General features: G+C 40.3%; 1 protein-coding gene, 2 long non-coding RNA genes, 1 other non-coding gene and 1 pseudogene across 8 annotated transcripts; 1 reads left to right on the top strand and 4 right to left on the bottom strand.

Annotated features, from left to right (window-relative positions):
• Positions 1-100,892: 100,892 nt before the first annotated feature.
• LOC138930678 (tRNA 2'-phosphotransferase 1 pseudogene) lies at positions 100,893-101,515 on the bottom strand (annotated as a pseudogene).
• Positions 101,516-118,212: 16,697 nt separating this feature from the next.
• Positions 118,213-210,813, top strand: TAB3 (TGF-beta activated kinase 1 (MAP3K7) binding protein 3). Of its 5 annotated transcripts, none has more exons than XM_070291479.1 (11): positions 118,213-118,518; positions 152,587-152,671; positions 152,907-153,028; positions 171,996-172,103; positions 175,122-175,313; positions 181,126-182,587; positions 183,502-183,662; positions 189,007-189,100; positions 192,553-192,636; positions 198,356-198,457; positions 206,707-210,813. In XM_070291479.1, exons 5-11 carry the CDS (start codon positions 175,212-175,214, stop codon positions 206,853-206,855), a joined length of 2,154 nt encoding a protein of 717 aa, XP_070147580.1. In that variant the 5' UTR covers positions 118,213-118,518; positions 152,587-152,671; positions 152,907-153,028; positions 171,996-172,103; positions 175,122-175,211; the 3' UTR covers positions 206,856-210,813. The 5 variants fall into 5 exon arrangements, with proteins under 5 accessions (XP_070147580.1, XP_070147584.1, XP_070147581.1 ...); XM_070291481.1 differs by having other exon boundaries at positions 118,332-118,518; positions 198,356-198,467; XM_070291482.1 differs by lacking the exon at positions 198,356-198,457 and having other exon boundaries at positions 118,323-118,518.
• Positions 141,255-141,326, bottom strand: TRNAS-GGA (transfer RNA serine (anticodon GGA)). The gene has a single exon. It is a non-coding gene; the product is annotated as a tRNA-Ser (tRNA).
• On the bottom strand, positions 183,077-184,544 carry LOC138930963 (uncharacterized). The gene is made up of 2 exons (XR_011446310.1): positions 184,357-184,544; positions 183,077-183,914 (listed from the first exon to the last, which is right to left on the bottom strand). It is a non-coding gene; the product is annotated as an uncharacterized lncRNA (long non-coding RNA).
• On the bottom strand, positions 202,972-265,671 carry LOC138930962 (uncharacterized). Its single transcript, XR_011446309.1, has 7 exons — positions 265,463-265,671; positions 263,719-263,794; positions 207,267-207,323; positions 205,705-205,874; positions 204,847-204,983; positions 204,408-204,543; positions 202,972-203,441 (listed from the first exon to the last, which is right to left on the bottom strand). It is a non-coding gene; the product is annotated as an uncharacterized lncRNA (long non-coding RNA).
• Between the last annotated feature and the right edge of the window lie 22,687 nt (positions 265,672-288,358).

Below are 288,358 nucleotides of genomic sequence, written 5' to 3'. Positions count from 1 at the left end.
TCTTTCCCCATGTCCGTTACTTGTTTGTTTTGTTCTATATGTTGTTGTTGCTCAGTCACTAAGTCATGTCCAACTCTTTGCAACCCCATGGACTGTAGCACACCAGGTTCCTCTGTCCTCCACTTTCTCCTGGAGTTTGCTCAAATTCATGTTCCATTGAGTCAGTGATACTATATCTAACCATGTCATCCTTTGCCACTCCCTTCTGTTTTTGCCTTCAATCTTTCCCACATCAGGGTCTTTTCCAGTGAGTTGGCTCATCGCATCAGGTGGCCAAAGTATTGGAGCTTCAGCATCAGTCCTTTCAGTGAATATTCAGGGTTGATTTGTTTTAGGATTGACTGGTTTGATCTCCTTGCAGTCGAAGGGACTCTTAGAGAGTCTTCTCCAGCACCACAATTCAAAAGCACCAATTCTTCGGCAGTCAGCCTTCTTTATGGTCCAACTCTCAAATCCATACTTGACTACTGGAAAAACCATGCATGCATGCTAAGTCGCTTGTCATGCCCAACTCTTTGCAACCCTATGGACTGTAGCCCACCAGGCTCCTCTGTTCATGCAGATTCTCTAGACAAATACTGGAGTGGGTTGCCATTTCCTACTCGGGTTGGATGCCATCTTCCTGACCCAGGGAACAAACCCGCATCTCTTATGTCTCCTGCACTGGCAGACAGGTTCTTTACAACTGGAGGCACCTATACAGTTCAGTTCAGTTCAACTCTTTGCGATTTCATGGACTTCAGCACACCAGGCTTCCCTGTCCATCACCAGCTCTGTGAGCCTTCTCAAACTCATATCCATTGTGTCAGTGATGCCATCCAACCATCTCATCCTTTGTTGTCCCCTTCTCCTCCTGCCCTCAATCTTTCCCAGCATCAGGGTCTTTTCCAATGAGTCTGTTCTTCACATCAGGTAGCCAAAGTATTGAAGTTTCAGCTTCAGCGTCAGTCCTTCCAATGAATATTCAGGACTGATTTCCTTTACTGTATATATGTGCTATACAGTAGGTTCTCATTAGTTACTATGGCTGGAAGAAGCACAAGCTGGAATCAAGATTGCCGGGAGAAATATCAATAACCTCAGATATGCAGATGATACCACCCTTTTGGCAGAAAATGAAGAGGAGCTAAAAAGCCTCTTGATGAAAGTGAAAGAGGAGAGTGAAAAAGTTGGCTTAAAGCTCAACATTCAGAAAACGAAGATCATGGCATCTGTTCCCATCACTTCATGGGAAATAGATGGGGAAACAGTGGAAACAGTCAGTGTCAGACTTTATTTTTGGGGGCTCCAAAATCACTGCAGATGGTGACTGCAGCCATGAAATTAAAAGATGCTTTCTCCTTGGAAGAAAAGTTATGACCAACCCAGATAGCATATTCAAAAGCAGAGACATTACTTTGCCAACAAAGGTCTGTCTAGTCAAGGCTATGGTTTTTTGAGTGGTCATGTATGGATGTGAGAGTTGGACTGTGAAGAAGGCTGAATGCCAAAAAAATTGATGCTTTTGAACTGTGGTGTTGGAGAAGACTCTTGAGAGTCCCTTGGACTGCAAGGAGATCCAACCAGTCCATTCTGAAGGAGATCAGCCCCAGGATTTCTTTGGAGGGAATGATGCTGAAGCTGAAACTCCAGTACTTTGGCCACCTCATGCGAAGAGTTGACTCACTGGAAAAAACTCTGATGCTGGAAGGGATTGGGGGCAGGAGGAGAAGGGGACGACAGAGGATGAGGTGGCTGGATGGCATTACCGACTCGATGGACATGAGTTTGAGTGAACTCCGGGAGTTGGTGATGGACAAGGAGGCCTGGCATGCTGCAGTTCATGGGGTCGCAAAGAGTCGGACATGACTGAACTGAACTGAACTGAATAGTGTATGTACATCAGTCCCAATCTTCCAGTTCATCCCACCTCCCACCTTTCTCCCTTGATATCCACACGTTTGTTCTCTATGTCTGTGTCTCTCTTTCTGCTTTACAAATAAGATCATCTATACCATTTTTCTAGATGCCACATGTATGCATTAATACATTATATTTTTTTCTCTTTCTGACTTCACTGTGTATGACAGTCTCTAGGTCCATCCATGTCTCTACAAATGACCCTATTTCATTTCTTTTTACAGCTAAGTAATATTCCATCATATATATATATACCACATCTTCTTTATCCATTCCTCTGGACCATGTTTTGCCTCTTTGTTAGTTTCCCATTGCTTGTAATGTAGGTGCTTAAAATGTATTTGTTGATCTGTTGATCTTTTTATTTTACTTTCTTTTCTCTTTCTTCAAGTCTCATTTGACACTCATTCCCTAAGGTATTAATATATGAACAATCCTTTCGTGTCCTACTCTAAACCTGCTGGTCTTGCTGTAGTTAGATAATTCCTAACCCTGAACTAAACCTCTTTTTTGCATGACACCTTGTCTGCTATAATCATGAGGCAAAGGTCAAGGCTAGTCAGTACCTCCCTCAGAAATGACTTAATTACAGGTAATACAGAGTTTAAAGAATTAAATTAGATCAGCCTGCAAAATGATCTTTCTGACACTTCCAAACACCAAGCTTGTACTTCAAATGGGTGTGTCTGAGGTCAGGTTACCCGGAAATAGGAGCAGCGCATAGGAAGTTCATGGAGGCCAGTACTGTACGGAGCAAGACCTGTGGGGAGCTGCACATGGGGCCAGGGCTGAGGAAAAAGTTGAACTGGCATGTAGACCCTCTCAGCCAACCCCATGGGGAGCTCTAGAGCAGGAGTGGCCCTTCCAAGTTGTCTTAAGTCAGCGTGAGGGAACAGGGGCCTCCTGATACTCACTGCTCACTGGCCAGTGGTTGAGCACAGGCTGCACCCAGGAAGGGCACATTGCTTAGGATGGGAAAGCAACTCAACTGTGGGTAATTCCCACTAAGTAACTGAACAGAGCGCCAACACCAGTGAGCACTGCCAGCAGCCAGCAGGGTATATCCTTCAAGTCAGAAGCAGGGATTCTGGGCTGACACCAGAGCCCCCACCGCGGGGTGGGGGTGGGGGAGTCATCTCAGAGTGGAGTGCCAGGAAAATAGCCACAGAGCCATGTGACCATCCCCATGCAAGTAAATTCCTATTGTTACCCCAGGAGCCCTGAAGTTCAGAGGAAGTAATGACTGAAACAGCCCAAGTTTGTGTGGTCTCAGGATGTTTCTAAAAGAAGCACAGCCACCACCATGCTCCCTGTCCTTCGAGGTGTTTCCCCCACAGTTGTTTCCTCATTTCGAAGCCCCCAGAGATAGGGAGGCAGGAAGCTGTTATGATAAAACCAGGAAGCCTGACCTCAAGAGTCAAGAACCGTCTCAGGACCTCCAAAGATGCCCCAAGGTTGGGGATGGGCCTGTGTAATTCTTAGAAACCGCTCCCTCACCAAACTGCCAGTCATGGAAGAGTTTCAAAGGCAGCAGTGGACATGAATCCAATTATACAAGCTTATTTACAAGGCTGAATTAGCTCATGTCTGCAAAGCACTTTGAGCAATTTGGATAGACTTCCTAAATTGTTTACCTAAAGTATTACCTCACCCTTAAGTCAATTTCCTAGACGTAAGATGGATGAAACAGAACCTCCATTAGAAAATAATCTTCTCATAAGTTTTTCCAACTTCTAATATGTACTATCATCAGCCATTTAACGTAAAGTTCTGCTTGTTGAGGCAAGGCCAGTATTTTTCGCATATTTTTCCTACATTTTCATTTATTGCCTTTCAAGAATAGATTATGCTTTTTGTGCTACGAAATTATACCTTGGTACACACCATATTTAAGTGAATACTTTCAGGCTAAAAGAATCAGTCATATTTTCAACATAAGGTAGCTAGATGTCTTAATTGTATGTATGTGCATGTTTTAGCAAGTTTTATATAAAAGTCCCAGCTCCCTGGCTACAAATAGCTCCAGTGTGCTCTAGGATCCCAGGCAAAAGAAGGCTTTTGGGGGCACAAACAGTGAGTCAGTTTCAGATATGTATAGAATATTCTAGTGCATAATGTCACCACAGAGGTCAATTTTTTTAAAAAGCTGGTGTCCAAGGAAATTTGATTCCTGCTACTCTGGCTGCTGCTACAGCTTCAGTAAACAGAGAGGAAGGTGGTTTCTCCTCCTCTCCACTCATGTGTAACCGATAGCAATTTCATAATTCTAGACTGTTTGTGAGTGGGTTGGTTTGAGGGGATGGGAAATATGGCTTGGTATGTAGTCTAGCTTTTTCAGTTCTCAGTGTACAGTAAGAGACCCTGTATAAGAGCCCCTATGAGGAGCTGATGGTGGGGTGCATGTTTGCTGCCTTCTGGCACCCTAGGTCAGCAAGACCAACCCAGATGCCTATTACATGGAGTTTATATTTTCTATAGCCACTCCTGGTCCTGTTTCTATATCATTCAGGATTCATAGTTGCAAACAACAAAAACCTCTCTTGTTAGTTCAGCATAGGAAAGAGGGGAGAAGGTTCACATGTTCTCCCATAGGGCTGCAGTCTCCCAGCAGAACTGCCCCAGTGAGACATTGCTGCCGCCATGCCTCATGACAGGCCGCTCCGGTCACATCAGTGATGCAGGGCACTGGACATGACTGCTAGGAACTTGACGTTGATGCTTCTGGAGGCTGAGTGTATCTATTGCTGCCTGTGTCAGAGTAACTCAAGCAGTGCTTGCTTCTTTGAGTCACCACCTTTTCATTCATTTTATTTATTCATTCATTTTTAATTAATTTTTTTTTCATTTTGGTCATACTGTGTGGCTTAACAGGAACTTAGTTCCCTGATCAAGAACTGAACCCAGGGCCACGACCGTGAGAACACCTAACCACTAGATCACCATGGAAGTCCCCATTTATTTTTAGTTTTAAAACTTTATTGATTTTTATCTGGCTCAGTTTTAAAATTTTTCAATCCAACAATTGGTGACAGGGTCACCAGCTTCTGGTTCAAAGACTGACCTAAGTATGTCTCATTGTTGAAAACATCCTGTGTCTATTCTGTATGTGTTTTTTGTGCCCTCTGCCTCCCATGGTTTATAAACTTATTTTTCCTATTTTGAATTAGTTAATGAGATGGATGAGAGAGAGAGACACATTATAAAACAAGAAAGCCAAATTTTGGAAATCACACCAAAAACCATTCTTACTGCTTTATGAACCCAACAAAAAGGCAATTTTAAACCTCTGAATACCTTTTACAAACCACTAAACTTTCAGTTGTTACATGTTCCCCCCCCAAGAAATGTGTAAAACAGTTACTCTTACCCTTAGAAGAAAATTTAGGTGATAATTAATATAATTTTGCAGGAGAAATTGCCATGCATGACACCAGAGTCAGAAACCATAAAGAAAAATATTGATAACATTTATGACTTCAGAAAAAAAAAAACCACAATGTTAAAACATTTGACAAATGGGAAAAGATTTGCAGCTCATGTAACATAAGACTAATGTCCTAAATATAATAAGATCTCTTACAAACCAATAAGAAAAAATGTAATACCACAGTGTAAAAATGGTAGAGGATATGACTACAAGGAGATCAAACCAGTCCATCCTAAAGGAAGTCAATCCTGTATATTCATTGGAAGGACTGATGCTGAAACTAAAGCTCCAATACTTTGGCCACCTGATGGGAACAGCTGACTCATTGGAAAAGACCCTGATGCTGGGAAAGATTGAAGGCAGGAGAAGGGGAGGACAGACGATGAGATGGTTGGATGGCATCACCAACTTGATGGACATGAGTTTGAGCGAACTCCCAGAGTTGGTGAAGTACAGGTAAGCCTGGCATCCTGCAGTCCATGTGGTTGCAAAGAGTTGGACACAACTGAGCAACTGAACAACAATTGTACAAATAATTCACAAAAAAAGGCAAATGGTCAACAGCCATACGAAAAGATACTCAACCTAATTATTAATAAAAAATACTAATGAAAATAGTGAGGCATGATATCCCTTGGAGATTGGCAGGGATAAGAAAGATGCTGTAAACAGACCCAAGCTGATTTGGCATTCCAGCAAATGTCAAGGTCCTTTAGTGAACATATTAAAGCTGCGTGGTGACTGTATATACCTGTCCTGCCAATCTGGCTCCTGGTTGGTTTATTACTATAAAGTTAACTATTAAGTCAAATTCTTCAATTTCTCTCAAACATATAAACATTTATTAGCAAGCAAGTAGAAAAAAAGGATGAAAGGTTTATTCTGTAGTATATGCTCCTCTCTTTCTGATAACATGACTGGCTGGTTTTGCAGATGAGCCAGGATTTGGCAGGATTAACAGGACTCTAGAGGTGGAATGCTGCTTCAGTGGAATTAGACACCTGGGCTGGAATTGTATACCTTATTCCCAAACGGGTTGTAAAGTCTATACAGCATCCCTAGCCAGAACACCACTCATCTCTCCAATGAAAACATCTCTTTTCATTATTAAAGTTCTGGGTTACCACCAGCAAAGGTGTCAGTTCTCATCAGGGCTGCTTAACTGTCTCTAAGATACTTCAGATGTGAATGCATACTCAGAGAGTCCTAACTTAAGCGCACAGAATTACCATGGGTGCATACAGACATACCATCAACATAAAAATTGAAAGTAAGTGGGGAGAAACTGTCGCTGTAAGTTGGTCCCTTTCTGAAAGGCAGTTTGTCATGTAGAACAATATCAAAGGAACATCCTCCACTTGTGGCCTTTTATTGTAAAGAAGTAATTGAACACATATACAGAGATGTGTCCATGGATGTGCATGACCACATCGTTTCTAATAGTGTGGGTTTGCAGACCATCACAGGTTAGTAAGATAGTGATGTAAAACAGATCAGTAATTGCTTGGAGGTGGGAGTTGGGGCTGGGAAGGGTGGGAGGGATGGGTGGGCAGGATTACAGATCATCAGATTGAGACCTTTGGGGGTGATGGACATATTTGCTATCTTTGATTGTGGTGATGATTTCATGAGTGTATAGATATATCAAGGCTTTTTGAATTACTGTAAATATATGCAGTTTGTAATATTTCTTTTTAAAAATAATGTTTTTATTATTTGGCTGCACCGAGCCTTAGTTGTGGCATGAGAGATTTTTTTTTCTTTTAGTTGTGGCATGAGGGATTTGCATGTGAACTCTCATTGCAGCATGGGAGATCTAGTTCCCTGATCAGGGATCAAACCCGAGCCCCCTGCATTGAGGGCTTGGAGTCTTAGCCACTGGACCACCAAGGAAGCCCCAGTTTGTGTATTTCTTGCTTGGAGAATTAATTCCATGAACTGAGGAGCCTGGCAGGCTACAGTCCATGGGGTCACAAAGAGTCAGACACAACTGAGCAACTAACACTTTCACTTTCACTTTATGATATTTCAGTTATACTTCAATAAATGTGTTTAAATAATTCTTTCAGCAGATAATAGATAAATTATAACAATGAGGGAAGGTTTATTTTGCATTTAACATGTACCTGATATTGTATCAGGTGTTCCACAAATATCATCTCTTTTCTTTAACTGAAGTAGAGTTGATTTACAATGTTGTATTAGTTTCAGGTTTACATCACAGTGATTCATTCATACATCTATAAACACACACAGACATATATATATATATATATATATATATACACATACATACATATATTCTTTTTCAGATTCTTTTCCCTTATAGGTTATAAAAGATGTTGGGTATAGTTCCCTGTGCTATTCAGTAGGTCTTTGTTGGTTATGTAGTTTATATATAGTAGTGTGTGTATGTTCATCTCAACCTCTTAATTTATTCCAACCCCCACCCCCGTTTCTTGTTTGGTAATCATGAGTGTCTTTTATAAGTCTTATAAATACAGTCTTTGGTATCAATTTTTTGAAATCAACATATAACAATATCATATGATATTTGTCTTTCTCTGACTTTCTTCATTCAGTGTGACAGTCTCTAGGTCCACCCATGTTGCTGCAGTTATGGCACATTATTTCATTCTTTTCTTTGGCTGAGTAGCATTGCATTGTGTGTGTGTATATATACAACATCTTCTTTATCCATTCCTCTATTGATGGCCATTTAGGTTGCTACCGTGTCTTGGCTCCTGTAAATAATGCCGCAGTGAACATTGGGATGCATATATCTTTTTGAATTATGGTTTTCTCCAGATATATGTCCAGGAGTGGGATTGTTGAATCGCTTTAGATTCTCATAATTACCCTTTGAATTCAGAACTTTTATCATTCCCATTTTTCACAGATGAGAAAATGGAGGTTTAAAGGACATATTCAAAGTCACACAGCTAGAAAGTGGCTAAGAATAAGAGTCAACAAACTATAGTTCATGGACCGAATCAGGCTGCCACCTGTTTTTATACATACAGTTTTATTGCAGCATAGCCACGCCCATGTGCATGCATACTGAATTTGTCTGCTGCCACATAACAATGACAAAGTTGAAGAGTTTGCAGCAGAGATTATAGAGGCCAGGTAGTGGCTAATTGTATATGTCAACTTGACTGAGCCATGGAACCAGTATATTTGGTCAGACTTTATTCTAGATGTTTCTGTGAAGGTATTTTTTAGATGAGATTAATATGTTTATCAGTAGAGTTAAACAAAGCAGATTACCTTCTAGAGAATGAGTAGGTCTCAGCCAGTCAGTTCATAGAAGAAGACTGACATCCTTGGAGGAAGAGGGAATTCTGCCAGCACCCTGCCTTTAGACTTGAAGTACAACTCTTCTGTGGATCTCCAGCATGCTGACCCACCCTACAGATTCTAAACTTGCCAGTCTTCATAACTGTGTGAGCCAATTCTTGAAAATACTTCTCTCACACACACAGATAGGTAGATAGTTACTGTTCAGTCGCTTAGTCATGTCTGCCTCTTTACAACCCCATGGACTGCAGCACACCAGGCTTCCCTGTCCTTCACAATCCCCCTGATCTTGCTCAAACTCATGTCCATCGAGTCAGTGATGCCATCCAACCATCTCATCCTCCTTTGTCCCCTTCTCCTCCTGCCTTCAATCTTTCCCAGCATCAGGGTCTTTTCCAATGAGTCAGTTCTTCACATCAGGTGGCCAAAGTATTGGAGTTTCAGCTTCAGCATCAGTCCTTGCAATGAATGTTCAGGACTGATTTCCTTTAGGATGGACTGGTTGGATCTCCTTGCAGTCCAAGGGACTCTCAAGAGTCTTCTCCAACACCACTGTTCAAAAGCATCAATTCTTCAGTGCTCAGCTTTCTATATAGTCCAACTCTCATATCCATACATGACTACTGGAAAAACCATAGCTTTGGCTATATGGACCTTTGTAGGCAAAGTGATGTCTCTGCTTTTTAATACACTGCCTAGGTTTGTCATAGTTTTTCTGCCAAGGAGCAAGTCTCTTTGAATTTTGTTGGTACAGTCACTGTCCTCAGTGATTTTGGAGCCCAAGAAAGTAAAATCTGCCACTGTTTCCACTTTTCCCCCATCTATTTGCCATGAAGTGATGGAACCAGATGCCATGATCTTAGTTATTTTGAATGTTGAGTTTCAAGGCAGCTTTTTCACCCTCCTCTTTCACCTTCAAGAGGCTCTTTAGTTCCTTTTCACTTTCTGCAATTAGAATAGTATCATCTGCATATGTGAGGTTGTTGATATTTCTCCAAGAAATCTTAATTCTAACTTATTATTTATCAAGCCTGGCATTTCACATGATGTAGTCTATCGATAGGTAGATGATAGATATAGATGATCAATATAGATATACATAGATATAGATATAGGTAGATATAGATGATATAGATATCTATAGATACATAGTTATAGGTATCTAGATATAGATACATATATATGGATTTATCTAGTTAGATATAGAGATTATCTATCTAAATCTGTATAGAAAGATCTCTATGTCTGTATATCCTGTTGGTTCTCTTCCTCTGGAGAATCCTAATACAGCCCTCAAAGCCTAAAATATTTATTTGACCCTTTATAGGATCAGGCTCTGGTAAATAATCTGCCTGCAATGCAGGAGACCCAGGTTTGATCCCTGGGCCAGGCAGATCCCCTGGAAAGGGAAATAGTAATCCACTCCAGTATTCTTGCCTGGAGAACTCCATGGACAGAGGAACCTGGCGAGCTACAATCCATGGGGTCAGAAAGAGTCGGGCACGACTGAGTGACTAACACTTTACAGAAAAAAAGGTTTGCTAACCCTTGCCTGAGAGCCAGGATCAGAATCCAGACAATTTAAATGTAGAGCTTGCACTCTCGGTCACTACCCTGCACTGTCTTGTGGAGCATCCACCCAATGGAATACACTATGGCCATTAAAAATTACAATACCAAACTATGCTACCAGTTTGGGGAAATGTTCAGAATATATTGTTAGACAAAGAAAGCAGGTTATACCTGCATTTATGGTAATAATAAATTTCTATTAGAAAAAGGATGCATGGGGAAAGTTATGGAAATGTGTACCCGAATATAACAACAGCAATTTTCACTAGACACTAGATTATGGATGGTCTTTGCTTCTAAATATTTCACAGTGAGGGTAGAGTCAGAAGGAAAAAAACAACAAAGCAGTTTTCTTTCTGAAAATGGAAAGAGAATGTCTAGGGATTTGCACTTTATACTACCTCAAAATTACCCCATATCAAAACATTCAAGTCAATGGAATGTCCTTAATGACAAAAGAGTGGTGGCTATGTGGTAGCTACAGCCCACTCTCCATGCCCTGATAGTTCCTTTTTTTATGCACAAGATAATCCAAGTGGCCTTTCAAAAGTACTCAACTGGTCATCATTGTTCTTGTTTAGTCACTAAGGTGTGTCTTACTCTTTTGCGACCCTGTGAGCTGAAGTCCGCCATGAACTGAAGGCTCCTCTGTCCATGGGATTTCCCAGGCAAGAATACTGGAGTGGGTTGTCATTTCCTTCTCCAGGGGATCTTCCTGACACAGGGATCGAACCCGCATCTCTTAGGTCTCTTACATCTCCTGCGTTGGCAGGCAGATTCTTCACCACTAGCGCCACCTGGGAAGTCCCAGTACTTACTGTAAGTAGGTAAAATAAATGTTTGCTGAATGAAAGATGAATGAGTGTATAGAATGAGGAACCTCTCTTCCAACAGTTCATGAGTTTTCAACCTTGGTCCTAGTAAACAAGGTGGTGAGAGGTGATATTTAAGTCACTGAGGTCTTGCTGTATTAGTAATGTGCTTCAGTTGCATTTTGGATAGGTTAACTTAGGAATCTAATCATAATATATAATATTGTATAAGTGTGTGTGTTTTAGGTTCTTTTTCTGTGCGTCAAATACTGGCTAGATGTTCACCAATACATTTCCTTTTCCTGGGCTCTCAGAGCAACTGTGTTTCTTAGCCATCCTTCCAGTTAGGTTGGGAAATTGTGACTGAATTCTGGCTGATGGAAATATGAGTGGAAATCATCTGTGCCTTTCACAAATGTATCTTCTACATATTTTCTTTCTCTGGTTCACGTGGCTGAACTCACAGAAACTTCTGAAATGGTAGAGTTGCACGATGGGAAGAGCCTGGTCCCTGAACTGTGATGTGAACTAAAAACAAATCTTTGTTGAGTTTAGCAACTGAGATTATAGGGTCTATTTGTTATTTCAGCCAACCTAGCTTCCCCTGACTGCATCATCTTTCAAAGAAACTTTTGTAACTCTCCTTGTTTTTGAGTTGGGCAGGGCTTACATGGTCACTTTAATTTGACACTTGAGGATGCAGATGTCAAAGCTTATCTCATTATTCAGCTTCTTCATTTGTATTTTCCAAATGATTTGAGAGAGAAACATGGAGTAAGATAATGCCTATTCAGTAGAAAGCAAAAAATAGTACAGAGCACAAATAACTCATAATTAGCATAACAATTCTTGCTATGAATATGAATCTTTCATTTCTTCTCTGCTTAATTTTTTGAGTTTGCAAATGTGCTGTGTTTAATAGAAAGCTCCAAATACACTGCATTTTTGATAAAAGGTAGGTCATACAAATCTATCAAACGCGTGAATATATTATGTATTTAATTTATTGACTTATTTATATAAGGATGAAATCAAACCGAAAATTAATTGGGACCTACAGTGTGTGTGTTGTTGCCCGGCAGTGCTCTTTTTTGGTTGGTATTCAGATGGGGTCGTTGATGGATTCAAGCTGCTTGTAGTCATGCTTGTCTGTTAAATAATCTTTGCTAAATGTGCCCAGAAATATGGAATTTTTAATTGGCAATTATAATCCTTGGACTGCATGTCACTCTGTTAGACATCTGGCTGCCAGTTCCACACAGGATCTTTTCATGACCATCATACACTGCAGGGAACACTAATTTACTCTGAAAATCAGATTAATTGAAAAGGTCTTTTCCAAATAAAACACATGCCTAGAGCTTGCGAATGTAATGATTTGATCGATTTTATGAGTCTTCTCTATGAAATGTTGCTGGATTCCCCAATATTTGCTTGGTACACCCTCCTTGTGCTACCACTTTAGCTTGTGTGAGGCTTGTCTCATGATATATGGCAATTATTTCTCACCTGGCTCCTCTAGTAGACTGTGAGGTACAAGAGGGCACATGGCAACCACCTTTTAACTTCTAAGTGCTCGGCCGGAAGTAGACACCCAGTAAATACTTATTTTATGAATATTGATACAATTGTTTAGTCTTTGGAGAAGGCAATGGCACCCCACTCCAGTACTCTTGCCTGGAAAATCCCATGGACGGAGGAGCCTGGTAGGCTGCAGTCCATGGGGTCACTAAGAGTTGGGCATGACTGAGCGACTTTACTTTCACTTCTCACTTTCATGCACTGGAGAAGGAAATGGCAACCCACTCCAGTGTTCTTGCCTGGAGAATCCCCAGGACGGGGGAGCCTGGTGGGCTGCCGTCTATGGGGTCACACAGAGTCAGACACGACTGAAGTGACTTAGCAGCAGTAGCAGCAGCAACAGCAGCAGTGTGCTTTTAGAGTCTTAAAAGTCCCTTAAGGACTTCCCTGGTGGTCCAGTGGTTAAGACTCCACGCTTCGACTTCAGCCAGCATGGGTTCCATCCATGGTTAGTGGAGTTCCCCACCCGGCATGGTGAAGCCAAAAAAAACAGAGAAATAGAAAAGTCCCTTAAAATAAACAATTAAATACCTAATTTATAAATAGTTAGAGTATTCACTTGGAGAAGGCAATGGCACCCCACTCCAGTACTCTTGCCTGGAAAATCCCATGGACGGAGGAGCCTGGTAGGCTGCAGTCCATGGGGTCGCTAAGAGTCGGAAACGACTGAGCGACTTCACTTTCTCTTTTCACTTTCATGCATTGGAGAAGGAAATGGCAACCCACTCCAGTGTTCTTGCCTGGAGAATCCCAGGGACAGGGGAGCCTGGTGGGCTGCCGTCTGTGGGGTCGCACAGAGTCGGACACGACTGAAGCGACTTAGCAGCAGCAGCAGCAGAATGTTTACTTGTTATATGTAGCATGTATATAAATAAGTCAGGTTTTATATAACTACATCTGGGTATTTTATACAGTGTTAGGATACTAAAATGTTTTCAAGAGAAGCATGGTGGAAGGCAGGGAAGGCTGAGGAAAGATTTACAAGGAACAATTTAACATTATTTAAAGGTGCAAACATTTACCTGTGTTTGAGGGGAGAAAAAAGCCAGAAGGGTCAATAGGGTACTAACCCTTCTGTGACTTGAGATGGAATGTCCTATAATATGTAACAAAGGCCAGGCTTAGACATGGAGCCCAACAAGGCAGTGAAGAAGCCAGAGGGTCAGAGGAAAGGAAGGTTATGAAGCCACTTTACACTCTTGTTTGCTGTCAGATAAGACCAGACTTGAAGGGGCATCTGTTTTCCTATAAATACTTCAGAGGAAGATGAATGCACCACACCCAGTATTTAGGTATTTAGCCAGAGTGGTGGTTCTTGAATTCTTCCCCAGATATCATACTAAGTTCTCCAAGCTACGATTTTAACTCTGTTGTTGCTGCTGTTCTTTCCTCAATAGAGCTAGAGAACAGCTGGTCATCCTCTTCAACATAAATGTTACATCACCACTATTAGGTTTTTTTCCCCCTTTTGTATCACATTCCAGCTCCCTTGTCCATTGCTTTTAGGATCTTATTTCCAAAGCAGTCATGTCTCTGACCCTCTGCTGGAACTGGGCCGTCTGTTTCATCTGAGCACCAGTCCATAACAAGAACATGGCAAATGACCAGCAAAGAAAAGCTAGTATCTGACATCCCTAAATGTCACTTCACTGTGTCCTTCTCTCCTCCCAAGTTTGTTTATTCTCTTGGAGCACATTCTACATGTCAGGACTTCTGGGTGCTCTGGGATATCACAGTGAACAAAACTGATACAAATCCCTCATAAACTTTACCTTCCAGCTGGGGGAGATAGAAAATACAGACAATAGAGGAGTAAAGAATCATCATATGCCGGCTACGTGATGTAGAAAAATAAAGTGGGGAAAGAGCAAGATAGTATTTGGGGTTGGAATTCTAATAGTGGCCAGGATAGGTTGGATTGAGAAGGTTGTCAAAAATGATTAAAGAAGATAATTTAGGGACTTCCTGAGTTATCTAGTGGTTAATACTTCACCTTCTAATGCAGGGGGGTGTGGGTTCAATTCCTGGTTGTGGAACTAATATCCCACATGCCTTGTAGCCAAAAGAAAACCAAAACATAAAACAGAAGCACTGTTGTAGCAAATTCAGTGAAGACTTTAAAAATGATCCACATCAAAAAAAAATTCTTAGAAAAGAAAAGATAATTTAGGTGATACAAACAAACTTTAACACTTCATGAAGTGGGCAGTCTGTTTCCCGGAGCCCAGATAAACACAAAATGAGACAGAAGGCAGAAGCTTTTACAGGATAAAGAACAAAGAAATAAGTATAGGAGCCCAAAGTTGGCTTGTCATTTGGGGGTTGGCTGGCCAGCTGGACTGTGTTTCTGGTCCAGCAGTGCATTTACAGACACAGTGATCTAAGTTTTGGTTGGCTAATGTGGCACCCCAGGTGGGAGCAACCCCATCTTGGACCTGAAAATTTGTTTCAGGAAGGTGTACTCTGAGGAAAGCCCTCAAGGACGTGAAGAGGCCAGCCAAACAGGTATCTGGGGTAGGGCACATGGGGCAGAGCAAACAGCCAACATGGAGGCCTTGAGGTCACAACTGGCTGCTATACCTGAGAAACAGCAAGGCTGTGAGAGTAACTGGATGAAGTGGGGTGAACAAGGGGAGAGGAGCAGGGAGGAAGACAGAGAAGTTTGAGTCAGAAGGTATAGAAACTTGTAAGGCCACTAGAGGGATACTGGCTTTTACTCTGGAACAAAGGGGCCATTGTGGGTTTTCAGGCAAGCACGGCCCACATCTGATTATGCCTTAACAAGATAACCCTGTGTCGAGGGTGGAACAAAGGAGGCAAGACGGGTGAGCTGGGAGAGAAGTTGAAAGCTATTGTTGTGATTCAGCAGCAGCATCATGACATCTCCAACAGAAACAGTGGAAGCAGACATGGGGGAAAATGACCAGATTCTAGATACATTTTGAAGGGAGGAGCAATAGAATTTGCTTATGGGATGGATGTGAGGATGAAAGAAAAGGAGTCAAGGATGACTTCGTGGATTTTGGCCTGAGCCAATGGAAGGATGGAGCTGCCATTATTGACTAAGGTAGAGAACGATGTGAGGCATGGCAGGGCCGTGGTGGTAGAGCAGGAGCGCAGTTTTAGACACGTTAAGTCAGAGAAGACCGTTAGACCTCCAAGTAGAGAAGTGGTGGAGGCCGCTGAAAGTCCACATACAGAGTTCATGGCTGAAGTTCTGGCTAGTGATATAAGTCCTGGACTCGTCATCCTGTTGAGGGTATTTATAGCCCCGAGGCTGAAGGCAGTCACCAAGCTAGCATCCACAGTAAAGATAAGAGGCTCAGTACTTCCCTGGCAAGCCAGTGGTTAAGACCCCATGCTTCCACTGTAGGGGGCACAGGTTCAATCCCCGGTCAGGGAACTAAGATCCCATGTGCCCTGTGGTGTGGTTAAAAAAACAAAAACAAACAAAAAAAACAGGCTCAATAAGTGAGTGTTGGGACATGCCACAGGGGAATGGACTACTTGTTAAAATGTAAGCATGCATACCTACACATCACACACAGGCATTTTGTGGAAGCATCTAACTTCCACAAAAAAAAAAAGTTAGAGAACTTTGAAGAAAGGGCTGTTCAGCTAAGTATTAAGGAAGGAAGAGATAAAGATGAGCAGAACACTTCCAGACAGATGAAACCTCAAAGGGTAAGAAGGCATCAGTAAGTGAAAAAGCCTGAGCTGATGGCTAGAAGGTGATGAAGGGACAGTCTGGCTGGAGTAGGTAGCAAGATGGGGAGGAAGGTAGAATGGCTTTGCTTGCTCTTCTCTTCTTTTGCAACTCTACTTTCCAAGGAAACTAACAGCGATGTTGTAGACAAGGCTCCCTGGAAAGAGCCTTTGAGATGGAGTGTTCTCTGGAGATGAACAGCTCATTTGTTTGTATTTTGTTCAGTCTCTCAGTCATGTCCGACTCTTTGCGACCCCATGGACTGCAGCACATCAGGCTTCCCTGTCCTTCACCATTTCCCAGAGCTTCCTGAAACTCATGTCCATTGAGTCCATGATGCCATTCAACCATCTCATCCTCTGTCATCCCCTTCTCCTGCCTTCAATCTTCCCCAGCATCAGGGTCTTTTCCAATGAGTCAGTTCTTTGCATCAGGTGGCCAAAATATTGGAGTTTCAGCTTCAGCATCAGTCCTTCCAATGAATATTCAGAGTTGATTTCCTTTAAGATTGACGGGTTTGATCTCCTTGCAGTCCAAGGGACTCTCAAGAGTCTTCTCCAACACAACAATTCAAAAGCATCAATTCCTCGGTGCCCAGTCTTCTTTATGGTCCAACTCTCACTTTCATACATGACTACTGGAAAAACCATGACAAAAACTGGACGGCTCATTAGCAGAAGGTTTATGGGGATTGCTCACATGCAGGTTTGCTAGGGCATGCTCCTGGGCGATACACCTGAAGGAACTCAGGAAGGTGGGCGGGACAGAGAAGTGGAGCTGTGATATGCTTGCTTCTAAGGCTTTAGTGGGTCCCACAGGGTGCTCTGGAGCTGGGTTGGCCCTTCACAACTATCCCGAATGGAGGTAAGGGGAGCCGAGTCTTTGTATCATTACATCAGCCAGTTATTGGCCCAGGCTCTTCCCCCATGAGACGTGGTATTACCAAGAGAGTTCCTGGTAGCTGAAGGCATCACCCAGAGAGTGTCAGAGCTCTGAGCCAGCAGCAGCTTCTATTCTGAGAAGCTGAGGTGAGGATGACCTGGCCCTGAAGACAAGAGGAGATGTGGCTGGTGCACTGCAGTATCTACTAGAAGCATCTTTAAGCTGAAACCACACTAAGAGGTCAGATGTTACATTGAAATGAATGCACAGAAATGGAGTTGGCTTCTTTCTCAACTCTTGAAAAACGTCTCTTTGTTTTTTGTCAAATGGTTCACGTTTTCATCGAGGGTAGTGTTATTAAGTTACTTTAGAGAAGTGACGAGAGGGTTGGACAAAATAGGAAAAGTATGCAAGAAATAATGCTATTAAAATATTGCTTAGAGCCAGAGCCTGCCAGTTTGAGAAAATGTGACAAGAATACAGCCGCCTGTATCCAGGCTGGAAAGAGAAGCAGGCATTCTCTGCTGCTTCCCTAGGAGGCCTTGGGAGGTGTGTGGAGGTGGCTTTCTTTTCACAGTGACTGGGAGAACTACAGAATGGGGGAGAGTCATGCACAGTGCAGAATTATCCCAATGCAAAGATTATCAGTATCTCTATAGAGAAACACTTGTGGTGGAAGCAAGTGAAATGCAACCTACCTATGTAGGATGAACAGGTAATTTATTCTGCTAACCAGGGCAGCTTTGAGATTGAAGAGATGTTTTAATACTTAAGACAGCAGACATAAACCGTAAGTGAGGGCCGTGAACTAGGATCACGAGAGCCCTAGTGTAGGGACTCCTGGCAGTTACCTACACAGGTTAAGGGGTGAGTGTAACCCAGGAGCACAGTGTGTGAAGAGCATATGCAAAAACCTCCTATATGGCTTGCAGTCCCCCTGTTGTCATATTGACTGTGAAAAGGCATGGAATATTTCTCCTCCTGTAGCATAAAAGTGACCCATCTTAGCCACAGATTCCTTAATGATGATGAAAATGATCAATATGCCTAAAATGCTTATATTTTAAAATTAATTTGTTTATGGCTCTGTTGAGTCTTTGTTGGGCTTCTCATTGCGGTGGCTTCTCTTGTTGTCGAGCATGGGCTCTAGGCGTGCGGGCTCAGTAGTTGCAGCTCCTGGGCTCCAGAGCACAGGCTCAGTAGTTGTGCACAGGCTTAGTTGCTCCACAGCATGTGGGATCTTCCCAGACCAGGGATCAAACCCATGTCCACTGCATTGGCAGGTAGACTCTTAAGCAGTGGACCACCAAGTAAGTCCACCTAGGATGTTTAGTTATAGTATGGACATGAGTTGAACCAGTAACCTCAGCTCTCATGATGGTTAAAGTATTCTCTCCATGCAGCACTTCCCAACTATTTTCACATACTGGCAGACATATAAATTAATTTTTTAAAAAAGATTTTTTTTATGCAGACCATTTTTTAAAAGTCTATTGAATTTGCTACAGTATTCAGAGAAATTGATTTTTTAATCGTAGGGCATCCTCAGGCGACTGCAGGAGGTTAAAGGTTCCAGGTCTATCCAGCCCTCCCCAGGCCTGCAGCATTGACTTTACCATTCCTGCGACACGTGAGGAGTACACCACTGAGAAGCTCTGCCTTCCCAAGTAGGTCTTTGAAAGCCTAGAGAGTTTAGAATACAACAGGGAAATGGGGAAGTAGACCTAACTCATGGTTTTAATACTTCAGTTGAGTTTAGGAATAATTTGTGTGTGTTTAAAATGCTTAAACTGTGGCCATTTGAATATTTGCAAATTGGAGAGATGAGCTTTAGGTTGCAATCAAAAATGTATACTTACACAAATGTGATTTCAAATGAACAGAAAACTGGACTCGGTTCATACAGTATACGGTGTCAGAATGTTTCAGAAAACATGTGGCCCATGGATACCCAGTTCACTGCCCTGTTTTGGAGGGAGTGACTGCAGGTCCAGGTTGAGGGGCCAGGAAAGGATGAGCTGGGATGCGGCCAGCAGGATCAGACCCCAGGTGCTGCTGCCACAACCACTCTTCCCAAAGGAGGCCAAGGTTCCTGCCAGCAGCAATGTGGGTAGGATTCATCCTGGGAGACCGCTGCTACCTCTTCTTCACACCATCCCCCGAAGAACAGCCTCCAGGCATTGCTCTCTTTCCGACCCAGCCTAACTACTTGTCTTATTGATAGTTCAATTCAGTTCAGTCACTCAGTCGTGTCCGACTCTTTGCAACCCCATGAACCGCAGCACGCCAGGCCTCCCTGTCCATCACCAACTCCCGGAGTTCACTCAGACTCGCGTCCATTGAGTCAGTGATGCCATCCAGCCATCTCATCCTCTGTCGTCCCCTTCTCCTCCTGCCCCCAATCCCTCCCAGCATCAAAGTCTTTTCCAATGAGTCAACTCTTCATATCAGGTGGCCAGAGTATTGGAGTTCAGCTTCAACATCAGTCCTTCCAATGAACACCCAGGACTGATCTCATTCAGAATGGACTGGTTGGATCTCCTTGCAATCCAAGGAACTCTCAAGAGTCTTCTCTAACACCACAGTTCAAAAGCATCAATTCTTTGGTGCTCAGCTTTCTTTTTATCTTATTGATAAGAGTCATTCTAACAGGTATGAGATGGTGATCTCATTGTGGTTTTGATTTGTATTTTCCTGATCATTAGTGATGTTCAGCTTCTTTTTGTGTACCCTTTAGCAATGAAAATGGAAAAATGGTTTATTTGGAAAAATGTCTGTTCATATCTTCCCATTTTAAAACTGGATTTTCTTTTTTGCTGTTAAGTCCTTTGTATGTTTTGAATATTAATCATTTGTCAGTTATATGATTTAGCAAATATTTCTCCCTTTCTGTAGGTTACTTTTTCATTTTGTTGATCGTTTCTCTTGCTGTACAGAAGCTTTTTAGTGTGATGTAGTTCCATTTATTTATTTTTGCTTTTGTTGATTGTGCTTTTGGTGTAAACTTCAAAAAATCATTGCCAATGGAATGTCAGGTAGTTTACACTCTCTGTTTTCTTCTAGTTGTTTTATGGTTTCAGGTCTTACACTCAGGTCTTTAATCCATTTTGAGTTGGGTTTTGTGTATTGTGTAAGATATTTGGCCAGTTCCATTCTTCTGAATGCATTTTTCCAGTTTTCCACCATCATTTATTAAGGAGACTGTCCTTTTCCCATGGTATACCCTTGGCTCCTTTATTATAAATTAATTGACCATATATATGTGAGTTTATTTCTGGGCTCTCTATTCTTCCCCACTGATATGTGTGTTATTTTTAATTTAATATTATATCATAGTGGATTTATAATGTTGTTAGTTTCAGGTGTACAGGTAAGTGATTTTGTTACACATAATACATAGATCCATTCTTTTTCAGATTTGTTTCTCATGTAAGTTATTAAAGAATATTGAGTAGAGTTCCCTGTGCTGTACAGTTCAGTTCAGTCGCTCAGTCATGTCTGACTCTTTGCAACCCCATGAATCGCAGCACGCCAGGCCTCCCTGTCCATCACCAACTCCCGGAGTTCACTCAGACTCGCGTCCATCGAGTCAGTGATGCCATCCAGCCATCTCATCCTCTGTCGTCCTCTTCTCCTCCTGCCCCCAATCCCTCCCAGCATTAGAGTCTTTTCCAATGAGTCAACTCTTCGCATGAGGTGGCCAAAGTACTGGAGTTTCAGCTTTAGCATCATTCCTTCCAAAGAAATCCCAGGGCTGATCTCCTTCAGAATGGACTGGTTGGATCTCCTTGCAGTCCAAGGGACTCTCAAGAGTCTTCTCCAACACCACAGTTCAAAAGCATCAATTCTTCAGTGCTCAGCTTTCTTCACAGTCCAACTCTCACATCCATACATGACTACTAGGAAAACCAGTCCCAGAATTCTAATTTATCCTTCCCCTCACCTGTCCAATTTGGTAACCATAAGTTTGTTTTCAAAGTCTGGAAGTCTGTTTCTGTTTTGAAATAAGTTCATTTGAATCATTTATTTATTTATTATGCATTTTTAAAGTTAATTTTTATTGGAGTATAGTTAATTTACAATGTGTTAGTTATAGCAAAGTGAATCAGTTATACATATATATATCTCCAATCTTTTTTAGATTTTATTCCCATATAGGTCATTATAGAGTATTGAGTAGAGTTCATTGTGCCATACAGTAGTATCTACTTTATATATAATAACATTTATAAATATTATCTACTTTTTATATCATAGTGTATATGTCAATCTCAATCTCCTAATTTATCCCTCTCCCCCCATTTCCCACTTGGTGACCATAAGTTTGCTTTCTATATCTGTGACTCCACTTGTACCATTTTTTAAGTTCCAGATATAAGTGATAGCATATGAAATTTGTCTGTCTCACTTTACTCAGTATGAAGAACCTAAGTCCATCCATGTTGCTACAAATGGCACTATTTCATTTTTATGGCTGAGTAATATTCCATTGTGTATATGTACCATATGTTCTTTATCCATTCCTCCGTCTGTGGACATTCAGGTTGCTTCCATGTCTTGGCTATTGTAAATAATGCTGCAGTGAACATTGGGGTATGTGTATCTTTTCAAATTATGGTTTTCTTCAAATATATGCCCAAGACTGGGATTACTGGATCATATGGTAGCTCTACTTTTTGTTTAAGAAACCTCCGTACTTTTCTCTATAGTGGCTGCACCAGTTTACATTCTCAGCAACAGTGTAGGATAGTTCCCTTTTCTCTACATCCTCTCCAGCATTAATTATTTGTAGAATTTTTTATAATGGCCATTCTATGTGTATCTTTATAAGCCAATACTATATGTATATCTTTTGAGGGCAATACTTTTTGATTACTATAGCTTTGAAATATAGTTTAAATTCAGGGCACATAATGCCTCGGGTTTTGTTCTTCTTTCTCAAAATTACTTTAGCTATTTAGAGTCTTCTGTGATTCCATACAAATTTTAGGGATGTTTATTCTGTTTCCGTGAAAAGTGACATTGGAATTTTGATGAGGAGTGCATTGAATCTGTAGGTTGCTTTGGTTAGTATGGGCATTTAATTAATTTATTTATTTGAAGTATTGTTGAGTTACAATGTTGTGCTAACTTTTGAGGTATAGCAAAGTGACTCGGCCACACACATACATATATCCTTTTTTATGTTCTTTTCTCATAATGGATTATCCCAGGAGATTGAATGTAAGGCCCTAAGCTATAGTGTAGGACCTTGTCATTTATTCATTCTGAATGTAATAGTTTGCATCTACTAACCCCAAACTCTCACTTCATCCCTCTCCCTCCCCTACTTGGCAACCTTAGTTTTGTCGTCTTTATCTGTGAGTCTTTTTCTGTTTTATAGATAGGCCTATTTGTGCCATATTTTAGATTCCACGTATAGGTGATATTATACAGCATGTGTAGGGAGCCCAGAGACTTGCTTGCAGCCTGTGGGAGGCAGATGAGTCTGGGGCTCAGTGTCTGGATGGGGAACCCAGGCACATCACAGGTGCTTTCAGGTGTCCCAGCTGCCCTGCCTGCCAGCGCTTAGGCCAAGACCATGGGGTGACAGTGACAGTCCCTTCCTTCTAAAGGGCAGCAGCAGGCTGCAGATGACCCCGCTGCTTTCGTGGGCTGCCCTCCTCCCCTCCTGAGCTGGTCCTCCCCTGTGCCTCCCCTGTGGAGGTCTGGATACCCAGCTGCCTGAGTGTCGCTGCACCTTCAGGGGAGCAGGTTGGATCTAGAGCTGGAGCCAGTATTACCTAACTTCTAGTGCTGTGTCTCCCAGTCTGTTTGGTGCTCAAGACTTCCCATGTTATTTGTACCCCCCTCCAGCACCCTTCCTGTGTACCCCACGTTTTGAAAATTCAGTTCAAAGAGACTGTGTCGCCTAAGTTTACTTGCTCCCCCTACCTCCTTTTTCTCCCTTAATCACAGATGTAGCTACTAGTCTGAGCTTCTGATTAACTCGAGATAACCAGTGTCACCTGTGGGTCTGGTGTCACTGTATGATAGTATGATAATCTTTAGTTGCAGCTATGTTGCTGCAAATGGCATTATTTCATTCTTTTTATGGCTGAGTAGTCATTCCATTAAGAATCTGCCTGCAATGCGGGAGACCCGGATTCGATCCCTGGGTTGGGAAGATCCCCTGGAGAAGGGAAAGGCTACCCACTCCAGTGTTCTGGCCTTGAGAATGCCATGGACTGTATAGTCCATGGGGTCGCAAAGAGTCGGACACAACTGAGTGACTTTCACTTTCACTTCACTTTCAGTATTCCATTGGGTATATATATACACCACATCTTTATCCATTCCTCTGCCAATGCACATTTACATTATTTCCATATTGTGGCTGTTACAAATAGTGCTTCTATGAACATAGGGTGCATGTATCTTTTTGAATTACAGTTTTGTCCCAAATGTATGCCCAGGAGTGGGATTGCTAGATCATATAGTAATTCTATGTTTAGTTTACTAAAGAACCTCCATACTATTTTCCATAGTAGCTATGTCAATTTACATTCCCACCAACAGTGTAGGAGGGTTCTGTTTTCTCCACACCCTCTTGTTGTTATTCAGTCACTCAGTTGTGTCCAACTCTTTGCTACCCCATGAACTGCAACACACCAGGTTTCCCTGTCCTTCACTATCTCCCTGAGTTTGCTCAAACTCATGTCCATTGAGTCATTGATGCCATCCAGCCATCTCATCCTCTGTTAACCCCTTCTCTTCTTTCCCTCAATCTTTCCCAGCATCAGGGTCTTTTCCAGTGAGTCAACTCTTCACATCAGGTGGCCAAAGTATTAGAGCTTCAGCTTCAGCATCAGTCCTTCCAGTGAATATTCAGGATTGATTTCCTTTAGGGTTGACTCGTTTGATCTCCTTGCAGTCCTAGGGACTCTCAAGAGTCTTCTCTAGCACCACAGCTTGAAAGCATCAGTTCTTTGGATATATATGGTTGGTCAGGGACCAATGGAGAAAGTCATACGAGATGGGGATAAAGAAATCAGCTAAGGCCTGATCATGAAGATTGTGTAGGAGTTTGGATTTTATTCTAAGTACAATAGAAAGTCATTGGATGGCAAAACCAATACAGTATTGTAAAGTAAAATAAAGTAAAAATAAAAAGTTTTTTAAAAATGGCTGAATCAGGAAAAAAAATAAAGTGAACTATTCTGATTTCACAAAAAAAAAAAAGAAAGAAAGTCATTGGAGGTTTGTTTTATTTTTATTTCTACCATGTCCACACGTTTCTTCCTTATAATATTCTGTTGATATGTTGCCTACTTTTTCCATTACAGTCTTTTTTTAAAAACTTTTTTGATGGAGCAAAGGTGTTGGGCATATGGTGTGGGCATATATACTGTAGTTATTCTCACCAAAGATAAACATTAAAATTCCATACTTACAAAACATAGGTGATCCATATTAAAGAGAGTGAAGTGAAGTGAAGTCGCTCAGTTGTGTCCGATTCTTTGCGACCCGTGGACTGTAGCCCACCAAGCTCCTCCGTTCATGGGATTCTCCAGGCAAGAATACTGGAGTGGGTTGCCATTTCCTTCTCCAGGGGATCTTCCCGACCCAAGGATCGAACCCAGGTCTCCCACATTGCAGGCAAATGCTTTAACCTCTGCACCACCAGGGAAGCCCCTTATATTAAAGAGAGAGAGAGTTGTAAACAATCACTTTTACCATATGGTTCACAAGAAGGAAGAGGGTGCTTATCACCATATAGAAAAACTAATGAAGGAAATGCCTGGATTCCTCAGCCCCTGGGAGAGGCTTGCCTCTCGTCTTAATTCCTGAGTATTCAGGAATTATTAAGGAACAGAGAATTCCTGACAGATCCAAAACAGCACACAGGAAGCCTCCTGTTAAACGCTTCCTGACAATTCCCCCTATTTTATTATATTTGTAAAAAGGCTCTTGACCAAATGAGTTTGGTTAGTATTAACCAACCTTATAGAAAGGCAACGGTAAACAACAAATATAATTATCAAGATAGTCACCAAAGTTCCAGACCCGATACTGTGGGTAATACTTTGAAACCATCCTCACGGGTCTAGCCCAGGTAATTTGTTCAGCTGAAGTTTCCAAATTAGGGGAAGAGGGCAGATTTTTAGAAAAAGTTTTGTTATTTTTTTTTTTAGTTATTTCCTTTTTTTTCTTTTTTAAAGTTTTTTTATTTTTATTTTTTTAATTTTACTTTATTTTACTTTACAATACTGTATTGGTTTTGCCATACATCAACATGAATCTGCCACGGGTGTACACATGTTCCCAATCCTGAACCCCCCTCCCACCTCCCTCCCCATACCATCTCTCTGAGTCATCCCAGTGCACCAGCCCCAAGCATCCTGTATCCTGCATCGAACCTAGACTGGCGATTCATTTCTTATATGATATTATACATTTTTCAATGCCATTCTCCTAAATCATCCCACCCTCTCCCTCTCCCACAGAGTCCAAAAGACTGTTCTGTACATCTGTGTCTCTTTTGCTGTCTCACATACAGGGTTATGGTTACCATCTTTCTAAATTCCATATATATGTGTTAGTATACTGTATTGGTGTTTTTCTTTCTGGCTTACTTCACTCTGTATAATCGGCTCCAGTTTCTTCCACCTCATTAGAACTGATTCAAATGTATTCTTTTTAATGGCTGAGTAATAGTCCATTGTGTATATGTACCACAACTTTCTTATCCATTCATCTGCTGATGGACATCTAGGTTGTTTCCATGTCCTGGCTATTATAAACAGTGCTGCGATAAACATTGGGGCACACGTGTCTCTTTCAGTTCTGGTTTCCTTGGTGTGTATGCCCAGCAGTGGGATTGCTGGGTCATAAGGCAGTTCTATTTCCAGTATTTTAAGGAATCTCCACACTGTTCTCCATAGTGGCTGTACTAGTTTGCATTCCCACCAACAGTGTAAGAGGGTTCCCTTTTCTCCACACCCTCTCCAGCATTTATTGCTTGTAGACTTTTGGATCGCAGCCATTCTGACTGGTGTGAAATGGTACCTCATTGGGGTTTTGAATTGCATTTCTCTGATAATGAGTGATGTTGAGCATCTTTTCATGTGTTTGTTAGCCATCTGTATGTCTTCTTTGGAGAAATGTCTATTTAGTTCTTTGGCCCATTTTTTGATTGGGCCGTTTATTTTTCTGGAATTGAGCTGCAGGTCTTTAACATACTAGTCATAATTATTTTAAATTCCTCATCTGATTTTTTTTTTAACATATGTCATACCTGAGTTTGGTTCTGAAGATTGCATCATCTCTTGGGAATGTGTTTATTCTTGCTCTTTTGTATACTTCATTTGTTGTTGTTGTTGAAAGCCAAATGTTTTGTATAGGACAAAAGATATCACTAGAGGAATTTGAAGCCTGTGTGGTCTAAGGGTAACCATAGCAACAACAAATCTTACATCCTGACCAGGTTAAAACAAACCTCCATGCTAAAGGCCTAGGAGAAGGAAAGGCACGCTCATGTCCAAGCATAAAAATAATCACCTCAGTATTCACTATCCTACACAAAGTATCTGGCTTTCAGATTAAAAAAAAAAAAATGAAGCCTTTCCTGCTGAAGTAGAGCTTCTTTCTTTCCTCTGTATTTCCTAACTACAACTGATTTCCACCCGTGCCTTGAAATAACTGTTTTTATTGCTCTTTGCCCAACAAACTTAGGCTTTTGTTCCAAGAATGACAGGTTTTGAGTCTGCATTTCTGACAACTTCCCAGGTGACCACTCATCCCAGCTAGAGCCTCAACCCAGGGGCTGGTACACTGTTTCTAACAGCAAATATTTTAGGCTTTGCAGGTGACATACAATGTTTATTACAGCTAGTCAACTCTGCTGCTGTAGCTAGACAGTACATAAACTAATGGGTGTGACCAGGTTCCAATAAAATTTTAGTTACGGAGACTAAAATTTGAATTTCATAGAATTCTTTTATATCACAAAATATTATTCTCCTGATTTTTCCATTACTTATAAATACAAACCAGTCAATCTTAAAGGAAATTAATGCTGAATATTCATTGGAGGGACTGATGCTGAAGCTCCAATACTCTGGGCACCTGATGTGAAGAGCCGACTTATTGGAAAAGACCCTGATGCTGGGAAAGATTGAGGGCAACAGGAGAAGGGGGCAACAGAGGATGAGATGGTTTCAGACACTGCTGAAACTCTGTTCAACCCACAACCATAGGAAAGATGGGTAGAAAAGAGTTTCGATAGTGGCTGCATTCCCCCCATTCAGCCAGCAGCATGATGGAGCTTTATCAGAATTCTCCTTGGTCTTCTGTATGAATGTATTGTGGTGTTTGTGGAGGGAAATCTTGCAAAAGGATGAAGTTATTAGCCCAAACCTGGCCCTGAGCAATTCATGGAAAACATTTGGCTGAATGGAATCTAGAAAAAATGTACTGATCAACCTGCTTTCAGGGCAGGAATAGAGACGCAGACATAGGGAACAGACTTATGGACACAGCAGGTGGGAAAGGAGAGGGTGGGATGACTTGAGAGAATAACGTGGAAACATATACATTATCATATGTAAAATAGCTAGTGGGAAGTTGCTTTGTAACACAGGGAGCTCAGCACAGTGCTCTGTGACAACCTAGGGGGTGGGGTTTGGAGGTGTGGAAGGAGGTTCAAGAAGGAGGAGATATGTGTATACTTATGGCTGATTCACATTGTTGTATGGCAAAATCCAACACAACTTTGTAAAGCAATTATCTTCCAATTAAAAATAATAATTTTAAAACATTTGACTGAATCTTCTTACCAGCTTATATGGATTCCAGCAGCATCTGCCCCAGATAAGCAGATGTTCAGGTCCTATATCTCCCTGTAGGAAATCTGGCTTTCCTCAGATTTGGAGTTATATCATAAGCCTATAGGACCTCCCCAGTTGCTCAGTGATAAAGAATCCACCTGCAGTGCAAGAGACATGGGTTCGATTCCTGGGTCAGGAAGATCCCGTGGAGGAAGACATGGCAACCCACTCCAGTATTCTTGCCTGGAGAATCCCATGGACAGAGGAGCCTGGCAGGCTATAGTCCATGGGGTTGCAAAGAGTCAGAACAACTGAAGCAACTTAGCACACACACATAGCCCTATAACCTCAGATCTCAGATTTATTCAAGATAAGTCATTATTTTGGAATTTTGTCAGATTTTCCTTGTTGTATGAATGGGAGAGAGTCTCATTCCAGGTCTGTACATCTCTAAGCTAAAACCAGAAGTCCTTATTGGAGGGTTTAAAGCAATATAGTAATATGATTGAATTTGCATCAAAAGCTTACTGTGGCTGTTATGTAGAGAATGGATTGCAGAGATCTGGGGGGAGGACAATGGAAAAGTAGAAAAAAATAGATAAAAGCTATTGCATTTGTTTAAATGAAACATATTGGCAACTTAGTTTGGCTGCTAGCAGTTTTCTACTGGAAAAGGGTGGGTATTTCAGGACATGTTCTTGATGCACAGTAGAAAAGATTTGGTGAAGGAGGGTGTATTATTCAGGATGTAATAAAGAGACAAAAACCATATCAGTAATTTTCAAACATCCCTGTCTTCTTGTCCCATCAGCAGTTTGAACAGGGAAAATTTAATATAAATAATCTTAACTAGTAAAAGGGATTTAACTACTTAGAAGAGTGAAGCTAACTCTACAGGAATGGCAGTTGAAGGAAACAGTAACTACCTGTAGGACACTTTAGAAGAACAGCCAAAGAAGGAAAAAATTTAGAGGAGGGCATCAGTTCAGAGATTCAAACCTTGTTGGTGAAGGTGGGCTGTAGCCCACTAGATGGCAGAGAAGTTTGCTAAGACGCCCCAGGCTTAGGATGGCAAGAAATAAACCCCAGTCTGTGTGCCAGAGAAGATCACTAGAAAGCTGCCCCCTGTGATAACGGCAAAGCTCATGAGTTCTTAAATTTGGTGGTAAATTCTAGGTTAATATACCTACCCTTTGCCCCAGCAATTGCATTCCAAGTATTTACTCAAGAGAAATGAGGGACAGGAGGGACAAGACAAGGAGCTAGGGGTGTTTGCAAAAGAAGAGTGATTTTAGTGATGATCCAATGGGCTAGCCAATGGATTATAAGTTAACTATTTAAAGACACAGAATGTGTGTTTCACATAGCATGGCTTCAAGCACAAACCAGTTATTTCATCTGGTGCTCAAAAGAAAATTAGCCATCCCTTTCAATGATGGGAGGGGGAAATGTTTCCTTTGATTATAATGCTCACTGCCTAAGAGATTTTCAGTGGTAATTTTGACTTTACATGATTTTTCCCTTACGCGTTAACTGGAAAACTTAACCCTAAAGAAATACATGACCCCATTATATATCAGGAGTACACAGTTACCTATTGCTTCAAAACAAACCACCATAAAACTTAGTGACTTAAAAAAACAGCCATATTATTTGTTCATGATTCTGTAGGTAAGAAATTGGGGCTAAGTTCAGCTATGTGGTTCTTCTGCTCGTCTTGCCTTATGCAGTTTCAGTTTCTGGTGGCTCAACCGGGACTGAATGATCTAAGATAACCTCATTCATATATCTGGCAGTTGGTGTTGGCTGGGCCACTTGTCTCTAGCTGACTGGCCTGAACTTGTTCATGTGGAAGTTGGGTATTTTAAGCAACAAAAGAGAAGGCAAGACCCAAGGCACAAGCACTTTACTAGTGTCTGCTTGTATCACACTTGCTTATGTTTCATTGGCCAATAGAAGTCACAAGACCAAGCCTAATGTTGATGGGGTAGGCAGGAAACTACACAGAGCAGACAGTTACGTGTGGTGCTTGGAGGGCCATTAATTTAACCATCAACAACAAGGAGATTAGGAACAGGGCTCTCTTCCTGCAGCCAATAAATAACAGCTAAAAACTAAACAGAAAAGTAAACCACTTATTCTTCTGGAAAAAGTCATTTTCCAAAGAGTATTATAACCTAGTCTAGAACATCTGCAATTTTTCTCAATGTCACAAAATTCTAAAGACAACCAAATTGAAAAATATATGTGTCATAGAATATTTCGAGAAAAGAAAGATCATACAAAGATGATGATAATGTCTAGCAGCTTCAAAAACATGTTAGCTTGGCCCTTATGCTTTAAATGAATATATTTGTAGTCAGGAGATGGAACCATCTGACCTTTAATGTTCTTTTCCAATACTGAGATTTTTATGATAAACCATTTATTAATCAGTCTATTACAGCTCATTCTATCTTGGCTGAGAAAAATGCCCTTTTTTATTTCAAGCACATACACATACGCCTCTGCAGAAAACAGAGCTCTGAGACAAATGACAGTTTTGTTTCATAATATTTATCTCCTGACAGAACAGGACCAGCTCATGAGCTCTTGCCTCGTTAGTGAAAATAAAAATCATTGACAACTCCCAGAATTATGGGAATGCACATACTGAAACTTTGGTTTATAAGGGTTACTTCTGACTTTCCTTTTTCTTTTTTTAATATTTATTTGTGTGTTTCGCTGTGCTGGATCTTCAGTTGTGGCATAGGAACTCTTAGTTGCAACATGTGGGATCTAGTTCCCAGACTAGGGATTGAACCCCAGGCCCCCTGCATTGGGAGCGTGGAGTCTTAGCCACTGGAGCACTGGGGAAATCCCTTCCTTTTTCTTTGAACACCAGAAATTTGGATTTTTCCGCCCTTCTTCCTAGTACAATAGAAAAGCTGTAAAAGGAAATGTTGAAGGTTGGAAGTAGGAAAAAAGTTAGTAATGGATGAAGAAGAAAAAAGAGGTCACCAGGATCATGTTTCGTGGTGATTAGATGGGAAAATATAAATAATTTTTACTGTCCTCTAAAGAATTCCCTCTTATAGTTGAAAATCTTACTTCATGTAACATCAGGAAAAGAGAACTCTGCTGACCCAGAATTAGATCTCCAAGTTTTTTATTGGCACTGCTGGCACAGCAAAACTTATGGGCAGCTAGTAATTGCCTGAGTGCCCAAAGGTTATGGATCAATCACCCGGACTACCCGTCATGCCAACTTGCAAGCCTGGGAATACTCAGAGAGGCTTGGGTTATTTTTTCACTAAAGCACAATGGCTTATTGTTAGATTTGGAGGAAAAGAAGAGTGAAAGGAAAATGCTATTGAGTGTACTTAGTGAGAAACATCATTTATATCTGACAGTAGCACATTTTTAATAATGAGGCCAGCAAGGAGAAGATAGAGAGCAGGAAATACCTTACAAGGAGAGCTTGGCTTAGCAAGGCAGCTCAGCTGGTGTGAAGTAGACCCACAAGTCCACAAGAGAAAAGAATATTATTTTTTTAAAAGTACAGTGTGCAACATTTACTCTTATTTTTAGGAGAAAAATGTTGGGGAGTCAACTCCACCCGTTAACTTCATCTCATCTCAACTCTCATCTCTCTCATGTCAGCTAAAATATACACACCTGAAATCTTTTTAAATTGAGCTGATTTTTTTTCAATTATTCAAATATTTGACATCATCCTTTAATAAAATGAGATTTCACTTTCAGTTCAATTCAGTCACTCAGTCATGTCCAACTCTTTGCGACCCCATGAACTGTAGCATGCCAGGCCTTCCTGTCCATCACCATGTCCCGGAGTTCACCCAAACTCACGTCCATTGAGTCGGTGATGCCATCCAGCCATCTCATCCTCTGTCGTCCCCTTCTCCTCCTGCCCCCAATCCCTCCCAGCATCAGGGTCTTTTCCTGATGAGTCATCCCTTCGCATGAGGTGGCCAAAGTAACTGGAGTTTTAGCTTTAGCATTATTCCTTCCAAAGAACACCCAGGGCTGATCTCCTTTAGAATGGACTGGTTGGATCTCCTTGCAGTCCAAGGGACTCTCAAGAGTCTTCTCCAACACCACAGTTCAAAAGCATCAATTCTTTGGCGCTCAGCTTTCTTCACAGTCCAACTCTCACATCCATACATGACCACTGGAAAAACCATAGCCTTGGCTAGACGGACCTTTGTAGGCAATGTAAGTTAATTTTAGGTTGAGTCATATGGAACTGCCATTATTCTACTATTTTTTTTACTCTAAAACGGCAACTTCATATTGCTTAGCTTCCTACAGTACCTATAAGTATGTGATACATTTGGCATTTTATATTTGTGATAATAGGATGCATTATTTAATAGCTGGTCCTGGGACTATTAGATAAGCATTTGGGGAAAAGTAAAGCAGGAGTCCTACATCAATCCATAGACAAAAGTTAATTCTGAATACTACTATTTAATTAAATGTTAAAACGACTGAAAATTGACAGTTTGGATGAATATTTACGTATTTAGGGGAGGGTACAGAAAGCATTTATCAAAAAAGTGTAGGATAAAGCCATAATATATTTAAATAAGGTTTTTAAGTTAAATATGATGTTGATGCCAAAACATCAATACCTATCTTTTAAAAATTCCACAGGGACTTCCCCTGTGGTCCAGTGGTAAAGAATCTGCCTGCCAATGCAGGGGACATGGATTCAATCCCTAGTCCAGCAAGATCCCACATGATGCCATGGGACAACTAAGCCTGTGTGCCGCAACTACTGAGGCTGTGCTCTAGAGCCCAGGAGCCACAACTCATGAAGCTCATATGCTCTAGAGCCCATGCTCCCCAATAAGAGAAGCAACCACAGTGAGAAGCCCACACATTGCAACCAAAGAAAGCCTGTGCATAGCAGTGAAGACTCAGAACAGTTAAAAATAATTTTTTTTTTTTAAATTCCACACATAGGGAATTCCCTGGCACAAATAGGGAGTAACCTCTGGACAGTGGTTAAGATTCTGTGCTCTCACTGCTGAGGGCCCGGGTTCAATCCCTGGTCAGGGAGCTAAGATCCTGCAGCCACACAGCACAGCCAAAAAGATTTAAAAAAAAAAAAAGGCAAAAAAAATTCCACAAGTAAAAATAAAACACAGTTTTTAAACTAAGGGAAATATTTGCAATGACACGGCAGAAAAAAAGCAGAGACCCTTAATATCTAAAGAACTCTTAGCTATCAACAAGAAAGTGATACACTCCAATTAAAAATAAACAATTTCCTGGGGATTTCTGTAGTTTTCCAGGGGTTAACACTCCGCACTGCAAATGCAGGGAGTGAGGGTTCGATTCCTAGTCAGGGAACTAAGATCCCACATGCCTTGGGACATGGCCAAAACATTAAAAAAGAGAACAGTTTCCAAAAGGAGACGTACAAATCCCAGTAAACCTCGCAATCAAAGATAGGGAAATTGAAAACATTATTGAAATACTGAGTCCCACCTTTCAAATTAATAAAGTAAAAAGAATGACGACACAAGCAATGGTAAGAGTATAGGACAATAAACGTTCTCATACATGGTTGGAGAGGTGAAGCTAAATTCATGCTTTCTAGTGGGCAATTGGCAATTTACATCGAAAATATTAAAACTCTGCATAACTTCTGAGCCCACAGTTCTACTTTTTTTGCAAGTTATCTTAAGGAAAAACCCACAGATAGTTACATGTATAAGTATTTCATCAACTTGAAAAATGTGGGAACTAGCTAAATATCCTAAAATAATAGAATTTTTAAATTGTTAGAATTTGTCAGAATTGTTTAGAATTGTTAAAAATCACAACACATGCAAAATAAAACACTATGCCAGGGATCAAACCACACTATAAAAATATGTCTAGGCCTGAAGGAAAGTATGTCACTTACATAAAAAGTAAAAGCTCAGACCATAAGTTAGTATGTTGGGACTTCCCTGGTGGTCCAGTGGCTAAGACTAGATCCCACATGCCACAGCCAAGACCCAGCACAGCCAAATAAATCAAATTCTTTTAAAAAGTCAATATGTTACATACCTACATATACACATACCCATACTAATTTGTTGTTCACTTTTTTCTCTTAGCACTTTATTGTGAAAATCTTTCCACATATATAAATGGCATCATCAAAAAAAAAGTCAGTATGTTTACTGTACAACCCAGGTTAGGGGCAAGATTCCCACCATGATTTGAACAGTGTACAACAGCCCTGGTGTCTTATTTCCTAGTCTTCACTGATTACCTGATACCCGTGAGGTACTGAGATGCATAATGGTGATGTCATTTCCTGCACAGAACATAATGATATCCCAGTTTAGCCTCCTTCTCCACAGTGGGGAGTAGATCATCTGGAATCATTTTGACATAGTTCTAGGTTGCCATGGCAGTGGCAGTGGAGAGAGGGATGAGATAAATCTCACTTTATGGACCAGGTAAAATCTGGCTTTTATAAACACTGATTTTAGTAATAGCTTATTATTATCCCAGGGGTACATCCCTCCCTGCCCCTAACACTCCTTATTTCTTTTATCCTGCCTTTTTTCCTTCCCCATATATACCACCTTCTAATACTTTCTATAAGTTACATATTTATAATTTATTATCTGTCTCCCCCTACTGGTATGAAGGTAGAGGTTTTTGTCTGTTTTATTCACTACTGTATAAAGCTCAGTGGGGCTTCCTAGTGGCTCAGTGGGTAAAGAATCCGCCTGCAATGCAGCAGACATAGGTTTGATCCCTGGATCGAGAAGATCCCCTAAAAGAAGAAATGGCAACCCACTCCAGTATTCTTGCCTGGGAAATCTCATGGACGGAGGAACCTGGTGGCCTGTAGTCAGTCTATGGGGTAACAAAAGAGTCAGACACAGCTTAGCAACTGAACAACAACAAATACCATGCACTGGATACGTTAATTCAATTAGATAAGGACAAGATTTTGGAGAAAAGAGATCAGAAATGAACAACATGAGGGGTATTGGGGAAGAGCAGTGGCAATCCACCCTTTTCGCCTTGATCCTGATTGTGAGGGTGGTGTTAAGACTTAATCAGTGATAAGTGAGTCAAATATCTCTTGTTTGTTTATTGTTGCCTGTCCAGGGTCTTTGTTGCTGTGCAGGTTTTTCTCTAGTTGTGGTGAACAGGAGCTACTCTCTAATCGCAGTGTGCAGGCTTCTCCGCTTCTCTTGTTGCGGAGCACAGGCTCTAGGTGCTTGGGCTTCAGCAGTTGCATCACACAGGCTCAGTATTTGCAGTCCACAGGCTTAGTTGCTCCGCAGCACGTGGGATCCCCGCAGATCAGGGATCGAACCTGTGTCTCCCTGTGTTGGCAGGCAGATTCTTTACCACTGAGCCACCAGGGAAGCTCCAAACGTCTCTTTTAATGAAAATTCAGAAAGCTGCCTCTATCTCCCTACCAACTGTCCCTGAAAGATGCTGCCCACTGAAACCACAGTGAGGACCCCAAAGTGAAAGGGCTGGGAACACCCCTCTTATTGACTCTACCTTAGGTTTAAAGCTGATGAGCAGTTCTCCAGTAATCCAGAGTTCCTCATCCAAGAGCAGAAAAGTGTGTGACAGGACAGTGAAACCGTGGCATTAAATTACATCTCAATAAGAAGAAGAATTGCAGTTCTGAGCAGATATTTATAATGATGGTCATTTCTAATGGATTTTTTCCTTAATCCACACTTTTGGCCTCACTGCTTAGAATTCTTCTTTTACTTTCTATATACAAATTCATCGTTCTCAGAAGGATTGTACATTCACCCTAGAAAAACTAGTTCTTTGAATCGGACTCCATAATCATGTTCATTATATTTTCCTGCTGAGCAAGATCAGCTTTAAGCTTGTTTAGGTAGAAGCGAAGTTTAAGAATGTATGTGCTACCCTTCTTTCCCCCTCCCCACGTAATCCGTCACAGCTCCTGGCTTTTGCCTCTTTGCTGATCGTTAGTTTGAATGCGCCTACAATGAAGAAAGCCTTCATTTTTCTGCTTGAACAAAAGGGGAAAAAAAGATGTCTCCTCCTGCGAGTACAAAACAGTCAGGTTTCACAACATGAACAGGAACTTCAAAATTGTTGCCAGTTCCTGACATACAGATAATTCTTCCAGAACTGCAGTTTTTCCAGTCCAAATTATGCTTGAAAAACTACCAGCTCCCTAGAATAAGCTCTATGTAATGTCCAGCTCATTCCACCCCTGCCATAACAGGAAGAACACTGCTTCATATTTCTCCCTTGAAAGGCAATGCAGTTTAGTTGATAAGAGATCAGAGCCGACACGGGAAAACCTGACTGTATTCTACTCTTAGAAGCTGCATTTTTTTTTCTTTTCCTGTCTTTGCATCTCTTCTCCCCTTCCTTTCTCTCGCCCCCCAGTTCTTCCTCCTCTTCTTTCTCCCTCCTCAATCCCTGTCTCTCCATCTCTCTCTGTTTCCTTCTCTCTCTCCCTCCTCCTACAATGAAATGTCTGTTATATTATATTAGGACTTACAGTACTAAGTGATGACAAGGATGTAAACAAACTTGACCTTTCATACATTGCTGGCGGAAGTATAAAACAGCACAAGCACTTTGGGGAAAGGCTTGGCAGTTTCTTATAAAGTTAAAACATGAGGACTTTTCTGGTGGTCCAGTGGTTAAGACTCCATGCTTTCAATGCAGAGGGCACAGATTCAGTCTGTGGTCAAGAAAGTTCCAGATGCCCTGTGGTGCAGCCAAAAAATAAAAACAGCATCAAATGTGTGGCCCAGTCATTCTATTTCTAGGTGTTTACCCAAGGGAAATGAAAACATGTATCCACAGAAAGACTTTAATAAGATGCCAGAGCAGCTTTATTCATAACATCCCCGAACTGGAAACTACACAGATATCGTCAACAAATGAATGAGTACAAGAATTGTGGTATGTTCACTCAATGCATTACTTCTCAGCAATAAAAAGGAATGAACTGTTGATACGTGCACTAATCTGGATGAATCTCATCAATATTATGTTGAGCGAAAAGGTAGACACAAAGGAACACATACTATGTGGTTTTCATTTACACAGATTTAGAACATGTTCAACAAATTTATGGTGATAGAAATAAGACGAGCAATTCCCCAGGGAAGAGTGATGGCAGTGGCGGGGCTGGGGTCGGGGAGTGGGGGTGTGGATTGCCTTAAAGGCAAATAAAGGAACTTTCTGGGGAAGTGAAAATGAAAATGATTTTTGTCTTTATTGATATGGTTATTTTGAGGCTGTTTATATTTGTCAAAATTCATCAGACCAGGGGCTTCTCTGGTGGTCTAGTAGTTAAGAACCCACCTACCAATGTAGGGGATACAAGTTCGATTCCTGGTCTGGGAAGATCCCACATGCCACAGGGCAGTTAAGCCTGAGTGCCACAACTACTGAGCCCACTCACCCTAGAGCCTATGCTCTGCAAGAAGAGAAACCACCCCAGTGAGAAGCCTGGGCACCGCAGCAAAGAGTAGCCCCCACTTGCCACAGCTAGAGGAAGCCAGTGCACAGCAACGAAGATCCAGCACAACCGAAAAAAAAGCAAACACTTAATACCCATGCATTACATTCTGTGTAAATTATATCATAATAACTGTGACTGAAAAATTCATACTGGAGTCTAGTCAAGGGTTTAAATTATCTTTTCCCAGAGCGCACTGGTGGATTGTTTATCAGCCTCTCTGTGAATCTGCATAGTTGTAGACAAGAGGAGGTGGGTTAAATCAATGAGGTCATGGGTCTATTGGTAAAACTTCTACTATCTGCCCCTATTAAATTCAACAGTCACTGAGCCCTTCAGTCTGCCAGATAACATGGTGGGCATTATTAGACATATAAAGATGAATTATTCAGAATTCCCACTCTCAGGTGATTGTTAATTATTTTTGGCTTAGTGGTGATTTTTAAAAAATGGCCATGCACTTAACTAACCACTGTAAAATAAAGAATAATAAGTGGGTAGCATAGGACCATATTTAATGCAATCTTACTTAATACCAAGAAATGTCATGACAGATGAGAGGTCTTATTTATATGTGGTTGCTAAGCCCTCTAGGAAGAATTTTGAGGGGTACTTTGCAGCCCAAGAATGGATTAGCAAACACTGACATTACAACTCTTCCATAAAGAAGTTGGGATGGAGTTGCCTTCCTTCCCCTGGGAAGGATGGACAGCAAACTAGAAAACAAGCTTAGGAGGATGAGTCAAAGGGCAAACAGCATATGCTTGAGACACAGGGAATTATAGAAGATGGTTAACATAATTATTAAGATCAGGAAGCAGAGAAGAGTTTCACATGGTCTTGGTCTAGTTCATACTAAATGGAAAGGAGAGCAGCCAAGGTGGTGGGGTGGAACACTAAGCTCACCTCCTCTTATGAGCGCACCAATCTGCAGAGTACTCATGGTTGAAAAATTCTTAAACCAGAAAGGGTTTTCTACAACTAAAAGCATAAAAAAGGAACCACAGGAAGACTGGTAGAGGAGTGTGGACTGGCAATATAATCAAATCGTATAACCCTCCCCCATGGATGACCCACAACGTGGATAATGACTATATTACAGAGGTTCAATGACTATATTACAGAGGTTCTCTCATAGAAGTAAGAGTTCTGAACCCCACATGAAGCCTCCTAGCCCAAGGGTCCAGCACTGGGAGGAGGAACCCCCAGAGCATTTGGTCTTGAAGGCCAGTGGGGCTTGATTGCAAGACCTCCTCAGGCTTGGGGGAAATTCACACTTCATTCTTAAAGGACACACACGAAATTTCACATGTATCAGGACCCAGGGCAAAAGCAGTGATTTCATAGGAGCCTGGGCCGGACCTACCTGCTGGTCTTAGAGAGTCTCCTGGGGAGCTGGGAGGCAGGGGATGGCTAGTAGACAGTGGTGACCATCATTATCAGGGAGTATTCGTCTGCATGAACTCTCCTAGAGGCTGACATCTTGTTTGGGCCATTAGCTGTATGACCCAGCCCCATCCAGCAGTCTGTTGGCTCCAGTGCTGGGATGCCTAAAGATTTCCTGTCCCACAGACACTCTAGACACACCGCTAGACAGGGTCCTGCCTACCAGGAGACCAAGACCCAGCTCCACCCACCACTGGGCAAGCACACCCCATTGGGCCAGGACACCTGCACAGGCCTCTAGACCAGCCTCACTAACCAGGGGCAGACATCAGAAGCCAGAAATGTATGGGCTCACAGGCTACCAACCAAATTGGCAAACACAGGCCAGAAAATACTCTGGGACTATCTGGCCCCTGGCTGTTAGATGATAAGAGAGGAGTGCACTGCTAGGATGCATAGGACATCTCCTACAGAGTCGAGAAACCCACAGCTAACATCATACTCGACGGTGAAGAACAAGTCAAGTATGCCCACTCTAGCCACCTTTGGTTCCATATGTTTTTTGGAAGTCCTGGCCACAGCAATTGGAGAAGAAATAAAAGGAATCCAAATTAGAAAAGAAGAAGTAAAACTGTCACTGTTCACAGATGACGATGTTATACATAAAAAATCCTTAAAAGGCTACCAGCAAACTACTAGAACTCATCAATTAACTTGGTAAAGTTGTTGGAAACAAAATTAATATACAGAAATCTGGTGCATTTTTATAGAGCAGGGGTCCCCAACCACTGGGATCTAATGCCTGATGGTCTAATGTAATAATAAAAGAAATAAAGTGCATAATAAATGTAATGCACTTGAATCTTGAAACCATCCCCTCACTCGCAGCTTATGGAAAAATTGTCTTCCACAAAACCCGTCCCTGGTGCCAAAAAGGTTGGTGACTGCTACAGTGTATACTAACAATGAAATATCAGAAAGAGAACTCAATCCCATTTATCATCACATCAAAAAGAATAAAATGCCCAGGAATAAACATATCTAAGGAAGCATAAGACCTGTACTCCAGAATCTATAAGACACTAATGAAAGAAATTAAAGATGATATAGTAATAAACAGATGGAAAAATAAACTTTGTTCTTGGATTGAAAGAATCAGTATTGTTAAAATGACCATACTACCTAAGGCAATCTACATATTCAGTGCAATCCTTATCAAATTACCAATGGCATTTTTCAGAGAACCACTACAAAACAATAATGGTACTGGCTCAGTAATCAGAACAGTATGGTACTGGCACAAAAACAGATATATAAATCAATGCAACAAGATAGAAAGCCCAGAAACAAACCCCTGCATTTATGGTCAATTAATCTACAATAAAGGAAGCAAGAATATACAGTGGAAAAAAGACAGTCTCTTCAACAAGTGCTTCTGGGAAAACTGGATAGCTGCATGTACAAGAATGAAATTAGAACATTCTTTAATACCATACACAAAAATAAACTCAAAATGAATTAAGCACTTAAATGTAAGACTGAATACAATAAAAGTCCTAGAGGAAAATGTAGACAGAACACTCTTTGACATAAATTACAGCAATAATTTTTTGGATCTATCTTCTAGAGTAATGGAAATAAAAATAAACAAATGGGACCTAATTAAGCTTTTTCACAGCAAAGGAAACCATAAGCAAAACAAATAGACTATCTATGGACTGGGAGAAAATATTTGCAAAGGATGTGACTGACAAGGGATTAATTTCCAAAATATACAAACAGCTCATACAGTTTAATATTAAAAAATCCAATCAAAAAATCAGAATACCTAAATACACATTTCTTCAAAGAAGACATAAAGATGGCCAACAGGCACGTGAAAAGATGCTCAGTATCACTAATTATTAGAGAAATGCAAATCAAAATTACAGTGAAGTACCACCCCACACCAGTCAGAATGGCCATCATCATGAAGTCTACAAATAACAAATGCTGGAGGGGGTGTGGAGAAAAGGAAACCCTCCTCCACTGCTGGTGGGAATGTAAATTGGTACAGCCACTATGGAGAATAGTATGGGGATTCCTTAAAAAAACTAAAAATAGAGCTACCATATGATCCAGGGATCCCACTCCTGGGCATGTATCTGGAGAAAATTCTAATTGGAAAAGATACATGCATCCCAATGTTCATAGAAGCACTATTTTTTAATAGCCAAGACATGGAAGCAACCTTGGAGAAGGCAGTGGCACCCCACTCCAGTACTCTTGCCTGGAAAATCCCATGGACGGAGGAACCTGGTAGGCTGCAGTCCATGAGGTCGCTAAGAGTCGGACACGACTGAGCAACTTCACTTTCACTTTTCACTTTCATGCATTGGAGAAGGAAATGGCAACCCACTCCACTGTTCTTGCCTGGAGAATCCCAGGGATGGGGGAGCCTGGTAGGCTGCCGTCTATGGGGTCGTGCAGAGTCAGACATGGCTGAAGCAACTTAGCAGTAGCAGCAGGAAGCAACCTAAGTGTCCATTGACAGAGGAATGGGTTAAAGAAATGTGGTACATATATACAGTAGAATACTACTCGACCATAAAACAGAATAATGCCATTTGCAGCAACATGGATAGACCTAGAGATTATCATATTTAGTGAAGCAAGTCAGACAAAGATAAATATCACATATGTGGAATCTAAAGTATGATACAAATAAACTTATTTAGAAAATAGAAATAGACTCACAGACATAGAAAACAACCTTATAGTTACCAAAAGGGATAGCAGGGTGGGAGGCAGAGAGAAATTAAGAGTTGGGATTAACATATACATATTACTATATATAAAATAGATAAACAACAAGTATCTACTGGATTAGCACAGGGAATTACACTCACTGTCTTACAATAACCTACAATGTAAAATAATCTGAAAAAGTATATATGTGTATGTGTGTATATATATATATCTCAAATTGCTGTACATGTGAAATTAAAATGCAATGTAAATTAACTATACTTCAGTTTTTTAAAAAAGTAAAAAATATATTAAAGGGTGATGTAAAACTGAAAGGGCAAATATTCATCAGAGCAGACAATCTCAGTGACTTCACACAATAAAAGTTTCTTTCTTTCCCCCCTTAAAGTGCTACACAAACATTCTTGTTTGGGCAGTTCTCCTGAACCTGTGTCCTCCAAGTGATGACCTGGGGATCTAGGTGCTTTCATTTTGTGACTTCAAGGTAGTTTTAGTGCCATGTAGCTAATAGACAAAGAAACAAACACATGGATGATTGTGTGGAATGTTTTACAGGTCATGCCTGGAAGTGGTGTATATCAATTCTGCCCACATTTCAGGACCAGAACTGAGTCACATGATCCCATATAGATGCAAGGATGGCTGAGAAATTTAGCTTAGCTGTGTTCCCAGCATAGAAAAGAGCCAGACTGTTGAACACCAACAACCCTGACCACGGCGAGACTACTTATTGAGCAATTTGACAGCCATAAATGCTCAGCATTCAACTGTTCAAGGGAAGCTGAAAGAGATGACATAAAGTTGTGGGGAAGGGGAGGTAGGAAGTAGTCTTCTCTCCAGAAAATGTTGTGTTCCTCATTGAGAATAAGAGAGCAAATCACCAGTTGAAACCAGAAGAGCAGCACTATGCCACAAATGTCATATGACCCAAGAGCCAGAGAAGAAAAACAGCAGAGTTCTGTGGTCAGAATAAATCTGTCAAAGGCATTGTACAATGGCCCCTATGCTTTGATGACCTCCAAGCCTGGAGTTGGCACATTGTTTAGAGCAGTAGGAGATTGAAGAGGGTCAACTGATTTGAATTATCAGTTGGTATCCCTAGTAGTTCAGCTGGTAAAGAATCCACCTGCAGTGGAGGAAACCCCAGTTCCATCCCTGGGTCAGAAAGATCCCCTGGAGAAGGGATAGGCTACCTATTGCAGTTTTCGTGGGCTTCCCTGGTGGCTCAGATGGTAAAGAATCTGCCTGCAATGTGGGAGACCTGGGTTCAATCCCTGAGTTGGGAAGATCCCCTGGAGGAGGGCACAGCCACCCACTCCAGTATTCTTGCCTGGGAAAATTCCATGGACAGAGGAGCCTGGCAGGCTACAGTCCATGGGGTCACAAAGAGTCAGACACAACTGAGCGACTTTCAATAGATAGATCATTCTAGAAGTTTAACTGGGAGCTCTGACCAGATCTCTCATACGTTATTAGTTGGGCTCCTGTTTTGTTTTTTTGTTTGTTTGTTTTTTTAGGACTTCCCTGGTAGCTCAAACGGTAAAGCATCTGTCTACAATGCAGGAGACCCAGGTTCGATCCCTGGGTTGGAAAAATCCCCTGGAGAAGGAAATGGCAATCCACTCCAGTACTATTGCCTGGAAAATCCCATGGACAGAGGAGCTTGGTAGGCTACAATCCATGGGGTCGCAAAGAGTTGGACACGACTGAGCGACTTCACTTTCACTTGTTTTGTTTTTGGTGTTTTTTTTTTTATTTGTGTAGACTAAAAAATGAGGGACACTTCCTCAAAAAGTTAAACATAGAGGTACCACCTGGTTCAGCAATTTCACTTCTGGATATTTACCCAAAAGAATTAAAGGCAGGGACTCAAACAGATATCTGCACTCCCATGTTCATAGCAAAATGATTCACAATGGCCAAAAAGTAGAAACATCCCAAATACCTATGAACAGATGAATGGATAAAGAGAATGCAATGGAATGGATTATGCATGCAGTGGAATATTATTCAGCCTCAAAAAAGAGGAAATTCTGACACATGCTACAGTGTCGTTCATACAGTAAAGAATCTGCCTACAATGCATGAGACCTGGGATTGATCCTGGTTGGGAAGATCCTCTGGAAAAGGGAATGGCAACTCACTCTGGTATTCTTGCCAGGAAAATCCTATAGACAGAGGAGCCTGGTGGGCTATAGTCCATGCGGTCACAAAGAGTGGGACACAAATGTACTGCTAACACTAACTAGCACAGCATGGATGAACTAGGCCAACACAGATGAACTAAGTGAAATAAGCCAGACGAAAAAAACAAATATTGTATGACTCCACTTATGTGATGTATCTAAGACAGGCAAATTCATAGACAGGAAGTAGAATAGAAGTTACCAAGTGCAGGAGTTCCCTGTTAGTCTAGTGGTTAAGACTCCAAGCTTCCAATGCAGGGGGCCCAGGTTCAATCCCTGATGAGGGAACTAGATCCCACATGCCACAACTAAGACCTGACACAGTCAAATAAACAGTTAAAAAATGCTTTAAAATAAAATAAAATTTTTTAAAAAAGATGTTACCAGGGGCTGTGTGTTTTGGCAGGGAAGGGAGTTAATGTTTAATGGGTACAGAGATGAAAAAATTCCAGAAATAGATAGTGTTAATAGTTGGACAGTGTTGTGACTGTACTTCATGCCGCTGAAATGACTACCTAAAAATGGTTAAAAGAGTAAATTTCATGTTATCCATATTATACCATAATTAAAACTATTATTTTAATGAAGGACCTGGACTCTCCAACAGAGAAACAAATAATATGTGCTAAGAGCCAGATAGAGAACAATTCTAGTCTGTAAATGGGGGTGGGTGGATCCAAATAAAGCTTCATGGTAGAAACAACGACATCAGCTTGGCCTTAGAGAAGTTCAAGCTGGATGTTGGGAGGAAGGGGAGACAGGGAGGACATATTCCAGGCAGTGAGGCAATGTGAGCAAGCACAGAGTCATAGAAGTATGTAACATTACCTGAGAAATGCTGACCAGTCCAGTTTATTCATTGCATCTCCTGCCTTCCCTATTGGGGCCTCTGATGTGCTCCCATTGGAGCTATATTAGGTGACAGCTGGCTGCTCAACATTCCCTGGATGCCAGGCCCTGGGTCCCCATGTTGGGCACAGTAAACTCCTCCTTGACTTACTTTGGACAGGCATAACCCTCAGTGACATACACATGAATATTTTCACTTGATTCATACTAAGGGAGTTTACATAATTATATAATACACCCATGTCAACAACCTCAGATGTGCAGATGACACCACACTTATGGCAGAAAGTGAAGAACTAAAGGGCCTCTTGATAAAAGAGGAGAGTGAAAAAGTTGGCTTAAAGCTCAACATTCAGAAAACTAAGATCATGGCATCTGGTCCCATCACTTCATGGCAGATAGGTGGGGAAATAATGGAAACAGTGTCAGACTTTATATTGGGGGGCTCCAAAATCACTGCAGATGGTGACTGCAGCCATGAAATTAAAAGATGCTTGCTCCTTGGAAGAAAAGTTATGACCAAGCTAGATAGCATATTCAAAAGCAGAGACATTACTTTGCCAACAAAGGTCCCATCTAGTCAAAACTATGGTTTTTCCAGTAGTCATGTATGGATGTGAGAGTTGGACTATAAAGAAAGCTGAGCACCGAAGAATTGATGCTTTTGAACTGTGATGTTGGAGAAGACTTTTGAGAGTCCCTTGGACTGCAAAGAGATCCAACCAGTCCATCCTAAAGGAGATCAGTCCTGGGTGTTCATTGGAAGGACTGATGTTGAAGCTGAAACTCCAATACTTTGGCCATCTGATGGGAGGAACAGACTCATTTGAAAAGACCCTGATTCTGGGAAAGATTGAAGGTGGGAGGAGAAGGGGATGACAGAGGATGAGATGGTTGGATGGCATCACCATCTCAATGGACATGAGTTTGAGTAAACTCCAGGAGTTGGTGACGGACAGGGAAGCCTGGCGTGCTACAGTCCATGGGGTCACAAAGAGTCGGACGTGACTGAGCAACTGAACTGAACTGTCACCTTTTTTAGGTAGACTTACTTTCTGAGGGATTTCGTCCTGTGAATCTGTTTATATATTGTCAGATGTGTGGATGTATAATATTTCTGAAATGTTAACTAAAATTTTTCTTCTCCTTGCTTCCTCCTTTGTTTCTTCCTGCTCAAGTAGGTAGGTGAGTGTGTGTGCACTGCTTCAAGGGAGGAATGTGACAGATGGTCTTTTGTTTTATTTTTTAACTGAGGTGTAACTGACATACCAGGGCTTCCTAGGTGGCTCAGTGGTAAAGAACTCACCTACCAATGCAGGAGACATGGGTTCAATCCCTGGGTTGGGAAGATCCCTTGGAGGAGGAAATGGCAACCCACTCAAGTATTCTTGCCTGGAACATCCCATGGACAGAGGAGCCTGGCAGGATACAGACCATGGAATCACAAAGAGTCAGACATGAATTGGCAGCTGAATAACAGTTGACATACCATATATTCATTTCAGACTGGGTGGTGGTTGACATCCTTCCAAAAGTTGGGCATGGCTCTTTTCTCTGAACAAGGCAGCACTTTGATCCTCTTCAAATCAACATGATAGAAGTTTCTGAACACCAGTAGTCAGGTTTGCCTATTTGTGTGTGTTGGGCGGGGGGAGGGGGGGTAGGGGTAGAATTTAACTCTTTATTCCCTGTCCAGGACAATTCTCAGTAACATAACGTAGTGTATTGTCTGCGCAGTTTCCAACCTTCTGCTGAAGATGGCTTCATCGTCGCACTCCTGGACTGCCCTGCGTCACAAGCTGCTGTAGTTCATTAGGTCTAGGGAGTGGACTGATCCCACCCCACAGCCAAGCCCTGCAGGCCTACCCAGCACACTGTTTGAAAGGAGGGAGATCTCTGACCATTTTATTACTCGTCCTGGGGCAGAAATGAAGGGCTGAGGGGACAGCCAAACTGACATCCATGCATAATCCATGGACAAGGATGAGGGCAGTCTCTCCCTAGTAACTGCCGACAAACAGCAAGTGGGCATAATTTCTCAACACATATTTTCATAGTAGAAAACTCAAAGTGTACTCTAGCCAAGTGATCAAAAACAACAGCACCAGAAAAGGGCAAACAGACATGCTGTACCTCTAGCTGAGACAACGTAGGTAGACACCTTGTTAGTGTTAGTTGCTCAGTCGTGTCCGACTCTTTGTGGCCCCATGGACTGTAGCCCACCAGGCTCCTCTGTCCATAGGATTCTCCAGGCCTGAATACTGGAGTAGATTGCCATACCATCCTCCAGGGGATCTTCCCAACCCAGGGATTGAACCCAGGTCTCCTACATTGAAGGCAGATTCTTTACTGTCTGAGCCACCAGGGAAGCCCAGGGAGACACCTTAGCTCTTCTGAGAAATATCCCCAGGATGCTTTCAGGGAACTTGGGAGCCTCCTTGTAATTAGTTCCCTTGGTAGAAAGATACACCCTCCTTGTAGCTCCCAAAGCAGTGCTTCTCAAACTTTACTGTGCTTGCCAATCACCCGGGAACCTTACTCAAAAGCAGATTCTGGTTCAGTACATCTGAGGTGGGGCTCAACATTCTGTGTCTCTCTTTTTTTAAAATTAATTCTTATTGGAGCATAGTTGCTTTACAACGTTGTGTTAGTTTCCGCTGTTCAGCAAAGTGAATCAGCTATATGTATACATACCTCCCAACTCTTTTTGGATTTCCTTCCCATTTAGGTCACCACAGAGCACTGAGTAGTTCCCTGTCCTATACAGTCGGTTCTCATTAGTTAGCTATTTTACACATAGTATCAATAGTCAATCCCAGTCTCCCAATTCATCCCACCCCACTCCTTTCCCCCTTGATGTTCATACATTCTACTAACACCTATCATTCTGAAATTCTTCCAAAAAATTGTAGAGGGAGGAACACTCATTGTACAAGGCCACCATCACCCTAATACCAAAATCAACACTCTGCATCTCTAATAAGTTCCTAGGTAACTTGAGTGTGGCTGATCTTGTAGTAGCAAGGCCCTAAAGCAATGTTTCTCAAAGTGCACCAGCAGCGTCTGTAGCACCTAGAAACTGGTTAGAAACGCAAATTCTCAGGTCCCGTCTTGCTCCCCTCAGCCTAACCCAGATCTCCTTCTTTTCTGAACCAGAAACTAGGCGTGGGGGCCAGTCCCACTGATGCCAAACCCGCCCTTCCCTGATTAACACCTGCTTGAATCCGCCCTTTGGAACTCAGGGGAAGGTCACAGGAGGCTGAATAAAACCTAATTCCTGCAAACAAGAAACCGGGTCCTGCTCAGTTTCACAGCCAGGGCTAGAACTAGGATTAGGCAAAATTGAAAGAGGTACCTACAGGGGTGGGGTTGTGCAAGTGTAAGGTCAGCCCCCATGAGCATCTTCTGTGCCCTCCAGGAGAGTCTGATGAAGCCAGAAGTAGGAGAACCATTGTCTCCTTTCTTTTCAATAAATCACCTCAGTGCAGAGCAGCTTATGGCACCCCACTCCAGAACCCTTGCCTGGAAAATTCCATGGATGGAGGAGCCTGGTGGACTGCAGCCCATGGGGTCGCGAAGAGTTGGACACGACTGAGCGACTTCACTTTCACTTTTCACTTTCATGCATTGGAGAAGGAAATGGCAACCCACTCCAGTGTTCTTGCCTGGAGAATTCCAGGGACGGGGGAGCCTGGTGGGCTGCCGTCTATGGGGTCGCACAGAGTCGGACACGACTGAAGTGACTTAGCAGCAGCAGCAGCAGCAGCAGCAGCAGCAGCAGCAGCAGCAGCAGCAGCAGCAGAGCAGCTTAATTGTATTTAAATTATTTGAGCCTGACCTCAGATGCATTGAAATAGAACCTTTGGGGGGTAGAAAAATGTTCATCTGGCCCATAAAGGGATGTGGTGTGAATGAGAATGCTCTTCAAAGCCTGTTTGCCCTGGGAAGGATTTGAAAGAGAAAAACAATGTATCAAGCATGATGCACTGGGTAAGCAAAATGTGGGGAGGCATGCTGCAGTTACAGGCAAGGAGCCAGAGGTACCGCAGAGCAGTGTGGCAAGGGCAGAAAAACAAAGCATTGGATGAATATTGCAAGAAGCAATTCAGAGCACAACACCTTTTGCATAAATTTCAAATGCATACTTTAAAAAAAAATACACTATTGGGGGGCTTCCCGGGTAGCTCAGTGGTAAAGAATCTGCCTGCCAAGGCAGAGGACATGGGTTCCATCCCTGGTCCGGGAAGATCACACATGCCACCGAACAGCTAAGTCCATGCACCACAGCTGTTGAGCCTGTGCTCTAGAGCCTGAGAGCTGCAACTACTGAGCCCACACGCTGCAGCTGCTGAAGGCTGCGAGCCCTAGAGCCCATGCTCTGCAACATGAGAAGCCACCACAATGAGAAGCCTGCGCACCACAGCTAGAGAGTAGCCCCTACTTGCTGCAACTAGAGAAAGGCCTGTGCAGCAATGAAGACCCATCGTAGCCAAAAATTAATAAATAAATATGCTGTTTCTTTTTAAGCAAAGATCCATGAACAGAGAGGGTTGCAGAGGGGGAAGTGGAATAAGAGTGAGGCCCAAGAATAAGCGGGGCGGGAGGGGGACATGGAAAGGAATAAGCGAACAAACAAGCATGAAAGACGAACTTAGCATGGAGATGACAGCATGCTCTGAACTGGGGACTATGAGTCACTCACCTCCAGCGCAGGGTCCACAGGTTGGCAGGGTGTGTAGCAATCACTGCCGATGGACACAAGAAATCCATTGAAAACAAGAACCCCAGAGGAGTCTTCTGCACACCGTGGACATCTTTAATTCCAAAGTGTTTTATTTTCTAGCACATCCATAATTTGGCTGCCACATAACTTTCCAGTCCCCCTGTCTGACACTTTGCAATCCAGTAATCCAGCAAATGTCACAGTTTCCCACCCCTAGATCTTTATTCATATCATGTCTCCTGCCTTAACACTTTTTAACTCTCTTCACCTGGGTAACTGTCATGTATTCTTTACAACTCAGCTCGGGTCCTGTCTCATCAGGACAATGTTTCTGACCCCTCTAGCTGGGTTAAGTTAATCCATGGGCTTTTACAGCACTGGGTTATTTGGTCGTGGAGTATTATACTGTAATCACTGATTTGTATGTTTTTTAAATGTCTCTAACCCAAGAATATGCTCTTATCACCTTTGGTTTCTCAATGCCTGTCAATATGGTACCTGTAATTCAGTAGGTTTTCAAATGTGGTAGGGCTTACCCATAAAGCAGGCGTGATAGGGCTTAATCAGCTTTAGGAATATTATTTATGTATTCATTCACTTGAGCTTCCCAGGTGGTTCAGCGATAAAGATTCCACCTGCCAATGCAGGAGAATCCTGGAGACCTAAGAGACACAGGTTCAGCCCCTGGGTCGGGAAGATCCCCTGGAGGAGGAAATGGCAATCCACTCCAGTATTTTTGCCTGGGAAATCCCAGGGACAGAGGAGCCTGGCAAGCTATACTCCATGGGGTCACAAAAAGAGTTGGACACAAATTTGCAACTGAACAACAAAACAAAAAACAATTTACAAGACCTTGTTCAGAAAGCACTTAAGGCAGCACTTGAGAACTAAATTTCCAAGAAGAAGGTGGAATTTCACTGTAATAACCACCCCCAGTATAGCTCTCTGCGGTCACAAGGATGCATCATGGCTGGCTGGCTGAACAGACCAAGATCCGGAGCAAGAGCCGGCGTTCTTGCTGTGGCTGGTTAGCAAAATATCTCAATCCCTGCCTGCTACTGCCATCTCCAGGGGACTGGTTGATTTTCACCCAGCTGCAAGCCTCCAGCTGCTAGGAGAAAGTCACAACTCTGAATTCTTCCTTTGTCTCGTTCAGGTTTCTGAGGGAGGGGTTGTGTACCTTTGTCCTCCAGTCAGGTAGAGACCAGAAGACCATTTTATGCTGTTTCCTCATCTACATCAACTATTTTCTGAGCTTATACCCTCACATGATTGATGTAGAAAATTGGAAAGTTATGTCTTAAAAGATTCACAAACCCTTCATTGAGAAGAAATTTGTAATCATAGCCATGCTCCCCTCTCACAGAAAGGAAAATAAATCTTTTATTTAAATCAGTTATGTTAAAAAAAAAAGCTGAAACACTGAGTCTATAATGAATTTGCCTCCAACATTGCTAATCATCAGGGAAACACAAATCAAATCACAATGAATTATCACCGCACACCTGTCAGAATGGCTATCATCAAAAAGAACACAAATCACGAATGTTGGCAAGAATGTGGAGAAAAGGGAACCCTAGTAATTTTGGTGGGAATGTAAATTGGTGTAGCCACTGTGGAAAATAGTGTGGTTTCTGAGGTTTCTCAAAAAACTAAGAATAAAACTGTTAGAGGACCTAGCAATTCCACTCCTGGGTATATATCTGAAAAAAGAAAATAATAAAGACACTAATTTGAAAACATATGTGCACATCAATGTTCATAGCACCATTATTTACAAATGTCAAGATCTGGAAGCAACCTAAGTGTCCATCAACAGATGAATAAAGATGTGGCATATGTGTGTGTGTGTGTGTATACACTTATATATATTTATATATGTATGTACTAAGTTGTAAAAAAAAATGAAATTTTACCATTTGCAGCCACATGGATGACTTGGAGGGTATTATACTAAGTGAAATAAGACAGAGAAAGATAAATAATGTATGATATCACTTACATATGGAATCTAAAAAGTACAGTAAGCTGATGACTATAACAAAAAAGAAACAGACTCACAGATTCAGAGAACAAACTAGATGTTACCAGAGGGGAGGATGGAAGGGGCATTATAGGGGTAGGGGTTTAAGAGATACAAACCGCTATGTGTATAGTAAGCTACCAGGGGGAATTCCCTGGTGGTCCAGTGTTTAGTATTCTGCACTTCCACTGCTGAGGGCCCAGATTCAGTCCCTGGTGGGGGAAGTAAGAGCCTGCAATCTGTGGGACACCATCAAAAACAGTTTTAAAATAATCTGTAAGGATTTATTGTACAGCACAAGGGACATAGCCTATATTTTATAATAGCTATAAATTGGGTATAACCTTTAAAAACTATGAATCACTATATTCTATACCTGTAACATGTAATACTGTATATCAAGTACATGTCAATAAAAAATAAAATAGAATGAATTTGCAGCTTGTATCCAGAATTTTCTTCAGTATATCATTATTTTCAAATAGAATCATCATAAACTTTTGGCTATTTTTTAACAGACCAAATTACATTTGCTTAATGATAAGAAAACATGATTTGATAAAATCTAAATTCAACTGGCTGGAAAACCTTTCCTATAGTCTATAATAGACTGTCCTGTGCATGTGTGTGCTCAGGCACTCAGTCGTGTCTGACTCTTTGTGACACCATGGACTGTAGCCCGCCAGGCTCTTCTGCCCATGGGTTTCTCCAGACAAGAATAACTGGAGTGGGTTCTCCAGGGGATCATCCCAACCCAGGGATGCATCCCGCGTCTCCTGTGTCTCCTGCATTGGCAGGTGGATTCTTTACCACTCAGCCACCTGGGAAGACCAGTGTACTGTCTCAGGAGTCAAATAATCAAGGGGAAAAAATAGTATACTCACCAGAACAAGATTTCCCAGAGTTGGCACTATTGACATTTGGGGTGGGACCATTCTTTATTTTGGGGGTTGAAAATGTTCCTTGCCTGATAGAATGTTTAGCAGCATCCCTGGCCTCTCCCCACCAGTTGTCAGTAGCACTCATCCACCCTCAGTGATCGACAACTAAAATATCCCCTGGGAGGAGGAGGGGAGCCAAATCACCTCTCCATGGAGTACCCCTGCCCAACAGGAAGGCACAAAGCCACTCATGGAGACGTGTGCTGTGCTTAGTCGCTCAGTCATGTCTGACTCTCTGTTACCCCATGAACCGTAGCCCACCAGGCTCCTCTGTCCATGGGGATTCTCCAGGCAAGAATACTGGAGTCGCTTGCTATGCCCTCCTCCAGGGGATCTTCCCAACCCAGGGATCAAACCCAGGTCTCCCTCATTGCAGGCGGATTCTTTACCAACCAAGCCACCAGGGAAAACCATGGATAAGATAGAGTCTGTAATTAGAACTTGAGACAGAACACACAGGCCTTTCCTCTAACCCAAAGCCCAAGCATTGAACTCTCTTTAATTCAAAGGTGTCAAACTTGCTATGTGTGCATGTGTGTTCAGTCATGTCCAACTCTGTGCAACCCCATGGACTGTAGCCCTCCAGGCTTCTCCATCCGTGGGATTCTCCAGGCAAGAATACTGGAGTGGGTTGCCGTGCCCTCCTCCAGGGGATCTTCCTGACCCAGGGATCAAGCCCATGTTTCCTGCATTGGTAGGTGGGTTCTTTACCACTTCAGTTCAGTCAGTTCAGTCACTCATTCGTGTCCGACTCTTTGCAACCCCATGGACTGCAGCACGCCAGGCCTCCCTGTCTATCACCAACTCCCAGAGTTCACTCAAACTCGTCCATTGAGTTGGTGGTTCCTTCCAACCATCTCATCCTCTGTCGCCCCCTTCTCCTCCCACCTTCAATCTTTCCCAGCATCAGGGTCTTTTCCAATGAGTCAGCTCTTCGCATCAGGTGGTGAAAGTATTGGAGTTTCAGCTTCAACATCAGTCCTTCCAATGAACACCCAGGGCTGATTTCTTTTAGAATGGACTGGTTGGATCTCCTTGCAGTCCAAGGGACTCTCAAGAGTCTTCTCCAACATCACAGTTCAAAAGCATCAATTCTTCAACACTCAGCTTTCTTTATAGTCCAACTCTCACATCCATACATGACCACTGGAAAAACTATAGCTTTGACTAGATAGGACCTTTGTTGGCAAAGTAATGTCTCTGCTTTTTAATATGCTGTCTAGGTTGGTCATAACTTTTCTTCCAAGGAGTAAGCATCTTTTAATTTCATGGCTGCAGTCACCATCTGCAGTGATTTGGAGTCCCCCAAAATAAAGTCTGTCACTGTTTCCACTGTGGCCCTGTCTATTTGCCATGAAGTGATGGGACCAGATGCCATGATCTTCGTTTTCTGAATGTTGAGTTTTAAGCCAAAGTTTTCACTCTCCTCTTTCACTTTCACCAAGAGGCTCTTTAGTTCTTCGTTTTCTCCCATAAGTGTGGTGTCATCTGCACATCTGAGGTTATTGATATTTCTCCCAGAAATCCTGATTCCAGCTTGTACTTCATCCAGGCCAGCATTTCACACGATGTCCTCTGCATATAAGTTAAAAAAGCAGGGTGACAATATATAGCCTTGATGTACTCCTTTCCTGATTTGGAACCAGTCTGCTGTTGCATATCCAGTTCTAACTGTTGCTTCTTGACCTGCATATAGATTTCTCAGGAGGCAGGTCAGGTGGTCTGGTATTCCCATCTCTCAGAATTTTCCACAGTTTGTTGTGATCCACACAGTCAAAGGCTTTGGCATGATCAATAAAGCAGTAGATGTTTTTCTGGAACTTTCTTGCTTTTTTGATGATCCAACAGATGTTGTCAAATCTGCCTTTTCTAAATCCAGCTTGAACATCTGGAAGTTCACGGTTCACGTACTGTTGAAGCCTGGCTTGGAGAATTTTGAATATTACTTTGCTAGCGTGTGAGATGAGTACAGTTGTGCGGTAGTTTGAACATTCTTTGGCGTTGCCTTTCTTTGGGGTTGGAATGTAAACGACCTTTTCTAGTCCTGTGGCCACTGCTGAGTTTTCCAGATTTGCTAGCATATTGAGTACAGCACTTTCACAGCATTATCTTTTAGGAATTGAAATAGCTCAACTGGAATTCCATCACGTCCACTAGCTTTGTTCATAGTGATGTTTCCCAAAGCCCACTTGAGTTCACATTCCAGGATGTCTGGCTCTAGGTGAGTGATCACACCATCATGATTATCTGGGTCATGACAATCTTTTTTGTATTGTTCTTCTAAATGGCAACCCACTCCAGTATTCTTGCCTGGAAAATCCCATGGACAGAAGAGCCTGATAGGCTACAGTCCATGGGGTCGCAAAGAGTCAGATACAACTGAGAGACTTCTCTTTCTTTCTTTCTGTGTATTCTTGCCACCTCTTCTTAACATCTTCTGCTTTTGTTAGGTCCATACCATTTCTGTCCTTTATTGTGCCCATCTTTGCATGAAAGATGTCTGTGTCCCTGGCTCAGAGAGTAAAACATCTGCCTACAATGTGGGAGACCTGGGTTTGATCCCTGGGTCAGGAAGATCCCCTGGAAAAGGAAATGGCAACCCACTCCAGTACTCTAGCCTGGAAAATCCCATGGACAGAGGATCCTGGTAGGCTATAGTTCATGGGGTCGCAAACAGTCAGACATGACTAAGCGACTTCACTTTCTTTCTTCTTTTGCATGAAAAGTTCCCTTGGTATCTCTAATTTTCTTGAAAAGATCTCTTGTCTTTCCCATTCTGTTGTTTTCCTCTATTTCTTTGCACTGATCACTGAGGAGGGCTTTCGTATCTCTCCTTGCTATTCTTTGGAACTCTGCATTCCAATTAGTATATCTTTCCTTTTCTCTGTTGTCTTTCACTTCTCTTCTTTTCATAGCTATTTGTGAGGCCTCCTCAGACAACCACTTTGCCTTTTTGCATTTCCTTTTCTTGGGGATCACAGGGGGTCTTGATCACAGCCTCCTCTACAATGTCTTTACCACTAACGCCAGCTCTGTTTGGGAGGAAATCCTTTTCAAACTTTTTTTTTTTTACTTAGTTAGTTAGTTATTTTTGGCTGTGCTAGGTCTTCGTTGCTTCGTGGGCTTTTCTCTGGTTGTGGAGAGCAGGGGCTACTCTCTAGTTGTGGTACATGGGCTTCTCACCAAAGTAGCTTCTCATGTTGCAGAGCACAGGCTCTAGGGCTCTTGGGCTTCAGTAGTTGCAATTCCCTGGCTCTAGAGCACAGGCTCAATAGTTGTGGAACTTGGGCTTAGTTGCTCTGCTGCATGTGGGATCTTCCTGGAATGGACCAGAGATGGAACCTGTGTCTCTTGCACTGGCAGGTAGATTTGTACTACTGAGCCACCAGGGAAACCCACAAATTCTTGTCTTAATCCATTTCAAAATCAAACCAAGAGACATCTAACAGAAAAAATCTATTTTTTCAATAGTCAGTATTTTTTCATTCAAAAACCTGACCCTTCAATTTTGGCTTCTGACAGACTAGTACCCAAGAATAACAGAGAAGCTATGTTGACCTCAGTGATCAAGCTCAACCATTCTTGCTAAGAAATAATTAAACATTCTTAATGTAGCAGCTAATTAATAAGTGGCTACAATAGGCAGCATAATGCCTTCCCCCAAAGATGTCCATGTCCTCATTTCCAGAACCTGTAAAGCAAAATGATGTGCTGAAATTAAGGATCTTGCAAGGAGCACTTATGCTGGATTATCTAGGCAGGCCTAATGTAAAGTTAAGGGTCCTGATAAGGGAAAGAAGGAGGCAGAGAAGGAGATGTGATGACAGAGGTCAGAAGAATGTTATCCTTGCCTTTGAAGGTGGAAGAAGGGGCCATGGACCAAAGAAATTGAATAGACAAGGAACAGATTCTCTTATAGAGCCTCCAGAGGGAACACAGCCCTGCCTACACCTTGATTTTAGCCCAATGCAACTCTGACCTCCAGAACAATAAGATAATAAATGTGTATAGTTAAGCCAACTGAGGAGTAGGGCATGGCAACCCACTCCAGTATTCTTGCCTGGAGAATCCCCATGGACAGAGGAGCCTGGTGGGCTACAGTCCATGGAGTTGTAAAGAGTCAAACATGACTGAACGACTAAGCACAGCCCAGCACAAGCCATCTAAACTTCTGGTGATTTGTCACAGCACCAAATAAAATCAATACAGTGACAGTCTATGGACACAGCACCATCATGAGGAACATCCAACAGGAATATTGCTGCCTGTGAAGCCAGGAAAGGGAGATTTTTTTTTTCATTTTAATAAGCAGAATTCATATTTTAAACAATAGTTGATTACCTCAGACCATATGACAACATACTATCTCTCCCTAATAATAGCTCATATACCTTGGAGGAGGACAGGGCAACCCACTCCAGTATTCTTGCCTGGAGAATCCCATGGACAGAGAAGCCTGGCGGGCTACAGTCCATGGGGTCACAAACAGGTGGACACAACTGCACAACTAAGCACGCACACACATATAGCTCTTGGGTGTCAGACACTATTATGAGGCTTTTTAATGTGTTAATTCATTTGACTATCATAAGAACACTATGATGAAAGCAATTTTCATTATCTCCTTTTTTCCAATGAAGAGACCAAGATCCAGAGAGGTTAAGCAACAACTCCAGGCACACACAGGTTTGAACACTGGAATTCAAACCCAGGCAGTCTGGCTCCAGAATCTAAATAAGTGCCACCCAGTGAAGTTCTGTGGACTTGAGGGATGGAATGCTTGAAAACCAAAACCGAGGATCTCTACACCCAAAGAGGATGCTTGATCATGAGCACTGTGGCATCTATGATAATACGTTTCAAAATGTAGGCGCATCTGCTGTTTTTGTCCACCCAGCATTCATGCCACGTCATTTGGTGAGTAGTGTGTCAAGTTTCCTTGAACAATAACCTCCCCCCACATTGCATAGTCATGTGGACTGTCTATGAAGATGCCCCACACTCCCCCTGGCCAGTGCAATACAAGCCAGACACTCCCCTTCTCCTCCCACTTCTGGAATTTCTCCATAAAGTGTCTTTAATTCCTGTTCCTGGTCCCTATGTTTTCTAAAGCCCATCAAGTTCTGTTTTTTTTTTTTTTTTCTCTGATTTGGTGAGCAACCCCATATCCTTCCAGTAAAGTCTATTTTCATATAAATGTAGAAGAGTCAGTTACTTTACTTCCAAACAAACAAACCTCAACTGAAGCTGAGAATTCAAAAAAGTTCATATTTGTTAAAAACCCAATCTGTAAATTCTTTCCCATCAACTGAAGAGAGGCTGGAACACTCCTCTCATCCCTAGAAGAGGCAGGTCATAGGAGGCTGATCAGAGAACAGGCAGAGCTGGTAGTGAAGGCAGCTGAGGACTGCAGAGTTCTGCAAATGAATGAAGCTGCAGTCCGATAATCAGAGGCAGTTTGGGGAGCAGGCGATTTTCCTTAGCAATTACTGTCGCATAGACTGTATCTAGAGTGAAATGTGAACCATGCTTTAACCATCCTAGCATCCACTAGCCTGGACCCAAACAATAAAGGAGGCACTGAACCCAGATGACTTAGGAGGTGAAGTGAGGACCCCACTGGCATAATTAATCCTTGTGTTGTCTTCATATATGGCTTTCAGCAGCTATCTTGATCCAGTGAACATTCATGACTGTTGCAGTCGAAATACTATTGACGGAGTTGACAGATCAACTGAGGATTACTTCCAACAGAATGCTACAGTAATAGGGCTCATTTCTTTTGTAGCTACCATATAAAAGTAGGACATGAATAAAACTTATTTTGGATTCCCCAGGCTTCTGCAATTCTGTGCATCATTGCACTCTAAAAGTGTTTCATTGGAATGCATTTTCACTCGGCAATTTCCCTCTGCAGTACCTATTACATGTGTAGCTAAAAATCCACAGCCTCCAGTCTCTCAACATGAAGAATGAAAACTTTGAGATCAGCAGCAGCTTCACTGACCTGATTTTAACAGGTCTTAAAGTCACTTTCAGTTGTCAAAACTTTTTTAATTACAAAAAGCTACATTTTTCCAATAAATGAAACGTCAAACGTTTTGAGATTGCCTGAGGCAGACTTTTTTAAGTGTTGTAGGTTTTATTTTTTAAACTCTCCATTTGTGACAAATTCAGGGACATTGAAGTACTTATGTATATTGTCATCACCCCCTCATCTTTTTCAACAGTTTTGTCCTAGATTCAGCCTATGGAAGATAAGTTTTACTGTCACTCTTTAAGAATGTCACTAAGAAGTCATTCTACTTTTCAGAGATAGCTAACTCCATGATTAGTTGAGCTTATGAGAAAAAGCTTCACTTTAGTCTTTTGACTGAATGTCATGCATTTCTAAGGACATTATGAGAACAAGAGCATATCAAGAGTACATTCAGATTTCAGTGTCTTTGTAAGAACAAAAATGTATTGCTCTGGGTCTAGAGTCAACAGTCATCAGAGTTTGCTTTTGTTTGTTTGCTTACATCCTCAGTATTTATCTTATAACTGGAAGTTTGTACCTTTTAGCCACCTTCATCCAGTTCCTCCACACTTCACTTTCTGCCTCTCATAAATACAAATCTGATCTCTTTTTCAATGAGTTTGTTTGTTTTTTGGTTTGGGTTTTTGTTTTTTGCTTAAGATAACAACAGATAAGTGAGTTTCAAGGTTTATCTTTCTTTCTCTGAGTTACTTGAGTTATTTCATTTAGTATAATGCCCCCAGTGTCCATACATGTTTCCATGTTGTTGCAAAAGGCTGAACTTCCTTCTTCTTGTGGCTGAATAATATTCCAATTCTATTGAGTATGTGTGTGTGTGTATGTTACAGAAACAGTGGGCAGCAAAGTATCAATCTAGTGTGTGCCCTTCCAAACATATATTACATAAAAGATTGTATTATATCTTACTTGTTGCAGATATTATATGTTTTTGTTTTATACAAATGAAGTAATTCTAGATCTATTTTTTGCAGTTTTCTCTTTCACTTGCCAATATGTCTTGGAGATCTTTCTATATCAGGCCATGTAGATCTGTCATATTTTTTTCAAATTGCAAAGGGAGTATGCACCATATTTTATTCAATCCTTCTCTTATCCCTGGACACTTCCATTGTTTCCAATATTTTACTGTAACAGCATAATTATTCACATACTTTTTTTAAAAACTGCCTCAACAAATGTAATTATACATAATAGGGTTGTAAACATGAGAGCACTTCTATTTATAGAAATGGACATAGTTTTAACTTCCAAAAATACTCCCAAATTTACTCTCCCTAAAAAAGCTATTCCAAAGGGACCCCAGGATATGAGGGTCCATTTCTACAGTACAAGTGAATATCAGATATTACAGGTATTTTTTTTCCTAATCTAATTGGAGACATATAGCTTAATTTACATTTTCCTGATTTCAAACCATGATTATATATTTATTAGACAATTGATTTTCTTTCCCAGTAAATTACTAATTTATTTCCTATATTCAGTTTTAATTGGATTGTTTTTCTAGTGCATATATATATATGTGTGTGTGTGTGTGTGTGTGTGTGTGTGTGTGTTAGTGCTCAGTTGTGTCTGACTCTTTGCAACCCCATGGACTGTGGCCCACCAGGCTTCTCTGTCTATGGGATTCTCCAGGCAAGAATACTGGATTGGATTGCCGTTCCCTTCTCCAGAGGGACTTCCCAACCCAGGGATTGAACCCTGGTCTCCTGCATCGCAGACAGGTTCTTTACTGTTTGAGCTACAGGGAAGTCCTATATATATATATATGTGTGTATGTATGTATGTACGTGTGTGTGTGTGATGGGTATTGATTCTTTGATATGTGTATTTAAAATATACTCCCAGACTCTCATTAATCTTTTATCTTTGTTTATGGTATGTTTCAATGTATAGAAATGTTAGATTTGCATGTATTCAAATAAGTCAGTAGTTTCCTTTATGGCCTCCAGGTTTTTAAAAAGAATTTTCTCCAGTCTGAGATTGTGTATGTGTGTGTGTGTGTGTGTGTACTTCTAGTACTTCCTAAGGGTTTTTTTTTTAAAAAAAAAAACAATTAGGTATTTAAGTCATCTGGAATGTATCGAGTATTCTATGTACAGACGGCTCTGCTCTTTTAAAAATTGTTTCTTTCTTTCTTTCTGGCTGCATTGGGTCTTCGTTGCTGCATGAGGGCTTTCTCTAGTTGCTGTGAGTGGGGGCTACTCTACATTGTGGTGTGTGAGCTTTTGTTAGGAAGCATGGGCTCTAGGGTGCATGGACTCAGTAGTTGTGGCACTTAGGCTGTTACCCCAAGGCATGTGGGATCTTCTTGGATCGAACCAGTGTCCTCTGCATTGGCAGGTGCAGTTTTATCTACTGCACCACTAGGAAAGCCCAGAAGGCTTTACTTTTAGCCCAATGAATTTTCAGTTTTCATAACACCATCTATCACTCACCAACGCCAAAGTATTTTTTATTACTTTAGCCATACAGCATGTTTTATGTCTGGTAGAGCAAGACCCCAAGATTATTTGTATGTTTCAAAAACCTCTTGTTATTTTTGTCCATTATCTCTTTTCCATGATATTTAGAATTACCTTATCAAGATTCTAATAGACACTGCATTAAATGCATAGTTAATTATGAGGGGAAATGACAGTTCTATGTGGTCAGCAGACTAATGAACCTCCTTGCCCAAAGATGTCCATGTCCTAATGCCTGGAACTTGAGAATATGTTATTTTACATGGCAAAGGGGAATTACGGTTATAGGTGGAATGAAGCCTGATAATCAGCTGACCTTAAAACAGAGAGATTTTTCTGGATTACCTGCTGGGCCAAATGTAATCATAAAGACCCTTAAAAGTGAGAGATAAAGACAGATAGAGATTGAGATTGTTGCAGGAGGTCAGAGAGAGGACATGTCCACCAGTTGACCCTTAAGGTGGACTCAGGCAATTGGAAGCTCCTCACCCCCGGCTTTGTCCTTGGAATGTGTCTTCTGCTTGCCTTCCCCACACAGAAGCTGCCCCAGGGACACCCCCTTGCGAAACTAATGTGTTGTTGCTACCATCTAGATAGTACCTGTGACAGAACCCTGTTAAGGCCACCTACCAATATGGAGTGATCTTGCTCTTCCTTCCATTGCTCCATGCCCTCTGTGTATGAGGACTAGTTTCATATTTTACCTGGAAAGCTCCTGAGTTTGTGAACCAACAGGTGGAGACAGAGATGGTGATTTATACAGATACATCCTGCCTGCAATCTTTCCAAAAGCAGAAGACCTTTTCCCATGAGATAAGGAAATGGGTGACTTATTCACACAAAGGTCATGGATATTAAATTCAAAATCTCAAAATGTGAGTGTGTAAAGATGTAACATTTAAATCTAATGTGCAAATATGAGAAAACTCAAATATGAGACAGTGTATTTTTTGTAGGACCTCAGTTCCCTGACCAGGTATTGAACCCGAGCCCCCTGCACTAGCAGTACAGAGTCTTAACCACTGGACCACCAGGGAAGTCCCAATTATGAGACAATTTTCTTTATTGTTTAGAGTAATCACTATAAAAATCCTTTAAATAATGTATTTTATAAGTGAAAGTGAAGTCACTCAGTCATGTCCAACTCTTTGTGACCCTATGGACACCAGGCTCCTTCGTCCATGGGATTTTCTAAGCAAGAGTACTGGAGTGGGTTGCCATTTCCTTCTCCAGGGGATCTTCCCAACCCAGGGATCGAACCCAGGTCTCCTACATTGTAGACAGATGCTTTACCGTCTGAGCCACCAGGGAAGTCTTTAAAATAACTAAACTTTCGAATAACCTAGAAAAATGTAACTTTCTTCTTTTCTCCTTAACTATATTTAACATAGCTACTGATACTCCAAAGCAGTCAGTAGTGTAAAACTTACTCTTGCTGGGGATGGGCGGGGAATGGAGTTAGGGAGGTGGAGGTGGGGGAGGGATGGGTTGGGAGTTTGGGATTAGCAGACACAAGCTAGTACATACAGAATGGATAAACAACAAGGTCCTACTCTGTAGCACAGGGAACTGTATTTAGCATCTCGTGATAAATCGTAATGGAAGAAAATATGAAAAAAATATATGTATAACTGAATCACTTTGTTATACAGCAGAAATTAACACAACATTGTAAATCAACTATACTTCAGTAAAATTTTAAAAAGAGCCCTTACCCTTGCCAATTCAAGGTAACAGCCATTTTCAGCTTGAAACTGCAGCTCTTAAATAACTTTGTATTCACCATCCGTTGTTTTCAGAAATAAGCTAGTTCTTTCTGGTGACTTATTACAAATTAGGCTTTGATCTGAAGAGGGTTCTTGATACAGAGGTCTTGTCTTTTACATGAATTAATCAGAATTTAGCTTGCTCATCTAATGTTCATGGTTGAGTTCTGGCATTCACTGCTTGAAGTCTCTAATCCCATCATGGCCTGTGGTCACCAGGACATAGTTCTGACTCTTCTCCACCCTCAGACCCACTGGTACGCTCTGAGAGGTTTTAAAACACTTCAACTCTTGTCCCCACAGCAGACTGAGGCACATGGGCCTCGGTGAAGGCTGACCTCAGGGCCATCTGCTGGGGACCTCTCTTAGCATGGTGTCCTCTTCTCTGGAGCCTGGCTATGTGAGAACCTTCTCTTAGAGGCTTGCAGTCTCCTGGATACATCTGAGATGTGTGGCATGCTTCCTTCCTTCCACCCTCACATCACCTCAAACCCATCAGAGGCTGGCATCACTCCCCAAGGGCCCAGGCCCACCCCAGAGAGTGGGGGCCAGGCCCCCAGCAACTCTCAGGGACACCCACTGATCTCTAACTCCCTCATTTCCCCTCTAGATTTTGAAACCAAGCAAGACCCTGTGGGGCTCCTGGGCAAGGAAGACTTTCCATGTACCCCATTTCTTGTTTGTAGGGAACAGACTCCAGCCTCTTAGATCTTCCCTGAGTCCCAAAGGGCAGATTCAGACAGTTGCTCATCAAGGAGGGGAGGGGATGCAGAGACAAAGGAGAAGCAGTCAAGAAACCACCTAAAACCAGATTATAGAAACCTGAGAAACTCATCAAGATTAGGAGAGGCAAGATTAAAGGAACCTGGAAATTCATCAAGATTAGCAGACTATCTGAGGCCAGATTAAAGGAGTGCAGGCCCTCCACAAACCCTAATCTTATCAGCAATCCTTCCCTTGAACTATTGCTATAAAACTCCTCACCACATTCCCACAGGTTGGGACACAGTTTTCCAGGGCAGCAGCCCTCTGTGTCCCCCTTTGCCTGGTAAGGCAATAAAGCTATTCTTTTCTACTTCACCCAAAACTCTGTCTCTGAGATTCAATTCAGCACTGGTGCACAGAGGCCCAGTTTTCAGTATCAAAATCACTCTGTCCTTACTCTAATAGAATCAACCTGGTCTGGGATAGGAATTACTCTTACATCACCATGCATTCTTACTTACCTTGTAGTTTATGGCTAAGCTTCATGCTCTGGTTCACTTAGGAGTTTTTAAAGAGAGTGAAATGGAAAAAAAATTCTTTAAAAACTCTAAAGCTCTTTAAAAATAAAGGGTGACATTTCAACTACTGCCTTCATAATGGACAATATCTTCTTAATTTGAACGTAGTCTTCTTCAAACTTTTAGGGGAAAAGTAAAAACAAAGCAGTTTGCAATTGATGATTCTAAAATCTGAATTTGTAAACTTGTTTGGGCATGATATTCTTTACCAAAATACTTTGTTTCTCTAGGGCATGATTCCCTTTTGCAGAAATTTGCATTAGCTATAATAGCAGCTGATTTTTCTTCTAGGCATCAAAACTACTTTTAGGCTTCATTTTTCTTTTTGTGTCACACATAATTAGTTATAAGATGACTTCCTCAAAAAACATTGATCATACCATTAACATATTCAGGTCAGTCAGCCCAGACAGTCCATGGTTTTAAATTAAAATGCAAAGGAAAATGTGGACACTCAACTTGAGATCAGGAAGAAGGTGCCCAGAAAGTGTCAGGGGGCTTCTACAAGTTGGGAGAACTTTTCTTAATCCTTTCTCACTCTTGCTCATGTATCAGGCTATCCCTAGGGTGGTTGGACCCACAATGCTTGATATTTGATGCTTCTTCCTTCTACTTTGAACAATTTTACCCTAATATAAGTGGATTTTAAAAAATCAGTTACAGCCTTAAAGAAAAATTATTACTGTAAAGAGAGTGCACCAAAGATAGAAGGGATAAGTATATCTACCTGCTTTACGTTGATGATGACATCCTATAATAATAAAAGGTCCCATTGGAGGTTAAAGACATCGAGGAATTTATCCAGCTATTCCTATTACCCCTGGGTTGGGAATTGTCCCTGGGGCCATCAGCTGTCCCCTCATAGGTTGTGCCCCCATAAAGCTGAGCAAGCTTTTGCACTGCCAGAGAAAGCCCCGGGCAAAAGAGCAGAGATATACAGATACTTGGCAATGGGAAGCTGCAGCTTACTGGGAATGCCCATAGCTTCAAGTGACTCAGGCAAGTCCAAAGAATATTAAGCAGAATATCAAGGGCATTTATTATATTAGATACCCTATCTCCCCTAATGGCTCCTGTTCCAAGATCTCCAAGCAAATGTCTCATCACTTCCAAATTTAATATCTCCAAACTTATCATTCTCAATAACTCAGAAAGACCACAGTTCACCCCCACTTCCACGACTTTCCCCACCTTGACACCATACCTGAATAACTAGGAAAATGTTGTTTATTTTGTTGTTATATCCAAGTTCTTGAGGAGGAAATGTGGCTTTATTATTTTTTTAATACTTATTTATATATTTACTTATTTAGCTGCTTCAGGTCTTAGTTAGTGGTCTTAGTTAGTGGTCTTAGTTCAGGTCTTAGTTAGTTGAGGAACTCAGGAACTTCGATCTTCATTGCAGTATGTGGGTTTTTTCAGTTTTAGCATGTGGAATCCAGTTCCCTGAACAAGGATTGAACCCAGGTCCCCAGCATTGGGAGCTCAGAGTTCTAGCCACTGGACCACCAGGGAAGTTCTGGAAATGTGGCCTTAAAAACTCAAAGACTGAGATTCCTACTCCCAGCTATGATGGAATAACTGGAGCTCAAAATACCTTCCCATCATAGACCACAAAACTGGTCAAAATATATGAGGCAATAATTTGGGGACATTGAATAACAGGCAGTACAGGATCATAAGGATGTAAAAAAAAATTAAGGTAAGACATACAATTGCTTCAACTTTCTTCCTAGAGGCAATTTGCTGACTGTGAGATAGAATTCCAAGCATAGCTGGGAGGTGCTGCTGAAATTAAAGAGACAGTGAGTGTTCAGGAAGACTTCAGATGGCTGGAATTTGTGGGGAGAGTACCAGGGAAGAGGGAGATGTTCAGAGAAAACAGCTGCAAAAATAAACTTCGGAAAACCACTGAATCTGTTGCTGAATACTAAGGTGAAAATACTTGATGTTGGTTAAAAGAGAAATTGGAGCTATAATCTGAATAATTCCCAGAGATCACATAGAACTGTGAGTTGCTTAAATTCTGGGCAGCTAGAGAAGTTTCATGTTGAACATCCAGGCCTTCACTGAAGAGCTCAGAAGATCATGCTTTAGTAGAGGCTAAACTAGCCGTAGAGTAAAAGTTACTCTGCTGCTGCGGCTACTGCTATGTCACTTCAGTCGTGTCTGACTCTGTGTGACCCCGTAGACGGCAGCCCACCAGGCTCCTCCGTCCCTGGGATTCTCCAGGCAAGAACACTGGAGTGGGTTGCCATTTCCTTCTCCAATGCATGAAAGTGAAAAGTGAAAGTGAAGTCGCTCAGTCGTGTCCGACTCTTCGCAACCCCATGGACTGCAGCCTACCGGGCTCCTCCGTCCATGGGATTTTCCAGGCAGGAGTACTGGAGTGGAGTACTCCTAAATCCACCCTAAAGTACTTCTCCTAAATCCACCCTAATAAAGCCAAAAACAAGCCCCGATGGGATCAGGCTGAGTTGTAAGTGATTTACATGTCTGTTATTACAATGCCCAACACACTAAAGAAAACCATGACCTAGCATCCCACAATGTAATATCATACCGCAACCAATCAAAAATTATTAGACATGCAAAGAAGCAGGAAGATGTGATTCATAACCAGGAGGAAAAAATCAGTCACTAGAAATGGAAACAGAAATGACAGCTGTGATGGATTTAGTGGGAAAAGACTCTAAAAGAGCTGTTACGACTATGTTCAACTATTTAAAGTAAAACATGAACATAGAAGAGAAATGAAAGATATGATAAATGTCCTACCAAAATTTTGAGATGAAAAGTACACTATCTGAAAGGAAACATTATAGATACTGAAAGGAAACTCAATACATGGGGCACCATGGGTTGGACCTGAGACAGGAGGTAGATGCCCATCCCCTACCCCTGGGTGAGCGATTGGAGTTCATTCCTTGTGGACAGAACACCAGAATATCAATAGTAGGACAGTTGAGAACAAGATGGGCTCTGCCCAGATAAGAGATAAGAGACCACATATTTCTCATTCTAGAAGTCAAGAAAACCTTTCAACTAGAAAGCTTCTTGGAGGTCAAAAGGGGAGTGATGCTAAGCTATCCAAAAGCCTCTTTGCTGGAATCTATCTTGGTTCAGAGATGTACCTGCACACATGGAAAGACCCTGAGATGTACCAAATATGGGCTCTGAACCAGGCAAATCAAAATGACTGGTGAAAAGAAACCCAGAAGAAATGCCCCATAAAAGTGATCGATTTAAGGGACCCCAAGGTGCAACTCTGAGTCCACCCACTTTCTGAGTCTACCCATGTCTATCCTCACGTACTGTACTATTTTCCAACTGAGTGCGTGTGTACTGTCACTTCAGTCGCGTCTGACTCTTTGTGTCCCCTATGGACTGTAGCCTACCAGTCTCCTCTATCTATGGGGACTCTCCACGCAACAATACTGTAGTAGGTAGCTGTTCCCTTCTCCAGGGGCTCTTCCAGACCCAAGCATTGAATCCACATCTCCAGCAGCTCTTGCATTGCAGGCAGATTCTTTACCACTGAGTCACCAGGGAAGCCCCCTTTTTCCTCCTAACAAACACCTGTTTCAGTACTTCCCATCTTCGTGGGAATTCTTTTCTGCAAAGCTGAAAAGCCAGGGCCTTGTCACTAACCACTGGTCTCCCAGCTAAGATTCAGTGCCCTCACCGCATAGATCTGGCCTCAGTCCCTGGCCTGGAACTGATATCCAGCTTCAAGCCGCTGCAGGCTGAGGCCACCCAAGATGCTTCATAGGGATCTCCTTAGTTGGGGGTGGGGGATGAGAGGAGGCCTTCTCTTGAGGCAGGAACAGCCACAGGTGTACCCCAGATCAGTCCTGGATGCATCGTCTCTGTGCACTGGCCGCGGGCATCTTGAATGACAGTGTCGGGGCTGCATGAGGCCGGCAGAGCTGAGACATCAGCCCAGCCCTTTCTCACTGCGACCCAGGTCTGAAGAGCCAGGTGGAAGGGCTCTGCGCACGGCCTCCTATGAGCAAGCAGAACTAGACAAAGCACAAAGGCAAAGCAAAAGGTTAGACTTTGTTCCTCAGACTTTATTTTTATTTCCTGGGCTTGGTTAACGGGCTGGGCATGTGACAACCCCCTCCTCTGCCTTTCATCCTGCTCCTTGTGCTTGAGGGGTGCTGAGGGGTGCCGGTCAGGTCTGTCTTGTGTCACTGCCCCCTGATGCATGTGACCATCCTCCTGTCTGTGGGTGGAGGAGCAGAACTTCTCCCACAGCTTCAGTTCTGTCTGCTCATCCCCAACGGTTCATAGCTCTGAGTGACCCCCAATTTAAGATACATGGCCCAAATGTTAGCAAGAGAGCAATGGGCACATGGCAAAGTGTTCCTAAAAATGAAGGTCTCTAGTTTTTTGCCTGTAGGCAAAAGTGTGCTCTGGTGTCAAGGCTCTCTGCTGTTGCCTGAATCTCCCTGCTCATGCTTTTGTGGATTTTCTGCAGAGAAGCAACACTGAAGAGAGGTAAAATATATCAGAGAGAACATATAGAGTTCTACAACTCAACAACCAAAAAATCCAAACTACCCAGCTCAAAAATGGGCAAGATTTGAATAGACATTTCTCCAGAGAAAATATCCAGATGGCCAATAAGTACTTGAATAGATGATAAACACCATTAGTCATTAGAATATAAATCAAAACCCCAATGAAATACCACTTCATCTGGATTAAGATGGCTAACATCACACATACACACACACACAGAGAGAGAAAATAATCACTGCTGAGAATATGGAGAAATTGAAATCGCAATCCTCATGCATTGCTGGTAGAATGCAAAATGTTGCAAGCACTGCAGAAAACACTTTGATGGTTCCTCAAAAAGTTAAACATAGAATTACCATATGGTGTAATAATTCAACTTCTCAATACATACCCAAAAAGATTCAAAGTGGGAACTCAAAGAGATGCTTGTATATCAATTTTCATAACAGTATTATTCACAATAGCCAAAAGGTGGAAACGAACTAAATGTGTGTCCACAGGTAAGGGATAAGCAAAATGTAGTATATACATAGAATGGAATGTTATTCAGCTTTAAAAAGGAAGGAAATTTTGACACATGCTACAACATGGATGAAACATGAAAACATTTTGCTAAGTGAAATAAGCCACACACAAAAAGACAAATATTGTGTAATTTCACTTATATCAGGTACCTAGGATAGATAAATTCATAGGGGAAAAAAGTAGAACGGAAGTTACCAAGCATTATGGTAATGGGGAATTACTATTTAATGAGTACAACGTTTCTATCTAGGATGATGAAAAAGTTTTGGAGATGGATATTGGTGATGTTTGTGCAACACTGTGAACAAACTTAATGCCATCGAATTGCACACTTAAAAGTAGTTAAAATGACTTTCCTGGTGGTCCAGTGGCTAAAACTCCAAGTTCCCAATGCAGCAGCCCAGGTTCGATCCCTGGTCAGGGAACTAGATCCCACATGCCACAACTAAGAGTTCAGGTGCCACAACTAAGACTCAGAGCATAAATTAAAAATAAATAAAAATATTTTACTTATTTTTTATTTATTAAAAAATAAATAATATTTTTAAAAGTAGTTAAAATGATAAGTAATTTTTTGTTATGTATATTTTACCACAATAAAGTGTCAGAGAGAGGATAAGAGACATGGAAAATAGATTGTAAAGTTACATGATTTGCTTGATAGGGTTAGAGAAGAAGAGAAAAAGGGTATAGCAAAAAGGACAATATTTGAAGACATAGCATTTGAGAATTTTCCTGTGTTTAAAGAATTGAGTCCTCCATTTTTAAAAGAGTGTACCCCAAGTACCAAGCAAAATAAAGTGAAATCACAATCAAATACAGCTATATCTCAAATGTATTGCACTTTGCATTTATTATGTTTTTTTTTTAACAAATTAAAGGTTTGTGGCAGCCCTGCATTGAGCAAATCTATCAGTGCACTTTTCTAGAAGCATTTGCTCACTACACGTCTGTATCAAATTTTGGTAATTCTCACATTTCAAAGTTTTTCATTATTATTTTATTTATTATGGTTATCTGTGACTGTGATCTTTGCTATTGCAAAAAATTATTACTTGCTGAAGGCTCAGATGATGGTTAGCATTTTTAGCAATAAAGTATTTTTAATTTGAGGTATACACATTGTTTTTTTAGACATAGACAGTATGTCTATGTTATAGAAATAATGCTATTGCACTCTTAAAAGTTACACAACTTAAAAGTTGTATAAACACAATTTTATATGCACTGAGAAGCAAAAGTTTGCGTGACTGCTTTACGTGATATTCACTTTATTGTGGTGGTCTGGAACTGAACCCGTAATATCTCTCAGGTACACCTGTATATTATAGTGAAACTGTAAAATATGAAAGATTGAAAGAAAATTTTAGCTACCTACTGTCCTACTCCAGATAAATAAAGCTAGATGCTAAATATAAATGCATGTATGAATTTAGGGACATTGTGCTAAATGAGATAAGTCAGACAGAAAGGACAAATACTGTATGATATCACTTGTGTGTAGAATCTAGAAAAGGCAAACTAGAAACAAAGAGTAAAATGATGCCAGGGGCCAGTGGGAAATGAGATGTTGGTTAAGGGCACAGACTTACAGTTATAAAGTGAATAAATTCTGGGATCTAATGTACACTATGGTAACTATAGTTAATAATACTGTACTGTATACTTGGAAGTTGCTCAAAGAGTTGATCGTAAATGTTCTCATCACAAGAACAAAAAGGCAGTTATGTAACATGATAGAGGTATTATCTAACACTGTGCTGGTGATCATTTTGTTGTATATAAGTGGATCAAATCAACACATTGCGCATCTTAAACTTACACAATGTCACATCTCAATTATATCTCAAGGAAGCTGGGGGAAAAAAGAAAAGCCTCTCACATGACCTTCTAAAAATCCTATATCTATTTGCTAGATCCTTGTGATCCTTGTGGTCTTCCACTGGTACTGCTTTATCCAGTCAGGAGATAAGAAAAGAGCATAGCAGGTCTCAACTACATCATATCAGAAATGATCCATCACTTACAGTCACGTTACAGGGGCAAGAACTACTAGTCACATGGCTCTGCTTAGATGCAAGGGGACTGAGAAACGTAGTTTAGCTTTGCACCCAAGAAGAGAAAATTGGGTTGTTAATCATGTAGCTAGTCTCTGCCACAGCTATCAAAGAGAGAGAGAGAAAAGATCTACTTCTGAATGACAGTCTGATGACAAATTGCAAAACTAAAATTCAAGAGTGGGAAATAGTTTGACACAGACTTACAGACTGGCCCTAAAATATTAATACATAGTAAAGGAAAAAATTTGGCCCATCAGAAAATGAAACTAAAGAGAAGTAGTAAATGAAAAACAACAGTGATCATGGGAATTACTAATATTTTGGTAGATTTGTCGTGGTTTTTTAAATATATATACATGCACACACACACATATATATACATTACCCATAAAACTAAGAAGTATTTAAAAAGAGAGATCTCATTAGCAACAATAACAAAAATGCTTGTGTCACTACCAATCAACAGTCAGCTGTATTAAAGGATGTAAAAAAGCGACTTCCCTGGTAGTCCAGTGGCTACAACTGCACGATTCCAGTGCAGGGGACCCGGGTTCAATCCCTGATGGGGGTGCTAGATCCCATATGCTGCAACTAAGACCCAGCACAGCCAAATAGATAAAGGATGTAAAAGAATATCTAAATAGAGAGAGAGAGGGTGTTCAAGGATGTTGCATCAGTCAGCTTAGGCTAAATTGTGCTGATCTTACAGGTAGGAATCTGTTGCTTCTTCTATTCCTACAAAGTCCCAGAATCCAGGCCTCACTGTATTCTCTCTCATTCTTGATTGCAAAGTAGACCACATCTTGGTCAGGTATATATCTCTTACTTGTAGTATCTCCTCAGATGCAGCCAGTAGGTGTGAAGCCACATGGCTAATATTGTCTCCTGCCCTCTCTTCCTAAACCCACAGGCTCATTCAGCACAGTATCTGCCTCTCTGAGGGATCACTAGTGATTCTTTACCGAATGTTTGCCACTGCATAATATGAATGCTCTTTCCAGCCTTTAATAACTGTATCCTTTCCAAACACCACTTAACTCCAGAGCCAATGCCCCATAATTGGATGTGTTTTATGGCAGCACCCTCACTTTGGGTCCTGATTATCTCCTTTTGTTAGTTTAGGCTGAGTTTTAAAGCAGTAGCAAATGGCTCACAGAAAACTCTGTGCCTTACGACAACAAAGTGGACTTTTGCTTTTGTGCCATTTCTATCACAGGACAGCTGTGGCTTCACTCAAGTTCCTCTTCATTCTGGTATGCTGGCTAAAGGGGCAGCTGCCATCTGGGGCATGGCTGCTTGCATTGAAAGAGTGAAAAGAGACGTGACAACTAGAATTTTTGTTCAAATACGGTACAGGTCACTTCTCACATCCACTGGGTTAAAATAAGTCATATGGCCAAACTTGATCTCAAATGGATGTGAATGTATGATGCTGTCCTAGAAAGAGGAAGTGAACATTTTGAATAATTGTGTCATCAACCACACATAGGAAAAGTCAATATTGAAAAGACGTCAGTTCTTCCAAAATAAAGTGGTTAGTTTGATGCAATTAAAAAAGAATTCCAACTTGGTTATTGCTGCTGTTGAAGGTAGGAGCTGGGGGAATGTATGTATATGTATGTACCCAGTTTTGGTTTCTCTCATCTGTTTTGATTTTGCAGAACCTGCAAAGCTGATTCTAAAATTCTTATAGTTGTATACAGTACCAAGAATTGCTGAAGTCATTTGAAAGGAGATGATCAAGGAGGGGAGATTTCTTTTGTACAATATCCTTCCTTATTATAAAGCTATATAAACTGTGAGATTGGGACATTGGAACAGAAATAAACTTAGCAATTTCACTACTAGGAATATAGTAAAAAGATATTATTACACAGATGGTTGCGAAGAGATGTTGAAGAATTTTTATCTGTGATTTGAATTGTATTGTTTATAATAGCATAAAATTGGAAATAACCTGTATCTGGTAGAAATAACCAATAGTTAAATGCATAAATAATTTGTGGTACATCAAAAAGCAGAATGCTAGATTGTTTAAATGATCCAGAGTGACATATATCAATATGCCTAAATCTCAGAAACAGACTATAAATAGAGAAAAGGAAGTTGCAGGACCCATTCTTTATAACAACATTTATATAAAGTTTTTTAGCTGCAAGAAATAACACATATACATATATAATAATTACATTTATACATATATGGAGTTATCATATTCATATTATTATGTGTAATATATAATTCTGGAAAGCACAACATTTTAGCAAATTCAGGGTAGTGGTGAACTTGAAGGGAGAGAGACGAATGGGTTCAAGGAGTCAATACAGAGGCTGCATTTGTCTCTAGTGTTTCATTACTTAAAATGTATCTGAAGCAAATACAGAAAAATGTTAACATTTGATAAAGCCAAGTGTTAAATATGCAAGTATTTTACTTTCCATAACTCTGCATATTTGCAATATTTCATAATAAAATATTCCTAGTTTACATTTTCTGCTGTAAACTTCTAGACATTTACTATACATATATATACAAATAACTTAGTTCATGTTTTAAACAATATTGAGCTCCTAGTCTTCATAGTACCTTGTTGCATTCTGTTTTCACTCCAAGTATCATAAATAGCTTTTATGTTAATACATGTTGTTGTCGTTCAATCACTCAGTTCTATCCGACTCTTTGCAACCCCATGAACTGCAGCACACCAGGCTTCCCTGTCCTTCACTATCTCCCAGAGTTTGCTCAGACTCATGTCCATTGAGCTGGTGATGCCATCCAACCATCTCAACCTCTGTCAGCCCCTTCTTTTCCTGCCCTCAATCTTTCCCAACATCAGGATCTTTTCCAGTGAGTCAGCTCTTCGCATCTGGTGGCCAGAGTATTGAAGCTTCAGCATCAGTCCTTCCAATGAATATTCAGGACTGATTTCCTTTAGGATGGACTGGTTGGATCTCCTTGCAGTCCAAGTGTCTCTCAAGAGTCTTCTCCAGCACCATAATTCAAAAGCATCTATTCTTGGATGCTCAGCCTTCTCACATCCTTCTCACAGTCTTCTTACATCCATACATGACTACAGGAAAAACCAAAGATTTGACTATACAGGCCTCTCCTCTCTCATGCCTCCTCTCTCCTCTCGCCCATCTATGGTTCCTCTGCCTCTTCTAAATCCAGCTTGTGCATCTGGAAGTTCTCAGTTCACTTACTGTTGAAGCCTAGCTTGAAGGATTTTGAGCATTGCCTTCCTAGCATGTAAAATGAGCTCAATTGTGCAGTAGTTTGAACATTCTTTGGCATTGCCCTTCTTTGGGATTGGAATGAAAACTGACCTTTTCCAGTCCCGTGGCCACGGCTCAGTTTTCCAAATTTTGTGACATATTGAGTGCAGCACTTTAGCAGCATCATTTTAGGATTTGAAATAGCTCAGCTGGAATTCTTATCACCTCCACTAGCTTTGTTCATAGTAGTGCTTCCTAAGGCCCATTTGATTTCACATTCCAGTATGTGACTGCTGGAGAAACCACAGCTTTGACTATACTGGCCTTTGTCAGCAAAGTGATATCTCTGCTTTTTAATATGCTATGTAGATTTGTCATAGCTTTCCTTCAAAGGAGTAAGCACCTTTTAATTTCATGGCTGCAGTCACCATCTGCAGTGATTCTGGTGTTCAAGAAAATGTCACTGCTTCTACTTTTCTTTTCTTTTTTTTTTTAGTTTTTAATTTTTTAAATTTTAAAATCTTTAATTCTTACATGTGTTCCCAAACATGAACCCCCCTCCCACCTCCCTCCCCATAACATCTCTGTGGGTCTTCCCCATGCACCAGCCCCAAGCATGCTGTATCCTGCGTCAGACATAGACTGGCGATTCAATTCTTACATGATAGTATACATGTTAGAATGCCATTCTCCCAAATCATCCCTTGCCATGAAGTTATGTGGCTAGATGCCATGATCTTAGTTATGCATATATATTAATGCATATATATCTAAAATACCTTGATGGCTTATAATATTTTGTTATATATTTGTATCATAATTTCTAACCAGTCTTGTCATATATTTGTTTCCAATTTTTGCTGTCATAATCAAAACTATGACTTCCCTGGTGTCTCAGTGGTAGAGAATCTGCCTGCCAATGCAGGAGATGCGGGTTTGATCCCTGGATCAGAAAAGATCCCCTGGAAAAGGTAATGGCAACCAACTCCAGTATTCTTGCTTAGGAAATCCCATGAACAGAGGAGCCTGGCAGGCTACAGTCCATAGGGTTGTAAGAGTTGGGCATGACTTAGCAACTAAACCACCACAATCAAAACCATAATAAATATTATTTAATAAATGTCTTTTTTCAGGTATATGATTATACTCTTATAAAAATTCCTTAAAGTGAAGGTACCTAGAGAAAATGCACTTTTTGAAGCTTCAACATATATTGCCTAAGTTGTCCTTCAGAAAAATCTATTCCAACTTACACTTCAAGTGTGCCTGAAATTGTGTTTTTCTCTATGTGTCTTTACCAGTTTTAATATTCATTATTATTTAAAGATCCATTTTGTAAACCTTAACTTCGCAACTGACAAAGGGAAGCCAGGGCTATGTCTCCATAGCCTAGGAGCACTGTGTTTGCTTAAATGTAAAATTTCTCAACAAACTAATTATAAGTTACATTTTGCTGAGTGATAAGAAATGTGACACGTCTTGGGAAAGTATTGTCTATACCCTTGAGGCCAGTGCTCTATATTTTATTATAAGTATTTGGAGCTCTGTAGAACATGTATTGTTCTCTTTCACTTCAACTGATGACTTGTCTGGAAGTCTTAATTAGTCTAATTGGATAGGGAGATTCAAACATTGAGAAAAGTATTCCAAAGCAAGAAGGTTTTTGTTTTTAATTCCACTGGCAATTTCCTGCTGTTTCTTGAAATTGCCCTCAGTTCCTGAGTGACACTTCCTCTTTCATTTCTAACAGTAGACCAATGAAAATTAAAATAATGTTCTAGGTTTTGGTAAATGTGGGCCTCACCCTCCCAGTTTCTGGTTTGACAAGTACTATTGGGATGCAACAAAAGAAAACAAAACTTTAACCTACATGGTGGCATGTGAAATGAGATGCAAAAGAGGTCACCTTGGAGTGTCTTATTAAAGTTACCCTTATTACAAAGTTCTTATTGCCTGAGAGAAAAGTTTTAAGTAAAAAAAAATTACATAGGTAAAATATGTCCTTAAACTCACACTGTAAAATAGAAATATCAGTATTTTTTTATTGATATGAACTTAGTGATATCAACAGACAATTAGTTCTGTTATCTAATTATCATCAGAAATACTTCTTAAAACTATTTACTCTAAAACACCATTATTTGGGGTCCTATATCAAAATTAAGCTTAGCTGGGAGTGATAGCAACTCTAGAAACATTGCTTGAACCCAAACGAAGTTTCTCTCCCTCTCATATACTGAAGTATATCACTAATCTCTCACACTCCGGAGTGCATGAGACTTACCTTGGCCTCCAGCTCACTAACCACTTTCTTCCTCATCCTTCCCAGTTCAGCATATGTCATCAGTGTGATGGATCAATGCAGTATGCTGTGGGACTACCCATATCAGTTTGGACTATGTGATTATACAGGACGGGCAAGTTAATATAGCCTTGTGGCAAAACTGTATATGTATAAAACAATGCATATGTTTGTCCATTTCCACTAAATGAGAACTGCTTCTGATCCTCTTTACTGATGGGGATAGAAAGGAACACATTGGTCACATCAGTGGCTGCATATGATGTACCTGACATTATGTCAGTTTGTGATAACATATATACCAGGTCTGGCATGGCAGCTGTGGATGGGCCTGTTATGCAGTGGTCCAAGATCATTCCCCAGGATCTATCCAGTTTCTGCAGGTTTCAAACTAGCAAATTAAAGGATTCATGAGATCCTTTTAGATCCTTAAGGATAGCAATAATCTATGCCATCCCCTAGGATACAATATTGTTTCTGAGTTACTACTTTAACTACTGGGGATGAGAGTGAAGGAGTGTTTCATCCACTTGATCGGCCCCATTATAAAAGCTCTTACCTCACACACTGGCCAAGTTCCAGTTAGGGTAAAATCAATTGCCAAATCTGTCCATCCTAGGAAAAATGAGGGAAAAAATCCCCCAAGATGGCCCAAACCACCACCTTAAATACCATCTTCAGCTAAAGACAAAAGATGCTGGGGGATTAGGGAGCCAGTTATGGGAAGTTCTCAGAAAAAGCACAGTAAATAAGGGTAAGGTCGTTATGCAGATGTAAGTCATTGCCTTCTCCACTGCTAAGAGTTCCTAGAGATTTAGTCATTCCTCTCTTCCTGAGGCATAAAGGGATACGCCCTAACAAATGAAGATTTCCCTGATAAATGTAAATGTCTCTTACAAAAGGATAACTTCTACTCTGTTTTCAGAGATTCTTCTTTGCCTACCATTTCTTAAAAACAATCAGCTCAAGATAATCCTTATGCTAAGGAGGCATATATTGGGTGGGCAGGTTCTGTCCCTCTTCAAAACCAAAGTGAGCAAGAACAAGGAAGTTGTACTGGGCATTTGCTGTGTGAGTAAAGCACGGTTACTTCCCTTATATGGCACAAAAGGAAGTCTTAGCGCTTAGTCAGGTAACTTGTGCTGAGCACGCAGGCACTGATTGGTTGACCCAGACCTTCCTTTTCTGGGAGAGATAGCATAGAAAGTTAGGAAAGCTTTGGTTTGCTCATGTGGGGCTTAGCATGAGCAACTCCATCTTGGGCCTAATCTTTTTTTTTTTTTTAAACACTGGGAAGCCAGAATCTTTAGGAGCATCCCCCATACATCCTCACCCCATGTATCAGATTCCAAGACTGCCCAAAACAAGACTCTGACCTTGGTATCACATAATGCCTCAGTTGAGCATTCAATCATCTTTGAAGGTTCGGTTAATATAACTATTAAATCTGGAGTTTTGTCTTCAGCTTTTTTGGCTTTTCCACTGCAGGAGATAAGCGCCTCTTTGTAAACTACTAAAGAGGGCTTCAGGCCTTCACACCTGTATTTCAGCTATTTACTAACTACCCTCAATTTTGCATTATCTCTCTATAGAGTGTCACTGAAACTTAATAGCAACCAGAGAATTCCACAGCTCTACTTTCCTTATGTGCATTGCTACCTCTCCCCCTCTCCCTACTCCCACTCAACATCTCTGGACTTGTCAAATCTATCCTGGTACCAGCCTGAGTATTCCCCTCCCAACAGAACCTCCCTAATCACCACCAGTGTGAATGTTAACAATTAGACCACAACATGAGGCCTTGAACTGTCCATGTCCTACATACAACCCAAAATGGGGTCTTTATTGCCAGACAGGCAGTAAGTGACCAGTCACGAATTCCCATCTTTTTTTTTTTTTTAATTTTGGCTGCACAGCATGTGGGATCTTAGTTCCCCAACCAGGGAATGAACTTGTGTTCCCTGCAGTGGAGGTGCAGAGTCCTAACCACTGGACTACCAGGGATGTCCCAACCACTTCCGATCTTTACTCCTGCTTTCTCAAACCACTTCCAGTACCAACTATGTCAGGTGCCCTGGGGAGCAAATGGTGAGCCAGAGTTTATTGGGGCTGGTTGACACTTGGGGAAAATGAAGAAAGAGGAAATAGAAGCCACAGAGAAAGCCTTTGTTGCTAACTAGCATTCTTGGCTTCCTTAATCAATAGAAATTGATCAGAGGCCAGAGAAGAACTTTAGGCAAGGCTTTACTGGGGCCCTGTCTGCAGCAGAGGGGAACGAGAACAAAAGGGCAGGCTCCCTTGCTTGCTTTGATGGCTAAGGGGGTGTGGGGTGGGGTGAGCTTGTTTTTCATATGGGGTGAGGGTAGGGAGTGTGTGCAAAGTGTGACTTCAGTGGTTTGCACACCCTTTAGGTGGTGTGGTATGCAGAGGGCATGTGTACAGAGTACCCTGCTTTTGCTCCTGACCCCCTGCTTTTGCTCCAGGCTCTTCAAAGTGACAGTTGAGCAGTTGAGTTTTTTTGTCTATTTGTATCCTTTGTCCAGAATTTGTCCCAAATGGGCAGGCGCATAATTATTTTTAGTCCCATACAGTTCCTTTGTATTTTGTAGCTCTAGGAGAAATGTGTCCAGGTGCAGGCACTGCAACTCGGCAGCAAAGGGTCCCAGGTTCCAGTCTGTGTCACCTTTAAACTGTGATGCAGATTAGACACCTATAGGGAAAAAATATGAAGGCAAAAGTATTAATAGAATCAGAGTGAGAGCACCTCAGGCTGCAATGCAGATCTGACAAAGTCTCAGTCAACCCATTGCGGAGCTCTGAGCAAAGATTGCCTGTTAGTAAACACCTATGTTTGGCAGCAGTGGCTGGGTCCTTGTAGCCACATGATGCTCAGTCACTGGCTAGGGCTCAACCTGGAAGAGCTGGGATTCACCATGATGTGCTGAGGCACCTGCTGAAGACATTGAATTTGGAGGCTATCAGCTAATTGCAGTCTTTCTTTTTTTTGCAGTATGTGGGATCCTAGTTCCTGAACAGGGATTGAACCTGCATCCCCTGCTGAAAGCACAGAGTCCTAACAACTGGACCACCAGGCAAGTCCCAGAATAAGTTCTTTCTTGATAGAAGATACAAGTTTGCCATCACAGGAGAAAACAATGTCTCCCTCATTTTCTACAGTAATATGAATACCTTCTATGCTAAACAAGTAAGTTACAGAGAATTTTATTCTCATAGAGCCTTTTTAGAGAAAACTGCCTCACCTACAACCTGCACAGGGAAAAACATAGACCAAAACTTTGCAATCAGTACTATAATATGCGTTAATACTATTTATTAAGCACCTGATTTTTTAAATACTAAACAAGTTACCCAGTAGAAATTCTCTTTAACCTTTATACTATCCATTGCCCATCAGATCAGATCAGATCAGTCGCTCAGTCATGTCCGACTCTTTGCGACCCCATGAATCACAGCACACCAGGCCTCCCTGTCCATCACCATCTCCCGGAGTTCACTCAGACTCACGTCCATTGAGTCGGTGATGCCATCCAGCCATCTCATCCTCGGTCGTCGTCTTCTCCTCCTGCCCCCAATCCCTCCCAGCATCAGAGTCTTTTCCAATGAGTCAACTCTTCGCATGAGGTGGCCAAAGTACTGGGGTTTCAGCTTTAGCATCATTCCTTCCAAAGAACACCCAGGGCTGATCTCCTTTAGAATGGACTGGTTGGATCTTCTTGCAGTCCAAGGGACTCTCAAGAGTCTTCTCCAACACCACAGTTCAAAAGCATCAATTCTTCGGCGCTCAGCCTTCTTCACAGTCCAAGTCTCACATCCATACATGACCACAGGAAAAACCATAGCCTTGACTAGACGGACCTTTGTTGGCAAAGTAATGTCTCTGCTTTTGAATATGCTATCTAGGTTGGTCATAACTTTTCTTCCAAGGAGTAAGCGTCTTTTAATTTCATGGATGCAGTCACCATCTGCAGTGATTTTGGAGCCCAAAAAAATAAAGTCTGATACTGTTTCCACTGTTTCCCCATGTATTTCCCATGAAGTGATGGGACTAGAAGCCATGATCTTCGTTTTCTGAATGTTGAGCTTTAAGCCAACTTTTTCACTCTCCTCTTTCACTTTCATCAAGAGGCTTTTTAGTTCCTCTTCACTTTCTGCCATAAGGGTGGTGTCATCTGCATATCTGAGGTTATTGATATTTCTCCCGGCAATCTTGATTCCAGCTTGTGCTTCTTCCAGCCCAGCATTTCTCATGATATACTCTGCGTAGAAGTTAAATAAGCAGGGTGACAATATATAGCCTTGACGTACTCCTTTTCCTGTTTGGAACCAGTCTGTTGTTCCAAGTCCAGTTCTAACTATTGCTTCCTGACCTGCATATAGGTTTTTCAAGAGGCAGGTCAGGTAGTCTGGTATTCCCATCTCTTGAAGAATTTTCCACAGTTTATTGTGATCCACATAGTCAAAGGTTTTGGCATAGTCAATAAAGCAGAAATAGATGTTTTTCTGGAACTCTCTTGCATTGCCCATAGGTAACCCTTATTTCCAAGGATGGACCATCCCACACTATTGGCAAAAGTGAACAGATCAAAAGCTGCCACCTTCCATCACTCGGGTTCAGATTCACTCTGGTCCCTTCTCTCCCACCTCTTTAGTTTTTGAACTCTGAATCTATATACAACTTTGGCTGACACATGTTCCTGGTTTCATCTCCGAGTTTCTTCTCCTTTTGGCTACACCTGACTTTCCTTCTTGGCTCCTCACTCAGATACTGTGGTACAGGCCTTGGTCTATTTCCTGACCCACACCCTGGTACCCTCAGGTCTCTGCTCCCAGTCATGACAGTAAAAGGCACCTACCTCCATCTTCTGCCTACACAGAGGTTATCCCTGCTTGGTCTCCTCTAGTTGGGGAACAAGAAAAAAATAATTAGGCAAGATATATATTGTTATCCCAATTTACAGATGAATAAACTGAGTCCGAGGGAACTTAGGTCATTGCTCCAAAGATGCTATACTGTGCAGCTAGGTGTAGTCGTTATTAAGACACATTGTTTAAAACTTGAGAAATGAGAGCAAAATTGGGTTGCCTGTCCTTTCATTGCTATCCTGGGATGTTGACAGGATCACCTGAGGATCTAGGGGATGTATGTGCATGCATTTGCCATTTACTGTTAATTAAGGGCTCAGACAACAAAAGTTGTATCGTAATTTTTCTGTCTAGTAGAAATTATAAACTCAGAGTTATAGTCTCCTTGCCCTTCCTTTTGACATTAACCATTTTTTTCTGTTAGTAAATTTATTTCAAACTACCTTTCCTGGTGGACAACAAATATGCTACTCCTGAAATTGTCCTTTGAACCAGTATTACTTTCTTACTGATCCCCTCATTAACAAGTTGAATAAAATCATTGACATATGTCCATTCTGTATTGGTCTGAGAACCATGTTTTTAACTTTGAAAAATCAATCTTTGGCACTATGGTATTTGACTTCAGTGTCCTCGGTCTTTCCCCATATTAGATGATCTTTCAAGATGAGCATTCTGGTATATATTGGAACAGAAAAAGAACTGTGACCTTCTGAGGTTAATTTTCTTTAGAATTGAGAGATTTTATACTGCATACCTCTGCTCATGACAAGGGTAGACCCCCATCTTGGGTCGTGAGTTTGAGAAGAGTTTTCCTCTTCCAATGATTTTAGAGGAGAGACTAGCTCAGGTACATTGACCATGTTCAGTTCAGTTGTTCAATCGTGTCTGACTCTTTTTGACCCCGTGGACTGAAGCATGCCAGGCTTCCCTGTCCATCACCAACTCCCAGAGCTTGCTCAAGCTCATGTCCATCGAGTCGGTGCTGCCATCCAACCATCTCATCCTCTGTCATCCCCTTCTCCTCCTGCCTTCAATCTTTCCCTGCATCGGGGTCTTTTCCAATGAGTCAATTCTTCACATCAGGTGGCCAAAGTATTGGAGCTTCAGCTTCAGCATCAGTCCTTCCAATGAATGTTCAGGACTGATTTCCTTTAGGATGGACTGGTTATATCTCTTTCCAGTCCAAGGGATTCTCAAGAGTCTTCTCCAACACCGCAGTTCAAAAGCATCAATTCTTCGGTGCTCAACATTCTTTATGGTCCAACTCTCACATCCATACATGACTACTGGAAAAGCCATAGCTTTGACTAGATGGACCTTTGTTGGCAAAGTAATGTCTCTGCTTTTTAATATGCTGCCTAGGTTTGTCATACCTTTTCTTCCAAAAAGGAAGTGTCTTTTAATTTCATGGCTGTAGTCACCATCTGCAGTAATTTTGGAGCCCAAGAAAATTGACCATGAGATCAGACTAAAAAAAAATTGTTCCTGAGATTTTTGAAACCTTGAATCAAAGCCTGCGTGTTTGAAGCAGAGGCTTGAATTCCTCTTTGAGGGCTCTTTTGCTTTGGGAAGTCTTAGGGACACATAAAGGTAAAGCCAGGATCTTATTCCCGAGTGCACTATGAAGAATCAATCTATTCTGTCTAATGCAAAAAGAATTGTTTTTCTTGTGGGCAGTGTGAAATGCTGAGAGTTTATGCTGCTTTGTGTCATGGGAACTATTGATGCCTAGCAAGATACTGGAGCCTCTTCTACTCCTAACATGTAGAAATGCTAGATTAAATAGGAAAAAAATTATTTTTTAAAGCATAGCTGAGTTCAAAAGTAGATTTCCAGGTGTCAGAAGAACAAGGAATTTTAGAGTCAAAGCACTGAGGAGGAATTGAAGGCACACAACTTTTTGAGTATTGGGCCTGAAGATATAACTCAGGGGCTGTACTGTCTACATGAGAACTGGACTGGATCCCAGGCTAAATGAGCCCATCAAATCAAGAACTCAGGCCTAGGCTCTCTAAACAAAGGTGGGCATTAGAAAAGGGTTTCTTTGTCCTTAGTCAGGGAGTAGCAGTAGAATGTACAGAAGTGTCCACCGTGGGCCACTGGAGGAAACAGAGCTACTGCAAGAAACTAGAACCCTGAGCATGATCTCTGCCTGGAAGTGGGTACAAGTTTGCACTACTTTAGAGTATGAGTTTCCTCTGTTGAAAAACTTATTGTTTGAAACTGATCTGGCATCTGTGAATTTTGCAAGGCTAAAGCAGAGGCAAATCTTAAACCATCTAACTGAGATACTTCCTCAGCCAGGGCACACAGAGGACTCTCACGGAGGAGAATTCCCACTGAAAATGAGCTCAAAATGAGCAACAACAACAACAAAATAATTACAAAGTACATGAGGATACTCTCTGCCTGGAGGGTCTGCTCTCAGTGGTGCTGATAATCAAAGAATCCCTTGCAAGGAGCCACAGAGAAATGTAATACATGTGAGGGAATTATCCTCTCTGTTTTCCTTATTCTTAATGAGCATGTCAAAAAGGAACATTTGCAAAGGAAAGGGTTGTGCTTTTGTTTGGGCACCATCGGAAGGTGATTCTGAGACATGCAATTTAGTTCAAGCAGGTCATTCCGGCTATACAGAAATCACCTGGGGGTAGGGATATTGATGCAGAGAAGGCAAGGCAGATACGGTCCTATTTTTTCCCACCACTTTTTGGCTGAGGTGAGGTACGTGGGATCTTAGTTCCCTGATCAGGGATTGAACACACACCTCCTGCATTAGAAGCGCAGATTTTTAACCATTGGACCACCAGGCAAGTTGGATGAGGTGGATTTTTAAACCAACTACTATGAGGGCAACTCTGGAGAAATGGTATCAAATACATAGCTCTGAATTATCCCACCCAAGGGAAGCCAGAGCTGGAGTATTAATAATGAGATATGACTTATAATAATTTCAATGAGAGTTTTGGCTGAGGGCTGTTGGCAATGAGTTCATTCCTTGGCACTTCTGCCCTGCTGCACCAAACAGAGTAGTTCCAGGAAAAAGAAAAAAACAGAACAAAACCTTTAGACATAGAGATGCAACTGCTGACCAGTGGAAGTCAGAAAGAACACAGTGAAATGATTAGGATGGGAAGGTGATGGACACAGCACTGAGAGTGGGGCTGCGTCTCTGTCTTTCATTGGACTGTGGAATGTCTTTCATTCCCTTTCCCTAGGTGGGGGTGGACACAGTACAGGCAGAGTATAGAACCCCTTCTCAGGAGCACATTTATGAGTGTCTTTTTCCCCTCTGACTCTCCTCTCTTCTAGTCCTGGGAAGCCTTTATATAGCTTTAGGTAATTCTGATTGATCTGGTTTCCTAGATATTTCTATGTCTACCCTGAAGCCTTCAGGACCTTGACTTTTGATACCCAAACCACTCAGGCTCTTGAGATCCAGAATCTTTTCTCTCCTAAATTTATCAGTTCTGCAGAGAGCTTCAAAAGCATATTTTTGTAGCACAAAAGTAAATGATTCTTTTCCCTCTTTCTGCACCAAAAACGAAGACTGTGGCATCCGGTCCCATCACTTCATGGGAAATACATGGGGAAACAGTGGAAACAGTGTCAGACTTTATTTTGGGGGGCTCCAAAATCACTGCAGATGGTGATTGCAGCCATGAAATTAAAAGACGCTTGGTCCTTGGAAGAAAAGTTATGACCCACCTAGATAGTATATTCAAAAACAGAGACATTACTTTGCCGACTAAGGTCCGTCTAGTCAAGGCTATGGTTTTTCCTGTGGTCATGTATGGATGTGAGACTTGGACTGTGAAGAAGGCTGAGCGCCAAAGAATTGATGCTTTTGAACTGTGGTGTTGGAGAAGACTCTTGAGAGTCCCTTGGACTGCAAGGAGATCCAACCAGTCCATTCTGAAAGAGATCAACCCTGGGATTTCTTTGGAAGGAATGATGCTGAAGCTGAAACTCCAGTACTTTGGCCACCTCATGCGAAGAGTTGACTCATTGGAAAAGACTCTGATGCTGGGAGGGATTGCGGGCAGGAGGAGAAGGGGACGACCGAGGATCAGATGGCTGGATGGCATCACTGACTCGATGGACGTGAGTCTGAGTGAACTCCGGGAGATGGTGATGGACAGGGAGGCCTGGCGTGCTGCGATTCATGGGGTCACAAAGAGTCGGACACGACTGAGCGACTGAACTGAACTGAACTGCACTGAACTGCACCTGTTAATAAGGGAAGTGATGTGAAGTTATAAAGAAATTACTAATAAAGAAAATCACATTGCTTTAAATTGCAAAATACTATTCTGCTATAGGAAATATGGCACTGCTTTGTTGTCTATAGGTAGGTTTAATTCCTCAGTTGTGTCCAACTCTTGTGGACCCATGGAATGTAGCCTGCCAGGCTCCTCTGTTCATGGGATACTCCAGGCAAAGATACTCGAGTGGCTTGCCATTCCCTTCTCCAGGGGATCTTCCTGACCTAGGGATTGAACCCACATCTCCTGCATTGCAGGCAGACTCTTTACTGACTGAGCCACCAGGGAAGCCCTGGTTGTTGTCTTTAAATCACATTAAATTCTGTTTTGTTTCCATTCCCACTGGGCAGATAATCTCAAGCATTCCTGGGGCAACTCCCCTTTTGCCATTACATCAGAATCCAAGAGTCTTACAGAGAAAGAGGGGAAAGTCCTTTGCAGTAAGGAATTTGATCTTTCCAAATGAGTGGTCAGGTCTTTGTCCTGGCTCTTGGAGTTAACTACTGAACACTGGAAAATTTCCCTGTGATAGCAGTGTCTTTGTTATGCATAGTGATCTCCTTGGACCACAGCTAGTACTTTATGTTAATAACTTAGGGTGGGAGGAACTAGAGATCTCTTCAAGAAAATTAGAGATACCAAGGAAACATTTCATGCAAAGATGGGCTCGATAAAGGACAGAAATGGTATGGACCTAACAGAAGCAGAAGATATTAAGAGGTGGCAAGAAAACACAGAAGAACTGTACAAAAAAGATCTTCACAACTTAGATAACCACGATGGTGTGATCATTCACCTAGAGCCAGACATCCTGGAATGTGAAGTCAAGTGGGCCTTAGGAAGCATCTCTACGAACAAAGCTAGTGGAGGTGATGGAATTCCAGTTGAGCTATTTCAAATTCTAAAAGATGATGCTGTGAAAGTACTGCACTCAATATGCCAGCAAATTTGGAAAACTCAGAAGTGGCCACAGGACTGGAAAAGGTCAGTTTTCATTCCAATCCCAAAGAAAGGCAATGCCAAAGAATGCTCAAACAACCACACAATTGTACTCATCTCACATGCTAGTAAATTAATGTCAAAATTCTCCAAGCCAGGCTTCAACAGTACATGAACCGTGAACTTCCAGACGTTCAAGCTGGTTTTAGAAAAGGCAGAGGAACCAGAGATCAAATTGCCAACATCTGCTGGATCATAGAAAAAGCAAGAGAGTTCCAGAAAAACATTTATTTCTGCTTTATTGACTATGCCAATGCCTTTGACTGTGTGGATCACAATAAACTGTGGAAAATTCTGAAAGAGATGGGAATACCAGACCACCTGACCTGCCTCATGAGAAACCTATATGCAGGTCAGGAAGCAACAGTTAGAAGTGGACATGGAACAACAGACTGGTTCCGTAGGAAAAGGAGTACTTCAAGGCTGTATATTGTCACCCTGCTTATTGACTTCTATGCAGAGGACATCATAAGAAATGCTGGGCTGGATGAAGCACAAGCTGGAATCAAGATTTCCAGTATAAATATCAATAACCTCAGATATGCAGATGACACCACCCTTATGGCAGAAAACAAAGAACTAAGGAACCTCTTGATGAAACTGAAAGAGGAGAGTGAAAAAGTTGACTTAAAGCTCAACATTCAGAAAACTAAGATCATGGCATCTGTTCCCATCACTTCATGGGAAATAGATGGAGAAACAGTGGAAACAGTGACAGACTTGATTTTTGGGGTGTCCAAAATCACTGCAGATGGTGACTGCAGCTATGAAATTAAAAGACGCTTACTCCTTGGAAGGAAAGCAGAGACGTTACTTTGCCAACAAAGGTCCGTCTAGTCAAGGCTATGGTTTTTCCAGTAGTCATGTATGGATATGAGAGTTGGACTATAAAGAAAGCTGAGCACCAAATAATTGATGCTTTTGGACTGTGGTGTTGGAGAAGACTCTTGAGAGTCCCTTGGACTGCAAGGAGGTCCAACCAGCCCATCCTCAAGGAAATCAGTCCTGAATATTCATTGGAAGGACTGATGCTGACACAGAAACTCCAATACTTTGGCAACAATGAAGACCCAGCAGAGCCAAAAGTAAATAAATTCTTTTTTTTTTTTTAAAAAGAAAAATGGGAGATGAGGGAATTGGATGAAGATGGCCAAAAGTCACAAACTTCCAGTTTTAAGATAAATAAGTAGAGATACTCTCTGACTTATGATGATTCAGCTAACCATTTTTTGACTTTACAATGGTGTGAAAGTGATAAACATTCCACAGAAACTATATTTTGCATTTTGAATTTTGATTTTATTCCTGATTAGGGATATGTGCAACAATCTTCTCTCATGTTGCTGGGCACCAGCAGAAGTGATCCATGGCTCCCAGTCAGCCACGTGATCATGAGAATAAACAAGGAGAGCACTAACAGTCATTCTGTGCCAGTGTAGCCATTGTGTTTTCCACTTTCAGTAGTGAAAGTGAAGAGTGAAAGTGAAAGTTGCTCAGTCATGTCCGACTCTTTGTGACCCCATGGACTTTATAATCCATGGAATTCTCCAGGCCAGAATACTGGAGTGGGTAGCCTTTCCCTTTTCCAGGGGATCTTCCCAACCCAGGGATCGAACCCAGATCTCCCACATTGCAGGTGAGTTCTTTACCAGCTGAGCCACAAGGGAAGCCCCACTTTCAGTAGAGTATTCAAAAAATTACATGAGATTGTCAAACAGGCTTCGTGTTAGATGATTTTGCCTAAGTGTAAGCTACTGTTAAATGTTCTGAGCACGTTTAAGGTAGGTTCGACACAGGTGTGATATTCAATAGGTTAGGTGTATTATGTGTATTTTATTTTATTTATTTATTTATGGTTGTGCTGGGTCTTCATTGCTACATGGGCTTTCCATAGTTGTGGCAAATAGGAGTTACTCTCTAGTTGCAGTGTGAGGGCTGCTCATTGCAGTGGCTTCTCATGTTAAGGAGCATGAGCTCTAGGGTATACCAGCTTCAGTAGTTGTGGCACAAGGGCTCAGTAGTTGCAATTCCCTGGCTCTAGGGCATAGGTTCAATAGTTGTGGTGCTGAGGCTTAGTTGCTATGTGGCATGTGGGATCTTCCCAGAGCAGGGATTGAAACCATGTCCCCTGCATTGGTAGCTGAATTCTTAACCACTGTGCTGCTACTGCTACTGCTGCTAAGTTGCTTCAGTCTTGTCTGACTCTGTGCGACCCCATAGATGGCAGCCCACCAGGCTCTGCCATCCCTGGGATTCTCCAGGCAAGAACAGTGGAGTGGTTTGCCATTTCCTTCTCCAGTGCATGAAAGTGAAAAGTGAAAGTGAAGTCGCTCAGTCATGCCCAACTCTTAGTGACCCCATGGACTGCAGCCTACCAGGCTCCTCGGTCCATGGGATTTTCCAGGCAAGAGTACTGGAGTCGGTTGCCATTGCCTTGTACCACCAGAGAAGTCCTAAGTGTATTTTCAACTTACAGTGTTTTCAACTTGCAATGGGTTTATCTGGAAATAACCTCATTGTGGGCTTCCCAGGTAGCGCTAGTGGTAAAGAACCCGCCAATACAGGAGATGTAGGAGACGCCAGTTCAATCCCTGGGTCGGGAAGATCCCCTGAAGGAGGAAATGGCAAACCACTCCAGTATTCTTGCCTGGGAAATCCCATGGACAGAGGAGCCCAGTGGGTTACAGTCCATAGAATCGCAAAGAGTTGGATACGACTAAAGCAACTTAGAAAGGCAAGGCAACTTCATTTTAAGTCCAGGAGAACCTGTATCAGAGATGTAATGTAAAACATGATAGTTAACACTGTTTTATGATATATTTGAAAGTTACTACAAGCTGGAATCAAGATTGCTGGGAGAAATATCAATAACCTCAGATATGCAGATGACACCACCCTTATGGCAGAAAGCAAAGAGGAACTGAAGAACCTCTTGATGAAAGTGAAAGAGAAGAGTGAAAAAGTTGGCTTAAAGCTCAACATTCAGAAAACTAAGATCATGACAATCTGGTCCCATCACTTCATGGTAAATAGATGCGGAAACAACGGAAACAGTGTCAGACTTGATTTTGGGGGGTCCAAAATCGCTGCAGATGGTGACTGCAGCTATGAAATTAAAAGATGCTTGCTCCTTGGAAGAAAAGCTATGACTAGTGTAGATAGCATATTAAAAAGATGAGACATTACTGTGCCGACAAAAGTCCATCTAGTCAAAGCTATGGTTCTTCCAGTAGTCATGTATGGATGTGGGAGTTGGACCATAAAGAAAGCTGAGCACTGAAGAATTGATACTTTTGAACTGTGGTGTTGGAAAAGACTCTTGAAAGTCCCTTGTACTGGAAGGAGATGCAACCAGTCCATCCTAAAGGAAATCAGTCCTGAATCTTCATTGGAAGGACTGATGCTGAGGCTGAAACTCCAATAGTTTGGCCACCTGATGTGAAGAACTGACTCATTGGAAAAGACCCTGATGCTGGGAAAGATTGAAGGCAGGAGGAGAAGGAGACGACAGAGGATGAGATGTTCGAATGGCATCACTGACTTGATGAACATGAGTTAGAGCAAGCTCTGGACTTTGGTGATAGACAGGGAAGCCTGGCATGCTGCAGTCCATGGGATCACAAAGAGATGGACATGACTGAGAGACTGACCTGAAAGAGAGTGCTGCTAAGCTGCTAAGTCACTTCAGTCGTGTCCGACTCTGTGCAACCCCATAGACGGCAGCCCACCAGGCTCCCCCGTCCCTGGGATTCTCCAGGCAAAAACACTGGAGTGGGTTGCCATTTCCTTCTCCAGTGCATGAAAGTGAAAAGTGAAAGTGAAGTCGCTCAGTTGTGTCTGACTCTTAGCGACCCCATGGACTGCAGCCTACCAGGCTCCTCCGTCTATGGGATTTTCCAGGCAAGCCCTGGAAAAGTACTGGAGTGGGGTGCCATTGCCTTCTCCTGAAAGAGAGTAGTAGATCCTAAAGGTTTATATCTCAAAAAAAATTTTTTTGGTAATTATATGAGGTGATGGAAGTTAATTAAACATTGTAGTGATCATTTGCAGTATATATATGTCAAGTCAGTATGCTGTATATCTTAAAATTATACAGTATTGTGTGTTAATTAGAGCTCAGTAAAACTGCAAAAACAGGGAAAAAAAACTTCTTCACTTGTAGTTACTGTCAGAGTTCTTGGGCAGAATTGGCAATCTCTTAGACTGTGTCTTTAACCTTGCAGTCTGGCTAATTCCAAGTAGGCCCCTAGTCTTCATTTCATGATAGCTGATTATTCTGTAGTCATAGATTGAGTTACCCTTGAGATACAACAGTTTTTTGCTGTTTTTATAAATGCTTTTGTTAAATACCTTTATGTGTGTGTGTGTGTATGTATAGATATATAGAATATATATGTAAGTTGTGTCCAGTTCTTTGCAACCCCATTGACTGAAGCATACCAGGCTCCTCTGTCCTTCATTATCTCCTAGAGTTTGCTCAGATTCATGTCCATTGAGTTGGTGATGCTATATAACCATCTCATCCTCTGCTGTCCTCTTCTCCTTTTGCCTTCAGTATTTCCAGCATCAGGGTCTTTTTCAGTGAGTCATATATATATTTATTTATTTGGTTTCTCCAGGTTTTAGTTGTCACCGTGTGGGATCTTGACTTGAGGAATTAAAACCCTTAGTTGCAGCATATAAGAACTAGTGTTCTGACTAGGGATTGAACCTGGGCACCTTGCATTGGGGGCATGGTGTCTCAGCCACTGGGCCACCAGGGAAGTCTCCAGCCCTTTGCTCTTGTGCCCTGCATGTGTCACAGAATTTGCAGAGGTAAGAACCACACCCCCATGGCTATGCCCACCTTGCACTAACCTCTTTGAATGTTGCTGCCTCCCTGAGATTTTGCCAAATCACTGCTCCCTTTCTCTCCTTAGCAACAAAAGTTTTCACAGTAACACTGTCCATAATAGCCCCAAACTTGAAACAGTCCAAATGTTCATCAAAGGTAGAAAGGAAAAGTAAATTGTGGGATAGTCACACAGTGGGGTATTATACAGCCCCAAGAGTGAACAAACCGACATGCCACACAACAATATGAATGAATTTCACAATGTTAAATGAGAGAAGCTAGAAACAAGAACATTTAGGCGAGTAGAATTTGTCACCATAAAATATGTCTCTTTGGCATATTAATTGTTTTAACAATTTATTGACCAGAGATATACTAACATGTCTTTTGTTACCCAAAAATTATTGACCAAAGTGTTTCAATATTCACTTACATAACAAATCACTGGCCACAGGCATTAGTTTCTATAAAAATCCCCTAGTCAATATGTGTTAAACTATTATTTTCTGAGAAACAGCAGGCATAGAAAGCTTCCATCTCTGTACTTGGAAGAGAAGGATGACCAAAAATCTAGAAACCTATCTATGGAGAAGGCAGGGACTTAAATCTGCACCACAATCACCCTTGTTTACTGTGAAGGGAACCTTCCAGGGAACCTCCCATAACTGACTCTCCCACCCTTAGTCATCCTCTTTTGTGTTTAGCTATAGATGATATTTAAGGTGAGGGCTTTGGCCATCTTGGTGAGTTATTCAGTATTCCTGGGTCTCTCCCATGTCTACCTTTAATAAATTTGTGTTTGATTGTCTCCTGTTAATCTGTTTCTTGTCAATTTGACTTTTAGACCAACCAGAAGAACTTGGAATTGTAAAGAAAAATTTCTTCCTCCCTAACAAGTAAAAACTGTATGATTTCATTTATATAAATTTTAAAAACAGGTAAAACTAATCTAAAGTGTTTAAGGATACTAATTAAAGGAGAGCAGAACATGCTACCCCCAAATATGCCTCTTTGGCATAAAGATTATTTTAAGTTGACATATTTTTGAGAAAAAGTAGACAAAGGAGAGGGGCTTCCTAGGTGGCACTAGTGGCAAAGAACCTGTTTCCCAGTGCAGGAGACATAAGAGACGCAGGTTTGATCCCTGGGCCGGGAAGATCCCCTGGAGAAGGAAACAGCAACCTACTCCAGTATTCTTGTATTCTTGCCTGGAGAATCCGATGGACAGAAAAGCCTGGCAGGCTACAGTCCAAGAATCACAGCGTCGGACAAGACTGAAGCGACAGCACGGACAGACGCAGGAGAAGCTCTAAAATCAGAGTAGAATTTACTCTTTTGTGAGGAAAATTTACATTCCTAAGGTTAATCTCCCTTTTTAAGGGTGTCTCTCTCTGTACCAGGAAGAAGAGGATAACTTAAAATCACAAGGAACTCTCATTGTGGAGAAGGCATGAACTTAAATCTACTAACAGTCTGTGTTTTTCTGGTAACCTTCCAGAACCGGTCTCCTTGCATACGTGTTCAGTTGCTTCAGTTGTGACCCCATGGACTGTAGCCCACCAGGCTCCTCTGTCCATGGGATTCTCCAGGAAAGAATACTGGAGTGAGCTGCTGTGCCCTCCTCCATGGGATCTTCTCGACCCAGGGGTCGAATCCAAGTCTCTTACATCTTCTGCATTGGCAGGTAGGTTCTTTACTACTAGCACTTACCCCCTCCTGAAAATGGTATTTAAAGTGGTGTCTTGGGCCATGTTGGATAGCTTTACTCAGTTTCCCTGGGTCTCTCCCGTGTACACAGAAGAAATATATATAAATAAACTGTTTTTTTTCCTCCCATTAATCTGTCTCTTATTACTGACAGTCTCAGCCAAGAGCTCAGAAGGGTAAAGGGAAATTTATTTTTCCTCGCTCATGTGGTTTATTCAAGGGAAAGAATGTGCAAGAGGGCTTCTGGAACCCTGAACATATTCCCTTTCTTGATCTGTATACTAGTTACATGTATGTGTTCACTTGGTGAAATTTTGTATAGCTACATGCTTATGATTTGCACATTATATATGTTATATTTCAATTAAAAGTTTACATTGACATGGTATCCCACTCTCCCTGGCCCCTCAGGGCCACTTCTCTTCAGTGAACTTGGAGTTTAGAAAAAATTCTGGGACGGGAGGTATCTTGTACTAATGTTTGCCTGGGGTGACCAACTTGTCCCAGCTTGCTTGGGACTTTCCCACTTTTTGTACTGAAGTTTCACATGCCAGGAACTCCCTCTGAGCAAGTCCTGGACAAACTGAGAGAGTCGGTCCCCCTATCTCAGTCTACAAATACAAGTTTGAGAAGGAGCATAAAAAGAATTGACTAATCTTCTGGAATGAGGGGAGGAAGAACATACATTATGCTGTCAGTAAATTATCTCACCACAATATTTAGAGTTTACTCATGCCCATAATTAACAAAAGTTCTCTCTGTTTGGGCAACCAAAGGAACACTGTATCGCTTTAAAAGTAAGAATCTACATTAATCTAAAAGCTCAGGGCACACATACACACGAAACCGACGTCTGAACCTAGATCCAGAGGGAGATATTCAGTTGGAAAGTTTACTTTTAGAAAGGTCAAGTAATTCTCCCTGAAGTCCCTGTAGACAAGTGATTTTAGAGATAGAGGCCCCCTGAGATCTGAAGGAAATGCTGTTATAATACAAATAAACCTTCATGCAACCCAGCTGTGACATTTGATACCAGAGAGAATGTGAATGAAAATATCCAGCACCACTCTGGCTTTTCTCAAATGCAAAGGGAATTGTCAGAGACAACTATAATTTGCAAAGACAAAAACCGAAACGTGAATTTCCATCTTTAGGTCAAAGGATGAAGATGCAGCTACCAGAAAGATTGAGTTCAATCCTGGCCAAACAGTTCCAAAATGAGAAGGCAGAGAAGAGAGGACCTAGTTTAAATGAACTTCTCCATCAGTAAGTCCCTTAAACAAAGTATTGTTCCTTTAACGTCTTCCATTGTCCAGTGATTAAATAGGCTCCCACACAGCCCTGATTAAAAACATTTTCTGGGGCACATTTCTCCAATTCCAGTTCTATAGCACTTAATGTTCCCTCCAAAATTGCTTTGGGAAGAGCAATCTCATGTCAGCGAAATTCAAAAGTGCTTCCTTACAAGGGCTGAAGGAAATTCGTACCTTCAATCCCCAACTTGCAAAATACCAAGCTTTAGATTGGTTTTGGAAAAAAGTTCACAAAGTAAATTCAAGAAGCCTGATATTGAATGAGATAAGCTTTAGTGAGTCTATACACACATTTAGTCTGTAAAACTATCATTTTAAAGTGATTACCAATATTTTTCAACAGAATGTCCCTTTTTACCCAAGTAAACTATTTGGAGAGTGTGTTTTATAAGCATTAGCTTTTATAGACTGTCTCCTTTTCAGAGGCAATACTTTAAACTTTTGCCTTCACAACTTCTTGACACACTATATATTTAAATCCTGCAGCCACACAGCTTAGTATTCAGACCTCAAAGGGACCCCATGTGGGTTTATGGATCTTTTCTGTCTAGTGTCTTCTAGTACTCTGCCCAGCATACACATCTTCCTCCACTGGAGAGTCTTTCTGGTTTTGGTTTTTTGGTGTTGTTTTTTATTTTTGGCTGCATGACACACACAAACCCATGCCCCCTGCAGTGGAAGCTCAGAGGCCTAACCACTGGACAGCCAGTGAAGTCACTGGACAGCCAGTGAAGTCCCTGGACAATTTTTCTCGATTCACGGGTGAAAGGAAACAGAATTTGCCACCCCAACATATGCCTCTTTGGCATATTGATTTTTGAGGGCTGATTATCATTATTTTTTCTCATTTCATAAACTTCCTTTCTTCTGGGGTAAAAAACACGACTATCCGCAGAGGTAAGGGTCAGTATGAGCCTTATTTCTTCTAAGGAATCCTGTAAAGGTTACCTTTCTAGATGTATAGCCTCAATTCTCATTCTCACCTGGCTATTCAGCTTTTGACTTAGACTGCAAACTGAAGATGTCCAAAACTAGGTTCCTGCTCCCATCTGCCAACCTCTGTCTGTGTCCTGTGCCCTTTATCTCAAAGGGAAAAACAGGCTTATAGCTGCTCAGGCAAATTCTAGGTTCAGTCCTTTATCTCTCACCACCTGACTTAAATAGTGGCTGGGGAGAACATACCTGGATCCAACCAGTTTTCTCCAGCCCAGCTCCACCAACCAGTCCAAACTGGCCCATGCCTGAGTGGCCGCAGCCACCTCCTCTGGCGTCTCCTTCCTGCCCATCTCTTTTCCACCAGGTGCTTTTAAAAGCAAGTCCGAATGTGTCTTTCCCCAGCTCGGAACCTTGGGAAGTCCCCATCCCCTTAGAAGAAAACTGATTCTTACTGCTTCTTCCTTTTACCTGAAGCTGCAGAGTAGGACTAACCTGGGAGCCCTTAAAAATAGTCATGCCATTCAGCTGAGCTGAATGAAATCTGCATCCTTAGTGAAGGCGTCTGCAAATTGTTGAGCTGATTATTTTTGAGAGACTTCAGTCAGGAGAATCTCTGAAAACAGAGAAGATACACTTTTCTAAGAAACGTTTACATGTATAAAGGAAATCTCCATTTGTCAGGGCTCCTTTTTCTTTGCTTCAGAAAGAGGAGGATGACTTTGAAGTCTCTAGAACCTGTCATCAATGGAGAAGGCAGGGGCTTAAATCTGCAGAACAAACTTATCCTTGATTCCTTACCCTTGATTCCAGATAGCCTCTCATAACTGGCTGCTCTCCCATCCCCCCAACATCCTCCTTTCTCTTGACTTGGAGATGGTATTTAAGGTGGTGGCTTAAGCCATTTCAGGGAGTTACTCACTTTTCCTAGGTCTCTCCCATGTATACAGGAGGAAGATATGTTACTAAATTTACGTTTGTTTTTCTCCTGTTACTCTTTTATTTACGGGGGGGGGGGGGGTTCTCAGACAAGAACCTGGAAGACTAGAGGGAAAATTAGTTTTCTTCCTCTATATGCACAATGATGTGACTTGGGACAGTTTGCTTTGCCTGTGTCCACTTTGGAACAGATCCCTCACAGCCTTTTTCATGTGTGACTCTAATTCTTCCCTCCAAAGGGATCCATAGCTTAGCACAATTCTGGGGAGCATCATTCACATACTTGATCCAAAGAGTGCCATTCAGTTAGAGCTATATGCTGTGTAGACCCTGCCTCACCCTCCAGTTCTATTTCTGTGCACTCGAAATGGGTCACTTGTTCACATTGCCTTTAAAGCCATGGCTTCCATGACTTTTTTTAATATTTAATTTTCAAAAATTATTTTTGGTTGCACTGGCTCTTTCTTGTAGTACACAGACTTTCTCTAGTTGTGGCCAGCAGGGGCTACTCTTCATTATGGTGCTCGGGCTTCTCATTATGGTGGCTTCTCTCGGCCTCTAGAGGGTAGCTCAGTAATTGTGGTGTGCGCGCTTAGTTGCTCCATGGCTTGTGGGATCTTCCTGGACCAGGGATGGAATCCATGTTCCCTGCATTGACAGGTAGATTCTTAACCTCTAGACCACCAGGGAAGTCCCTCCATAAATTTTTTATTGTTTACCCTATTACTGAAAAGATTTTTGATCACACTCTCTAATATATATGTGTGTCTGTGTGTGTCCCTTTATAAAATATATGCTTAGGCACACAAACACAGTAAAGAATTTTTAAATGCTTAAAATAGAAAATAAGCATGTGTAGAACTTCTAACAATTTTTGAGATCATCAGATTGGATGCGAAAGCAAAGTCCAAATATGTGGCCTTCAAAACCCCAGTTTGGATTTAAAGATTATTTTTGTTGCTGTTCAGTTGCTCAGTCGTGTCTGACTCTTTGCAACCCCATGGACTGCAGCACAGCAGGCTTCCCTGTTCATCACCAACTCCTCGAGCTTGCTCAAACTCATGTCCATCAAGTTGGTGATGCCATCCAACCATCTCATCCTCTGTCGTCCCTTCTCCTGCCCTCCATCTTTCCCAGGATCAGGATGTTTTCCAATGAGTCAGCTCTTCACATCCGATAGCCAAAGTATTGGAGCTTCAGCATCAGTCCTTCAAATGAATATTCAGAGTTGATTTCCTTTAGAACTGACTGGATTTAAAGATGCAAAGAAGTTAAAAGTGTAAGCAAAGCATAGAGAAATACATACCATATCAAAATAACACTTATCAAAATAAAGCTACAGTGGTTATATTCATTGTTGTTGTTTAGTTGCTAAGTCATATCTGACTCTTTTGCTTCCTCATGGACTGTAGCCCACCAGGTTCCTCTGTTTACAGGATTTCCCAGGCAGAAATACTGGAGTGAGTTGTCATTTCCTTCTCCAGGGGATTTTCCTGACTCAGGGATAGAACTCACATCTCCTGCATTGTCAGGCAGGTTCTTTACCACTGAGGTACCAGGGAAGCTCAATTATATTAATATTAAAGTAAATTTCAGGGAGAAAAACAGTACCAGCGGTGAAGAGGGAGACAAACCTTCAGTCTGTAATACAGTGTTCCTACTAAACAGCTTTCCCAGAAATGTGTAACATGGCAGATTGCTTGTGGGAAATTCTGGAACTTTGGCTCCCATCATCATTATTTCCTTCTTGAGGACTCGGCAAATACTGTGTATCACTTTGGACATTAAGAGGAAAGAAGCCCTTTATTAACTTAGAGCACATAATGACATTACAACATTAATACAATATTCTTAACAAGAAGAAAGGGAGGTATGCTGCAGAAGTGGGTGAGGGGCAAAGAGAGAACCACAGAATAGCTGCATGCCAGTGGAGCAAAAGCTTGAATTTTATCAAACATGCACTTGGTTGTTAAAGACCTTTGGATCTTGGCTCTACCAATCATGAGCCATTATGGGACTTCAGGCAATTTATTCTCCTGTGTGAAGCTCATTTTCTACATTTGTAAATACGGATAGAATAGTCATAGAAAGCACTTCTCTAATTTGTTGTGAGACCAGGAGACTATATGAAGAGCATGAAAATGTTAAGTGTCATATTAATGTTGCCAGTCGTTTGGTCTGGTGTCTTCTCAGCCATTATCTCCCACCAGAGATACAGAACTGAGACGCTGTATCACATAATTGTGTTTCCACAGTTTGTATCCTTAGTCCTCTCTCTTGGTTGAATATTCAGAGACATTAAAGTGAGGTTAAATGTCTTTTTACCCAGTGTGACTGCTTTCATGAATTTTAATAGTCTGAATTATATAATCCCACCATGCCTTCTCCTTGTTAGACTAGAAAAGATCCAACTCTCTTGCAACTACTTTGGTTAAATATATTCCGGTATATCTTAGGATTATTAAAAGGAAATACATTAATTCATTAACCAAATAAAAATTTATTGAGTGTCCACCAAATAACGTTATAGGTACCAGGTATAGAGCAGTGAACAAAATAGACCAAGTAGACCCTTATATGTCATACCAGTATAAATAACTATAATAATGCAAAGTTCTTAAAATCTGTTGACTTTGTTCCAGAACTTCCTTTTAGAATGGTCATTGTCTCCATTCTCAAATAAAATTGATATTTAATTTGTATTTAGACAGTGCAAATTGATGAAGCTATCTTTAGTATGAGAAGAGATAAAGGAATCTGGGATAGATTTAGCATACAAAATGAACATCAACAAAATAACATATAATAAAAATGAATGTGCTGAGAAGAGAAAGAAAAATCTCTTTGTGACAATCATTAATTTTTCATCCTTTTTAAAGGTTTATTTTATAAGAAGGGAGGAAACATTATCAGGTACTTGGAATGTGTTCCAAGCACCAAATTCGCATCAAATATATCTGAAAGAGAATAAGACGGTTTGGGGAAGTAACATCAGCAGTCTGACAAGCATATTAAAAACTTATAACAGTGCATGTCTTTCTCATGTTTACAGTTACTGAAGTCACTGTGTTGCTGTTTTACTCAACTTTCAAAATCAAGTTTTTGAGAGAGCCCAGAAAGTCAGTTCCATCGCTAGTTTATGAGACACAATTTGAGCATTTATACCAATCATACCAAAACTAGCAAAAGTTTAGCTGCATTTTTTTTTTGTGGGAGGAGCTATTTCCTTTTTGAAAGTGAGTCCTTTGCTACTGTATGATATGGCAATCTATGGCTGCCAGTTTTCTATTTTGCTGGCCCCTGTGCCTTCTGCAAGTTGCTGACTCACTTTATGGGGTGAAATTAAGAACCTGTCTGAATCAATAGGTATTTGTGGCAGAAAGTGCTAGTTCTCCCCTGGCATGTATTTGCTCTTTCTTTTAAGGAAATAGAATCTTAGCTGGGCACAGCATTTACCAAGGTTGGCAAGATCTTGGAAAGCAGCTCACAGGCATCAGAAGCAATAGCATTGGGGTAAATAAGAAAGATTTACAAGCTGAGTAGTCTGTGGCTTCTTCCTACTTTTAGCAACATCCTATAGAGGGATGGACCCCAAGTCAGAGCTAGCCAGACAACAACCCAAAATGGAAGAAAACCTAGCTCAGTCAGGAGTCATTCTTTGCATATGGCCTGTGATTTCAAGAGTCCCACACAATTGAAAAAGTCATCAGCTTTCTGCAACTCCACAGTGAAGCCGTTTAAAGGGGCTGCTGAAGAGGAAGACTTGGCCAGAGATAATACTGTGGCTCCCCACGGACCTTCCCTCTCAACCAGTAAATGAGAGCCGGAGCAGAGGTAAAGACCATATACCTCAACTGCAGGATCTGTATCTGTGGATTCAAACAATCTAGGATAGAAAATTTTCAAGGAAAAAAAAATTCCAGAAAGTCTCAAAAAGCAAAATTTGAATTTACAACACTGGCAAATATTTATGTAGCATTTTACATTGTATTTGTAACTATTTCCATAGCATTTGCATTATATTAGACATCATAAGTAATCTAGAGATGATTTAAAGCATATGGGAGAATGTGTATGCTGCTGCTGCTAAGTTACCTCAGTCATGTCCGACTCTGCGTGACCCCATAGACGGCAGCCCACCAGGCTCCCCCGTCACCAGGATTCACCAGTCAAAAAGGGTTACAGGCAAATACTATGCCATTTTATATAAGGGATGTAAATATCCATAGATTTGCATATCATGGGGATCCTGGAACCAATCTCCCTAAGGTACTGAGAGACAACTGTATTAAGGATGTCAATTGCCCACCCAAACCTATTAAGAAGAGCTTAAGAAAGCAGCTATCAAGTTGAAGGAGAGGAAGATGAGTCAGCACAGAGAAGAGTGGAATAGTTAAGAGAATTTGCCTGGAAGAGATCTTGGGCTGTGGTTACTTCTTTCTTCTTTAACTTTTCTGTTTTGATTATCTTTTTACATTTTTTAAAAAGTGAATATATTATTGTTGGATCAACCTTTTCCCTCTGGAGCTGTGCTTGGGGCCACTCTGACACTGTCTACTCATTACCAGTCAAGGAGAGAGGGTTTGACATAAGGCATAGCTGCAGCGCCTTCTGGAAATACTTGGGAAACAGGAAGGCATTAGCATTCCCTGGAATCAGGATCACCACACTGACGGAGAGGAAGAAGGGTATTTCATCTGCCAGGGCCAAGGGCTCATTAATGAACACGGCCGCTTCGCCGTTTGGCTGCATGCCACTGACAACACCATGATCCCCAGGGAGCGTGAGGTGAGGCAGATGCATCTTCCCCAGCAGGACGGGCCTTTGAGCAGGATGGATGGCCAGTAGTGCCACAGTGTGCTATAAGCAAGCATCCACTGCACGGCCTGTGGGGTTACCAAGGGTATCAATCAGATCCAGACCCAGATTGGCCCAGATGAGAGCCAGTGTTGGGGTCCCCCGGCTGCAGGGGGGACCACTATTTCCCCCTGGTGTCCACTCATTGCTACACATCTTCAGCTGAGAAGCTGCAGAACTGGGACCGCTGTAGGAGGGTGCCTGGGACAGAATGGCTGTGGATCCATTGGAAGTGCAGCTCCAGAGAGCCATGACAGGTCATAGGACCAGGCCTTGGGCACTCGCACCTCGTGGTCTAGTTCCTGGGGACTGTAAGCCCATTTATCCCTGGGCTGTTACTTCCTTCTGCCTCCTTCATCCAGAGAAGTTCATGGTCAAGACAGGCTTCTGCTGCCTAGCAGTTCCTTCCTTCTATATGTAATTCACAAGCAGCAAATAGAACAGAAGCCTATTAAGTGGTAGAGAAATTTGAAAGCCAAAGAAACCAGAAACCTGGCAAATGACCATGATTATTATTAAGAGTCACCGTAGGGGAGGAAAAGTCATTTTCCCTCTAATCTTCTGGTTCTTGGCTGAGACCCTCCTGTAGTAAAAGACAGGTTAATGGGAAAAAACTGGAAGTTTAGCAACATGTGTACTTCCCTGTATACATTTGAGATACCCAGGAAAACTGAGTAACTCCCCCCAAATGACCTGAACCATCACTTAAATACCATCTTCAGCTAAAGACAAAAGAAGATGGGGCTGGGGCAGGTGCACGGGGGACAGAGCAGGGGCAGTCAGATTGGGGAGTTTACCAGGCAAAGCAGAGTGAATAAGGGTATGCTGGGTATATAGATATAGGTCATTGCCTTCTCCTTTGATTACAGTTTCCAGATATTTAGAATCTTTCTCCTCGTCCTGGTACAGAGAGGGAGTGTGTTTATGTGTATGTGTGTGCGTGCTTCATCGTGTCTGATTCTTTGCAACCCCATAAACAGTAGCCTGCCAGGCTTCTCTGTCTGTGGAGTTTTCCAGGCAAGAATATTGGAGTGGGTTGCCATGTCCTCCTCCAGGGGATCTTCCTGACCCAGAGATTGAATCCGCAACTCTTTCCTCTTCTGCGTGACAAGCAGATTCTTTACCACTGTGACACCTGGGAAGCCCACAGAGTGGGAGACACCCCTACAAATGGAGCGTTCCCTTAGAAATGTAAATATCTCTTTAGAAAGGATAAATAACTTCTACTTGGTTTTCAGAATTTTTCCTGTATCTGCTGTTTCTTGAAAACAATCAGCTCAAAATAATCTTTATGCCAAAGAGACATATTTGGGGATGGTAAATTCTGCTCCCCTTTACCTCCAAGCTTCCCAGGTGGTGCTATTGGTAAAGAATCCACCTGCCAATGCAGGAGACACAAGAGATGTGGGTTCAATCCCTGGGTCAGGAAGATCCCCTGGAGTAGGAAATGGCAACCCACTGCAGTATTCTTGCCTGGAAAATCCCGTGCACAGAAGAGCCTAGCAGGCTATGGTCCAGGGAGTCGCAAAGAGTTGGACATGACTGAGCACGCATGCTTTACTTCCAAGCAGTGTTGAGACCCTCAAACTGCTCAGCAGGAAACAGGCTGTAAAAATTGAACAAGCCCCAAGAAAGACCCACTTCAGATGTGGCCGTAATAACCAATAGAGATGAAACTTCCAGAGGGCAAAGACAAGGGCCATAGGGGAAAACAGACATGGCGTTCCTTTAAGAGAGTAAAGCTAAAGATTGTTAGATGAGCTAATTAAGGGATTTAATCCAATGCCAGGACAAGCAGCTTTTGCATTTCCAAACCAGGACTCAATAATTGCCATGAACAGATGACTGCTGAGTGGTTCCACTTCTCCCTTTCTCCGTTGGTGTTTCTGTATTTGTCACCTTGCTCCTACTCCACCATGATGATATGGATGGGGCACATCACTATCTTATTTTTTACAGAGTTTTTAGAGATTTCAGGATCACAAGGAAACACATCTGCTCCTGACATTGGGGGTCACATATCACTCAGAGGTCCTGGATTTTGAGCTGTATGTAGTTTAGGGGAGGAAAAATCACTTTCCCTCTCTCATTCTAGGTGCTTGGCTGAACATCCACCTCCCTGAATAAAAGACAGATTAGCAAGAGAAAAACAGAAGTTTAATAACATGGATACCTCCTGTAGATATGGATGAGACCCAGGAAAACTGAGTAATTCCCTGAAATGGTCCAAGCCACCAGCATTTTCGGTTAAAGACAAAAGAAGGATGTTAGGGAAACAGGGAGGCCAGTTACAGGAGGTGACCAGGAAAAGCACAGTAATCATGGGTAAGATTGTGAGGCAGATCTAAGTTTTTGCCTTCTCCACTAGAAGACTTAAGTTTTAGTCACCTTCCTTTTCCTGGTACAGAGAGGGAAAAACCTTTACAAATGAAGATTTCCCTTATAAATGTAAATATCTCTTACAAAAGAGTAACTTCTACTCTGTTTTCAGAGCTTCTCCTGTCTTTTCCCACTTGAACTTAACTAGCTCAAGATAATCATATTTTGGGGGTAGCAAATGTTGCTCCCCTTCAGTAGAATGGGATTGTACTTGAGAGTTTCCCTTGGCAATGGGTATGTTCCATTAATACATATGGGAAGAAGAGCACTCATAAATGTTAGCATGGCCAGAATAGCAGAATGGGAGAGGCCAGTAGTTCCCCCCACCCCATGCCTATTTGCCACTTCTATTATCATAATAGAAGTTTGAGCTGAGTAGATGGCCACCTAAAATAAAAAGTTCACTTCCTAGCCTCCGTTGTACTTAGATGTGGTCATGGAACTAAATTCTGGCCAATGGTCTATGAGAGGGAGCGGGAATACCAGTTATAGGGGAATTGACATCAGGTGGGTTCATTATTAGTTACCAGGGAAACAAATAGAGGGGCACACCAAAGATGATAAGATAGGGTAAGAACAATTATTAGCTGGGGCCTGGGGCAAGTATCAATACAGAAGGTCAGTCTTGTGTGTAGGGTAGAAGTGAAGCAGGCACAGTGGTCAGCCAGGGGATGTACAGAGAGCAAGAGAACAGCTATCATGTGTGGCCTGACCAAACAAGCTATCTCATGCTACACATTATGCTAAGTGTTTTGTATTTATATTCATGTATTTAGTCTTCACATCTTATTTTCTGACCGGGCCACATGGCTTGCAGGATCTTAGTTCCCTAACGAGGAATCAAATCCTGCAGTGCAAGCATATAATCCTAATTACTGGACACCAGGAAGTTCCCATCTTCACAATATTTTCTTTTCTTTTTTTTTTTTTTTTGCCATGCCACATGGCATGCAGGATCTTAGATCCCCATCCAGGGATTGAACCCATACCGCTTGCAGTGGACGCATGGAGTCTTAACCACGGAACTGCCAGGGAAGTTCCTTCACAACAATTTTAAATAAGAGAATCTGAGGTTTAGCAAATCACCCAAGGTCATGTAACTAGGAAAAGCCTTGAGCAGGTTTCAAATCCAAGAGTGACTTCAGTGTCGGTACTCTTAGCTACTAAATTACATTGCATCTCATGCCATGATAGCAACTTTTATAACAATGATAATGCACAATGCTGGAAAGACTGGTTAAGTGGTTTACTTATCCATTACTGTCCAGTTTGCTTTCAGACACCTCACTGCCCTTCTCTTGCCCTCTGTGTCATAGAAAACTATATTTTCCAAGTTCCTTTGTTCTCTGGCTTCAGAGTAGGTTTGCTCAATGGACAATACTTGCAGAAGATTGGATGGAAGAGTCCAAAGTATTTTTCTCTGTCACTTTTTCTGTTTTCTACAGCATATCTTCCATGGGTCCACCTTTTCCCAAACCATACCTTCCTTGATGATCCCAGCTACTAATGGAGAGTCTGACCAGACAGACTCCATCGTAGTTCTATTTCTGTTTAGATGGTCCTAGTTTCTGGCCCCGGCAATACCAGCTCATCCAAGTGTTCCCTCCATCCCTAAGTTTGGCAGAATCTTTCTGCTATTGCCAATCTCTGGGTTATTTCACTCTTGACTTCTTAGCTTCCCCATTACTTATAAAGCCAATTTTCTGCTTTATTTTCCCTCTGTTAAAAGTATTAGAGTGGTTTTCATGACTTTTGCTGAAATGTGACTCAATACACAGACAATATACCCCTTTGGGGAATAAGAGCCATAATGATGTTCATACATGTTGATCCAGTTTTCTGTGCTGAAAACTGTTTCCTAAGGAAATAACTGAAGAGAAACAACAACAAAAATTGTACATAGGTGTCCATTTCTGCATTATTTATATTAATAATACAGTATCAGAACATTGAAAACCACCAAAATGTCCAATATTGGAAGAGTGGACTAAAAAATCAGGGTACGTAACACAATGGAATAATGAGCAGTTGTTATTGTACCAGTCAGCTTTTGCTAGATTTTGCTGCAGTAGCAGATAATCCCCAAATCTCAGTGATTTATCACAGTTATTTCTCACTCAGTTACCTATCCTTTGCAATTCAGTTGCAACTCTGCTTCATCCCAGGGCCCAGTTGGAAGGACTAGCTCCATATTGGTCTCAAGGCAATGAAGAAAGAGCAAGGATAGATTAGTACAATAATTTAATAATAATTTAATAATTTAAGAGCTAAAGCTTATGCTCAGATGTGGGATATGTCAGATTCCACTGACCAAAGCAAGTCACATGACCAAGCCTGATATCAATGGGGCAGATTCCATGTCACTACTGCAGGGAGGCCCACCAGGAACTGGCTCTGTTAGGGATGGCCCCAGAGGAAAAGGATAACAAATATTTTCAGAAATAATAACATCTTCCATGATAATGAAGACTGAAAATAACAGAAAATGTTTGATATAATGATAGGTAGAGTAAGAATCCACAAAAATACATATACTAAAATCCATTTCTAACCTGCTTCATGGGCATATGAAGTTAGACGTCATATGACTAAGTTCTAGCAATGACACCATCTACCTGGAGATAGTGTTAGATCCCACCAGACTGCCCCATCCCTTTCCACTTCAGATACCAATTCAAAGTCCAGGTTATCACCTATGCTTCTGAATGACTGATTGTGAATTGGAAGTTCTCAAAACCCCCTCCTTGGGTTTGATTAATTTTGCTAGAATAGATCACAAAATTTAGGGAGACTATTTACTAGACTACCTGTGTACTACAAATGGATATAACTCAGAAACAGCCAGGTGGTAAAGATGCCTAGGGCAAGGTATCAGGAAAGGACATGGGGCTTCTCCACCCTTTCAGGGCACACCATCCTTCCAGAACCTCCATGTGTTTACCAACTTGGAAGCTCTGCCAACCCTGTCCTTTTGGTGTTTTATGGAGACTGAATTAAGTTGGCATGGTTGATGAAATCATTGGATATTAGTGATTAATTCACCTTCAGTCCTTCTCCCCTCAGCTCCAAAATCACTGTGGACAGTGACTGCAGCCATGAAATTAAAAGACACTTGCTCCTTGGAAGAAAAGCTATGACAAACCTAGACAATGTATTAAAAAGCAGAGATATCACTTTGCCAACAAAGGTCCATCCAGTCAAAGCTATGGTTTTTCCAGTAGTCATGTGTGCATGTAAGAGTTGGACCATAAAGAAGGCTGAGCACCAAAGAACTGATGCTTTTGAATTGTGATCTTGGAGAAAATGCTTGAGAGCCCCTTGGACAGCAAGGAGATCAAACCAGTCAATCCTGAAGGAAATCAACCTGAACATTCATTGGAAGGACAGATGCTGAAGCTAAGCTCCAGTACTTTGGGCACCTGATGTGAAGAGCTGACTCATTGGAAAAGACCCTGCTGCTGGGAAAGATTGAGGGCATGAGAAAAAGGGGGTGACAGAAGATGAGGCAGTTGCATAGTATCATCAACTCAATGGACATGAGTTTGAGCAAACTCCAGGAGATAGTGAAGGATAGGGAATCCTGGTGTGCTGCAGTCCATGGGGCCACAAAGAGTTAGACAAAACTGAGTGACTGAACAACAACACAGGTTGGGGGATGGGACTGAAACGTCCAATTCTCTAGTCGCTGTTGTTGGTTTCCTTGGGAACCAGCCCTGGTGACGGAGCTTCACTTAAATTCCAAGGGTTTTAGAGTTCTGTGCCAAGAATGGGGACAAAGACCACATATATTCCTTATTATAAATTGCATTAAAAAATAAAATTTGAGGACTTCCCAGGGTTTCCCTGGTGGCTCTGACAGTAAAGACTCTACCTGCAAGGCAGGAGACCAGAGTTTGATCCCTGGGTCCAGAAGATCCCCTGGAGAAGGGAATGGCCACTCACTCTAGTACTCTTGCCTGGAGAATACCATGGACAGAGGAGCCTGGTGGGCTACAGTTCATGGGGTCACAAAAGAGTCAGACACAACTAAGCAACTGACACACACACTGGTGGCTCAGCGGTAAAGAATCTGCCTTGTAGTGCAGAGGACATGGGTTCATCCCTGGTCTGGGAAGATTTCACATGCAGCCATGAGTAAGACTCAATACAGCCAAATAAATAAGTAAAATTTTTAAAAAATGAACAGATATTAGCTAACAAATTTAAAAAATAAAATTTGGGATGTCCCTGGTGGTCAGTGGTTTAGACTATGAGTTTCCACTATAGGGAGCCTGCGTTTGATCCCTGGCCTGAAAAATTCTGAATGCCATGCAGTGCAGCCAAAAAAAAAACAAAAAAACAAAAAAACCACACCAGATGCATCAGAAAAAATAAAATATGTATGGGTAAATTAACAAACAAAATTCAACTGAGTAAAATTGTCTTTATTCAACAATTTTGGGGGGATTTCCCTGGCAGTCCAGTGGTTACTCCACACTTCCAAAGCAGGGGGCACGGATTCAATCCCTGAATGGGGAACTAAGATCCAGTATACTGTGGCATGGCCAAAAGGAAAAAGAAAACAAGGCATGCCTTGGGCAGCATCCCATCTAGCAGATAGAAAGGAGCTCCAGAATGCTATAAAAAGTGGAAGACTTACAGGCAGAAGGAGGTAGGACTAGGCAGTTATTCTAGCAAAGAGCTGATTGTTTCAAGCCAGGTCATCTTTCTTTGGGGGACAGAATGGGATCTATCAGATTACCTCACTGCTACCGACCAGGTAGTTCTAGATTGACTGGTTTAAGGTTCCATTTCTGAAAGAGGTTGAAACTGCAATTTAGATATTAAGTCTCGGTTTGGTGTTGTGAGCTTAGCACAAGTGACTCCATTTTAGGCCTGTTGTTCCCTTTTTAACAATCACAGTATCACAAGAACTCACTGTCATATACCCTGATTTATCATCTCCCAGCTATCACCTCCCAATTTGGTATGCCGATAACCACAGGTCAGAAGAGTATACAATGAGAAGTTAAGGAAGAGTATCTTCTGATTGGGAACATAGGATTTGAGAGACAATCAGTGATCTTTCTAGGTATGAAAAGGACAAATTCTAAAACATTCTCCATACAATTTCTCCTTGGTAAAATTAAAATAACAATATACTTTAACTGAATATTTATTGTTTCATTTTTAAGAACTGAGCATATATTTACTTATTTTGAGTTTACACATGACCTCTTTCAAGACAGTCTCCCCAAATGTCTTCTTCCTGTAACTTTTCCCAATTTTCCCTCTCCCAAACACTTTCTCTAGACCCATAGTTTCTAGAACACCAAAGGCATGAACTATGGCTTCATTTTCTACACTCCATTACGTTTATTGGGCTTCCCTTGTGGCTCAGCTGGTAAAGAATCTGCCTGCAATGCGGGAGACCTGGGTTCAATTCCCGGGTTGGGAAGATCCCCTGGAGAAGGGAAAGGCTATCCCCTTTAGTATTCTGGCCTGGAGAATTCCATGGACTATATAGTCACAAAGAGTCAGACATGACAACTGAGCAACTTTCACTTTAATTATATAGTTATCTGTTGATGTGATATTTTTCTCCAAAAGACTGGAAAATACCTCTAAGTCAGAAACTTTGTCTTCAGTTAAGTTCAGTCCCCCACTCGTGTCTGACTCTGCGACCCATGACTGCAGCACGCCAGGCCTCCCTGTCCATCACCAATTCCTGGAGCTTGCTCAAACTCATGTCCACTGAATTGGTGATGCCATCCAACCATCTCATCCTCTGTCATCCCCTTCTCCTGCCTTCAATCTTTCCCAGCATCAGGGTCTTTTCCAGTGAGTCAGTTCTTTACATCAGGTGGCCAAAGTATTGGAGCTTCAGCTTCAGCATCAGTCCTTCCAAATTCAGGACTGATTTCCTTTAGGATGGACTAGCTGGATCTCCTTGCAGTCCAAGGGACTCTCAAGAGTCTTCTCCAACACCACAGTTCAAAAGAATCAATTCTTCAGCGCTCAGCTTTCTTTATAGTCCAACTCTCACATCCATACATGACTACTGAAAAAACCATAGCTTTGACTAGATGGACCTTTGTTGGCAAAGTAATGTCTCTGCTTTTTAATATGCTGTCTACGTTGGTCAGAGCTTTTTTCCAAGGAGCAAGCATCTTTTAATTTCATGGCTGCAGTCACCATCTACAGTGATTTTGGAGCCCAAGAAAATAGTCTGTCATTGTTTCCATTGTTTCTCCATCTATTTGTCATGAAGCGATGGGACCAGATGCCATGATCTTAGGTTTTTTGAATGTTGAGTTTTAAGCCAACTATTTCACTCTTCTCTTTCACGTTCATCAAGAGGCTCTTTAGTAGTTCTTTGCTTTCTGCCATAAGGGTGGTATCATCTGCATATCTGAGGTTACTGATATTTCTCCCAGCAATCTTGATTCCAGGTTGTGCTTCATCCAGCCCAGCATTTCTCATGATGTACTATGCATATAAGTTAAATAAGCAGGATGACAATATGCAGCCTTGATGTACTTCTTTCCCAATTTGGAACGAGTCTCTTGTTGCATGTCCAGTTGTTGCTTCTTGACCTGCATGGAGATGTCTCAGGAGGCAGGTAATTCCCAGCAAGGGACATAGATGTAAGCTGTTGGAAACCGGTAGCTCCAGTAACTCAGGAACAGATACATTGCCCTGAGGAGGGCATCTTGGTGGCATCACAGTATTCACTACATATGTCCTGTACCATTGCTGTAATCTTAGTGAGGTCACTCCATATGAAATTCTTCCTAATTTACCTATCCATTCATTCTCTTCTACCTGTCTAGTCAGAAATGGTGTTTTCCTCTCCTGTCTTGGTAGGATCCTATACACCATTTATCAATGCACTGGATCTGTAGCAAACCTACCTTGCTGGCTTTCTACAGAAGGGATTTTTTTTTTTTTTTTCAAAAAAAAAATCTATTTGTGATTCTTTCAACCTAATGGTTTGGGAAAGTGAGCTCTCTCAGCCTGTGTATGAGGATTCTTTTACAGCATCATTGAGCTGATCTAGCATGAAGGAAAGTCACAATACATTTATTTAAGAGTATATATATAGAGCATATATTCTATTTGAAATGGACTTTAGGGAAACGAAATTAGAGATAACTTTTTACTGGTTTAGAGAACTGACTCCCTAAATGTTTGTATTGCTATTATTAATTGACTTTTGACTCCAGACAAGAAAAAGATGATGAGCCAGTTTTAATGAGACTCTTTCTTCTGAGAGAAAGGTTATCACTGCTGAGATGACTGGCTTGGTAGAGATGATCCAGTGAGGAACTGACTGCTGGATAGGAGCATTGGTGTTTAGAAATGGGGGCTAGCAGAGAAAGGGGGGAATGTGAAAGGATTGATCCTGGTCACCAGCTGAAGTTGCTGAGATTGCTATACTATAGGCATCCAGCTCAGGTCACATCCTGAGATCCAGCTCTATTCCTCTGGGTTGTTCCAAAAATAGTCCTTGTGAGTGTAGGTGAGTCATGTTCCTGGAGGAGCACTAACCCACTATCCATCCCCAGATACACAACTGTCAAGTTAGAGAATTTTGAAACAATGAGTACATTCTGCCCTGGGATCAGGGGTAAAAGGGTGGGGGTGATGGGCAACTGGTGTCTCTTCGTTCTTTGTCTTTTGCACTTCATTGATAATTTTTCCCCTCTTTAGGTGTCTTGTTATAAAAAGGCTCAATTTTGTTGTTCATTGTGGTTATGATAGGAAAAGTAAGTATAGGCTACCTTTAGTTCTTTCGGCAGGCTCAGAAAGCATTCTGACACCCTCATTATTAGGATTCTGGCCAATACCGAGGGAAGTGCTAAGTGAAGCTTAGGTGGGAAGCAAAGTAGATTATAGGGGAAATTTTAGATTATAAGGAACTCCTTTCTCATTGAGAACCACCAAATCACAAGGTAAAAGTAAATCAAGGGCCTACACAGAAGTGAAAATTAACATTATTTAAATACAGTACTTTTAATACAAATTTGTCTGAAAGTGATTCTGAAAATTCATGCTAGGAGAGGACATATGTATACCTATGGCTGATCCACGTTGGTGTGTGTCAGAAACCAACATAGTATTGTAATTATCCTTCAATTAAAAATAAATTTTAAAAAATTCATGCTGGGTTTCAGGCATAAAGCTAACTAGAACCAGAGACCTGCCCTTCTCCCAGAGGGGTGGGTTGCACCGGAGCTCAGTTTCCCGTGGGACTTCTTCTCTCACAGGACTGTCACGTCTCTTCAGCCTCAGAGTCCCAGACAATGCCTCTAAGCAGCTGGCACCTCAAATCCAGATTTCCTGGCACCCAGCCGCCTATCACCAATGTTTCCTCATAGGCTTGCTCTACGAGGACGTGGAGCCAGTGATCCTGTCAACAGAATCCAGGCTGGCTCTTCAGGTTAGACAAGGGTTCCCTCTCACTCAGGCACAATTAGCCACTGCTGGCCCAACCCACCACCTGCAGAAACCAACACTGAGCCACATTATGGCACCGTTTCTCAAGGAGACCAGCCAGCCACTTGAGCAAATTGATTGCTTTGGATCCCTTCCACATGGGGTGTGTGTGTATGACTGTGGGGCAGAAATTCATTCTTTCCAGAACTGATTCATACTCTCATTATGAGTTTGCCTTTCCTATTCACAGTTGCCCCAGCAGCACCACCATTCAAGAGTTTACAAAACGGTCACCTATTGATGTGGTCTCCCACACCATATTGCTTAAAAGCAATGGACCCATGTTAACTGCAAAGAAGCACATGACCGTCAGAATCACTGGTCTCATCACATACCTTAGACAGCCTAATGACATGGCCCATTAAAGGCCCAACTAACATTTTAGCTTTTAGACCATACTCTGTACAGTTGGGGTGACTGGGTGAGAGGGAGCCCTTGTTGATACTATGAATTGCCTCTATTCTTATCACTCTAAGTGACCTTGGGTGAGACCAGAAGTGCTGCCAGCTGAGCCCAACCCAAATTGCAAATCTATTGCATAATGAGCAAATAAAATGGTTATTATTCCAGGCTGTTATGTTTTAAAGTGCTTTGGTTACGTGGCAATAGTTAATTCAATAAATGAAGCCAAAAATATCTTAAATGGTACATGTCTCTGAAACAACTGAAGAGGATATATAACAAATTCTATCACATTCTTTTTTTAAATTAGTTTTTATTGGAGTATAGTTGCTTTACAATGTTGTGTTGCATTCTGGTGTGCAGCAAAGTGAATCAGTTATACATATATCCACTCTGGTTTCTTTTATTATTTATTTTTATTTTTGGCTAGGCTGGGTCTTTGTTGCTATTTGTGAGCTTTTTCAAGTTGCAGCAAGCAGAGGCTACTCTCTAGTTGTGGTGTGCGGACTTCTCTTTGCAGTGGCTTCTCTTGTTGTAGAGCATGGGCTCTAGCAGGTGGGCTCAGTAGTTGTAGCACACAGGCTTATTTGCTCTGTGGCATGTGAGATCTTCCCAGTTCAGTTCAGTCGCTGAGTCATGTCCAACTCTTTGCAACCCCATGAACTGCAGTACGCCAGGCCTCCCTGTCCATCACCAACTCCCAGAGTTTAGTCAAACTCATGTCCATTGAGTCCATGATGCCATCCAACCATCTCATCCTCTGTCATCCCCTTCTCCTGCCTTCAATCTTTCCCAGCATTAGGGTCTTTCCCAATGAGTCAATTCTTCACATCAGGTGGCCAAAGTATTGGAGCTTCAACTTCAGCATCAGTCCTTCCAATGAATATTTAGGACTAATTTCCTTGAGGATGGACTGATTGGATCTCCATGCAGTCCAAGGGACTCTCAAGAGTCTTCTCCAACACCACAGTTCAAAAGAATCAATCAATCTTTAGTGCTCAGCTTTCTTTATAGTCCAACTCTCACATCCATACATGACCACTGGAAAAACCATAGCTTTGACTAGATGGACCTTTGTTGGCAAAGTAATGTCTCTGCTTTTAATATGCTATGTAGGTTGGTCATAACTTTTCTTCCAAGGACCAAGCGTCTTTTAATTTCATGGCTGCAATCACCATCTGCAGTGATTTTGGAGCCCAAGAAAATAAAGTCTGACACTGTTTCCACTGTTTCCCCATCTATTTGCCATGAAGTGATGGGACCAGATGCCATGATCATAGTTTTCTGAATGTTGAGTTTTACGCCAACTTTTTCACTCTTCTCTTTCACTTTCATCAAGAAGCTCTTTAATTCTTCTTCACTTTCTGCCATAAGGGTGGTATCATCTGCATCTCTGAGGTTATTGATACTTCTCCTGGAAACCTTGATTCCAGCTTGTGCTTCATCCAGCCCGGCATTTCTCATGATGTACTCTACACATAAGTTAAATAAGCAGGGTGACAATACACAGCTTTGACATACTCCTTTCCCGATTTGGAACCAGTCTCTTGTTCCATGTCCAGTTCTAATTGTTGCTTCTAGTAAAGTTGTGGGATCTTCCCAGACCAGGGATCAAACCTGTGTCCCCCGCATTGACAGGCAGATTCTTAACCATGGACCACCAGAGAAATGCCTATCCACTCCTTTTTAGATTTCATTCCCATTTAGGTCACTACAGAGCACTGAGTAGAGTTCCCCATGCTATACAGTAGGTTCTCATTCTCTGCTTAGTCACTTAGTTGTGTCCAACCCTTTGTGACCCTATGGACTGTAGCCTGCCAGGCTCCTCTGTCCATGGGATTCTCCAGGCAAGAATGATGTAGTGGATTGCCATTCCTTCTCTGGGGGATCTTCCTGACTCAGAAATTGAACCCGGGTCTCCTCTATTGCAGGTGGATTCTTTATCATCTGAGCCACCAGGGAATAGTTACCTATTTTATACAGAGTAGTGCATATATGTTAATCTCAGTCTCCCAATTCATTCTGTTTCCCCTCTTGGTAACCATACATTTGTTTTCTATATCTGTGACTCTATTCCTGCCCTGCAAATAAGTTCACTTGTACCATTTTCCTAGCTTCCACATACAAGCAATCTTATAATATTTGTTTTTCTTCCTCTGACTTACTTCAGTCTGTATGACAATCTCTAGGTATACCCACATTTCTGCAAATGACACTATTTATTTCATTTTTATGGCTGAGTAATACTCCATTATATATATGTACCACATTTTTATCCATTCCTCTGTGATGGACATTTAGGTTGCTTCCTGCTGCTGCTGCTGCTAAGTTGCTTCAGTGGTGTCCGACACTTTGCAACCCTGTGGACCATAGCCCGCTAGGGTCCTCTGTCCATGGGATTCTCCAGGCAAGAATACTTGAGTGGGCTGCCATGCCCTTCTCCAGGTTAGGTTGCTTCCATGTCCTGGCTATTGTAAATAGTGCTGCAATGAACACTGGGGAGAGAGCTTCTAGGCCCTTCCCTTAAGGCTCATCAAGAGGTGGCAAAACTGGTTCTGTGACTAGGTATAACTTAAACACTTCCTGTAGCTTAAATGAGAGAAGACTAGAAGGGAAATTTTTATTAGTTATCACCTTTGAGAGTGTTGTAGATTTTCTCTCCCATTGGGGAAAGCAAAGCTAAGTGAGGGGACTTCTGAGAGCTGAGCAAGAGTGTCTTCAAGATGTATCATTGTCCAGCTGCTTGTTTACTGAACTGTAGCTGTTAATACCTATAGGTCCAATCTAGAGAGAATTTTAGGGAGAGTCAACCACGTATCTTTGGGGTTTGGAGACCTGTGGCAACATAGACAATACTGCCTGCTTCTTGCCAGAATTCTGAAGGCTGGAAGCTTGCTGAGCAGCAGTAACAGGGTACCACGTCTGTTGTTCAGCATGGCCAGGATATGTGAGTTTCTCACAGATCTAGTGACTTTCACAGAAAGCAAAAAAGGTTGAGTCTCTTGCTTGTGCCCTGCCAGTGGATGAGGGGATACCGGAAGTAAGAAGTTGTGGGTATTCTACAGGAGGCAGGAAGTGAGAAATTAGAGAAGTTTGATTCATATCAAAGAACCAAGTCACAAGGAAGGTGCTGAAGAATCGTACTCACCCCCTGAGAGAGCCAGCATTTGGATGCCTGTCACATAAAAAAATTGACAGCCTAGAGAGGACTTAAAATAGCATCAAAAAGTAAAAGAGACAAGGGGCTGAGGAAAGAGAGGCCAAATAGAAGAAAGAGCATAATTTATGTCCTAGGATGTGCTATCACATCTTCTCAATGGGAGCCTAAGAAGAACCCCCAAATGAAACAGAGAAAGAGCTAATTTTAGACATCTGTCATATCCAGAAAAGACAAAGCTATCCTATGATTGTACCTGTAAAGCAATAATTTACCATCTTCATTGCCACTCTCTTCCCTAGAAAAGGCTGTGGTTAGCAAAACAAGGGGAGAAATAGAAGCCTAAGGAACAGAAAGATAAGGCTTATACCTGCTTCTTTGACTTTAAACTCGCCACTGAGGGCGGGACCAAACTGGAGAGAGAGGAAACAATTTTAAATCAAGGTCTGAGTTTTGATCATTTTATGGAGCTGCTGGTTGTGTTCCCAACCTTTTTTCTAAAGTCATAAGACTGCTTAGAATAAGACCCCATTTTCCAGTTTACCCTGCATGTAGATAAAATAACATGGTTAAGTGATGGTAATAACCCATGGTAGTGGCCTTAAAGGAAATGAGGAGGCCTTCCTTTTCCTAATGTCTAGAATGTCATGTGGTGCTCAGCCATACTGGACCAAATATACCAGGATGGCAGTCTAGGGATGGTGAAGAAACAGGATAGAAAGAAACTAACTCTTGCTCAGGGCTTCCCAGATGGCGCTAGTGCTAAAGAACCCACCTGCCAATGCAGGAGATGTAAGAGATCCCTGGGTTTGATCCCTGGGTCGAGAAGATCCCCTGGAAGACGGCATGGCAACCCACTCCAGTATTCTTGCCTGGAAAATTCCATGGACAGAGGAGCCTGGTGGGCCCAAGTCCATAGAGTCTCAAAGAGTTGGACACGACTGAAGTGACTTAGCATGCAGCTCTTGCTTACTTTTGTGGGACAGAGCTGCTGTATTAGTCCACTTATGACATGTAATAAACAAAAGCCTCAGTGCTGTAGTACAATACAGGTTTATTGCTCACTCATGGTTTTGTGAGTTGGCTGAGGCAGTTCTGTTTGGTATGAATCCTTGAACTTGAAGCAGGTTTGCTAAAAATGTTTTAACACACTGGTTCCCACTATGTGTCGGTGTGACCTGACTCAATGGCCCCCTTTCTGACCACACCCAGCTTCCAAAATAAGTGGTTCTCAACACCGCAGCTGCTCTGCTTCAGAACGTGGATCAGGTTCAGCTTTGCACTATGTGTCTCATTCTCATTCCCAGGCTGGAAGGATTCTAGAAGCTCTCAGGACACTGGCTCCTTCCCATAGCAGCAGTTGGAAGCAGTTTGCCGTTTTCCCACTTGCAGACATAGCATCTCAAGCCTCCCTCAGAGATTCCAGCGTCAGGAGATGCTGCTTCCAGCTCAGAGGTTTCAGCTCCACAATGCCCCTGGTCTAAATATCCAAGTTATAATGACTGGAATAATCCTAACCGCTTTCTTTGGTTCCACCAGCTCTAGCCATAGGAGCTGCTTCACGCAGTTGCTACATCAACAATATATTAAAAGAGTTCTCTTGCCTTTTCAGTCATCTAACGATCAATTCTTTAAATTCTCTCCCTGAAAATATTCGGGATGGTTTGTTTCCTGACATATCCCCGACTAATTCACTGGACTAAATCCCATGACTGTGAGACACCCCTCAAGAATTTTCTCGCCCGGAGTATCTGTCTCTCCTCATTTTTATCACAGAATTCACTGTGCTGAACTATCATAGTTTTTTTCTTGCCCGACTCCATCCTAGGCCAACAAATCCATGAGGTCAGAGCACATGTTTCCTCAGTGACTGGCACATAGGAAAAACTCTCAAAAACACTGAGTTTGAATTAATGAATAAATGAAAGAGCGAGGAAAAATAAAACAGGAACAAAAGCAGCTGTTTTAGTATGAGATTTGGAAGGCTCCTGTAGCGCCCAAATGAAAGAGAAAGTTAGATGGTGCCGTGGGAAACAGGAGGACTGTGGTTGCACACAGCAAGCGAACCGAGAACAGGATAAAGGGGCAGCTGGGGCTTTTTGCAAAGAATACTCGGTGACAGGGAGAGTAGGGAGAGGAAAGGGTTGGAGGATTCCCAGAGCCTCCAAAGTGTGCAGGTTGTTTGAGCTCTCGAGGGATGACCAAGCCTTAAGTGACGTCGCTCACTTCGCCTCCGGGTCCCGCCCAGTCCTTGCCCGGGTTTCAGTTTAGGTTACTCCGCCCCCTCCGTCTCTGCCCCGCGCCTCCGGAGGAAACAGGTAAAACACGGAGAACCGGGTACTAGTTCAGGAGTTGTTTTGGGCATGCGTCCTCGTCGTTCCGCGCGCAGGCGCAGTAACTTTCGTCTGGTGCTGTGGGTTTCCGATTTGGGGTAGCCTTTGAAGTCAGTTCAGGCTATCCTCATTGACCGCCTTTCCCATGGGTCCCCGCCCTCCCGTGTGTGTGTAAGAAGCCTCGCGAGATCGCCATCGGCCGTCCCCGGCGGCGCCATCTTTGTGCCTGGCGAGCGACGGCGCTCAACGCGAGCCCTGAAGCTGGAGGTTCGCTTGCCAAGCTCTCGCCGAGACCGGATCCAGGAAATACGAGGCGGGCCTCGGTGGGAGGGACGCACTGAAGGAGGAGGGAGGGAAGGGGGCGGCGGCGGCTCTCATCGGACTCGGGCCCCGCTCGGCGCGCACCCAAGGGGGGTCGGGCGGGGAAGCGGCGCCGGGCCCGGACCCCCCGCGGGAGCTGGCGACTGGTGTGAGGGCGAGGCGGCGGCAGCGGCGAACAGGGAGCAGCGGCTGCGGGTGAGTGTCCGCGAGGAGGCCCGGCACCTGCCCGAGCCGGGGCGTCGGGAGTGGCCCCGGGGTCGTCTCGGTGACCCCGCTCCCGGGCGGTGGGCGTGTGCTGGTCTGCAGGTGTCCCGGGGACTCGTCTCGGCCTGAGGCTGCGGCGGACTCGGAGCACTGCAGGGCTGCTGGAGGTCTGCGCAGGGCCTGGCGCGCCCGCCCGGGACGCCCCGGGAGGCCGAGAAGAGAGGGAGTGGCCGGGGGCCTGGGTTGGCCTTCGCCCCCCAGCAGAGGGGATGATGTCCTTCCTCGCCGGCACCCTGGGCATTGCAAATAGTGAACCTCTGTGTACTGGCTTCAAGCCCCCCAAAAGCGTTTGGGAATGAAGACTAGCAAGGTTGGGGTTGTTGAGGGTGTTGAGAGAACCTGGGGAAGACTAGTAGCGATAGGAGTTAACTGTTCGAAAAGACGTTTGCCAATGATTGTTGGCAGGTGTGGAGTAAGGCGAACATACTGTCGACATTCTTTTAAAGAAGATCACACAAGCAGTCCTCTGAGGTCCAAAACAGAGTTATTCCCAGTTGGAGTTCTATAGTTTAGTGCTGTGTGGCAGCTCATTAAAGTGCCTAAATAAACTCAGGACTTGGGGGGGGGGGTGGATGGGGGACAAGGTAGGTTAAAAAGTAAGCTGCATGTAAAATCAAAAGTTCATACTGTTGATGCAAAGCATTTTTGTCCTTACTGAAACGTAATTTATTTTAAATTGCTTAAGAAAACTTGTCACCTTTGGTCCAGACACAGCTTGTCAATTCCATGAGTTCCTCAGTGACATTTGTCAATCAGACAATAATTTTGGCTTGTCATGCATTCTGGTTTGTAAAAGAACAAGAATGAATGGGAAAGAAGAACTACTTGACAAACTTCGTTTCTTTTACACACTTTTTCCTTTTGGAACGATAAGGGGATTTAGTTTATGTCTTTGCTTTGCAGATATTTTGCAATAATATACCAGAACATTTGTAAGAAGAAAGAAACATTTCTGTTAAGAAAGGGCTTTTGAGAGGAGAGTTTAATGTTTCACAGTATTCGCTTTTAAAGGCATCATCCTAGCTTTTAAAAGCTGTACCATAGGCATCACCTCTGGTAAGGTTTTTTTTTTTTTTTTTAACGAACCTAAAATTTTTTTATTGGAGTAAAGATGATTTACAGTGTTGTATTAGCCATGGTAAGTTTTGTGATGGTATCTTTTATGAATACCTGAAGGATGCAAACATATATACATACATAATTTTAAATGCCTCCATGATAGGAAGTGTTTGAATTTTAGCACGTTCCCCCTTACAGCTTTCTTAATCAACGGACTTTAGTGAAGGTAAATATTACATAGGTGATTTTTATCTTTACGTTTGACAGGACTTAATAATCTGTGTTCTGTCACTCTGAATTTTCTTCCACATGTTTCTTTGATACTGTCAACACACTCTGTACAGTTTGTATTGGAGCAAAGGGAGCAAACATTGAGTACTCAGACACTGGGCTTGGTGGGTTATGTATGTTTGCATTTAATCCTCATAGCTACCGTGTGCTAAAGGTAATAATATTATCTTTGTTTTACAGATAAGGACACTAACCTCCAGTATTCTTCAGTAACTTTCCTGAGTAGGTCATATAGCTGGTAAATTGTGGAGCTAGAACTCAAAATGATGTGTGTCTGATTCTAGAATATGTGCTTTTTCTGCTGTACTCTGCATAAGTATATGTGCTGACTAATACACATTTTGGGAAAATGGAAATTTTTATTACAAAGAAATCTTTCAGTTCTGTTGGTAATCTTGAAAGCAGTCAGTGTCCTTGGTTGAAAATTATCTGGTTTTTTTTCCTTTTCATATGTGACAATTTTCTAGCCAGGATAACATTTTAGCACAAGCCTGCTGATTAGTGAGAATTCCTAGTAGCCGGTAGTGACCTATCTGAAATTCAGATGTTTTCAGTAACTTTGCCTTCAGTTTCAGCCTGCCAAAGATACTTCAGAGATCAAATATCTTGTTTATTCTGGTCCTGAGTAGTTTTTGAAATTATATGACTACAATAAAATATAAACTATTTATAAGGATTTGAATTTGCTTTATCATAACTTGGAGGTTTATGCACACATATCCACACACCTACTCACCCAACCACCTATCTTCTCCAGCAAGTGAAGTACTTGATAGCAGATGCTGTTTTTCTTCTCTTTAATTTAGTACAGAGGTTTTGGACTGAGTTTGTATTTTGCAGAAAAATACAGCAGCTGTTCTGGGATCCAGCATAATCTTTAACGGGGCTAGGGAGTGAAAGACCATGTTGGTGAAACAGTAGAAACATCTTCCCAGTGGCCCATTGTTCACTTTTGTCCCCCACTGGTCTGTGCTCTGGCATGTTTGTCATGATGCTGAACTTGCCTACCTGACCATTACCTCAGCTCAAGAGAGAGTTCAACTGGAAGAGTAACCACTGAAAGCTGAAATTAAAAAAAGAAAAGAAAACAAATGCTAAGTGCTGGCACTCATCTTGTAGCAGGTCATTCAGTTAAGTTTACCTGTCAAATTAATTAACCCAGGCTGGAAGTTCTGGAAACATGGGCATAAGAGGGTGGAGGAAAAAGAAGTCCTGTGCTCCTCAGCATCTGTTCATGTTTTATGGAGTTTGGAGCTTTGCTTGTAATAAAATATCTTGAAGTCTTCATGGGTCATCTTTGGTAATGATTGAGCAAGTTTTTCTTAATAGGTACACTCCCAAGAACGGGTTAAATAATTCCTTATTTGTGAAGGTTAATTACTCATGATATTTGGGCTACTGGGCCAAAAAAGTCAATAAATGATAATGTAAGTGAGTGCTCACCAAGTAAATAAAAAAGCCTTTCTGAAATGATTTATATTGCCACTGTATTAAAAAAGATACCAGGAAATTGTCTTATATGTATTTAGAAGTTTAGCTTCATACCTTCTTCATAATAAGCCTCAGTTTATTACCATGACCACAAATATTCATGTCGGAAAGTGAAATGGTCCTGATGAAATATTTGAAACTGTCAAAATGAATTCTAAATATTTAAGAACATATGATACTTTGATCCATTGGCAGCGCTGTTAATTTATTTGTCTGACCCTCCAATATCTTACTTCCCCCCTGCTTCAAATTTCTGTCCTTACTTTCCTTCCTCTCTTTCTGACCCTGTTTTTGTTGGTACCTGGAGCTTTCCCTTAGTTCTCAGTTGACACTGAGGTCCTCGGCAGAATGGATGATGACAAAGAAGGCAACAAAACTCTTGTAGGTCCACTCCCCTTCTCCAGATCCATGTGCTCTATGAGGTCAAGAGGGACCTGGTCAAGACCCCTTAACTCACTGCATTCTTGCACAAGAGTAGCCAGAAAGAGGGAGGCTTTGTCAAGACTCTTCCTGTGGTTTCTTTCTTCTCCTGGTCTCTCCTAAGCATTAGGGGGGAAAGCTTGTAACAGCCCATCTGCTGTGGGAGTAGCTGCTATTCCCTCATTGTCTTTTGCAGTCCAGCCCAACCCTCACAGGCTTTGCCTTGCTCCTTTTAGCTGCCATCCCACCCTTCTTCCTTTACTCCCAAGTAGGTGTTGCCTTCTCATCCCAGGATCTCCTTCCACCACAGCGCTGTCTTTTTGTCTTTCTAACTCTGAAGCCTAGTACACTGTCCACTGCCCTCTTTTATACCTTTCCTCTTGCTTGGCCTTGATCATGGAAGCCTACGCCTGTGGTTCTAGGGGAGCTGACTCAGTTAAGAGGAGGGAAGAATTCTTTTCTACTCCCAAGGTTTAGTGGGGATACTCTTTTATTCTTGACTGCTAAATGAGTTTTCTGATAGAAACATTGCTCATGAAGGTTCAGTATTTTATTATACGTCTGTATCCTTATGGTTAAGATTTAGTGGACTGTCTTGGAAGCTTGGCACATTGGATCTTTGTTTCCTGGGAAGGCAAGTTCGAGGCTCAGGTAGATGACTGAAAAAACCAGCTTGCGCTCCAGAAGTTGTTTGGGGTGGTGTGCTTTTTGTTACTCAGTGGAATGGTAGGGAGCAGATGTTTAGCTCTCCAAAATTACATGTTAGGGGAATCAGGTGGCTCTTTGCAGAGATAAGCTGATAGTCTTTTTAGATGGTCAGTGGAGAATTTCTGAATTTAGACACGTGTTTTGAAATACAATTGAAGTTCAGTCTGTCCAGGATTAATGTTTGTCCTTGGAGCAGATGTTACAGTGTTGTGGAAAGAACAGAGTTTTTCTCTATCATGAAAGAATATCTTGTTCCCACTGTTTCTTGCTGCTGTTCTGAAACTTTTCAAGGGTATTGGAACTATTGCAGTTATTTTACCCAAGTTTCTTTACTTAGTGATAAACACGGACAGTGTGTTTTAAGTTTACTAGTTTGTTGTTAAAGTTGCATGCTGTTACCACCGTTTGTATTGTTCAAGGAATTTCAAAGTGATAAAAGCAAAGCAAAATACATTTAAATTTTGTTATTCCTAAATGTGTTCAGTCTTAGCTTGTTTGAAGGACATATTGCTAATAAGTGCTTCCCTGATAGTTCAGTTGGTAAAGAATCTGCTTTCAGTGCAGGAGACCCGAGTTCGATTTCTGGGTTGGGAAGATCCCCTGGAGAAGGGAACGGCTACCCACTCCAGTATTCTGGCCTGGAGAATTCCATGGACTGTATAGTCCATGGGGTTGCGAAGAGTCAGACACAACTTTCACTTATTCCTACTAAAAGGCAAGATGGGCCCTGCTTTTTTGTCTCCAAGCCACTCGTTTAGAAAATGAATTAGAGTTAAGTGCCCTTTGTTGAAGGTGGTGAAGAATCCACCGACCAGTGCTAGAGACACCGGTTTGACTCCTGGGTCGGAAAGATCCCCTGGAGGAGGGCATGGCAACCCACTCCAGTATTCTTGCCTGGAGAATCCCATGGTCAGAGGAGCCTGGCAGGCTACAGTCCACGGAGTCACAAAGAGTTGGGCATGACTGAGCCACCAAGTGCACTCTCATGCCCTTTAAGAGTTTACCAAATTATTTAGTTGCACACAGATTGCAGTGGTTAAAATATAATCTCTAGGGGTAAAATGCTCAGATATTCAAATCTTACTTTTCAAACTAACTAGCTCTGTGATCTTGGGCAAGTTGCTTAATCTCTGACCTGTTTCCTCATTTTTGAAATTGGGATAATGTAATATCCACCTCACAGGACTTTCATGAAGGTTAAATGAGCCAGAGGATGCGTAGTATTTAAAACATTCCTGGCAATGGCAAATGCTCAAAAAGAGTTAGTTCTGTGTTACTTTATCATCATCATTATTACTGCTGCTATTACTACTTTAACTACCTTCTGATATGATTCCTGTTGTGTTCTGTGGGTTTGTGTGTATGTGTAAGATATATTTGTTTATTCTGTAATAGTTTTTTAATGCAAAACTTGGGGGGAGTGGCAGTGAGAGCAGTATATTCAATGTTGGATACGTCCAAAATCGGCCACAATGCAGAAAATCCATAAAATATTAAACTAATTTTTTCCAATAACATTTTCTATTATGTTAGACAAAAGGAACTGTGCCACTTTGACATTATGAGCAAAACTGGGTTATTTGAATAACCACAGAGTCTTTATTAAAATTTGTGTAAGTATAAGGCCAGAATCTATGTAGAGAGAGCCTTAATTTCTAAATGGTTCATTTATAAGTATTACTTTTTGAAAATCGGCACCAGTTTCCCACAGAAATAATGTCCCATATGGCCTTCGGATTCCCAGGCCAGCCCAACATATCTGAATCTGAGGACTGATAGTACTATAAAAACGAACTTCTATGTATAACAATGTCTCAACAAGAATATGCACTGAGTTCATCGGGTACAGAGAGATTATGAGCACAATCTTGAAGATGGTGTGTTGGGGTCACATTCGTTCACAATTCTTGCAAGGCCTCCCAAGCCTTTGGGCAGAGAGCTTTCTTTTGTGGTGGAAGCTAAGCACAGGGTAAGTAGTGGGACCTGGTCTCTAGAAGGGAGGAGGTTTTTCTTGGCTTGCCTCCTCAAACAGCTATGTAGTGTAGTTGTTGTTCAGTCACTAAGTTGTGTCTGAATCTTTGTGACCCCATGGATTGCAGCATGCCTAGTGGTTGCCATCAAATTTCTGTTGTCATAGAACCTCTCATGTAATATGTAGATGTAAGTACTGCTTACTTTACAAGGTTTGGGGCAGTGTTAAATGTGTTAATAAATACAAAGCAATTAAAACAGCACCTGGCCCATTGGCCCATTGGTGAGTGCATAAGAAATGTTGTGTGTGTGTGTGTGTGTGTGTGTGTGTGTGTATGATTAAACTTTGGCTGTTCATTGTACATATCTGCTGTAGTCAAATAGGATTGTTCTCCTCCTTTTCCACTGAAAAATACTTTCATAACTTTTCATTTTCATCCCTGCCTAAAATAAGCATCTTTTTTTTGAGGCTTTTCTGGGAGTTAATTTTATAATATTGAAGCATTGGAGAAATAGGTGACTCTTTACTCTTTAAGAGTCCCTTCTGTGTGTATCTTCTCATCCCCGTTTTAGGCCTTGTAGGGATGTGGAGATGCATTGCCTGAAAATACTGACTGTGGATCAGAATTGAGGTATAAATTTTTTGACTTCTGGTAGTTCTTGCTAAGTCATTTTTTAAAAAAATAGGCAAAAATAGAACAGAGTTCCCATATACTCTTCATCCAGGTGTATGTAGCAATGGTACGTTTGTCAAAACTAAGACACTAACATTGGTATATTATTATTAGCTAAACTGAGATTTATTTGATTTCACAAGTTTTCCCACTAATGTCCTGTTCTGTTTTAGGATCCATTTGAGGGTACCATGTTGCATTTAGTTACTAGGTCATTTTTAACCTTTAGGGGATAAGTTTCTGTGGCCATAAAACCATTTTCTGATTTAATCTTTCTGCAGGTCCTCAAAAGGCCAGGTGTTTCCCCTGGGGATGTCTAGTTCAGGGATTCATCTTGGCAGTGAACTTTATAGTTTGAAATAAAGGAAGAGTCCTATGATAGAGGAAAGAATGCTGTGGTGTTAGGGTGGAGACTAAAGCATTTTTATAATTTAGAAGTATGTTGAACTGAATGGGTTATTTCATGTACTGTTTGTTTGCTTTCAATGGATTTAGCTTCAGAATGACAAGACATCTTTTAAAATCATTAAAGATATATAGAAGACATACTTCATATTGGATATAGAAGCTAAGTGGAATGAATTGCAGAAAGTAGTTGTAATTCTGGTTGAGAAATTAATGTTAAGTTTGTACAATAACTTGTTAATTTAGCACATTTGTTTGTTCATATGTATTGACCTCAGTGTGAGGTCATGATTGATCATTATTTTGTCTTTTTCAGGAGTACTGTATGCTATAGGTGCCATTGTCATTCTAAATTATCACTTATGCCTTATATTTGATGTCACAGTCATCATTTAGTGTAAACAGAAAGTTATCTGTTAGGTTGCACGTCATGAACTTTACTTTAGGAAGTCTTATCTTTTCTGCCCCAGAAATAGTCTTTGGCTATTAGTCATGTATGGCAAACAAATTAATTTTGTGTTGGTAACATTTGGATGAGAATGTTTTCATTGAATGTGGTATGTATTAAGGGACCCTGCCAATAAACAAACCCTTAGTGGGTTGAAGTGCCCTAGAACTTACGGAAAACTGGGAGGGGGAGAACTTAAACAGCTTCAGTTGTTTCTACTTATCAAGAGCTGCTTATGACCTTGGGCAAATCACCCAATTTCAAAGGACCTTAGTTTCTTTGTTTGTGAATTTAGGAGATTTGACTAGATGTGTCAGTCTATTCATTTCTAAGATTTGAAAGAACCTCTTATTTAATGAAAAGCTATATTGCACAGGGAACTATATTCAGTATCCTGTGATAAACCATAATGGAGAAAAATGTGAAAAAGAATGTATATATAACTGAATCACTTCGCTGTACTGCAGAAATTAAGACAACACTGTAAATCAACTTACTTGAATAAAATAAACTAAAACCCTTATAAGATCATGTTGCTTGTCTTGCATCTTTATGAACCAGCATTAGTCACTAATCTAGATATAAATCAATTTATCTTTTGAGGTTTGAATAATTACAAACGACTGTCACTGTAAGTTTAAGAATCTCCAGTTGGTTTGAGAGCTCTAGCAGTATTTTTTGGTAATTAGCATATTGTATGATATCTGCATTGTAAAATTTTTATTTAATTTCTGTGCTTTGCCCTGAAAGCAGTGGACTTCAAACTTTTTTGCTCTCATATCCTCTAATCAATTTTGAAAATTAGGTACCCCTTTTTGTACCCTTTTGGTCACTTACTGCCCTCTAACCATTTCCCTGACTTTTAACATCAGAGATTTTTTTTTGCCTATTTTGTATTTTATATAAATAGAATCCTACTGTAGTCTCTTGTGCAGCATTAGAATATAGATAAACCTCAAATTATGAATATGAGATTTATCTACATCATGTATAGTTGTTACCTGTTCTTTATCCATCAACTACTGTTGATGGGTATGTAGGTAGGTCTCAGTTTTTGACTTTGGAGTAGGCAAAATTTCTTAAATGGGACTTTTTCAATGATACATATTTGTTTTAGAGTTGTGACTAGAGAATGAGAAAACTGGCTTGGCATCTGACAGTTTTGCAACCGTTAATATATGGTAAAGTGTTTTACTTTATAAATCTTAAAGTGTCAATATTTATAACTAGATCTAGGTGTTGTGCTTTTATAACTGTTTTCAGTAGAATTCCTTCAGAAATGTGTCATGTACTTCCTTGCTTATTTTGACTTGCTGATTTGTAGAAGTTCTTTACTATATGCTAGAAATGAGCTCTCCCTGTGTATATATACCATAGTTTGCTTCGTTCGTTCCTTGATGGACACTTAGGTTGTTTCCATATTTTCACCATTATAAATAATGCTGCAGTGAACATGGGGGTGCATATAACTTTCCAAATTAGTGGTTTTGTTTTCTTTAGATAAATACCCCAACAGAATTGCTGTACTATATGTTTTATTTTTAATATTTCTGAGAAACCTCCCTACTGTTTTTCATGGTGGCTGCACCAATTTACATTACCACCAACAGTGCACAAGCATTCACTTTTCTCTACATCCTTGCCAGCATTTGGTATGTCTTATCTTTTTAATAATAGTCATTCTGATAGATGTGAGATGGTCTCTCATTGTGCTTTTGATTTACATTTCCCTGATGATTAGTGATGTTAAGCAGCTTTTCATGTACCTTTTGGCCATCTGTGTGTCGTCTTTGGAATAATGTCTATTCATATCTTCTGCCAATTTTTTAATCAGATTTTCTCCCATGCTATTGAGTTACGTGAGTTCTTTGTCTATTTTTAATCTTAGTCCTTTATCAGAGACGTGATTTGAAAATATTATTTCCCATTCATGTTGATGTATGGCAAAACCAATACAATATTGTAAAGTAAAAATAATAAATGATAAATGGTTTAAAAAAATAAAAATTCTCCCATTTTATAGGTTGCTTTTTCATTTCTTAATGGTTTCTTTCTCTGTGTAGAAGCATTTTTGTTTTGAAGTAATCCCACTTGTTTTTTTGCTTTTGATGTCAGGTCCAAAAATAATTACCAAGACCTATGTCAAAGAGCTTACTGCCTATGTTTTCTTCTAGGACTTTTATGGTTTAGAGTATTATGTTCAAGTCTTTAATCCATTTTGAATTAATTTTTGTGCATAGTGTAATATAGTGGTCCATTTATTGTTTTGCATGTGACTGTCCAGTTTTCTCAACACCATTTATTGAAGAGACTATGTCATTTTCCCAATATATATTCTTGGCTTCTGTGTTGTAATGAACTGTCTATCTGTTCCATTGATCTATATGTGTATTTATGCTAACTCCATACTGTTTTGATTAGTATAGCTTTGTAATATAGTTTGAAACTGGGAAGCATGATGCTTCCAGCATTTTTATTTCTCACGATTGCATTGATTATTGGAGGTCTTTGGTGACTGCATGTAAATTTTAGGATTGTTTGTTCTCTGTTTGTGAAAAATACCATTGGAATTTTGATATCTGTGGATTGCTTTAGGCAGTGTGAACATTTTAACAATATTAATTCTCCCAATTCATGGGCATGTACTATCTTTTTTTCTGTCTTCAGTTTCTTTCAACAATGTCTTGTAGTTTCAGGAATATACGTCTTTAACCTCCTTCATTAGATTTATTCCTTGGTAGTTTGTTCTTTTTGATGTGGTTGTAAATGGGATTGTCTTAATTTCTCTGTGCTGTGCTGTACTTAGTTGCTCAGTCATGTCTGACTCTTTGTGACCCCATGGACTATAATATAGCCAGCTAGGCTCCTCTGTCCATGGGGATTCTCCAGGCAAGAATACTGGAGTGGATTGCCATGCCCTCCTCCAGGGGATCTTCCTGACTCAGGGATCTAACCGAGGTCTTCTGCATTGCAGGTGGATTCTTTACTGACTGAGCCATTATTTTATTAGTATAACAAAAGTTTTTTCTGTATTGATTTTGTATCTTTTAGTTTTATTGAATTTGTTTATTGGTTGTAACAGTTTTTTGATGGAGTCTTAAGAGTTTTCTATGTATGATGCCATGTCATCTGCAAATATTGATAGTTCTTCTTTGTTTTCAGTTTAAATGCTTTTTATTTCTCGCCTAATTTTTTGGCTAGGTCTTACAATGCTAGGAAGAAAATGGCAGAAAATGGAGAAGGAAATGGCACCCCACTCCAGTACTCTTGCCTGGAAAATCCCATGGACAGAAAAGCCTGGCAGACTACAGTCCATGGGATCACAAAGAGTCGGACAAGACTGAGCGACTTCACTTCACTTCTAATGTTACATTGAATAAAAGTGATGAGAGTGGACATTTTTAGCTTGTTCCTGATCATAGAGGAAAAACTTTCAGCTTTATACTTTTGAATATGATGTTAGCGGTAGACCTGTACATATATCTTTCCACTCCCTCTGTACCCACTTTCTTGAGAATTTTAATAATGAATGAATGTTGAATTTTCTCAAATGTTTTTTCTGCATCTATTGAGATGATCATATGATTTTTATCCTTTATCTTGTTAATGTAGTACATCGTATTGACTGATTTGCAGGTATTGCAGCATCCTTGCCTCCCTGGAATAAACCCTTTGATTATAATATATGGTTCTTTTAATGTACTGTTGATTTTCATTTGCTAATATTTTGTTGAGAATTTTTCCTCTGTGTTCATCAAGGATACTGGACTGTCGTTTTCTTTGTTTTGATATCCTTGTCTAGTTTTAGTATCAGCCCAATTCTGGCCTTTTAAAATGAGTTTGGAAGTGTCCTCTTCTGGTTTTTGTTGTTATTGTTGTTGTTTTTTCTCTCTTCTGTTTTTTGGAAAGAGTTTGGGAGGGATTTGTATTAATTCTTTGAATGTTCGGTAGACTTCACCAATGAAGCTCTCAGATCCTGGGCTCTTCTTTGTTGGGAGATTTTTGGTTACTGATTCAGTCTCCCTAATAGTAATTGATCTGTTCACATTTTCTATTTCTTCATGATTCACTCTTAGAAGATTGTGTGTTTGTAGGAATGTATTCATTTCTTTCATGTTGTCCCCTTTATTGGTATTTAATTGTTCATCGTGATCTCTTATGATCTTTTATATTTCTGTGGTATCCCTTGTAAAGGTTTGTCAGTTTTGTCTACTTTTTCAAAGAACCACCTCTTAGTTTCATTGATCTTTTCTGTTGTCATTTTGGTCTCTATTTCATTCATTTCCACTCTGATCTTTGTTATTTCCTTCATTCTACTAACTTTGGACTTCATTTTTTCTTCTTCTAGTTCCTTGAAGTATAATGTTCTGTTGTTTATTTGCATCTTTATTGTTTCTTCAGGTAGGCCTTTGTTACTGTGAACTTCCCTCTTACAACTACTTTGTTGAACCTCATAATTTTGGTGTATTTTATTTTCATTTGTCTCAAGGTATTTTTGCATGTGTGTGTTAGTTGCTCAATCGTGTCTGACTCTTTGCATCCCCATGGCCTGTAGCCTACCATGCTCTTCTGTTCATGGAATTCTCCAGGCAAGAATACTGGAGTTGGTAGTCATTTCCTTCTCCAGGGGAATCTTCTCAACCCAGGTCTCCTGCATTGCAGGCAGATTCTTTATCTGAGCCACCAGGGATTTTTCTGTTGACCTATTAGTTGTTCAGTAACATGTTGTTTAATCTCACATGTTAGTGAAGTTTTCAGTTTTCCTCTTGTGATTGATTTCTAATTTATACCATGTTTGGGGAAGATGCTTGATATGGGTTTATTTCTTTGTAAAACTGTTTGGTAAGTTACATTTTTTAATGGCTGAGTTATACTCCATTGTATATATGTACCATATCTTCTTTACCCATTCCTCTGTTGATGGACATTTAGATTGCTTCCATGTCATAGTTATTGATAATAACAGTGCTGCTGTAGACATTGGGATGTATGTATCCTCTAAAACCATGTTTTTCTCCAGATAAATGCCTAAGAGTGGGATTGCAGGGTCATATGGCTTTATTTTTAGTTTAAGGAATGTCCATACTGTTGTCCGTAGTAGCTGTACCAATTTATATTCCCACTAACAATGTTGGAGAGTTCCTTTTTCTCCACACCCTCTCCAGCATTTATTTGTAGACTTTTTGATGATGGCTGTTCTGAGTGGTGTGAGGTGATACCTCATTGTAGTTGTGATTTGCATTTGACACCACTCTTATGGCAGGAAGTGAAGAGGAACTAAAAAGCCTCTTGATGAAAGTGAAAGAGGAGAGGGAAAAAGTTGGCTTAAAGCTCAACATTCAGAAAACTGAGATCATGGCATCTGGTCCCATCACTTCATGGGAAATAGATGGGGAAACAGTGGAAACAGTGTCAGACTTTATTTTGGGGGGCTCCAAAATCACTGCAGATGGTGATTGCAGCCATGAAATTAAAAGACGCGTACTCCTTAGAAGGAAGGTTATGAACAACCTAGATAGCATATTCAAAAGCAGAGACATTACTTTGCCAACAAAGGTCTGTCTAGTCAAGGCTATGGTTTTTCCAGTAGTCACGTATGGATGTGAGAGTTGGACTGTGAAGAAAGCTGAGTGCCGAAGAATTGATGCTTTTGAAGTGTGGTGTTGGAGAAGACTCTTGAGAGTCCCTTGGACTGCATGGAGATCCAATCAGTCCATTCTGAAGGAGATCGGCCCTGGGTGTTCTTTGGAAGGAATGATGTTAAAGCTGAAACTCCAGTACTTTGTCCACCTCATGCGAAGAGTTGACTCATTGGAAAAGACTCTGATGCTGGGAGGGATTGGGGGCAGGAGGAGAAGGGGCCGACAGAGGATGAGATAGCTGGATGGCATCACGGACTTGATGGACGTGAGTTTGAGTGAACTCCAGGAGATGGTGATGGACAGGGAGGCCTGGTGCAATTCATGGGGTCGCAAAGAGTCAAACACGACTGAGCGACTGAACTGAATAATTAGCAACGTTGAGCATCTTTGCATGTTTCTCTTGGTTATCTGTGTGTCTTCTTTGGATAAATGTCTATTTAGGTCTTCCACTCATGTTGCGGTTGAGTTTTTTTGGTATTGAGCTACATGAGCTGTTTGTAGATTTGGAGATTTATCCCTTGTTGGTCACATAGTTTGCAAATATTTTCTGCCATTCTGTGAGTTGTCTTTTCATTTTGTTTATGGTTGCCTTTACAAAGGCTTTTGAGTATAATTAAGTCCCATTTGTTTATCTTTGTGTTTATTTCCATTACTCTAGTAGATCGAGAAAGATACTGCTGTGATTTATGTTAAAGAGTGTTCTTCATATATTTTCCTCTAAGAGTTTGATAGTATCAGGTCTTATATTTAGGTCTTTGATTCATTTTGAGTTTATTATTGTAAATGGTATTAAAGAATGTTCCAGTTTATTATTTTTATTCATTTATTGATTGACAGTTTATGGCTGTGTTGGGTCTTTGTCACATATGGAGTTTCTCTAGTTGGTGGAGCAAGGGCTACTCTTCATTGCTGTGTGTGGGCTTCTCATTGCAGTAGCTTCTCTTGTTGTGTAGCACATACTCTAGGTGTGCAGGCTTCATTATGTGCAGCTCATGGGATCTAGAGTGCAGGCTTAGTAGTTGTGATGCATGGGCCTAGTTGCCTTGAGGCATGTCGGATCTTCTTGGACCAGAGATCAAACCTGTGTTGCCTGCATTGGCAGGCAGATTTGTAACCATTGGCCCACCAGGGAAGTCGCAAGAATCTTCTAATTTAATTCTTTTACATCTAGCTGTCATGTTTTCTGAGCACCTCTTACTGAAGAGACCTCCATTGTATATTCTTGCCTCCTTTGTTGAGATTAATTGACCATAGGTGGGTGGGTTTATTTCTGGGTTTTCTGTCTTGTTCCATTGATCCATATTTCTCTTTTTGTGCCAGTACCATAATACTGATTTGATGACTGTAGAAGGCAATGGCAACCCACTCCAGTACTTTTGCCTGGAAAATCCCATGGACGGAGGAGCCTGGTAGGCTGTAGTCCATGGGGTCGCTATGAGTCAGGCACGACTGAGCGACTTCACTTTCACTTTTCACGTTCATGCATTGGAGAAGGAAATGGCAACCCACTCCAGTGTTCTTGCCTGGAGAATCCCAGGGATGGGGGAGCCTGGTAGGCTGCCATCTATGGGGTCTCACAGAGTCAGACATGACTGGAGTGACTTAGCCGTAGCAGTAGCAGCTTTATAGTATAGCCTGAAGTCAGGGAGCCTGATTCTTCCAGATCCGTTTTCTTTTTCAAGATTGCTTTGGTTCTTTTGTATCTTTGTACAAATTTTAAGATTTTTGTTCTAGTTCTTTGAAAAATACTGTTGGTAATTTGATAGGGATTACATTGAATCTGTATATTGCTTTGGGTGGTATACTCACTTGACTATTAATTCTTTGTATCCAAGAACACATCTATCTATCCATCTTTCTATGTCATGTTAGATTTCATTCATCTTTGTCTTACAGTTTTCAGAGTATCAGTGTTTTGCCTCCTTAGGTAGGTATATCCCTAGGTGCTTTCTTCTTTTTGATGTCGTGGTAAATGGGATTGTTTCCTTAATTTGTCTTTCTGGTCTTTTGTTGCTAGTCTGTAGATATGCAAGAGAGCTCTCTATATAAATTCTGTATCTTGCAACTTTATTGAATTCATTGATAAACTCTAGTAGTTTTCCGGTAGCATCTTTACGATTTTCAGGGCTTTCCGGGTGGCTCAGTGGTAAAGAATCCTCCTGCCAATCCAGGAGACTGAAGAGATGTGAGTTCAATCCCTGGGTCAGGAAGATCCCTTGGAGTAGGAAAAGGCAACCCACTCCAGTATTCTTGCCTGGAAAATTCCATGGACAGAGGAGCCTGGTGGACTATAGTCCATGGGATCGCAGAAAGTCAGACATGTCTGAACATGCACACATGTACATGTACAGTTACCTGTAAAGAGTTATCATGTTATCTGTAAAGAGTGACAGTTTTACTTTTTTTTTCTCCAATTTGGATTCCTTTTATTTTTTCTGTGATTGCCATGGCTAGGACTTCTAAAAGTGTGTTGAATAAAAGTGGCAAGAGTAGACATCCTTGTTTTGTTCATGATATTAGAGGAAATGAGTATGATATTTGCAGTAGGTTTGTCATATATGGCCTTTATGATGTTGAAGTATGTTCCCTCTATGCCACCTTTCCAGAGTTTGTTTTTCTTTTAATCATAAATGGGTATTGGATTTTGTCAAATGCTTTTCCAGCATCTATTGAGATCATTCAATTTTTATTCTTCAATTTGTTGATGCATTATACCACACTGATTTGTGAATATTGAAAAATCCTTGCATCCCTTGGATAAATTCTTCTTGATCATGGTGTATGATTCTTTTAATGTGCTATTAGATTCGATTTGAAGGTATTTTGTTGAGGATTTTTATGCCTTTGTTCATCAGTGATACTGGCATGTAATTTTCTTTTTTGTTGTTGTTGTTGTATCTTTGTCTAGTTTTGGTGTCAGGGTGATGGTGGCCTCACAGAATGAGTAACCATTTACATTTAAGGTTAATTATTGATGTCTATTTTGTTAATTGCTTTGGATTCGTCTTTGTAGGTCTTTTTTCTCCTCTTCCTCTTTTGTTCTTCTGTGATTTCATGACTATGTTGTATTGCTTTCTCTCCCTCTTCTTCCCTCTCATTGAAGGATGTTAGTTCCTTGACCAGGGATCAAAGTGTGTGTGTCTGTGTGTGTGTGTGTGTCTGTGTGTGTGTCTGTGTGTGTGTGACCAGGGATCAAAGTGTGTGTGTGTTTGTGTGTGTGTATCTGCTGTAGATTTTTGGTTTGCAGTTCCCATGGATTCTGATATAGTGGTCTGTATATATAAACAAGATCATTTTAAGGTTCCTATTATCTGAGTTTGTACTCTCCTCATGATTGCCGTTTTGATACCACATTTATGCATGGATGCTGTCCTATCTTTACTGTATACTTTCCTTTACCAGTGAGTTTGTAGTATTCTTGTTTGCAGTTGTCCCCCCACCCCTTTTTTCCCCACCTAGAGAAGTTCCTTTAGTATTTTGGCAAAACTGTTCTAGTGGTGCTGAATTCTTTTAGTTTTTGCTTGTCTGTAAAGCTTTTGATTTCTCCGTCAAATCTCAGTGAGAGCCTTGCTGGGTACAATATTGCTTGCAGGTTCTTCCCTTTCAGCCTTTAAATGTATCCTGCCACTCCATTCTGGTCTGCAGCTGCTGCTGCTAAGTCGCTTCAGTCATGTCCGACTCTATGTGACCCCATAGGCGGCAGCCCACCAGGCTCCCCAACCCCTGGGATTCTCCAGGCAAGAACACTGGAGTGGGTTGCCATTTCCTTCTCCAATGCATGAAAGTGAAAAGTGAAAGTGAAGTCGCTCAGTCATGTCCGACTCTTAGCGGCCCCATGGACTGCAGCCTACCAGGCTCCTCCGTCCATGGGATTTTCCAGGCAAGAGTACTGGAGTCTGGTGCCATTGCCTTCTCCTGGTCTGCAGAGTTTCTGCTAATAAATCAACTGATAATCTTGTGGTAATTCTCTTATAGCTATTTGTTGCTTTTCATTTTTTTTTCTTTTGTCTTTATTTTTTGTAAATCTTATTACCGTGTACCTCTGCATGCTTCACCTTAGGCTTATCCCGCCTTTAATGCTCTGTACTTCCTGAACTTGGGTAATTGTTTCCTTCCTGTGATAGGGAAGTTTTCAGCTGTTATCTCTTCAGATATTTGCTCGGGTCCTTTCCCTCTCTCTTCTCCTTCTGTTACTCCTATAATGCTGCTGTTGGTACATTTAATGTTCTCCGAGAGGTCTCTTGGCTGGTTGGCTGGTTTGATCAAACCTGTCAATCCTAAAGGAAATCAACCCTAAATATTCATTGAAAGGACTAAAGCTGAAGCACCAATACTTTGGCCTCCTGGATGCAAAGAGCCAACTCATTGGAAAAGATCCTGATGCTGAGAAAGATTGAGGGCAGGAGGAGAGCAGGTGACAGAGGATGAGATGGTTGGATGACATCACCGACTCGATAGTCATGAGTTTGAGCAAGCTTCGGGAGATGGTGAAGAACAGGGAAGCCTGGTGTGCTGCAGGCCATGGGGTCACAAAGAGTCAGACATGACTTTTAGCAACTGAACAACAACACAGAGGTCTCGTAGATGGTCTTCATTTTTTTCCATTCTTTTTTCTTTATCATGTAGCAGTGATTTCCACCATTCTGTCTTCTAGATCACATATCCTTCACTTACTTTGCTGTTGGTTGCTTCTAATATATTTTTTTTTATTTCAGGTATTTGTGTTATTCATTTTGTGTGTATGTTCTTTAGTTCTTCTAGGTCTTTGTCAAGCATTTCTTGTATCTTCTCAATCTGTGCATCCATTCTTATTCCAAGACCTTGGATCATCTTTACTATCATGACTCCAGATTCTTTTTTGGGTAGTTTGCCTGTCTCCACTTAGTTGTTCTTCTAGAGTTTTATCATTTTTCTTTTTATTTATTTTTAAATGAAACAAAGATGAACATTTTTAATGATAAAAGGTACAATTCACAAGGAAGATAGACCTCATAAACCATTAGACACCTTATAACTAAGAAAGGTACATAAAGCAAAAATCAGAAATATAAGGGAAAAGAAAATATATATATATATAATCATACTGAGACATATTAACATTCCTCTGAGAATATTTTATCAAGTGCAGAAAAAATAAGAATTGGAGCATCTTGAATGATGTCATTAATAATTTAAATAGATTTGTATTTACATCAATTTATATTAATCTTCTGTCCTACACAAATATACTTAAAATATTGTATCTCATACCTTGTTACTAGATTTCCACAGGACATTTTGAAAAACTGGCAAAAAAATAAACACTCCTAAATTTCAAAAAGTAGAATTCTTTTTCTTTGTGATTTAGTTATACATATACACATATCTTCTTTTTGAAATTATTTTCCATTGTAGGTTATTACAAGATATTGACTATAGTTCCCTGTGCTATACAGTAAATCTTTGTTGTTTAGTGTTTATCTAATTTTTAAATTAGAAATCTAGCATTCTGGTAATAATTGAAACAGGTGGAATCAAAATATCATAAATTGCTTAGCTAGGCAAAAATTAATAATTCTTCTAAAATACATATATAATACATATTATTCATATATGTCTACAAAAGCTTTTCTAGTATGCTTGATAAAGACTTGAGAAAGAAAAATGAAAGTCTCTCAGTCATGTCCGATTCTTTGTGACCCCATGCGCTGTAGCCCACCAGGCTCCTCTCTCCATGGAATTCTCCAGGCCAGAATACCAGAGTGGGTAGCCATTCCCTTCTCCAGGCGATCTTCCCAACCCAGGATTGAACCCAGGTTTCCCACATTGCAGCTGGATTCTTTACCAGCTGAGCCACCAGGGAAGCTGGAGTGGGTAGCCTATCCCTTCTCCAGGGGATCTTCTGACCCAGGAATTGAGTCTCCTGCATTGCAGGTGGATTCTTTACCAACTGAGCTATCAGAGAAACCCTAGAGAAAGAACATCAAAACAAAAGAGATGGAGAAATTGGAAAACATAAACTAAGTGAAATGGGAACACTGAATATGAAATAGATAAAGTGAAACAAACTAGATAAAACTAAAAGATTCTTATATAGTCTAGTTGTTTTTAAACATGACTGCTCTCTAGAAACATATCTGGAGCTCTGGTGAAAAAAAGCGGTACCTGGGCATTTATATTTTTCAAAAAATTCCAAGATAATTCTGGTATGCATCTTGTTTTAAAAAGTGATTACAGATTTTTCTATTGAATGGTAGTTTGGTGATACAGAGTTCTATTATTTTTCTGTTGACCAGTCATGATACAATGGTATTAAGTGAGTAATAGTCACATAATCACAATAGTAAAGTGAAGTCACTCAGTTGTGTCCGACTCTTTGCGACCCCGTGGACTGTAGCCTATCAGGCTTCTCTGTCCATGAGATTCTCTAGGCAAGAATACTGGAGTGGGTTACCATTTCCTTCTCTAGGGGATCTTCCCGACTCAGGGATCAAACCCAGGTCTCCCACATCGGAGGCAGACGCTTTATGTTTATTATTTTTCACAATCAATAGCCAGACAAAAAATAAAAGATAATTACAACTGCAAGCCATAATAGGAACATGGTTAACCTAACAATATAAAGTAATTACATACAATTTCAGGGGGTCAAGCAGAGCGATATGCTAAGTGGAAGTTCATACATACACATGTTTTCTTCTTCTCAGCCAGTCTGTGTCTTTCAGTTGGTGCATTTAATCCATTTACATTTAAGGTAATTATCGATATGTATGAGACTTCCCTGGTGGCTCAGATGGTACAGTGTCTGTCTACGAAGCAGGAGACCCGGGTTCAAGCCCTGGTTTGGGAAGATCCCCTGGAGAAGAAAATGGCAATCCACTCCAGTACTATTGCCTGGAAAATCCCATGGACAGAGGATCCTGGTAGGCTACAGTCCATGGGGTCGCAAAGAGTTGGACATGACTGAGTGACTTCACTTTCACTTTCATGAGCCTATTACCATTTTTCTTAATTGTTTTGTGTTTATTTTCTATAGGTAAGTCTTTTCCTTCTCTTGTTTCCTACCTAGAGAAGTTCCTTTAGCATTTGTTGTAAAGCTGGTTTGGTAGTGCTGAATTCTCTTTAACTTTTGCTTATCTAGAAAGCTTTTGATTTCACCATCAGATCTGAAGGAGTCTTGCTGGGTAGAGTATTCTTGGCTGTAGGTTCTTCCCTTTCATCACTTTAAATATATCATGCCATTCCCTTCTGGCCTGTAGTTTCTGTTGAGAAATCAGCTGATAGCCTGATGGGAGTTCCATTGTATGTTGTCATTTTTCCCTTGTTGCTTTTAGTATTTTCTCAGTGTCTTTCATTTTTGTCAGTTTGATTACTGTGTGTCACACTGTGTTCCTCCTTGTGTTTATCCTGCCTGGGACTCTCTGTGCTTCCTAGAGTTGGTAGGCTATTTCCTTTCCCACATTAGGGAAATTTCAGCTATTATCTCTTCAAATATTTTCTCCGGTCCTTTCTCTCTCTCCTCTTTCTAGGACCCTTATAATGCAAAGGTTGGTGTGTTTAATGTTCTCCCAGAGGTCTGTTAGGCTGTCTTCATTTCTTTTCATTCTTTTTTCTATATTCTGTTCTGTGGCAGTAATTTCCACCATTCTGTCCTCCAGGTCATTTATCCATTCTTCTGCCTCAGTTATTCTGCTATGGATTCCTTCTAGTGCATTGTTCATCTTTCTGTCTGTTCTTTAGTTCTTGTAGGTCTTTAGTAAACATGTCTTACATCTTCTCAGTCTTTGCCTCCATTCTTTTTCTGAGATCCTGAATCATCTTCACTTATCATTTTTCTGAATTCTTTTTCTGGAAGGTTGCCTATCTCCACTTCATTTAATTATTTTTCAGGGGTTTTATCTTGTCCCTTCATCTGAGACATAACTTTCTGCTTTTTCATGCTGATTAATTTTCTGTAATGTGGCTTTTCTTTTAGTCTCTCTGGGGCTATGGTTCTTGGTTCTTCTGTCTGCCCTCTGGCAGAGGAAGAGGCTCAGAGGCTTGTATAGGCTTCCTAATGGGAGGGACTGATGGTGGGAATAACTGGATCCTGCTCTGGTGGACAGGGCCTTGCTCAGTAAAGCTTTAATCCAATTATCTGCTGGTGGGTGGGGTTGCAATCCCTCCCTGGTAATTTTTTTGGCCTGAGACAGCCAAGCCCTATGGGCTCTATGGTCCGTGGGCTCCATTTTTGGGTTAATGCGACCCCTAAGAGTGTTAACACCAAGGGGAGTCTTCCAGGACTGCAGCTGCCAGTTCCCCCATCCATGTGGTGAGCCCCTGTTGACCCATGCCTCCACAGGAGACCCTCCAACACTAACAGGTAGTTTTGGCTCAATCTCCTATGGGGTCACTGCTCCTTTCTTCTGAGTCTTGATGCATGCAAAGTTTTATATTTTCCCTCCAAGACTGGAGTTTGTGTTTCCCCCAATCCTGTGGAAGTATTATAATCAAATCCAGCTGGCCTTCAAGGTCAGATTCCCTGGGGATTCCAAGTCCCTTTGTCAGATTCCCAGGCTGGGAAGCCTGACATAGGGTTCAGAATCTTCACAACAGTTGGAGAATTTATTTGGTATTGTTTTTCTCCAGTTTGTGGCTACCCACCTGGTGGGAATGGGATTTAATTTTTAATCATGATTATGCCCCTTCTATCGTCTTGATGGGGTTTCTTCTTAGACTTTGGATATGAGAGTATCTTTTTTTGGTGGGTTCCAGCATCTTGTCGATGGTTGTTCAACAGCTAGTTGTGATTTTGGTGCTCTCATGGGAGAAGAAGAGTGCACTTCTTTCTATTCCACCATCTTGAACCCGAAGCCTGGGGTTTTATCTTATTCCTCCATTTGGGACACACTCATCTACCGTCTCATTTTGTCTTAACTTTCTGTGGTAGTAGTTTCTATCCTGCAGGCTGCAGAGTTGTGGTTCTTGCTTCTGCTGTCTCCTTTGGTGAATGAGGCTGTCTTAGATGCTTCTGCAGGCTTCCTGGTGGGAGGGACTTGTTCCTGCCCATTGGTGGGTGCAGCTGGGTCTTGTCCCTCTGCTGGGCAGGGTCCTGTCAGGTGCTGTGCTTATCAGGCAGCTGTGGGCTCCAGAAAGCTTTATAAACAGCCTGTCTGCAGATGGGTGGGGCTGTGTTCCTGCCCTGTTGTTTGGCCTGAGGCATCCCAGCACTGGAGCCAATAGGTTGTTGGGTGGGGCCAGGTCTTGGTGAGAAGATGGCTACCTCCAAGAGGGCCCATGTCAATGAGTACTCTCCAGAACTACTGCCCCCAGTTTCTTTGTCTCTGCAGTGAGCCACAGCCACCCCCTTCCTCCACAGAAGGCCCTAAAATACCAGCAGGTAAGTCTAGCTCAGGCTCTTATGAGTCACTGATTTTGTGCCCTGGGTCCTGGTGTGCACAGTAAGTAAGTAAGTAAAGTCGCTCAGTCGTGTCCAACTCTTTGCGACCCCATGGACTGTAGCCTACCAGGCTCCTCCCTCCATGGGATTCTCCAGGCAAGAGTACTGGAGTGGGTTGCCATTTCCTTCTCCAGGGGATCTTCCCAACCCAGGGATCGAACCTGGGTCTCCCGCATTCCAGGCAGACACTTTAACCTCTGAGCCACCAGGGAAGCCACAAGATCTTGTATTAACCGTCCTTTGGAAGTTTCTGTTTCTCCCAGTCTGGTGGAATTCCTACAGTCAAAGCCCTCTGGCCTTTAGAGCTAGATTCTCTGGTGTTCTGCTGCCCTACTCTCAGGCTGGGGAGCCTGACTTGAGGCTCAGACCTTTCATGTCTGTTGGAGAGCTTCTGTGGTATAATTTTTCTCTAATTTGTGGGTTGTCCACCTGGCCGTTAAGGGATTTGATTTTATCACGATTGCATTCCTCTTACCATCTTGTGACTTCTTTGTAGATGTAGGATATCAGTTTGGAAGGTTCCAGTGTTTGTTTTTTTTTGTCAGTGGTCATTATGCGATTTTGATCTTTTTATAAGAAGAGGTCAACTCTTTTTCTTCTACTCTACAATTGTGTCTCCCTTCCCTGGCTTTTCAGTCTTGATTCGTATTTTCTCTGCATGGGAATGAATACTAGGTTGGCAGTTGTTTTTCTTTTTGCTACTTAGAGATTCCATTACACATGTTTTTAGCATCCATATTTATTGTTGAGAATTAAGTATTGTTGCTTCTTTCAAAGTAATCATCTTTCCACCTTAGGATGCCTTAGTGGCTTTTTCTTTGTTCATTTTCAGCTAAGAACTCATTGATATTCTTAAATTTGTGGCTTGACATCTTTCATCAGTTTTGGAAATTTTCAGCCATTCAAATGTTGCCTCTACCCCATACTCTCTCTCCTTTCCTTTTGGAATTCCAATTCACTGTACTGTATGTTAGATCTTCACACCATTTCCCCATGTTTCTTTCTGTCTTTATTCTGAGGTTTTTTCCTACCAGCCCTTCTCTGACTCACTCAGCTGTGTCCATTGGCTGTTAAACCTGTTCATTGAGTGGTTAATTTCATTTTCTGTATTTTTCAACGAAATAATTATTTGCTTCTAATGAAAATCTGGTATATCAGGTTTTATGGTTTCACATTCATTGTTGAGATTTTAAAGTTTTCATCTCCTTGAACATGTTAAGTATAGTATAAAGTCTTTGTTAATTCTATTATTTTGGAGTCTCTGTGAGCCTCTTTTTGTTATTTTATGTTTCTGTTGCTTTTGATCTTATGTGTCTTGTTTCCCTACGTGCCTGGTTGTCATTAATTGTTTACTGGGCATTGAAATTGGAAAAATTACTTGAGAAATCATGAGCCACAAATGATATCTTCCAGGAAGGGTTTTTTGGGGTGGGGGGGATTGGGGGTAGTGGCATCTGCTTGAGGGAATCTAGGATTACTTAGACAAATTTCTGCTCTCAAGATATTTTTGGCCTAACCAGATGACTCAGGGCCAAATTGCTTTCAATTTATGGACTGTTTAATTTCTGGCTCACCTGTATTTTTAAGCTCCCTTCAGGTTTCTAATCTGAAGTTAGTGAAAGGGATTTTCCTGTTGTCCCTCTGGGCCTACCTAGCTGTAAGGTACAATTTAACTTTTAGTTTCTTCTGAATCGCTGGTTTCACCTCTCTGAATTCCAGTCCTTTAATGGATCGGAAAGCACTATCCCATTTGTTTTTTGATCCTTTAAGAAAGTCATTTTTTGTATTTTGTCCAGCTTTATTATTTGTCTTTAGGGGGAAGCTTGGTTCAAATTAGCTAATATCCCATAACCAAGAGAAGGAGCCTTCCCATTGGCTCTTATGACAGAACATGATTTTGTCTTATTTTCTAGGCCAGACTCAGACCCTTGTTTTCATTAAATTTTGTTTTATGTAGCTGTAGTCACTTGGTTAACTTTGTTCATTTTAATTAAAAGGTTACAATCCATTTGTGTGTGTGTGTGTGATTATAAATAAGTTGTTACTTGAATAGTCAGCAGAATTTTAGTCCCTTCCACCTAGGCAGTTTCTAGTCCTTGACAATGGACAAATTAAAGTTTCAGCTAAAAATAAGTCTCTGGAATGACAGAACGTGAAGTCCCTTTTAATTGATATTGAAATTGGGGTCTACAATATCAATTAAGTTTTTTTCCCTGCTTGTTGATAAGAATGGTTTTCTGGTTCTACTGTTACCATTTGACTTCTGTTTTAGTGTGCCCATTTGTAAATATAATATGTGTTTGTCATGGTGAAATAGAAAAAAGGCAGTTCTGTTGAGGTTCTTGTTTGCTGCATTATTAAAGCTCTCAAGCATCCTCTCGGAGAAGGCAGTGGCACCCCACTCCAGTACTCTTGCCTGGGAAATCCCATGGATGGAGGAGCCTGGTAGGCTGCAGTCCATGGGGTCACGAAGAGTCAGACACGACTGAGCGACTTCACTTTCACTTTTCACTTTCATGCATTGGAGAAGGAAATGGCAACACACTCCATATTCTTGCCTGGAGAATCCCAGGAATGGGAGCCTGGTGGGCTGCCGTCTATGGAGTCGTACAGAGTCGGACATGACTGAAGTGACTTAGCAGCAGCAGCAGCAGCAAGCATCCTCTTGAATGAATATGGTGCTTTACAAATTACAGACATTTTCTTTCTGTGTAAAACTAATTTCTACAACATCTTGTGAGGTGTGGTATTAAGCAAAGGGTTTGGAAACAGGAGCTAACAGAGGTTAAGGAACTTGTCTGTGGCCCCACAGCTGGTGAGTGGTTTATGTCGTCTGTGACTATTGCAGTGTTTCATTTCAGCTATTGTGGCCAGTTAACTCTTGCCTATAGATGTCACTGATTTCCCAGTTTTGTCACATTATGCTTTCTTTTTTCTGTGCACCGTGTAATATAATGATCTCATGACTTGTATCCAAAGACTGAGATAATTGGAACATTATTCTCTCATATCCCATCCTCACTGCCTCTCACCTTAGCGCGTTTCTAGAATATGGTCATGCACTAGAGTTTGCCAACCCCTCTGCCCTGTTGTAAAGTTTGCTATGTCACCCTACATGTATAGTTAATCCCATTCCCTATTTACTCATGCCTCAATTTTTCTGATTGTAAAAAAGATGCCTCTTTTGTTTCCAATGTACTTGTTGTCTTTCTTGTCACTCATGGTTAACCTCAAAGTCTCTAACCTTACTGGGTATTTTCTGTAAGCTTTCCTTTCTTTTCTAATCACTGTTTATGTGATCCTAGCCTAAACCTTACTTGTTTTGATCCTCTGAATCTTACGGAAAGCAAAAAGCTTTTATGCCTCAGAAGCTTTTCCTAGCAGTAGTGTCAGTGTTTCTATATGTCTGGTGGTGCTTCTGCTTCTGAATGGTGCTCACATCTTATTTTTAGCATCCTTATAATGAAAGCCTTGAACAGTTATCTTACATTTTCGTTGTTCTTGCTCAGTCGCCAAGTTGTGTCTGACTCTGCGACCCCACGGACTGTAGCACACCAGGCCTCCCCGTCTGTCAACATCTCCCGGAGTTTGCCCAAGTTCATGTCCATTGAATCACTGATGCCATCCAACTGTGAATGTCAAATGCCCTTGTTTACTTGAAGCTTTTTCATTTACATAGTGTTCAGTTATTACTTGTTAACAGGTATGAGGATGCATCCTCTTCAAATTTAGTACTATTCCATTTTCTCTTGAGAACTGTTGTCACTGTAATTTTTTGTCCCTATCCAAGGATTTTTAAAAAATGTTTAATTAAATTTATTTATTTTAATTGAGGGACAGTTACTTTACTGTGTTGGTTTCTCCCAAGCATCAGCACGAATCAGTGGTTCTGGTGCTTCTCCTAAGTCACTTCAACTCTTGGCAACTCTTTGCAACACCAGGGGCTGTAGCCTGCCAGGCTCCTCTGTCCATGGGATTCTCCAGGCAAAACACTGGAGCAAGTTGCCATTTCCTTCTGCAGGGATCTTCCCAACCCAGGGATCAAACCCATGTCTCCCGTATTGCAGGCAGATTCTTTAGAGTCTGTGCCACCAGGGAAGCCCTCCCTCTACCTATCCAAGGTTTTCTTGGAAGTTCATTCATTGGGTTTCTTCCCCATCTCATTCACAAAACTGTCATGCTTTAAAATGTTGATAGAAGGTACCAGTATCTTTTGAATGTCCTCCTATTTCAGACCTTTACACTTTCCCCTCTTCCTTCTCTTTTAATCCTGTATCTTTTCTGTTGTCTACTTTGTTTTTCTTCAGTATACTTGATTTACTTGAATGCATCTCTCCTTTCTCTGAACTCTTTTTGTTATCAGGGTACAGAGTGTGTATGTTGTTTTTCACCAGCTCAAGAGTAAGCTTTAAGACATGGCATGGGCAGCTTAAAAAAATTAAAAGGGCATGGGCTTTACCGTTTTGCCTTATCACTTATTTATTGCAGGGCCTTGCATATAATAAGATCCAATAAATATTTTAAAGTTTGAATTTAATATAACTATAAACTATGCTTATAATTTCTGATTAACATAATTATTAACCATAATATTAGTTAATATTAACTGACTTTAAATATAATGGTTTTGTCTCTTTAAGGATTTATCATCTCTGGACTGCCTTAAGAATCCTTTCAGTAGTTTTATATTTTTAGCTTTTTTTGTGATCTCTATACGAACGAATGAAAATCATCAGCTTTTAAGTATTATTTTGAATACATTGTTTTTTTCCTTCATTAAAGGACTTTGTAGTGACTTTCAGTTGATATTTTCTTTTGAAATTTTTATTTGGAACATTTTGAAATGTACAGGAAAAAAAGTTCAGTGAACATCTATGCTACATTCATCAACATTTCACCATAGTTGTGTCATAGTCCCCTTACCACTCTTTTTTGCTGAGAATTTATGGCATACCCAAGACATTATTTCATCCTTAGGCAACATGTATGTAAAACAACACATTTTCATACGTGACTGCAATGTTTTGTCATATATAACACACTTGATAGTGATTCCTTAATTACATGTATAATACTTCTTAATCCATGTTCAGGTCTTCCCTGTAGCTCAAAGGGATAAGAGTTCTCCTGTAGTGTAGGAGACTACGGTTCAACTCCTTGGTCAGGAAGATCCTCTGGAGAAGGGAATGGTAATCCACCCCAGTATTCTTGCCTGGGAAATCCCATGGACAGAGAAGCCTGGCAGGCTACAGTCCATGGGCTTGCAAAGAGTCGGACGCAACTGAGCGACTAACACTAGTACTGCACCATCAACACTACTAATCCATGTTCAAGTGTTCCTAGTTATCTAAAAAAAATTTCTTTTTGTAGTCAGTTTGTTGAGAAGGTTCAGATGTTGACAGCCTGATCCCTTCACGAAGCCCCAATTTTCACCTAATGCTTTTACGATTCATTATCTGCAATTGCATGGTGGTGGTGGTTGCTGTTTAGTTGCTAACTCATGGCCGACTTTTTGCGACCCCATGGACAGTAAGTAGCTCACTGGGCTCCTCTGTCCATGAGATTTTCCTGGCAAGAATACTGGAATGTGTTGCCATTTCCTTCTCCAGGGGATCTGCCTGATCCAGGGATCAAACCCTAGTCTCCTGCTTGGCAGGTAGATTCTTTACTGCTGAGCCACCACAGAAGGAAGCCCTACAATTGTATGGATTAGTTATTAAATTAAAAATTGCAAAATAGTGTTGTAAATTGGTCACTTCTGCCATTATTAGCTGAAACTTTTATCTCAGAGAACTTTTTACTCATTCACTTAAACTAGTTGGTTAACCTAAAATATCTCGGTAGTTCTTGAGTTGTTAATATCCTCTGTGGGGAAAGAAGACTGCTTTCTTTTTTAGCTAAGACTTTATATTATTTCACTAAGGCTTATAATAAAGTACTTTTCTTCCTTCCTGAGGAAGTTAAAAGTTATTCTTGAATGGAAGATTAATGAATTTGTGGATTGGATTATTGGGAGGGCCTCCCAGTCCTAAGTGAGCAGTCACAATTCTCTTAAGGTATAGTGGGGTGTGGGGGATGGGGGGACAAAGGGGAAAAAAACCCCCAAACATACCCTCTTCACTGTTAGGTCTTGCACTGAGGATGTGGTACTCACTTGAGGTATGGAAATTTTTAAACATTCTTCTATTTTCCCAGAGAATAAATTAGACTCAATGTAGAGTCTGTATAGACTCATATAGAGTCATTTAAAGATCTCTGGCCTTTAAACTGTCTTGGCACAGTTTTGTAATCAAACACATCAAAATTTAATAATTAGTATATCATGCAGTGCTGCAGGGACCTCTGCTGGTCTGCCAGGGATGAAGCAGAAACCTCAGAAAACCTTTGGCCATTCCTTCAGCTGTTGCGAGCTGTGCCTTAGGCACTAGAGGTGACTGACTGGGAAGGGGGTCAGAGTGGCTCAGGCAGTCAGATGAACATTTTGTTACTGATTGAATATAAGCATCATTCATTGAAATTTCAGGTAGTAAATATGTACACATGGCTGCTTTCCTTTTTCTTGATCTTTTATTTGTATACTGTATCACTTGCTTATGTAGCCTTCCTTAGTTTCATAGTTTGAATCATACCTCTTCAGTCTTTCATTTGTTTAGGACAGTGTCTTCAGCATTTTCTTTATCTTTTTTTTATCCTGAATTGTTGCATGTCAAACTGGACAAGGTGTTTTAGTTGAAGTTTCACCAGTTCAAACATTGAAGATAAAGAATGTATTATCTGTGTTTGTGTATTTTTATGATCACATTAGAGCAGAAAAGTCTTGAAAACTAATCTGTATTGCTATCAGCATGTTTGTTTACTCTATCTCCTTGCCCCCATCCCTTTTGTACATTTAATAAAAAGGATGAAAAAATAAAAATAGATGTCCAGATAGGCTCATATGTTAAAAATTAGGCCCTAAATCAGGACTCAAACCAAGTTCTTTGTCCATTTCATTTGCTATTAGAAACTTCATCAACAAATGAAAGAGTAACTTAGCCATTGATTTTGAATAAAGAGGACTAATCTTACCCATGACGTTAAAAGATACTTGCTCTTTGGAAGAAAAGCTATGACCAACCTAGACAGCATATTAAAAGGCAGAGACATTACTTTGCCTACAAAGGTCCATCTAGTCAAAGTTCTGGTTTTTCCATTAGTCATGTATGGATGTGAGAGTTGGACTATAAAGAAAGCTGAGCACAGAAGAATTGATCTTTTGAACTGTGGTGTTGGAGAACACTCTTGAGTGTCCCTTGGACTGGAGATCCAGTCCGTCCATCCTGAAGGAAATCAGTCCTGAATATGCATTGGAAGGACTGATGCTGAGGATGAAACTCCAATACTTTGGCCACCTGATGTGAAGAACTGACTCATTAGAAAAGACCCTGATGCTGGGAAAGATTGAGGGCAGGAGGAAGAGGGGTTGACAGAGGATGAGAAGGTTGTATGGCATCACCGACTCAATGGACGTGAGTTTGAGTAAACTCCAGGAGCTGGTGATGGATGGGGAGGCCTGGCGTGCTGCAGTCCATGGGGTCGCAAAGAGTTGGACACAGCTGAGTAACTGAACTGAATCTTACCTAGGTCCCAGCACCCCAATGGTTTGAGCTGGTGACATTTAAAAGACATTTTGCCCCAAGGAATAACTGGGTGTGTGCACCTATGCTTATCTTCTTCCAACTTGCTGGGTTTTATTGTAATATTTCTAGTCTCAGATACATGTTCAATAAATGAGTTGTATAGATGAAAAGTCTAGTATTATGGAAAAAATAAGGGTATAATTTTAAAATGGTATTATAGCCTAATTCCGTTAGTACATCTATATTGAGAAAGACTATATAACAATATGGCAGAAAGCGAAGAGGAACTTATGGGCCTCTTGATGAAGGTGAAAGAAGAGAGTGAAAAAACTGGCTTAAAACTCAACACTCAAAAAACAAAGATAATGGCATCCAGTCCCATCACTTCATGGCAATAAAAGAAGAAAAAGTGGAAGTAGTGACAGATGAAAAAATGTTTGCTCCTTGGAACAAAAGCTATGACAAACATAGACAGTGTATTAAAAAATAGAGACATTACTTTGCCAATAAAGATCTATATAGTCAAAGCTATGGTTTTTCCAGTAGTCATATATGGATGTGAAAGTTGGACCATAAGAAAGGCTGAGCACTGAAGAATTGATACTTTTGAACTGTGGTGTTGGAGAAGACTCTTGAGAGTCCCTTGGACTGCAAGGAGGTCAAACCAGTAAGTCCTAAAGGACATCAACTCTGAATATTCATTGGAATCACTGATGCTGAAGCTGAAGCTCCAACACTTTGCCCACCTGATGCAAAGAGCTGACTCATTTGAAAAGACCCTGATGCTGGGAAAGCTTAAAGGCAGGATAAGGGGACGACCGAGGACGAGATGGTTGCATGGCATCACTGACTCAACACACGTGAATTTCAGCAAGCTCAGGAAGATGATGAAGGGAAGCCTGATGTGCTGCAGTCCATGGGGGTGCAGAGTTGGACACGACTGAGTGACTAAACAACAACAGTATAATAGTGTCAGCTTTGATGTCTATGGATAGTTTATTTTTCTTCCTTGTAATAATGTTCCTATTCTTTTTAACATCTGTTTTCTAATATATAATAACATATGTGGGTGTGTGTTGTGAATTAAACACTGGAGAGGTTATGAGACCTGTTTTGTAGTCTTAGCTTTCTAGCAAAGTTTTAAATCCCTCTAGCCTTCAGTTGTCTTCTTGTGTAAAACAAGAGCATTGTATGGAGGTTGGGTTTAGGATTTCTCAGCCTCGGAACTCTTGACATACTGGGCTAGACGATCTTTGTTGACAGGGTTTGTCCTGTTTACTGTAGAATGATGAGCAATATCCCTGGCCTGTGCCCGCCACATCCCAACAGCAACCTTCCCCAGTATGGCAAACAGAAACGTCTCCAAACATTGCCAAATGTGCCTTGAGAGGCAAAACTCATCCCCAGTTGAGAAACACTATGTTAGATGATGTGTAGATTTCTTTCCAGCTTTATAATTCTATGGTTTTTATTTTTAAAAATCCTGCTCTTTGCAACCCAGTTTAAATGTCGTCATCTCCATGAAGCTTTGCCCACACACATCCCCCCGCCTTTTTTTGGTTCATTCTTAATTCTTTTACTGGCAAATTATAGGACTTATGGAGAAGGAAATGACATCCCACTCCAGTATTCTTGCTTGGAGAATCCCATGGACGGAGGAGCCTGGTAGGCTACAGTCCACAGGGTTGCAAAGAGTCGGACACGACTGAGTGACTTCACCTATAGGACTTAACCTCACTCTATTGTCTCTCTCAGTGCATTTCTTTCACTTTGAGGGCATGGGCCTTCTTTATCTCCAAGCTGAGTGCTCTGATTTTATTAAATGAATGAACAGTGGATTCAGGAGTATTGAAGGTTAGACATTGTAAAATAAATGATTAAAATGGCTTTTTTTTTTTTTGGTTATTCTTTCAAATCTTTGCAGTCAGAAATTACCACAGTTTCTGATCTTTAATTTCTTGGTTAGTGAGATTGACAACTCATGTTTCTTTAAGAAAGGCAGGAATCTCCTAAAGTGTTTGTGGGAGCTACACAAAACAAATTGAAGTTGCTTTTGCGAAAAATAAAGTCTCATGAAAATTCAAAATAGAATTGTTCCAACTGTCATATCCAAGTGTGTTTCAGATGACTCCACTTTGTTAATTAGAAAGGTGCCATCTATTCAGATAATAGAGAAAAAGAAAGGTAGTAAATAATTTTCCTACAGAACCTAGAGTATCTCATCATCATTCATAGTCGAAGTCAATGTTTCTCAAAGCAGCCCATAGTAAGAAATACATTTTAATCTTGATCTAGTACACACATACCAGTTTTTTGAGTCAGTATTTACTGAACTAAGTGAGAAGCCATGTCCAACTCTTTGTGACCCCATGGACTGTAGCCTGCCAGACTCCTCTGTCCATGGGATTCTCCAGGTGAGAACACTGGATTGGGTTGCCATTTCCTTCTCCAGGGGATCTTCCTGACACAGGGATCAAACCTGGGAAGCCCCAAGTTTGAAGCACTCTGATATTTTCTATTATATTTTCTAATTTAAATATTTCTGATACTTTATAGTATATTTAATATATTAAATTTATTATACAGTTGTCACAGCCAACCATTGGTAAAACACTGTTCAAAGTAAACTCTTGAAGTAATAAAATGTCAAGATGATTTGCCTCTTGTATACATTATCAGTAGGTTGTCCTGTGTCTTTTTAGATGATGTCTTTCAATAATTGACCTAATGAAAACGTTGGAACACCTCAACCAAAGCAAATTAGATTTGCACTTATTTGGAACTTTATACATTTATTTATTTAGTGTCCACAAGGCACTGTAGGTCAAAGAACACGTTTGGTTCTCTTTCTCAAGGTTTACAGTTATAAAACCCAGAGGAAAATAAAAAGTTGATAAACAGTATTTCAAGTGCTCAATATGGTAACAAACACACAATAGCTTTTATAGTCATTTAGGAAGGAGAGAAAACTGTTTTGACTAAAGTCAATGGGGATAAGGTTAACATGAATGTAGGGTGGATTTTTGTCATGTCAGAGATCTGAAAAAGTTATTTCATGTGGTAGAAAACAGCCTTCATGTAGGTACAAGCACTTCTTGCTCATACTTGAAGTTAAGTTTTCAGGTACTATTTAAGATAAAGTAACTGAGAAGTTAAAAAAAATTTTTTAATAGAGTGAAACACTGAAAAAAATACATTATAAACAGAAAATGTTATTTTAACTCTGCTGTGGTTATAAGGAGTTTGAGTCAGTAGATTAATTGGAAACATATGCATGATGGCTCTGATATGTAATACAAGCCAGTATTTGCCCTAAAATGATAAGGTTAATGTTGAATTATTAGATTTACTAAGAATGAATATAGTTTCTAAATGACGGAGAGAGAATGCTCATCTTTGTCAAAATAAGCCAGTAAGATCACTATTGTATACAAAAATTGTTCTTCATGGAGCAGAAATGGGTTATACAGTAGCAGTGTTTTAAAAGTTATATACTATTTTGCCGGTGCAATTGAAAATTTTGTACATGCTTGATAGGCCTGGGCTGCTTCATTTCTACTCTTGATGGAATGGGGAGCTCAAGGTGGTAGATCACAACCAGGTGTGTTACAAAAGCCTTATGAGAAAACAGGCAGTGGACTTTTTGTCTTTCTGAACTGCTCTATTCTGTGGGATAATGTAGAATTTACTGTAGAAAATATTTGTGACCTAAAGGAAAAGAAGAGTCTGATTGTGATGATACTTGGAAAAGAACCACTTGCCCCCAAAGTGTGGTCTAGCACCCTGTCTGCTTAAGTCACTGTATTGAATTAGGAAGTTAATAAAAGGACAACTTATCTCCTCATTTTGTCAGATTTCCAGTCTACTGAAAAGAATGTGCTTTGAGAGCTGGAGATGTGAATAAGAGTCCTGTGCCACGAGTCATAAACCATTTTGAGGTAATTTAAAATCCAAAGTTTATTTTTTAGAACAGTTTTAATTTTTCAGAAAAATTGCAAAGTTAATAGACAGTTCCTTTATACCCTGCACTCGATTTCCTTTGTTACTAATAACTTACAGTAGCATGGTATACTTGTTACAATTAATTAACCAATATTACAACTGTTATTAACTAAAATTTATATTTTATGCAGATTTCCTTAGTTTTTAACCTAATTATTTTTTCTCTTTCAGGATCCCACCAGGGTACCCCATTTCAGTTATCGTCATGTCTTTTTAGGCTCCTCTTGGCTGTGACAGTTTCTCAGACTTTCCTTGTTTTGATGACCTTGTCAGTTTTGAAGATAATTGATCAGGTATTTTGTAGAATGTCCCTCAGTTAGGATTTATCTGATGTTTTTCTCATGGTTAGACGGGTTATTATGGGTTTGGGGGAGGAAGACCATAGAGTAAAGTACCATTCTCATTACGTTATATAAAGGGTACAATGCTATCATCATGATTTATCACTGTTAATGTTTACTCTGTAACCTGGCTAAGAATATGTTTGTCAAGTTTCTCTGCTCTAAAGTTAACTTTAAAAAAAAACAACAACAACAACTCTGTTCCATGCTGTGTTGTTTGGAAATAAGTCACAAAGTGTAGTCCTGTCTTAGTCCTAAGGAGTAGGAAGTTTGCTCTGTCTTGAGGGTGTTCTACATAAATTACTGGGAATTCTACATGGGAGATTTATTAACTTTTTTATTTATTCAGTCATTTGTTTATCAGTTCGGGCTTATGGATATTTCTTTTCTATGGTGGGTGATAATCCAGTACTACCTTATTTATTTTGTTGCTCAAGTTTTTTATGTTTTGGCCATTAGGAACTCTTTTGGTTGGCTCCTATTTCACTCTGGCATGCCCTCATCTTCATGTGTTTCTTGGTTTTTCTTTGTGTTTTTTGTTTTGGGAACATGTCCTTACTTTCTGGTACTAAAAGACCAGGTTTCTTTTATTAGAGAATGCTATTGGAAATGAAGATCTAGATGCTAGGTGTGCGTGTGGCTACTAGGGTTTTCCTGTTTCTAGGCCCTTTTAGCTGAAATCCTATGTATATGTTACCTGTATATTTATGCATATCTATAAGTATTTCTATGTATTCATTTCTCTCTCTCTCTCTCTCTGTGTAGGTAAACATGAGTTCATATTGATGTCTCCAAGTCTAATCCATTACCACATAGGTCATTCTAGCCTCCTCCCCTTACTTTTCTGCAACCTCCCACTCCAACAGTGAGAAATATGGCTCCCACCAGTCACCATCCATTTACTTAGTTGTTTAATCCCATTGTGCATGCATAGTTGTGTATCAGTTTTGTTAACCTGTACCCCTGTGGCAGCTTGATCACTGGAATACAATACTCATGTACAGTTCCTTTTGTCTTTAGCTTTACAGACTACTCCAAAGTTATTTAGATTGGCAACTTTCCTCCATCCCCTGCAGTGATAACTGTTTCGTATACTAGTAATACAGTTAGATTTTATCATATGGTCTCCATTCCTTCGTGGAACTCCCTGACTTTCTAAAAGATTTTTTAAAATTTCTATACTTTAAGGTTGGTTCTTTGTGTTAAAAAGTCCTATGGGTTTTGACAAGTGCATAATGTCATGTACCTCCCACTAGAGTGTGATGCAGAATTATTTCACTGTCCTAAAAATCTCTTATGTTTCACCTATGAGCCCTCCTATCCTCCCCAGAAACCTCTGGCAACTGTTGGTCTTTTTACTGTCTTCTGTCGTTTTGCCTTTTCTAGAATGTTCTTGAAATATTTTTGAAGTCACTTTATAAAGGAAATCTTTGATTTCTCTAACCAAGATACCATTTTCTCCCCTACCACCAACTCATTCTTAATTGAACAAAATATTTCTAATAAGTAAGAATCAAGGCTTTCCTACTTCCTTTGTCCATTACCACTATATAAGGTCATTAAGCTTTGTTTATCTTTTAATATCCTACCTCTTTGTTACCAGCCTCGGAATTGGGAGGAAATACCAAGTACCTTTATTTTTATTTCTGAAGGGGAGATTGGTGGGGGAAGGCAGGCAAGTGGCATGTATGGTATGTCCTGTATAGGTGGCAGCTGGCAAATAGATACTCATGGGAAGGGGCGTTATGCTTCAATTTAATCTGAATATGCTTCTGTTTCTTTCTGGGGATTTATATTTAACTTGAAAATAGCTTTGATGAATCTTTGAATATGAATATTACTTTGGTCTGTAGTCTCTTGAGAATATAACAATTTGAGATAGGTGCAGTGAATATGTGACTATGTCAAAAAAGTTTCTAATATGAATGAAAATCCCATAGGATGATAGTTTTAGAAATTATTTGGAAGGGTCATTTAGGAGAAATAATAACTATCCTGTTCCTATTTCTCACTTGTATTTTGGTAGCATCCTTACAGGTATATGTATGAAAAATCTTCTTAGCCTTCCACTGAAAGATTATCTTAAAACTTCTCTCACAATAAGGCTTTTTTTCAAACCTGGGAAATGCTCACCTCACTAAACTTAACATGCTAGCAGTGATTGTCAGCCACAGATATTGTTACCTTTCCTGGGGCCATTTGGAGGTGCTGTTGGGATTTTACAGGGGGAGACCAGGATGCCAAACACCTTGTGTCATGTGCAATGGACTTGCATGATGAATCATTATGCCCCACATTACCACATCAATAGCATACTGTTGAGATGCACTAGGTAGACTAATACATGTAGTACTACCTTTCAGCTTCTCTATTGAACACATTTCAGCTGTCAAGAGACCCAACAAATATGTCAGTGAATGGAGCAAGGCATGGCCTCTGTCTGGAACATGCGAGGGGAGTGTAGGGATTAGGCACGCTAGAGAGTATGTCCTTAGGTTCAGCTGGTTATTGACTACTACTGGTAGATCTGACTTTTCGGACAAAAGCTAGATACCCAAGGTTTAATGTAAAATTGTCCTAAACTGTGGCTTTTTTCTTTTTATCACACCAAGGCCAAACCCAACAGATTGGTGGGCTGGTTTTGGCCCACAGACCATTGGGTTATAACCTGTGATGTAATTATCTTAGAAAGTGAGCTAAAATTTTGGCAGAGGTAAACAGTCAGGGTCATCATAGCCCTCAGTATTTGCTGAGCTTAGAAAAGGCTGTGGAGACAAAGCGCTAGGTGTTGAGGTCATCTTCTGTAGTGTAGAGAATTGTGGCATAGGAGTAGAACTCTGAGAGAACTTCCTCTCTGCTTGGATGGGGAAATTCTGTTGAGAGAAATTCTGCACTGCTGAAGGAAGCCTTAGGTAAGCATAATATCCCAGCCCTTCAGTTGCTGTAGTGCCTTAAAAAATAAGGAATCCTGCAAAGCTTGCAGGCAACAAAGGCTCAATGCTACAGAATCTCCTGGTTTATATGGCTTTGGAACTGTGTGACAGTCGTAGGGTTTATGCCTTCCATATTTGTTCGTTCTTGATCTAGGGTTACTGCCTACACAGCTCCACAGTCCACAGCTGTGGCCATCTGTGGTGTAGTTGGGGTGTTTCAGGGGGTGTCTCAGGAGATTGGTCATGTCCTGCTGCTACTGCTAAGTCGCTTCAGTCGTGTCCGACTCTGTGTAACCCCATCGACAGCAACCCACTGGGCTCGGCCGTCCCTGGGATTCTCCAGGCAAGAACACTGGAGTGGGTTGCCATTTCCTTCTCCAGTGCATGAAAGTGAAAAGTGAAAGTGAAGTCGCTCAGTTGTGCCCGACTCTTCACGACCCCATGGACTGCAGCCTACCAGGCTCCTCCGTCCATGGGACTTTCCAGACAAGAGTACTGGAGTGGGTTGCCATTGCCTTCTCCTGGTCATGTCCTAATACTAGTACAGTTCAAATACTACTTGCATCTTCTGGCTGGTTTTGAGGTGTCACATCATGACTCATTTTAATATGATATGAAAAGTAGCAGCCCATTATAATATTGTTAAGTTATAAAGTCTGTATGTGTTTTGCATAGTTGAATACTGTAATATATATGAGCAGGAATTGATTGTATGTTTTAACCTGAATTGTTCAAATCTATAATATGAGATCCTATATGACAGTGTATAATTTTAGTTGTATTCTATGAGATTAAATACACAAATCCAGTGTAGTACTTTACTAGAAAACTTTGTTTTTTTAAGAAATTGGTTGATCTTTTGGTTGGAATATTTTCTGTTTGTAAACTGTTGGCTTAACCTCCCTCTGAGCAGAAAGGAAATAGCTTTTTAAAAAGTATTTCAGTATTTTATCATCCCCAAAAGTCAAGTTTATTTGAGAATGTTATATATTGTGAAATACATAATGATTATTCATGTTAGTTACTGCTTGAGTGAGTGAGTGAGTGTACAGAGCAGATTACTTATCACATTTGAGATTATTGACACAATCCCTTGAAGAGAATGAGCTTTTATCAGTTTAGATTCCTACTCCTTGTGAAAAGTAGGTCTACTATTAATCATCTTTTCAGATGGTAGCCATCTTTGTGGGTTAGCAAGCTGTTGGCCTTGATTGTAAAGATGCTTTTTAATGTTTTTTCAAAGGCAAGTATTTGTAATCCTTAAAAAAGAAAATGGCAGCTTTTCCCCTTCAGCTGTTTCTTGTATGTCTGAAAACAGCTGATTTCCAGAAGGATTCTTTCCTGCTCTCTCTGCCTTCCACATCCTACACACCTTTACCCTGCTATTGGGATGATAAATTGGTGAGAGTTTGCTATCTTTTCCCCCCTACCAGCTAATGAAAGAAGAGTGCTTGTCGTCACTCAGCTGGGAACATCCTTGTTAGCTACCAATGACATTGTGGAAAGAAAAGACATTGAAGACGGTAGGCTTGGGTTTGAGTCATGAATCTGCCATGTGCCCATTCTGAGTTTGATTTCATATTTGTAAAGTGGAGGTAATTATAACTATTTTTCAGGGTATGCCATAGTTGTTCAGTAAATGGTAGCTGATAAATAATGGTGATAAAGGCAGTAGTAACTTTGGTCTCAGTGCACCTGAGGTTCTGAATGGTAATAAAGCTAGCCAGGAGGTAGAAACCCCAAAGAGGTGTGAAATAGTCTGTGGTCCCAGGCTCTTGACATCTGAAAAATCCTTGTTTTTATTGACCTTTGTTTTTCTTTCTTATAAAAAGGCAGTTGCATTGCCCTTATATTTTAAGGACTTGAAAGTAGGGTTGAGAAATTAATAAAAACTGTTCTTTGAAGCCCCTTGGAAAGCTTAAGTGAAGCCTTTGGATGCTTCTGAAGCTCTTTATTGACAATAATTAAATAGCTGTCAGGTTGTCTGGATGTGGTTAAATCCCTTTTTGGTAGGAAAGCCATTATCATTTCTATAAATATCAACAGATTTGATTACCTAAAGTTATGAAGGAAGGGAGGAAGTAAGTGAAGTCACTCAGTCGTGTCCGACTCTTTGCGACCCCATGGACTGTAGCCTACCAGGCTTCTCCGTCCATGGTATTCTCCAGGCAAGAGTACTGGAGTGGGTTGCCATTTCCTTCTCCAGGGGATCTTCCCAACCCAGGGATTGAACCCGGGTCTCCCGCATTGGAGGCAGACGCTTTAACCTCTGAGCCACCAGGGAAGATAAAGCTTGAAGCAAAAGTCTCTCAGTTGTGTCCGACTCTTTGCAACCCCATGAAATTCTTCAGACCAGAATACTGGAGTGGGTAGCCTTTCCCTTCTCCAAGGGATCTTCCCAATCCAGGGATCGAACCCAGTTCTTCCATATGGCAGGTGGATTCTTTACCAGCTGAGCCACAAGTAAGCCCAGAATTACTGGAGTGGGTAGCCTATCACTTCACCAGTGGATCTTGGCCCAGGAATCGAACTAGGGTCTCTGACATTGCAGGCAGATACTTTATCAACTGAGTTATGAGGGAAGACCATAAAGTCATTCCTGTCATTAAATTAAATGAATTGCATTTTGTTCATTTCACCTAAGAAATATTGAATACCTTGTCTGTGCTAGACCCTGTGCCCAGTCAATAATGTACTCTTAAAGAAGATACTGATTTGGCGAATCTTAAAAGTTGTAGCTCTTAGCCTGTAATTTAAAATCAAAATCCAAAGGCCTTAGAGTTGTGCTGACCAGTAAGGTCAGTCAGTTCAGTCGCTCAGTCATGTCTGACTCTTTGTGACCTCATGGACTGCAGCACACCAGGCGTCCCTGTTCATCACCAGCTCCTGGAGCTTGCTCAAACTCATGTCCATGGAGTCCATGATGCCATTCAACCATCTCACCCTCTGTCATCCCCTTCTCCTCCTGCCTTCAATCTTTCCCAGCATCAGGGTCTTTTCCAACGAGATAGTTCTTTGCATCAGATGGCCAGAGTGTTGGAGTTTCAGCTTCAGCATCAGTCTTTCCAATGAATATTCAGGACAGATTTCCTTTAGGATGGACTGGCTGGATCTCCTTGCAGTCCAAGGAACTCTCAAGAGTCTTTTCCAACACCACAGTTCAAAAGCATCAAATCTTCTGCGCTCAGCTTTCTTTATAGTCCAACTCACATCCATACATGACTACTGGAAAAACCATAGCTTTCACTAGATGGACCTGAATATGCTGTCTACGTTGGTCATAGCTTTCCTTCCAAAGAGCAAGTGTCTTTTAATTTCATGGCTGCAGTCACCATCTGCAGTGATTTTGGAGCCCCCCAAAATAAAATCTGTCACAGTTTCCATTGTTTCCCCATCTATTTCCCATGAAGTGATGGGACTGGATGCCATGATCTTTGTTTTTTGAATGTTGAGTTTTAAGCCGTCTTTCTCACTCTCCTCTTTCACTTTAATCAAGAGACTCTTTAGTTCTTTGTTGCTTTCTGCCATAAGGGTGGTGGTATCTGCATATCTGAGATTATTGATATTTCTCCTGGCAAGCTTGATTCCAGCTTGTGCTTCATCCAGCCCAGCGTTTCTCATGATGTAGTCTGCATATAAGTTAAATAAGCAGGGTGACAATATACAGCCTTGATGTACTCCTTTCCCGGTTTGGAACCAGTCTGTTGTTCCATGTCCAGTTCTAACTGTTGCTTCTTGACCTGCATACACATTTCTCAGGAGGCAGATTGGGTGGTCTGGTATTCCCATCTCTTGAAGAATTTTCCACAGTTTGTTGTGATCCACACGGTCAAGGGCTTTGGCATAGTCAATAAAACAGAAGTAGATGTTTTTCTGGAACTCTCTTGCTTTTTTGATGATCCAGCGGATGTTGGCAATTTGATCTCTGGTTCCTCAGTCTTTTCTAAATCCAGCTTAAACATCTGGAAGTTCACAGTTTACATACTATTGAAGCCTGGCTTGGAGAATTTTGAGTATTACATTGCTAGCGTGTGAGATGAGTACAATTGTGTGGTAATTTGAACTTTCTTTGGCATTGCCTTTCTTTGGAATTGGAATGAAAACTGAACTTTTCCAGTCCTGTGGCCACTGCTGAGTTTTCCAAGTTTACTGGCATGTTGAGTGCAACACTTTCACCACATCATCTTTTAGGATTTGAAATAGCTCAACTGGAATTCCATCACCGCCACTAGCTTTGTTCATTGTGATGCTTCGTAAGGCCCACTTGAGTTGGCATTCCAGGATGTCTGGCTCTAGGTGAGTGATCACACCATTGTGGTTATCTGGGTCATGAAGATCTTTTTGTACAGTTCTTCTGTCTGTTGTTGCCACCTCTTCTTAATATCTTCTGCTTCTCTTAAGTCCATACCTCTTCTGTCCTTTAATTGTGCCCATCTTTGCGTGTAATGTTCCCTTGGTATCTCAGATTTTCTTGATGAGATCTCTAGTCTTTCTCATTTTGTTGTTTTTCCTCTATTTCTTTGCATTGATCACGGAGGAAGACTTTCTTATCTCTCCTTGCTATTCTTTGGAACTCTGCATTCAGATGAGTATATCTTTCCTTTTCTTCTTTGCCTTTTGCTTCTCTTCTTTTCACAGCTGTTTGTTAGCCCTCCTGAGACAACCATTTTGCCTTTTTGCTTTTCTTTTTCATGGTGATGTTCTTGATCCCTGTCTCCTGTACAATGTCACGAACCTCTGTCCATAGTTCTTCAGGCACTCTATCAGATCTAATCCTTTGAATCTATTTATCACTTCCACTGTATAATTTAAGGGATTTGATGTAGGTCGTACCTGAATGGTCTAGTGGTTTTTCCTACTTTCTTCAATTTAAGTCTGAATTTGGCAATAAGGAGTTCATGATCTGAACCACAGTCAGCCTTGTTTTAGCTGACTGTATAGAGCTTCTCCATCCTTGGCTGCAAAGAATATAATCAGTCTGATTTCGGTGTTGACCATCTAGTGATATCCATGTGTAGAGTCTTCTCTTTTGTTGTTGGAAGAGGGTAGTAACTTCAGGTGGACACTGAGCACTTGAAATGTGTTATAAATATAAAGTATACTGCACTCCCAGGACTTAGTTTGAAAAAAAAATTGTAAAATATCAGTGATGTTTATATTGAATTTATGTTAAAAACAATAGTGTTTTTGCTGTCTTGGATTAAATATATTAGAATTATTAATGATTTCACCTGTTTCTTTCTACTTAATGTAACTCCTAGGATAATTAAAATGAATCACATTATGGTTTAACCCCACTCCAGAACTCTTGCCTGGAAAATCCCATGGATGGAGGAGCCTGGTAGGCTGCAGTCCATGGGGTCGCTAAGAGTCGGACACAACTGAGCGACTTCACTTTCACTTTTCACCTTCATGCATTGGAGAAGGAAATGGCAACCCACTCCAGTGTTCTTGCCTGGAGAATCCCAGGGACAGAGGAGCCTGGTGGGCTGCCGTCTGTAGGGTCACACAGAGTCAGACACGACTGAAGTGACTTAGCAGCAGCCTTAGTTCTTCAGTGACTTGGCAAGGTTACTTATCCAGTTAGGACTCCTGTGGCTAGTGCAAGGTATAGATCATCTGTGAAAATGGCAAGGTAGTGTTTGTTTTGATCAAAAAGGTGGAAAATTCAAACCTTGTTTCTTAAAAAAAGGTTAAATAAACACTAAAGACTTTAAATACTTACATTTTATTTTATTTTTAATTTATTTTAATTGGAGGCTAATTACTTTACAGTATTGTAGTGGTTTTGCCGTACATTGACATGAATCCACCACAGGTGTACATGTGTTCCCCATCCTGAACCACCCCCCAACTCCCTTCCCATCCCATCCCTCTGGGTCCTCCCAGTGCACCAGCCCTGAGCACCCTGTCCCATGCATCGAACCTGGACTAGAGATCCATTTCACATATGATAATATACATGTTTCAATGCCATTCTCCCAAATCATCCCACCCTCGCCCTTTCCCACAGAGTCCAAAAGACTGTTCTATACATCTGTGTCTCTTTTGCTGTCTCGCATATAGGGTTATCATTACCATCTTTCTAAATTCCATATATAGGCATTAGTATACTGTATTGGTGTTTTTCTTTCTGGCTTACTTCACTCTGTATAATCGGCTCCAGTTTCATCCACCTCATTAGAACTAATTCAAATGTATTCTTTTTAATGGCTGAATAATATTCCATTGTGTAAATACTTACATTTTAAATTAAAGCTTAAACTGGTAGAATCTCTTAGCATTTCAGATCTGGGATGCTTTAAAAGGGGCAAACTAGAAACTATACCCAATGATTTAGTAGCCTAAACTTATTTTTCATTTTCCCTTAGCATTCACAACTCATTACATAGGTGATCCCTGATCCCCCAGTTTTGTATTGGGAGATGGGGTGTACAGAAGGTAGGGGGCAAGGTTCATCTGTATATTTTTCTTATCTTACTAGCTAGTTTGCTTTAGTATTGTGAAATTCATTCTTCATTATGTAGCAAACATTTGAGCAGGTGCTAGGTCGCACTCTGGAATGCAGTGGTGAACAAGGGATAATCCCTGAATAGAACTACAGCCTTTCCTTTTGGTTTTGTCCTGTTTTGGCTTTGTTTTGGGGAAATAATTCTAAACCTAGAGAAGTTACAAGAATAAATGTGGTACAAAGAATGCTGTATGCTCTTTACACAGATTTATGTATTGTTAACATTTGTCACTGTTTGCTTTTTAAAAAAACTGACTTATAGTTGATTTATAATATTAGTTTCAGATGTATGATATAGTTATTCAAATTTTTATATATTATACTCCACATATAGTTACTATAAAATATTGGCTGTATTCCCTGTCCTGTAAAATACATCCTTGTAACTTATATATACCTAGTAGTATATTTTGCCCCTCCTCCCTTTCCTCTCCCCATTGGTAGCCACTGCTTTGCTCTCTGTATCTGTGAGTCTGTCTTGTTATAGTAATTAGTTTGTTTTATTTTTTAGACTCCGCATATAAATAACATACACATGTCTCTTTCTGACTTATTTCACTAAGTATCATACCCTGTGGGTTCACCATCTATGTTGTTGCAAATGGCAAATTTTCTTTTTTTATGGTTGAATAGTATTGCTTTATACACACACATATAGAACATTTTGATCCATTCATCTCTCGACTAGCACTTGGGATGCTTCCATATCTTGGCTCTTGTCAGTAATGCTGCTGTGAACATTGGGGTGCACATACCTTTTCAAAGTGGTATTTTTGTTTTCTTTGGATATATATCCAGGAATGCAATTGCTGGATCATACGTAACTCTATTTTCATTTTTCTGAGGAACCTCCATACTGTTTTCCCCAGTGGCTGTGCCAATCTGCTAGCAGTGTACAAGTGTTCCCTTTTCTTCACAGTCTTGCCCACATTGGTTATTTGTGGTCTTTTTGATGATAGCCATTCTGACAGGTGTGAGGTTATCTCATTGTGGTTTTTATTTACATTTGTTTGATGATTAGCAGTGTTGAGCATCTTTTCATGTGCCCGTTAATCTTTGGATTGACATGTCTATATGTCTTCTTTTGAAAATTGTCTATTCAGGATGTCTGCTCATTTTTTAATCTAGTTGTATGAGTGGTTTGTATATTTTGGATATTATTAAGAACTCCTTACTGGTCATGTCAGTTGCAAATATTTTCTCCCATTCAGTGGGTCTTTTTCTCTTAGCAGTGGTTTTCTTTGCTGTGCAAAAGCTTTAATTATTTCCCATTTGTTTATTTTTGGTTTTGTTTCTTTTGTCTTAGGAGACAAATTCCAAAGAAATGTTGCTATGATTTAGGTCAAGGAGTGTTCTACTTACGGTTTACTCTAGGAGTTTTATGGTTTTCAGTCTTATGTTTCGGTCTTTAATCAATTTTGTGTTTGTTTTTATGTATGCTGTAAGAAAATGTTCAAATTTCATTCCTTTATTTGTAGATACCAGTTTTCCCAGTACACTTATTGAAGAAACTGTATGTTCTCCTTTGTCATAGATTAATTGACCGTACGTGGTTTATTTGTGGGCTCTCTGTTCTGTTGATAGGTGTATCTGTTGCTGCCCTGGCTCTCTTGTTTTCATTTATTTGGAATACTGTTTTCCATTCTCTCTTTCAGTCTGTGTTTTTTGTTTGTTTGTTTTTAAATATTTATTTATTTAATTTGTTAGTTTTGGCTGCACTGAGTCATAGTTGTGGCACGCAGGCCTAGTTACTCCATGGCATGTTGGATCTTGGTTTCCTGACCAGGGATCAAAACCACATCCTTTGGAGAAGGAAATGGCAGCCCATTCCAGTGTTCTCGCCTAGAAAAGTCTATGGACAGAGGAGTCTGGAGGGCTGCAGTCCATGGGGTTACATGACTGAGCACGCATGCCTGGAGAGGATGGAGGGAGATGGGTTGGTAGCAATAAACTGGAAGAACTAAAAAAAAAAGTGTCCCTTGTATTTCAAGGCGAATTCTTAACCACTGGACTACCAAGGAAGTCCCCCTGTGTGTGTCTTTAAATCTGAAGTGAGTCTCTTATAGGCAGTATAAATATGGCTTTTCTGTTCAGCCATTCTGTGTCTTTTGATTGGAGCATTTAATCTACTTACATTTAAAGTATTATTTAAAATAATAAGATTGAAAAAAAATTAAAATAAAATAGTAAGGTTGGCTTTATGTATTTATTTATTTTTAGTTACCTTTATTATTTTTGGCTTTGCTGAGTCTTCCTTGCTGCACTTGGGCTTTCTCTAGCTGCCGTGAGCAGGGGCTACTCTCCAGTTGTCGTGCCTGGGCTTCCCATTGTGTTGGCTTCTCTTGTTGAGCGTGGACTCTAGGGCCCATGGGCTTCAAGAGTTGCAGTGCATGGGCTCTAGAGCACAGGCTCAGTCACTGTGGTGCATGGGTTTGTTTGCTCCATGGCATGTGGAATTTTCCCAGACCAGGGATGGAACCTGTGTCCCCTACACGGGCAGGCATATTCTTAATTATTGGACGGACTCCCAGGGAAGTCCTAAAGTAATTATTGATAGTTATTGATATATAATTATTGCCACTTTTTAAGTTGTTTGGGGGCTGTTTTTCTGTTTTTGTTGTTGTTTCTTTTTTTCTCTTCCACTTTGATGACTAAATTTAGTGTTATGTTTAGATTCCTTTCTCTTTTTTCTTCTCTATTGCAAATTTTTTGGTTTGTGATTATCATGAGGTTTATATGTAGTCATCTATATATATACATGATTGTTTCAAGTTGCTGATCTCTTACTTCAAATGCATTATATCAACCTTTATTTTTACTCCAGTCCCCCTATAATTACTGTTTTTGGCATAGTATTTTATATCTTTTTGTTTTTGTATCCCTTAATGAAGCTATAGATGATTCTACTGCTTTTGTCTTATGAACTTCCTACTAGTTTTGTACTTGATTGATTTGCTATCTTAACTATGCATTTGCCTTTACTAATGAACTTTTTATTTTCATAATTTTTTATTGAAGAATAGTTGATCTACAATGTTGTGCTAATTTCTGCTGTACAGCACAGTGATTCAGTTATAAGCATATATACATTCTTTTTTATATTCTTTTTCATTATGGTTTATCCCTAGAGATTAGATATAGTTCCCTGTGCTATATAGTATGATAGAATAGAGTTGTTTATCCATTCTCAATGTAATAGTTTGGGCTTCCCTGATAGCTCAGTTGTTAAAGAATCTGGCAGCAATTCAGGAGACCCTGGTTCGATTCCTGGGCCAGGAAGATCCACTGGAGAAAGAATAGGCTACCCACTCCCGTATTCTTGGGCTTCCCTTGTGGCTCAGCTGGTAAAGAATCTGACTGCAATGCAGAAGACCTGGGGGTTTGGTTCCTGGGTTGGAAGGATCCCCTGGAGAAGGGAATGGCCACCCACTCCAGTATTCTGGCCTGGAGAATTTCATGGACTATACAGTCCATGGGATCACAAAGAGTTGGACACAACTGAGTGACTTTCACTTTCAGTGTAATAGTTTGCATCTACTAACCCCTAACTCTCAGCTCATCCCTCTCCCTCCCCCATTCCCCCTTGACAGCCATGGGCCTGTATTCTGTGTTTGAGTCTCTTCTTATTTTGTGGATAGGTTCATTTGTGCCATATTTTAGATTCCATGTCTAAGTGATATCATATGGTATCTGTCTTACTCTTTCTGACTTATTTCAGTTAGTATGATAATCTGTAGTTGGATTCATGTCACTGCAAATGGTATCGTTTCGTTCTTTTTTATGGCTGAGTAGTAGTCCATTTTTTATATGTAACAGGTCTTCTTTATCCATTTGTCTGTTGATGGACACCTAGGTTGTTTCCATGTCTTGGCTATTGGGAATAGTGCTGCTGTGAACATAGGGGTGTGTGTATCTTTTTGAATTACAGTTTTGTCTGGGTATATGCCTGGGAGTGGGGTTTCTGGATCATATGCTAATTTTATTTTTCGTTTGGTAAAGAATCACCATACTGTTTTTCACAGTGGCTGCACTAACTTATATTCCTACCAGTAGTGTCGGAGAGTCCCCTTTCTCCACACCCTTTCCAGTATTTGTTCTTTGTAGACTTTTTAATAATGGCCATGCTCACTCGTGTGGCGTGGTACCTCATTGTAGTTTTCATTTGTGCTTCTCTAATAATAAATGATGTGGAGCATCTTTTTATGGGCATACTGGCCATCTATATGTCTTCTTTGGAGAAATGTCAGTTAAGGTCTTCTGCTTTTTTTCTGATTGGGTTGGTTCTTGTGCTGTTGAGTTATATGAACTGTTTCTATGTTTTGGAGATGAAGCCCTTGTCCATTGCATCATTTGCAAGTATTTTTTCCCATTCCATAGGTTGTCTTTTCAATTTTGTATTGTTTCTGTAAACTTGATTAGGTCCTATTTGTTTATTTTTATTTATTATTTTAAAAATACCTATTTGGCTGTGCTGGGTCTTAGTTGCAGTGATCTTCAATCTTCATTGCAGCATGAAGGCTCTTTAGTTGTGGCATACAACCACTTAATTGCTGCATGTGGAATCTAGTTCCTTGACCAGAGATCGAACCTGGGGCCCCTGCCTTGGGAATGTGGAGTCTTAGCCACTGAACCACTAGGGAAGGTCCCAGTTTATTTTTTGTTTTTATTTCTGTTGCCTTGGGAGATGGCAGTGGCAGCTCATGCCCACACCAGAGCTTGTGTAGGTGGTGCCCTGTTGCCTGAGAGCACATGCAGAGAAAGAAACTACTGTGGCGATCCCTCCTCTTCCCTTGTGCACCCTCTCTGTGCTGGGCACCTTCCTCTGTGGTGGGTTCAGTCTTCTTCCAGTACTCCCTTGGTGTGGTGCACCACCCCCTAGCTCTGTCAGGCTATCTCCACGCAGCCAAGCGCAGTCCTCTGCCCAGTTCTGACCTCCAAAGCCCAAGCCTCAGCACCCAGACTCTGACTGCCCCAGGGGACACGTGTCTCAGGCTGAAAAGTGCTGGGTGTCCAGACCAAACATCTTGACAGGCCTCAGTCTGCTTTACCCTCCACAGACTGGTTTTTGCACTGTACTCTGAGGCTCCGAAGCTCCCTTTCTGTCCCAGATGATCTTCTTACCTCTGAGAGAACTTCCCAGTGTGTAGGAACTTTTTCTTTTTCACAGCTCCCTCCTACAGGCTCAAGAGCCCTCCGAATTTCTCTTTTCTTTTCCCTTTTGTCCTGTCTAGTTACATGGAAATTTTCTTGCCCTGTCTGCATTGAGTAGATGTTCTGTGATAATAATTCCTCATGTAGGTGTATTTTTGATGTATTTGTTGAAGAAGGTGAGATCCATGTCCTACTCCTCTGCCATTTTGATCCTGCTTTGTCTTTCATATTTTTCATGTTTCTAGATGTGGCCTTTTCTTTCTGTCAGGAAAGACCCTTTAACATTTCTTGTAAAGCTGGTTCAGTAGTATTGAAGTCTTTCTAGTTTTGAACTCTCTGTAGAAGTTTTGATTTCTCCATCAAACGTGGATGAGAGGCTTGCTGGTCAGAGTATTCTTGGTTGTTGGTTTTTCCCTTTCCTCACTTTAAAAAAGATCATGCCACTTGGTTTTGGCCTGCAGAGCTCCAAAAAATCCCAGCTGATAGCTTTATTGAAGTTTCCATACACGTAACTTCTTGCTTTTTCCTTGCTGCTTTTCCTTTATCCTTGCTGCTTTTCCTTTTTCCTTGCTGCTTTTAATATTCTGTCCTTGTCTTTAATTTTTGTGAGTTTAATTACATTAAATCTGGGTGTGACCTCTTTAAGTTTGTCAGTTGGAGAGTCTTTGCTTTCTAGACCTGGATGTCTATTTCCTTTCCTGGGTTAAGGAAGTTTTCAGCTATTATGTCTTCAAATATGTTCTGTGCCCCTTTGCCTCTGCCTTATCCTTCTGGGGGGCTTCCCTAGTGGCTGACGGTAAAGTGTCTGCCTGCAATGTGGGAGACCCAGGTTCAATTCCTGGGTCGGGAAGATCCCCTGGAGAAGCAAATGGCAATCCACTCTAGCACTCTTGCCTGGAAAATCCTATGGACGGAAGGAGCCTGGTGGGGTCGCAAAGAGTTGGACATGACTGAGTGACTTCACTTTGACTTTCTTTATACTTCTGGGACGTTTATAAGTTGAATGTTAGTATACTTGACAGTATCTTAGAGGTCCTTTTCAACTGTTGTCATGTCTTTTTTTTTTTTTTTTTTTTTTACATTTGGTCAGCTCAGTGATTTCCGTTATCTGCTCTTCAGCTTGCTGATTCATTCCTCTGTGTCATTTAGTTTACTGTTGATTCCTTCTAGGGTAATTTTCATTTCACTTACTATAGTCTTCATTTCTGTTCGGTTCTTCATTATGTATTCTAACTGTTAAACTTCGCACTGTGTTCATTCTTCTCTTAATTCTTTGATCAACTGTAGTTTATTGCCTTGAATTCTTTATTAGGTTTATTTCCACTTCATTTAGTTCTTCTTTCTAGGTTTTATCTTGTTCCTTTGATTGGAGCATGTTACTCTGTTGACTCAGTGTTTCTAATTTGCCATTTTTATTTCTGTGTATCTGGTAGATCGGTTATATTTTCTAGCCTTGGAAAAGTGGCCTTTTGTAGGAGACATTCTACATGTTTTAGCAGCACACTCCCCTCTGGTCATCAACTATATTCTCTGGGGAGAGCCCCCTATGTGGGTTGTATGGGTCCTTCTCTTTTGGCAGGCTGACTATGTCGTTTTGTAGGTGTGTCTGGGCCCTGGTCTAGTTGGGCACCAGGCCCTGCTTTGTGCAGACATTGGCTGGGTGGGCTGGGTCAGGAGGCAACTGGCTGTGGAATGCCAGGTGTCCTCGGGCTAGTGCTGGCTCACTGGTGTAGACAGACCCATGTTCAAGGGTGGGTAGTTATGGGGCTGGGGTTCCCTGCTCTTGTGTTGGCCTGCTAGTTATTAGAGTCGGTTCTGCACTCGACTGGCTGTGGGTTCCGTGGTGTTCAAAGCTGATGCTGGCCCACTGGTGAGTGGGGTGGACCCCGGGGTGGCTGTCTGATGGACTGAAGGTGTCTCAGAGCTGGTATGGGCCTGGTGGTGGGTGGGGATGGGACTTGGTGGGTCTTGTGGGTACTGCTGCTCTGCTGGTAGGTGGGGCTGGTCCCACCTAGTTGCTTAGCCTGAGACGTGTGCTGGTGCCTATAGACTGGTGGAAGGGACAGAGTGGGATCTGGAGGCTTATAAGCTAGATAGAGGATTCCAAAATGGCATATCCAGCCCCAAGTGTGTATATAATAGAAGAAACTTCCCAAAATGGTGGCCACCAGTTTCCTCTGGGAGAGTCTCTAAGGTCGGTGGGTGTGACTGACCCAGGCTCCTTCCCAGTTTCTTTTTCTGTCATGGTTTATGGGAGCTTGTGAGATTTTATGTGTGACTTTAGAGAGTGGAGTCTCTCTTTTCCACTGCCCTTGGTTCTTCTGAAGGTGAGAACTGTCAAAGCCAAATATTCTGTGGGCTTGTCTTCCTGCTGCAGCACACCAGAGCTGGGGAGCCTCATATGGGGCTCATATCCCTTGCTACTTGGGGAGAACCTCTGCAGTTGTAATGATCCTCCTGTTTGTGGATTGCCCACCCAGGGTTTTGGGTCTTGAGTGTACTGCGACTATCTCTTCTACTCATCTGTGTGATTCCTTCTTTATATCTTTAGTTGTAGATCTTTTCTGGTAGATTGTTGACTCTCTCATCAATAGTTGCTCTGTAAATAGTTGTGATTTCAGTGTGCCCATGAGAAGAGGTGAGCTCAGGGTCTTCCTCCTCTGCCATATTGTTTTATGTCCTTTCCCTGTGTGCTTCCTAACTTGCTCCCTCTCTGTACATGTGTGTGCATGCATGATGTGTATATGCAGATATAGACATATGTTGGATTTTTTTTCACAGAGCATTTGAAAGTAAGATGTTTATGTCATGTGCTTTACTCCTAATTGCCTAGTTCCTAAAAATAGGGATACTCTTGTATATAACCACAGCACAATTATCAAGTCAGTAAATTTATTCAGTTCAGTCGCTCAGTTGTGTCCGACTCTTTGCGAGCCCATGGACTGCAGCACGCCAGGCATCCCTGTCCATCACCAACTCCCAGAGTTTACTCGAACTCATGTTTGTTGAGTCAGTGATGCCATCCAACCATCTCATCCTCTGTCATCCCCTTCTCCTCTCACCTTCAATCTTTCCCAGCATCAGGGTCTTTTCCAATGAGTCAGCTCTTCACATCAGGTGGCCAAAGTATTGGAGTTTCAGCTTCAACATCCTTCCAGTGAACATTCAGGATGGATTTCCTTTACGATGGACTGGCTGGATCTCCTTGCAGTCCAAGGGACTCTCAAGAGTCTTCTCCAACACCACAGTTCAAAAGCATCAATTCTTTGGCACTCAGCTTTCTTTATAGTCCAACTCTCACATCCATACATGACTGCTGAAAAAACCATAGCCTTCACTAGATGGACCTTTGTTGGCAAAGTAATGTCTCTGCTTTTTAATATGCTGTCTAGGTTGGTCATAGCTTTTCTTTCAAGGAGTAAGTATCCTTTTATTTCATGGCTGCAGTCACCATCTGCAGTGATTCTGGAGCCCCAAAAAATAAAGTCTGACACTGTTTCCACTGTTTCTCCATCTATTTTCCATGAAGTGATGGGACTGGATGCCATGATCTTCGTTTTCTGAATGTTGAGCTTTAAGCCAACTTTTTCACTCTCCTCTTTCACTTTCATCAAGAGGTGCTTTAGTTCTTCACTTTCTGCCATAAGGGTGGTGTCATCTGCATATCAGAGGTTATTAATATTTCTCCCGGCAGTCTTGATTCCAGCTTGTGCTTCATCCAGCCCAACGTTTCTCATGATGTACTCTGCATATAAGTTAAATAAGCAGGGTGACAATATACAGCCTTGACATTGGTAGAATACTTTTCCTGATGTATTGTCCACATTTCAGTTTTATCCATTGATCCATTCATTTCTTTTATAACATTTTCTCCATTTACTATAGGATACAGTCTGGGATCCGATAGGACATTTAGTTGTCATGGTTCTAGTATTTTCTTTAATCTTTGATTTTTTCTAGCCTTTGTCTCTTAGGACATTGGCACTTTTTTAACATGACATTCTCACCTTCTCACTCCCTGGGTTTTATTTTTAATAGCATGTTTCTCATTTTGGATTTGTCTATTTTTCATGAATAGTTTTAGATGATGTATTCCTAGCTGGAATATTAGAAAGTGATATATTCTTCTCGGGGTATCATATCTGGTGGTGTATGCTGTCCATCTGTCCCTCATTGGTGATGTTAATTTTGATTACCTGAGATGTTGTTCAGTTTCTCCATTGTATAGGTAAATGTCCCCCTTGCAGCTAGCTAATAAGCAGTTCTCTGGGGAGACACTTTAAGACCATTAATATAGCCTAACTTAATCCAAATTTCCCCTTAGGTGCAGCATCCATTGGTGATTTCTTGAAGTAGTCTGTACTGTGATGGCTGCAAAATGATTTCTCCAGCTCCAGCGCTTCCTGCACATATTTACCAGTTGGATTCCACTGTAAGCAAAAGCCCTCCTTTCTCCTTTTATTTGTGCATGTGTGTATTTAACTGTTTACTATTGGGCTATGTAACTCTTACGTATTAGGACTCATGGGTTCTTCTTTCATACAGGTCTATAATTCATTATTTTCCATTATTGGTGCTCAAATTGTCACAGAGTTGGCCAGTGGGAACCTTTTTAAGCTGACTCAGTTCCTTATAACCAGCTCCAATCATCATTTGAGTACTTCCCCTCTCTCTGGAATAACACATTCTAGGTGGAGCTACACTTCCATATGCAAGAACTTCATATACTTGTGGTTTCAGTATACTGTGTTTGGCTCTCCTGTGAGAATTAGCACAGCCTGCTGTGGGAGTGTAGTGGAGGATCCTATAGCCCAGTGTAGGAGGAGGAGAGTTATAGCAGCAGGACTAAGTTGGGGGAGGGTGGTTGTCAATGGAAGCCTCTTTGGAGGAGGAAGAGCCACCAATACTGACTTTTGCAGCATCAGTATGGCTTGGAAAAGCATTGAAGAGGGAGGAAGATAGAATAGCAACTCAGGCAGATGGAATATCATGGGCTAATGCCCTGAGAGGAGGCAGTGTGGGACAGCCAAGCACAGGATCACACATAGCTTTTCTGTTTGGTTGAGAGTAGAAAACAGATATTCTGGCTATGATGTGGGAGAAGGCAAGACCTGAGACAGGAAGAGCAGCAGGAAGTTGCTGGTGTAATGTTGATGAGAACAGTATTCAGACATGCCCTAAATAATAGTAACTAATGCTTCCTGACTTATTACTGTTTGGTATTTAAATTTTGCTACAACCCCCCAACTATTTCCAATTTAAATATGAAGCTTTAAAGGCATAAAGCTGGAGTCTCTTTCATAGATACTACTAAATGGCAGAACCAGAGTATATACCATCACCCATTAGATTTACTATTTCTGTTTAGTTGGTTGTGCAAGAATGGGAAGTCAAGGAGCACACTCTGGTTTCTAGTTATGTTAACTGAATAGTAGTAGTATTTATAGAACACTGTTTGGGCAAGGATTGTGGTCAGGAGTTCTTTTTTTTACATACTGGCTAATATCTTTGCAAATATCCAGGTGGTGCTGTGTGTAAGCAGTAAACTCCATGTCTAGAGTCCTAGAGGAAGCTCACATGGTACTTAAGATAGCAATTTGGTAACCATCACCTTTCAATGTTTTGAAACATTAGTAGTGGGTGCCATTACTGGGCACAAAGATGTAGAATGAGAAGAGGGCAAAATCCAGGCAAGCATTAATGTGATAGGAAAGATGGGTGGAAAACAGGCTATTGTGATGTTATAGAGCCCAAGGAAAAAAAAAAAAAAGGTTTGATCAGTAGTGTCAGATGCTGCAAAGGTTAGGGGCTATAGAATCCAGAAGATATATCATCTGGATTTAGCAGTGGAAAGATGATGCAGAGACAGTTTCAGTGAACAGTGGTTTGAGCCAGATTAGAGCAGACTTACTGCAGGGAGCAGAATTGCATAGGGAGGCCAGAAAGCCTAAATCTGTGCATGTATGTGTTATCTGTATCTGTATTCTTTTCCTATATTTGTGTATTTTTAGGTTCACTAGCCTCCATGTTGATGTTGGACGTCATTAAAGTGGTCCTAATAGCTATTTTTACCTATGGTTAGGCAGAGTCTTACACATAGGGTTTTGTTGTCACCTCATAGATACAAAGAGTGTAGATTACTCTTGACAGTCTTGGCTTAGAAGGAAGAAAATAGAGGGCTTGATGCCCAGTAAAAGTCAACAGATTGCATGCAAAATGAAGGTCACTGCTTATAATTAAGGTCAAATTAGAGTTTACATGGTATTTTTTTTCTCCTTTTTTCTTAAATTTATTTCTTTTTAGTCGAAGGATAATTCATGGTATTTAATTATATACTTATTATAAATCAGCAAAAGTAATTCAGTATTTTCCTTTAGCATTTTAAAGTTGTAAAATATTCTCTGTAGTTTCTATAGTGCCCCAGACAATGGTATTATTTAAAGTTCAGGGGGAACCTGTGTGCAAGAGACAGATTTCCATGCATCTTAGGAAGATGCTTCTTAGTGCTAGAAATGTTTAACCCTATCATGAGTGATCATAGCAGAAATACTGTGAGATTGTGTGGTATACACTGAACAGTTTTCCCCTTATAAAAATGGAAAACAGAGACTAAAAAAGGGATCCGTTAATGATATTTGATGGTGCCACTTGATTTATGATTTCATTATTAAGTTCATGAGTTGCCTTTACTACATGGGTGCCTAACTTGACTTGTACCAGTGAGATTGGGGGTCACTTGCCTCTCCTCAAAGTGTGCCCTCAAATCCTGGCATCTTAGCACCTGTGCCAGTTGCACCATAACTAGGTGAGAGCATAGCTGGGCACGTCGGGCTACTGACGGGCCACCAGCATTGTCTTTGAAAACAAAGGATTCTACATGTCCATGTTTGTTTGTTCAGTAGTTTCATTTAGACATTGACTTTCCTTTACTCAAACTGCAAATTCAAACCTTTTGACTTCAAAGTACAGGAAGAATGTAAGGCAAACAGGACGTGTTTGATTTGTGGTGTTATTATCAATTCCTGTTGCCTGATTGTATTACTTCAGACACTCAAAATGATTAACCCCCTTTAGAGGAGTGACATGTCATAGGCCTTAGGAAACCATGAGTGATGATATGTAAGTAGGACTTGTCAAGACTTGGAAAAATATGGTCCCCAAACAGTAATACTCTATATTTTTTAATGTAGCTGCTGCTTTTTTCAGTTTTTAACTATTAAAATGGAACTGAAGTTTGGGGACTTTTTTGTTGTTACTGTTTTGAAACCAGTAATTAGCTATATATTACATCAGAAAAATCTTTGGCTAAGTAGAATTTGTCAATGTCTCAACTGTAGAATCTGGTATACTTAGAATATGTAGATCTCTCTATTTTATGGTATTGATGGTTTCTTTTGGAATAAAGTAAAATATGTGAATAAATCTAACCATACTTTAATTTTTTTAATAGAAAATGACTGCAGTATTGGAAGACCATTACTATTGGAAGGCCGGTTAGCATCCATTTCCTAAGAGAAACTTGACCTCCGTTTGCTCTGGCATGGCGCAAAGCAGTCCACAGCTTGATATGCAGGTTCTCCATGACCTCCGACAACGTTTCCCTGAGATTCCAGAGGGTGTGGTGTCTCAGTGCATGTTACAGGTAGATTACCCGCCAACGATAGTGATATTACATGACAGTTTTCCTTATTAGAGCTGGCTTTGTATTGTAGTGAGAACTCAGTTTTCTTGTTTATGTTGGGAGACATCTAGAGGAGGATTTCTCAACCATGGCACGGTCGAGATTGTGGGCTAGATATAGTGTCTGTTGTAGGGATCTGCCTGGTGCATTGTAGGATGTTTAGGACCCGCTAAATGCCATTAGTATCCCTGCACTTGTGACAACCAAAAATGTTTACATGGTAGACAAAATCTCCATGTTCCACAGGAGGCAAAATCTTTCCCATTGACAACCAGTGATGTAGAGAAAAGAACAAAGGCATGTAGCAAAAAGAAGAAAAGAGTTTTTATGCATTTCACTTCTTACATTTTGAGCTTTGTGTCATCAGTCCCAAAGTCATTAGAACTGAATTTTGAATTGTAAGATTATCGTTATAACTTCATAGACCATATACCTTTTTAAGCCTATTTTTTGAAGTTTTTAGAGCATTCTTGCCCCTCGCCGTTTTTTTTCCCTGTTTTTCTAGTTGATAAATGCTCACTAATATCTAATTTTAAGTATGACTTCTTTCTTTAATTGTGTTAGTTTTGTCTTATTGTCTTCTATTGAAATGAATCTTTCATCTCTGATAGAACGTGTCTTTCCACTCAAGGGGCAGTAGAGAAACAGATCTAATGCTCCACCTGTTGAGTTTTGCATCATCCTTCACAGAATCTCAGTGTGTTTGGGGCTGTAGCATTTCCCGAGTTGGTTGAGCTTTGAGAGCAGCAGTTCTACCCTCCCCCCTGAATTTCCTTACTCAACCAGTTCAAATTCCACCTTACTGGATATGATCTGCAAGCTCTCCCTTACAGTGTGAGTTGCCCGGGATATAATATAAACCTAGATGTAGCTGAGGTTATTTGAGGCTAGAGACTCCCAGATCAGTGGTGGTAACAGAGGTGCTTCCTTTGTTTGCAAGCCCTTCTAATAGATCTTGTTTTTGTGTTAGAGCTTGTCTTTATTTTCTCACACATAGAATTCCAGTGTGAATTTCCACTCTTCAGCCCCATTTTGGTTTCTGGAGTGAAATCCTTGTAGTGTAAGCCACTTCCTAGCCGTCAGTTTCCTAACTTACCTAGGGCCCCACCTAGGTCTGACCTTGCTTTTTTAATATAATTTAATTTAGCCCTTTATTATCTGTAGTCTCCTCATGGCTTGTTTTCATCTTACTAAGTTGAAAGAATGGAACTTTAACTCAGCTCAGTAAAGATGTATTGATAACTTACATTGTCGTCAGTTTTTTAGTCTTTTCTTCATCTGGGATTACAGTTGTTTATCAGTATGGAGACTTATCACCTACTCTCTCTGGAAAATTTCTGTCTGTGGGTAATATATATAAGATACAGTAGTTTACCTTTTTTTCCCCTTTAATTATAGTACAGTTGATTTACAATGTTGTGTTACTTTCGGGTGTACAGAAAAATGATACAGCTTTTATATATATAAACACACACATATATAAAGCCTTCCTCAGTGATCAGTGCAAAAAATAGAGGAAAACAATAGAATGGGAAAGACTAGAGATCGCATCAAGAAAATTAGTGATACCAAGGGAACATTTCATGCAAAGATAGGCACAATTAAAGTCAGAAATGGTATGGACCTAAGAGAAGCAGAAGATATTAAGAAGAGATGACAAGAATACACCAAAGAACTGTACAAAATAGATCTTCACGACCCAGATGACTGCGATGGTGTGGTGACTCACCTAGAGCCAGACATCCAGGAATCCAAAGTCAAGTGGACCTTAGGAAGCATCACTGTTAACAAAGCTAGTGGAGGCGATGGAATTCCAGTTGAGCTATTTCAAATCCTAAAAGATGATGCTGTGAAAGTGCTGCACTCAATATGCCAGCAAATTTGGAAAACTCAGCAGTGTCCACAGGGCTAGAAAAGGTCAGCTTTCATTCCAATCCCAAAGAAAGGCAATGCCAAAAAATGTTCAAACTACCACACAGTTGCACTCATCTCACATGCCAGGAAAGTAATGCTCGAAATTCTCCAAGCCAAGCTTCAGCAGTACATGAACCATGAACTTCCAAATGTTCAAGCTAGATTTAGAAAAGGCAGAGGAACCAGAGATCAAATTGCCAGTATCCATTGGATCATCAAAAAAGCACAAGAGTTCCCCCCCCCCCAAAAAAAAAAAACATCTACTTTTGCTTTATTGACTATGCCAAAGCCTTTGACTGTGTGGATCACCACAAACTGGAAAATTCTTCAAGATATGGGAAACCAGACCACCTGACCTGCCTCCTGAGAAGTCTATATGCAGGTCAAGAAGCAACAGTTAGAACTGGAAATGGAACAACAGACTGGTTCCAAATAGGAAAAGGAGTACGTCAAGGCTGTATATTGTCACCCTGCTTATTTAACTTATATGCAGAATACATGATGTGAAATGCCGGGCTGGATGAAGTAGAAGCTGGAATCAAGATTGCCAGGAGAAATATCAGTGACCTCAGCTATGCAGATGACACCACCCTTATGGCAGAAAGCGAAGAGGAATTAAAGAGCCTCTTGAGGAGAGAGAAAGTTGGCTTAAAGCTCAACATTCAGAATACTAAGATCATGACACCCAGTCCCATCACTTCATGGTAAATAGATGGGGAAACAGTGACAGACTTTATTTTTCTGGACTCCAAAATCACTGCAGGTGGTGACTGCAGCCAGGAAATTAAAAGACGCTTGCCTCTTGGAAGAAAAGCTATGACCGTTGTAGACAGCGTATTAAAAAGCAGAGACATTACTTTGCTGACAAAGGTCCATCTAGTCAAAGTTACGGTTTTTCCAGTAGTCATGTATGGATGTGAGAGTTGGACTATAAAGAAAGCTGAGTGCAGAAGAATTGATGCTTTTGAACTGTGGTGTTGGATAAGACTCTTGAGAGTCCCTTGGACTGCAAGGAGATCCAGCCAGTCCATCCTAAAGGAAATCCATCCTGAATATTCATTGGAAGGACTGATGCTGAAGCTGAAGCTCCAATACTTTGGCCACCTGACGTGAAGAACTGACTCATTGGAAAAAACCCTGATTCTGGGAAAGATTGAAGGTGGGAGGAGAAGGGGATGACAGAGGATGAGATGGTTGGATGGCATCACTGACTCAATGGACATGAGTTTGAGCAAGCTTCAGGAGTTGGTGATGGACAGGGATGCCTGGCGTACTGCAGTCCATGGGGTTGTAAAGAGTCGGACACAACTGAGTGGCTGAATGTATATATATATATATATATATATATCTCCCTTGTTTTTCAGATTCTTTTCCATTATAAGTTATTAAAGATGTTGAATAAAAGATAGTTCCCTGTGCTATACAGTAGGTCCTTGTTTATCTGTTTTATCCCAAACTCTAAACATATTCCTTCTTCCGTCCCTCCCTCTTTCTCCAGTAGTTTGAATTTAATATACAAACGTTAAAGGATCCCTCTAGGCTGTCATCCCCCAACGGAGGATCAGTTTTGTGGGATATGATGCCTTATTGCTTCAGTCCTTTCAGGAGTGTTCATATATGTTTTCTTAAAAGTTCTGACCTCTTTGTCTGGCTAAACAGATTATCATTTTTTTTTAATTTTTATTTTTACTTTATTTTACTTTACTGTATTGGTTTTTAATAAATTTTTTATTCTTTTTTTTCTTTTTAAAACATTTAGCAGGTCTGATACAATGTTTGAATCTGTTGTGGTGTTATTATTAAAATATTTCCATAAAGAAAACACTTAACTATATTTATGGTTTTAAATTTTTCTTCCTAAGAAAATATACTCAGCCTGTCACTTGTAGACATGTGTATGAATAGGCTGACTACTTCCAACTTTGTATCATTAGAATTTTGTTCTTTTTTTTTGTGGAAACTAATTCAGTGTAGAAAACATGAAATTTTAGGGTAATTGATAAAAAATATCAAATAGTGAAGTGGCTGTAACTGCTTTAGATTTCAAATAAAATTCTAGATTTTGTTCTCCTTTTAATCCATAGATTTGTACAAACCTTGAAGGAGCTATTTTATTTTCTCCCTTTTTTTCTTCCCTTCATGTATCTGTCAGTGGCATTGTCTAGTCAGCAACCAGTTTGAATCTTTTGGCTCCAAATTCACTGAATATCTAACAATATCTATCTTCTATCTTAATATCTGTGTCCTCTCCGCCCTTGATCAGCATGATTTAAAGCAGGATAAGAAAAAGCCCAAACGTAAATCTTTTCTTTTTCAATGTCAACAATTTGTTTTTTCCTTGGCTTGGGTAATATAAAAAGTATTTGAATTTTAGTATCAAAAGGTTTATAGAAGGCAAAGGAGAAAAGTTACTGTGGCATTTTGATAAAGCCAATTTGTTGTATTTCCGAGAATTCATCTCACACAGGTTTGCTTGACTGAATTTTCTTTCACTCCCTAAAGTTTCAGTATAGCAATGTACTTTTGGCATCGTACAATAGCCCCTGAAATTACTGTATGACAGTGGAAAGAGCACTGGGTGTCCAGAATTGAAGAATCTAGAACTGGCTCTCCAGCTAACTAGTTAAGTACCTCTTGTCAAGTCTTGGAACTTCCCAGGCATGTCTTTTTTCATCTGGGAATGAGTTGAGTTGGAGTCAGTAAACCCTAAGAGTTCTCCCTCTAAAATTAAAGCATTTTATGTCATGCTTTTTATTTAGCTGTATTCAGTTCTCAGCAGAAGTGAAGTGTTTGCTTTTATTGCTTTTGATAAAATGTACTTCTCCCTAAAGTACAGTAATATGTGTATATGTGCATATTTGTATATATATTTATGAAATACAGAGATGGTCATGATAATTGAGAAACTTTAACAGATTACTTCAAAGGCCATGAATAAATGTGTTTTAGACTAATACAATAGTTCTGAATTCTATTGGTTAATGGAATACTGCTTTATTGCTGTTGATTGAACATCTGAAATGGCAGTTTGTTATTTACCATCTTTGTGTGTGTATGTAATTCTAAAAATTGAAACTTTGAAAGTTTACCAAGCTACTTTTGAGTAAGTAAAAACGTTTGAGACTGTGGGAATGTGAATGAATTTCATTAAGGCAGTCAAGACTGGGTGGGTTTTGTGTTAAATTACTGTAAGTTTGGCAGACTCTTAGAAACATAATTGAAAGAGTGAATTTTTTTTTTTTTACTGATTGCTTCTGTTAACTTAATCTTTCATAATAAAACAGTTGAAGTGATATAGGGATAACTGTGGTGAAATAAAAAGTATAGGCTGCTTGAGAATTGTTACTGTTTTGAATCTTTAGGAGTTTTATTGTTATTTTTTTCACTTTGGGGTTTGTTTGCCTTTTGAAAACTAACGCGTGGTTATTTTCCTGTGTATCAGTGTAAATATTAATAATGGATATGACTTATACTTGTAGATTACAGCAAGTGTGGTGAATCCAAGATTAGCCCAACATTGTAATTTGTTGAGATGCAACAAGTGTAAGATGAGTCCTGGATTTGGAGTCAGAAAAGTTGGGGTTGAGTCACAAGGTTCATTAGTAGGTACTGTACATTTCTGTAGCAGTAGCAGTAGCGGTAGTACTTGTTATGTGAGCTAAATGTCTGTAAAATAATATGAATGGTTTGGGATCTGCCTTTCAGGATCAATGACCGTGAAGCTTTTTGTGTGTAAAAATACTATTGTCTACTTATTTTCTGACAATTGTGTTTTCATAAATCTGTGGCAAAGCTTCAGTTCCACTATTAGGATCTGTTAATGTTCCCAATGTTCTGTGTACCATTTTTTTTCCCCTAGAATAACAACAATCTGGAAGCCTGTTGCCGAGCCCTTTCCCAGGAGAGTAGCAAATACTTATATATGGAATACCATAGTCCAGATGACAACAGGATGAATAGAAACCGCCTTTTGCATATTAACCTGGGTATTCATTCTCCTAGTAGCTACCACCCAGGAGATGGCGTGCAGCTTAATGGCGGTCGAACGCTGGTACATAGCTCAAGTGATGGACATATTGATCCACAGCATGCAGCAGGTAAACAGCTGATATGTTTAGTTCAGGAACCACACTCAGCTCCAGCTGTTGTCGCTGCTACTCCCAACTACAATCCTTTTTTTATGAATGAACAGAACAGAAGTGCAGCTACTCCTCCTTCACAGCCACCTCAACAGCCATCTTCCATGCAAACAGGAATGACTCCATCTGCTATGCAAGGGCCTTCACCACCACCGCCGCCACCTCCTTCCTACATGCACATACCTCGGTATAGTACCAATCCAATTACTGTTACAGTATCCCAAAACCTCCCTTCTGGACAGACTGTACCAAGAGCTTTACAAATTCTTCCACAAATTCCGAGCAATCTGTATGGGTCTCCTGGTTCTATTTATATTAGACAGACATCTCAGAGTTCATCAGGAAGACAGACTCCTCAGAATACGCCGTGGCAGTCCTCACCACAAGGCCCAGTGCCTCATTATAGCCAGCGTCCTTTACCTGTGTATCCACATCAACAAAACTATCCACCTTCTCAGTATTCTCCCAAACAACAGCAGATCCCTCAACCTGCTTACCATTCACCACCTCCTTCTCAATGTCCTTCACCCTTCAGCTCTCCTCAGCACCAAGTACAGCCGTCTCCGTTAGGCCACCCCAGTTCTCATGTCTTTATGCCACCTAGTCCTTCAACAACGCCACCCCATCCATATCAACAAGGACCTCCTGGCTATCAGAAACAGGGAAGCCATTCGGTAGCCTATCTCCCATATACAACATCTAGCTTACCCAAAGGATCCATGAAGAAGATAGAAATTACAGTCGAACCCTCTCAGAGATCTGGAACAGCCATGAATAGGAGTCCTTCCCCTATCAGTAACCAGCCATCTCCACGGAATCAGCACTCATTGTACACAGCCACCACGCCACCGTCAAGTTCTCCTTCCAGAGGGATCTCCAGTCAACCGAAACCTCCGTTTACTGTCAATCCTGTATATATTACATATACACAGCCCACTGGACCTTCTTGTGCTCCATCACCATCTCCTCGGATGATACCAAACCCAACGACCGTTTTTAAAATCACTGTAGGCCGAGCCACGACTGAAAATCTGTTAAATTTAGTGGACCAAGAAGAACGTTCTGCAGCCCCAGAACCTATTCAGCCCATTTCAGTGATACCAGGCTCTGGGGGAGAAAAGGGAAGCCATAAGTATCAGAGAAGTTCCAGTTCTGGATCTGATGACTATGCCTATACACAAGGTAATTTCAGTCCTTTTATATGACATGTCTTTGTGGGGTGATGGCAATCTCCTACTCAAAAGTAAATAATTTATATTAGGTGTTTAATTAATGTACTATGTATTAAATATTTGGCAGTAACATTACTATTAAGAATGGGGTTAGTGCTTCAAAATCATCTACAGATTTTACTTTAAAATAGAAAAATGCAGTATGATAAGAGTGCCTTCAAAGACTGTATGTTAAGAAGTGCATTCATCAGGAGAAAATCATAGGCCAGTGAAATCAACATGGTCCAAAACGCCAACTACAGAGTAGGAAAAAGCAACTCATAGAGGGTGGCCTAAAGCTTATCACAGGGAAAAATTAGAATATTTTTTAAGCGGATGGACTGAAGGGGGTGAGGAAGTTTTAAGTATTGTGTGTTTATGGGAAGTAGGGTTGGTAATGAAGAACATTATTTGAGTAGTTCACAGTGGATCTAACTCAGTATAAAGAGAAGAAAGTATCTTTTTTGTTGTTGTTGTTGTTAAATATTTATTTTTACTTTATTTTACTTTACAATACTGTATTGGTTTTGCCATACATTGAGAAGAAAGTGTCTTAAAAGTTTGTTAAAAGATAGGGGAGAATTGACTATTCTTTCAGTATATGTGAAATGACACCCAGGGATCGTTGAAGAGAATCTTAGGGAAACTAAGGACAATAGAAGAGTAGGAATGTATAGATGATATTATGTTGGCAGAAGGAACCAGATCCGAATTAAAGCACACAGGAAGGCCAAATCACATTAGCCAAACTTTAGAATAAATGTCAACTGAAGTTGAATGACCGGGGTCTTTATGGGTATTTCATACATTAGCCATGCATGTACAGATGTCCCTGTCACTTGTTCAGTGTTATTTTCTGCAATGACTTTGTCTGTAATGCTATAGCTTTGCTGTTACATCAGCGAGCAAGGATGGAGAGGTTAGCAAAGCAATTGAAACTTGAGAAAGAGGAGCTAGAGCGCTTGAAGTCAGAAGTTAATGGTATGGAGCATGACCTGATGCAGAGGCGGCTCAGAAGGGTCAGCTGCACCACGGCGATCCCAACGGTAAGTAGGATCTACTAGGATGTATTGGGTGGGGACGGGGGGCCATGTTGCCTGTCTGGGCTTTTTCTTCTGAAGTTAAGTTCTCTTCCCGGTAGAGTTTTGTTCTGTCAGCAGCACATGAAGGATGTTTGCCTTTTGTTCTCAGCCAAATAAATGGATAGTTTCTTTTGTTCTCTTGGGGGAATTCTGTAGTTTCATGCGTATTTTCAAAGATAATTAATGTATGGCAGCTCAGTCACTGTAGATTGCTTTCTGTTAGAATAGAAATGAGAAGTAAAACTTGACCAAATGCTTTATAAGTGTTCACAGGTATTCAACTATGCTTTTGTGTATTATGTACATATATATTTAAGACATATTTTTCTCAGTACATTCATGCACAGGAGTTAGAGCAAGATCAGTATGCATCTTGGGAGAGTGTTGACTCTAGATCATTATCAAGCAGAGTTAATTTTGAAGTGTAGATAATTGTAGAAAGTAAGATAACAGTATGAACAGGAGTTATAACAGGGGTTATAGGAGTACTGTCATGCATAGATTTGGGCCACATACTGTTAACACATTGGTAGCTATGTAAGTTCAACAGTTCTTAAAAACCTCGGATCCCAAATATCATTTGACTCTTCAACATTGATTTAGCAAGCAGTTTTTACAGCTTATAAGTGTGGTCCAAAGCGAGGAGTTTAATGTATACCTGTTAGAGGGAAAAATCGAGCCATCCCTCAAGAAATAACTTATATGGTAAGTGATCTGTGAGGTCATGTGAGAAGTCACTTCAGCTAGTCGATCTGCATCCTCCATGTACTTTGCTCTCTCACTAGTCGTCCTCTGAAGCTCTCTGTTTAGAACTCTTGTGTGTTCTTAAAGAATCAACTTGCTCTGTTCTTTTACCTGAAGGCATTCTTAACCTCTTTTGACCAAGGTTAAGTTCAGAGACAAAGAAGGGAAAGAGAAGCTAAGGGTTTGGGAGCTGCTAGCTGGTAGATTGGTTAGGACTTTGCCTCCAAAGGCAAGGGATATGGGTTTGACTCCTGGTTAGGGAAGTAAGATACTAGCTCTAATGGGAGATGGCAGGAGACTTGGGGACTGCCAAGGTGATGCCATATCCTTCTCTAGCATCACTGGAGACTTAGGGATTGCAAACCTCATGCAGTATCCTTCTTTAGCATCGTCTCAGGAGATTGGGGGACTGCCAACCTAATGCCATATTCTTTTCTAGCATCACAGGATACTTAGGGATTACAAACCTCATGCAGTATCCCTTCTCTAGCATCATCTCAGGAGAGAGGAGATGCCTAAGGGATGGCAAACCTCATGCACTATCCTCTCCCATCGTCTCTGAGACTTAGGGACTGCCAACCTGATGTTGTATCCTTCTCTAGCATTGTCTCAGGAGACAGGAGACTTAGGCATTACAAACGTTATACAGTATCCTTCTCTAGCATCATTTCAGGAGACAGGAGACTGAGATGACTTAAAGATGGTAAAACTCATGCAGTATCCTTCTCCTGCATCATCTCAGAAGACTTAGGGATGGCAAGTCTGATACAGTATCCTTCTCTAGCATCATCACAGGAGACTTGGGGACTGTGAACCTGTTGCAGTATCCTTCTCTAGCATCCCAGGAGACAGGAGGTTTAAGGATTACACACCTGATCCAGTATCCTTCTCTTGCATCCATCTCTGGAGACAGGAGACTTAGGGATTGCAAACCTCATTCATTATCCTTCTGTAGAAACCCTCTATGGAGACAGGAAGCTTGTTGTGTACAAACTTCATTCATTGTCCTGCTATAGAAATGCTCAATGGATACAGAAGAGAGGAGACTTATTGATTACAAATCTGATTCATTTTCCTTCCTTAGAATCCCTCTATGGAGATAGGATACAGGAGACACTTTTATTGATTACAAACCTGATTCATTATGCGTCTATAGAATACCTCTGTGGAGATAGGAAACTTATTTATTAGAAACCTGATTCATTATCCTTCTATAGAATCCCTCTTTGTAGACAGGTAACAGGAGCCATGTTGATTACAAACCTGATTTAGTATCCTTCTCTAGAATCGGTGTATATAGACAGGATACACGAGACAGGAGGCACAGGCAACAGTAGACAGGCAATTCAGGAGACAGGAGTCATAGGAGACTGTCAACAACAGACAAAGGAGACAGGAGACGACACTTATTTATTACACACCTAATTCATTATCCTTGTATAGAATCCCTCTATGGAGACAGGAAAACAGGAAATGACACCCTTTTATTGATTATAAACTTGATACATTATCCTTCTATAGACTCCCTCAGTGGAGACAGGGAAAGAAGATGACACAGTCGTATTGATTATAAACCTGATATATTATCCTTCTATAGACTCCCTCTATGGAGACAGGAGACACTTGATTACAAACATGATTCATCATACTTCAATTCAAAATATGGAAAAACGTTCCCAGTACACATGTGACTTTGAATCCCTCTTCTCCTATTTCACTTATACCTCCTTGGATAAGCTACTTTCTTTATATTTGGTTTCTCTTCTACAATATCTATGACTACCCATCTCATAGAATTTTTTTAAATTTCCACAAGAACCTAAGATAATATACATTACACAGTTTATATAATGCCTAATAAATAGTCTTCTGACTACATCATTTTGGTTTATAAGACAGTGGGAAAATGTGCTTAAATCTGAACTATTTTGAAAATATTTTTGTTTTCACTTTAGGAACCTGTATAACATATAAATATCAAAGCATTTAGTCAGAATTCCCTTTTTGTTCCTAGAGGCTCATTGCTAATGCTTATATCGCTTCTTTAACTAGTAGTGCATGAAAACCTGGTTAGAAACCCATGTGCCTCGTCAAACTGAAATGCATATTTGTGACCAACTATAGGTACAGTTGCAGAAACTTAGAGGATCACCAAAATAATCTTTCCAAGGAGGACTGAAGTGAAAAATGCCTAATAGCCATCATTTCTCTCAGGCTGTTGTTTGCAAAGCCTTTTATTAAATGCTGTGAGAGATGTCATCGCTTAACCACATCTGTATGCAAAAAGACGTACATGGATCCATGAACCTGTACATGGGGGAGGAAAAGCTAATGTAACACAGTGAATCAATAGTGCTGGCCAACTACATGGTAATGATATTAACTACTTTGAGAGTTCTGAGATAGAACTCTGAAAGATGTGACAATTGCATGGACAAGGGGGAAATTTAAGTTATACCTTGAAGGATAACAAGATTTTACTCATCAGCGCTTCCACTTACTCCATCCCACAAGTTATTTTCCTCTTCATTGGTCGTCTGATTAATTGGGTGGTGGCATCAACCAACCCACAGTCCCGGATGCATAATCAAGGCCAAACCATGAAAGAACATCACTGGTCTTTGACCTTCTTCTCTCTGACAAATATTCTCCAACTGATAGAACAGGTGAATTAAGGTATTTCTGCCACGTTTTGTACAAGCTATTTTATTCCTCAGAAATGTCAGATGTTAAGTATTCTGGAATTTTACAAACAAGCAAGGTTAAATTACACCAAACCCATCTTGAAACCCCACCTTCATGAAAATACACTATAGTTTCCTACAAATATTAGTGATGGTCCAGAAACAGCTATTGTCCCCTCACTCCAAAGCTGTTAGGAGACATAGGAATCTGACAGAAAAAATCATAGTTTAGTGAGTACCAAGGGTTCTGTTGTCTTTGGAAATGAGCGTGTTGACAAGAGCCTTTTGGTTGTTAGCAACAAATGTGCAGTGGCCTCTTGACTATAACGTTTATTATAGTTATTTCCATACCTGATTACACAGCTTCACTGTTCAAGACCACTCTGCCTGAAATAGCCCCCTCTGCCCACAAATATGTTAGAAGGATTTGCTCCTTTAGGTACTTGATTTTCTCCAAAATTCTACAAAGCAAAGACTAGATTTTTTTCATATATTCCTGGGAAGACAGCATCACTTTTTGAAACCCTTGAACAAGTGCTTTACTACAATGCTCAGATGTGTTTTACAGTTTTAATACTTAATAAAGACAAGGTATAAGCATTTATTTTACATGTTAACATAGGAATGAGAAGAGCAATCCATGATAACTATTTCTCAATGACGTTTTTGTTCCCCTGTCATTCCAAGGGATTGTTGCAGTTATTATAGACTGCCTGTTACATCACTTTTTTAAAACTTTTGACACCACCTAATTTAATGGACATTCCCCAGATATTCTGAGATGTCCTAACAGGATAGTATCTTGCATCATTTGGAATTAACCCATTTCCCAGATTTTCCTTCACTTTTATATTTACCCTTTTAGTAAAAGACCATGTTTAGCAGAAGATGATTTTCTTCTGTCTTCCTGTGATAGCAGATATTTATCTTTTACTTCACGTAGTTACAGTCACCTTAGTAAGTTAGCTGTACTGTGCTGAAAGCTTCATTACCTCTAGAGTCTAAACACTTAACTTCATTTTTTACTGTACTTATATGTAAATAGTAAAGACATTCAGAACGTTGGGGGAAGTGGAGGCTTCCAAAAACCTTAACCTAATCGAAAAATAGGGCTCTCTTCATATTTCAACGTCTCATGTTCATGTCAAGGCAGAAAGAAACAGACTTGGGGGGAGAATGGGATCTATTTGTTCCTGCAATTTCCATGCAGTAGGTTACTAGCTTCCTTTTATGAAGGAAAAACAGAAGATGCAAAGATTTCTAGAGAAGTTTCTAAAGACGACTTCTATATAAATCCTGGATCTGCCCATTATGAGTTTTTAAGAACCTCGGGAAAATTATATGACCTGTTTGTGCCTCAGCTTCATATGTACCCTGGGGGTGATATCAGTACTTACCTGGGAAGATTATTTTGAGGCAAGAGTGAGAGACTTCTGGTGAACATAGTGCCTGACAGTAACTATTCATTAAAAAAAGTACCACTGTAATTTTTACCAGCCTTGACAAGACTGAAATCATGGAAACTGCTTGTTTACAAGGTTGATGCTTAGTTTCCCTTACCATGCAAATGTAGAAAGAAAATATTCTCAATGCTGTGTGATTAATATATGGTAGTATTTGTATGAGAGAACATAGTGTAGTATGATAGCCCCGCCACATTATGTGAGGATTTTGTTTTTATGTGTCCATATTGATGTCGCCATTTCACCTATTCCTTGGAAAACATAGTATAAAGACTTCTTAAACATGCCCTTTAAGGGATTAAGGCCATTTTCTTGGTAATAACCTATCAGAACAGTTAACATGAATGCCAGTTCTTAAATGTTGGGCTTGATAATGACTTTCCCACAATTGCTATTTTGGGTCCTTTCTTACTATAGCCTGAGGAAATGACAAGATTGAGAAGCATGAACAGACAACTCCAGATAAATGTTGACTGTACACTGAAAGAAGTTGACCTCCTTCAATCTAGAGGTATAGACTTGATTATTTGGTAAACCATAAGTAATACTGTGGTGTGTTATGCTGCTTCAATAGCAGTCATTTTGGTTTTACAGATATAATGGGTTAAAACTACCTTTTACAAGATCACAGTCGTGGTATAGACATCCCTTACCCCACAGTCAGACTATATTTAGGTGATCAAAAATAATTTCACTTAACAACTTCATCATTAAGTTCTTACCATTTGGACTGTTTTATAAAAGGTGGCACTCCATATTTATCATCTTTTAATCATAGACTATTTCATAAACTGTTGGGTTTTATTTCTAAAACACAGTAGATTTATGTGATAGTCATCTAAGAAAGTGAAAGAAAGTGAAGTCGCTCAGTCGTGTCCGACTCTTTGTGCCCCGTGGACGGTAGCCCACCAAGCTCCTCTGTCCGTGGGATTCTCCAGGCAAGAATACTGGAGTGGGTTGCAAACAGGGATCCCAACTTGGAACATCAGATTACTCAGTTTAAAAGGAAAATCTGCATGCCATTTTGTTATCTGTTACATGAAAACATTCAACTGTATCTTAGAGACTTCATTTTTGTGGCTTTCTGATTGAAATGTACTACAGTAAAAGCTCCCTGAGTTCACTTAATTTACTCAGCTCACCAGGTTAGAGATATGCTTCATTTTCCTCTGTAAACTATCCAGCCATGAGGCTGCATTCTGGCAAGTCCATATACTATTGCTCCCATCAGCTGAATTGTCTGCTTACCAACAGACAGTTGTGCCTGTTCTCAAACCTGCTTAGATTACAAAAGGATGATAACTGGCATAATGTTTTTAAAATGGATATGGATGTAAGAAATGCTGCTCTTTCTATTAAAATGATAGGCAGATGCTTTATAAAGACTCAAGGGCAGACACTACAAAAACATAGAGACTGAATTAGATACAGTGAAAACAACTGAAAAAGGCTATGAAGGAAAATCATAAACATCTAATAGGATTCTAGTCTCAAATTAACTGTTCTTAAAATATCTTTTTTTTTTCTCCATTCTAAAATGAAAACAGGAAATTATAGATCGCGGTAGAGCAAACTAGCCTGCTGTCTGTTTTTGTAAATAGTTTCAGTGGAACATAGCCACACCCATTTCTCTACATATTGTCTGGGCCTGCTTTTGTGTTTGAACACCACAGTTGAGGGCTTACAGCTGTATTTCAGGTCTACAAAGCTTAAAATGTTTATTGTCTGGCCCTTTACAGTAAAAGTTTGCTCACCCCTACTTTAAGTCATCATTACAGGTAGCATTTATTTCTGAAAGACAATATAGAAGTCTGGTCAACACACACAAAGAAAAGGTCTTGGTCTAACATTGAAATATTGCTTTGATCCTATTTTTCTATCCTTAAGGTTGCTGTGTTAACAATTCTGTATGCGAGTCAGCCAACCCAACATTACTTACTGTTCTAATTATGGCAGCTGAGAGAGCTTCTACTCTCTTCTCAAGTACCCCATTACCATTTTAAACCAAGATTACACAGTAGAGGCAGGAGAATAAAAAGATATGGAACTTTGTACAATAGACAGAAGCACATTTCTATGTGAAACCTGAGCACTCTGGTTGAGTACCCTTATTTTCAGAAGCCTAGGAACTCTACAGCCTAGTAGCTATAAGCAGTGAAAGACACTGTATGAGAGATTATATAAACTACTGTTAAGATATTAGAAGGTTCCATCCATTATTTTGTTTCTGTGTTCCTTGAAGATAAACAAGAATCCCTGAAACATTGCATTAGGATATTTTTAGTAAAGGCCTTATAGGATCTAGAAATTAAATCAGCAGCTGTAACTCAAGAAATTGAAGAAATAACATATACAGCATCGTAAACCATAAAAAGATCTAATAAATAAATTAAGTACCATTATGGCTTTCATGAGCCATCATGGGATTTGTTTTCAGAAAATTATTAAACACAGCATACCTAAATGTAATAAAAAGTACTTCTATAGTAGGACGTGCAAGGAAAACCATTCTCAAGGTTTTATAAACAAAGACCTACCTGTGTTTTTGGTCTCCAGTGGGCCACAAAGAGCTCTTTTTGGTGCTGTGTTAGTCGCTCAGTGGTGTCCGACTGTGACCTCATGGACTGTAGCCTGCCAGGCTCCTCTGTCCATGGAACTCTACAGGCAAGAATACCAGAGTGACTTGCCATTTCCTTCTCCAGGGGGTCTTCGCGAACCAGGGGTCGAATCTGGGTCTGTTGCATTGCAGCAGATTCTAATCTCCCTTCATAAGGGGTCCAGGTATATCTATTTTATACTAAGTTCCATAAATTTTGTACTGAGTTTCCAACCTCAGCTTTTCATGTAGAAATTCTAGACATTTTCTGACGTGCAGCATTTGGATTTGATAGTTATCAGTACATGATTGATAAAAGGCAGCTTTATTTTTACTTTTGGTGAGCAAAACTTTCTTAGGGAAAAAAAAAACTGGGTTTAAAATTAAGGAGATTCAATATATTTAAGCTATCAGTACCACACAACATCCTCTGTGAATAAGCATGGATACAGTTTAAAAGCTTAACTGGAATTGTGCAGAACTACTGGCAGGTTGCAATGTCAGGTTCACAGATGTGAACATAGGGACCCAAAGCTGGCATTGGATCAAAACCGACCTTAGAGGAATCATGTCAGGAGAAGGAGCTGAAACAGAAACTGTATCAGGGAGTAAACAGTTTAAATGAGAGAGATGAGATTGTTCTGTTATGCTGAAATTGACAGCATATCATTTTTTTTTTTATTATTGATAAGTCTATGGGCAACGTTCGGAGAAGGAAATGGCAACCCACTCCAGTATTCTTGCCTGGAGAATCCCACGGACAGAGGAGCCTGGTGGGCTGCCATCTATGGGGTCGCACAGAGTCAGACACGACTGAAGCGACTTAGCAGCAGCAGCAGCAGCATAGGCAACATTTAAGATTCTCCTTTTCTTAAAGATTGGAATCCCTAAGCTGCTGATATCATAACAACTTCAATAATCTTTGTCAGTGTATATGTATAGATTCTTCTTTACCTGAATTTATAATGAATAAAAATTTAAGGTAAATACAACAGACACAAATGTAAGCTGTGTCATGGTTTTGTTTATTAACATCAAAACAAACAGGAAAATCAGTTCAGTCATCCTTTCATTTCTCTTCTTCATTTACCTAGCTGTGCCACATACTTAATCCTGTGAAGAGAGAAGCTTTATAGTTAAAAAATGTTCCTTTGCATGATAGATTGTAGAAGGACACTTGGGTCCTTTCTCACAATGCTTAAACGCTTTCAGTGAGAGAACAGTAGGACACTATAATGAATTATAAACTCCTGGAAAAACAGCTCCACTTTTTAGGTTTTTTTCCTCCTATATTTTCCCTAACAAAAAAAAACGCATGTAACAGGAGAAAGACCCCTAAATGCCTGCTGATTTTATTTTCTTTATAGGAAACTTTGATCCAAAAGCTATGAATAACTTTTATGACAACATAGAACCTGGTCCAGTTGTACCACCCAAGCCGCCTAAAAAAGGTGAGTAGCAAAATGTCACAGACGTCACAGAAATGCATGTGAAAACCATTTCGGAGTTCATCTAAAAAGCTAAAGAAATTTCATTAGAGATAGCATTTTAAATGTTATGCTATTGATAAACTTTACTTTCTAAAAAACTACAAAAACTAACTGAGAGTTATTGTCAAGCATAACTAAAATGGAATATATAATTTATTTTTTAAATAGCTTTCAGTTCAGTTCAGTCACTCAGTCGTGTCTCTTTGCAGCCCCACGAACCGCAGCACGCCAGGCCTCCGAGTCCATCACCAACTCCCAGAGTCCACCCAAACCCATGTCCATTGAGTTGGTGATGCCATCCAACTGTCTCATCCTCTGTCATCCCCTTCTCCTCCTGCCCTCAATCTTTCCCAGCATCAGGGTCTTTTCCAATGAGTCAGCTCTTCGCATCAGGTGGCCAGAGTATTGGAGTTTCAGCTTCAGCATCAGTCCTTCCAATGAATACTCAGGGCAGATCTCCTTTAGGATGGACTGGTTGGATCTCCTTGCAGTCCAAGGAACTCTCAAGAGTCTTCTCCAACACCACAGTTCAAAAGCATCAGTTCTTCAGTGCTCAGCTTTCTTCACAGTCCAACTCTCACATCCATACATGACCACTGGAAAAACCATAGCCTTGACTAGACAGACCTTTGTTTGCAAAGTAATGTCTCTGTTTTTTAATATGTTGTCTAGAATGGTCATAGCTTTTCTTCCAAGGAGCAAATGTCTTTTAATTTCATGGCTGCAGTCACCATCTGCAGTGATTTTGGAGCCCAGAAAAATAGAGTGAGCCATTGTTTTCCATCTATTTGCCATGAGGTGATGGGACCAGATGCCATGATCTTAGTTTTCCGAATGTTAAGCTTTAAGCCAGCTTTTTCACTCTCCTCTTTCACTTTCATCAAGAGGTTCTTTAGTTTTTCTTCACTTTCTGCCATAAGGGTGGTGTCATCTGCATATCTCAGAGAAGGCAATGGCACCCTACTCCAGTTTGCTTGCCTGGAAAATCCCATAGATGGAGGAGCCCAGTAGGCTGCAGTCCATGGGGTCAGAAAGATACGACTGAGCGACTTCACTTTCACTTTTCACTTTCATGCATTGGAGAAGGAAATGGCAACCCACTCCAGTGTTGTTACCTGGAGAATCCCATGGACAGCGGAGCCTGATGGGCTGACGTCTGTGGGGTCCCACAGATTCTGACACGACTGAAGCAACTTAGCAGCAGCAGCATCTGCATATCTGAGGTTGTTGATATTTCTCCCGGCAATCTTGATTCCAGCTTGTGCTTCTTCCAGCCCAGGGTTTCTCATGATGTACTCTGTGTATAAGTTAAATAAGCAGGGTGACAATATACAGCCTTGATGTACTCCTTTTCCTATTTGGAACCAGTCTGTTGTTCCATGTCCACTTCTAACTGTTGCTTCCTGACCTGCATACAGGTTTCTCAAGAGGCAGGTCAGGTGCTCTGGTATTCCCATCTCTTTCAGAATGTTCCACAGTTGATTGTGATCCACACAGTCAAAGGCTTTGGCATAGTCAATCAAGCAGAAATAGATGTTTTCTGGAACTCTCTTGCTTTTTCCATGATCCAGCGGATGTTGGCAATTTGATCTCTGGTTCCTCTGCATTTTCTAAAACCAGCTTGAACATCTGGAAGTTCACGGTTCATGTATTGCTGAAGCCTGGCTTGGAGAATTTTAAGCATTACTTTACTAGCGTGTGAGATGAGTGCAATTGTGTGGTACTTTGAGCATTCTTTGGCATTGCCTTTCTTTGGGATTGGAATGAAAACTGACTTTTCCAGTCCTGTGGCAACTGCTGAGTTTTCCAAATTTGGTGGCATATTGAGTGCAGCACTTTCACAGCATCATCTTTCAGGATTTGAAATAGCGCCACTGGAATTCCATCACCTCCACTAGCTTTGTTCATAGTGATGCTTTCTAAGGCCCACTTGACTTCACATTCCAGGATGTCTGGCTCTAGGTGAGTGATCACACCATCGTGATTATCTGGGTTGTAAAGCTCTTTTTTATACAGTTATTCTGTGTTTTCTTGCCACCTCTTCTTAATATCTTCTGCTTCTGTTAGGTCCATACCATTTCTGTCCTTTTTCGAGCCCATCTTTGCATGAAATGTTCCCTTGGTATCTCTAATTTTCTTGAAGACATCTCTAGACTTTCCCATTCTATTGTTTTCCTCTATTTTTTTGCACTGATCACTGAGGAAGGCTTTCTTATCTCTCCTTGCTATTTGATCTCCACATTCAAATGGGTATATCTTTGCTTTTCACTTCCCTTCTTTTCACAGCTATTTGTAGAGCCTCCTCAGACAGCCATTTTGCTTTTTTGCATTTCTTTTTCTTGGGGTTGGTCTTGATTCCTGTCTCATGTACAGTGTCACGAACCTCGGTCCATAATTCATCAGGCACTCTATGAGATCTAGTCCCTTAAATCTATTTCTCACTTCCACTGTATAAGTCATAAGTGATTTGAGTGGTCTAGTGGTTTTCTCTACTTTCTTCAATTTCTAGGATTATTTGAGAGGCCACAAAAGAATCCTTGTGTATTTAACAGGAGGGCATAGCAGTTAGATTGACACTAGGTATCTCTTCATCAAGGACAAAATAAATGCTACATAACCAAGATTTGGAGGAGTCACTTTTGCATCATTTTTAAATCATTTCCGTGTGATATACTGAACTTCCAATTAATCATTTTCTTCTCCATTCTAATAATTCTCAAGAATGTCATGAACTATGCATTTCATATCTTAATGTTTTTTTGCTTAATCTCTTTTTGCTTTAAGCAACTCAAGATAAATTGATCATCAAGACATAATATTGATATTGGAAAATGCATTACCTAAGGATATAACATTTTATAATCTCAAAACTTAAAGCAGAATTGAAAATTCTACACAAATAATGTTACCTTAGCTACAGTACTTAAATTTTGGTTGAACAGCTTTGTGTGCAACACTCAGTACAAAGTGTTTTAAGTATTTCATTTATAGGTTGCAATGGAGTACATGTTCTTTTCTTTAATAGTACTACGGATATTTCAACTGACCTGAATTTAAAATAGCCTCCTGCTGTCTAAAAACAGTGTGAAGAAGAATCTTAATGGATGACTACCAAGTACTAGATTTGTGTCTAGTGAATTGATTCAAGGAAGAATCACCCTATTTAAGGGATATATCCAGTGTGAACCACCTTATTAGCATAAATTCTATGGTTTGAAGGGCCCACCATATGTAATAAAAATACTTCTATTTCTTGGGACATTTCAGGATTTTAGAGGTAATCTTCCAGGAGCTAGGGACAAAGCTAGACCTCTCTTTGAGCAAGGCCTGATTCTTTACAGTAGTACATAGAAGGAAATTTATAGCTTTAAATGCTCATGTAAGACAAGGAGATCTAATATCAGTGACATACAACTCTACCTAAGACTCGAGAAAAGAACCAAAGTAAGTGGAAGAAAGAAAATACAAGAACCATTGATGACACAAAAATAACAGAGAAACTTATCAAAACCAAACATTTGATCTTTGAAGAATTAAAAAAAAACAGGAAAAAAAACAGATTACCAAAATCAGAAATGAAAAGCTAGGATGAAATAATAGTTGTGTATGTAATTAAATAAATTGAATCCATTATCAAAAGTTTCCCCACAATGAAAACTTCAGAACTGGATGGTGACACTGGTGATCCTCATAGAAATCAAGTATTTAATGAAGAGATAATACCATACAAATTCTGAGGAAACAGAGAAGGAAGGAAAGCATCTAATTTTCTTATGAAGCCAGTAGGACTCTGATTCCAAAACCTGATGCACATTACCTACCTCCCCAAAAGAAAACAAACTTACAGATCAAATCCTCATGAACATAAAAGCCAAAACAAAGAATATTCACAATATAAAAAAAGATAATACATCATGACCAACTTGGGTTTAGCTCAAGGATGCAGTGTTCAGAAAGTAAAGGAAAAAAGCATATAATAATTCCATTATACAGGAAAAAACATCTGATAGAATTCAGCAGCCATTCCAGATGACATGATTATTTGTGAAGAAAATCTAGAGATACCCAGAAATGACAATTAGAGTTAAAAAGTGACACACTAATAAATTTAACCAGATATGTACATTGAATATGATAAAACACTACCAAAAGAAATCAAATAATACCTAAATAGTCATAAGCCATGTCTTTTTTAAATCAATATTGTTAAGATACCCAATTTTAACTGTAACTTTTCTTTTTTTGGTATGCATTAATCTGATTCTGAAATTCATATGGAAATGCACAAGACTTAGAATATCCAAGTGGAATATAGATGTTTATCTGAATAATAAGTGTGATAATTTAAGAGAAAGAAGGAAAGACAGAGAAACCTTTTTGGACTAGACTTTGCAGTTAAGCAGCATGTGTGTGTGTGTAAGCTCTTCAGCTGATTCAGAAAGTATCCCCCCCACCTTGACTTACAGTGGAGAGGGCACTGACCTTGCTGTCATACAACTTTGGCACTGGTTCTGATTGTCTTGGCCACCTGACCTTGTTTATATCCAGTTTGTACACCAATAGAGGTGATCAGTCCAAATATTTAGCTTCTTTACAGGGTTGTTATAAGAGTCAGTGAGAAGGAGGTATGTGATGGGGTTATAAATCTAAGAAATAGAACTTATTCTTTGGCGCCTAAAGGAGATGTTTACTTTGCTTCACAACACTTACCATTGTGAAACACTGGTCTCCAAAGGTTGGTTGAACTAGAGGACTGCTTATAGGCTCAGAGCAGATTACAAAATTTAAAATGTTTGTCTCTTAAGGTTAAATAATATGAAGTCTGCCTTTTTTTTACTTTTGTGTATGTGTTAGTTGCTCAGTTGTATCCAACTGTTTGTGATCCCATGGACTGTAGCCCACCAGACTCTTCTGACCACAGGATTTCCCAGGCAAGAATACTGGAGTGGGTTGCCATTTCCTTCTCCAGGAGATCTTTCCAACCCAGGGATCGAATCCAGGTCTCCCACATTGCAGCCAGACTCTACTGTTTTTACTTAATACAAAACACTGCTTACTGATTACCTAAAAATTAATAGAAACAGTATTCTAGCCAGAAATGGGTATGCCTGCAGTCCATGTTGTGAGGGCTGCTGGACTTCTGCACACATAGGTAACTGGAATTTATGAACAACTGAGGAGTATGTGTTACCAGTACATAATATTACTTTCAGTTGGTTTTGATTTTTCAAGTACTATTTTGGTTCTTTATTTATAAAATGCTGTAGTCTACTGTTACCTTTAATATGGATAGTGGACTTTAAACCCATAATTTTCTAGTAACTCTTGGTTAATCAGGGAATTGCTAAAGTATAATGTCCCAAATTTTGTGTGCATACTGACATTTAATTATTAGCACTAAGTTTGCACCCTAACTCACTCGAACCTGGGAAATTGGTGAAATCAGGCATGCATTCCAAGTAATGAGAGAGGATGAAAAAACTTTTAAGAGCCATTCTGGATAGGTTGTAAAAGCAGTATTAAATACGGCCCTTGCCTTCCTGGGAGAACTAATGGTAGCATCAAGTAACACAAAGAATAAATACTGCATGTGTCCTATGAAAGATTCTTGAGAGCCTGTCCACTCTCTTCTAATGAACGGCTTGATCCCTTCTTCCTGGCTTTGCTTCTTCTCATGCAGACTCATCAGACCCCTGCACAATTGAGAGGAAAGCCCGAAGAATTAGCGTGACCTCCAGAGTACAGGAGGACGTCCATGACACCCAGGCAGCAGCTGCAGATGGTTTGTACTTGTATGTCTAGACTTTGTGCAGTGTCCAAACACATGTGTTAAGCCATGTAGAGTTATCATAAGTAAAGGTCAACCTTGTTTTCCTTTAAGACATTACTCTTTACTGAGTTTCTAAGGCTGTGCAGTCCAATAGCAACACAATTAGAGCCACATACATGATTTAAAATTTTCCCTTAGCCAAAGTTTAAGAGTGAAGTATTTTTTGTACCTTCTTTATTTCATACTAACTTTTCAAAATTTGGTATATATTTTCTATTTACAGCACATCTCAATTCAGAGTGACTGCATATCAAGTGGCTAGTAGCCCACCATATTGGACAGATTCTTAGTGTTTAGTCTTCCCAGGTGGCTCAGACAATAGAGTCTGCCTGCAATGCGGGAGACCCAGGTTTGATCCCTGGGTCAGCAAGATCCCCTGGAGAAGGAAATCGCAATCCACTGCAGTATTCTGGCCTGGAGAACTCCATAGATGGAGAAGCCTGGCAGGTCCCAATCCATGGGGTTGCAAAGAGTTGGACATGACTGAGTGACTGACACACTCAACACAGAAAACAAGGCCACACATGATACTTCTTAAATTCCCCTTAATGCAGAAATAGTATATAACTGGGTGAAAAGGTCTCCACCATAGGAACAAACCAACCATGAAACTACATTGTACTTCATATAATTACAGAAGATACCCTTTCTTTGCCTAGTTGGCATATTTCCAGTTATTTGAAAAATAACTTTTCTATGAGGTTATCTGTAAAACTATAGAAAATGTTGAGAATTTTTTACAGTTTGAGTTGTATCCTTTTGATCAGTTTCTCCTATGTTTCCATTATTATATAATACAAACAATATGGATTAACCTGTAAGTTGCTAACTTTTGACATTTGTAAGGACAGTCATTTTTACGAAAAATTTCCCAATTAAGTTTAATCCATTTAAAAATAGTCTTAAAGGAAACATTCAGTTCTTATTTGTATATAAATATACATATTCTTTAGATGTTTTGTTTTCCACGAGGCATGAGACATCTTTGCTTTTTAATATTCCATAAAACATCTCACACCTTAAATCAAATGAAAGCAAACATCTAAAATGTCTTTGGGATTTTACATGCTTTTATTTAAGCAGTTTCCCTACAATGACTGTTAGTTGCTCAGCAGTGTCCAACTCTTTGTGACCCCGTGGACAGACTGTAGCCCTCCAGTCAAGAATACTGGAGCGGGAACCCATTCCCTTTCCCAGGGTGTCTTCCCAACCCAGGGATCAAACCTGGGTCTCCTGCATTGCAAATGGATTCTTTATCATCAGAGCCACCAGGGAATGGGTGCTAGTGGTAAAGAACCCACCTGCAGTGCAGGAGATCCAAGAGACACTGGTTTGATTCCTGGGTCAGGAAGATCCCTTGAAGGAGATTTAAGGCATGGCTCTCCAGGAATCCACTCCAGGATTCTTGCCTGGAGAATTCCATGGACAGAGGAGCCTAGCGGGTTACAGTCCCTAGGGTCACAGAGAGTCGGACACAACTTAAGTGACTTAGCACACAAGCACGTACCCTGTGATGAAATGAGCAGTGTCTTTTTTTAGGACCAACAATAATTCTTAGATGCCATTTACATATTTTTTTGATTAGTTACTTCACCATGACTTGCTGTTCCAAATTACATTGTTATGGTATTGAAGAGTAACATAACATGCCATCCCAAAATATGCCTCTTTGGCATTAGGATTATGCTGAGCAACTGCAGATACTAGAAAGCTCGGAAATATTAGTTATACCCTTTTGTAAGGGACATTTACATTTATAAAGGCAGTCTCCTGTGTCTCTCTTGTGACTCTAAATGACAAGATCATCAATGGAGAAGGCACTGACTTAAATCTGCATAACAAACCTTGTGTTTATTTACTCTGCTTTTCCTGGTAAACTCCCATACACACTCCAATCTGTTCTGTCTTAGCTAAAGATGCTAAGATTTCAGCCATCCCAGCAAGTTACTCAGTTTTCCTGGGTATCACTCATGTATACGGGAGTATACATGTTAATAAACTTTAATCTTTTATTGCAGGGGTGTCTCAGCCAAGAACTCAGAAAGGTAGAGGAAAAAGAATTTTTCTCCCCTATAGTCAAAACAGTGAAGAGAGCCCCAGGTACCCTAGATTAGTTAGTTTAAAAGATTTTCCAGTTATTTCTGTAGGTTAGAAAAAAAGTTCGAAAAACCTTTACATATTAAACATTTGCATTGCCACAATCTAAAACTGAAAGCTGTGTTTGGAGTTAGCACAGAAAGATGGAGTATAACAGTTTATGGGTTTAACATCTGAACTTTTCTGACTATCATAAATTCTTCACAAAATAACAAGTTGCCTGCCCTAGAAAAGCATAAAGACTACTATTCAAGAGAGGCCCTTTTATGGAAATGGCATACAGCACATTTTTCCTCAAACAGAAGCTTCAACAGAAGTGTCTTTTATTCCTCCATATAAGACAAAAGATACAACTATTACACTTACATCTTTAGGAGTCGTGAGCCTGTAGATGCAAAAAAAATAGTTGATCTGCGGAAGAAATGAAAAATTTTATTTGCGCTAACCTGAGAATTATAATCTGGGAGAGAGTCTTTGAGAAAGTACTGAGGGCCATTCCATCCGTTTGAAGTCAAAGCACAGTTATAAGGAGGAACACCATTGGGTTCATAAGCAAGCATGTGAACAATTATTAAATTAATTGGCATACTGGCCTGGCCCAGCGTCTTGGATCAGCTGTCTACTTCCTGCGTGTTTTCTCCTCACCCTGGTGATCTGGTAGCACTGGTCTTCATCAGTTTGGGATGTCAGAAATAGGAGTTGCAGAGCCTGATACAGCCCCTTCTAGTGTGGCTGTAAAGAATCCTTTATCTAATGTATTTTTCAGTATGCATACTCTCCTCGTTGCAGGTCATGGGGCATTTGATCTTCATCCAAAGATAGATTACTGAAACAACCTTTACAGTAATTAGTCTTGGGCAATAAATACAAAAACCTTAAAGACAACATGAAAACATAATGTCCTTAGTAGAATTTTTCCCTCTAAAATTACCCTCATTTGTATAGAATATCGCCAGATTAAGATTTGCAAAATAAGTCTGGCTTCAGTAAACTTGGCCTGATTGTTTACATAAGTATAATTTATCATACAGACTCTTTAAAGTTGACTGTGCTTAAAAGTTGCTGTAAGTCATGATTAGCTTGAAGGGAAAGGTTTCCTTATATATGGAAAATACAAGTTCAAACCCAAAATATTTCAGAGGGAGAAATACTTATATTCATCAATTCACTGAGTCCTATGTAACTAATCTTTGGTCTTGTTATTCTGTTAATCAGATTTAAGAAGCCATCAGGCTTGTCATTCTTTTAATTTCTTACCCAGTTCAGTGGTATGATCTGAAAGTTATTAGAAACCTATCTATACCAATCAGAAAGTCCTTTCTATATATCTTCTTGAAGATGAAGCTTTTTTTTTTGCAGAAATCATCAGAATAAAGCAGTTAAAGGTCTCTACAGGACTTATAAAGGCATCTTTAAAAGATCTGACTGCAATGCAAATGAACAAAAATTTTCCTATTTCTGTGGCATACCACGATTTATGATAATTACGATTGATAACATTTTGCTAGTGTGTACCATGTACCAGGTTTTTAGGAGCTCAACAGAATTTCTGTATCTACCCATATAATATAACCTAAGAAGATTTGTCACCATTTGACCATGCTTCCCATGTAATTTAACATACCAGATAAGCCTAATTTATTATCTTTTCTTTGATAAGTAGAGGAAACATTTCTCTTGAGGTGTTCCAGGGGCCCTTTGGAAAAACCTCAGTTATCTAAGAAGTCAAAAGAATTTCACTTAGAATGTGATCTTAAGGAATTTTGTCAAAAATATTAAGATTTCAAAGCACTTAGTCACAAACAGGATCATTAGTAGTTCGTGATCGTGCTTCACGATTACTATGAAGCAATACTTATTTTCCCTTAGTCAAAATGACAATAAAAGGTTTCAAAACCAAATACAGAAAGGTATAATAGATTGCTTAAAATGTAAAGGAACTTTACAATATGTTATCAGAAGCAGATTAATAGTAGAAGAAAATTTTGAAAACCAAATTCAGGTTTTGTACCATTTTTCCCTTTAATATTAAAATTCATATACTCAAATTTACTTAGTCCTGACCACCCATAGAATTCCATTCTAAAGATTCTTTTCTCATAAACTTTCTTCAACTTTCTATGTTCATATTAATTTGTTCCTTATTTTCTTTCCCATTTAGAAATAACCAGCTTTATGACAAAATTACTTACCATTCCATTAACAAAACATTTTCATTTCTTATACCTTTTTCTTCCTTGTATACAAAGATGTTTCCCTTATTAGAAACCTTAAGTTTCTAGCAAAAACTTAAGAAACAAGTAATTATGAACTATTTGCCAATCAGGAAATGCTGGCATGACAAACTGTGGACATATATGATAACCCAGTTTCTTTCTTTTCTTTCTTTTTTTTTTTTTTATTAACACAAGCCTCTTAAGATAAATAGAAGAGATTTGGGGCATGTTAAAGGATTGTGGGCTTTGGACTGTTCCTGGAGCCACACCTCTGGTTCTGTAAAAACTTGTTTTGTAAAACAAGCACAGCTCTTTTTAATTTCTCAAAGAAGTGCATGGCCCCCTTAATGACATCAGAGGACTGATATGCCCATCCACCTTTGGTAGAATGTTTCTCATGTCCTCATTTAACTTAGTGTGTGTGTGCACACCCATTCATGTCTGACTCTTTGCAGCTCCGTGGACTGTAGCCCACCCAGCTCTTCTGTCCATGGGATTTCTCAGACAAGAATACTGGAGTTGGTTGCCATTTCTTTCTCAAGGAGATCTTCCCGACCCAGGGATCAAACCCGTATCTCTTGTGTCTCCTGCATTAGCAGACGGATTCTTTGCTACTCAGCCACCTGAGAAAGCCCCATTTAGTTTGGGGAGAAGCCAAAAAAAAAATCCAGTCAGGCTCTGAATATCAGATACATGTCAGTTTAGTCAGAAGTGGCCTCCCATCTTGATTATCTGTTTACAAAAACTTTGGAGGGTCCACCCTGGGTTTAAGAAATTCTTTACCTAGGGCACTCAGTTCAGCCTTTGATCTGAAGACGCTTGCATACAGTCTTAAGTTGTCTCATTTCTAATAACCATTTAATACTCTCTTCAGAGTGGAACGGTAACTCAGAGAATTACTAGAATACAAGGACTCAAAGGACAGAGGAGAGCATAATTATGTCAGCTTATAAAGTTTTTGTTTAGGTACCTTTCATTGAGGTTATTTTTGGGAGTTTTAAAGCCTTTGGGGGCTTTGCATACCAATTAAAATAGCTATTAATACAGCATTTCAGGATGAGAGCTCTCTAAAATGTTAACAATTTAGAAGACTTACCAATTTAAAGGATCCAAGGAGCTAGCCCTATATTTTCTCCTGCTAACCTCAGTTTGGAAAAGAGAACGCCTCTCATCACTTCTATTTCCAGTAGAGTAATCCAAGAGATAGTGACATGACAAGCCTATTCTGCTAGGCTTTCTCTTCAGTGCAGTTTTGGAGTGCCCAAGAATCCCATCTTGGCCATTCCAGGGTGGGATTTCCTTTAATTCCTAATTATGTAAGTACTTGTAAGCATACAGAAACCCAGCTGGTATCCCAATAGATTGCTGCCCACCTGGAAGCTGTTGGGCCTGAGGCACAATTTCCCAGTATTGATTTAGTGGTTGAATTTCAATATGCATATGATCTGAACTTTTAAGGACATTGTGGTGGATCAGATAGATGCTGTTTCTGACTGTAGTTCCCCAAAGAGTTGCCCTTGGCTCAGTTTCTCCTTCTGACAGTCTACTGTGCCTGTAGGTCATCAGAGCACTGGATGATTTATCCTTACCGTATGCATCCTTAGAAGAGCAGTGTTTAATTTACGGTTGTAGTGGAGTTCCCCTGCTGGACCACCACTGCCAGTCACAAGGATTGATCTTCAGACACTAACGCTAGGTTGTCAGTCACCCGAGAACACCATGTGGCTGAAAGGAGCAAAATGTCCTGTGTTCTTAGGAGCTAAATAATGAAGTCTCTGTTTTACTACCAGAAGTTTTTTTCCAGCCATATAGCAACTTTTTTTCTTTAGGCCAGTTTACCAAAAACACAACCACGTGTGTTTCCCTGTGTCTCCTGCCCAAGATCCCCTCCATCCTTGTGTAGGAAATGCATGTGGGACTCTTTAAGAGTCCAAGTCTTAAATAAAAACAGTTCAAATAGAATTCTTAGGATTATCAAGGCAGTAAGGTCCAGATATCAGAAGAACTCACTGAACACCTAAGAAGTACCAAGAAGCTGGTGGGGCTTAATGGGCCCATGCTGGTATCGAGTGCTGATTCGGGGTAGACTCCAGCTGTCCTCATGGGTGTATCTGATGTCCTGCCAGCTTCACTATGCATATTCAATGAAAAAATCAGTAGGTGATCTGAGAAAGAAATGGAAAATTTTTATTTGAACCCACCTGAGGATTATAACCTGGGAGACAGAAAGCTGTGAGGACTGTTAGAAGTCCAGCTACAGTTCTGCAAGTTGTTTTAGACAAAGAATTACACTTCAGATGATGTGTCAACAGTTTATACAATCCAGAGCTGCATGTACAAAGTGAGGAGTGGGTCATCCTGACCCTTGACAAGATTAAGAAGGAATGGTATCTCCTAAGGAGATTGGGTTGATACAAAGGCACAGTACAAGCTAAAGGGGAAGGAGGAAGCCCAAACAGGCAGAAAATTAATTTTCTGTTTAAATTCTTCTGGACATTCCATAAAATACAACTATTACTTCATCAAGCCAAAAGATAACAAGGTGGATGCTAATGGGCAGTTAAAAGCAATAGTTGAAGCCAGAGTCAACAAACCCATCTCTTTTTATAGTCACGAATAGGCTGGAAAAGCCAGTGTTTTTCTGTTCTACTGGAAGGTTGAGAATACCTTCCTGATTGAGCCTGAGCCTTACTTTACCTGCAGAAAAGTTCAGGGTCTAAACTCAGTTCTCATTACCTCTTGGGGAATAGTCACACAGAGATTTGTCATTAAAGACCAACTGATAAAGCACATTTCCAATGGACAGTGTGCTTAACCCCAGATGGTAACTGATTAAAGCTTCCCCAGATCTGTTTCTTTTGTCACCTGCGTAGGAAAGCTGCTTACCTTAGATGTTAATTCCATTTGCAGTTTTTAGTGAGGATTTCTAGGTGTATGGGTAGATTTCCCCCGCCTGCTGACCTTGTTCATATTCCAGGGTGGTTTTCCAGCTGGAACTTGGGAGCCTGCTAGTCCCTAACTCCACTTTCAGTAGGTACTGTTCATGGACTGCAACTCTAAAAGCAAAGAACCTTTTTGAGTACAAGGCCAGAGAGAATGAGGACCTAGGAGGAATATAAATTTCAAGTTTTTTTTAAAATCCTGAGGACCACCATAAGGCTGCCAGCATTTATATTGCCAGGTATAGACATGTTTAATAACTCATATCTGAAAGATTTAATTGACAAAAGGCAGGGAAGAATTAAGGATAAAAGTCATATTGAATGAATTTAGCTTCATGAAAAACCACAGTCTTTTATATTTCTGTTTTAACCTTTCTGGGAGAAACTTTTATGAACTTTATATTTCTGTTTTAACCTTTCTGGGAGAAACTTTTATGAACTGTCACACCATTGACAAACCATTATTGTTAAAAACATGAATATTTTGGAGCTGAAAGTCTCAAGGAAGAAGGCACACATTTTATGAGATGTTTGATATAGTATGGCTAGTACTGTGGGTGGTGGGAGTCACTGGCAGGCTGAGGTGGTGAGGGAGAACTTAGAAGGTAGAATTTAACATGCTGTATAACATTTTTCCATTTGACTGGAATAGAGCATAACTGTCCACTATCTAGAGACAATAAACTTGGAAGGTAGTCTGTGCTGGACTTCTGGCTACTTGGAGGAATAAAATAAATTGTTGAGAACAAATTAGATTGTATATCCTAAACTTACTGTTTGGTTCTACATTTCTAGCAGCTGTGCATACAACTTGGCTTTCTCGTTTCACAAAACCTTTTCCCTTGATTTTGGTGGGGGGTAATTTTCAATTTCCATTTGGATTATACTTTGAAAAAAAATTCAGTCTATTTTTTGTTTTCTCTCTTTCATTCCTAACTTCTCTTAGAGCACCCAGGTGGCTCCAAACAGAGTCCTCGGATACAACCCCGAGATGAAGACTATGAAGGGGCTCCATGGAATTGTGATAGCTGCACCTTTCTGAACCACCCCGCACTAAATCGCTGTGAGCAGTGTGAGATGCCACGGTACACTTGAATTCCCAAGAGTCTGCACTAGGTTGAGAGTGTAACTTTGAGCACCCGTTAGAAGAAAAGGAAACCTGGGGAATCTGTTCATCTACCCGGCCTTTTCATTTCAGATGACATGGGGTGGGGGGTGGGGAGAAGGACACTGTAGCCACTTGTGCTCAATAAAGGAAAAATGGGGAAGGATTTTTCCCCCCACTGTCTTAACTCAGTGCAGTTAGAGATAGAAAGGGATACTTGAAATGGGGAAAGGATTCACTCCTGAAAGAATGTACACAGAGAAGTCAAGAGCTCTTCTGTGAAACCCCAATCATTCAAGTTACTGCTGAGTGACCCTTATTTTATAAACTAGAACTTTGAATCATGGTGTAACATGTTACAGTTTATGCAGACAAACTGTGAATTGCCAGAGCAGACTTACCTGGTCACAGATCTCTGGAAAACCCAGGCTCCCCAGGCTTCTTCCTGTTGCTTCCTACTGAGGAAAAGGACGGGAAAAGCACTCAGAGGATGTTTTTGGTGGGGGGCAAAACAATAAGGGTATTTGTAATTGCTGCTTTTTTCAGGGGTAATTTCAAACACAGAAATAAGATGTTTTAAAATGTGACTTGTAGCAGTCAGGAATTCGGCATATCATGCCCTTTGTTTGAAAGTACAATCAGAGGTGATAAGATTCCTTTTGCTTGTACAATGATTCATCAAGCTATATCAACACTGGTAACTAAGACCTAATTATGCCGCAGAATAGATAGATTTTTTAAGTTACTGCATGCTTTTATTAGGCCACTGGTTTTTAAAATAACCAACAAGTCCTTATAAATTCTGATTTTATGAATGACCTTCTCGTAAAATTGCGCTTTGCCAATAGCATAGTGAATGTATGCCGAATGTAAATCCATTCCAAAATCCACTTGGAATCTTGAGCTCAGCTGTGGTTCTATAAGAAACGTTTGCAGTCCATAGAGCCGCCCCGCCTTCCAATGTTGTGATGAGTTCATGATGTTTACAGCACAGAGAACACTTGTGCCATAATCCTAATCTAGCTGAAAAAAATTACTATTACTCGTTCAATAAAGATGTATTTGCACATATGTTAACAAATCAGTGTGAGGAAAATTATAGTTAGCCAATATCATAAAGTTGCACACTGCGCTATTCGGGGAGGAAGAAAAGGCTAGTCAAGAAATAAGATTAAGAGAAAGGTGAATACAAAGGACTTTGAAATTTAGAACTTAATTTTTACCATACTGTATTCAGAGATGATACTAGGTTTGTTCAGATGATACTAAAGCACTCCTTATTTGTGAAACTAGAAACTTAGAGTATAAATAACTGAGGAGATATAAAATCATTTGAGTCACTAAAGTGCACCACCAGAAAATTATTAATAGGACACTGAATTAGGGCAGTTGACGTTTCTTCCAAGCTCAGAATTGGATTTTGGAATCTCCCCTTATTTGGGTACATATAAACAGCAATAAAATTGGTAAGTTTCCTAATCCTAAAGAATTTTACCTCAGGTTATCACCTGAGGAGTATCTGCTCTCCCATACCAGCTGTCCCCCTTCTCTTTCACTCACACACAGGCACGCACGCTCGCTTCAAGCTGTCATTATATGCTAATTTAGCAGTAATCTCTGGCAGATCTGGAAAAACAAGCTGCACTTAATAGCATAATGAAACCAAAGGCATAATAACTTATCATAGCTTTCCATCAAAATCACAATTTCACACTGTACCTGCAGCTCTGAAAACATTTTTTTCATACGTGGAAAATGTCCTGAAAGTATCTACTTGTCTCACAGAGTTAGCGTGGCTATGTAATTACACTGATAAAACATCTCTCATATAACAACTGTGGCAAAACTGTGAAAATAAAGGTGAGAAAGCAGATGGGCTTAAAAGCATTGATCTGAAAATAGCACTCATTCTCTAAAAGCTTTTGTAGCACTGGTGTCTGTCAGTCTCCAGTAAGTCTATCAGTCCTCCTGTTCTGTAATAATGCCAATGCCTTTGCCTTTGTATGGTTTCATATCTCTTTAGAGATGGTAAACCCCACTTGGTATTAAGTAACAATATAGGGTAAAAATACATATATTGCTTGATGTTCTAGCTAAAGGTTTACCCAGTATTCTTAGTGATATGCTGAAGTGGCAGCAGTTAACTTGGCAGTTGTCAGTTGAGGGTGAAGGTAGCATGTATGAAAACAGTTTGATGCTTTATTAAAACCATGTAGATGACTTTAAAACTATTGCATGAACATACATCCAGGTTATTGAACTGTTATCACACAGTAGATGCATGGTTCCAGTCCTCTGGTGATCTATCTAGTAAATTATTGTTTTCACCTGCCAGGAAAAATGAGATACCAGTCTTATTTGATAGGTGTAGAGGGTGGGGTTTGAGACATCAGAGATTGATGTTTACGGGAGTTTTGTATACGTTCATTTCTGGTTCTGCACATGTTTCATACACCAACATAGGCTGTAGTCAGTTTTTTTAATTAGCAAAAGTACTTGACACCAATACATTTGATATATTTAACTATGTCCCATAAATAGACTACTTCTGGCTTATGACCAGTTTGAACAAGAATTCTGTCATCTTTAAAGATGCCTTTTAAGAAGGATCTGGCTGCTGAGGTGCCTATGCTTTTTGGATCAGTTGGTGCACTTCTTGTTCCTAGAAAAAGGTGTTTTCTTAAATTACAACCAGTTTGATGTATCTGGTAACATAGACCTGACTATACATTTTACATTATTTCACTGTTTTGTAACTGAGTTTTTTGACAGCACATTTGTCATTTTGTCCAAGTACATTGCCCCTTATGTTTTGAGGTAGGTCTTAAAAGTTTAAAGTGGCAAAAGAGGAGCCAGAAACTTTCTAAGCCTTGTAAAAAGTTTCAAATAATGACCTTGTTTGAGAGAGTTAGAGGCGTGGTGTTTTAAACAAAAGAAATGCATTGTAATAAAGGTAGTTTTAGAGCAGATTAATGATGGTGGGGAAAGTGTTGCTAATTTGTTTATTTCCCTGAAAAAATGGGAGTGTGATGAGCAGTTTAATAATTTTTAAGGAGCTGGTCTCAACTTTAGTACTTATAATTATTATAAGAAATCAATGTTTCCTTAAATTTTGACATTGCTTTGTCCCGGTTATCTAAGGTTCATATTCCAACTTTCTGTGGCAACTGAACTTTATATAGTATTTTAAAAGGTACTAATGTTTTTGACAGTATAAAACAAAAAGACTATAAGGCCTAGGAAAATTGTCCTTCGAAAATATCAACAACGTACCCTGGAATGTGAAGATGTCCCCTTATAGTTTAAATTGATTTATTTGAATATTGTAATCATTCTTCAGACTTTGAATGAGTCGTTACAGTGTGTATCTGTATATCTGTAGAGAAAAATGACAACTGAAATGTAACTTTAAAATCAGAATAAATTTGGCACTGTCTGTTGCACCACTACTGTATCTTTTTGAAAGAATTAACAGTATTTTCTTTTTTTAAAAGGTAATTCTGATGATTCCACATTCACCAGACATGTATTTTTTTTCCTGTATTATTTGCATCCCCAAATATTTAATACAAGTAGGTTTTGAATGGCTTGAGCATTCAGAGATTAACAGGATGACAACTCAATTTTAATTTCTAAAGCCATGAGATGTTGCTTTGAGACTGAACAATTCTGAATTCTTATTTATAATGACACCCAATGTCCATGTTTCCCTACTGTAAAAGAACTGATCAGTTTCTTGCCTACCACAGCAAGAACTTATTAAATCTTGTAAATACCGTGTCTCTTTTAGATTTCTGTGTATGCTGTGAATCAAATTATTTTGAGGTGAAATTGTATTAAGACAAAGGCATTTGAAAAGGCTATGCATGCATCAAACCTCCAAACAGTACATATTCGGAAAGTCAAAGATTCCTGCGAAATAAATTAATAAAGTAAAAGCAAACACTACATTCTGTATCCTTTCTGTGTAGCTAGAAATGATTTATAATATCAAACCAGTCTAGTTCCTACATTCATATTTCTGGACTGAAATATGCTGTCTCAGAAACCTCATCTTTCATCACATCTCTGTTCTTCTGTTAGAATATGTACTCGTGTTATTTTGGGGGTATTCAGTATTTGTACATTACTGTAACTTAGAAATTGGCTAAAAGTATAAATAAGCAAATTTTATATAACAGGTGGCATATGTTAAGAATTTACATTTTTCACTCCACATTAATACATGTTACTTACAAAAGAATGACTGGTTCTTTTTCTTTATGTCATTTGTAGTTAGTTTTTCAAAGGGAAATAATCACCCTCCTAATCTCTAGTCACTCTTCGCAAACTTGTGCACAGAGAATATTGCACATGAATTTTTGAAGCTAGCTTTTTCAATGATTAGGCTTTATTTAAAGTCAGAATCACTTCCATTACATTTTTTACATATATGAAAATTGGCAGACATACATATACAAGTTCAGTTCAGTTGCTCAGTCATGTCCAACTCTGCGACCCCATGGACTGCAGCATGCCAGGCCTCCCTGTCCATCACCAACTCCTGGAGTTTAACTCATGTCCATCCCACCATCCCATCCCACCCCACCATCCCCATCCCACCATCTCATCCTCTGTCATTCCCTTCTCCCACCTTCAATCTTTCCCAGCATCACGGTCATTTCCAATGAGTCAGTTCTTCGCACCAGGTGGCCAAAATATTGGAGTTTCAGCTTCAGCATCAGTCCTTCCAATGAATATTCAGAACTGATTTCCTTTAGGATGGACTGGTTGGATCTCCTTGCAGTCCAAGGGACTCTCAAGAGTCTTCTCCAGCATCACAGTTCAAAAGCATCAATTCTTCGGCACTCAGCTTTCTTTATAGTCCAACTCTCACATCCACACATGACTACTAGAAAAACCATAGCCTTGACTAGATGGACCTTTGTTAGCAAAGTAATGTCTCTGCTTTTTAATATGCTATCTAGGCTGGTCATAGCTTTTCTTCGAAGAAGCAAGCCTCTTTTAATTTTATGGCTGCAGTAACCATCTGCAGTGATTTTGGAGTCCATAAAACTGTCACCGTTTCCATTGTTTCCCCATCTATTTGCCGTGAAGTGATGGGACAGGATGCCATTATCTTCATTTTCTGAATGTTGAGTCTTAAGCCAACTTTTTCACTCTTCTCTTTCACTTTCATCAAGAGGCTCTTTAGTTCTTCTTCACTTTGTGTCATAAGGGTGCTGTCATCTGCATATCTGAGGTTATTGATATTTCTCCCAGCAATCTTGATTCCAGCTTGTCCTTCCTCCAGCCCAGCGTTTCTCATGATGTACTCTGCATGTAAGGTAAATAAGCAGAGTGACAACATACAGCCTTTGGAACCAGTCTTCTGTTCCATCCCCAGTTCTAACTGTTGCTTCCTGACCTGCATACAGATTTCTCAGGAGGCAGATCAGGTGGTCTGGTATTCCCATCTCTTGAAGAATTTTCCACAGTTTCTTGTGATCCACACAGTCAAAGGCTTTGGTATAGTCAATAAAGCAGAAGTAGAAACCACAATCACAAAACTAACCAATCTGATCACATGTACCACAGCCTTGTTTAACTCAATGAAGCTATGAGCCATGCAGTGTAGGGCCACCCAAGACAAATGGGTCATGGTGGAGCGTGCTGACAAAACATAGTCCACTGGAGAAGGGAATGGCAAATCACTTCAGTATTCTTGCCTTGAGAACCCCATGAACAGTATGAAAAGGCCAAAAAGATAACACAAGTACAGAAGGATCCTATAATCCCCATTTACTCATTTCCCCACTTCCAAAATTATCCATATATAGGCAATCTTATTTCATCTACATTCTCATCCACCACCATCCCCATTATTTTAAAACAAACCCTAGACATTGTAGCATCTCCTCTGTAAATAAACTTGAACATAAACATGTTATCACATCTTACAAGATAATACCCAGTGTGAAATTTCCTTAATGGTTTCACCATTTTTTATAAGCATGTCTGAACTGGGATCTCAATATTGAGAATACTTGAAACTGATTATTCTGTATCGTACATCTTTAACCTGCATGTATACCTTCGCTCCGTCTCAGATGTTATAAGGAAACTACCTCATCAAATATTTGGTTACCCTCTACCACATCTTAGTGTAAAGAAACACACAGAACATCAAAGATAACTTTAAACATAGTATGTGAGGTTTGTTTTTTTCCCCCTCTTCTCATCATTTCCCACATCCTGTGTTGTCCCTTTTAAACAATCTGTTTTGAAATAGAAACTTACTTCAAATCTCAATACCATAATAGTGATTTCCTTGTGTTGCTCACTTTGTTACTTAGGCATCTGTGAGACCTCCACCATCTATCTATAATCCCACTACCCATATAGTGATTTCCCTTCAGGTACTCACCAGTTCCATTTCCCACACAGAAGTGTGGGGAGACTGCTGGGTGTGGCATGTGTCTCCCACTCCGATTCTTCCAGAGACTTCCTGACTTCACTTGGACCAAGAGGCCTTTTCCTAAGGCACTGTCCAAGTGGTATGTAAAAGTGGAGCTTCCAAAGGTTTTAATATGATATAGAATGTATGGGTGGGATTTGGGTTCGCCAGTTTCAGACTCAGGGTGTTCAAACTATCTCACTTGTCCTGCCTTCAGAAAAGCAATGGGTATACTTTTAGCCAGCCTCTCCTGACATTCTAGTGGTAAGAAAGAGAATGTGGGAACATCAGGTGATGCAGCCTAGGTTACTCGGTTTCATATGGTGATTTGGGAACAATATAATACTAACTTTTCACTTGGAGACTGAACCTGATTTGAGGGAACCTCCTGTTCCTTAGGACTTCTGTGGTGGCTCAAGACGGTAAAGCGTCTGTCTACAATGTGGAAGACCCGGGTTCAATCCCTGGTTTGGGAAGATCCCCTGGAGAAGGAAATGACAATCCACTCTGGTACTATTTATTGCCTGGAAAATCCCATGGACAGAGGAGCCTGGTAGGCTACAGTCCATGGGGTCGCACCACTAACAGCCATTTCTAAATTCTATCCCCCAGTTATGATTTTTTTTAAGTCAGTAAAAATAGTCTGCTCTGGGTGTACATGACTCAAAAAAAGGTCTTTATCTGAAAGGCACTTGAGGCTTGGGGAGGAGAAAATTGGATTAGCATAATGAAATACATTCTGTGTACACTGTCACAATGAATCAAATGGTCACAGCTGGCAGGGGTACTCCAATTTTGAGAGTCTCATTTGAGTATCTCTTCCCAAATCCTACTGAAATAACTAATGATAACATTTTTAAGGGTTGGAGAACAGGGCAGGCTGCACTTAGGGTAGGAAATGACAAGATGCAGATGTTCAGTTACTCAGTCATGTCCAACTCTGCAACCCGATGACCTGCGGCACGCTTGGCCTCCCTGTCCTTCACCATCTCCTAGAGTTTGCTCAAACTCATGCCCATTGAGTCAATGGTGTCATCCAAACATCGCATCCTCTGTCGCTCCCTTCCTCCTGCCCTCGATCTTTCCCAGCATCAGGGTCTTTTCCAGTGAGTCAACTCTTTGCATCAGGTGGCCAAAGGAAGCAGATGGGGGGTGTACTGAGGGTGCTAGCAACCAGTGTCAAGCAGCACACAGTGCCAGCTGCCACTGAAGGTTAACCTATAAATCAAGTCTTTGGGGCTCGCAAATGGAGGCTATAAAGAGCCCTAGATTCTGAGTAGCACATGGATCTGTGCTGAGCAGAAAGTGGGGAGATTGTGGCAACTGCCTTCTGTCTCACTTGCACCACAGCTGACTAAGAAAGGTTTACTTAGTGCAACTTGTTTGCTCCCATTCTTAAGGAGCCTGAGGCACTCAGTCACTTCAAGCTGCCATATGAATATGGAGGAAAATCTTAGCCTAGCTCAACGTTGCAAGGAGCAACCTTCAACCCTGCAGTAAACACCTAAAATCAGCACCCATTGGCATTTGCTTATTGACTAGCTAGAAGCAAATGCTTAGCACAACATTGTACGTCAGGTGGTGCTAGTGGTAAAGAACCTGCCTGACAATGCAGAAGACATTAGAGACTCAAGTTCGATCCCTGGATGGGGAAGATCCCTGGAGGAGGAAATGGCAACCCACTCCTGTATTCCTGCCTGGGAAATCCCATGGACAGAGGAGCTTGGTGAGCTACAGTCTATGGGGTCACCAAGAGTAGGACATGAGTGAGGCGACTTAGCATGCACACGTCTTTCCTATACTCTGTAACCAAGTAATTTCTGAGAAGAAGCTACAGAAAAAAGTAGAAAACTTAATGTTCTCTTTGTCATTTAGGATTAGAAGATTTAAGCAGTATGACCACATTACCTTTTTAAACATTCCTTAAAAATCAGTCAACAGATGAAAACATTTAGTGTCCTGGAAAAGGGACTTCATTCTAACCAGAATCAGAGCAGAAGAGCAAACTTTGATTTCTGATTTCAGTTCAAAACAAAATTTACTGCTATGTCATATCTCTCAAAAACAGGAGTGGTTGTTTTTGAATAAAATTTTTCCTGAAGTTCTAAACCAAAAATGTAGGTAGTGAGACTTCACAAAACTGAGTCAAGAAACTATTCTAGAATTCAGAGCTAACACAAAAAATAATGTGATTTCTAGATGCAGGAAATACAATAAGGCATGCCAGAAGGAACGAACACAACAGATAGAGGAGAGGCAAGAAATACAGAAGAAACATGGGGATGAGAGGGTTTTAAAATATTACCTATCAAGATAAACAGTAAACAAAGGTGACATCAGAATTCTAAATTTGTAAAACTTGAACATATCTAATTTTGACATGCAGAACAGACTAGTACATATTATAATCAGTATAATTAAATCTCCATATAATCAAATTTTCTATCTCATGTGAACTAAATATTTTTTCAATTCACCATTTACAAAAAGATTTATCAAGAAAACCTCAATTTTTACAATAATTATACAGGCCACATTTTTGTGATTGTAAGACATTAAAGCTTTACAATTTACTTAATCAAATCAAGCCACTCAGTGGACATGAATTTGAGTCAACTCTGTGGCTCAGATGGTAAAAAAAAAATCTGCCTGCAATACGGGAGACCCAGGTTCAACCTCTGGGTCAGAAAGATCCCCTGGAGGAGAGGGCATGGCAGCCTACTCCAGTATGCTTGCCTGGGAAATCCCATGGACAGAAGAGCCTTGTGGGCTACAGTCCATGGGGTCTCAAAGAGTTGGACATGACTGAGTAACTAAACAACAACATAAAAGGAAAAAAAAAAAAAGCTAAAGCTCTTCATCCAAAAACTAGAATTGAAAACAAAGATTTAGTGCAGGCAAATCCTCAACAAGAGGCTTTGGCAAAGATATTATGTTGAAAGCAAGCTTTGAACTCCAAGAAAATGGCAGATTCAAAAGTGCGGTATCTCAGTGACGTTTTAGAAAATGCATCTACTGAATTATTTCTAGATGCAAATACATCATCCACACTTGTAACAGAACAAGCTGCACAAAGAAATAATTCAGAACTTGAGTTGATGAAATACATTTCCAGGATTAGATGTCTTTGTGCTAACTAATAGTGAAACCAAAATGTGCAAAGTCAGTTCAACTATACTCCAGGAGAAAATACACACTGTACCTAATATAGCCAGTGTTAAGAATCCTTAGAAAAGAACTGGATTGGAGGTTTTCCAAGGGCCAGCTGATGTGCAACATGTATGGAGAAGTGGTTTTAGAAGCCAGCAGCTTGAGAAGGCACATGAGTATACATAAAGGGCTCAAACTCTACCTCTGCTACATGTGTGGGAAGAGATTCACCCAGTGCAACCAGCTGAAAACATACTGGTGAGAAACAATATGAAAGAATTATGTGATAGATGCTTTGCTCAAAAATGCCAGGTTACTCATCATTCATTGTGGTGAAGAAAAAACCCTTTAAGTGTGATTTATGTGATTGACAAGTTACAGCTTCTGCAATTTCAAGATTCACATGTGGACAGATAGTGGAGAGAAGCCTAAGTCTAAGACAGGAGTGGACAAAGATTGACCCAGCCCAGAACGCTGACCTCTCACAGTCAGGCTTACTGAGGGAAAGCCTTCCAGGCCTCAAGGAGACCTGTGCTCTCTAGCTTTCCTATCCCACACCCTCCAAGTGCACAGGGGAAAACCCTAATAGGCAGTTGTCTGTGGGAACACTTTAGCACAAAAAATCTTTCTATCTCATGATTAAGGCCATTTGTTATGTAGAAACACAAAGCTATTAAAAATGGAAAGAATCATAAAATCCAAGTCCAGTCAAGGCAGAACTCTATATTCCAGTGCTAGATTCCCTATGGAAATACCCAGTATTGGAAACTATAGCTGGGAGGCTTTTTGAAAAACAAAAAAAAAACAAACTGTAGCTGGGAGGCTTTCTAAAATGACTTAACCAGATGATAATCAGTCTCTTTCATCAGATACTTATTTGGTTAGCTAGAATAAGAGTTAATTTGGAGAGGGTGGTGGCCACAGTTAACTGACTTTGTGAGCAAAAGAAAGTTGCTTGTGTGTCTCTGTTAGGTGTTAGGAAACAAAAGCATCTCTGGTAATACTTTCTGCACCTTCAGTGTGCAATGCTTGTTTCGACGTTTTGCTTTTGAAGTCTAGTTATACACACAGCTTTTTAAGGAATGAATGACTATGGCAATACATCTGAATAGAGTGCTATTTTGCTTTTTAATTTGTTAATTTTCAAGCTGCCTTCATTCCATTTTCATTTTGCATTCACCATTGCCTTTCATTTATTTAAGTAGAATCGATCTTAGTGGTATCAACATATAATCTATTCATGATTCATTTTTGACCTAGGAAATTTTTTTCTCTCCTCAAAATGTAAGCAAAATTCTTAACAATATCAGCCCAAGAGTGTTGTTTGTAAGCCCAATAGACCAATATGTAACCAATGGAGAAAAAATGAAATTTCACACTTCTAAGATATTTGGGCTATTTTTCTTAACATATTCAACTAGAGTATAAACGTTTCTCATAAAAAGCAAGACAGTATATAAGTTTTAACATTGTTTTGTTGAAGTAGAATGGATATGCTTGTACAGAACTCAGTATTACAGAGAAAATTCAAAGACACTGGTTTTGGTTTGAGACATTTTCAAAATTAATTTTAAATGACTATCTGGTGTTTTTATGTTGCCAAAGACAATTCCAAAATTCAACTCGTTTCATTTTTAATAGATCAATTTGATGAAGATAAGGAAAATATACTGAGTTTTGAAATTTTTTGAGAATCCCTTGGTGTACCGGTTACACATTTTTTAAAATGCATATTAAAATCTAAATATAAACAATGCATAATTGGAAATCCCTTGTTTTCTGAATCAGATGCATTATCTTCTATAAAGACTGAGAAATTAATTTTTATATTTTGAGCTACTAGAAGGCAAATTTATTTTACATTTGAGTGTCTATAAGCTGTACATTTAAAATTTTTCATGTATTGAAACATAGCATTTGGTTATTATAATTTCAAAGGGCCCTTTTCTTACTTAATGGATATTTTTAAAATGTAGGATTATCCAGTGTTAATTATTACCCTTCCCCTTTATTCTTTGATCCTGCACTGATTTATTTCATTGCTTGTTCTTTCTTCATTAAGTAATCAGTTCCACAAATTCAGTTCCTATACTGCTGACCAAACCACCAGTGACAGTATTATTTCTGCCCAGCATTACCTGTGGTTTATTTCCTAGTTTTAAGCTACACCTGTAATAAAGTTAGTGTATTTTCTACTGGTGGCGATTTCTTTAATTGTAATTTTCTCTGTTTAGAGGTCCAGGTCAAAAGAATCAATCTAATATAGCTTGAATTCAACAGTAATCTATTTGAACAAATACTACAGTAGATACATGAAAAATTTAATGCCCAGAACTTGGGGGCCTTCCCACACTGCTAGACATCAGTTTGGCAACATTTGAACTAAGCCTAAATGTGGGTCCATCGACTTCCCTGGTGGCTCAGTGTAAACAATCCGCTGGCCAGGGCAGGAGACACAGGTTTGATTCTTGATCTGGAAAGATCCCACATGCCAAGGATCAGCTAAGCCTGTGCACCACAACTACTAACCTGCAGTCTAGAGCCCTCAAGCCACAACTACTAACCCTGGGCGCCTAGAAACTGCGCTCCCCAGCAAGAGAAGCCACCAGAATGAGAAGCCCACACACCACAACAAAGTGTAGCCCCTGCTCAACGCAACTAGAGAAAGCTCACATGTAGCAACAAAGACCCACTGCAACCCAAAACAAATTAAAAACTGAATGTGGGTCCAGTTCTGGCAAGTTAAAAAAAAAATTGAACTGTTCTTATTTTATGATGCAAAGTGACAGTGAAAGTCCCTCAGTCATGTCCAACTCTTTGCAACCCCATGGACTATGCAATCCATGGAATTCTCCCGGTCAGAATACCGGAGTGGGTAGATGTTCCCTTCTCCAGGGGATCTCCCCAACCCAGGGATCGAATCCAGGTCTTCCACATTGCAGGCAGATTCTTTACCAGCTGAGCCACCAGGGAAACCCGGGCATGTAACAATTTTGTAATCACAAGTATCAAAAGGTCTAAGGAAAGGAAATTGGCCAAGATGGCAGAGTAGGAAGACCTTAAATTCATTTCTTCACACAGGCACACCAAAATTATATCTAAGAACACCTAACAACAAGAAAGAGTAGAACCTACCAGCAAAGACCTTCTACAACTAAAGATGGAAAGAAGAAACCTCAACATGGGTAGGAGGAGTGGAGCCATAGTATAGTCAAGACCCTAACCCCAGGTGGCTGACCCACAGATCAGAGGGTAATTACAATTGCAGACGTTTTCTCCAAGGACTGAGGGATCAAAGCCCCACATCAGGCTCCCCGGCCTGAGGATGCTGCACCAGTAATATTAAACTCTGGAACACTTGGCTTTGAATGCCAGAAAGGCTTACTTATGGGAGTCCCAAAGGGCTGTAAGAAATAGAGACTCCACTCTTAAAAGACCAAAAACTGCATATACTCTGAGACCCAAGGCAGAAGCAGTAATTTTAAAGAAGCCTGGGTCAGACTTACCTGCTGATTTTGGCGAGTCTCCCAGAGAGGCAGAAGGAGAGTGGCACTCAACCTGGGGTCATAAACACTGGTGGAAGCCATTTGGGAGAGCTTGTTCTATCATGTGGGCACTGGTACTGGCAAATGCTATTTTGGAATCCCCCCATTTACCTTACGAGCCTCAGGACTCTGCCCTACCCTTGCCTGTTAGCCTGTAGGCACCAATATTGAGAAACCTCAGTACAGTCAACTAGCCAGGTGACCACAAAGCCCTACCCACTAGCAGACAGGCTGCTGGAGGACCCCTTGAGCCCAAGGATACCCCTAGACATAGTCCTATCCAATGCTCAGTTGAGTCACTCAGTTGTGTCCAACTCTTTGCAACCCCATGAACTGCACCATGCCAGGCCTCCCTGTCCATCACCAACTCCTGGAGTTTACACAAACTCATGTCCATTGAGTCAGTGATGCCATCCAGCCATCTCATGCTCTGTCATCCCCTTCTCCTCCCACCTTCAATCTTTCCCAGTATCAGGGTCATTTCCAATGAGTCAGTTCTTCGCATCAGGTGGCCAAAGTATTGGAGTTTCAGCTTCAGCATCAGTCCTTCCAATGAATATTCAGGACTGGTCTCCTTTAGGATGGACTGGTTGGATCTCCTTGCAGTCCAAGGGACTCTCAAGAGTCTTCTCCAACACCACAGTTCAAAAGCATCAATTCTTTGGAGTTCAGCTTTCTTTATAGTCCAACTCTCACATCCACACATGACCACAGGAAAAACCATAGCCTTGACTAGACGGACCTTTGTTGGCAAAGTAATGTCTCTGCTTTTGAATATGCTATCTAGGTTGGTCATAGCTTTTCTTCCAAGGACCAAGTGTCTTAATTTCATGGCTGCAGTTACCATCTGCAGTGATTTTGGAGCCCAAGAAAACAGTCTGTCACTGTTTCCACTGTTTCCCCATCTATTTGCTTTTCAATATGCTGTCTAAATTGGTCATAACTTTCCTTCAAAGAAGTAAGCATCTTTTAATTTCATGGCTGCAATCACCATCTGCAATGATTTTGGAGCCCAGAAAAATTAAGTCAGCCACTGTTTCCCCATCTATTTGCCATGAAGTGACAGGACTGGATGCCATGATCTTAGGTTTCTGAATGTTGAGCTCTAAGCCAACTTTTTCACTCTCCTCTTTCACTTTCATCAAGAGGCTCTTTAGTTCTTCTTCACTTTCTGCCTTAAGGGTGGTGTCATCTGCATATCTGAGATTATTGATATTTCTCCTGGCAACCTTGATTTCAGCTTGTGCTTCCTCCAGCCCAGCGTTTCTCATGATGTATTCTGCATAGAAGTTAAATAAGCAGGGTGACAATATACAGTCTAGACGTACCCCTTTTCCTATTTGGAACCAGTCTGTAGTTCCATATCCAGTTCTAACTGTTGCTTCCTGACCTGCATACAGATTTCTCAGGAGGCAGGGCAGGTGGTCTGGTATTCCCATCTCTTGAAGAATTTTCCAGTTTCTTGTGATCCACACAGTCAAAGGCTTTGGCATAGTCAATAAAGCAGAAATGTTTTTCTGGAACTCTTGCTTTTTCAGTGATTCAGCAGATGTTGGCAATTTGATCTCTGTTTCCTCTACCTTTTGTAAAACCAGACTGAACAACTGGAAGTTCACGGTTCACATATTGTTGAAGCCTGGCTTGGAAAATTTTGAGCATTACTTTACTAGTGTGTGAGATGAGTGCAATTGTGTGGTAGTTTGAGCGTTCTTTGGCATTGCCTTTCTTTGGTATATCCAACGCTGCTGCTGCTGCTGCTGCTAAGTCACTTCAGTCGTGTCCAACTCTGTGCAATCCCATAGACAGCAGCCCACCAGGCTCCCCCGTCCCTGGGAGTCTCCAGGCAAAAACACTGGAGTGAGTAGGAGATTAGAAATAAACTACAAGAAAAACAGGGCTTCCCTGGTGGCTCAGATGGTACAGAATCTGCCTGCAAGATGGGAGACCTGGGTTCAATCCCTGGCTTGGGAAAATCCCCTGGAGGAGGGAATGGCAACCTGTATTCTTGCCTGGAGAATTTCCATGGACAGAGGAGCCTGACAAGCTACAGTCCATGGGGTCGCAAAGAGTTGGACATGACTGAGTGACTAAACACAGCACAAGAAAAACTGTTGCAAAAACACAAATATGTGAAGGTTAAACAATATACTACTAACCAACCAATGGATCACTGAAGAATTCAAAGAGAAAATAAAAATAAAAATAACCTGGAGACAAATGAAAACAAAACCACAATGATCTAAAACCTATGGTACAAGGCAAACACAGGTTTAAGAGACAAATTTGTAGCAATATAAGCTTACCTCAGGAAACAAGAACAGTCTCAAATAAACAACCTAGACTTACACCTAAAGCAACTTGAGAAAGAAAAACAAACAAAACCCAAAGTTAGTAGAAGGAAAGAAATCATAAAGATCAGAGTATTAATACATGAAAGAGACTTAAAAACAAGAATAAAAAGATCAATGAATCTAAAAGCTGGGAGATAATGAAAATTGATAAATCTTTAGCCAGACTTATCAAGAAACAAGGGGCAAGGACTCATATCAATAAAATTAAAAATCAGAAAGGATTAGGTACAACATACACCATAGAAAAACAAAGGATCATAGACACTACTACCAACAACTATATGCCAATAAGATGGAAAACCTAGAAGAAACAAATTATTAGAAAAAAATCTCCCAAGAATGAACCAGAAATAGAAAATATGAACAGATCAATTACAAGAACTGAAACTGTAATTTAAAAACTTTCAACAAACAAAAGTCCAGGGTCACATGGCATCATGGGTGAATTCTATCAAACATTTATCAAAGGGTTAACACCTATTCTTCTGAAACTATTCCAAAAAAACCGCAGAGGAAGGAACACTTCCAAACACATTCCATGAGACCACAATCACCCTGATACTAAAACTAGACAAAGTTACAAAAAAAAAAGAAGAAGAAAATTACATGCCACTATCACTGATGAACATGTATATGCAAAAATCCTTAAGAAAATACCAGCAAACAAAATCTAACAAATCATAAAAAAGATCATATACCATGAACAACTGGGATTTATCCCATGGATGCAAGGATTTTTCCATATTCTCAAGTCAGTGTGATATATCACATTAACAACTTTAAGAATTAAAAGCATATGTTCAACAAAATAGATGCAGAAAAAGTTTTGATAAAATTCAGCATCCATTTATGATAAAAACTCTCCAGAAAGTGGGCATAGGAGGAACCCACCTCAACATAATAAAAGCCAAATATGACAAGCCCACAGCTAACATCATACTCAACAGTGCAAAGCTAAAAGGAGGAATAAGACAAGGTCCACTCTCAGTATTTTTATTCAACACAGTTTTAGAAGTCCTAGCCATAGCAATCAAAGAAGAAAAAAACATAATAAAAGGAACCCAAATGGAAAAAAATGTAAAAATGTTACTGCAGATGACATGATACTGTATATCAGTCAGTCAGTTCAGTTGCAGAGTTGTGTCCAGCCCTTTGCAACCCCATGGACTGCAGCACACCAGGCTTCCCTGTCCATCACCAACTCCCAGAGCTTACTCAAACTCATGTCCACTGAATTGGTAATGCCATCCAACCATCTCAGCCTCTGTCATCCCCTTCTCCTCCTGCCTTCAATATTTCCCAGCATCAGGGTCTTTTCAAATGAGTCAGTTCTTCGCATCAGGTGGCCAAAGTATTAGTTTCAGCTTCAGTATCAGTTCTTCCAATGAATATTTGGGACTGATTTCCTGGACTGGATGGACTAGTTGGATCTCTTTGCTGTCTGAGGGACTCTCAAGAGCCTTCTCCAACACCACAGTTCAAAAGCATCAATACTATACATAGAGAATCCTAAAGACATTACCAGATAACTACTAGAGCTCATCTATCAATTTGGTGAAGTTGCAAGATACAGAATTAATACACAGAAATCTATTTCATTTCTACACACTAACAACAAAAGATCAAAAGGAGAAATTAAGGAAACAGTCCCATTTATCACTGCATCAAAAAGAAGAAAATACCTAGAAATTAATCTACCTAAAGAAGCAAAGGACCTCTACTCTGAAACTTGTAAAACACTAATGAAAGAAACTGAAGATGAAACAGATGGAAAGATAGCCCATGTTCTTGGATTGGAAGACTCAATATTGTCTAAATTCTATACTAAAGGCATTCAATGCAAGCCCTATCAAAATACCAATGACATTTTTCACAGAACTAGAACAAAAAAAATTTAAATTTGTATAGAGACACAAAAGACCCTAATAGCCAAAACATGTTGAGAAAAATAACCAGAACAATCAGGCTACCTGACTTCAGACTACACTACTAAGCTATAGTAATCAAAACAGTATGTATTGGTGCAAACCAGAAATATAGATCAATGGAACAGGATTCAAAGTTCAGAAATGGACCCACACATCTATGGTTAATTAATCTATGATGAAGGAAGCAACCATATACAATGGAGAAAAGACAGTCTCTTCAGTAAGTGGTGTTGGGAAAACTGGACAGTCACATGTAAAATAATAAAATTAGAACATTCTCTAGCACCATGTACAAAAGTCAACTCAAAGTGGATTAAGGACCTAAATGTAAGACCAGATACTATAAAATTCCTTGAGGAACATAGGAACAATACTCTTTGACCTGCATCACTGCAATATCTTTTTGGACTCACCTCCTAGAGTAATCAAAGTAAGAACAAAAATAAACAAATGGGACCCAATTAACCTTAAGTGTTTGCATAGCAGAGAAAACCAGAAATAAAATGAAAGGAAAACCTAGAGAATGGGAGAAAATATGTGCAATACAATGCAATTGACAAGGGATAAATCCCCCCAAAACACACAAATAGCACATATAGCCCAATATTTATAAACACACACACACACACACACACAAACAAAGCAACCACAAATTGGGCAGGATATCTAAATGGACACTTTTTCAAAGAAGAGATACAGATGGTTAAAATGCACATGAAAAGATGCTCAACATTGGTAATTATTAGCAAGTGCAAATCAAAACTAGCTCACATCAGTCAGAATACCCATCATCAAAAAGCCTGCAAACATTACATGTGGGAAGGGATATGGAGAAAAAAGAACCCTCCTACACTGTTGGTGGGAGTGTAAATTGATGTAGCTGCTATGGAAAACAATATGGAGGCCGCTTTAAAAACTAAAACTAGACTTATCATGTGATCCACAATCCTACTCCTGGGCATACATCCAGAAAACACAAAAGTAGTAATTCAAAGAGACACATGTACTCCAATGTTCACAGCAAATGTATTTACAATAGCCAGGACATGTAAGCAACCTAATTATCAACTGATGAATGGATAAAGATGTGGTGTATACACACACACACACACACACACAATGGAATATGACTCAGTCATATAAAGAATGAAAAAATGCCTTTTGCAGCAATGTAGATGGACCTAGAGATGACCATCCTAAGGAAAGTAAAGTCAGAAAGAGAAAGAAAAATATCACATGACATTACTTATATGTGGAATCTAAAAAATGATACAAATGAATGGATTTACAAAACAGATTCACAGATTCACAAACTTATGATACCAAAGGGGAAAGGTGAGGGGAAGGATAAACTAGGCATCTGGGATGAACACATACAGACTACTATATGTAAAATAGATAATAAACAAGGACCTAGTGTATAGCACAGGGAACTCTACTCAATATTCTGCAATAATCTAAATGGGAAAATAATCTGAGAAAGAATAGATACATGTATATATAAAAGCGAATCACTTTGCTATATACCTGAAACTAGCACATGCTGAATCAATGTACTCCAATATAGAATAAAATATTTCTTAAAAAAAGAAACAACTGTGACAAAGGAAAAAACTCAAAAAATACAATGAGGACATACAGATGTCCAAAATGCACACGAAATATGCTCAACATCACTAATTATTAGAGAAATGCCAATCCATCCACACTACAATAAACTATCACCTCACACCAGTCAAAACGGCTATCATCAAAAAGTCTACAAATAATACTAGAGTGGATGTGTAGAACCCTCCTACACTATTAATGGGAATGTAAATTCATAAAGCCACTATGGAGGTTCCTTAAAAACCTAAATGTAGACATAGCATATGATCCTCCAACCCACTACAGGGCATATATACCCTGAGATAACCATAATTCAAAAACATACATGAACCCCAATGTTCACTGCAGCCTAATTACAATAGACAAGACATGGAAGCAACCTAAATGTTCATCAACAGAGGAATATATAAAGGTGTGGTATGTGGTAGCACATACGCACACAGTAGAATATTACTCAGCCATAAAAAAGCATGATACAATGTCATTTACAGTAATATGGATGGACTGACAGATTATCCTAAGTAAGTCAAAGACAAATATCATGACATCATTTATATGTGGAGTCTGAAAAATGATATAAATGAACTGATTTATAAAACAGAAACATTCATGGATTTAGAAAAGAAATTTATGATACTAAAGGGGAGAGGAGTGGGATTAACATATACACGTATACTGTATGCAAATCAACAAGGACCTACTATATAACACAGGGAACTCTGCTCAATATTCTGTAATAACCTGTATGAGAAAAGAATCTGAAAAGGTTTCTTAAATCTTCAAGGGAAAAAATACTGAGAAAGGGGAAAAAAAAACTCAGAAAAAAGAGAGACACATAGATGGCCAAAAGGCACATGAAAACATGCTCAACTTTGCTATTTACTATAAAAATGCACATCAAAACTACAATGAGGTATCACCTCACAGTAATGAGAAAAGCCATCATCAAAAAGTGAACCAACAATACAAGCTGGAGAGGATGTGGAGAAAAGGGAACACACTGTTGCTGGAAATGTAAATTTGGGTACAGTCACTATGAACTTTCCTTGAAAAACTTAACAGAACTACCATATGATCCAGCAATGCCACTCCTGGGCATATGTCCAGAGAAAACCATAATTTGACAACATAATTTGACACCCCAATATTTTTTGCAGCCCTATTTACAATAGCAAGAGATGGACACAATCTAAATGTCCATCAACAGATGAATAAAGAAGGTGTGATATATTACCCAGCCATAAAAAATGAAATAATGCCATTTGTAGCGACATGGATGGTCCTAGAGACTGTCATACCAAGTGAAGTACATCAGACAAAGACAACTATCATATGGTATCACTTATATGTGAAATCTTAAAAATTCGTGCAAATGAACTGCTCTTCAAAACAGAACTACAGTTAGAGGTGTAGAAAACAAACTTATGACTACTAGAGGGATACATTGGGAGATTGGGATTGACATATATGCACTGCTGCTAAGTCGCTTCAGTCGTGTCTGACTCTGTGTAACCCCATAGACGGCAGCCCACCAGGCTCCCCTGTCCCTGGGATTCTCCAGGCAAGAACACTGGAGTGGGTTGCCATTTCCTTCTCCAATGCATGAAAGTGAAAAGTGAAAGGGAAGTCGCTCAGTCGTGTCTGACTCTTTGCAACCCCATGGACTGCAGCCCACCAGGCTCCTCCATCCTTGGGATTTGCCAGGCAAGAGTACTGGAATGGGGTGCCATTGCCTTCTCTGCATATATGCACTACTATAAATAAAATAGATAACTAATAAGTACCTACTGTGTAGTGCAAGAAAGTCTACTCAATACTCTGTAATGACCTATGTGGGAAATGAAAATAAAAATGAGTGCATATGTGTATATGTATAACTGAATTACTTCGCTATACAAGGGAAACTAACACGTAGTCAATCAACTATACTCCAATAAAATTTTGAAAAAAAAATACAAGAAAAAAGAAACCAACAAAAGAGAAAAATACTTTTTAAAAAAGACATAGGGATGGCCATAACACACATACAAATATGTCTAGCATTACTATTACAGAAAAGCAACTCAAAACTACAATGAGGTATCACCTTACACTGGTCAGAATGGCCATCATCAAAAAAAAAAAAGCCTACAAATAAGAAATGCTGGAAAGGGTGTGGAGAAAGGGGAACCCTTCAGCACTGTGTTGGTGAGGCTGTGGAGGAAAGGAACTCTCCTACACTGTTGATAGGAATGTAAATTGGCTCAGGGGCTATTGAAAACAATATGGAGGTCCCTTAAAAAATTAAAGTTACCATACGATCCAGAGTAAACAAAAACTTCAAAAAGATACATGCAGCCCAATGTTCACAGTAGCTCTATTAACAACAGCCAAGACATGGAAGCAACCTAAATGCTCACAAGTGGATCAATACATAAAAATGATGTGTGTATGTATGTGTGTGTGTGTGTGTGTGTGTGTGGAATATTACACAGCCATAAAAGAATGAAATAATACCATTTGCAGCACCATGGATAGACCTAGAGATTATCATCCTATGTGAAGTAAGTCAGACAGAGAAAGACAAGTATCATATGCTATCACTTTTATGTGGAATGTAAAAAATGATACAAGTGACCTGATTTACAAAGCAGAAATATGATACCAAGAGGAAAACATAAGAGGAGGGATAAACTAGGCATTTGGGATTAATATATACACACTACTATATGTAAAATTGGTAATCAACAAGGACCTACTTTATTACACAGGGAACACTACTCAATATTCTATAATAACCTAAATGGGAAGATAATCTGAAAAAGAATAGATACATGTATACATATAACTGAACTACTTTACTGAACCCCTGAAATTAACACAACATGGTAAATCAACTGAACTCCAACATAAACTTTTTTCAAAAAAGAAAAAACAACTGTAACAAAAGAGAAAAAGCTCAGAACAAAAGCAAGACATACAGATGGCCAAAAGTCCCATGAAAAGATGTTGAACATCACTAAATATTAAAGAAATGCAAATCAAAACTACAATAAGGTATCACCTCAGACCAATCAGAACAGCCATCATCAAAAAGTCTACAAATAATAAACGCTGGAGAGTGTGTGGAGAAAAAGGAACTCTCTTACACTATTGGTGGGAATGTAATACTTACAGACACTATGGAGAACAGTATGGAGGTTCTGTAAACTAAAAGTAGAGCTAATATATGACCCAGCAATCTCATTCCTGGGCATATATCCAGAGATAACCATAATTTGACAAAATACACCCTATCATTCATTGCAGCACTATTTTAATAGCCAAGACAAGGAAACAGCCTAAACATCCATCAAGAGATGAATGGATAAAGAACGTGTGGTATATATCCAGTGGAATATTACTCAATAAAAAAGAATGAAATAATACCATGTGCAGCAACATGAGCAGACCCAGAGATGATTATACTAAGCAAAGTAAGCAAAGCAGAGTAAGACAAAATGTTATATGATATCACTTATATGTGGAAGCTAAAAAATGATACAAATGAACTTATTTATAAAATAGACAGTCACAGATGTAGAAAACAAATTTATGGTTACCAAAGGGAAAGGAGAGTGGGAGAAGGGATAATTAACAGATACACATTACTATATATGTAAAATAGATAACCAACAAGGACCTACTGCACAGCACAGGGAATATACTTAGTATTTTGTAATAACCTATAAGGGAAAAGAATCTGAAAAACAATGTGTGTTGCATAACTGACTCACTGTGCTGTACACCTGAAACTAACCCAACATTCTAAAACAACTACACTTGAATATTAAAAACTCACCTGAAAAAAAATTTCTAAAGCTTACCTGATAACTTAACAAATGCAAAAACAAAAACAGTGGCATTATTCCAACCACAAAAGGAAGGGATAATTATATAACATGATAGGGGTGCTAGTTAGTGCTAAAATGGCAATCATCTTACTATATATATCCATAAATTTATCAAATTTACACGCTGTATCCCTTAAATGGACACATCACATATAAAATATATTTTAATAAAAAAGTAAAATAATATTTTTCAAACAATAAAAGAAACATTGCTTAATTCATTGTAAAAATCTATGGCATTAAAATTTGCATGTAGTTTTTCTGTTGGGGATATGTCTTTGTCACATCCTGATTTCAAACTATTTAAAAAATCTATAGTATAGATTTTCCTGGTGCTCCAGTGGCTAAGACTCTGCACTCCCAATGCAGGGGGCCTGGGATGGATCCCTGGTCACAGAACTAGATCCCACATGCCGCAACTAAGGGCCTGCATGCTGCAACTAAGATCCGACATGGCCAAGTAAATAAAATTAACGAAAAAGGTCACTCTTGTTTCTAAGTAACCCTTGCATTCAAGCCAGTGGTACTTGAAAAATAAATAAATAAAAGAAAAAAATCTATGTTAATCAAAACAGTATGGTACTGACAGAAAAACAAAACACAGATCACTGCAACAGAAGACAAAGCACAGAAAGTAACCCATGCATACATGATCAATTAACTTATGACAAAGGAGCCAAGAATATACAATGGGAAAAGAACAATCTCTTATACTCATTGACAATCTCTATACTGGTATAGAGAAAACTGGACAGACATATGCAAATGAAATGGGAACACTGTCCTACTCTGTACACAGGATTTTCTCAAAATGGATTAAACACTTGAATATTAAGACCTGAAACCATTCGATTCCTAAAAGAAGGCAAAATTGGCAAGCTTCTGGACATTGATCTTGGTGATAATTTTGGGGGATTTGACACCAAAAGCCAAGGCAAAAATAAATCAGACTACTTCAAACAAACAAAAAGCTTCTGCACAGCAAAGGAACCATCAATAACATTATAAGGCAGGGGCTTCCCTGGTGTCCATTGGTTAAGAATTCACCTTGCAATGTAGGAGACACAGGTTCGAACCTGATCCAACAAGATCCCACACGCTGCAGGCCATATAAGTCCGTGTGCCACCATCATCGAGCCTGCGCTCTAGAGCCCACATGCTGCAACCGATGAGCCCGTGTGCCCTAGAGCCCATGCTCCACAACAAGAGAAGCCACCACAGTGAGAAGCCGGAACACCACAACTACACTGCAGGCCCTGCTCACCGCAACCACAGAAAAGGCCATGCGGCGATGAAGGCCCAGCACAGCCACAAATAAATCAAAGTATTTTAATAAATGAACAGGCAACCTCCTGAATGGGAGAAAATATTTGAAAATCATATACCTGATAAGGGGGTAATATCCAAAATACATAAAGAACTCATAAATATAACTAGCAACACCCCCAACGCCCACCCCAAAGAACAATCCAATTTAAAAATTGGCAGAAGATCTCACTAGACATTTTTCCAGTGACAACCTACAGATGCCCAACTGGTACATGAAAAGATGCTCAATATCATTAATCATCAGGGAAGTGCAAATTAAAACCACAGTGAGACACCACCTCGTACCCGTTAGAATGGCTATTATCAAAAAGACTTTAGATAACAAGTGTGGAGAAAATGTGGAGAAAAGGGAACCCTTGTGCAATGGTAGTGGGAATATAAATTGGTATAGCTGCTATGGAAAATAGTATAGAATTAAAAAATTAAAAACAGAACTTACCTTCTGACCCAGATATTCCAATTCTGGGTATTTATCTGAAGAATATAAAATGCTACTTTGAAAAAATATATGCACCCCTATGTTCATTGTAGTAATATTTACAACAGCAAGATATGAAAACACCTATGTGTCCTTTGATGGGTGAATGAGTAAAGATGTGGCATAAACAATACTAAACCATAAACAAGGAAATTCTGCCACTTACAACAACAGGGATGGACCTTGAGGGTATTTGCTAAATGAAGTAAGTCAGAGAAACATGATATTGTATGATGTTACATATATGCAGATTTAAAACAAAAGCAAACCAAGTTCATAGTTACAGAGAACATATTGGTGGTTGCCAGCGACAGGGGCAGAGGCAATAGGGGTGGGCCAAATGGATGAAGGAAGTCGAAAGGTACAAATTTCCCATTATAACATAAGTCATAGGGATGTAATATATGGTGACTATAGTTAATAGTACTGTATTGTGTATTTGGATGTTGCTAAGCAGGTCAATCTTAAAAGTGCTAATCACAAGGAAAAAATTCCTGTAACTATGTATGGTGATGAATGTCACCTAGACTTATCATAGAGATCCTTCTGCAACAGACACAAACATCTAATTGCTGTGTTGTACCCCTGAAATTAATGTAATATTGTATGCCAATTTTGCTTCAGTTTTAAAAATTACATGACCTTGTGCTCTCAGGGCTTCCCAGGTGGCACTAGTGGTAAAGAACTCTCTTGCCAAGGCAGGAGATATGAGACATGAGTTTGATCCCTGGGTCAGGAAGATCCCCTGAAGGAGGGCATGGCAATCCATTAAATTACTCTTGCCTGCAGATTCCCATGGACAAAGGAGCCTGGCGGGCTATAGTCTATAGGCTTTCACAGAGTCAGACACGACTGAAACAGCTTAGCACACATGCAGGTGCTCTTGGGAATGTGCAGCTTTGTTCCATTCATAGAGAAACACAGGACACCAAAATGATGTACGCTATCTGCTTACATTTCTACTTTCCCCCAGAATTACTATGTGTGTCCTAAAGACAACTTCTTACACATATGCCTTACTTCCCTACTGGAAATTAATTCCACATACTCTCTCCCCCAGGGGGCTGAAATGAAATAAATGAAGCCACGTGTACGGTAGGTGTAAAAGTGTGAATGTGTCTCAAAATGCTATCACTTAAAATGTGTCTACTTTTAATGCTTTTGAATTGTTTTACACACCAAAAAAATAAATAAATAAAAAGGTTTACAAAATTGTAACTGAAGCTCACAGTTTCAAAACCAAGCTAAAAATCATGAGTTTTTCACAGGAGGAGGATTAGGCAAACTTTGGCCGCAGATGACTTCACAAGATGTGAAGAAGTTAGGACTCTTCAAAGGACTGCTTTTTTATGTTCCTTAGTGTGATGTACCTCACAAATGAGTTTTGCTTTTTTTTTTTTTTAAACAAAAGCACCTGCTGATCTCATTTCTGATCTCTAGGTCTCCTCTGAGAGAACCCTATGTGTCATCTCCAACAAGATGGAACTAGCCCATCTCTATCTTAGAAACTCAGTGAGATTAAGTTTTATACCCCCAGCTTTGAGCAGATGACCTTTGTCCTTGGTTCGGTCTTTAAGGACATTTGCTTGGAGGATGATACCTGATGATTGGTTCCCCTAAGATTGCTGGAGTTATGGAATTTCAGTTGATGGATGGCTTGTCGTTTTAGTCCCTTTATTATCTTTTTAGACCAATGTGGATGACAAAAATTTATTTCCCAACCTTCTAAGGCACAGTGCTGCTCTACAGGGTTAGATCTCAGTCAGACCTCACCCTAGTTCACCTGAATCAGAACGGAATCAGTATTTTAACAAAGTTCCCTGGGCAATGGTAATCTCTAGCCAAGGATTGGAGAAGGAAATGGCAACCCACTCCAGTGTTCTTGCCTGGAGAATACCAGGGACGGGGGAGCCTTGTGGGCTGCCATCTCTGGGGTCGCACAGAGTCGGACACGACTGAAGCGACTTAGCAGCAGCAGCCAAGGATTAGAACCACTGGACTAGACCAGCCTCTTTAAAATGTCCGAGCACTAGGATTTGGTCCTCCTGACATACCACATACTTCAGTGAAATACCTGAGATCCTGTGTGCATGAAGCAAGTGTCTCAACAATTTACCTTTGCCAATCTTGTGGGAGTGGGGCTCTTTCCCTGTGAGACTTCTGAGCGTATCCTCATTGGAAGTGAGTCATAGATTTGGTTCAATCACATGCTCATCAAAGTATATTTGGCTTGAAGTACCCTCACATTGGGGCACAGTGGTAAAGAATTGCCTGCCAATGCAGGAGATGCAAGATACGTGGGTTTAAAACCTGGCCCGGGAAGATCCCCTGGAGAAGGAAATGGTATGCTGCTCCAGTATTCTTGCCTGGGAAACCCCATGGACAGAGGAGCCTGGAGGGCCACAGTCCATGGGTTTGCAAAGAGTCAGACACAACTGAGCACGTGCACACACATGCTTACATCATTAACTCTCTTTTTAAACTGACAAATTTTGTGCTGCTGTTTTTGGCAAAAGTCAAATTGAAAGAACTCTGTCTCATTCAAACATTTACATACATGCATACACAACCCCCCACCCCCCAACCCCACCCCCCCCCCCACACACACACACAGGCTTACTTTTCTCAGTTGTTTTCTGATAACTAGTTATCGGAATACTATAAACATGAGAAATGGAATATTTCTGGCCATATCAGAAAAGAAAGGATTTCACAGTCATTAAAGACTGCAGTCCTCAAATGTGAGCAGGCAAGCCCTGAGGACACTTAGGAAGGAAAAGAACCGTCTACCAGCTATCAGGCTGCAGCCACTCCCCATGGTGAGCCCTGAGGGAACTCAGGATGTGATAACACAGGATCCTGACCCCAGATAGTTGAGGTGCATATCAAAGGAATGGCTTCTGTGAGCCCAGACTCTTGAATCTTCCCACACATAGAAAAGTGCTATATTCCTTGAGATATCTGATTTTAACTAATGATAATCTTTTGCTGCTATGCAAGCTGGATTGTGGAGGAACCAGAGTTCAAATTGCCAACATCTCTTGGATCATAGAAAAAGCAAGAGAATTCCAGAAAAATGTCTACTTCTTCTGCATTCACTACACTAAAGCCTTTCACTATGTGGATCACAATAAAGTGTGGAAAATCCTTAAAGAGATGGGAATACCAGACCACCTTACTTGCCTCCTGAGAAATCTGTATGCAGGTCAAGAAGCAACAGCTAAAACCAGACATGAAACAATAGACCAGTTCTAAATTGGGAAAGGAGTACGTCAAGGCTGTATATTGTCACCCTTATTTAACTTATACGCAGAGTATATCATGCGAAATGCTGGGCTGGATGAAGCACAAGCTGGAATCAAGATTGCCAGGAGAAATATCAATAACTTCAGATATGCAGATGACACCACCCTTATGGCAGAAAGTGAAGAAGAACTAAAGAGCCTCTTGACGAAAGTGAAACGAGAGTGAAAAAGTTGGCTTAAAACTCAACATTCAAAAAAATAAGATCATGGCATCTGGTCCTATTACTTCATGGCAAATAGATGGGGAAACAATGGAAACAGTGACAGACTTTATTTTCTTGGGCTCCAAAGTCACTGCCACAAAATTAAAAGAGGCTTGCTCCTTTGAAGAAAAGCTATGACCAACCTAGACAGTATACTAAAAAGCAGAGACATTACTTAGCTAACAAAAATTCCATCTAGTCAAAGCTATGTTTTTTCCAGTAGTCACGTATGGATGTGAGAGTTGGACCATAAAGAAGGCTGAATACCGAAGAATTGATGGTTTTGAGCTGTGGTGTTGGAGAATACTCTTGAGAATCCCTTGGACTGCAAGGAGATCAAACCAGTCAATCCTAAAGGAAATCAATCCTGAATATTCATTAGGAGGAGTGATACTGAAGCTGAAGTTCCAATACTCTGGCCACCTGATGTGAGGAATCAAGTCATTGGAAAAGACTTTGATGCTGGGAAAGACTGAAGGCAGGAGGAGAAGGGGGTGACAGGAAGAGATGGTTGGATGGCTTCACCGACTCAATGGATGTAAGTTTGAGCAAGCTCCGGGAGATGGTGAAGGACAGGGAAGCCTGGCATGCTGCAGTCCGTGGGGTTGCAAAGAGTTGGACATGGCTAAGCAACTGAATAACAACAACAATCTTTTGACGTTCCTGAGTACCTGCCCTTTGTTGCAAAACTTCTATATAATCTGGCTCCTCCCCTTACCTCCTGGAAAGTTTTTCAGTATCTGAAATGCTCCCACTGGGGCTTCAGTCCTTGTTTTGCCTCAAATAAAACTTAACTTGCAACTCTCACATTGAATTACTTTTTTATTTTTAACACATTTACTTTGAGTAATGAACAGGCTTTCCATGTGGAATAGTCTAAATTCTCTGTCTCAGTTATAAGAAAATGTAACTGAGCATTTTGGCTGACTTTGGGCTAGGGCTTGATTCTTCTTCCAGTAAGTAGATTTGAGCAACACTTTCTTACCACCTAAGTCCATCCTCTGATAGATGTGCTGCTAAAGCACTCAGGGCAAAAGTAAGTCAACCTACATCCCTACTGATGTTTTGTATATATATATGAAGTGTATAAATTCCCTGGTAAACATTAATAATACATGCTTAATAAAGACTTGGTTGAATGAATGTATGGGATACTTGAGTCAATGAGCAGAGGGGCCTGCTGGGAGACAGGATGGGTAACTGAATACAGTCATATTTTATGAATGAACAATGGCTGACTTCCCTGGTGGTCTAGTGGTTAAAAAATCCACCTGCCAATGCAGGGGACATAGGTTCAGTCCCTGGTCCAGGAAGATCCCACATGCTGCAGGACAACAAATCCTGTGCCCCAAACTACTGAAGCCTTACAGCCTGTGCTTCACAACAAGAGAAGCCACCATAATGAGAAGCCTGCACACCACAACTAGAGAGTAGCTCCCACTCCCCGCAACTAGGAAAAGCCAACATGCAGCAACGAAGATCCAGCACAGCCAAAAATAAATTAACTACACCAATAGCAGCAAACAATGGGACCACTGAGAAAGATTTTGTCATAGGGTAAACAGAAGCTTGGTACAGCAAGCCAGTCTCAGCTGAGGGTTGAAAGGAAGTGAGGATTTTGACCCTACGGCGACAATAACACTTGTGTGGTGGTGCCAGAGCCATGCTGGCCTAAACTTCCAAGGAGGGGTGCCTTGCCCTGAGAACAAAGCCTGCAGGCATGAGCTGAACTAACTATAAGCATTCCCAGGCCCCAGGACTCTTCTCTGGGACCCTCCTTTCTCTGAGAAAAACACCAGAGGGTCCTATGCCCTTCCTTTTTAGGAACATAACTGGTGGAGAAAGTTTTACATCATCAGGAATGAACAAGACGGCACAGCTAAGAGCTGTAGCTCCAGAGGCACGGTTTGTTGCTGAGACACCAGCTCCTCTAGCCAGGATGGCCTTCTTTACCAGAACTGTGGACACATATAAAGGGGCTCAGGCTCCCCAGAAACACTTGGTCTATACAGCCTCCTAACTGTGCCACAGGATTCATTTTCCTCATCTTCCTCTTAGTTCTAGAACCCCCCAAGTTCCAGTTTATAGCATATAAGTATATGGCTTCTGTTTGTGGTATATATGTGGGTTTTGTTGTTATGAAAAAGAAAAAAGAGGAATGAGCTTTTCTTTTTCCCTTTTCTGAGAACAAAGAAGATAAAGAGAACAGTGAGCAGGCCTGAACATCCTTAGTTTTTCACTTTAATTGCTCCTAAGTCTGCATGTCTGTGACTAAGTCTGCTTTTTTGCCCCCTAACTCTGCAAGAGATATAATTCACATTTTCTCCTATTGGTTCTATGTTAAATGCATCCCCTATCTGGTGTTTTACCCTTACAACAACGCTTCCCCTTGTAGTTACATATCAGAAAGTAGGTCGCAGGGCCACCGAACTGCTAGACTCAATAACTGGGTTACTGATTCCAGTTTATGGGTGTCTTTGAAATGATGCAAGAGGAAGAAATCAAGATCCTATTACCTCATTACCAACTCCTGATTCCGAGCCCTTGCCTTATATAAGCTCCTAGACTCCCCATGGAGAGGGGGTGCAGTGCTTGAGGCATGAGCCTACTCTGTTCCTCTCTCCACTGGCTGAGAACAAAAGCCCCCTTTCTATTTCCCCCAGAATCTCTCTCCGTGTATTTCATTCAGCTTCAGTGGACAGAGAAGGCCAAGATTTTGGCCAGCAACAGTTTCTGTTATTTAATGAAAAATTTTAATTCTCCACATTATTCCAGTTTACTCCAGAATCCTGACCACAGTACCAGACCAGGGATTTTACTAATATTCTATAATGCAAAGCCAGAGGGGAATGTACAAGAGAAATTTGGGGGAAAAAATACACGTGTAAATAAACATGGACTCAAGAGACCAAGTGGAACATGAGATCAAGTGGAAAAGAGAGAGGCCGGTGTCTGTTTTTTCGTAACACCACCCCAGTTTTCAGTGGACAATGAGCAATGTCCCACAATTCAACTCAGTCTTGATACTATCAACCTGAAGATAGCATGAGATTACATCGGTTAAGGGCTCAGGCCTACAAGACTGCTCCTCCCCAACATATACACACACACTTTAGATGCCAGTCTCAAATCCAGGTTGTCTTGCTCTGACCCACCTGTCATAGGTCAGAGGTTCCCACAACTCCCTCCTCGGGCTCTATTAATTTCCTAGAGTAGCTTGCAGAACTCAGAGAAACATCTACTAATGGATCATGGATGAGATGGTTGGATGGCATCACTGATTCAATTTACACGTTTGAGGAAACTCTGGGAGATAGTGAAGGACAGGGGAGCCTGGTGTGCTGCAGTCCATGGGGTCACAAAGAGTCGGACACGACTGAATGACTGAACAACAATATGATAGAAGGCCAAAATTCAGGAATAGCAAGATGGGAGAGATGAGTAGGGCAAGGCATAAGGAAAGGGGGTGGAGCTTTCATGCTCTCTCTAGGCGAGCCTCTCCCCACAAATCTTCCAATGTTCACCAACCTGGAAGCTCTACAAACTCTGTCCTTTTGAGTGTTTATGGAGGCATGATTGATTAAATCATTGGCCACTGGTAACTGAACTAAATTCCCAGCCCCTCTCCTCTCCAGGAGACCTGAGGATGGGACTAAAAGGTTCAACCCTCTCATCACCTCATCACCCTGTGGATTCCCCTGGCAACCAGCCCCCATTTTTGGAGACAGAGGTTTTCCAAGAACTATCCTTAACATAACAAAGGCATCTTTATCACCCTCATTACTAAGGAAATTCCAAGCATTTTAGCTCTGCGCCAGCAATGGGACAAAGACTAAATATACATTTCTCATTATAAATCATAATGTCACAGATGTCAAGAAAAGAATTATTTTAATGAGAGAGGATAAGGGACTGTTTCCTTAAGTTATTAATAGTATGTGAAAGTACATAAATTTTAAGAGCACAGTCTGGGTATGTAGAGTCTCATGTAACCACCAACCACATCACAGTATGGAATATTTTCAGCACCTAGAAGGTTTTTTTTGTGTCCTCTCCACGTTGATTGTCCCCAAAGGGTAACCATTATTTTAATGTATCATCATAGACTAGTTTTGCCTATTTTAACCTTTATATGGTTAAATGTAGTTAATGAATGGATGAATGAAATAGAAAATGGAACACTAAAACAGATTCATATACTAGTAAAAGCATATGTTTTAGGTAACTGAGTTCAAGGCTTAGTTCCTTGATTAACTGCATATGTAACTTTAGTCACAGATCAAAAAGGTACTGTAAAGTTCATCATACTGGTTGAAATGAATCTAGCTGGAAAATAAAGGTACCAACTAGAGGTGCCTATGATTTCATAAAGAGTTATGGCCTTACGGCTGTGATATGAATGCCACAGCTTATGCATGACAGGGTGTACATGTGGGGAAGAAGTTCTCCTTACATGCGCTGTTCCTTTCATGGTGGGGATGGGTGGGAGGGAATCTTTCCCAGAAGCCTCCTATAATTTCCCTTTTATCTCACTGGCCACAATTGAGTCACATTGCCAATTCTGACTGCAAAGTTGGCTAGATAGTGAAGACTGGGTATTTTCAACCTCTATATGGAGATAGGCAAGGAAGAAGACTGGGAATGGCTGTCGACCAGCCAGTCGACAGTCTGCCACAAGTCAGCTCACTGGCTTTAATGATGATGAAGATGAGTCCAGAGAAGTGACTTAAAGCAATTTAGTTAGGGCCAGAATCAAAACTAGAACTTATACCTTCTCATTGTGCAGTTCTGAGCATCCCCTAGTAGCCATAGTGCTTCTTCAAAGGTACCATACTGGGACTTCCCTCATGGTCCAGTGGCTAAGAATTTGCATGCCAAGGCAGGGGACACACATTCAACCTCTGGTCCAGGAAGATCCTATGTTTTACGGAGCAACTAAGCCCATGTACCACAACTATTGAGCCTACGTGCCTAGAACTGGTAAGCCACAACAAAAGAAGTCACCACAATGAGAAGGCCCCAGTCATCACAACTAGAGAAAGCCTGAGCAAAGCAACAAGGATCCAGTGCAGCCAAATATAAAAATAATTTTAAAATAGTGAAAGTGAAGTCACTCAGTCACTCAGTTGTGTCCAACTCTTTGCGACCCATGGATGAAGAAGCCTGGTAGGCTACAGTCCATGAGATTTTCCAGGCAAGAGTACTGGAGTGGGTTGCCATTTCCTTCTCCAGGGGATCTTCCTGACCCAGGGATAGAACCTGGGTCTCCCACATTGCCGGCAGACGCTTTACCCTCTGAGCCACCAGGGAAGCCCTTATTTAAAAATAAGTTATTATTTATTTTTAAAAAAGGTATCATATCTTCAGCTCTGAGATAAGGGGGTTGACTAGAAGCAATTAATTCAGAAATGTATAAATGGGCATCAATTGAGCACTTAATATATTCCAAATAATGAGTGAAGTACAGGAGATCAAAAGATAATAGTTTCTTCCCTCAAAATCTGAATGATGTTAATATTTTACATTCGTAGATAACAATTATAATTTTAAAGCAATAAAGTGAATCAATTATCCATTCTGAGAAAAGGTTTAGAAGGTACATATAAATCAGAAAATATTGCTACTAGCTTACAATATTATCTAAGGCAGGGGTTAACAAACTAGCCTGCGGACCAAATCCAGCCTACTGTTTGGATATAAATGAAGTTTTATTGGAACATAGCCATATACATTTATTCTGTGACTGCCTTCCTAATACAGTGGCATAGCTGAGCAGTTGCAACAGAATCGAACAGTTGAGATGGAAACCATAGATTGCAAAGTCTAAAATATTTACTATCTGGCCCTTTACAGAAAATGTTTGCCAATCCCTTTAAGGGGGAAAGGAAGAATGTTTATATAAAATAATAGATGGCTCTTGTTTATCTCATCATGTCCTCCAAATGTTTTAATGACATTTGACGCTCCAGTTTCTGGCTTCCTACCAATTCAGCAGATTGGACATCAACATCAGTAATATAAGACTTTGATTACTTGTGCCACTGCTACTTTGAAAACATTCAAAGAATGCTTCAGTTAGCAGATGAGTTATTTTTGTTTCAGAAAGCAGTTATTCACTCTGTTCAAGATGATGAAGATTTGATTTGGTTGGCTTAAATGACATTTTTGGAAAACTTGAATTTATCAGCGCATATGTAAGTATACTGTGTGAGGCAAGTCAAATTCAGCTGACTCCAGTTTGTTTCCTGGCATCGGCCAAGACACCTGGAAGTTTCCCTTCCTCTGGTGGCTGAATATCCACACCTAAATGCTTGTCCATGTCTCAGATACAGGTTTCAAGTTCAACTCCGCCCTTCTCTCCACACTGTTTATAGTATCCCCCACCTAACCAGATGTTCCACAGGCTGGGGTTCTCATTCTGACTTCACCACTCTTGGAATTTGGGCCCACTTTTCAAACTGTCTCAAGCTTCAGTTTTCTTTTTTGTACAATGGAGAGAATTGTATTCATCTCTCTTAGGATTGGTGTAAAAATTAAAGGAGACATTGAGTATAAAGTGCTTGGCACACAGCAGATATAAAAAAAATTACTTCTCCTTCCACACACTTCTCAAAACATTAGGCTTTAAATCTCAAGAATTCAGCTTCTGCTTCAGACTTCAAATCTTTTCCAAAAATGTAGCTATCACCTTGCTTCTTCCCTGTGTATGTGCTAAGTCGCTTCAGTCGTGTCCATCTCTTTGAGACCCTATGGACTGCAGCCTGCCAGGCTCCTCTGTCCATGGGTTTCTCTAGGCAAGAATACTGGAGTGGGTTGCCATGCCGTCTTCCAGGGATCTTCCCGACAGAGTTCAAACCCACATTTTCTGCATTGGCAGGCTGATTCTTTACAACTAGGGCCACCTGGGAAGCTTTTCCTCTAAATGGCTGCAATTATCTCCCATCTCTTCTTCCTTGCTCTGATTGCATGCTTTTTGAGCCATCTTACTACAATTTTGCTTAGCAATCTACATTTACAACAAAATAAAACTCCATTCTTAGTTTGCTACATTTTGATCAATTCAATCATGATCCGCTTTCCTCTCCAAGCCCATCTCTGCTCCACCTGGTGTCTCACCTTCCAATCGGCCAGCCCAAGTGTCATCCAATGGTGGACTTGGGGTCCCAAAGAGCAGAAGAAAAGTTCCAGTGAGCCAGCACTTGTCGAGTCTCTGTGTCTTTTTCTTATTGCAGTATATTTAACATACCTGCTTGTGTCTTCGTTTATGTCTGATTGGATGTAACAAGTTACATGGCCTAGAGTCAGTGTGGATAAAAGAGTATGTGTATAAGGAGAAGTTCTTCTTGGCGGGGGGGCATTTCTATAACAATTAGCCCAGTCACTTCCTGCTTATGTAACACTTTACAAGTCACTTACCTCACTGACACTGTTTCTTAAATGTGTACAATGCAGACACCATTCATAAGATCCCTGTAAAGATCAATACTTTTTAATTTCTTACATATATTGTGCCTTACACATAAGCCCATTGTTATACGACCTTGCTAGGAACTAAGGAGAACTAAAGAAAAACAAAAGGTGTCAGTAAATATCTGCTGTTTATATAAATGAAATGATTGCCTTGAGAAATGGACTAGCTGTAATATGGTCTTTGTCAGAGATGTTTTCCACTTTAATGACTTTTTTCCTCCTGATTTAGAAGTGTATCTTTAGAGTAGAAAAGTAGAGGGAAGTACAGAGGAAAGTAAAATTAACTAATATCCCGTTCATAAGAGAACCACTCTTAACATCCCATCTGATTCCTCTTTAACCTTGTTTTCTATGGATTTTTAAAATTTGGATTTCAAGCTTATTAACAGCTTACAAGCAAAGTTGAAACATCTTCTGAAAAGAGAAAACGGGTTCAATTATTTCCACTTTTAAACCTTATTAAAAACATTTGTGTGTCGAAATAAAAGCCAACTTACTGACATACCATATAATTTTTGTTAATAAGACATCAAGAATGGTGACTGAGAGATTGCCAGGAGACAGGAAAACATTCACTTGCTTGTTTGGGAGCTAAGAAGAAGTCACAGCCATAAAACTTACAATAACTGACAAGTTATAAATATGCCCTATTTTCCTTCTTTAAAAGAATTCGTCATAATCAAAATCATTTCCTTTACTTGACTCATCACAGGCGCCTTCTGCCAAGAGTATCTTCTCCATGCAAGAGTGAAAAAGCAGCTCCACCTTTTTAAAGTTTTTTTGTTTTTCACATAGGCTACTATTGTCTAATCTTTCGGTAGTTCCTGGTTTTTTATGTGTTCCTTATTCATCTCTTGGCAGCCCTGATCAATTTCACTGAACTTTTAGCAAGTGTATTGGTATGTCCTTGGGGTCTTTCCCATTCATAACTGTTGCAAATACACATGAGCCTCATGAATGCAGTTTAAACTGTCTCAGTTTATCAGATTTCCACTTCATTAGTGAGACTTTATGCATGGTTAAAAATGTAATATGGGCAAATAGAACTTTACCCTAATTACAAACCCGTCATTGACTTAGTGACCTGCTACTAATCTAACAAGGATGATTTCAGAGGTATTACATTTATTACCAATATACTGGAAGGGAGGAAGGGAGGAGGAAAGGAAGAAGGACTAGTAAATAATGTCTAATTTCGCTATCGTGAAGAATTAAGTCATCTTTCCATGTCTATGTCAATACGCATCTTTTTGGAATGAATTTTCAAAGGTAACCAAGTAAGCTTTAGGACTACTCGGTTTCAAAATCACGATAATGGTTGAATGGGTTGAGGGAGTTCAGATAGCCTAAGGGGTAAGTTCAAATAATTGATTTTAGAGGAGTTGGAAAAAATGTTTTTGGCCAACCATATAGATTATTTGGCTGGGACAAGGCTGGGCATACGCTTTCACCAAGACATCTGTTGAGTAGTGGCCAAATCTCTATCTGAAGTTAATTGATCTCACCCATCAAGCAATCAGTGAATAAATGAGGAGCACCATCAAAAGCTGGGGCTTCCCTGGTGGCTCAGAGGGTCAAGAATCTGCCTGCAATGCAGGAGATACAGGTTCGATCCCTGGGTCGGGAAGGTCCCCTGGAGAAGGAAATGGCAACCCACTCCAGTATTCTTGCCTGGAGAATCCCCATGGGCAGAGGAGCCTGGCAGGCTGCAGTCCATGGGGTCACAGTCGCCACTGAGTGACTAAGCTCATACACATGGCCAAAAGTTGCTCTGCGTTGTTTCCTTTTCAAAAGGTAGTTTCAAGTGCAATCCTATCAAAATGGTGAAGCCACTCGAGGCTAATCCCTTCCTCCAAGGTTTACTCCCATCCCAAATGTGCCTGCTTTGTTTCACTCTCTGGAGCCTTTAGGCAGTTATTTCCTATTTTGTTCGAGTTGTCAGTTCTCTTTGCTGAGTCACTTTATTAGGAGCCTCCTTGGCCACACAGGAAGTGGAATTCCAGGTGAATCATGTTTAGCTCAGAGAACATGACCGGTATGGTACTGATTTCTGGCCTATATTGATACCTCTTTCATGGACCAATTTTCCCAAACTGTGTGTTTGAAAAGAATGTGTAATTCTGCCACTATTGGGTGCAGTGTTTCCTTCAGGTCAAATGGGATTGTATACTTCAAATTGTCCGTGGCCTTAATGGTCTTTATCTTTGTCATATAGTAAATCAGAAGAGTACATTAATATTTTCCACTATGATTGTGGATTTGTCTACTCATCCTTGTACTTCTATCAATTTTGACTATATATTTGCAGTCTGTATTAAGTGCATAACATTTTTAGTTGTTTTGACTTCCTGGCATATTGAAACTTTTATCATAATCATTTAAAAAAGTCTTTGGAAAAAAATCTTAAGGGAGGGTAGAAAAAAAAAAAAAGTCTTTGGGGCTTACCTCATGGTCCATTGGTTAGGAATCCACCTTGCAATTCAAGGGACACTGGTTCAATCCCTGGCTTGGGAAGCTCCCACATGCCAAGAGGCAACTAAACCAGTGCACAACTAATGAATCCCTCACATTCTAGAGCCTGTGTTCCACAACAAGAGAAGCCACCACAATGAGAAGCCTTCACGCAGCAGCTGGAGGGTAACCCCCACTTGCTGCAATGAGAGAAAGCTCGTATGCAGCATGAAGACCCAGCGCAGCCCCCCAAAGAGTCTTCACAGAGGTTCTTTGCAGTGTAATTGTATTCTGTGCTCTGTCTAGATCTCTTGGTTCACAGCTGTATTATAGACTTGATTTAGAGAACATTTATCATCTATCTCATTAGAACAATGACCTTTAAGGACATGCTCCTTCCTCACTCCATCCAATTTCTGGAATTGCTGATCATAGTCTCTCTGTCCCCTTGTCCACAGTATGTAGTCTGAGAAGTAAGCAAATGGCCCCAGCTGGGCCAAAGTTCTTCCCCAGACTTCTCTGGATCATTAGCTAGACAGAAAGTTTTCTGTCTTCTTCAGTAGTCAGAAAACTACTGAGATGGGTGCCCAGGATTTCCAGGTGAGGTTACACTCTCTCTGGAAAATTCTCTCTGCCTTGGAAGAAAATACCAGCAGTGAGAGAGCAGCAGAGATAACATATTGTGTGTGTGTACGTGCGTGTGTGTGTACGTGCGTGTGCGTGCACGCTGGGGGCTTACGTGAGATGGTAAATTTCTGCTTCACCCTTTCCCCACAAGACAGTCTATGTGTCCGTTGCAATGGATGAACACCCTCGTGAAGTACTTTAAAAGGGTACTATGAAATTCTGGCCAGAGAAGACAGTGTCGTAACCAATAGCCATCTTCATCATAAGTTCTAAAACTTCATAGGAAGGAAAGGAGTGCTTTTCTGTTTAATAATAAAAGTATTCATACTTATAGGAATGCAGTGGTAAAATCTTCAAGAGACTTCCCTGGTGGTCCAGTGGTTAAGACTCCCCACTCCCCTGTGCAAGGGGCCCAGGTTTGATCCCTGGTCAGGGAACTAGATCCTGCATGCTCCAAGTAAAATCTCTCATGCCATAACTGGGGAAAAAAAAAAATCCTGCATGCAGCAACTAAGACCCAGCACAGCCAAATAAATAAATAAATATTTTTAAAAATCTTTAAAATATGTAGAGCTTCCCTGGAGGCTCAGTGGTAGGGAGTCCACCTGCCAATGCAGGAGACACAGGTTCAACCCCTGGTCCAGGAGGACCCCACGTGCTGCAGAGCAACTAAACCCACGTGCGACAACTGCTGAGCATGTGCTCTAGAGCCTGGGCGCTGCAACTACTGAAGCCTGCACACCCTGGAGCCAGTGCTCGGCGACAAGAGAAGTCACTGCAATGAGACCCTCCCCGCCCCACCCCACCCCCCTTACTGCAACTAGAGAATACCCCCTGCTCACCACATCACTTCGACTAGAGAAAGGCCTGCACAAAGACCCAGCACAGCCAAAAGCAAACGTAAATAAATAAAAATGTGCAAAAAAAATTTAAATGCTTAATATACCTGAATACGTGAGTGCACATAATTTGTACTTTTGGACTATACCAGGCAATGACTTGAAGGAAAACATACTGATTTAATCAAAAAGATAGAACTAATTTTAAAAATAATAATTATGATTTTATGTAGGTGGTAAAGCAATTATGTCATTTATAAACACAAAAGCCACACAAAAATAGAAAAGTGAAGTCTGGAAGCACTACAGTCTTGATATGAAACAGGGTTTTGCATAAACAAACTAGTCAAAAAAAGGCCAAAGTTTAATTTACTGGTAACATAAATTATTTTTAGCATATGCAAAAAATAATCATGAAAATGCCCTTTGAAACCAAACTGCGTGTTTCAAAAAGAACAAATCTATTGAGTAAGATCAGAATCACTAATGTTAAGGTAAATTCAATTGTCACAGATACAGACAGATACTTCTCACAACATAAATATTACATAATCCAATACTACTTTATGCAAAACCTATTCAGCACATTAAATAAACTCCATAATATGCCATGTTTTTTAGTAATTATATGTATCTCTCCAGCATGCAATATTTAATTCAAGAATAATTTACTGAAACACAAAACTTGGTAAATTTCTGATTGAAAAAAGCATGTTTATTATCTCAGTTTGGATATCTTAATGATTCTTGCTTATAATCACATTCTGCCTGCCCTTTATCTCCCTGTCTTCTATTTTATCTCAAAGAAAGAGAAATGAGATAAAGAGAAGCAAGTTGCTGGACTAGACCTATACTGGAATATTGCTTTCAGTTCAGTTCAGTCGCTCAGTCGTGTCCGACTCTTTGCAACCCCATGAATCACAGCACGCCAGGCCTCCCTGTCCACCACCAACTCCCGGAGTTCACTCAGACTCATGTCCATCGAGTCAGTGATGCCATCCAGCCATCTCATCCTCTGTCGTCCCCTTCTCCTCCTGCCCCCAATTCCTCCCAGCATCAGAGTCTTTTCCAATGAGTCAACTCTTTGCATGAGGTGGCCAAAGTACTGGAGTTTCAGCTTCAGCATCATTCCCTCCAAAGAAATCCCAGGGTTGATCTCCTTCAGAATGGACTGGTTGGATCTCCTTCCAGTCCAAGGGACCCTCAAGAGTCTTCTCCAACACCACAGTTCAAAAGCATCAATTCTTCGGTGCTCAGCCTTCTTCACAGTCCAACTCTCACATCCATACATGACCACAGGAAAAACCATAGCCTTGACTAGATGGACCTTAGTCGGCAAAGTAATGTCTCTGCTTTTGAATATGCTATCTAGGTTGGTCATAACTTTTCTTCCAAGGAGTAAGCGTCTTTTAATTTCATGGCTGCAGTCACCATCTGCAGTGATTTTGGAGCCCCCCAAAAATAAAGTCTGACACTGTTTCCACTGTTTCCCCATCTATTTCCCATGAAGTGATGGGACTGGATGCCATGATCTTAGTTTTCTGAATGTTGAGCTTTAAGCCAACTTTTTCCCTCTCCTCTTTCACTTTCATCAAGAGGCTTTTTAGCTCCTCTTCACTTTCTGCCTTAAGGGTGGTGTCATCTGCATATCTGAGGTTATTGATATTTCTCCTGGCAATCTTGATTCCAGCTTGTGTTTCTTCTAGTCCAGCGTTTCTCATGATATACTCTGCATATAAGTTAAATAAGCAGGGTGACAATATGCAGCCTTGACGTACTCCTTTTCCTATTTGGAACCAGTCTGTTGTTCCATGTTCAGTTCTAACTGTTGCTTCCTGATCTGCATACAGATTTCTCAAGAGGCAGGTGAGGTGGTCTGGTATTCCCATCTCTTTCAGCATTTTCCACAGTTTATTGTGGTCCACACAGTCAAAGGCTTTGGCATAATCAATAAAGCAGAAATAGATGTTTTCCTGGAACTCTTGGTTTTTTGATGATCCAGCGGATGTTGGCAATTTGATCTCTGGTTCCTCTGTCTTTTCTAAAATATTGCTTAAGTCAAATGCAAGGCCTAGACTGCTTCTAAACATGGTCACTTTCTTCCATTCAGTTTTTGCTGTAGGAGTAAAATTACATAAACAGAAAACACTGATACATATATATACACACACACACATACTCACTTTATGTAATACATATATATTTAAAGCAATACCTGACATGTTATTCAAATCTTCGTTGTGTGAAATGAATCAAACTTTTGACAGTGACTTTGTGTGTGTGTGTGTGTGTGTGTGCAGCTTTCAAATACTGTGGTTCATACTATTGGGTAAGAATATGCCCTAAAAGTAATATTCCATAACTAACAAGCAAGCTCATTTCCTAGGAGAGATCAGTTAGCAGCTTCTAGCTAATCCCACTTGTGAATTGCCCTTCATAGCATTAAGATCACTAAGAAAGCAAATTTTAATATAGAGGACACCAATTATTTTTCAGCTTAAGTTCCCTTTTCCAAAATTGCCCATGTATTTCTGTCATGGAAGGATAAAGAGAAAATCATCAAAGGCTGTGGGGAATTCCCTGGTAGTCTAGTGGCTAAGATTCCGTGCTCCCAATGCAGGAGGGCTGGGTTCAATCCCTGGTCAAGGAACTAGATCCCACATGCTGCAACTAAAGATCCCGCATGCCACAACTAAGGCCCAACCCAGCCAAATAAGTGAATAATAAATATTTGAAAGAACAAAAAAGGCTGTGAAAATCAACAATATTCACATTTGCCAAGATAGGTTAGGTTATGCTGTGATAACAACCCTCCAATCTCAGTGGCTAAACAAAACAAAAGCTTATTTCTAGCCTCTGCTCAAAATGGTCATCTCACTGAGGTAGACGCTTGGATCTACAATCACTGCAGCAGCAGGAGAAGAGTGTTGTGGTGTCTACCACTGGCCATTTAATGGTGCCTCCATGTGCAACTGTGTCCGACTCTTTGAGACCCCACGGACTGTAGCCCACCAGGCTCCTCTCTCCCTGGGATTCTCCAGGCAAGAATACTGGAGTGGGTTGCCATTTCCTCCTCCAGGGGATCTTCCCGACCCAAGGACTGAACCTGTGGCTCCTGCATTGGCAGGCGGATTCTTTACCACTGAGCCACCTGGAAAGCCCAAGCATTGTAACCTCTAAAACTCGGGCAGCTGTGGGCATCTCAATTAGTACCCTGTGACTTAGATCAATTTGTACCCCGTGAATTAGAAGCAGTGACAGAAGAATACTCTTTGCCTGCAGAGAGACGACCAAGAGGCAAGGACCTGATGGTGATCTAGCTCTTAGTTATAACATAACCCTGAGGCTGACAAACCTTCCTGTCTTTGGGGTCCCAGATAAGCCTAAAGGTCCAGCCAATAAATGCCTTTTTATTTTTCCTTTGGCTGAAGCTAGTTTCTGTTGTTCAGAAACAAAAGCTTTACTACTGAATCAATACTGTTTAATCTAAGTGCCTTCTTACTAAATAAAGTGAACTGCTTCCTTAGGTTCAGGCTTGTGTGTTATTGAGGTACATACTGCCATCTCAATTCAAAGGAAATAAAGCATATGCTGATGTAGATACCTTCTAAATTCTCTTACCACATGCTCTTGTACATGATGAGTTTTTTCCCCTCAATCTCAGAGACTAAAGCTTTCTTTACTGATGCCCTAATTAGAACAGTAACTCAATGTGTCAAAGTGTTTAGCATTTTAGGCATTATGCTAAACACTGTGGAGTTAAAGGAAGTGTGGCTTAGTTAAGTATAATGTCCAATGTCACAGGACTAGATAGCAGCACAGGTGATCTTGACCCTATCTGTCAGACTCCAGAGCTTCTGCTTTTAATGGTTCTCAAAATCTCAACCTAAGCTAAACATCTATATCTCAAAATCATGAAAACAGATGCATGTACATTTTTCCCAATAAGACTTATGTTTTATTAAGAAATCCTAAGAGCATCACCATGACACAAGATGTTCCTCTTTTTTGTCCCTCCCTTTCAATAAAGAATTGGACGTCTATCCATGAACCAAGAATTGGGCATCTATCCATAAACTTCCCTGGTGGCTCAGACGGTAAAGCGTCTGCCTACAATGCGGGAGACCCAGGTTGGATCCCTGGGTCGGGAAGATCCTCTGGAGAAGGCAATGGCAACCCACTCCAGTACTCTTGCCTGGAAAATCCCATGGACGGAGGAGCATGGTAGGCTACAGTCCATGGGGTTGCAAAGAGTCGGACACGACTGAGTGACTTCACTCACTCCATGAACCAAAGCGCATTTGCAGGAGTTGTGGGATCCAGCATGACACACCAAGGGACTTGCCAACCTGTGCATCAGACAGCAGACAGAAAGACCAGTATGTGCTGTTGAACTGGTAGAATAGCAACCTGTCCCATATCATCTCATGACAGTCAAGAAAAAACTTGCAAAGTGCTGAAACTGGGCAGGTACGCACGGACAAGACAGAAATTGCAGAAGATGGCAACCCACTCCAGTGTTCTTGCCTGGAGAATCCCAGGGACGGGGGAGCCTGGTGGGCTGCCGTCTATGGGGTCGCACAGAGTTGGACACAATGAAGCGACTTAGCAGCAGCAGCAGCAGCAGGCTTCCCAAAGGGAGATTCTAGCATGCCATTGGAGTAAAAACATATGGCATGCATTTTTGCAACATGTAACTATATGTAATATGTGAATGGGTTTGGACACAGGGGCGACAGTAAGAACTTTACCTGTGCTGTCCTTCATCCCTCAAGGGGATGAACAAGCAGTGGGTCTCCACCTCTAGCAGCGAAGAACTAGAGCGGGAAATGAGTGCTGACTTCTCCAGTTGTACCCAATGCAGCTGGAGAAACCCATTTTTCTCTAGCAGCACCCACAGTACAGAGATCGGACCTCCATGGCTGGCAGGAGCAAAGAGAACAAGCAAAAAGGCAGACAAGAATACCGTATCAAAGGGCATTAAAGGGACATGGTTCCTACTGGATTCACTCGGCAGGAAATCTACTCACAAGCCTCTGGGAGTAGCACACCTGGGGACCTACCTACCTACCAGGTCCCTGGGCACCCTCAATTTCTTGAATGCTAGAGACACACCGCCCGCCACGCTGCAGCTGGTTGCCTGTACACACTGCCCAGCACAGCAGTGACAGCTAGCTCTAGACAGTGAGTTCAGAAAACTCAGGCCAGGGTCTATTGGCAAGGAAGACGTCAGAAACGTGAGCAATAGTGCCACCTTCTGGAAATGAGGTGTCCAGCAGCCAGCCTGACGAACTGTAAGAACAAGACATAAACGTTCAAGGATTCGGCCACAAGAGGGAGCAAGAGAGTGGAGCAGGTGTACCCATACAAACGCGGAGAAAACCCCAGATAACAGCACTAACAACCGGAATACTCTATTTGAAAGCAACTACTGCTGCTGCTGCTGCTGCTAAGTCGCTTCAGTCGTGTCCGACTCTGTGTGACCCCATAGACGGCAGCCCACCAGGCTCCCGAACCCCTGGGATTCTCCAGGCAAGAACACTGGAGTGGGTTGCCATTTCCTTCTCCAATGCATGAAAGTGAAAAGTGAAAGTGAAGTCGCTCAGTCGTGCCCGACTCTTCACGACCCCATGGACTGCAGCCTACCAAGCTCCTCCATCCATGGGATTTTCCAGGCAAGAGTACTGGAGTGGGGTGCCGTTGCCTTCTAGCATAGATTTAAAGATGTATTTGCTAGTTCAAATGTGAAAGCAAGCAGTGCAAAACTACCAGCAATATGAAAGACAAAATCAAGGAATCATGTCATCAACAAAAGATACTTCAACAATTAAGCTGTAATATACAAAATTCTGTGAGCCAGCTGATAAAGAATTCAAAATAGCTGTTTTGAAGAAACTCAACAAGCTACAAAAAATATCACAGAAAGACAATTCATTGAAATCTCTCTCACACACACACAATCATGATTATCATAGCAAAGGAAATCATCAACAAAATAAAAAGGCAATCTATTGAATGGGAGAAAACATTTGCAGGTTAAATATCCTGAAGAAGGCTAATATCCAAAATATATGAAGAACTAATGAGTAAAAAAGCAAAAAATCGGATTTTTTTTAATGGGCAGAAGATCCAAACACAGTTGGCCCTTGAATAACATGCATTTGAACTGTGAGGTCCACTAGTATGCAAGTTTCTCTCTCTTAGTAAGTATGTGCTATCATATTATTACACGATCCACGATTGGTTGAATCCCACAGATGCAGAACCAGGGATACAGAGAGCTGACTAAACAGTTATTTGCAAATGTGACTGACAGAGGGTTGGCATCCCAAAACCCTGCTTTGTTCAAGGGTCAACTGTAGGTATTTTTCCAAAGAAGACCTACAGATGTTTACAGAAAGATGTTCAACATCACTAATTATCAGGTAAATGCAAATCAAAACCACAATGAGATATCACCTCACAACCTGTTAGAATAGTTATTTTCTACAAAAGACAAGAAGTAAGTGTTGGCAAGGATGTGGAGAAAAGGGAACCCCTGTCCACTGTTGGTGGGAATGTAAATAGGTACAGCCACTATGGAAAAGAGTATGGCGGTTTCTTAGAAAATTAAAAATAGAACTACCATATAGCCCAGCCATCTCACTTCTGGATAGTTATCCGAAGAATATGTAAACTTATTCAAAACCATGTAGGTACCCCTATGTTCATTGCAGCATTATTTACAATAGCCAGGTTATGGAAAAACCTAACTGTTCATCAATGTATGAATGGATAAAGATGAGAGGTGTGTGTGTATGAATACTACTCATTCATAAAAAGAAAACTATGCCTGTTGGGACAGCATAGCTGGACCTTGACAGTATTATACTAAGTGAAATAAGGCAGAGAAAAACAAATACTGCATGATTTCACTTTGTGTGGAATATAGAAAAAGGAAAGAACATCTCACAGATACTGAGAACAGATTGGTGGTTACCAGAGAAGAGAGTTGAGGCAAAATAGGTAAATAGGGTCAATTTGTATGGTGATGGACAGTAACTCGAGTTATGGTGGGGATCCCTTTGTAGTGTATACAAACATTAAATTATGTTTTAGGTCAAGTAAAAAATAAATGTTCAAAATGAGATCTTTACTGAAGAGATAAAAGTCATTTAAAAGAACTAAGCAAAATTTCTGGAGCTAAAAAAAAAAAAAAATCAATGAATGACGTGAAAAATGCAATAGAAAGCACCTGGAATAAAGCCGAGCAAACAGAAGACAGAATAAATGAGATGATAGGAATTTTGAAATAACCCAGTCAGGAAAGAAAAAAGAAAAAAGAATGAAAAAGAGAAGAAAGTGTATGTGACTTGTAGGAGTCCAGCAAAGAAGTAATTAGAATATTCAGGGTTTTACAAAAAGAAGAAAGGGAGAAGGGGGCAGATAGCTTATCTTAAAAAAAAAAAAAAAACGGCTCAAGTACTCAAACCTGGGATGTGAATTAGACATCCAAATTCATGAAGCTAATAGATTAATTTATTATCTCAATGCAAAAAGATCTTCTCCAAGACATTAATATAAAACTGTCAAAACTCAAAAATAAAGAGAATCCTAAAAGCAGCCATGGAAAAGAAATTATAATCTACAAAAGGAAGCCCCATTAGGCTATCAAAGGGTTTCTCAGCAAATACGCTACAGGTCCAGATTAAGTGAAATGACACATCTGAAGAGTTTAATGAAAAAAAAATCACCAGCCAAGTATATTCCATCCTTCATTTTGAAAGAGAAATGAAGACTTTCCAAGACAAACAAAGGCTGAGAGAGTTCATCACCACTAGCTCTATCTTGTAAGAAATGTTGAAAGTAGTTCTTCAAGCGGAAATGAAACGACACTAATCAGTGACATGAAAATATATGAAAGTACACAGCGCACTGGTGAAGAACAATAAGCAGTCGGATGAAAAACTCTAATTATATAATGCAACAGTGTGTTAACCACTTAACTACAGTACAGAGATAAAAGGAAAACAATAACTATAGCTACTGCAATTTGTTAATGAATCTACAATATAAAAAGAAGTAAATAATGGCATCAGAAATAGAAACGGGGGGAGTAAAAGGGTGAAGTTTTTGTAGACAATTGAAGTTAAGTTGCTGTCAGCTTAAAATGGACTGTTTTTTTAATGAGATGTCTAACATAAGCCTCATGGTTACTACAAAGTAAAAATCTAGAAGAGATGCACAAAAGATAATCAGAAATAGAGCCACAGAAAAATCACCTACTTACAAAGATACATAAAAACAGAGGGGAAAAGAATCAATGGAAACACAAAACAGAAAGACGCCATTAGTAAGTTCTTAGGTGTCAACACTGACTCTAAAGGCAAGTGGACTGAATTCACCAAACAAAACGCACAGTGACTGAATGCATTAAAAAAAAATCAAGACCCAACCAAGTGCTGCCTACGAGAAACTCACTTCAACTTTAAGGACACACACATAGGCTTAAAGTGAAGGGATAGAAAAGATATATTTCGTAAGTGGAAAACGAAGAAAGCAGAGGTAGTTACACTTTTATCAAACAGTGCATACTTGAAGTCCAAATTGATAACAAGACAAAGTCATGTAATGATAAAGGGATCAGTCATCAAGAAAATATAACAATCATAAATACATATACAACAGAGCACATAAATATATTAAGAAAATACTAACAGATCTGAATGGATAAATAAATAATATAATAACAGTAGGGGATTTCAGTATCCAACTTTCAGCAAGGGAAAGGGCATCCAGAAAGAAACCCAAGAAGGAAACACTGGATTTGAACCATACATTAGACCAAATGGACTTAACAGACGTTTGTAAAATATCCCATCCATTTTTCCATTTTTTTTCAAATGCACATGGAACATTTTCCAGAAGTGATCAAGTGATAGTACTCAAAACAGTATAGCAAATTTAAGAAGGCTGAAATCACACCAAGTATCTTGCCAACCACAACTATATGAAACTAGAAGTCACAAGAAGAAAGCTGGAAAATCTAGGAATATGTGGAAATTTAACAACAACTGTAAGAAGCAATGGCACCCACTCCAGTACTCTTGCCTGGAAAATCCCATAGATGGAGGAGCCTAGTGGGCTGCAGTCCATGGGGTCGCAAAGAGTCGGACATGATTGAGCAACTTCACTTTCACTTTTCACTTTCGTGCACTGGAGAAGGAAATGGCAACCCACTCCAGTGTTCTTGCCTGGAGAAGCCCAGGGACGGCGGAGCCTGGTGGGCTGCCGTCTATGGGGTCGCACAGAGTCGGACACGACTGAAGTGACTTAGCAGCAGCAGCTCAACAACCTTGGGTCAAAAAAGCAATTTTTAAAAATCTCTCAAATGAAAACAGAAATATAACATATTAAAACCTATAGGATGCTAAAAAAAAAGCAGTCTTGAAGTTTATAGTGGTAAATACATATATTACAAAAACAGATTACAAATAAACAACTTTACACCTCAAGGAACTAGAAGAAAAACTAAGCCCAAAATGAGCACAAGGAAGAAAGTAACAAATTTGCAAATGGAAATAGAGACCAGAAAAATAGAAAAAAAATAAACTAAGAATGGATTATTTGAAAAAATAAGTGGAATTGATGAATCTTTAAGTAGACTAAGAAAGTAAGACAACATCAGAAATCTAAAATATGACACAAATGAACTTATCTACAGTGTGGAGGGGGAGGCATGGACCGGGAGTCTGGGGTTAGTAGATGCAAACTATCACATTTAGAATGGATAAATAACAAGGTCCTACTGTATAGCACAAGGAACTATATTCAATATTCTGTGATAAACCATAACAGGAAAGAAGATAAAAAAAAGTATATATGTATAATTGATTCACTTTGCTGTATACTAGAAATCAACAAACACTGTAAATCAACTACAATAAAATAGTATTAAAGAATAACATCAGAAATAAAAGAGGAGACATTACAACTGATACTATAGAAATACAAAGAATTATGAGACTCCTCTGAATAATTATATGCTGGGAGACTACATAACCTAGAAGAAATGGATAAATTCCTAGAAACACACAATTTTATACCAAGGCTGGATCATGAAGAAATAGGTAAATTGAACACACCAAGTAAGGAGATTGAATCAGTCATCAAAAACTTTCCAACACAGAAAACCTCAGGATCAGATGGCTTTACTGGTGAGTTCTACCAAAATTTGAGAGAAAAATTAATATCAATCTTTCTCAAACTCTTCCATAAAAGCCAAGGAAGAGGGAATACTTCCAAAATTATTTCATCAGGCCAGCATTATCCTGATAGCAAAGTCAGGTAAAGGCACTACAACAAAACTACAGATTAATATCCTGATAAATACAGATGCAAAACCTCTGTAACAGCAAACCAAAATTTATAACACACAAATAAGGATTATATACCCCAAACAAGTGGAGTTTATCCCTGGGGTGCAAGGCTAGTTCAACATATACAAATCAATTAATATCATATACCACTTTAATAGAATGAAAGGTAAAAATCATATGATCATTTCATTAAGATGCAGAAAAAGCATCCGATAAAATGTAACATCCTTTCATGATTAAAAAAAGAAACTGGGTATATAAAGAACGTGGTGGTGGTAATTTAGTCACTAAGTCATGGCCAACTTTCGTGATCCTATGAACTGTAGCCTGCCAGGCTACTCTGTCCATGGGATTCTCCAGGCAAGAATACTGGAGTGGGTTGCCATTTCCTTCTCCATATAAAGAATGTATGCCAATATAATAAAAATCATATGAAACAACACTGCAGCTAACATTGTAATTCAAGGGTGCAAAACTAAAAACTTTCCTGTAAGACCAGCAACATAACAAGGAAGCTCATTTTCACCACTCATTGAATGTAGTACTGGAATCAGAGAAATTAGGCAAGACAAAAAAATAAAAGGCATCTAAATCAGAAAGGAAGAAGTCAATTGTCATGATTTGCAGATGATGTAACAGAAAATCCTCAAGACTCAACCAAAATAATGGCTGGAATAAACTGACTCAGTAAAGTTGCAGGATAAAAATCAACACACAGAAATCAGTTTTTATACACTAACAGTAAAACATCTGAAAGAGAAATGAAAGTATCCCACTCATATTACAATCAGAAACAGTGCTTAGGAATAGATTTAAGCCAGGAGATAAAAGATCTGTATGTTGAAAACTCTGACTTTGATCAAAGACATTGAAGACAAACAAAGGAAAATATTCTGAGTTCATACATCAGAAGAATTATTATTAGAATGTCCATACTATTCAAAGCCATCTATAGATTCAATGCATTTCCTATTAAAATTCCAATGGGATTTTTCATAGAAATAGAAAAAATTCTAAAATTTGTATAGAACTACAGAACGCCCTGAATAACCAAAAGGTCAACAATGGAAGCATCACACTTCTTGGTTTCAAACCATACCATAACGCTATAGTAACTTAAACACTATGCTACTGGTATAAAAACAGCCATTTTGAGCACTGGAACAGAATAACCCCCAGAAATAAACTCTTGCATTTACAGTCAAGTAGTATTCGACCAAGGAGCCAAATACACTCAATGGGTAAGTGTAGTGTATTTATTTAACAATGGGGTTGGGTAAACTGGATAACCATGTGCAGAAGAATCAAATAAAAATAGTATATAATATCATTTATATTGAAAATCTAAGGGAACTCCCTGGCACTTCGGTGGTTTGGATTCCAGACTTTCACCGCTGAGGGCCCAGGATCAATCCATGGTTGAGGAAAGATCCCACAAGCTGCACGGCATGGCCAAAAAAAAAAAAAAAAAGCCAAACTTGTAAAATCGGAGAGTAGAATGGTGGTTACAAGAGGCTGGGGAGTTAGGAGGCTCTGGAATTAGGGAGATGTTGTTTAAGGGTACAAACTTGCAAAAAGCATAGAAAAATAAGTTTTGGAGATCTAACACACAGCATAGTAATACAGCCAACAATACTGTATTATAAATCTCAAAGTTGCTGAGAGTTCAGTGCTTAACTGTTCCCACCACAAAAAAAGAAATAGGTGATATAATAGAGGTGTTAGCTAACACTATGGTGTTAATATCACATTATATGTAAATGTATTATGTAAACACATAAATCTTAAACTTATACATGTGTGCTGACTCTTTGCAACCCCATGGACTATAGCCTGCCAGGCTCCTCTGTCCATGGGGGTTCTCCAGGCAAGAATACTGGAGTGGATTGCCATACCCTCCCCTCCAAGTGATCTTCCCAAGCCAGGGATGGAACCCAGGTCTCCGGCATTGCAGGCAGATTCTTTACTTTTTGAGCCCAGGTTGTGTCAATCATTTCGATAATAAATTTTTCACATTAAGAAACTATAGAAGTCTACACTTTTTGAAATATTTGCATATACTCATTAGTATACATAATTCATGTAAATTTTATTTTTGCATTCAAAGGCAGTCCTTGAAAGCATAATACATTTTTTAAAGAGTCTGTGTGGGCCCTGCAGTGACTCATGTTTACTAATGGAGAAGATTCAAAGGAAACAGTCTGCTGGGTAACAGCTTCTATAGCTAGCATATATTTGCCTTTCATGAAAAACCAAACCTGCACCAGGACCCCAGCTGAAGGCTGAAACTGCTTGCTTAGTATTCTCAAGCAGTGCTTGCACTGGTGAATACGGGCAGGGAAAATTTGCAGGGCCCATCAAAACAGATTGTTTCTTTTGCTCTAGTCATGCAGGGAATATTTTCAGAGTGGATAGGGAGTTCTTTGGGGGTCGACATTGGAGTTTCTATTGTTTATCCGCTTTCAAAATACCTTCACCCCACATGATGGTGAGTCATTTTGTGCTGATGTTCAAATCCCTAGTCATGAGTTTGAGCAAACTCTGGGAGGTGGTGAAGGAAAGAGAAGGCTGGCGTACTGCAGTCCACGGGGTCAAAAAGAGTCGGACACGACTGAGTGACAGAACAACAAATTTTGTGCTGATGTTCAAGTCCCCAGTACTGGTTGTTCTGAGGCTCAAGTTTATCCTGCCCTTTGCTCCACTTGGTTCAGCCTCAAAACACGCAGGGGGCTTCCAATGACTCTTTCTTTGGCTGAAGCTATATAGTAGTTAGCTTTTACTACTTGACAAACTACTGCAAAACTCTGGCTTAGAACCAACATTAATTGAGCTCACGATACTGTGAGTCAGCTGGCTGATGCTGGGCAGCCCGGGTTGATCTCGTCCAGCTGCAAGCACTCTTCAAACCCCTGATGGCCTCAGACTTTTTCAGCTCCCCCTGGCCAAAGCAAGTCACATGATCATCCCAGATTCAAGAGGCAGATAGACTATCCCCTTGTGAAGAGAGAAAAATAATTACAGCCAGGTCTGCAATCCACCACAGTTTGCTTAAACTGATTTCCTATAGCTTGTGATGAACCACTGATGAAAACTTTTAATTAATTTTTTTTTGGCCACATCACATGGCTTGTGGGATCTTAGTTCCCTGACCAGGGAGTGAACCCAGGCCCTCAGCAGTGAAAATGTGGAGTCCTAACCACTGGACTGCTAGGGAATTCCCTAGTTTTAATTTTTAAAGTGTTAATATAATGTTTTTATAATCATATCTCATTGGCACAATGATCACACAGCTAATCAGGCAAACTTTACAAGAAATACATTAAGCTGATAAACCAACAGTGACTACAAACCAACTTCCTGCTGGCATTTTAACCCTTAAAAAATGGGTAATCCCACTTTCAAAGACTTTAGATGGGCTACTTAATGATCTTGGAGACTCACATTGTGTGTATATATATATGCTGTGTCCTGAAACTACTTCCTTTATAAATTTAGTCCATAATATTCCTAAGTGCTTTTCTACTAGTAGGCAAGGAGGGAAAGTTCTGTAAACTGCTGCTGTGGCAAACACAATAATGGCTCACACATTCTGTTGCAGAAGAGAGCAGTTCTGATGACTTTGTCACACTTGGTGTATATTTTACTAGAAATGCTAGAGGTTTACATTTAAAACCCCTCCCAAAGTGGTAGAAGTGGCTCGGCACATAATGTTGAATCTTCCAGCTCAATAAAACACTTCTGTATCCTCAAGCAGTGATGAGGCCATCTGGAGCCTGGCATGACCATACCAATGGGCAACACTAGTTACTACTCCTTCTCCTCCAGGAACATTAACTGAAATGTCCTTTTAAAGCAAAGCATCTGGACCTATTTATCACTGTTTAACAATGCAAAGGGGGTTGCATCTTAACAAGACAGCTGCATTAAGACGCTGAGGATACACCGAAAAGAAATTCAACAAGGACAGAAATGACTGTCAACATCTCACCTTGCCCAAGACTTAGAACTCAGTGTCTTGGATGGCAAAAAATCCCCACTCTTTGTTTCTGCATTTGAGAGTCTCCTTGACTTTTCAAAATGAGATAAAAAGTTGCCCCTATATTAGATTCTTCAGAAACAGATGTCACTTCATCAACAATGAGCATTTCCTGACCCACTCACACACATATACACAGAGATCTGACTAAAGCTGAATGAATCCTGACTTCTCAGAGGCCTCCTCATCCAGCCCCTGACCCCCGATTGATGGTTCCTTCCTCAGGGCCAGTACTGAATCTTAAAGTCTCTTCAGTAGTGCAATAACACCTTAGGTTCCTGTTTAGAAAACTGTTTGAGCCTCAAGACTGGGAGCTAGTTTCTGCTGGGTTAAGAAGGAACCCCAAACAGAGATGCTTAAAGAAACAATCGTTTCATTCCTCATGATCCTGTGGGCAAAGCAAATCACGTGGCCAAACCCTGAATCTGTGCCTGTTCAGTTCAGTTGCTCAGTCGTGTCCGACTCTTTGCGACCCCATGAATCGCAGCACGCCAGCCCTCCCTGTCCATCACCAACTCCTGAAGTTCACTCAAACTTACATCCATCGAGTCGGTGATGCCATCCAGCCATCTCATCATCTGTCATCCCCTTTTCCTCCTGCCCCTAATCCCTCCCAGCATCAGACTCTTTTCCAATGAGTCAACTCTTCGCATGAGGTGGTCAAAGTACTGGAGTTTCAGCTTCAGCATCATTCCCTCCAAAGAAATCCCAGGGCTGATCTCCTTGCAGTCCAAGGGACTCTCAAGAGTCTTCTCCAACACCACAGTTCAAAAGCATCAATTCTTCATCGCTCAGCTTTCTTCACAGTCCAACTCTCACATCCATACATGACCACTGGAAAAACCATAGCCTTGACTAGACAGACCTTTGTTGGCAAAGTAATGTCTCTGCTTTTGAATATGCTATCTAGGTTGGTCATCACTTTTCTTCCAAGGAGTAAGCGTCTTTTAATTTCATGGCTGCAATCACCATCTGCAGTGATTTTGGAGCCCCCCCAAAATAAAGTCTGACACTGTTTCCACTGTTTCTCCATCTATTTCCCATGAAGTGATGGGACCAGATGCCATGATCTTTGTTTTCTGAATGTACCAGTTAAAGGTGTGGCTAAGGGAGGTGGAAACAAACAGGGGACCAGCACTGCAGTCATTTACTGCAGAGGGGTTCATCATTTCACCTGTGAGTTCCCTCAAAACTTGTGGCTGGATTTTCTACGACTCTGGTGACTTTTTTCTTTTGACATATGAGAGACAATGAGGCTTTGTTAGTTGCTCAGTCATGTCTGACTCTTTGCAACCACATGGACTGTAGCCTGCCAAGCTCCTCTGTCCATGGAATTCTCCAGGATGAGGAGGATAATCAGGGGACAGGAAAGTATGTATGTTCTCTTTTCATTTCTATTTATGTTTAAGTCGATTTCAATGTATACTCTTTTTTTTTTCAAAACAGACTAGTCTAGTGTTTTACAAACCAAGAGAATTCATCCTGCCAAGTTTATAGAAATATTAAGTAACCATGACCACGTTATGGTCATGGGCATATTATCCCCTAGAACCTCACCACTGCCTGTAGTTCTACATTCAGAGAAGTAGCCATTTCCATTTATTTTTTTTTCTTTACAAGTTAGTTCTCTATTTACACAAAGGACACCACTTAATCGACTGTTTCAAGTATAAAAAAGAATTCTTGGTTTTTTTTGGTCACTATTAATATCTCTTGGAAATGCTCTAATTGGATGATTCATTCATTCCAAAAATAGTATTTAGCTTGTTATGTGCAAGAAACACAATGCCATGGAAAATAGTTTTCCTATTTGCTCTCCCCTCCCTATCCCAAACTAATTCATTCATTTCTTATTTGTTCAGCAAATATATACTGAGTATATTATAGGCCAAGTGCAATGACAACTCTGAGTAACCAACTCATACATTCAATCCACACCTATGTACTGAGTGTCCGTTATGTGGCAGGTACTATACCAGGCACAGCTCCAAGGGTGAGCTAAATTTGGCAGGCTTTTCTTTCTGTGGTTTACAGTGGACTTGGGAATACAGACAATCAGAAAAAAAAATCACACAAACATGAGTATATTCAATCACAAAATGAGATAAAAATACAACAAAGGAAAAGAACAGCCTGCACTAGGGAGCTACAAATTCCCTAAGTGATGCCTGAGGTGAGATGAGAGGTCTGGGAGAAGCCATCGGGGCAACCAGAGAAGAATCCATGGCAAAAGCCCCAGCCCAGAACTGAAGGAAGGAGGGGAGGGGAGGGAGGTGGAGGCGGGAAGGTGTGAGAATGAGGCTGGAGGTGGGGGATGGGGGATAACTGATGCTGTTGAAACTGAGTAGGACCTTTCTGGGTACAAAAGCTTCTCTGTTTCTCCCGTTTCTTATTGGCAGGAAAAGGGCTTGAGCCCCCTAGACCTTCTCTGAGTTCCAAGGGTCAGAGGCAAACAAGTACTAGTCAGGGAATGGAAGGGATGCAGAAACTGTGCATGCTAACTTGCCTCAGTGGTGTCCGACTGTGAGATGCCATGGACTGTAGCCCGCCAGGCTCCTCTGTCCATGGGGATTCTCTAGGCAAGAATACTGGAGTGGGTGGCCATGCCCTCCTCCAGGGGGTCCTTCCTGACCCAGGGATCGAACCCGCATCTCTTATGTCTCCTGCAGTGGCAGGTGGGTTCTCTACCACTAGCGCCACCTGGGTAGCCCCACAGAAACAGAGGAGCAATCACTAGTGACAAATGCATGACCTTATGGTATCATAGAGAAAACTTCCACACCCCCCAAATGTCCTATGCTTCATCATTTCATGCCCCATCCCTTCCCCTCCAAACCTTACCCACCCCAAATAAGGAACCAACTCACCAGCCCTGTCCTCCTCAGGGAGTGAGCAAGCCACCTGTTACTTGTTCTCCCTCTGTGAATCCCAATAAAGCCTTGCCTAAAAAAAAAAAAAAAAAAAAAAAGCAACTATAGTACAGAGATGGGGCAGTGTCCTGGTTCCTTCTCAAGGAAAATACTTACCACTTTTGAGCTCTTCTACATTAAGGCCCCGACCCAGGTGGAAGATGGGAACTTCAGGCTGAGCACAAGAGTCTTGGAGTACCTCCCTGTTAACTCATCACCCACCAGCCAGAACAAAGTCACACCACCTGCAGTCCTGACCCCAAATACTGCCTAAGAACACTTCTTCCCCCGAACCACCAGAGAGTTTCAGGTTTTTTGAGCCCAAGGCACCTTTTCTCCTTGTTTGGCCCTGCAATAAACCCTTCTGTGCTCTAAACTTTGTCGATTTGATGTGTTTGGCTTCAGCTGGGCGTGGGCACACACACTCGCATTTGGTTACACTATGAAGGGCTGTCAGGCACAGTAACTACATGGGCTTTTATCTTAAGATAGATGACAGTGATGGAAGGTTTTAACTGGCAGGGGGACACGGTCAGATTTGTTTCCAAAGTGACTGCTCTGTTATGTTGGAGAAGACACTGGTGTGGGGGCAGGGAGATGAGGAGGAGAAATCCCTGTTGAGTAGTCCAGGAGGGAGCCTTGACTATGGTGGTGCCAGTGTCAGCGGAGAAAGGAGATGGATTGTGGATTTATAGGAGGTAAAAACAACAGACTCAGGTGATGGGTGTGCACAAGCTTAGAGAGAAGGGGGTATCAAAGCTGACTCCAAGATCAATGGCTCAATAATACCTTTAGTAAGCTTTCTACCTCTAATCTACCTCTAATTCTAATCTGTTTTTAATTCTAAACTGTGTGTTTTTTTTTTTTTCCTCACCACCACCCTCTTAAGGCAACTCAATTCTGATGCCATCTACCTGGAGATGCATAAGATCCCACAGGTTAAGGGCCCCTTTCAGACACCAATCACAAATCAGGGTTGTTACCTGTGCTTCTGACCCACAAGCTATAGATCAAATCACGACCCCCTCCCCTCAGGTCTGATTAACTCATTTGAGCAGCTCACAAAACTCAGAGAAACATGTGACTTACTAGACTATGGGGATATGAGGGAAGGCCACAACTCGGGAACAGCAGGAGAGAAGATAGGCACGGGGCATGTAGAAAGGACTGCAGAGCTGCCATGCCTTCTCTAGGCGTGCTGCTCTTCTCAGTGCTCACCAGCCTGGAAAAGCTCTGAACCCCATCCCTTTGGGTTTTTCTGGAGGCTTCATTACATTGGCCATTGGTGATAGAATTCAACCACCTGTGGCCCTCTCCCCCAACAATCTGCAGGGGAGTGGGTAGGACTGAAAGTCCCACCCTCTTATTACCTGCAACCAGCCCCGCCCCAAGCTTAGATGCTTTCCAAATAACCTTATTAACATAACAAAAGACACCTTATTATTACTACTACTTTCATCGCATGCAATTCCAAGGTTTCAGGATCTCTGTGCCAGAAACAGAGCCGAAGACCAAATATACACATGATTATAAATCACAGTATCACATTACCAACTTGTTAGGAACAAGACACTTCCTTTTGAGTAAGAATTGCAGAGGCCAGCCACGAGGTCACCCATAAGATGTATCCACTAGTTTCTACTGTGACATAAACCACTTCCAAAATGTTATGGCTTAAAACAACAATCATTTATTTACTCACAGTTTTGAGATTTGGCAGTTGGTGCTTTGCTCATGTGGGTCGTTCCCCTCCTGCGGGCCTCTGCACTCAGGCTGGTGAGTGCAGTCAGCTGGAAGTTTAACTGACTAAGGGCCTTCAGCTTAGATGACCTAGTGACTGGTTCCACCTAATCTCAGCTTCCAGGGGGCAAGCCTGGCTTCTTTCCACAGCGGTCTCAGGGCTCCAAAGAAGAACAAGAGGTGATTCCCAAAGGGCTATCACTTTCAAGCTTTTTTGCTTGCACTTTATTTCCTTTCACCTCACTGGACAATACAGGTCACGCAGTCAAGCCCATAGTCATTGTACAAGAGGCTCACTCAGGGGCATGAATATAGGGAGCTGTGACCCAACAGAGGGAAAACACTGAAACACTGCCACACATGTTTTGGTGTTTTTTTTTTTTTTTTTTTTTTTTTGATTTCGTACTTTTTGGCCAAACTGAACAGCATGTGGGATCTTAATTCCCTGGTCAGGGATTGAACCCACACCCCCTGGATTGGAAGCACAAAGTCTTAACGACTGGACCACCAGGGAATTCCCGGTTTCATTGTTTTAACTATGAATGACCTGAAAACTTCTGGGAGGATTTCCTACTATTTCCTACTATAATATCTCAGGGATTTACCTACATTTATGTAGAATCAATGCATTGTGACTGCCAACTAAAGAATGTCACTCACCATCTATCTCTGCAAGGATTGTCATCACCTACTGCAGTCACTGACCTTCAGCACCCCCTGAAAGGCATTCAGGGCAGAAATCTGGAATGCGGCACTCTGTGAGCTGGGAAAACTGGCAGAACAGGCCTTCAGATATGTGTGTTTGACACCAATTTCCTACATCTTCCCGTATTTAGAAAACCACTAAAACCATTAACTAAGAGGTCTGTCCCTCGTGACACCTTCTACCAAGACGTGCCATGATAGCATGTAACCCTTCTATAAAACCAGCATAATCACAAAATACTCCTCTTTGGAATAGTTCCCCAGAGCTGAGAGGCTGTCTCCTGAGCTATAGTCCCAGTAAGTCCCCAAATAAAACTCAAACCCACAGCTCCCATGTTGTGCGGTTGTATTTAGGTCAACATTATCTAGGTACAACTACTGTTTGATCTGCTGTTCTTCATCTAGTGTCTCACACACAGTGTATCAAGTAAGTACTTTGCCTAGTAAAACACCCCCTTACTCCCTGCAAAATTTCATACTTTATATACCTATTGTTGCCCTGCTGTACCCTCAAAACAAGGCAAACTATATTAAATATACAACACTTAACTAAATCACCTAACAAACCTTTATTTCATGAGACTAAAGTTAATAATTACCCCAAACTAGACTCCTAACTATATCTATGCATTACTTAGGTATGTAAAGTTCATAAAGACAGATAACTCCCTCAATCTGCCATTTACTGCCAACAAAATAAAAATGAAAGTACATTTTAATAACCTCCAAAAGAAAAAAAATCTCTCAATACTAATTTTAAGACAAGCCAAACTACAATACCAAATACCAATATTATTACTTAAATACATAATTCTTATACATATAAAATCCAATGCAACTTGTTACTGTTGCTTAATAATTTAAGCAAGGCACTGAACTTCCCTGGTGGTCCAGTGGATAAGAATCTGCCTGCCAGTGTAGGAGACATGGGCTTGATCCCTGGTCTGGGAAGATTCCACATGCTACGGAGCAACTAAGCCCTCAAGCAGGCCCCACTGTGCAGACTGCGAGCCAGAACTACTGAAGTCTGAGAGTCTAGAGGCTGTGAGCTGCAACAAGAGAAGGCACGGCGATGAGAAGCCCATGCACAACTAGAGAGTAGCCCCGGCTTCCCACAACTAAAGAAAAGCCCATGCAGCAAAGAAGACCAACCAAAAAGAGGATAAATAATGTTTAAAAATTAAAAAAAAAATCAAAGCACTGAAAAATACTTAGATGAGTTTACTAACTCTGAAAACACGTAAGGTTTGGCCCCAGCCTTTCTATGAATTTCAGGTAAAATTACAGATACAAGTACCTGCAGCCCAGTAAGAATGCCCTCTAAATCATAAAAGATCAAAAAGAGCAGGCATCAAGCACACTAAAAGGTGGCTCACAACATCTTGCTTAACCTTACCCCACAGGAAACAGCAGTGCTAAAAAGTAAGCTTATAACCGAAAGTTTAAGCTACGTTAACTAAACAGCACAATTGCGCTCAACTCACACACTAGTAAAGTAATGCTTAAAATTCTCCAAGCCAAGCTTCAGCAATACGTGAACCGTGAACTTCCAGATGTTCAAGCTGGTTTTAGAAAAGGCAGAGGAACCAGAGATCAAATTGCCAACATCCGTTGGATCATGGAAAAAGCAAGAGAGTTCCAGAAAAACATCAATTTCTGCTTTATTGACTATGCCAAAGCCTTTGACTATGTGGATCACAATAAACTGTGGAAAATTCTGAAAGAGATGGGCATAGCAGACCACCTGACCTGCCTCTTGAGGAAGCAACAGTTAGAGGTGGACATGGAACAACAGACTTGTTCCAAATAGGAAAAGGAGGACGTCACGGCTGTATATAGTCACCCTGCTTATTTAACTTATATGCAGAGTACATCATGAGAAATGCTGGGCTGGAAAAAGCACAAGCTGGAATCAAGATTGCCGGGAGAAATCTTGTCATCTGCAATAACCTCAGATATGCAGATGACACCACCCTTATGGCATAAAGTGAAGAAGAACTAAAGAGCCTCTTGATGAAAGTGAAAGAGGAGAGTAAAAAAGTTGGCTTAAAGCTCAACATTAAGAAAACGAAGATCATGGCATCCAGTCCCATCACTTCATGGCAAATAGATGGGGAAACAGTGGCTGACTTTATTTTTCTGGGCTCCAAAATCACTGCAGTTGGTGACTGCAGCCATGAAATTAAAAGACACTCCTTGGAAGGAAAGTTATGACCAACCTAGACAGCATATTAAAAAGCAGAGACATTACTTTGCCAACAAAGGTCTGTCTAGTCAAGGCTACGGTTTTTCCAGTGGTCATGTATGGATGTGAGAGTTGGACTGTGAAGAAAGCTGAGCACTGAAGAATTGATGCTTTTGAACTGTGGTGTTGGAGAAGACTCTCGAGAGTCCCTTGGACTGCAAGGAGATCCAACCAGTCCATCCTAAAGGAGATCGGTCCTGGGTGTTCATTGGAAGGACTGATGTTGAAGCTGAAACTCCAATACTTTGGCCACCTGATGCAAAGAGCTGACTCATTTGAAAAGACCCTGATGCTGGGAAAGATTGAGGGCAAGAGGAGAAGAGGACGACAGAGGATGAGATGGTTGGATGGCATCACCGACTCAATGGACATGGGTTTGGGTGGACTCTGGGAGTTGGTGATGGACAGGGAGGCCTGGCGTGCTGCAGTTCATGGGGTCGCAAAGAGTCGGACCCGACTGAGCGACTGATCTGAACTGAACTAAACTAAAGAGGGTTGGTAAATTTAGGCCAGCCGCCGCAGTCAGACAATTTACCCAAATTAATAGAAATCCACTATAAAGCTTGTCAAAGAGTACCTCAAAATAAAGTCCTAGCTATGCTACCATAAGCCAAATAAAAATAAATAATAAAATAAAATATAAAATATAAAATTAAATAATAAAATAAAAATAAGTTGTAAAACTGACCTTAACATTTCTGATTACACAACAGCTAAGACCGAAACGGGGGTTAGATATCCCACTCTGTTTAGCCCTAAACCCAAATGATTCTAACAACAGAATTATTTACCAGAGTACTACTGGCAATAGACTAAAACTCAAAGGACTTGACAGTGTTCCATACCCTTCCAGAGGAACCTGTTCTATCATCGATAAACCCCTATAAACCTCACTAACCCTTGTTAATACAGTCTATATACTGCACACCCTAAAAGCAATAATAGTAAGTGTAATGATCAGGCATAAAAACATGGTCAAGGTGTAACCTATGGGATGGGAAGAAATGTGTTATACTTTCTACCTCAAGAACATAAAATATTTTCTAAGAAAGCTTTTATGAAATAAAAAGCCAAAGGAGGATTTAGTAGTAAATTAAGAACAGAGCACTTAATTCAATCAGGCCTAAAAGTACACACACACTGCCCTTCACCCTCTACAAACTTCAAAAACTTCTTTGAACTTATTAACAAGTATCAAACATATAAGCAGAGATTAAGTCACAAGGTAAGCATACTGGAAAGTGGGCTTGGATGAATCAAAAAGTGTGGCTTAAACAAATGCACTTACTTTATACCCAGGAGACTGCATGCTGTGTGAACACTGGGAACTAAAACTAGCCCAAACTTCCCACCAAGCTCAATTATTAAAAGGAAATTAAATAAAACACTTATTCAATATCTTAAGTATAAGAGACAGAAATTTTAATTTGTTAGTTTAGAGAAAGGACTGTTAAAGGAATGATGCCAAAAAGAAGTAAAAGTAGCAAAAACCAAAGTTTACCCCTTTGACCTTTTGTACCGAATATGATGATTTAACTAGAAAACTTGAACAAAGAGAACTTCAGTTAAACCCGCTAAAACCAGAAGAGCTATTTATGAACAGTTTATAAGGACAAACTCACCTAACGGACAAAACAGTAAGATCTGAGAGTAGAGGCGACAAGCCTAAAGGCCTGGTGCTGGCTGCGGTAACATGATGTTGCATCCCCAGCAGTCAAGATCAGAGGAGAGAGTAACTGAACGTCCTCCTTCCATGGACTCTCTCCTTCTGGATCCACCACCATACCTCTAAAGCACTGATTCCCTAGCAAGCTCTCCAGGCCCTGCAGGATTACTTTCGGTTGGCTTTGGGATTCTAAAGAGGAAAGCTTGAATTTTTTTTGGTCTCCATTCTCTTGTATTTGACCCAAAGGGTTTCTGGGATCACTGTACATATGCTTATGTCAGCTTTCCATTGTAAAAAAAAAATAGCCCAACAGACACAGCTATTGTATTGGTCAGTTATTAGCATGTAATTGATGAAACAAAATCTGTTGCATACAATCAACAGTGATTGTGCTCACAGGGCTGTGAGTCAGCTGGGGTGTCTGTTGATCTAAGAGCATCTGAGTCAGCTCCACGTCTATCTTATTGTCCTGAATCCACAGGGTTAGCTAATCAGGATTTTTCAGTAATGACTTATCTTTTACATCTACTGGCCACACTGAGTTCCCAGGTTGGTTGGTTTGCTTGTAGGTATTTTCAGTTGCCTCTTTCACCTTCCTTCTGCCCCTAACCTGACTCCCCTGTGTTTAAAATGTGGCTTTATAAAAGTTTTAAGACACAGTAGTTTGTTTCTCTGACTTTTAAATTCCAATTTTTAAAAAGATTTTTTAAAAGATGGCTTTTCTTTTATCTAGTACATTTATGAAATTTACAGAGACATTTTAGTTTATTATTTCTACACCTGTCAATTCCTAGAACAGGTGGGTAAGAAATCTGTTTATTACACTAAGATATCAAGGGCTCTTTTTATTACAACTATATCAAGACATTCTTTTCTTTTCTGGTATTATTATTCACAGAGGAAGGATCACCTTTTGTCCTTAACTTGAAATGAAAGTTCTAGCTAGACATTTATCAAACATCCAGCACTTTCAAAGGCTTCTCAGGCTATTTTGCCAGTTATCTGAGAAGGAATGATGATGAAAAGAAGCTCTGAAACCTCCCCAGAGAATCAGTGATGAAAAAATAAATTAATCCTAGAATGGATAAATCTTCTGTGGTTGATGAGATGGGAGTTTGCTAATTTAGGGTCACCTACTTAGGAATGACTTCGTATGCTTTGCGGATTAATCATAAATATTAATGGCAGAGGTTACTGAAGTAGAAAATAAAGGCTTACAAATACATGTATCTGCAAATATTCATCATGGAAACTTTATTGAATGAAAATGAACCACATTTCCAGCCTGGATGGGAGGGGAATTTGGGGGAGAAACAATACAGGTATATGTAGGTCTGAGTCCTTTTGCTGTCTACCTCTAACTGTTGCAATATTGTTAATTGGCTATACTCCAATACAAAATAAAAAGTTTAAAAGAAAAGAAAATGAGCCACATATCTAGGAAGCAAGCCTACATCAAAGACTAGAATATGGAATCAAAGTTCACCCAGTATAACTTCAGGGCATGTGGCTCAATTGCACATGACCTTCCACTCTTCAACCACCATTTCTTGCTAACACTTCTGAATGTGTATGTCACCCAGCTTTGGGCCCCAGAAATGCATATGGAAGGACAACAGTTAATTGTGATCTGAAGAGACTCAGTCGTGCTAAGAAGTCTGGTAGTGTGGTTCAGAGCACCAGTTCTGGAGTCAGACATACTCAAACCTGTGTCTTGCTCTTAGACTTTGGGCAAATCACTCAACACCCCCGAGCCCCTTCTAGGGATTCAGAGAGCTTGTCTCTTCTGGGGAAGATTCTAGCCCTAGGATCAGCCTTCATGAGCACCACTCCATCTGCCCCTCCCCACTCCTGCCCACCCACGAGGCCTCTGAAGTTCCCTCCTGGGGTTTTTGCAGGGAGAAGAACCTGAACCTTCCCTCTGGTGGAGACTTGGGGCTCTGGGCCGTTTATTTCCTAACTCACTGTCTTTAGAAGCATTTATCTTTGCCCCTTGCACCCCACTCAATCAAGCATAAAGCCCTCCAAGCATTAAAAGGAAAAAACCAGCAGAAAAACACTCAATAGATTATCTAGTCAGAGTTAAATAGTATTAACTAATTTTAAGGATATTGATGAGAATTCAACGTGATAATGTATGACAAAGCATATAAAGCACTTAACGTGGATATACAATAACATCTCAATATTATTATTATTGTCTACTGATCACCTTATAGGAGCAACATTTTATAAACCTGAGGATCAACACTTGATATTGAACCTCTTGGGCAGTTTGCCTTCCCAGGTGGCTGAGTGGTAAAGAACCTACCTGCCAATGCAGGAGATGCAGAAGACATGGGTTTGATCCTTAGATGGGGATGATCCCCTGGAGTAGGAAATGACAACCCACTCCAGTATTGTTGCCTGGGAAACCCCATGGACAGAAGAGCCTGGCGGGCTACAGCCCATGGACTTGCAAGAGTCAGACACAACTGAGTGACTGAGCGCTCAAAGCACACACAAGACAGACTTAAATTCAAATTCTGGCTCCTTCTTTTTAAGGACATGCAAGGGCTTCCCTGGTGGCTCAGACAGTAAAGAATCCGCCTGCAATGCAGGAGACCCGGGTGCGACCCCTGGCTCGGGAAGATTTCCTGGAGTAGAAAATGGCAACACACTCCAGTATCCTTGCCTGGAAAATTCCATGGACAGAGAAGCCTGTCAGGCTGTCATCCATAGACTCACAAAAGAGTTAGACATGACTGAGCACACACACACACACACACACACACACACACACACACACATCTTATCATGACTATTTTCCCTATCTACTAAAAGATAATAATAGTTAACATTTATTGAGCAGTTACTCTGTGACACCCTTGTTCTAAGCAATTTGTTTAACCCTCACAACTCTTAAGAGGTGAGGACTGTTATTATTTTTTAGATGAGGCAACAATGCAAACAAACAACTAGACAAACAGCACACAACTAATTATTGTATGTCAAACCCAGGCAGAGAGCCCAAAAGCTTATCCATGTCATCCTTTTTCCCCTTAGTTTTCCTCTGATGTTTTAGAAATGTATTTTATTTTCCCTCATGATTCTTGCAAATTGAGATTTGCTTTCTATTTGTTATCTATTAGCTGCAATTCTTACAAAACCTTTTAAAAAGTCAAACAATGGAAATGTATATACAGTAAAAGGGAAGGGACTTCCCTGGTGGTCCAGTGGGTAAGGCCTCACACTCCTCATGCAGGGAGCCTGGGTTCAACCCCTGGTCAGGGAACTTGATCCCACATGCCACAGCTAAAGATCCCACATGCTGCAACAAAGATCAAAGATCCTGCGTGCTGCAATTAAGACCTGGTGCAGCCAAATAAAATAAATAAAAATAAATATTTAGAAATAAATTTTGAAAAGGGAAAGTCTCCTACTCCATACTAGGAAAAGGATGGTCCTCTTCACACACTAGGAAAGCACCATAAATTGTTCAGTGTAGACCTTTCTTAAAAATCTCAATAGCATTCTCTACTGACATCACAACGGCCATAGTAGGAGAAAACCAGTGTCATGAGTTTATAATAGCATGACTATAATACGCAGGAATTATGTCCAGAATCGCTTTCTGACTTCTGATCATTTCTGCTAAACTTTCTTCACTTTACCTCAACCTTTAAGGAGAATTTGGAAGAAGAAAAAAGTGACTCTGGAGGTAACTCCTAGGAGATAAAATGGCAACTGAGCCCTCCTTCAGACCAGACTCTGGGAAACTGAACACTGATGATATGAACACTGGTGATATGACCGATCACCATATACACTATGAAAAATTATTACCCGAGCCACCAGAAGGCCCATCATTCATAAAGCAGCATTCAAAAATGGCCATCCCCAAACCACCAGAACAGTCTTTTGCAGCTAAAGGTAAATTCTTAGAATGTGATTCATTCATTTATTCTACACATATATATTCAGCATCTACCACATGCTACACACTCCTACATAATATGACTTAAGAAACAGACTTAATCAGAAAATTAGAAAAAACTCTGTCTTCATGGAGCATACATTCTAGAGAATGGTAAGAGAAACAAACAAGCAAAGTCATTGAATAAAATACATGATGTGTCAGAAGGTAATAAATATTATGGAGGAAAAATATCAGAGTTAAAAGTATTGGATAGGCCCAAGATTTTATTCATGTTGCTTATTTCTCATTTAAGATATTTTCTTCTATGGTCTTAGCTGTGTTTTAAATTTTTTGGCTTTCCTATTGTGAGATAGAACTGAGATACAGAAAAGCACATATAAATATAAATAGGCAATTATATAAAGTATATATTATTATAGGGTGAACACCATGTACCCACCAGTCCACTCATGAGATAGAATGGCCTGCTATACACTGAATATTTGCATCCCCGCAGAATTCATATCGTTGAAGCCTCATTCCCAATGTGATGGAGTTGGGAGTTGGGCCTTTGGACATGATTATGTCATGAGGGTGAAGCCCTCATGAATGGGATAAGTGCCCTTATAAGAGAGACCCCAAAGAGCTCCCTTGTCTCTTTTACCTTGTGAGGACAGAGTGTAAAAATGGTTGTCTGTGAACCAGGAAGCAGGCCCTCTCCCAACATCAAATCTGCTGGTGCCTTGCTCTTGGACTTCCCAGTCTCCAGAACTGTGAAAAATAAATATTTGTTGTTTAAGCCACTAGTGTATGATATTTTTGTTATCACAACCCGAATGGACTAAGACATGGCCCAACCACAACACCCTCCACAGACTTTCAGAGGTATCCACTATTTTGATTTCCACATTAGTCACTCCCTTGCATTTTAATAGTGTAACTACCTATATATACCTTCCTGGGCTTTCCAGGTGGCTCTAGTGGTAAAGAACATGCTTGTCAATGCAGGAGACATAAGAGACCTGGGTTCGATCCCTTAGCTGGGAAGATCCCCTGGAGGTGGGCATGGCAACCCACTCCAGTGTTCCTGCCTGGAGAATCCCCATGGACAGAGGAGCCTGTCAGGCTACAGTCCATAGGGTCACACAGAGTTGGACACGACTGAAGTGACTTAACACACACACACATATACTTCGCTAAAAAAAGATAGTATATAGCCTTTGGGATTTCCTCTGTGATGAGGTGCTTCTTCCATTTAACCATTTTTCTAAATTGGGTTGTCTCCTTTTTTCTTATTGATTTACAGAAGTTTCTTTCAATTCTGGACACAAGTGCTTGGTTTTATATATGTATATATAATGCAAATATTTGTCCCTTCTCTGACTGGTGTTCTCACTTCTTACAATGTCTGTGACAGGCATGGAAGGGGCTCTGACCACCTGCGAGGAGGGAGGTTAGCTGATAGCCTCCTGATGCTGGGTCCTCTGGGGTCCTTCTCAGTGTCTGAACTGCACTTAGGCTTTTTGGGGTGGCCACTGGCCTATGACTGAGCACATGGTGGTACTCAGGTCTGGCCATTTCTTCCTCTTTTAAAATTAAAACAAAAGTTATTTGATTTATTTACTTTTGGCTGTGCTGGGTCTTTGCTGCTGCGAGGGCTCCTCTCTAGTTGCAGCGAACGGGGGCTACTCTCTAGTTATGCTTCTCAGACTTCTCATTGTGGTGGCCTCTCTTGTTGTGGAGCATGGACTCTAGGGCCCACGGGCTCCAGTAGTTGTGGCTCAAGGACTCTAAAGCTCAGGCTCAATAGCTGTAGCATATGGGCTGTTCCATGGCATGTGGGATCTTCCTAGACCAGGGATCAAACCCATGCATCCTGCATTGGCAGGCAGATTCTTTACCACTGAGCCACCAGAGAAGCCCCTCAGCAGGTTATTTTTCATCATGTCTTGCCTTCCAGTGGTTTCATGAACTCCAGGCTGGTAGATGCCTTAGGAAAATTATTTCTGGTGGCTTCCAATGGCCTCGGGTCGAGAGGCTTTGTGGTTTGATTAGGCCAGACACCTTGCAGGCATTTCCTGTCCAGATTTCATCAACTAAGTTCAGGGCTTGAGGGACCCAGCTCATTGGAGCTAGGAGTTCTGGGGGTACAAATTTGCATGAGACAGGCATGTGCCAACTTCTCAGGGACTCTTTTCCTTCTCTCTTCTACTCTGGCTGTGCTGAGAGCCAAGGCAGCCTTCTCTCTAGTTTCCTGGGATAGGGAATAAGGGAATGGATCCTGGAGATGCAGTCTTCTTGGGTCCCTTCATAATGCTGCAGAATCACAAGAGACTCCCTTTTATTGTGACGGTGTCCTGCTCCTGGACATCTGGATCCCAGGTGTAAAGCTTATTCATCTTCAGTGCTCTGAGAGCTTATATCATGGACTATAGGCTACCATCCCCACGTTAAACATTAACCTGGGAGTTCATATATATATATGAACTTTCTTTATATATATATATATATATATATATATATATATATATATATATATAAACTTTTATAAAGTTTATATATACATATAGAAAGTTTATATATATATATTTAGATATTCCATAGTTTTAAGGTATTATTTCAATATTTCCAATGAAAAGGTTGATCCAAATCACCTAGTGTGATAAATATGGCCACGAATTATTTGCAGCTCTTTCTGTCAAGAGACAGGAACTATTTTCCCTTCCTCTGACTTCAGGCTGGGCATATGATCTGCTTTGATCAACAGAAAGCGGCAGAAGTGACACTGTAGGATTTCCCAAGGCGAAGCCTCAAGGGGCCCTACAACTTGCACTTCTACTCAGTTGGAACCCAGCCACCATGAGAACAGTGAGCACCTTAGGTGCTCTGGTTGACAGCGTAAGCTAACTGTCAGATGTGTGGGTGGGGTCACCCGGGGCCAGCCAGCTCCCAGCCAACTTGTCATCTCACTGGAGGCCCATAAATGATCCAAGCAAGATCAACAAAACTGCCCTCAATGAGCCCAGGCCAAACAGATAGTCCACAGAACTGTGATCAATACAACTGTTGTTGTTTTAAACCATAAAGCTTTGAGGCAGTCTCCTATGCAGCAATAGATAACTGACACACCCAGCTCACCAGTTATTAAAACCTGCAACTACCCTAAACTGAAATTTTGATGCTAAAAAATCAGTAACTTAAAACATAGTAACTTAATATTTTGAGAAGATATTTATGCAAAATTTGTTAATAAGCTAAGGATATTCTACTTTAGGAAGCACATATTTGTGGCATAATTGGATTTTTAATCTTTTTCCTTTTGATTCCAGAAAATCTTTAAGCATACATGATTAGAATGCCCAAGTCCATTTGGATATACTAAAGCCAAAATTGATCAATACAATATAATAAGAAAAACTCTACTTTACATTCTCTAATCCCTTCTCCAAGTGGCCTAAAAGTAGCTCCACAAAACGCAACTTTAAAAATAAAAACCGCTGGACCTAGAGTTTATCATACTAAGCAAAGTCAGAAAGGGAGAGACAAATACCATAGATATCACTTGTATGTGGAATCTAAAACACAACACAAATGAACATATCTATGAAACAGAAACAGACACACGGACACAGAAAACAGACCTGTGGTTGCCAAGATTGGGTGGGGGAGGGAAGGATTGGGAGTTTGGGGTTAACAGATGCAAACTAGTATGTATAGGATGGATAAACAATGAAGTCGACTGTATGGCCAGAGAACTATAGTCAATATCCTGTGATGAATCATAATGGAAAATATATGAAAAAGGATATATATGTATAACTGGATCACTTTACTATACAGCAGAAATTAACACACTGTAAATCAACTATACTTCAATAAAATAAACAAAACTCATTCTTTAACCTAGAAACCTGAGTGTAGAGAAAGGAATAGTCTAACTCTAAGGCCATTCACTTTGTTTCAAGTTAACATCCTAGTCACATGTTTTGGATAAAATCCTTCTTAACGTCTTTCCACAGCAAAGCGCAAAATATTTTGGGGAGCAAAGAATCTTTCCCTATGTCTTCCTACTTCAGCATTTGTTTTTTAGCGTCTATGCATCTACAACTAAATTTCTTACTTTTACTACATTGCAAAGCAGGATATCATTACTTCTCTTAGACAAAAATTAATTTGGATGACTCAGTTCTAAAGTTGTTTATGATTCTTTTTAGATTAGTACATTCAAGGAAACTTTTGAAAAATGTTTTATTTTACAGAAAAAAAAATTCCATTTAAAATACAATTTATTCAAAAGATACCTAAGGAATAAATTGTTAAAACAGTTGGCTCAACAACTATTTTATGATTGAAGGAATTTAATCCTATCTGTCGCTTATTAACATCGATATGAGTCTATTATGATTTTTTTTCAAAGTATACCCTTTATCTCATGTAATTTTATGTGGAAAGTATTTACAAATTATTCTATAAATTATTCATCAATTTCCAGATGAGTTGTATTGTATTAGATTTGGATGCTAAAGTGCTATAGTGGATATATGATCAAAGTGCTGAGGGACTACAATAATAAAAAACATTTTCTTAGAAATTTTATAAAACTCAACATGTACAAAGCTAATGAAAATGATAATGGAGGTTTTTTCCATTTAAAAGTTATAATTTTTTAATGAAAATCTTAAAGTTTATACTCCACTTACAGTGCTTACAAAATACTGGCTATATTCCCCATGCTGTACAATACATCCTTGTAGACTCTTACATACAACATTTTGTACCTCCCACTCCCCCATCCCTATATGTCCCTCTTCTCCCTCCCCATGGATAACCACTAGTTTGTTCCCTATATCCATAAGTCTGCTTCTTTTTGTTATATTCATTAGTTTGTTGTATATATATATTTTTAATTGAAGGACAACTGCTTTACAGAATTTTGTTGTTTTCTACCATACATCAACATGAATCACCATAGGTATACATGTCTCCTTCCTTTTGAACCTCCCTCTCATCTCCCTCCCCATCCCACACTTCTGGGTTGACACAGAGCCCCTATTTGAGTTCCCTGAGTCATACAGCAAATTCCTATTGACTATCTATTTTACATATGGTAATGGAAGTTTCCATGTTACTCTCTCCATACATCTCACCCTCTCCTCCCCTCTCCCCATATCCATAAGTCTGTTCTCTATGTCTGTTTTTCCATTGCTTCCCTGCAAAAAATTATATATATGCATTAGTATACAATGTTTATCATTCTCTTTCTTACTTCACTCTGTATAATAGGCTCTAGGTTCATCCACCTCATTAGAACTGACTCAAATACATTCCTTTTTATGGCTGAGTAATATTCCATTGTGTGTATGTACCACCACTTCTTTATCCATTTATCTGTCGATGGACATCTAGGTTGCTTCCATGTTCTAGCTATTGTAAATAGAGCTGCAACGAACAATGGGATACGTCTGTCTCTTTCAATTTTGGTTTCCTCAGGACATATGCCTAGGAATGGGATTGCAAGGTCATATGGTAGTTTTATTCCTAGTTTTTTAAGGAATCTCCATATCATCTTCCATAGTGGCTGTATCAATTTACATTCCCATCAACAGTGCAAGAGTGTTCCCTTTTCTCCACACTCTCTCCAACATTTATTGTTTGTAGACATTTTGATAATGGCCAAGTTGATATCTCATTGTAGTTTTGATTTGCATTTCTCTAATAATGAGTGATGTTGAGCATATTTTCATGTGTTTGTTAGCCATCTATATGTCTTCTTTGGAGAAATGTCTGTTTAGGTCTTTTTCCACTTTTTGATTCGGTTGTTTCTTTTTCTGGCATTGAGTTGTATGAGCTGCTTGTATATTTTGAAAATTAATCCTTTATCAGTTGTTTAATTTGCTATTATTTTCTCCCATTCTGGGGGTTGTCTTTTCACCTTGCTTATAGTTTTCTTTGCTGTGCAAAAGCTTTTAAGTTTAATCAGGTCCCACTTGTTTACTTTTATTTCCTTTACTCCAGGAGGTGGGACATAGAGGATCTTGCTTTGATTTATGTCATCGAGTGTTCTGCCTATGTTATCCTCTAAGAATTTTATAGTTCCTGGTCTTACATTTAGGTCTTTAATCCATTTTGAGTTTATCTTTGTGTGTGGTGTTAGGAAGTGTTCTAATTTCATCCTTTTACATGTAGCTGTCCAGTCTTCCCAGCACCATTTATTAAAGAGGCTATCTTTGCCCCATTGTATATTCTTGCCTCCTTTGTCAAATATAAGGTACCCATAGGTGTGTGGGTTTATTTCTGGGCTTTCGATCTTGTTCCATTGGTCTATATTTCTGTTTTTGTGCAGGTACTATACTGTCTTGATGACTGTTTCTTTGAAGTATAATCTGAAGTCAGGAAGGTTGATTCCTCTGGCTCCATTCTTCTTTCTCAAGATTGCTTTAGATATTTGGGGTCTTTTGTGTTTCCATATGAATTGTGAAATTTTTTGTTATAGTTCTGTGAAAAATGTCATTAGTAATTTGATAGGTATCACACTGAATCTGTTGGAGAAGGCAGTGGCACTCTAGTATTCTTGCCTGGAAAATCCCATGGACGGAGGAGCCTGGAAGGCTGCAGTCCATGGGGTCGCTGAGGGTCAGACATGACTGAGTGATTTCATTTATCACTTTCATGCATTGGAGAAGGAAATGGCAACCCACTCCAGTGTTCTTGCCTGGAGAATCCCAGGGATGGCGGAGCCTGGTAGGCTGCCGTTTATGGGGTCGCACAGAGTTGGACATGACTGAAGTGACTTAGCAGCACACTGGATCTGTAGATTGCGTTTGGTAGTATAGTCATGTTCACAATATTGATTCTTCCTACCCAGGGACATGGAATATCTCTCCATCTGTTTATATTGTCTTTGATTTCTTTCATCAGTGTCTTATAATTTTCTGTATACAGTTCTTTTGTCTCCTTAGGTAGGTTTATTCCTAGATATTTTAATCTTTTTTGTTGCAATGGTGAATGGGATTGATTCCTTGATTTCTCTGATTTTTAATTGTTAGTATGTAAGAATGCAAGTGATTTCTGTGTCTTGATTTTGTGCCCTGTGACTTTGCTAAATTCGCTGATAACTTCTAGTAATTTTCTGATAGTATCTTTAGGGTTTTCTATATATATTATCATGTCATCTGCAAACAGTGAAAGCTTTACTTCTTTTCTGATCTGGATTACTTTTATTTCTTTTTCTTCTCTGATTGCCATAGCTAGGACTTCCAAAACTATGTTGAATAATAGTGGTGAGAATGGCCACTCTTGTCTTGTTCCTGATCTTAGGGGGAATGCCTTTAGTTTTTTCACCATTGACAATAATGTTTGCTGTAGGCTTATCATATATGACCTTTACTGTGTTGAGGTAGGTTCCTTCTGTGCCCATTTTTTGAAGAATTTTAATCATAAATAGGTGCTGAGTTTTGTCAAAGGCTTTTTCTGCATCTATTGAGATCATCGTATGGTTTTGATCTTTCAATTTGTTAACATGGTGTATCACACTGATTGATTTGCCTATATTGAAGAATCCTTTGATCCCTACAATAAACCCAACTTGCTCATGGTGTATGAGCTTTTTGATGTGTTGCTGAATTCTGTTTGCTAAAATTTTGTTGAGGACTTTTGCATCTATGTTCTTCAGTGATATTGGCCTGTAGTTTTCTTTTTTGTGTTGTCTTTGTCTGGTTTTGGTATCAGGGTGATGGTGGCCTCATAGAGTTTGGAAGTGTTCCTTCCTCTGCAATTTTTTGAAAGAGTTTTAGAAGGATAGGCATTAGCTCTTCTCTAAATGTTTGATAGAATTCATCTGTGAAGCCATTTGGTCCTGGGCTTTTGTTTTTTGGGAGATTTTTTCTATTTCTTCCCAGTTCAGTCTTGGAAGATTGAACATTTCTAAGAATCTGTCCATTTCTTTCAGGGTATCCATTCTATTGCCATATAGTCACTCATAATAGTCTCTTAGAATCCTTCATATTTCTTCATTGTCTGTTGTAACCTCTTTTTCATTTCTGATTTTGTTGATTTGATTCTTTTTTCTTAATAAGTCTGGCTGAAAGTTTGTCAATTTTATTTCCTCAAGGTTGGTTGTATATTTTAGTTCCTCGTATAAGAGATCTCATACAGTACTTGTTTTTCTCTATCTGACTTGTTTCACTTAGCATATTGTTTTCATCTTAGTTACTAAGTTGTGTCCAACTCTTTTGCGACCCCATGGACCCCACCAGGCTTCACTGTTAATGGGATTTCCAAGGCAAGAATACTGGGATGGGTTGTCATTTCCTTCTCCAGGATAATGGAGTTTTAAGATACTTGCTTGGTATTGAGACAATAATGTTGTGATCAATATCAGGTACAATTAACACAATTTTGTCTTGATTTGGTCATATTTGTGGATTGCTATAAACAGATTCTTTATAATATTCTAGAATCGCATAAGTGAGGCAGAAACAAAATAAAGAAGAATGAAAATAATTTGGTTGGTATTAGGGAAAAGAGGTGTTTTAAAAAGCTTCTTTACAGAAAATAGGGTAACTATGAAGACAGTACAATGCAAAGCAGAATATCACTACTTCTCTTAGATAAAAATTAATTTGGATGACTCGATTACAAAGTTGTTTATGATTTTTATGATTCAATTTTTATGACTGAATAAGTTTGAGAGTTATAATGTGTAATTAGCAGAGATATTTCAGCTTTAAATTGTTAAATGTTAAATTATAGATGATGAAGAAAATTATCTATAAATTTGAGTTTTTTCATGAGCTGAAAAGCCTAAGAAATATCAAAACAGTAGGAAAGTATAAGTGGAGTAATGGCTTCACTGAAGCCTTTGGTTTTTTATGATCCTAGCATGAAGGCAGAGAAGGCGATGGCACCCCACTCCAGTACTCTTGCCTGGAAAATCCCATAGACAGAGGAGTCTGGTGGGCTGCAGCCCATGGGGTCGCGAAGAGTCGGACACGACTGAGCGACTTCCCTTTCACTTTTCACTTTCATGCATTGGAGAAGGAAATGGCAACCCATTCCAGTATTCTTGCCTGGAGAATCCCAGGGACGGGGGAGCCTGGTGGGCTGCCGTCTATGGGGTCGCACAGAGTCGGACATGAATGAAGTGACTTAGCAGCAGCATGAAGGCATCCTGGACATCATTGTAGCAATCGCACATGATCACTATAATGCTATCACGTAATTATGATTAACCAAACAAGTATACTAGCCACTTCTGCAGCACACAATGATGGAAAGGAAGGCTACCTAAGACAGAAATGCCTTGAGTGTTGAAAACAGCGCCACCTAGCCGTTGAATTTGTTTCTAACAAGCCAGCTTCTTTCTAGTCCACATGACCTTTGGCAAGCAGGCAAAAAATTTTAGACTCCGAGTGACCGACTTTGAAAACAGGGATCTTGTATGGTACACACTGTGATTGTATATCTGAGACAATTCAGTAGAAATGGCTCAGCATCCTTACATGTTATAATTACTTAATATTGCCATTACAGCTTCCAAAGTACAACTCAACTAAAGAAAAAAAAACACATTATATTTGAAATCCTGTCTACTATGATCAGATGAAAGAAATCCATGTTAACACTTGTGCCTTCACCAGTTCTTCCAGTTGTGGGTCACAAATCCTTAAAAAATCTATTAGATAAAGCGACTAAACACCAGTCTTACCTCCCAGTGAGTAAAGAGAAGTGAAATACCCAGCCACAATGGGGAAAAGAAATCCAGCATAGGTGAACAGCTCCCAGCAATCCATCCTCTCTGCTTCTCTGGCACCCTTTCCTCAGTGCAACACCTCCTTGGTTCTTACTGTGTATGACTTACTTCTCCAGACAGACCGCAGGGTCCTTGAAGGCAGGTCAAGCCCTCTTCTCTTGGGTGCCCTTGTGCTGCTGGCGCTGAGCTGAGCACCCGGCGATGGCTTATTGGTTGACTGATGTCATGGGGGGGCTGGAAGTGAGGGCGATTGATTCCAGCTGAGGAACCCGAGGCGCAAGGGAGGCAGGTGCAGGCTTGAAGGGAATGGGTGCCAAGAATGGAATGGTGGTGGCAGGAAGCTCAGTAGCTCTAAAGGAGTCTGTCCCCACCCCCCAGGGCTCGGACCTAGGAACTTGGGTTAAAAAAAAAGTTTACAGAAGTAATCCCAGAGGGAATAAATAAATTACTGTAACTCCCGAGATGAAATATAACAGCCACTAAAAGTTCTTTGAATATTGTGGGGATAATTGTTCAGTTTCCAAGCCCAATTTTCCCTCCACAGAAGGTGTTAATCATTTCGATTGTCACTGCACCATTTTATTTTAATCATGTCTTTGTGGTCTTTTAAACACGTTTGAAAGGAAACCAATTTCATCCAATTTTATAATTCAGTGCTTTCTTTCAACTGTAATGAACTAGAACCTGAAATAGAATAAAACAGGTCTTGTGCCCGATTTGAAATTCAGTATAATGGCAGTGCTCTTTCTCCCTTGATATTAAACCTATATCTAGAATGGAGACTTTTTGGCCCAGAAATTTTCTAGCCTTAATATGTAATTCTGAATGTGGTGAGCTGACAGTAGAACAATTCAAATTGTTGGAAGGTTCTATACTGGAAATAAGACAAATAAGTATTTTTTCTGAGTCATGGAATTCACAACAAATGGATGGTTAAGGATATAATTTCCAATATATATTATTGATTCTGAATATTGATGCTTTATAGGAGGTGCTTGAAATAATTGTGCCAAGAAGATCAGTAAGATTTCAGCCCTTTTAATTGGTAAAGGTGTCAGGATAAACAAGATTACACTAATGGACTTTGATACATATAATTCGGATGATGATACATTGTCTTTTTTTTCACCTTATCTTTTTACTATGAAATAGTTCAAGCATACAGATAAGTAGAGGATATAGTTAAAAAAAAATCCATACTATCACTCAGTCAACTCTTAAGATTTTGCTATATTTGCTTTAACTCTTTTAATTTTTTAAGAAACACAGTTTTTCAGGTTCCAGTGAAGTCTCTTGCCTGATTCCATGCTCTGCCTTCCAGAGGTAACCACCATCCAAAACTTGGTTATCTATCATCCCTGTCCAAGTTTCATACTTCTAGTTCAACTGTATGTGTTCACATACATGATACGTTGTGTTGTTTTGCAGGTTAAAATTTTTATACAACATTTATGAACATCCAAGTTCTGTGAAAATACCACCTTAAAGTTTAGGGGAAAAAATAAAATAACCACAGGTATTATTTACGAGTCTGGATAATTTTCTACCCTTCTTTCTAACCTCTTATTTTCCAATTTTTCTAAGAACAGTATTATTCATTTCCAACTAACAATTTGATCAAAAAGTTAAACAGACAAGAATGCTCATTTTACAAAGAGGTCCCTCGGCTGTCGAGAAACCAGTGATGTAGAGAATGAACTTGCAAATATTCACTGTCATTTGAATTAGATTTACAATTATTTGAAGAGGTAGGTGGCAAACAGACATTGTTTTCTCCTATAAACACTGTAGTAAAGAAAGAGACTTGGAGGTAAATTAATAAAAGGCTGAAGGTTTAAAATGAGCTTGAGGAGAAAGAAGATGAGATTAAACCTTCAAGAAAATTAAGACAGCACAGTTTCTTAACTACAAGTCAAGTTACTGGTAATTATTGTAATATGTTTTACTTTAGAAGACTGCCTCCTCATTTACCAAGTCTTTGGGGAAAATGAGTTAGCTGTATCCTTCTGATTAGTATATTCTATTGGACAAACCATGAAAATCCCTGGGAACCTGAATGGGAGCCCAGATCTTCTATTTCTTCATAATCTTTTATGTATTAGTGACTAAAGGATTTTTCTTATTTCCAATATGAGATACTTGAAAAAGAGTTAATGAAAGTGAAATAAAAAGGGGATACATTTATTAACCTCCATATTTTTGAGGAGCAAATAAAATTTATTTCCTTCAGAGGGTTCATTTCAGGGATTATAAGCTCACATGCTGTCAGGGACTGGTCAAATATATTTATTTTACATAAATGCAAATTATACTTTCATTGAGGTATAATTCATATACCATAAATGCATTCCTTTAAAACGTATGCTTTTCAGTTTTTAGTATATTCACAAAGTTGTGCAATCATTACCCCGAAAGAAACCCTGTCCATTAGCAGTCACGTCCCTTTTCCCTTCCCTGCACCCCACCGCCCCCCCGACTCTGGCAGCCACTAATCCACCTTCTGTCCCTGCAGATTTGTCTATTTTGGACATTTCGTGCAATCTGAATCATACACTATGTGGCTTTTTGTATGACTTTTTTCACTCTGTGCAGTTTTCAAGATTCATTTATGTTGTAGTATGTGTGTGGTACCTTATCATTTTTACATGTGAATAATATTCCCTTGTATGGATATCTCACCTTTCATTTACCATTCATCAGTTGATAAGACAGTTGTTTTCTCTTGTGCTATTATGAATAATGCTGTCATGAACATTCATGTACAGTGGCCTCTGAACTTAAGCTCAAAAATTTAGATTTGCAGGGGCTTCCCTAGTGGTACAGTGGTTAAGACTCTAAGCTTCTGCTGCAAGGGGCAAGATTTCAATCCCTGCTTAGGGAACTAACATCCTGTACCGCAATGTGGCATGGCCAAAAATTAATTAAAATTGATTGAGCAACCAGTTTTTAAAACCTTTGTAAAAAAAACTTATTTCATATCGGGGTATAGCCGATTAACATGAGCAACTTGTTTTTAACCTATCTTCTGCTTCTCAGAATATTTATCTTTATAGTCCCCAAATTTAAGTTAATAGGTCATTTTCACTAAATCTGATGACAGGGAAATCTTTAGAAACACTGGTGAGAGTTCTTTGTCTGTGATACTTAACACATTTTCTCCTTTAACGTAAGACCAGAGCTAAGGTATGTACCTATAAAGTACAGATCAAGTAGCAATCAAGTTGGTTTTGAAACTCACTCAGTTTTCCAGAAATGCCTATTATGTGACCTGATGAATTGTTAGGTTGCAAGAACAGATCAAGTAAACTTCCTTATTTAAAAAGTACAGTTAAAACAAGCTATTACAAAGTTCTAGTTAAAAACTAATTCTTGGAACACTTTTACACTGTTGGTAGGAATATAAAATGGTGCAGCCGCTATGGAAAACAGTATGAACGATTCCTCAAAAAATTAAAAAATAGAACTACCATATGATCTAGCAATTCTACTTTTGAGTATATAGCCCAAAGAATCGAAATCAGGATATCTACACTCCCAGGTTCACTGCAGCATTATTCACAAAAGCCAAGATATAGATAGAACCCAAATGTCCATTGACAGATGAATGGATAAAGAAAATGTGGTATATACATACAATGGAATCTTGATCAGCCTTAAAAAGAAGGAAATTCTACTGTTTGCAACATCAATGTACCTGTAATACCTTATGCTAAGTGAAATAAACTGGACACAAAAAGAAATATTGTGTAATCTTACTTTATGTGTGGAATCTTAAAAAGTCAAATAGAAATAGGATATTGGTGGTTAGCAGGGGGTGGGGTGAGAGGGGAAATGGGGAATTGTTCAATGGGTATGAAGTTAGTTACACAAGATGATTAAGTCCTAGAGACTGCTGTACAACTTTTAGTGCCATAGTTAACAATATGCTATTGTGCATTTAAAAATTTAAGAGGGTAGATTTCATGTTAAGCATTCTTAAACATACAAACACAAAGCAAAGGGACACAAGGAAATTTTTGGAGGTGACTGGTATGTTTATAACCTTGATTTTGGTGATGGGATAATGGGTGTATGCATTAAGTCCAAGCTCATCAAAGTAGATACATTAAATATGTACAGTTTTCTATATATCAATTATACCTTATTAAAGCTATAAAAATAGTAATTTTTGCACTTCTCTTTATGATTAGACACTATGAGGTAAAAACTACCTACTTGACTACCATTGCTGTTATAGTTTCTGTGATATGACATCTTTTGTCTCATGGTTCCTCCTAAATTGCAATCATTCTTCACTCCCACAGGATACAAAATACCTATAAGCCAAACAACTGAGACTTAGGCATTTTAAAAGAAACACACTAAAAAAAAATTCTAAGATATTATTACAGAAGCAAAAATGGATTATTTATGTTACTGATTACCTGGAGAACAAAAGATTGAGGTGTTGGTGATTGAGTTCAGAGAATAACGTTGTATTTGAGACCACCAACTCACCCAGACAGAGAGGAAGTGAAGCATAGAGTGGAACCAGTAAGTCATGGTTAGCCATGACTGCAAGACCCTATTGAGAACAGCTGCTGACCTCACCGG

Source organism: Ovis canadensis, chromosome X, assembly GCF_042477335.2.
Source record: "Ovis canadensis isolate MfBH-ARS-UI-01 breed Bighorn chromosome X, ARS-UI_OviCan_v2, whole genome shotgun sequence".
Taxonomy (NCBI): Eukaryota; Metazoa; Chordata; class Mammalia; order Artiodactyla; family Bovidae; genus Ovis; species Ovis canadensis.
This window is presented reverse-complemented; position numbering and strand designations above follow the sequence as displayed.

What these genes read in the sequence shown, in the direction of transcription:
- TAB3 (XM_070291479.1), top strand. Translation starts at nt 175,212, where the DNA reads ATGGCGCAAAGCAGTCCACAGCTTGATATGCAGGTTCTCCATGACCTC. An exon ending in GCACCACGGCGATCCCAACG is followed by an intron (nt 183,663 to 189,006) that starts GTAAGTAGGATC and finishes TTCTTACTATAG; the next exon opens with CCTGAGGAAATGACAAGATT. An exon ending in ACCCAAGCCGCCTAAAAAAG is followed by an intron (nt 192,637 to 198,355) that starts GTGAGTAGCAAA and finishes CTTCTCATGCAG; the next exon opens with ACTCATCAGACCCCTGCACA.